We start from the raw sequence: 286,678 nt of genomic DNA on the forward strand, positions 1-286,678 counted from the left end.
GTACTCTGCTGAATATTTACTCCTTTCTGTGCACACAAGAATGTTTCGAAAATGATCTTTTCTACTTACATGTGTAGAAACACGACTGATGGTCTTAGGCTACATTTTCAAAGTGGTCCAAGGTGTTAGCCTAGGATTTACATTGAAGTTAATGGGAGCTGGTGAACTGAGCGTATAAAATCCCACATTGGCAGTAACATGGTTAAGGAGAGCTGGAAAGCCCAATTAGCCCATTTTGTGGCACCTGGAGGGGAGACAGGTAATTAAGGATTAGATCCACCTGGGGCGAATGGGACTGGATAGTTCCTGTAAAGGAAGACTGGAAGACCAATAGGGGAGAACTGAGAGTGGAGAGCTGCAGTAGGTAACTTATACCCTGGGTCTGGCCCTGAAGGAGAGGGCAGCAGGAGCGAAGGAGTTCCAGGTGACTGCCAGAGAGGCTTGGAAGCTACTTAAACATGGACGCTTCCTCTGCAGACTGGTGAGAAGCTACCCAGGAAGCTCAATCTCCAAGAGGAGAGGACCAGAGGGTGTGATCTCAAGGAACAATCTGCAAGAGGGGCATGGTAGGAAGTAGTCCAGTGGAAAAGCAAGGGGTTGGGAAAGATTGATGCCAATGTCTTTATATGTGGTTCCTGGCTTGGAACCTAAAGGAATGGGTGGGTCTGTGTGCCCCTGCTTAAACCCAGCAAGGAAGTTTATTAAGGCCTAAAACAGGGGTAGGCAACCTATGGCACACGTGCCAAAGGCTGCATGCGAGCTGATTTTCAGTGGCATTCCCACTGCCCAGGTCCTGGCCACTGGTCTGGGGGGCTCTGCATTTTAATTTAATTTTAAATGAAATTTCTTAAACATTTTAAAAACCTTATTTACTTTACATACAACAATAGTTTAGTTATATATTAAAGACTTATAGAAAAAGACCTTCTAAAAACGTAAAAATGTTTTACTGGCATGCGAAACCTTAAATTAGAGTGAATAAATGAAGACTCAGCACACCACTTCTGAAAGGTTGCCAACCCCTGGCCTAGAACAAGCGAAGATGTTACTTGAAGATGCCAAGGATTGTATTACCTTCACCTAGGGTGATTGACATCTTGATCTATTGGGCTCCTTAGCACCCTGAGAGAGGAAAAGGCTACCGGTGACTTGGCTGGAGGGCTAAGGTTGCAGCAAATGGGCTAAATGGCAATTGGTCCACCAACGAAGGAGGGGAAACTGAGGCAGAGTTGTTGTCATCTGGTTTTCCCACAAGGGTGCGCTGAAGATTGAAGGCTCCCTCCAACATCGTCACATAGCTATATCCCTGCTCACCTCTTTTCTTATCTGATCAGCCACTGCATGTGTCAAAATCCCATTGAAGATAATGAGAGTTCTATAAATGGAGCAGATGTAGAACTGATCCCTAAAAATATACTGGTAAACTTAGCGTTTTATGAGATTAAATTAATATGCATCATGCTAAGCTTTAGAAAGAGGAATTTTAAAACAAAAAGTGAAAAGCGAGACTAAGATTAGTTACAGAGAGATTTCTGCAGGAGGAGAGAACCATTTAGGGGTATAATCCTGTCTTTATTGAAGTCATTGGCAAAACTCCCATTGATACAAGAGAGCTAATATTCATTATAGGCAATACAGGTAGTATCACTTATAGGCAAGGTTGCCTGACACTTTCTATTATAAGATCCTGTTTCTAGTTACTTAAACCTTCACCAAACTTTACCAGTCCAGGCGTAAACTTTCCATACTGGGTGACTGCCTCAGTCTGATTTTTTTTCTTTCTAAAAACTTCAGCAAAAGTGATTTAGTGGCTTTTCAGAATTAGACGGGGGGAGGGTGGGGGAACATATTGTTTTGCCCCCTGTTACAAATATTCTACAACCCTTTCTTCGAGAAGCTGCATTGCTTTCATCCTTTGGGGCAGGGACTTGAAATTTGGTGGTGTGGGGTCAGCTTGGTTTTAGGGATGTCCCTTTTGCTGCACTGTGAAAAATTGCCCATGTGTTGAGCCAAACTTGCATATTCTCAGTAGTGAAACTCAGTGGAGTTTGGCGGCTAAATTATCTGAAGGTTCTAGCTGCGCTGAACATGCTTCAGGGGCTGAGCTGGGCTTTCTCTGCCATTGCTGCTCCTGGTAGTCAGGAGTCTGTCAAGTGAGAGGCAGTGAGAGAAAAGAGACTCTGTATCTCCTGTGCTCTCAGGCAGTGGGGAGCAGGAGTAATAATCAGCCTGACTCAAATACTCAGGCACTGGGCTTGGGGAGATGGCAAGGAGGGAGTGGGGTGGGGAAAAGAGTGGAGGGACGATTATGTGGAGCTGGAGTATAAGGAGACTGGGCCTGTGGTTTGCAGCTGTGGTGGGAGGGACTGAGATGTGGAGCCAAGAAGGGTAGGTGGTTCCCTCTAAATTTCCCTCTCATTTTCCCTCCGGTGTTCCCTCTAATTTTCTCCACACGTGCAGAATGAATGGTGTTCCGTGCAGCAATATGGAGGGGATGTGTGACACATCACCTTCATATTGATGCACATAACAAAATTCATGGGGCGGCAGTGGGGCCGAGGGGTTTGGAGTGTGGGAGGGAGCTCAGGGCTGGGGCAAGGGTGTGAGGGCTCTGGATGGGGGTGCGGGCACTGAGGTGGGGCTGGGGATGAGGGATTTGAGGTGCAGGCTGCCCCAGGGCTACAGCAGGGAGAGAGGACTCCCCCCGCAGCAACACCTGGGCTGGGGATGGGGTGGGAGAGGCACCTCTCCCTGCCGCAGCAGCTGTGGGACTGGAGCAGTGGGATGCCCTCCCCTGGCTGTGGCAGGTCCGGGGCGGGTTTGGGCTGGGGGAGGAGTGCCTTGGCCACAGCAGGTCTGGGCCGGGACTGGGTTTAGGCCACCTGCCTCCCAGAATTTCCAATAAGGCCCAGCTGCAGCAGGTCTGGAGGTGAGTTGGGGCCAAGGGAGGGGCTCCCTTCCCCCAGCAATGGCAGGTCCTGACCGGGCAGGTTTCCTAAGCGGCTGCATAGGGAACTTAGGTGGGGACTGGGATGTTGAGTTGAGAATAATAATGCCATCATACCTGTCCATTATACCTCACAGCGATGTTGTGAAAGTAAATTCATTAATGTTCGTATATAAATTCATACATTCCAAAGCCAGAAGGGACCATTATGATCCCCTAGTCTGACCTCCTGTATAACACAGACCATAGAACTTCCCCCAAACAATTCCTAGAGCAAATCTTTAAAAAAAGCATCCAATCTTGATTTTAAAATGGTCAGTGATGGAGAATCCCTTGTGACCATTGGTAAATTGTTCCTGTGGTTAGTTACTCTTACTCTTACTGTTAAAAATTTACACCCTATTTCCAGTCTGGCTAGAAGTTGAAACATTCAGCATTCATTGGATCATGTTATACCTTTATCTGCGAGCTCGGAGAGCTCATTATTAAATATTTGTTCCACATGTAGGTACTTTGTCAGGCACTTAGATGCTGTAGTGATGAGCACTATAGAAAAGCCCATGAGGAAATTAATAATTCTGTCTCTAGAGCAGGTTATGAATAATGTGCAGTAAATAAGGCCTAAGGCACTGAACAATGAGGAGAAAACAAAATATTGAATAGTTGCTCATTAATTGAGCACTGTCCAGTCTGTGTACTGAATCAAGTAGTGAACAAACAGTATATGAGCATGTAATTAAAGACTCTGTGATAAAGCATACACACAAGGAGGCTGCACTAGGGTTTCCCCAGCAACCTTAATTCTGGCATTTCCTAGCTTTTGAATGTTAGATTTTGCACACTGAACATTCCTTTAATGGAGGGTTTTTTTGTATGTAATATGATATAAAGCAGGTAACTTGCAATGAAAGAACAATGGGAGTCAATGAAATTGAAATGTCACACATTTTGAAATGAGAAACTATTTTACAGAATGAATAACTTGTAGAACTCATTGCAACAAGACATTGTTGAGGCCAAGAGGTCAGTAGGATTTAGATCCTTTTATATGGATAATAAGAAAATCCTCAATACTTTTTAAAAAAGGAAAAAAGTATATGTATAGGAGCCCTTATGCTTCAGGGCATAAGACAACCAGTAGCTGACGGAGATCAGTAAGAAACTTTCCCTATGTGCAAGGTATTCATTGATTGTACACTACAGGATTTCCTGCAGCTTCCCGTGAAGCGTCAGGTACTGGTCACTGTCAGAGATGGAATACTGAATAAAAGGACCCTGGTCTGATCTGTGTGGCAATTGCTATATGCCTTCAAAGCTTCAGCTGGCCAAAGTATTGTGTTTTCCTTTAAAGGGGGTGTCATTTTATCTCTCATGTGACTTCAAGCTGGTGCTTAAACTGCTCAGTTAACCTACAGCACATCCTTGGTATTGTTGCCTCTGTGACTGACAATTTGCCATCTTTATCCACATGAAAGGGTAAAATAGTAACATCAGCGAAAGCTTCTGCACACAGCCCCAACCTGGAAGCATGGCAGAACGGTTGTGCTCACTCTCTCCTTGGCTTTTCTACTGAGACTGTCACTTAATACCAGTTGTGATGTGGACACCTGTCCTCTAGGAACTGGACAGAGACCACCTAATTTCAGACAGGCCATTCATTATTCAGAGGATGGGAAGGACTTTCAGCCACCACTCACTGCCAAGCAGGGCTGGATTCAGTCCCCAGAGTAAAGCCTGAGTACTTTACTACCAAGGTTTGGAGAAAGTTCTGCAAATTCTACGTATAGAATTTGTCTTTTGAGGCAGCTGCTGCAGAAATCCTTTATTATTGGTGCCTTAGCCACTATCTTGTCTTCCTCCTTAGCGTCCAGGTGCAACAGGCTCAATGGAAACAATTGTCTTCTGCCAGCCTACTCCTCCTTATGAGTTCTCACTCTTCATTCTGCCGGCTCCAGCTATGTACTAAACCAAAGCCCAGAAGGCACTTCCCTGGCAGGCCCCTTTGAGCAGGACATTGCAACCCAGCAGCCCCCTGCTCTCAAGGTAAGAAACTAAAATATGACCCCACCAGGCTTATTGAGTATGCCTGAGTACAGAGTCCCCCGCTCTTCAGGCTCATACTTAGGGGTAAGAGCATCAATGAGTGCCAAACTTCTTCCTTCCCACTTGCACTCCTGCTGAGAGCCTAGTTTCACGTTCTCTCATCCATTGCTGCCTCCCATTCGGTTCCTCTGCTGGGACCCCCACTGGATTATTGTTGCCCTATGCATACTGTCCTTCAGCCAGTTTTCAGTCCAGGAGGCAGAGTTCACCTTATCCAAGAGGCTCTGGTCAAAGCCCATTAGAAATAATGTTTAAGACTGTAGGACAAAGTGAAAGAAACCATATAAGGTAGTTCTCCCACTTCTGATAAGGTTCACAAGCCGCTGCCAGAATATGTATCAGTAAAACAGCAACGGGGGTCATGGCCCATGACAGGGGCTTTCCCAATTCAAATAATTAGTTGATCAAAGAATTAGCTGCTCTTGCCTATTGTCATAAATATAAAGGGAAGGGTAAACCCCTTTGAAATCCCTCCTGGCCAGGGGAAAGCTCCTCTCACCTGTAAAGGGTTAAGAAGCTAAAGGTAACCTCGCTGGCACCTGACCAAAATGACCAATGAGGAGACAAGATACTTTCAAAAGCTGGGAGGAGGGAGAGAAACAAAGGGTCTGTGTGTCTGTCTATATGCTGGTTTCTGCCGGGGATAGACCAGGAATGGAGTCTTAGAACTTTTAGTAAGTAATCTAGCTAGGTATGTGTTAGATTATGATTTCTTTAAATGGCTAAGAAAAGAATTGTGCTGAATAGAATAACTATTTCTGTCTGTGTATCTTTTTTGTAACTTAAGGTTTTGCCTAGAGGGGTTCTCTATGTTTTTGAATCTAATTACCCTGTAAGATATCTACCATCCTGAATTTACAGGGGGGGATTTCTTTATTTCTATTTACTTCTATTTTTATTAAAAGTCATCTTGTAAGAAAACTGAATGCTTTTTCATTGTTCTCAGATCCAAGGGTTTGGGTCTGTGGTCACCTATGCAAATTGGTGAGGCTTTTTATCCAACGTTTCCCAGGAAAGGGGGGGTGCAAGTGTTGGGAGGATTGTTCATTGTTCTTAAGATCCAAGGGTCTGGGTCTGTAGTCACCTAGGCAAATTGGTGAGGCTTTTTACTAAACCTTGTCCAGGAAGTGGGGTGCAAGGTTTTGGGAAGTATTTTGGGGGGAAAGACGCGTCCAAACAGCTCTTCCCCAGTAACCAGTATTAGTTTGGTGGTGGTAGCGGCCAATCCAAGGACAACGGGTGGAATATTTTGTACCTTGGGGAAGTTTTGACCTAAGCTGGTAAAGATAAGCTTAGGAGGTTTTTCATGCAGGTCCCCACATCTGTACCCTAGAGTTCAGAGTGGGGGAGGAACCTTGACACCTATGTAGGAAGCTAATTTATTTTTAAAATTAATTTAGAACCATAGAAATGTAAGGCTGGAATTGATTACAGTCTTCCTTATAGCAGCCTTTAACATATTTGAAGATTGCTATCAAGTCCAAACTCAAGAAAACTTATTTTCTCAAGACTAAACATGCCCAGTTTTTAGCCTTAACTCACAGGTCAGGTTTTCTAAATCTTTTATAATTTATGTTGCTCTCCTTTGGACTCCATCCAATTTGTCCACATCATTCCAAAAGAGCTGGACACACTACTCAAGCTGAGGACTCACCAGCGCTGAGTAGAGTGGGACAGTTACCACCCTCATCTTGCTTACAACACTCTTGTTAATAACCCCAGAATATATTTTTTTAGCAGCGACATCACTTTGTTGACGTGTATATTCAATTGGAGATTCACTATAAACACCCCCACCCCCAATTCCTTTCAGCAGTACTACCAGCTAGCCAGTTATTCCCCATTTGGCAGTTGTGTATTTGAATTTTCCTTCCTATGTGAAGTACTTTGCATGTATCTTTATTGAATTTCGTCTTGGTGAGTTCTGACCAATTCTCCAATTTGTCAAGATCGTTTTGAATTCTAAACCTGCTCTCCAAAGTGCATGCAACCCCTCCTGAAATTAATTTTGTGGTTTACTCATAACCTCTAGCACACTTTTGGCAGCTCTAGGCCTTTATTTATTGGTTTAAAAATAAATTTTTAATGCACTATTTTCAGCAGTACAGAAGAGATGTGCATTTTAATAGGCAGTATCTTTCTTAAATATTGATTGCACAAAACAATGCAGTTGGCTATGCTATGCTAAATGGAGAGATTGCATAACTGGCATTTTATTAGCCTATTAACCATTGTTAGTCATTATGTATTGTGGTAAAAAGAATGGTGTATTAATATATTGATTCCTCTTCCTCCCACCCCCCTGGTCAATTATAAAGTGAATTATTTCTTCCAGAGCCTGTAGAGAGCTTTGAGGGAGATGGAGAAAGTTAGGGGTGTTACATTAAGGAAAGCAACCCAAGACACTGTCATGCTGCAGTATGATTCAAATAAAATACTTCAAGATTTCAATAGCCGTCTAACCATTTTCCAGTTCTCTCTTTGTGATTAAAGCAAGGGTGTCAAGTTGTTAAAGGGAGGGGGAGGGCAAAAGTAGCATGTGGCCTGAGACTTCCGTCTCTTATGTAAGTAATCTTTACCTTGGACTTTAGTCTGTAATTAATGGGAAATGAGGAAGACACATGTATTTTAAACGACTCTTGAAATATAACCTTTCTAAAGGAATCAATAAACGAAATACAGCCAGATGCGGAACATCTCACCGGAGACATAAAACACTAATCGTTCTGGGATGTCTGAGGTTCCCCTACAGTATTTGTATGAAATAATAGAGTTCAAACTTGTTTCCATTGACCCCGGTGCTGCTTATTAATGATTTTTGCAGGGATGTGGAAACAGTCAAATTCAGGTTAGGTGTTTGGAATCCCAATACAGATAAGAGGAAAAAGGTTAATCCAGTCAATGAAATAGGCCAAAACCAGGACTGCCTAAGTTTGTAGCACCTTTTCCTCATTTGTCACTTGGTCAGTAGCAGTTTGTTTTAATTAATAGCTTTCTCTTAAGTAACAAACCTCCCAGCTGAGGGCCTAACTATAGTATTAACTACCCAATCTATGCCATTGGGATTATCTTTAGGGTCACAATACTGTGATTTTGGCTTTTGACCTGTGAGAATATTTTTTCTTTGCCTAAGAAAAGAGAAATGTCTTCATCTATATCTTGGGGGACACACATGGGAAATGTAATCCTTCAGGATGTTCGCACTGAGACAGAATTTATAGCTATATGTACGTTATGATTATGTACATTATGTACATTTATTTCTCCATTGCTAAATGACGGTAGGAAACAAACCTATCACTGCCAGAGAACCAAGACCCTAGATCTGAACAGCGCTAGGTTCTGAGACATTTTGGAACTGAATCCCTTCTGACCTTAATGTCTATGAGTTTATGAATCTGAAGTGAAATTTAGTGGTAGGCTACTAAAATAAACCAACCAAAAAGCCTAGAGCTAACGCACCCAGCCCCCCAAGAAGCTTAAAAGTTCAGATCTGGATCTGAGCTTTATGACTCAGCCACCTCAAGGAAAAGGGTGATGTGACAGGGTGCGTGTGCCTCCAGTCCTTGGCCACCCCAGGAATTGCTCAGACTCCTTTTTGGGTCCAAGCTGTATAATTTAGTCAAGTCCCACCGCCAATACTTACACAGTACAGCACAGCAGTCCTAATTTCTATAACCTTCAGTTCCTGTTCATCAGGGTACTAGGAGGAAAGGAGAAATCTCTTCCTTGGGATCGCCTTCAACCTGGGTGCAGCTAGCCCTGTCCTCCCTACATCAACACTTAATTTTTGCCTTTATTAAACTAGTTAGCTAATGGGCCAATTAATTCCTTACCTCTCCCAACCTAATCCCTGTCTGATTAACTAATTCCTCCCTATCGCCTCAATCAGATGTTGCTGGGGAAACTAATTGAGGCTACAATGATCAGAGTTCTGACTCATCTGTCAGGCCTCAGCACTCTTTCACAAATGGTCTTAGACTAAAGCACAGGACTTGAGGCCAGGAAATCTGGGTTTTGTTCCTAGCTGTGCTACTTGTATGTGGCCTTGGGCAAGTCACTTAACCTTTCTGTGCTTCAATTTCCCCATCTGTAAAATACAAGTACAGATGCTTACCTATATCACGGTTGTTGTGAGGAGTAATTCGTGGCTGCTTTTTTGATCATCTGATGGAAGTTGTTCTAGAAAGACAAAATGCTATCATTCTCATAAACTATGTTGCTCTGAATTCAGTGGAGCAAGAAGAATGAGCAATAATAAAGAGAACTGGATTTGTAATGAAATTGAAATTACTCTAGATTTTCATGACTTTCTGCTTCAGTGCCAGATTCAGACCTGTTGGGGGAAAAAATGGGTTGAATCCTCTTATACTAGACCTGAATTTGGCCCTCAGTGTCTGAGTGTTACATGCATAATAGGTGACTATTGTGTAAAGTATATAGTCACCCTAATTCATTCAAAAGTATATTTCATTTCCAACTGCTGTAGTCTAGTCTCTTTGCGTTAAATTTGCCCCTGTGCAGAGGGCCCATTCACCATGCAAGTTCTATTTAAACGGTAAGATATAGGTAAGTCATGCTAGTCTACTTATAACTTCTGTACAGAAGACATAGATGTAAGCTTTCAAAATGCTTTGCAAATCACACCCATTGTGGGCTCTCCAGCAGGAGAATTCAATGAGCCAGATAAAGGTGGCTAGGTTCTTTGAATGGTTAGGCCTTAAAAATGATACATTCTTAAGTCTTAGGAAAGAATGTGAGTTTAACAGTGCATTAACTTTGGCAACCAACAGAATAGAAAAGGTAACAGCCAAAAGTTGGCAGATCAGTTCTTGGAATGTAAAGAAAAAAAAGCTCAGAATAGACAGGTTAGGCTTTATTGTTTCCACATGTATTTGTAGAAAGGGGATAGACTTCAGGTCTCAGTTTCTTCCATTTTAATGGGGGGTTTTCTCTTCGTGTGTTTTGCTACCTATTCCTGCATCGGTTCTATTGTAGACCACTCGGCTTTATATTAAGATGGCTTTATAAACTGATGCATTTACAAAATCTGCTGACCAGAAAGGAATATGCATTCATATATTTGTATTTGCATGCCTTCTACTGCAAATTATGATGAGATAATGACTGGCAATAGTAAACTCATCCAAAAACCAAAAGGCAAACAAACTTTCAGGAAGTAAGGGAACAGCTGACTCTGAGATGCGGGCAGATTTTCAAATCTCCTCATTGTAAAAACAGGAATGAAACAAAATTTATTTGTATTGTAAAGGGATTAGAAGTGGAAAGGGACAGAAGAAATAAGTATTTTTGTGTTCCATTTGAAAGGGACAAGCAATAGTTCATAAGAAAGGGTCTCTCTGAAAATAAACAAATCATTTCTAATACCGCCATCATAGAATATCAGGGTTGGAAGGACCTCAGGAGGTCATCTAGTCCAACCCCCTGTGCAAAGCAGGACCAATCCCCAACTAAATCATCCCAGCCAGGGCTTTGTCAAGCCTGACCTTAAAAACTTGTAAGGAAGGAGATTCCACCACCTCCCTAGGTAACACATTCCACTGTTTCACCACCCTCCTCGTGAAAAAGTTTTTCCTAATATCCAACCTAACCCTCCCCCCTACTGCAACTTGAGGCCATTACTCCTTGTTCTGTCATCAGCTACCACTAAGAACAGTCTAGAGCCATCCTCTTTGGAACCCCCTTTCAGGTAGTTGAAAGCAGCTATTAAATCCTTCCTCATTCTTCTCTTCCACAGACTAAACAATCCCAGTTCCCTCAGCTTCTCCACATAAGTCATGTGTTCTAGTCCCCTAATCATTTTTGTTGCCCTCCGCTGGACATTTTCCAGTTTTTCCACATCCTTCTTGTAGTGTGGGGCCCAAAACTGGACACAGTACTCCAGATGAAGCCTCACCAATGTCCAATAGAGGGGAATGATCACGTCCCTCGATCTGCTGGCAATGCCCCCTACTTATACATCCCAAAATGCCATTGGCCTTCTTGGCAACAAGGGAACACTGTTGACTCATATCCAGCTTCTCGTCCACTGTAACCCCTAGGTCCTTCTCTGCAGAACTGCAGCCTAGTCATTCGGTCCCTAGTCTGTAGCAGTGCATGGGATTCTTCCGTCCTAAATACAGGACTCTGCACTTGTCCTTGTTGAACCTCATCAGATTTCTTTTGGTCCAATCCTCTAATTTCTCTAGGTCCCTCTGTATCCTATCCCAACCCTCCAGCGTATCTACCTCTCCTCCCAGTTTAGTGTCATCTGCAAATTTGCTGAGGGTGCAATCCACACCATCCTCCAGATCATTTATGAAGATATTGAACAAAACTGGCCCCAGGACTGACCCTTGGGGCACTCCACTTGATACCGGCTGCCAACTAGACATGGAGCCATTGATCACTACCCATTGAGCCTGACAATCTATCCAACTTTCTATCCACCTTATAGTCCATTCATCCAGCCCATACTTCTTTAACTTGCTGGCAAGAATACTGTGGGAGACCATGTCAAAAGCTTTTCTAAAGTCAAGGAACAACACATCCGCTGCTTTCCCCTCATCCGCAGAGCCAGTTATCTCATCATAGAAGGCAATTAGATTAGTCAGGCATGATGTGCCCTTGGTGAATCCATGCTGACTGTTCCTGATCACTTTCCTCTCCTCTAAGTGCTTCAGAATTGATTCCTTGAGGACCTGCTCCATGATTTTTCCAGGGACTGAGGTGAGGCTGACTGGCCTGTAGCTCCCAGGATCCTCCTTCTTCCCTTTTTTAAAGATGGGCACTACATTAGCCTTTTTCCAGTTGTCCGGGACCTCCCCCGATCACCATGAGTTTTCAAAGATAATGGCCAATGGTTCTGCAATCACATCCACCAACTCCCTTAGCATTCTCGGATGCAGCGCATCGGCCCCATGGACTTGTGCTTGTCCAGCTTTTCTAAATAGTCTCGAACCACTTCTTTCTCCACAGAGGGCTGGTCACCTTCTCCCTGTGCTGTGCTGCCCAATGCAGTAGTCTGGGAGCTGACCTTGTTCGTGAAGACAGAGGCAAAAAAAGCATTGATTACATTCGCTTTTTCCACATCCTCTGTCACTAGGTTGCCTCCCTCATTCAGTAAGGGGCCCACACTTTCCTTGACTTTGTTGCTAACATACCTGAAGAAACCCTTCTTGTTACTCTTAACATCTCTTGCTAGTTGCAACTCCAGGTGTGATTTGGCCTTCCTCATTTCACTCCTGCATGCCCGAGCAATATTTTTATCCTCTTCCCTGGTCATTTGTCCAATCTTCCACTTCTTGTAAGCTTCTTTTTTGTGTTTAAGATCGGGAAGGATTTCACTGTTAAGCCAAGCTGGTCGCCTGCCATATTTACTATTCTTTCTACACATCGGGATGATTTGTCCCTGTAACCTCAAAAAGGATTCTTTAAAATGCAGCCAGCTCTCCTGGACTCCTTTTTCCCCCCCTATGTTATTCTCCCAGGCGATCCTGCCCATCAGTTCCCTGAGGTTGTCAAAGCCTGCTTTTCTGAAGTCCAGGGTCCATATTCTGCTGCTCTTCTTTCTTCCTTGTGTCAGGATCCTGAACGTGACCATCTCATGGTCACTGCCTCCCAGGTTCCCATCCACTTTTGCTTCCCCTACTAATTCTTCCCGGTTTGTGAGCAGCAGGTCAAGAAGAGCTCTGCCCCTAGTTGGTTCCTCCAGCACTTGCACCAGGAAATTGTCCCCTACACTTTCCAAAAACTTCCTGGATTGTCTGTGCACTGCTGTATTGCTCTCCCAGCAGAAATCAGGGTGATTGAAGTCTCCCATGAGAACCAGGGCTTGCGATCTAGTAACTTCCGTGAGTTGCCAGAAGAAAGCCTCGTCCACCTCATCCCCCTGGTCCGGTGGTCTATAGCAGACTCCCACCACGACATCACCCTTGTTGCTCACACTTCTAAACTTAATCCAGAGACTCTCAGGTTTTTCTGCAGGTTCCTACTGGAGCTCTGAGCAGTCATACTGCTCTCTTACATACAATGAAACTCCCCCACCTTTTCTGTCCTGCCTGTCCTTCTTGAACAGTTTATATCCATCTATGACAGTACTCTAGTCATTTGAGTTATCCCACCAAGTCTCTGTTATTCCAATCACATCATAATTCCTTGACTGTGCCAGGACTTCCAGTTCTCCCTGCTTGTTTCCCAGGCTTCTAGAATTTGTGTATAGGCACTTGAGAGAACTTGCTGTTTGTCCTGCTTTCTTAGTATGAGGCAGGAGCCCTCCCCTCTCGCGCTCTCCTGCTCGTGCTTCCTCCCGGTATCCCACTTACCTCAGGAATTTGGTCTCCTTCCCCCGGTGAATGTAGTTTAAAGCCCACCTCACTAGGTTAGCCAGCCTGCTTGCGAAGATGCTTTTCCCTCTCTTCGTTAGGTGGAGCCCGTCTCTGCCTAGCACTCCTCCTTCTTGGAACACCATCCCATGGTCAAAGACTCCAAAGCCTTCTCTCTGACACCACCTGTGTAGCCATTCGTTGACTTCCACGATTCGACGGTCTCTACCCAGGCCTTTTCCTCCCACGGGGAGGATGGACGAGAACACCACTTGTATTATATATGCATCAATGCATTATAATGCCGTATTGACGTATAGAAGCACCATGACTCTTTCACTTACTTCCCCATTGTTTCAGTGGGATCAGTTATAATAATTTCTGCTTTGCCGCTAATATGTGAACACTTGTTGGCTCCAAAACTCACTCTGTCTCCTTTTTAACATTAGTGTAGTTTGCAGATTGATATAACCGAGTAGGGCCCCTGTGAGGGCCCAGTGGATATAGGAGAGAAACAACACAAATCTCAACACAGAGTTGGACATGGTGCTCTTCTGCACTCTCTTTTATGATGAACAGAGGGGCTTTTAGGGCCCCAGCTGATCTAGGAATGCAGACAATGCTACCTCTGGGTGGCATCATTCCACCTCCATACACCAATAGTTCATGGGTTTTCTGAGGGATTCAGGTGCTGGAGATTGGGGAGGAGTAGGCCAGAAGCTGAGCAGAGGGGAAGGCCACTTTCCACAGCACTGTTCCAAGCATCCCAGTGGAAATTTAGGGCCAGATTGTAATACCCTTACTCATATTGAATACCACTGTGTGCTACACATGTTCCCATTGATTTCAGGCTCATTAATGAACGTGAGTCAGATTCTGATACCCTTACTCATGCTGAATATTACCTTAATCCATCACTGCTCCCATTGATTTCAATAGATATAGACATGGTCATGCAATCACTTAAAATTAGCAATGGGTTAAGCCGCACAGTTGATCCAAATCTTTGCCCAAAACGCACATCAGACCAAAATGGAAACTTTAGAGTTTCATAGAGGTTTAACTGTTTTTAAAACTGTTTCATTTTCCGTCCTCTCCAGGTTTTGTCCGCAGATGGGCACAACGTGAGGCGAGCCTTGACTGAGCATGGGGTGAAGGCTGTGCACTGAGTTTTGTTAAACAAATAAGGAATCTGTCTGATGCTTCCAACTGAGATTTTAAGAAACCTAATTTTTCTTTTAAAAATATAATTGTAAATATATAATTTTACTTCCTGGTATCATCTGGCACTACAAAGAGAAGCAAGGATAAGCTATTTACAACTGTAGCTGTTGCAGCATTACCAATTCCCTGGATGCAGGGAAGATCAGAAGAATTAGGAGAGCCTGATAGCTCTGAGTGAGATTTCTAGTCCAGGTTCTGATCCTCTGAGGTCCAGAATACTTACAACTCAGTTATTTTTGGTGGTGCTCAGCAGAATAGAGCTCCAGTTTTGCAGATCCAAGAAATTTGGCTAAGATTCAAATAGGCATCAGAACATGTGATTTCTTATCTGAACTAAGCATTTGAAGGTTCATTCTAAAAGCGTTGGTGAGACCACTGGAGTTTGGTTTTTCAAAACTCTCAATCTACTCTCTAGGTCTCTAAGTGTTTGAGTTCACAAATGGGGGCATGGATCAGTGTTTAAGTCAGGCTCCCTATCAGTGCCTGGCCCAGACTGGGGAAGCTAATGATCAAATCAGAGGAACAAATTTGGTGATGAATCCTGGTCACATGCCATCTGGGTCACATTGCGTATACACTAAGAAGTTCACAAACCTTCCTTCCTGTACTTTAAACTAGGGTTGTCAAGCAATAAAAATATTAATCACACTGTTAAACAATAATAGAATACCATTTATTTAAATATTTTGGATGTTTTCTACATTTTCAAATATATTGATTTCAATTACAACACAATACAAAGTGTACAGTGCTCAATTTATTTTTTATTACAAATATTTGTACTGTAAAAACAAAATAAATAGTATTTTTTCAATTCACCTAATACAAGTACTGTAGTGCAATCTCTTTATCATGAAAGTTGAACTTACAAATGTAGAATTATGTACAAAAAAAAGCCTGCATTCAAAAATAAAACTATTTAAAACTTTAGAGCATACAAGTCCAATTAGTCCAACTTCTTGTTCAGCTAATTGCTCAAACAAACAAGTTTGTTTACATTTGCAGAAGATAATGCTGCCTGCTGCTTGTTTACAATGTCCCCTGAAGAACAGGTGTTTTCATGGCACTGTTGTAGCTAGGGTCTCAAGATATTTACATGCCAGATTCACTAAAGATTAATTTGTCCCTTCATGCTTCAACCACCATTCCAGAGGCCATGCATCCATACTGATGACTGGTTCTGTTTGATAACCACCCAAAGCAGTATAGACAGACACATGTTCATTTTCATCATCAAGAGTCAGATGCCACCAGCAGAAGGTTGATTTTCTTTTTTGGTGATTTGGGTTTTGTAGTTTCAGCATTGGAGTGTTGCTCTTTTAAGACTTCTGAAAGCATGCTCCACACCTCATCCCTCTTAGATTTTGGAAGGCACTTCAGATTCTTAAACCTTGGGTCAAGTGCTGTAGCTATCTTTAGAAATTTCACACTGGTATCTTCTTTGCATTTTGTTAAATTTGCAGTGAAAGTGTTCTTAAAACTAACAACATGTGCTGGGTCATCATCCGAGACTGCTATAACATGAAATATATGGCAGAATACAGGTAAAACAGAGCAGGAGACATACAATTCTCCAACAAGGAGTTCAGTCACAAATTTAATTAACACAGTATTTTTTAACAAGCATCATCAGCATGGAAGCATGTCCTCTGGAACGATGGCCGAAGCATGAAGAAGCATATGAATCTTTAGTGCATCTGGCACATAAATATCTTGCGACACCAGCTACAACAGTGCCATGTGAACACCTGTTCTCACTTTCAGGGGACATTGTAATTAAGAAGTGGGCAGCATTGTCTCCCGTAAATGTAAACAAACTTATTTCTCTTAGTGATTGGCTGAACAAGAAGTAGGACTGAGTGGACTTGGTAGGCTCTGAAGTTTTACATTGTTTTGTTTTTGAGTGCAATTATGTAACATAAAACTACATTTGTAAGTTACACTTTCACAATGACGAGATTGCACTACAGTACTTGTATGAGGTGAATTGAAAAATACTATTTCTTTTGTTTTTCTTTTTTACAGTGCAACTATTTGTAATAAAAAATAATATAAAGTGAGGACTGTACACTTTGTATTCTGTGTTGTAATTGAAATAGATATATTTGAAAATGTAGAAAAACCTCCAAAATATTTAATACATTTCACTTCATCTTCTATTGTTTAACAGTGTGATTAATCTCAATTTTTTAATCATCATTAATCGTGTGAGTTAACTGCGATTGATCGACAGCCCTACTTTAAATCCATATTTTTTGTCTAGGGAGAGTAATAAAGAAGCATCTTTGTGGGTAAAGAATGTTTTAAAATGTATCCTGTAACCTCAAGGCCTGTGAAACTCATATGTGAGACAGGTGGAGCTGTATCTTGTCATGTGACCTTGTCATGTGACCTTAGCTTGATTACCTTACTCCACTGCTACCTCTAGCTATCTAAATCATGTATGCAGATGAACATTACACTAGCTATAATCTCAAACACTTGGGAACTATGAAACACCTTCAATTTGGGGTAGAGAGAGAGAGGAAATAATTTCTTTAGCTCTCAGTTCTTATAGCCAGATATCGTAGTCTGTTTTGATTCCACGTGCTAAGGTAAAACCTGACACTATCCTGAAACTGAACTGTGGTGGGTGCACTGGAGGTGTTAGCTACAAACCCATCACCAGCCTTCCACCCTGCAACCCTGCCAGCCAACCGTCTACACTACCGAGCCCCAGCCACCTCTCATCTAGCCCACAGTACCCCAAAACTTATCATTGTTTCTTCTTGTGACCCAAATCTCACAAGCTTTTCTATCAGCAATGATTGCAGAATATAGTGAGTCACAGGATGATTTTCTATGTATTTTGCTGGTCACACAGCAGAAATGATGCAGAACCACTGATCTAGTTGGTAAAGCAAAGGCATAGGGAGGCTGAAGAGGTTTTACAAACCGACATGTTTGTTAATTCTAACATTGTTCTTACTTGTCTTCCTCCAATGTTTATATTAATAAAAAGATTTTTGCCTCAGGCTCCATCTTGGGAATATCAGAAAATGCTCACAAGAACTCCTGGGTTGTTTCATGGTGAAATTGTATTTGTGATCTGTCAATAAATCTGTGCTACTATCGGGGATAGATACAGAGGGATCATTATGCAAGTCATAAAAGTGCCAAAAAAAAAATCAAGGTCCCATTTCCATTAGAGATGCAGAAACAAACTACTTTAGGTGTCTATCAGATGCATTGGCTATTGATGCACAATACCAGGCACCATGAATCATGTCTCTATCTGGAAGAAGAGAGCATGGCAGTGAGATGGGACAGTGTTCTTCTCATGTGTCTGACCATGATTGCCTCCAGATTCACTCATGAATCTTGCATGACCACACAGCCTTCAGAGTTGCCCTCCTTGATCACTCTGTGACCCTGAGTGCCTTTCAATTGTTCCAGCTTGACCCATGCATAATCTCATGATGTCCTCACTTGCTATGCATGATGTCATGTGACCCTAGTGTCCTGATATACTGGCTCATTGACCCTTCTCTGACCCAGATTACCTCTAAATTTTCCTGGACCCTCAGCTTCCCACCTTGTTCTTTATGACCATATGCGAACCCACTGCTAGCAGAGTTGCACTCATTGACCTGTCTCTGACCCTGATTGCCTCCAAATTCATTCTCATTAACCTCTCATGAACCCACAGCCTTCAGACTACCCATACTTGACCACCATATGACCCTGAGTGCCTTTAAATTGTTCCAGCTTGACCCATACATGACCCCCACTACATACCCATTTGCAAAGCATGACCTCATGTGAACCCAGTGTGTTGACTTACCCTCTCATTGACCCTTCTGTGAGTTGGAATGACTCCAGATTTTACTCATTGACCCCTGCATGACCCCACAGTCTCCCCAGCTTGTTATACATGACCCCCCCCCCATGAACCCATTGCCTGCAGAGTTGCTCTCATTGCCCCCATGCTGAGCCTGATTGCCTCAAAATTAATTCTCATTAACCTTACATGACCCCCACAACCTTCAGACTTGCACTCCTTGACCACGCTGTGACCTTAATTGCCTTTAAATTGTTCCAGATTGACCCATGCATACCCCCACTACATATGCACTTGCAATGCATGACCTCATCTGACCCCCAGGGTGTTGATTCACCCTCTCATTGACTGTTCTGTGACCCTCTTGCCTTTAAATTGTTCCAGATTGACCCATGCATAACCCCACTACATACTCACTTGCAATGCATGACCTCATATGAACCCCCCCAGTGTCTTGATATACGCTCTCAGAGACCCTTCTATGACCCTTATTGCCTGCAAGGTTTCCTCATTGACCCCTGCATGACCCCCTCAACCTCCCACCTTGTTCTTTATGAATATGTGAAGCCACTGCCTGCAGAGTTGCACTCATTGACCTGTCTCTGCCCCTGATTGCCTCCAAATTCATTCTCATTAACCTCGCATGACCCCCACAGCCTTCAGACTTGCCCTCCTTAGTCACTCTGTGACCCTGATTGCCCCCAAATTTATCCTCATTGACCTTGAATAACCCCACAGCCTTCAGCCTTGCACTCCTTGACCACTCTGTGACCCTGATTGCCTTTAAATTGTTCCAGATTGACCCATGCATAACCCCACTACATACACACTTGCAATGCATGACCTTATGTGACCCCCAGAGTCTTGATATATGCTCTCAGTGACCCTTCTATGACCCTTATTGCCTGCAAGGTTTCCTCATTGAACCCTGCATGACCCCTCAACCTTCCACTTTGTTCTTTATGACCATATGTGAACCCACTGCCTGCAGAGTTGCACTCATTGACCTGTCTCTGCCCCTGATTGCCTCCAAATTCATTCTCATTAACCTCGCTTGACCCCCACAGCCTTCAGACTTGCCCGCCTTACCATACTCTGTGACCCTGATTGCCCCCAAATTTATCCTCATTGACCTTGAATAACCCCACAGCTTTCAGACTTGCACTCCTTGACCACTCTGTGACTCTGATTGCCTTTAAATTGTTCCAGATTGACCCAGGTATAATCCCACTACATATGCACTTGCAATGCATGACCTCATCTGACCCCCAGGGTGTTGATTCACCCTCTCATTGACCGTTCTGTGACCCTCTTGCCTTTAAATTGTTCCAGATTGACCCATGCATAACCCCACTACATACTCACTTGCAATGCATGACCTCATATGAACCCCCCCAGTGTCTTGATATACGCTCTCAGAGACCCTTCTATGACCCTTATTGCCTGCAAGGTTTCCTCATTGACCCCTGCATGACCCCCTCAACCTCCCACCTTGTTCTTTATGAATATGTGAAGCCACTGCCTGCAGAGTTGCACTCATTGACCTGTCTCTGCCCCTGATTGCCTCCAAATTCATTCTCATTAACCTCGCATGACCCCCACAGCCTTCAGACTTGCCCTCCTTAGTCACTCTGTGACCCTGATTGCCCCCAAATTTATCCTCATTGACCTTGAATAACCCCACAGCCTTCAGCCTTGCACTCCTTGACCATGCTGTGACCTTAATTGCCTTTAAATTGTTCCAGATTGACCCATGCATACCCCCACTACATATGCACTTGCAATGCATGACCTCATCTGACCCCCAGGGTGTTGATTCACCCTCTCATTGACCGTTCTGTGACCCTCTTGCCTTTAAATTGTTCCAGATTGACCCATGCATAACCCCACTACATACTCACTTGCAATGCATGACCTCATATGAACCCCCCCAGTGTCTTGATATACGCTCTCAGAGACCCTTCTATGACCCTTATTGCCTGCAAGGTTTCCTCATTGACCCCTGCATGACCCCCTCAACCTCCCACCTTGTTCTTTATGAATATGTGAAGCCACTGCCTGCAGAGTTGCACTCATTGACCTGTCTCTGACCCTAATTGCCTCCAAATTCATTCTCATTAACCTTGCATGACCCCCACAGCCTTCAGACTTGCCCTCCTTAACCACTCTGTGACCCTGATTTCCCCCAATTTTATCCTCATTGAATAACCCCACTGCTTTCAGGCTTGCCCTCCTTCACCACTCTGTGACACTGATTAACTCCAAGTTTTGCCTGATTGACCCCTCCTCATCAACTCTCTGTCTCCTCAGCTGCAACCCATGACCTAGTGTGACCCCACAGCCTTGATATTCCCCCCCCATCACCCCTCTGTGTCCCTGATTGCCTCCAAATATGTTGTCATTGATGAAAGAATGACCTCCTAGCTCCAGTCTTGCTCTCCATAATCCCTTGTGAACCCACTGCCTGCAGGATTGCTCTCATTGACCCCTTTTGACCCTGAGGGCATCATATCAAGGGGGTGTGGTTTACACTAAGTTATTGTGCTCAAGGGTGTGGGGTCATGCATTTGAGCATGGATTTGGACCAGTCTGGGTCACAGAGGAGTCAACGCGTGGCATAGCAAGGCTGGTGGTCCAAATGAACTCATGGATTGCAAGGGAGGATATAGTCAGGTTAGGCAAGGGTCAGGCATGAAAAACTTGGATGCAGCCTGGGTCACTTAGAGCAAATTTTCAGGCAGTGGATTCACATGGGGTCATGAAGATCAAGGCTGGAGGTAGTGGAGGTGATTGAGGGGGTCAATAAGGAATAATTTGGAGGCAATCAGCCTCGCAAAGGGATCAATGAGAGCAACACCTCAGGTATTGGGTCACAGGGGGTCATAGAGAACAAGGCTGGAGGTAGTGGGGTCATGCAGGAGTCAACATTGTTACTTTTTTTTCTACTTAGGGGAAGTCTGTGCTGCATCATGTTAGGGAAAGATGACTCCTCCAGAAGCTAGAGTGGCACAAATGAGTACCAAATATGTGGTATAACATAACCCCCCCCCCGCCCCCAAGTTACGAGTTTTTACTTGCATAATTCAAGCACTCGGGACTTAGGAAATGTCAGAAATAAGTTAGCTCATCCAACCTTAATTTAGCCCTTTTGTGCATATGCATTATGATAGGATCTTCAGTTATATGCTTACAAACAATTTTTCCTTCCACCGGTCCCCGTGCTCCATTCAGTATACAGGACTGATTTCACTGAGTTGCATCAACAGTGAATTTGGTGCATAGGACCCAGGTTTTTAAACATATTTAGTTGTTGCTGCACTCAGCATTGCAAACTTAACTGATGTAGAAGCTTAAATCTAATTTTCAAAAGGGATTTTGGAGTTTAGGAGCAAAAATCCCATCTATAGTCAGAAGAATTTTGGCTCCTAATTGCCTTGACACCTTTTGAAAATGAGAGTTAGGCTCCTAAATCAGTTAGCATTGCAGTGCTGATTGCAGCAACACCTAAATACCTTTAAAAATCTGGGTCCAAGTGTTTGAGTAGTATTCTACTTGCAATGTATAAACTGTGTATGTATCAGCTGGAAGTGACAGAGGAGGAAAAAAACCTGGGTGTATTGACTGATCGCAGGATGACTATGTGCCGCCATTGTTATACAGCCATGAAAAAGGCTTTGGATTTGATAGCTGCTTTCAACTACCTGAAAGGGGGTTCCAAAGAGGATGGCTCTAGACTGTTCTCAATGGTAGCAGATGACAGAACGAGGAGTAATGGTCTCAAGTTGCAGTGGGCGAGGTTTAGATTGGATATTAGGAAAAACTTTTTCACTAAGAGGGTGGTGAAACACTGGAATGCGTTACCTAGGGAGGTGGTAGAATCTCCTTCCTTAGAGGTTTTTAAGGTCAGGCTTGACAAAGCCCTGGCTGGGATGATTTAACTGGGAATTGGTCCTGCTTTGAGCAGGGGGTTGGACTAGATGACCTTCTGGGGTCCCTTCCAACCCTGATATTCTATGATTCTATGATTCTATGAAGGCTAATGCAGCCTGAGGCTGCATCAGGCAAGGTATTTCCACAAGAGACAGGGAAGTGTTAGTACCATTATACACAACATGGGTGAGACCTTATCTGGAATACTGCGTGCAATTTTGGTCTCCTATGTTTAAGAAACTGGAACAGGTACAGAGAAGGGCTATTAGGATGATCCGAGGAATGGAAAACCTATCTTATGAGAGGAGATTCAAAGAGCTTGGCTTGTTTAGCCTAACCAAAAGAAGGCTCAGGGGAGATATGATTGCTCTCTATAAATACATTAGAGGGATAAAGACCAGGGAGGTAGAGGAATTACTTAAGTTATGCACCAATGTGGACACAAGAACAAGTGGATATAAACTGGCCATCAACAAGTTTAGGCTTGAAATTAGATGAAGGTTTCTAACCATCAGAGGAGTGAAGTTCTGGAACAGCCTTCCAAAGGGAATGGGGCAGGGGAGAAACCTAACTGGCTACAAGACTGATCTTGATAAGTTTATGGAAAGGATGCTACGATGAGACTGCCTAGAAGAGGCACCGACTTTCTAATGTGCCAGGGGTGCTCCTGTCCCAGGCCCTGTCCCCATTCACCCCCTGCCTCTTCCCACGCCTACTGCACCTCTTCCTGCCCCCTCCCTCAAGCATGCCCCACCCTCACTCCGCCACCCCTCCCCCCAGCACTTCCTACAAGCCACAGAACAGCTGATTGTGATGGGCGGGAGGTGGAGTGGGAGGTGCTCCAGGGCTGGAGCATCCAGAGCGTTGGCTCCTATATTGCCTGCAATGGCACGTAGGCAATCTACGACTTCTAGCAGAAAATATCTCCAATGGATGGGGATGGGACACTAGATGGGGAGGGCTCTAAGTTCCTAAAGAGAATTCTTTGCCAGGTGTCTGGCCGGTGGGTCTTGACCACATCACCATATTTTGGGTTGAGAAGGAATTTTCCCCTGGTCCAGCTTGGCAGATACCCCGGACTTCCTCTGCAGCATGAGTCACTTAAAGTTACAGAGAATCCACCATTTACACTAGTTTAAACCTCTAAGTCTCTAAACCATGATTTGAGGACTTCAGTAACTCAGTCAGAGGGTAGGAGGGGTGGATGAACTTCTGTGGCCTGCAATGTGCAGGAGGTCAGACTAGATGATCATGATGATCTCGTCTTACCTTAAAGTCTATGAGATGCACTTGAACTGAACCTTGGATCTGAAACTTCAGGAGAGTTCTAATCTGGACAGGAACCTCATGGCTTGGGTCTACTTCTCAAACTTTTATACTTTCACAAAATCAGCGTAATTCAGGAAACTATAAAGTAATGACTGGTGCTGTGTTTTTTGCCCTGTTGTTTTCACTTTTATAAAGTTCTCTGTTAGGAGGACTCAGAATAATGGAAGATCTACTCTATATAGCATAGCCCCAATCCTACACTCTTTTGAACTACATACTGAGACAAAACTTCCATTAAAGTCAATGGACTCTTCCCTGAATAAAATCTGCAGGATCACCCTATGTGTAAGTTGCAACATTCACACACTATGGCATTAGGATAGGATGGAGTTTCAGCTCTAACTGTGAATTTCCTGACTTCTGCCTGAAACCAGATGCTTAATACTGTTCTATCAGAGTTTTAGGGGTAAATACAGCAATATTTTATTTAATAAATCTGTCCTTTCAAATGAATCTAATGGGAACTGTAAAGTAATAATTCGCAATATTGATATTTCAGTGCCCCAACACAGTATATTAAAACAATAGGAATACCTTGCACATGACACAGTTGAGGTGCAAATCCACATGCTACTGCCCTCTATAAATATGTACGAGATGTGGACATAGGCCATTTTTTCAGGATGACATTTAAGGGCCAAGTGTAATCTTTAATGGGACCACCTTACGGATGTTTGTTTCTCATGGCCCCAAAAATATATATGTAAACATTCTTGTGAGATTCTGTCATCATTTGTACCATTGCATTATGTGTAACTCTAGCCCCCTCATAACACGAATGAACTTCTGAGGCTTTTCAGACTTACACTACATGGAGCCAGCAGAGCTCTCTGAGGTGTCGCTTCAATGAAATGTCAAGGAAAATACTGTCAGTTTCACAACCTTTCAAGGAATGAAAGTGAAATAATGTACTTGGAGATATCTAGTGGGAGACCGTTATGAAAGGAGAATTCCTCCCCTGCTCGGAGGACTGATTTGGCCCCACATAGTAGGAGTAACAGTAAGGTTAAGTGTCTAACTCAAGGTCATATTCCAAGTCCATGACAGTCAAGAATATATGCTAGATGATGCCTCAATTGTAATTCCTCTGGTCTAACCACTAGGTCATGTTACCCCCAGCGCTGACAGTCTTTGTATGAACTAGGGCTGGCCTCATTACCCATTATCCATGGCCAGCTTAGAGTTGGGCACCTCTGGGTTCCAATCTGACTTCCTTTCTTCAACAGAAATAAACTGTACTGATACTGTATAATAAGGCCAGGTCTATATTACAAGTTTTTGCCAGCATAGCTGTGCTGGTCATGGGTGTGATTTGTGACTAACGTAACCATGCCAGGAAGAGACCCGAGTGTAGATGTAATTGTACTGACAAAACTCTCCTTTTGCTGATACAGTTCATTCCACTCAGGGGGGCTGGAATAAGCTATGCTGGCAGAAGTGCCATTTTCCTGGTATAAAATGCGTCCACACTGAGAGTGCTTTGCCAGTATAATATATCCAGTATACCTATACTGGCAAAGCACTCCTCGTATAGACCTTGCCTAAGTCCCCCTCTCTTCATTGTGCCTCCCAACCCTACTGAAAGGTGACATTTGGCGTGAAAACCCCTGCTTAATGGAATTTTCCTGAAGACAAGATTTACATGATTTTGTGGCTGGCAGAAGAGAGAGATTTCCTATAACTTAAAAGAAAAAACACCCAGGTATCAATATAGCTTTCTCACTTTGGCTTTATAGTGTTAATAATCATAGTTTGTATTTACATAGATTCTCATCTGTTGAATTGAAAATAATTGCCAGATTGGACAAAATCTATTATTATCCCCATTGTACAGATGAGATAACTGAGGCAGAAACAGTTGAATGAGTTGGAACTAAAACCATTCCTCCCGACTTCTAGGCCAAGTATCAATATGTGGAAATGCAAGTGAGGACATGATATGGACCAAAGACCATATCTTACTAGGTAAGATTCATCACTGTAACCTTTTGATCTGGGGAAAAATTGTCCATGTTAAATTAGATCCATGTGGTGACTGTGAAGTCAGATTGAGAGAATTATGGAAGCCAAATGCCTGTATTTATCTAAAGATTGAGGATTACCTTCCTGAAGACTGAGACAGTAGGTTCAGTCTCAAATTTCATTCAAACGTTTCCTTTGTTTCAGCAAATCTTGGAATAGAGACATATTGTAGCAAATATGTAATTTTGACATGAAAAACAGATCAATAGCACCTGAAATGAAACCACAAAGTCCGTTCAGTTAGGCTCAGGGATTAAATGTGACTGGCACAATGTTCTCTTGCAATTTGAAATTCTGGGTGAGGGGAGCAGATTATTTTCCCTGAAAACTCATTAACTCTTTCAAGTCTGAATGGTATTGAAGCTTTCTTTTTTATTAAAATGGATTCTTTAAAATCAAACATGGACTGATGCCATTTTATGAGGGTTCTGTTTCTGTCAAGTTTGCACTGGTGGTTATAGGGGTAGGACCTGAAGGAATGAATAATTAGTGTTGTGTCAAGTAGTTTTCGACTCTCAGGCCAACAGAGGAAATATGGCCCACTGGGTTGCATGTTAGCTGGTGACCCTGAAGAGTTGGGTTCCATTCCCATCTCTGTCACCGATCTTTTCTGTGACCTTGGCCAAATCACTACTTCACCATTGTTTCTCCTCCCACAGTTTGTTTGTAATGCTTATTTAGCTTAGAGGCTCTTCGAATCCGTGACTCTCTTACAACGTGTTTGTACACTGCCCAGCACAAATGGGACTGCTAGTTTATATTATGGGAACAACAAACAATATTAATAATCTTCTGTACATTATCTGGGTTACTGTCCAATGAGATGACAATGACTTTAGAATACATTGGACTGAGCCAGATTTAAGAAAAGAAAAAGGTGAGTGAATATTAATCAGCGAATTATGTTTGTTCTTTTGTTTATCTACACACTATCAACCAAATGATCCCAATCTTTATTAGAGAAAAGCCTGATTCAAAGCCCATTGAAGTCCTTCCATTCACATCAGCGGGCTTTGGATTAGACTCTTAGAGAGCATTACATATTAGTAATATTTTTATAAAATATGTAGTAATATTTATTATTATTAAAATTATAATCTAAAGGCTAGGGATTACCTTCCAGAAAGATGAGAATCTCCTACCTCATTCTCAAGTCTCAGATCACATAATACAGTAATAAATATCACTATGTATTTTGGCAGGGGTTGAATGGGAAAATAGAATATATCTATTGTAAACTTGTCAGGGCCTGGACTGTATCTTTGCAGGTGTTTGTCCTGCACCTAGCATAAGGAGGCCCCAACTCTGATCTATGCTACTGTAAAATATAATCTTGATAATTATATATTACCATAGCATGCAGATTTCCTACTCAACCTCTAGCCAATTATGTTCACAACTTCTTAAGAGAAAAATACAGAATAAAATTGAAAATATGATGTGGAAAATTATAAATTCAAATGATCATTTGCATTGACTTATTAGGTAAATCTGAGGCCTTGTTCACTGTGTCATGGATAACAGTCATGCTACTATATATCAGTGGATACAGTTTGACAGCATACTCTTGCAGAGGGATCATATAGAGTAATTTAGTTGCTATCAACAGTAGAAAGTGACAGCTCACTACAGAAACCAGAAGGCAGATGAAATTTCAGGTTTGTTCTAAATGTCCCTTTATTTAAACTGTTGTATTTGAACTGAGAGCAGAGATTTCCAGTGTCATGGATTCACTGAAGGTCTGACTATGAGCTCATTGAAGTCAATGTCAAATCTCAATTTGATATCAGTGGCATAGGACCAAACCCTTAAACATTATAAAGTCTTTCTGCTCCAGTACCTGTTGAAAAAAATTGTTAAAAAAAAATTAAGAAAATTGGATGTTAAGACGTCTAATAAAACTGATTACTTGTTAAGGCAAAATTTTCAAAATGCAATGGGATCCCCTTTGTCTAATAGATTTTAAATTGTACTAGAAGGGATATCCAAAAGGAGGCCATTTCCTGCTTTCTATACAGACATTCGGGGTGGGGGTGGGGATTTTCCTCTTTTACAATCTGATGAACATCATTAGTCTCTTTGGTCAGACTGCTAGGCACCTCCTGGAGCTTAACCTCAGATTAGCATCTGCTTCATTTTAGTGTCTGCCTCATAATGATATCAATAAACAGCCTTCTTACAGTAAAAATTGATAATTAAACCTGTGCTAGCTGACTCAACATCTCCTGCGCCCTGGAGAATAATTATGGATAATGAGGGTTTAATGGATCAAAATATTTTATGTTTTCCTGAATAATGAACATGGTGTCCTTGAAAGGTGATCGAGAGGTTAATCACCAATGGCAAAGGTTTATCCAGAGCTCATGCAGAGTGCAGACAGGAGCAGGAAAAGCTCTCTCACATTGCTCCAAACTCCAGGCCAAATTCAGGGTTGGTGTAAGTGGGTGAAACTGTTGACTTCAATGGAGTTAGACTTGCTTACACCAGATCTGAATTTCACCCCTCCTCTTTGCATTACAAAGATTAATGGCATCTGCAAAAGAGTGGTGCAAATGGGAAACTCAGGTTAGTAAGGTGTTGCACTGCATATACATTTGTAATTAATAGGGTTTGTATACTACACTAAGCAAGGCTGCTCTCAGGCCTGGTTGCACAGTCCCGCTTAGGAGCAGCATAAAATGCAACTTTCCTGATGTCCTTGTAGTTTGTTTCTCTTGTCTAATGCTATCTGGTAATGAACCTCCTAAACTGATGGGCATAGCAACCAGCTCACTGTCTATACTGGCAGCTGGCACGTTACAGCACCGAAACTTGCAGCCCTCGGGGGGTGTTTTTTCACACCCCTGAGCAAGAAAGTTGCAGCGCTGTAAAGTGCCAGTGTAGACAAGCAATGGTGATGCATAAACAATGTTCTGAATAAACCTGCGAGACAAGGCAGACAGCGCTTGGCCTGAGGAGACAGGTTGCTGGGCACTTTCATCTATTTACATGTGTTCACTGTTAAGAACTGTGCATGTTTCGATAAAATATTTTTGGTAGCTTTTCTTTATACTGCTTATGTTGCATTAGTTAAATAACGAAGTGCAGGTTGTAGAAAATATCACAAGTCTATTCTAATCTATTGTATGTAAGCTCTTTATACGGCCCTCATCACTGCAGCATCTGAGCACCTTACTGCAAATCTCCAGGACTCTGAAGTACTGGCCATGCGGAGCGGTGGTGCCCTCAAGCCCTGTCAGTACATCCAGAGTAGTGCAACAGACAAACCAACTGGTAGAACAACAGCAAAAATGACTTAGGTCCCGGTCTTGCAAAGATTTATGCACATGCTTAACTTTATACACTATGAATAGTCCCACTGACTTCAAAGCAAGTATTCACAGTGCATAAAGTTAAGCATCTGACTAGGTCTAAGCAGAGTCAGTATCTCTGAGATGATTTTTAGGAGAAGAAAGAATAGTGAGGAGAGAGAAAGCAAAGACAAGTTTATTTATTGTGACTTTTAAGCAATTAGCCTTCACTCTAATCCTGCTTTTACATATATACAGAACAAGGAGTAAAATCCACCAAATGCATATTATAGATATGCAGCCTTGTGATATAATACCACAGTAATACCTGCCCACCAAAAACATAAAATGAGAGCTCCTCTCTCCATTTCACACCAAACTCAATCCTAATGGATTCCAGTTTGCCAAAAAGTGACTGCTGGGGATGGCTGAAACAGTTGATATAAACAATTAACTTTAGATGAGAAAAGAGGTAAGAAAGGCCAAAGTTCCACTTCCTATGGGAGCTTTTTTCTGTCTTAGAGCATCTGATACATCTGTTGCAAATATGGACATGTCACTGCTTCCAAAGATGGACCAAGGGGTAGGAGTTTCCTTCTAGATCAGATTTAGGCTATGGTTAGGCAAGTGGATTTGCAGCCAAACCAGGGTTAGGGCTTGCGTTCAATTCCTGATTCAATGGCAGTGAAATCTTGTGAACTGTGCATGTGAGATATTGCCTTTAATAGTGTGAATCTCCCCAATCAGATGCTCTTTTGATTTTTCAGCTTGATCTCAGATAACACAAGAAGTATTATCCTTTCTGTTTTGGATCTGGTCAGGAACAAAAACCACTGCGGGACTTTCATTTCTGAAACCCCATCCCTGAAACCTTGAAGGGGTTTGAATATGAGGTTTTGGATTTGGCTTATCTTGAATTGCTTCTGAAAGAGGGTATCTGAATGCACTTTGCTAATTACTCCTGTTTGGTAGCGGTACAGTCAAACTTTATTCAATTTAATTTTAAAAAAATTCTCTCCACCATCTTCCACCATCTCAGGCTCTAAAGCAGATATAGGTAAAATAGGAAAAATCCCGGCTTGGCCTCATATTTTATGAGCCGTCTAAGTTTAAAGCTTTAGACAAATGATTCTATTTTTGGCTAATTTTGATCATAACACACATTATTTTAGCGTTCAGTTAAATACACATTGGTTGAAATCTTGACCCCATTGAAGTCATTGGGAGTTTTACCACTCATTTTAATTGGGTGAAATCCTGGCACCAGTAGTTGAGTAAGTAGTTAGTTATTTTTTGAAATGTTTATTTTAAACTTCTCTTAGAATTTATTACAATTGTCTGTCCAACATGAATTTGTGATTAAGACATTTATAAATGTGTATTATTGATGCAGCTGGTTCCAGTTAGACTTATTGGGCAAAAATTAAATGTGTTCTGTGGAAAAAAAATCCAACATGAAATATCTTTGAAAAGTTCCTTTCTTTATGTGAAATGGCCAAGTGTATTGTTTAAAGCACACAACAAAGCAAAGTGGTCAGAGGTAATTTATTTGAAAAAGCATCTTTATTTTTATGTATTTATTTTGTGTTGAAAGGAACTTTTTTTTTATTTCCAAGGGGAAAGATTTTCTACATTTTGTCAAACAATTTTTTGTAGAATTTGTCACATTGAAATTGGCTAATAGAGTTTTTAAAAGGGGGTTAAACATTAATTTGACAGAGAAAACATCACTTTCACATTGAGTTGGGAAGGGTGACATGATGTATTGCTAATCAGTGTTTTAATTGAAAGGGACACACAGTATGAGCGAAGACGGGAGTCTTTTGACCACTTTCTACCACCAGAGGGCACACTAAAGTTTTATTTAGTTTTTTAAAAAACTATTGGAGTTTTATTTTGCATAAGGAAATGGAACTTTTTTTAGGAGTCAGGAAAACTAGGAAAACTATAGCTTTACAATGACTGTCAGGTCTGGAGGAACAAGTACAGGGTTGGGAATCTGGAGAGTCTTAGTTCTTAATCCTTGCTCTGCCATTGATTCACTTGGTGAAATCCTGGCCTGGTTGAAGTCATTGATGCGAGTGGGGCTAAAACGTCACCCACCGTGCTACTCTGAGCATGTCAGTTCACCATTCTGTCTAAGGTGCTGCAGAGGCTTTATGTGGGCTCTGGGGTCCATCCACATGGAGTTCCTTGTAGGATCAGGATCTCCATAAACTGGGAGAAATACTACTTATCTATCTCACAGTGATGTTGTGAGGATTAATTGGTTAATGTCTGTGCTTTGAACATATAAAGTATTGTAAAAATGCTAATAGTTCTCACCTACCAGTGCTGTTTCCTTTAGCACATTTGTAAAGATCCTCAGATGGTCAGGGCTATTCATTTATTCATTATTAATGATCAAAATCAAAACCTAGGCCTGCTTGTCCATTGTTGCCTTGGAAAATTCCATCAGGTAACTTGACTGGTTAATATGAGAAATTGCTTTTACTAAAGGACAGGTGCCAGCTCATATCCTCCACTAACTAACCCCTCTAGACATTTCTGGAAACATCTAAACTCTTCCCAGAATTCTCCAGCTCACTACTTAAGTTTGTTAAAGGAACAGTAAATTCTCAAAGGGCTATAATTGGCCTGCAATTTATAAGTATAGAGATAACATCCTCAGATGGAAGGTGCTAAGTGCTTTGCAGGCATGACTGCAAAGACTGACCCCACACACCTCACCTGATGTAAGTGTTTTCTTTGTTTTACAAATGGGTAACCTGAGGCACAGAGAGATTGTCATTTTCCTATGGTAACAGTTAATCAGTTGCAGAGCCAGAAAGAGAAACCAGGGGTCAGAGACTGACCACAAACCTCCCAGCATGGATGAATCCCCAGCAGGCATACAGCCGGCTCTCATACCTCCCTCTCTGCAGCCCCGGTTTTAGGGAGCGTGTTGGGGTTTGGGAGAGGGTGGGGCCAGAGCACTGTGCATTTTAGCAATCCCCATCTGGCAGATGGCCCCTTAGGGATCATAGCCAGTGAGCATAGGTTAGAATCTGGCTGCTCTAACCTGCTCTTGAGACAGGCAGAGAATTTTGGAAGGCACTGCTCCCACTGAATCCATCTGAAACTCTTTTCTTCCACAAGACACATAGTGAGTCAGTAATATTCCACATCATCATCCTTGTCTTCCTTTAAACATCAACAAAAACCCCAACAGAATCCCCAAGATGTGCATACACCCAACCTGAGCAATCAGGGGATCTCAATGTCATTAATCTTTGTCCATCCTTCCTCATCCTCTCCACACTGCTTCTCGTCCTTCACTTGCATTGCCCCTCAGACTTAGATGGTAAGTGCTTTCAGAGCAGGGAGTATGTCTTTCGAGGTCTTCTGTGAAGTCCTAGCACATTTTGGGTGCTAAGAAAAGTGTATAGGTAGGGCCCTATGAAATTCACAGTCCCTTTTGGTCAATTTCACGGTCATAGGATTTTTAAAATCGTAAATTTCCTGATTTCAGCTATTTAAATCTGAAATGCCACAGTGTTATAATTGTAGGGGTCCTGACCCATAAAGGAATTGTGCTGGGGGTCAGGGAGGTTGCAAGGTTGGGGTAGAGGGAGTTGTGGCACTGCTACCCTTACTGCACTGCTGCAGATGGTGGTGCTACCTTCAGAGCTGGGCACGGTACGGTGTTGCCACCCTTACTTCTGCGCTGCTCCTGGCTGGGTCAAAGCTGGGTGCCCGGCCAACAGTCCACACTCTCCCGCTATCCAGCTCTGAAGGCAGCGCAGAAGGAAGGATAGCAATACTGCCATTCCCCCTAAAATAACCTTGCAACCCCCCGACAACTCCCTTTTGGGTCAGGACCCCCATTTTGAGAAACTCTGGTCTTCCCCATGAAATCGGTATAGTATAGGGTAAAAGCACAAAAAAGGATAGATTTCACGGGGGGAGACCAGATTTCATGGTCCATGACACATTTTTCATGGCCCTGAATTTAGTGGGGCCCTATGCACAGGTTATTGCTGGCTGGGATAGAACAAGCAGAAACAGACATGTCAAAAGAAAGGGAAATTGTGCTATGTGAGAGTCCCTACATAGGAGCCTGCTGAAGCGGCGTTTATTCCGCAAGCCAATGTGTCTCTTTCTTTCTTTATTCCTTCCTCTGCACGCAGTTTTGAGGAAACTCGATCCTTTGTTAGCTGATGCACAGGGAGAGGCAAGTGACCGTATCAGTGAGCAGTGCTCACAAAGGGGCTCAGGAATTTCCTGAATACTGGTGCTATTGCAAGTCTCAAAGGAAAGTTGTAGAGAATGTAAAGAATTCTCTTGAGATCAAGCCAAAGAAAAATAATTTTCACACCACTGGCTCTTCTCAAGGCTTCCTCTTTTCTTTAAATCCCTGGTTCTGGGATTACTGCTTCATTATTTACACTTGGGGAACCTCTTCAACCTGGGAGGGATTGCTTTGAAGCAGCAACCTGCTCCGTTTAAGATAGTGGAAGATCAGGTGAGTTTTCAATTAGCCAGAGTGGAGCTTTGATACTAGAAACCAATTTTCCCTTGTACTCTTTCTTTCAATGTGTCTAGGCAATAAACGTTCATGGGAGCGACAACCAATTTCTCAGAGCTGAAGGATCTAGGTTCCAAAACTTGGTGGTTATTTTTCTTGTGAAGCTGTAAAATAACATACCATGAAAAACCCTTGCATTTGCCAAGAGTTGCCACATGGTGCTACCTGATGCATCCCAGTTTCCCCCTACTTAAGATAGCAGAGTTATTTCCGATCTCCAAAGCACTCTTGGTAAATGCTGAATGTTTAAATGGCAGCCATTGTAGCTGTCGCCAGGTCCTGCCATTTAGAGAGTTATGTGAATTGGCTCAGGTAAAATAAAAACAACAAATTCTCCCAAAGCTGAAACTGAACCCTTTCTCATGTTTTAAAATAACTTGATAACTTCAAAACAAACACGTCCGTGAACAGCTCTGAGATGCTAAGGGTGTTTGTGGTAGAATTTTGTTCATTAGCTGAAATATTGTCTGGGCTGCTTTCACCCAACAGTCCAGTCTTGGGAATGGAACTTTTTAAAAAGGGCCCTAATCCAACTCCCATTGACTTCAATGGATGATGGATGGGTTGGGGCCAGGATTTCTAGCCCAGCTTTACAGGTTTATTCAAATCAGATAGAGAAGTTTTTTAGGCACTAGTCTGAACTGAACCTCCTCATATTTCACCCATCACTTCATCTAAACCCCTATGAACTACCAAAAAGGGCAAATCAAATGGAACATTTCAGTTAAATGTGACGACCATGTCTAAGTTGTATCAAGAGGGAAAAGGTAAATAAAGAAAGATATAAACTTTCAGGAAACCAAATATTGTATTTGGGGCAAATACATTGAGGCCTCCCACTTTTGAAATAAAAGTGGTAAGAAAATCATTTTCTCCTTCTCTTCTGTGTGTGAAGATTTTTTTTTTAAAGGATGTTCTAAAACATTCTTTGGGGTTTAATGTCAATTAAGTTTTAAAAACCGTTGGTTGTGTTTTCACTGCAGTTGGTTAAAAACTCCTGTTGACTGAAATGGTGCAAAATTGAATCCATAGACATGGGTTTGGATATGTAAATTCTATCGTTTGGATGCATAAATGATAGGATGAAAAAAATTGAAGGTACCCAATTGGAGGCCAGTTTGAAACCCCTTAGTAAATTTGGCCCGTGGTATCTATCCTTTGTGGGGTCAGACCCATGTACAAGTATTAATCCTATCAGAAGGCAGGATGTAAGAGCCATTGTTACCTACTGTACTATGGCTATGTATTAAACAAGCCCAAGAATTATCTATTTGTCAGATCTAAAAGGGTAGGGTGAAATTAAAGGAAAAACTGTATGTGTGTCTTGTAAGTCTCAGTGGCTCTCACAAACGAGAATTTTTAATAGCTCATATTTCCCCTCCCCAATTTTCAAAAGGTGAGCCAATTCAGTTGTTTTATTTAATCTGACTAACAGGCTCTGAAACAAGTTTATGAACTGAATGAAATATGGAACCTGGCGAAAAATAGTATGGGATCATGTAAGTGGCAGACTATTAATGCAATCACACTGTCCAGTAAGGAGAATGCTGACTTTAGGAGCAAATGCCAACTCTGATTCCTACATAATTGGAGATATTGCACTTTGTTCTATTCAAAAAAGCTCTTGTATCATGCTCATCACTCTGGTGTCGGAGCACCTTCCAGTAGCACTGTAAGCAATGTAAGTAATGTTTGTCACACATTTGTTCTCTCTTCCTCTCTCGGGGGGAGGAGGGGAGGGAAGGGGGAAGTGTGCAATAGAATGTTTGGGTTTGGTTTTTTTTTAAATATAGATATATACACGTTGCTATATGTTAGAAAAGACAAGATCAAAGAAACAAACCTTGCAGTTGATGCAGAAGATGCTAAGGTTTGTGAGGGTTTTAAGTTGTTAGGGAAATTCATTCCAAGGTCTTGGTATGGCCCTGAAGAAAGCTCTGTCTCCTCCACAGATGAGCTTTACCCTTAGAAAGTTCTATAGTGCTAGAGGAGCAAAGATGTTGACCATGGCAAAGCTTTTGTCAATCTTTTAGATATCCTGGGATCAGGCCACTGAGCAGCTTGAAGATCAGGATGGAGACCTTGGACTTGACTCAGTATTCTATGAGACACTACTGTAGAGAACAGAAGACTGGACTGGTGCTAACCTGTGTTACCAAGTAGATGTGCTTCAGTGTTATGTACCAGCTGGCGTTTCCTAAGCACTGCAGGTCATGCCTGGGTATATCGCATTGCTGTAGTCCATCTGAGAGGTGACAAAGGCATGAATAATTATAGGTTGGGTGAGGATAGCATATAATTTTCTCATATTACAGCTACATATCTGGTGAAGCAGTACATTCATAAAACAGAGAATGGTCTCCTACAGCAAGTTGAAAGGCTAGTGTGGGAATTAAATGGTATGTACCCAAAGGGGAAAGAAAACAGATCCAGAAATGTTTAGGTTTCAGAGTAGCAGCCGTGTTAGTCTGTATCCGCAAAAAGAAAAGGAGTACTTGTGGCACCTTAGAGACTAAAATTTATTTGAGCATAAGCTTTCGGTGCCACAAGTACTCCTTTTCTCAGAAATGTTTAGGTGGATGGTGTGAGGATGAAGGAGATAGAAGAGTAAACTTCTAGAATGAAGGCTGAGCTGGTCAAAATATGGGATTTTTTGGGAGAAATGATTTTCTTTTAATCTAAAACTTGAAATTTTTCAACCAGCTCTAATAAAGTTATCTTAAAAACAAAATGAACAAAAAACAAAACAAAACCACACTTAGTAGCAACTGCTCCAAGCATTCAGTGCCTCTAAGAGGAAGAAAATCTTGCACATAGGTCAAAGAATTTGAATTGTAACTTTGATGTGGCAAATGTGTAGAGTTTGCTGATAAGGGAGTGGCATACAAAGTTTGTTTTGCAGAATTCTTCTTCAAAGCCAATACTGCATTTCATTTCATTAATTAAATGAGCCAGAAGAAGGGATTTTATATTATGTTAGGGTTTTTTGTCTCTTCTGTTCTGCTGTTAAAGATCAATAAATAAAAAATGAACTGAATATGATCAATCCATATATATCCAGGGGGGTTGTCATTTTGGATAAATGTTATGGCCAATTTTGTAGGATACCAATCGTGATAGTCTTCCACGTTCTTGATTATGGCAAATGCTGTAAGCTGATTAACATGCACATTTGTCTTCAATGAAACATGTGACCAGGATCCCAGTGGGGGCCTGCTGAGGTCACTCAGTTAGGGCAAACTGCAAAGAATGGGTCAGATAATCCCCAAAGATGGTGGATATTTTCAACACTTAGATTTACCAAGATAGCATAAAACAGCTTCTTTATTACCTCACTGATTGCCCAGAAGCTGACAACACAGTTCCCTTGAAGTAACCCAGCCTCAGGCCTCCATTCAGGTACTTAAAACAAATATGATGAAGATTTCTGAAATTATTATTTCAATCCCAAAGGATCGGACACATTACCTGCCAGGCTACTGAATATTCCAGATCTCACCCAAATACACGCATACAGCCAATTCTTATTAACTAAACTAAAATTTATTAAAAAGCAAAAGAAGGTATGGTTAAAAGATCAGTATACATACAGACATGAGTTCAATTCTTTAGGTTCAGATTCATAGCAGAGATGAGCAGCTTTGTAGTTGCAAAGAGTTTTTAGAATTTAGTCCAACGGTTATAGTCCAATGGCCAATATCATATTTGGGAGTACCAGCATAACTGGGATCTCAATCTGGCAACTCAAACTTCCCAAGATGAAACTTAAGTGGATCTGAAATAAAAAGGATCAGGACCCAAGGATCTTTTATACATCTTTGACAAGTTGGAGTCCCTTGGGGAACAATAGGCCCTCATTTCCTAAGCATTGTCATTAATTATTAACATAAGTCAATTGCCTGCTTTTTCACCATTCACAGATGATTTGCTATACATTTCAAAGAGAGATGAATACAGCGATATCCTATGTTTATAGTTTATTTAAATGTGAAGAAGTTCTTTTGATCTCTGAATTAACAGAATACAGTATAGATAGGGACTGTAGATTACATTGTTGACCACTCCCCATATATATGTAAATACACATAACCACAAACTATCTCCCCATGTGTCTTTAAGGGTTGAACTTGAGTCATTCATTGTGCAGGATGCTTAACCCTTTCTGGCCATGCATAACATATATTTGATATTAAATTCCAGTAGCTGTCCAGGGTCCATTTCATAAACAGGGAGAATAGTGACTCCCACTTGATTTCCCCCCACACAAATAAAATCAAATCCATTTACTCGTGTACATGTAATGTATGTCCATGTAGATAGCCCATTAGAGTGACCTGCTCACCAAGCAGTCAAGAGCCAGTGAACAAACCTTTCCATCCTTGCTGGAGAAGGCTCATAAATCCACTGTCATTTGTTCATAGGGTATGATCCTTCCTGAGTCAATGAGTCTGTGGGCATTGATTTAGGCCCTATGTTCTGGATATTGCAAAAATATCTTCCATGAATACTAGAGTATTTAAATGAAGTTTTGGCAGTTAGGCTCACCCTCCTTTTGTGTTCACTTTCCACAAGCATTCGAAAGAACATTTACTGACACAAATGGTTGCAAAATTGAACTTCAAAATCACATTCATAAGTATTCAACAAAACCAAACTGTACATTTGTAACACACACTTCTTCATGCTGGTATTTGATCACCAGTCAAGGAATAGAAACAATCCCATGTGTGACCAATCATAGCTAAAACAAGTTTAAATTTAGAGTATCAAATTCTTATTCAGGACCTGAGTCTACAAACACTTATGCACATGCTCTTTGAAGTCACTGGGACTATGCCTGTGAGTAAATCTAAGCACTTATGTAATGTTAGCAGGATGAGGGCCTGACAGCAAAACCTGTTACTATCACTCTATAGAATAATTCTTTTTTAAAATGGTAGAATAATGAATACATTTGAGGAAACTTATCTGGAAGCAGAAAAAAAGCTAATTTTTTTGGACATGCTATTTATTGGGAATTATTTGTTCAGCTTTAGATATGGATGAAATATGAGACTTAAATTGGTTGCAAACTGTACAGAGTTATAACTGACTTTCAGAATTCATGGTTAAAAGCTGGGGACTGAAAGGGAGCTACTTCCACACAGCTGAATTGAGATAATTTAGAATGGGATCCCTTTTACATAATCTTGTTCAGAACAAATGCCCCGAGGGAATACAACTGTAGAATTTGCAGAGCACATAGAAAGGAAAAGATAAAACAATAAAGTTAACTGCACAGCTTCAAACTTCAAGAAATGGTTTTGGGGTTCAGGTCAAGTTTGGGTGAAAGGTTGGGTCAGTTACTCTTTTACCTGGACTGTTTTGCTCATTTCTGATTGAAAGGAATTCTAACAAAGAGCTCAGGAAAAGACACGGCATTGAAGATTTTTTATTGTGATTTTTTTTCTGTCAAGGTTGGTCAGCTTTAAAAGCACACTTTGAAGCAGGTTTTAATGGTCTGCTTGTTTTCCAGAAGGGTTCTGAGAGCAGGCAGATAAGCAGAGAAATTGACCGGAACACCAGAAAAAAGTACATTTCATCTTCCTAAATCCATGTAGGGTTGTAAGTCATTTGTGCTGCTGAAGACCAGCTAAGGACCATCTATTTTAGGTACTTACAAACTGCCATGGTACCTGAGTGCCTTCCAATCTTTCTTGTATTTATCCTCACAGCATTCCCTTCCTCACAGGTGGTGTTATTCCCATTCTACAGATGGGGAAATGAGTCACCAAAACATTAAGTGACTTGCCAAACGTCACACAAGAAGTCTGTAGCTGGGCAGAGAATTGAACTTAGGTCTAGCAAGTCCCACCCGACTCAGTAGACCGTTCTTCCTTTCTATCTCTGCTCTACTTAAGCTCCTTTTTGGAGGTATGTAGGGGGCCATAAGTGAATCTGCAGGGGGGCCCACCAAACTTCCCTGTGCACAGCAGAAAGGTTCTCTGTGCAAGTGCTGCATACACCAGCAAGGAGATAGGCTAACAGATCTGCTTTTACTTGGATATAGTGTCACCAACACACCATCCATACAAATAATGTGGAGGTGCAGTAACTCTTAACTTCAGCCTAAAGGCTGTAACAGAGCTTTTATGGGGCTGTGTCCACTAATAAAAAACTTTACATCTATAGATCTCAGAACTCTGCAAAAAGTTGTGTATTGTGATCTCCATTTTACAGGTGGGAAACTGCTCTGGCTCCTATAGGACATGTAAAATTCACCTCCCTAACCCCACTGTAGTTCTGCATAGAGCCTCATTACTCAGGCTTTATGCCAATTAAACAAATTTATCCACAGGGAACAAATGATCAAGAGACTGATCCTGTACCTACTTAAAACAATGGGAATTTTATTTTTGACTTCAGGTGGAGCTGGACTGACACCTGAATAATTAGTACATACAGAGCCATCATGAACAATTGCTTCAGTGGGACTAATCCTGTAAGTAGCTGCTCACCAGTTTGTGTAAGGGGTTCACAGTCTTGTCTATAAAAAAGGGGTTCACAATTTCCCCCAAAGTTTTATGGGCCTTTCCCATACTGAATAGTACTGTCCCCCTCAGCCAGTCCCATTCATTACATTGGGGCTACTCACATACTAAGGTATGACTCAACATGAATAAGGTGCCTGAACCAAGCCCTAGGTAATTGTCATGGCAAATGCCAAAAAGATTTGGGCTACTTGCAGATCAAGGACCACCTGGATTAATCTTTGGTAAAATGCTTAAGATAGTCTGGCTGTATCATCAGTTTAGATCTGTCACTAGCAATCTTACTGCACCACAGAAGCTTTTGGCCCCATGTGATCGCCAGCCATGTAGCAGCATTCCATGGTAAATCTACTTGGGAATGCATTGGTCTTCCATTGTAATATGTCCATACTACCTCAGTGCTGTTGGAAGCAGTTGCTGGGTTTTCCAAATGTGCATCAATGTTGTTGCCTCAAATAATTCACATATTCAAATAAGTTTTGATAAGCACCTGAACTTTAGTGGCTCATCCAGATTGTACCTCCAAATCTTTTCAAGTTCACCCATCACTGCTTCTCTATGGGGATTTATTGAAATGAAATATTATGGCTGACCACTCCTAAGTTGCTCTGATGTAAGGCTGTTTATACTGTAGCTAGACACTTATGGTTGTGCTGTGAAGTTCTTCCTTCTCTTGTGCATTTGTTGTGTTCTTAGGGTGATTGAGCCTTGTGTTTTGTGTTCATTAGCAGTCTGATCCTATATCCACTGAAGTCACTGGCAACACTCCCATTGACTTCAGGGGTGCAGGATTGAATCCTGTGGAAATTATAAAGGGAAGGCTAAGTATACACTTGCTTCTTTGACATATAGTTTCTAACTGCAGTAGAGGAATACAGGACAGGATACAGATTAGGAAATTTACAGGGTTTTAAAACACAGGTAAGAAACTGGAAAGCTTTCTTTCTTCCCAGGCCTATATATAAAAGTGTGGGGCTGTGAAAAGCTGTCGGGAGGTAAAATACACATATCCACTCCAACTACTACCCACCCAGGGTGGTCCTCCAGACATTGTGAAATACAGGATGAAATGGTCAGCATTTTAGAATTTTAGATATTTCAAAGCCAAAACTGTAAACTATACAACTGGTAATTTGCTAGCCAAAATTACAGGATTCCCATTACATCTCTGGATTATTCCACATCAGGAAAACAGAGAAATGTTTAAAGAACAAACTAAAAAAACCCCTCAAAATGTAAACTCTGAACAGGCAAAGACTTTAAATGTCCTGAAATTCTCTGGGCTGCTTCTGTGTCCCCAACTTGTTGAATAAATGTTTCATAATGAATGGTCTGAACAGCTCTCCTGTCCACTCCATTCCCACAGAGCCTTATTCCCTTCCCTTCTGGATATGACTCATTTCTCCCACCCCTTCACAAGTCTCTAATCCCTTAATTCACTATCCTTGCCTATTCTACCTCTCTCATCCTCAGTGATTAGTCTTTATGCCCTCTTTCTGACACCTTGATGCTCTCCTTCCCCATTTTGTCTTTCACTCTTCCCCCTTGATCCTCACACACTACAGGAGGTCTTCCCTCCCCCACTTTCTCAGGTGCTCTTCCCTCAATCCTCCCAAGCCGGGGGGTGGGGGGAGCTTGCCTCTCTCTAATTACTTCCCTAGGCCCTGAGTATCTTCTCCTGTTGAACTTGCCCCTCCTTGGAGGCTTTTATCTTCCTCACCAACCTTCCATCACTCAGAGGCTTCTTCTCCCAAATCCTGTACTCCTTGGGCACACTTCCCTTTTTATCTCTCTGCTTCTACTCTGCCTGCCTCCCTCCCTCCTCAGTCCATCTTGGTTTTGCTTATGAACGTTCTAGCATCTACCTGTGCAGTGGTAGAGTCTATCGCCTCTGGGTGTGGGCGATAATCTACAAAATATCTGCACAGATCTGTGAGAGTGCCAAGGGACATGGCGCACCAGTGCAGGTTGCTTTTAGAAAATCCGGCCCAAAAGATCCAGGCTGGCTTTACATTGTGTGGTGTCAGTCCCAATCTTTGATGGGAGAGGGATCGGATAGAGGCTTGCCTCCCATACTGATCCCTCTGTTTGGGGAAGAGACTGAGCTGATCTAGGAGTTGCAAGCCCACAAGTAGTTGCATGCATTACTTATGCTTCAGGCTGGCCTAACAGAGGGAGCTTTTACACAGAGCAGAAAAGGGATTTAGGCTTCTCTCTCATTGTGAAGAAAATTCATGACCACTAGATACAAGCCCAGAGCTCTCGTGTGTGAAGATAGCCAGTCTGACTAGAATTCACTTACAGCATTTAGTACAAAAGTACAGTGATCGGTTACTGTTCATACAACATGTAAAATGGCAGGAATTATTTGGCATTGGTTATCCTGGTCTGGGCTAATGATGCTTCTAGATGACTAATACAGTATTGTAGCTGATAAGATTAACTCTTCTCTCCTTGGCATTTTGCTCTCCCAGGCGTAGAAGGTTTCAATGAGATTTGTAGAATGTGCTCAACTTGAACTATAACATTCAGTGTTTATTTTCTCTGAGCTAAAAGTTCACAACGAGCCAGCTCCACAGATTGTATAAATTGGAGAAGCTCCAGGGAAGTCAGGGTAGCTGTGCTGAATTACATCAGCTCAAGATTCAGCCCTAGGGATATCGAATAAACTTCTTTATTCCATTTGTGAGATGACCTGCTTGATTTTAAGAATGGATAGTGGCAGTCAAAAAATTATAACTGCATAAAACCTGACATTATATAAATGTTAGAAACTGGAAATGGGTTCAGATAGAATATTCAATTCTCCTCTCCTACACACCCACTTGGAAATTCAGCCATAATGCAAATGGAATTCAAGCCAAAGTTCTTTGAGGTTCCGAAACATCCTGTTGAGTTTGTCTTTTTCATTTTTGTACATTTCTGGTTCTGAGGCTAGTTGAAACTAGTATGAGAAATACTGAAATGCCATGAGGATTATTCCAACTGTATTTCCATCCCATCAGTCTAATCCAGTCTCTAGTTTCTGTAGAATTCCTATATCATGGTTTTTTAAGTGCTTCACAGAAATAAAGAGGCCAGAACAAGACAGCTTGACATTACTTTCATCTGAAAGCCTGTTCTGTGGGAGTTCTACATCACACTTGTAGGCTGATGAGGTTTGGAGAGCTTAGAACATATCTGGCCTGCACATCTGAAATGCTGGGTGTTTATCAAAATAAATCTGAATTCCAAATGTAGACCCGTTAGGGCACTCCTGTTCAGATAAAAATCCCAAACTCACTTTGATGGTATTCACAACCTGGTTATTCATTTTCCCTGATTCATGTGAGTTTGTTGATTTGCCAAAACATTGAGAAAAAGCATAAGTCTTATGAAAACTCAAGCCTGGTCCCAGCTTACCGCGGGGAAGAGAAAGTAGTGTGTGTTTGTGCACAGAGGTTATAACTTTGTGAGGTGCTCAGACACTATGTTGATGGTGTAATGTCAGAACCAGGATGGAGTCTGTTCATTCAGCCCTTTTGAAATCTGAGTTCCCTCTGCTCCCTTTCCCTTTGTAAAAGTTTCGGTTATCCACGCAGGAAGCAGAATCAATCTTCATATGAGCTAGGTGACCAATCGGAAACAATGCCGAATGAGCAGTCATAACAAAAAAAATAGTTCATTTATACCACAGTCTGAAATGGCCACTGTACTCTTGTGGGGATTCTGCATCTTTCCTAAACTTGAGAATATTCAACCAATAATCAGCTGTGTCTAATAGAAAAGTTCCCCACACTTTCATCTTTAGGTGAAGCAAAGCTTAGCATGCATTGATTTTATTTTAAACAGTGTTTTATTCAGTGGGTTTCAGTAATGTGGTCCTCCCCTGAACAGTGTACTATAGTCTCAGTTGGGAAAAAAATTTCAGTTATAACAATCTAGATTTCCCAAATTAGTGAATTAAACCAATGTTTCCTGCTCATATTCAGCCATAAAACACACAGTATACTATATATTAACAAAAATACCCAGTCCTATATGGAGGCCAGAATGCATTACGACTTGCTGCTGAAAATCCATATCAAAAACTGGCCCAAGTGAACAGTTTAGAAATACTCGTTTCCCAAAAAGTTGCTGGTATTCTTCCATGATGAGCTATTGATCTCTTACATGCATCCATTTATAACTTATAAGCAGACAATAAAGTCTATGATACTGAAATCTTACCATGCTAACACTGTTCAATGTAACATCTGCTTTAACTTTTGTGTCTTGGTCACTTTCCAAAATTTAACCATAATTCTCCTCCCTCCCTACCCCCCTACCCCAACCTCTTCCTCCAGAAAAAAACATGCTGGAATTTTAGAAAGTCTCAGTTCATATGTAAACAGAATTCATCTCTTCCAAAGTGGTCTTATTTCACCTTCCAAAAATGTGTCACAAGTCATATGTGCTGTCAACGCAGGAAACTTTTAGATTCATTCATAGGTTATGTGAAATTTTGTGGTAACTGTATAGCATTCTGTATGGTCTAGGTGGTTTGATAGAAAAGATAAGCATTGTAAACTGCATCCTTCCTATGAATATTTCAAAATCAAGATCATGACCACAAATCATCATCATGCTCCAGACAGTCATATGGGACCTGATCTGATGACCACAGACATCGATGAGTCTCTTTGGATGGATGAGGACCATGGTAAAGGAAAGAGCAGGTGGATTGCTTAATTAATATTGCGCTGAAGGCTAGAACAGCTTTTGGGAGACCCATGAGATCTTAACAGTTGGTCTATTTGTGCTATTTCTTTTTAAGCATTGGCAAGATTAGAAAATTGGAAGAGTTATGGAGCTCGTATTTCTCTGAAGTCCTCTGCACATCAGCTACTGGGACAGTGAAAATTGTACATTAGTAATATTTACTAAACAGTAGAGTATTGGTGAATCTTTCAGGTATGGTATGAAACCTAAACTTCTCATCTTTCCTCCAAAACCCATTCACGCTTATCATAAGTGAAAATGCCAATAACTACAAGACCCTTCAGTCTTGTGATTATCTAGTATCTTGCATTTCTTTTTCTCCTCACATCCAGAATCCTCCCCAGGTCTGTAGCCGCTCCTTCCACACATTCTTCTCTAATCCCCATACTAACAACATTAATCTGTGTTCTCATTCACCAGGTTACTGCAGTCTCCATGGCTCTGACTTTTCTGTCTACCCCTGTCACTTCTCCCATCCATTCAGTACTCAGCAGCCAAAATCATATTCCTTGCCATTTGTCTTGATCACATTAACACACTCACCCTCAAATTCCTCCACTGGCTTAATCTCATTCCACCTCAGGTTCAGGCTGCTCATACCGGCCTTCAAGGCTTGGCAGAGCACTGGCCTTGCTGGCATCTCTGCCGTGGTATCTTACTGCCCTTCCATTTGTGCACTACTTTGAGGCAACTCATTCCACCTCATTGAATTTTGCATCTTCGACCCTGGCAACATTCAAGATTATTATTATTATTAATGCAACAGCTCACTGGGAAACTCCAGCGAGGGCTTGATCCTGCAAGATAATTAGAGTCCTCAGAAAGCTCAGCATATGCTATCACCTTCCAGATCATGAAATCAATGGGAATTAGGTGATTAACCTGCTTAGGCATTTTTGAAAAATCCCATTAGGTGCCTATCTACATATTTAGACACCTTAACAACATCTTGCCCTAAGGCAATTTTGAAAATTTTGCCCTATATTCTTGATGACTATTGGTGTTTAATTTATGAGAGCCAGGACACAGAGGGAGTTGATCCATAAAGCTCTCCTGCTTCCCAAGCAGAAATACCCTGAGAAGCTATGAGTAACTGTAGTTAAATGCAGTAGGAAGGCTAATTTAGTCAGTCCTGGCTTTGCTGGGACAATAGGTATAGGCAGCTGCATCTGTGAAAGTGTTCAAATAGGGCTATTAGAAAATGTGTGCATATATATCTTTTTCCACAAGTAAAAAATACTCTCCTTCATTCTGTGCAATTTTACAGTATCAGTTTTTTGCTTCCCAGGAAATGTTCATGAAATGGCTGATAATGCATACAAATATCAGCAGTAGAAAAATCACATTCATAGCATAGCCTCTTCCTTATATAGAAAGGCACCTACTCTCCCCTGAAACATTTTACATGTTTTTACAAAACAAAAAGTAAAATTGTCATGTTTCATGTTAAAATAAATATTTCAAATTAAAATTTTAATCTCAAAATTCAGATTCAGTTACTTGAAATTTTTTTCTTAGTGAAATTTTGCAGGTTTTTCTGCAAAACAAGCAACACCCTTGTGACAAGGTTCCCTCACTGCTTGTGTCGCCTCCTCCTGGCCATACTGGGGATAAGCTCCGTCAGCTGCTTCCTCCTTCTTCCCTGTCTGCAGTCTCTTTCTCCCTCTCAGAGAGGCAGCTTCTGGTTTGTAGCTTGGCCCTCCGGCCAGGTAACAAAGTTCAAAGAAATCACAGTCCCTCTACACCATCTGATCTCTCCAGTGCCCTATGCCACTACCCAGGGACTGATAAAGGAACCTAGGCCCATCCCCTACACTGGGTTCCAGCCCAGGGATCCTATGACATACAGCAAAGACCTGTACTGTCTTAACTATTGCTGCTGTCTCCCTGGGCTTCTTCCTACATCATGGACTCCCACCCTGTCTAGGTACACCCATCTCTCAACTCCCTCCTCTCAGGAAACAACTTCAGCCTACCTTTCCTGAAGCCCTCCTTGCAGCTCCTAGGCTTTCTACAGGCCTCTCCTGTTCCTGCCCTGCTGTACGTGCCTCTAATTAGTGGCATCCTTGTAGCCTCTCTCCCCACATTGTTAATTTGCAAATTAGGCTCACTTGGCCTAACTTATTTTCAAGGGCCAGTGTGGCAAATACACCCCCATCACAACCAATGTTCCCTCTAATTTTTGACAAGCTGTGTGTGCAAAAAATTTCTTCTGTGCAAATTTTTGTGCACGTGGTGTTTTGCCATGTGCATGGGGTTCAGGATCTGTGTGCGCGTGCACATGTGCACAGCTTAGAGGGAACAATGATCACAACCCTACAATTTTCAAGGCCCTTACTGAACATTTCACACAGCTCTAGTTGTAAGGATATAATGACAATTTGGCAAGAAATCTCCCTGAAAATTTTTTTGTATTAACTCCACCCGCTACTAGTAGCCACAATCAAAGATGAAGGGTTCCCATTTGCATCAACATCCTAAATCACCCGTGACTTGGTATACCCATAGTGGACCCAATGATTGTCTCCTCTCTGCCTTCTCTGCACAGCTGGGCAGTGCAATGCAGCTGTAAATGCAGTGCATCTGGCTTCCTGATAAGAGAATCCTCCAGTGGCATAGAGCTGTCTGAACATCGCCAAGGCCCCGAGTCAGTAAGGTACTGAAGCACGTGCCTCATTTTAAGCAAGAATTGTCTCACTGCAGTCAATGGGATTTACTTGTGCGCTTGGAGCCGTCCCATTGATTTCAATAGGGTTTGGATCAGGCTCAGGGTGAGGCATGTGCTAAAGTACATTACTGTGCCAGGTCCCAAGACCATTTGGGCTTCTCCTGCAACACTCAGCTGGAGTAGAGGATGTGGCCCACTGAAATTTGACTCGGGTAAATACACTATAGGGCCAAAAATCTTAGTAAAGAAAAAGCATTCAGAGAGTAGCACTGATATTAACATTTATAAAACAAGCTGCTCAGCTCTAGCAATAAAACCCAATTTCCTCCATTACCCAAAATGGACCTTTTTTATTGACAGTCTCAGTTTACAAGACTGGTTGGCAGGGGCAACTAGCAAAGCATGGTGATCTGAATTAGCTTCTGTGTTCCCAGCAGGTCTGATCTGGCAGTCCTTACTGACACAAGTAGCCCCACTGGATTCAGGTGAATTATTCAAGTGACTGATAACTGCTGTATGGGGTTTGCATTTTTATGCATTTTAATGTTTTTGACTAAATTAGGTGCAGCTCAGTCTTATAATGAAGATACGATCCATTGTATTAGTAGAATGAACTTGGGGCCCTTTTTTTCCTCCCAAAGACAGTGATTTATTCTACAAAGCCCTATTGAAATGAATGAGATGTTTTCACATTACAATAATTTCATATTGCATATAAGCCTATTTGGCACAAGACTTCTCCAGGACATGGTACAAGCTTCCCTGGAAGAGCTGCTAGGCAGCCATGGCTGGCTACAGGTACCACATCCAGCCTTCTCTCTCATTCACTCAGGTATTTGACAAATACATAGATGGGATAGATCATCCAGCAATAGTTCCTGATGGGTCTATGGTACTGGACAGCACCATTTGGAGAAGCACTGCTTAACACGGAAGGAGATGGATATAACATGTAAACAGGAGTGGTCAGTGGCCTGCCAGAATATGCGAGAGAGCACATGGTGATAGGGATTGGGGGGGGGAGGGGGGGGAGGAGGGCAGAGAGGAGAGAAAGAAGAGAGGAGAGAGACCTGGGACTGGTAAGGAGCTAACAGTTGGAAGAGGGATTAACAGACAAAACAAGATGGGGGGCGGGGGGTGGGAGACTATGCAGAAAAAAAGCTGGAGAGTGAAGCTGGATCAACAGTAAGTGTGGTCAGGGGAGCCATTGCTCTGGGACATGCTCCTTTCCCTTCCCCCATCCTATGGAAATCCCTGTGCAGGTTGGGAAAGGGAGAGGATGGGTGTCTCTTTATAGCAGCATCCCCCCACAACCCAAAGGGATTCCTCTACGTGGGCTAATGTTACTTTACATGGTGAGCCCCCTCTATACAAGGAAATCCCTGTGAAAGTGAATATGGACCAGCTCATACTGGGGAATGCACTGTAGCAGAGCTCCTGAGTGAGCAATTTCCATGGGGTGGTCCACAGATGCTTTGAGATCTGATGGAGAAAGCCCATGGACACCTGTAGTTTCAAGGAGCTGAACTACCTGTCTGCTGGGCTGTGCAGAGCATGGGTCAAAATTTTTCGAATTATTCTTTGTCAAAAATGGACTATTTTTCAAAATTTTTTGGTTAACATTTTAAATTTTTTTTTACTAAAACTATTTTTGGTAAGTTAAAATGGATTTGAGAGTAGCAAAAGTGTCACCAAAAACATGAAAAATGGGGCTATTTTGAACCCTGCCCAATGAAAACAACTTTGAAATCTGAAGTCAGCATATTTTGTGAAAATGTTATTCATTTTCCATCCAGCATAGGAGGTGGTGTTGGTGGATTGTCTGGTTCAGATGGAACGCCAGGAATTCTCTCTCAGTTACAAAGAATTTCCTCCTTCCACATATTCCTTCACAGAAAAGGACAAGATGGCCTTCTGGAAGAGATGTACTATAATATATATTACATCTCCCCTGTAAGCAACAGTCCACTTACAGTGGTGAGCTGTAACACACTGGGTATCTTATCAAAGAATGGATTAAATTAATTAAATAAGATATTGCATTTAGACAGCAGGTGAAATGCATTAGAAAAAGGAACCATTCACATCTCAGCTGATATATAAATAGCCACTGAGGAAGCTGCCCTGAGTAGTTCAGGAAATACAACAAGCCACTGAGTTTCATTCATTATATACTATATTGAATAGTTTCTATGTGTTTAGGTAAATGTGAGCCAACTTTGCTAAGTCTTACTATAAAGTGTCCTTGGGGTTTGATAGGATATTCAAGGAAAACATAGATAAATAGACTAGTTGAACACAGACCTGTATTTCACCTGGTGTTGATATAGGTCATTCCTTTTTCAAAGAGGTAGAGAGATTTTCAAAAGATACTATCACAGGGTGCACCACTGGTCTGGCACATCCTGCTGGTCACTCTGGGTATTAGCTCCTGAGGTAGATATTCCCCATCTGCAGTTTGCACACCATGGCTGTGATTCTGGTCTACAACACCTCTTTCTCCAAGACCTGCAGCATTTCCATCATGACTTAGCCCTCTGGCTAGGTCACTGAGTGTTTCCCCTTCCAGGGTACAGTCCATCAGTGGCCCTAGGCAGTCCTTTCATTCACTGCCTCATTTCTATGCCACACCCTCAGCGGCTGGCAAGGGAAACCAGGCTCCCCTCTTCTCTAGGTTCCAGTCCAGGGATCCGCAGCTCTGAGCATCCTCTCTCTGCCCTTCCAGGACTACTTCCTACCACTCTGGTTCCCATTATCTCTCTGAGTATATCAGCTCCAAGAAACTGCTTCCCAGGGTGAGGCTGCTGCCAGTCTTCCTGCAGCCTTTCCCACCAGCCAGATCTGGCCTCAGCTTCTGGGCTTTATAGGCTTCACCTCTTCCTGTCCAGCTGAGCCTCCTTTAATCAACTGCCTCCAGCCTAAAGTTCCCCTGTTTGCAGCATAATTAACTGATTGGGCCCACCTGGCCCAACCCAGCTCTTGCGGGGTTCGTGTGGGGAGCTCACCCCATCACAGACACATACAGTTCTTATAACACTGTTAGTGGGAAAAACTCCACCACCCTCAAAATCTGACACAGAAAGCAGATTGCAAGCTCTTTAGGACAAGGGGCTGCCCACTTATTATGTGTACAATGACAAGCACAAATGAGCCACAGCCTTGTGGAGTACCATGGTACTGCAGTACACATGTATAATAATGATTAGGGCTCCATGTTTGTCACAGAGGTCATGGAAGTCACGGATTCCATGACTTACTGCAACCTCCATTACTTCTGCAGTGGCCAGTGTAGCTGACCCCAGGGCTGCCCAAGGAGCCAGCTGCTCAGGCGGCCCTGGGACAACCATGTCGGCTGTTGCTGGAGCGGCTCTGCAGCCAGTCACTTGGGTGGCCCTGGGGCCAGCCGCACCAGCCACTGCTCTGGCAATCCCGGGCAGCTGACCCTGGGGACCACCCGAGGAGTGGCCAATGTGGCTGGCCACAGGGACCGCCCGAGCAGCAGCCAATGCAGCTGGCCCTGGGGACTGCCTGAGCAGTGGTGCCAGGGGCAGCCGGAGCCGCTGCTGGCCCCCCGGGGCACACCCCACCGTGGTGGCCAGAGCAGCCATTGGCCTCCTGGGGCTTCCCCCTGGCAACTGGTGCAATGGGCCCCCCGCCCCCATGGCAGCCTCCCCTCCTAAGATTCAATCAGGGGTATTTATGGGATAAGTTATGGACAGGCCGTGATTTTTTGTTTCTTGCCTCTGACCTGTCCATGACTTCTACTAAAAATACCGGTGATTAAATTGTAGCCTTAATAATGATATGCTAAACTGGCACGCATTTAGTATATGAAGGTCATCAAGAATCCTGTAGAAAACATGTCTAGGGACCCCGTGATGGTATTAAATGATGAAACTTTATTTTTTCCTCAGTAATACAAGCAGACACCCAGAGCCCAATGCCTCAAGATACATAAAAAGGTATATCAACAGCTGACGTTCCCCTGCTACCCACACACACAGCCAGACAGCCATATGGCGATACAGTGGCGCTGAAAAGAAAAGGATCTGCAGATATTTTACAGGTGCCACCATGATGGATGTTTAACATGAGTCCAAGAGTGGAACAGGCTGCTGTGACTAAGAAAATCACACAGAGAAGTGTCCGTTAGAAAGAAAAAGAGACTGATTTAGAGTCTCCTTTGCTTCATTCAGCTACCACAGCATTGTTGCCAAGTACCATCTATTCTGTATGTAACACCCCTTTTAAAAAAATGTAAAGTATGGCAAATACGTTAATTTCCAATTTAATGTAACAGAATTGTCAAAACTTACTGGCATTATTTAGGCTTCTATTAAACATGTGTCCTAAAATATAACCCCTTACATTAATACAAGGCTATAATTTAGGCCCCGTCCTGAGAAAGGGGCAGTGTTTATTCTGCGCCACCCCCAGGAAGCATTGTGCCTCAGAAGGCAAAACTCCTCCCCTCCCTACTCTGTGGTAGTACTTTGAACCCCTACGTGCTGACTCAGCAGCACTGGGCAATGAGTTGGTGGGTAGCACCAAAGCTCCTCCCATTCCTCACCCTTCTCAATTCACTGGCTCTGGAGTGGAAGTAAATGGATTTGGAGTGGCTGCTTACTGCTGCATAGATATCTTGCACAGGAGGGGTAAGGGGAGTTCTTACTCCCATCTACAAGTATGCAGTCCCTCACAATTTAGTCCTTAGTTTTACTCACTGTTGTCTAATGATCTGTATGTGATCCTGTGAGCAGAAGGATGTTCTGGACAGTATGTAGAAAACCACACTTGCAGAATCTTTTGGCTATAACAATTTACTCCATTAGCTAGCTCTTTATAGTCACATTAGTAACTGGACAACATGCTAGAATAAGATTGAGAAGATAAATTCCTTCCCGGTCTTTCAAAATTTCTATTTTTAACCATACTTTGCAGGTCTAATAACTGGCTATATAAAAGCACTTTGGGCTGAAACCGTGTATGACAGGGGTGGGCAAACTTTTTGGCCTGAGGGCCACAACGGCATTGAGAAACTGTATGGAGGGCCGGATAGGGAAGGCTGTGCCTCCCCAAACAGCCTGGCCCCTGCCCACTATCTGCCCCCTCCCACTTCCCGCCCCCCTCAGAATCCCTGACCCACCCACTCCGTCTGCTCCTTGTCCCCTGACCGCCCCCTCTTGGGAACCCCACCCCAACCTCCTCCCGGGACTCCACCCCCATCCAACCCCCCCTGCTCTCTGTCCCCTGACTGCCCCGACCCCTGTCCACACCTCCGCCCCCAAGACAGGCCCCGCAGGACTCCCAAGCCTATCCAACCTCCCCTGTTCCCCGTCCCCTGACCTCCCCCAGAACCTCCACCCCATCCAATCTCCCCTGCTCCCTGTCCCCTGACTGCCCCAACCCTATCCACACCCCCACTCCTAACTGCCCCCTGGGACCCCATCCCCATCCAACCCCCCCTGCTCCCTGTCCCCTGACTGCCCCCAGGACCCCCTGCCCCTTATCCAACCCCCCCGCTCCCCGCCTCCTTACCATGCTGCTCAGAGCAGCAGGAGCTCGCAGCCCTGCCGGAGCCAGCCATGCCGCCCGCACTGCACGGCAGGAGCAGCGGGCGGGGGTGGGGAGGACAGCAGGGGAGGGAGCTCAGGGGCTGGACAGGACAGTCCCGCGGGCCAGATGTGTCCCACGGGCCGTAGTTTGCCCAACTCTGATGTATGGTATACAAGCTATTAGCAAGAATGCAGCTTTGCTTCACACACTTTATATTTTTTGCCAGAGTCTAGCAAAAAAAAATTTTTTTTCCTTAAAGAAATCACATTTAAAGGCATTTACAGTGGTTACTATTCCCAAGTAGAAAGATCTCAGGGGAAAACTTGTGCTTCTCTCCTGGGTTTTTCACTTCTGTCAGTGAAAATGAATGAGGCACTTGCAAGGACTCCCAGAGCATCATACATTTTAAAGCAAGCTCCTATTTGTTTTGCACTGGACAGCTCAGATGATGCTAAGTCCAAAATTTTCAAATGTGGCCTATAGTTTTGATGCCTTATATAAAACTACTTCATTGGGAGTGCTCATGTGCTTAAAATTAAAATGTGTGCTCAGGTGCATTGGTTTGCTATGTCAGGGTCTTAGCAACTTATCCATCTGTTTGCAATGAGAATTGAGGGGGATGCAAGAAAGGAAGAAGAGGCGGAGAGAAAGGGGCAGGAATAGCAAGTATGATGGCCCATTAGACTGTGAGTTTAGGGCAGACAAGGCAATGTGATCATAGAGGAGCTATTATAGGGGAAAATGTACTTCAGTTGGAACTGTGCATGTTCACCTTTGAAAATCAGGCCCTATGTATCTACAATCAGACAAGCCACAAATAAAAAAACCTTGAATTTGGAGCCACTTTTGAAAAATCTGGGCCTTACTATGCACCTCATGGGGTTTCACACAGAGATGGGCTGAGTAAGTAGTGCTGAGCTGCAGATTTGGAGGAGGTGTAAGCGAGAGTCTGAGTTTCTGGCTGAATCAGGGCTAGGGTTTGGTCTTGCATTAGCTCAAAAATCTCACAAGCTATTTTGGGTGGATTTCAGTGACATAAGATATGAAATCAGAAACAAGGCTCGTTCGGTTTTGGATCTGACCCAGAGAGCAGGTTCAATTCTGACTACTAAAAACCGAACACCCCCACACCACCCATGTTAAAAGAGTTTTCATCCAAGATTGTGGTTTGGGCTTATATCTAGTTATTTTAATATTCCATTTGAAACAATCAAGATATTTACACTTAAAATAGTACTTGTTGGGCATCTGAATTGTTTTACTTTCATGTTTTTAAAGTTGTGAATAATCCTATTATATATCTTAATTTTACTAATTACTATTAAATAATTAATACCATTAACCATACTTAATAGTAACACATGTTTGTGGTAGGATATATATATATATCTTGGCATTAATGTGGGCCAGAGACAGCGGGGAAAGTAAGCCGGGACAGTCCGGTATGGCGTATTGGCAAGAGCTGGTACACCACCCACCGTACTGGCTTCTCCAGGCTGGCGATTTAAAGGGTCTGGGGCTCCTGGCAGTGGCCGGAGCCCAGGGCCCTTTAAATCGCTGCCAGAGCCCCACTGCCGGAGCCCCGGGGTAGGGGCGGCAGCCGGGTGTCCCCTGCGCTCCGTCGGTGATTTAAAGGGCCCGGGGCTTTAAAGGCCCCACCCTTTCTGGTTGAGGCCTCGCCCCCCTGCTCAGGACTCTGGCTTACCCGTAAATCCTTTAAATTACTTTCACCCCTGGCCAGAGAGGCCAGTTAACCTCTCTGGCTGTACATGGAGGGTGCGCCAGGCCTACCCAAAGAGGAGTCCTATCTGGAGAGGAGCAGGATGGGTGTGTTGAAGGCAGGAGGCCTGGAGCAGAAGGGGGCTTTAGAAAGAAGCACTGTGGTCTCTCCCCTGAATTTGAGAGACCAGGAGTGTCAAGAAGGAAGCCGGGGCAGGGAGAGTTGGCCCTGGGATCTGCTGCTGAGTAGCAAAGTTTGGCAAGATACCAGGAGAAAGCTAGAGCAGCCTGTGGGGGTGCAGCAGGCTCCCAGTGGTGAGCCCTGATAATACAGCAGGAGGTGGACTTCTAGGGAGAAAGCCCTGGGAGGCTATCAGTGGGGGAACACAAGGATCAAAGGTCAAGCCCATGGAGGGCTGAAGTGGGTTTAAGTTTATCCTTTTGACTTGGGATTTATTAGGGGATTCTGGGGGAGCCCTGTGCGTCCTGGCCCTGAAAGAAGGGTGAATGTGGAGAGGCTGTCAGCAAGGCCTGTTGACAGTCTTGATAGGAAGAAGTCCAGGATGGTGGCAACAAGGAATCTGGCAGAGTGACTCTTAATTGCCTGTCTGGCAACCCTGGGCTGGAGGTAGGGTTGCCATCTGTCCAGGTTTTCCCAGGAGTGCCCCTTTGTTCCGCTAGCTGTCTCAGGAAATCTGTGAGGGACTTAGATGTCCAATTTTATGGTCTTAAAATAATGCCAGATGTACCTCAGAGGTGGCAACCGTAGTTGGTGCCCAAGGTGGGTCTGAGATCGCCTGTCAACCACTGCAAAGGTGGTGTAAAGCCCTGATATAAAGGGCTATGTATGGACTGTTGGAAGTCCTGAGAAAAAGGTACATGAACCCCTGGGCTGAAAATCGAGGCAATGGAATGGACACTTTGTATTTTTGCTGAACTTTGTTCCCCCAGAAGGGATGGGACCTAGCTGGGCCAGGGGTTTGAAGGAGCGGGGGTTGAGTCATGAGAAAAGGAAGAAAATTGCAGGGCCAGAGTGGCCATTGGTATGGGGTGCTAGATGAGGAGAGACTGGTATGCTCTATGGGGGCACACCTGCGGGGAGTACACCCTTCTAAAATGTTAGTTACTGAAGAAAATGTATTTGATGCACACATTTCAGACTTTACTCTTTAGAGTGATAGGCCCTAACTACATATTAATCACATGGAATGAAATGTTTATGTCTGTCAAAATGTTTATGTCTGTCAAAATATTTGGAGAGTCGGTTTTGATCTATTGCACAGAAAAACTGGCTGGATTTATCTTAGCATTTTTCAGACATGATTTTGGTAAATTATGACATTTTGGTGGTGGTGTAATCTAAAGGATACTTTTCTAGTCAATGTTATGCAGGATTATCACATTAACTTTATTCTACAAAATCTTATTGAAATAAGGTAGAGGGGAAATGGGGGTTGTATTTGTACAGTAAGTGTAATATTGTTTCATATTGCATAAAGAGAGTTTGGACTGGAGTCTGATCTCATTTACATTGACATAATCCTGGAATAACTCCATTAAATTCAGTGAAGCTACTCTGGATTTGTTCACATTACTAATAGCCAGAGTGTCCGCAGTATGTAGCATGTAGAAATAGTTGGCTTTTCTACCCAATGGAGTAGTTGCTACTGAATAAAGTCACTTATTTAATGCACCATGGGTTTCAATAGAACTTTGCCTAATTATCAGTCTACTTAGGCGTTCTGCATAATACTGACATAATATGACATAGTTTCTGTTCAAGAAGGCTAAGAAGGTTGCTGCTGCGCCTGAGGGGACAAAAACCACATTCCACTTGGGAAAATGTCCTGTGCTAGTACTATTAATTAAGACTAATCATTAAACAAACAGACAAAAGCTAAGCTATAAGGGATACATTTTCCATTTGTGATGAGGGAATTAATTCCGTCAGCAAGAATAGGCGCTGTATTTTGTATTGAATAGTCTGCATACTGCTTTGAAAATGGACCCCATAAATCTGATGAGTTTACAAAAGCAAGGGAATGCAGAGTGGCTCTATGGTTTGACCAAGGGATGATCTTGCTCCAGCTTTAACTCTTGCTAGCCATTTCCAAACAAATGGTCAAATGAATGCTTTGCCGAGGTGTGTGAGCTTCTGGGTATAGATTATGAAATATCCTTTTTGTCAAAAGATTAAACTCCAAGTGGTTTGCCTGAGCATTTTATACAGCACTGTACATCTAACTGCCTAGTGAGCCTTTTGTTCTTTCTAGTTTTGCTTCCTGTAGAGCCTCAGGATTTCTGCTTCCAGATGGCCCACTGATGTAGTCTGTTCTCAGAAAAAGCGCCCAATGGCCCACTTTTTGGCTCTGCATCTGGCTTAGGTTTAGGTTTGACTTCAAGATTCAGGTTCAAGGCTGAATGAAGTCAAGAGTTCAGGGTTATTGACACTGAGATCTCAGAGGTGGTGGTGGCCTCTGATGGTGAAAAACATAACAGGTTAGCCATTCTCCAGGTGGGTTTTCTCCATTTTTGGCAGAAAATCTGTATGTGACCAAGAAAATAAGACCCAACTGGTTTTGGCTCTAAAGCTGTTGGGAAGAATAAACACAGAGGTATTCAAGTATGAACCTACCCTGCCTTCCCAAATTCCAAGGGGCTTAGATAAGGGTTCTCATTTTGGCCCATCTCTACTGTTGATCCATTTCCTAAGGGCCTCTTACATACCACACAGGCTGCAGTACTTGGCCACAGCATAGTGTGTTAAGAGCAGAATATAATCATCCCTTTTCCCCCTCTTTTAAGGACACTATGTGAGATTTTGTTAGCACATAAATATTGTCTTGAGGCAGTAGTTTCTTGTATATAATCAACATAAAATTAAACACATTGCTGGCTTGAATTTTCATACACAGAAGTCCAAGTCTTTAGAAGTCCAAGTGACAAAAGCATTACTAAGGACACCTGGTTTCTATTCCTGGCTCTGTCACTGACCTGCTGGGTGACCTTGGGCACATCGCTTCACTGCTCTATGTCTCAGTTTCCACATCTGTGAAATGGGGACAACAATGCTTACCTTCCATTGTAAGGTACTTTGAGAACGGTGGCTGAGAAGCACTATAAGAGCTAAGTATGCTTATTTTCCAGCAAAATAATAGGCTTGTACATTAAAAGTTTAGCATAATTAGTTAAATTAAGTATGACTTTGATTTAACTGCAAATTTTTAAAAACATGTATGTTTTTGTTGATGTAGGGTTATGGAAGAATGTGTTCATGTTTTGGTAGTGGCGTGTGTCAATGGTAATGTAGATTGTGATTCACACTACAGAGGCCTGGAACAAGCAATGTTGTGTTTAATGTTTTGTTAAAAAGAGAAGCATTGTTCCAAACTGGACCACTGTGGGAGGCTGTTTATTGAAACTCTCATATGGTAGGCCAGCAGTTCTCTTCTGATGATGGGTGGGGTAGGAAGAATAAACTAGGGGGTGTGTAGGGACTAATGAAGTTGTGGGAAGACCACTGGAACTGTCAGCGTGGCTGAGTAAATTGTTCGATGGTTAAAGAAATCCTTGTAAAGGGGTTTAAAGGGCACATGGAGGTTGGGAAGAACTCCATACAGAAAGGAGAGACCTGCTCAGAAAACTTCAGCAGAAGTTACTGTGATTCTTTCAGTCCTATGAAAGCAATGGGGTGTACAGTTTCTCAAAGGACTGATTCTGTGTCTATGCATTCCACCCCTCCATTCAGAGTGCAACAGGGCCAGTCTTAGACCAAATGCCACCCCAGGCGAGGAGCGTCTTTGATGCCCCCCTCCCTCCATTTGTTCAACTTTTGAATATAGACTACCGGAAACATTTTACTTCAAACATTCTATTTTCCCTTTTGTTGCTAACAACAAAAACAGCACCCCGATCCTGGCTCCCCAAGTGGTCGCCTGGGTCACTTGCCCCTAAATCCACCCTTTAGTATAATATAAACATGATGGATGGAGCTTTTCTAAAGTTAAAATCAAAAGATTATGATCCTTTTGAAATCCATTACCAGTAAGACTAAAGACGCGCGTGTATGTGTATAAAAATCATAGTAGGGGCGGGGCATGAAGTGAGATACAATAGGAACACCATAGTTTGATGGCCAAAGAATTGCCTATGTCACCCTATAACCGCACATAATAGAGTTATTACCCCAAGAGATAATATAAGAAAATAAAACACAGAAAAATAATTTATTTTGAGCCAAAAGTTAAAATTTTATTTTGAATAGCAATATCCCTCCCAAAAAATAAAATTCCTTTTATGTAGTGAAATATCCATTTGAAAATGGCAAAATAAAGCTATTTCTCTTATTATTCTCTCCTAGTTATTGTACACATTTAATCTGATCTGAATAGCAATCTATCTTGAGGTTTAATACTCCAAGAAGCCAAAGGTGTAGTGGCTTTTGAGAAAGCAGAAAAGTCAATCAGAGGTGTGGCGTGGGTGGGTTTGTTTTTTGGCAGATGGGCCTATTTGAAGCTGCCCAGGATTAGCAAGAAGTGGGACTTCTTAGGAATATCATTTATGTAAGGGGAATACTGCTGTATGTCCAATAGCAAAGAGATTCAAACACATCGACTTGGCAAAATGCAGCATTCCACTGAGATATTGAAATTTTAGGAAAGGCCCATTACCTCCCAAGCTGCAGAACTCACTCTGCAAAGCTGATCTAACTTGGGTTGGCATAGCTGGTTATCTTGAAACCTGCTAGGTGGTTTTGGCTCCCTTCGGTGCTGATCCTGCAACTAATTCCAAGTGGGTAAAGATCTCTCTGCCCATGTACAGCCACAGTGACTTTGGTGGAGCTCTGCATGGGCATGTATCCAGTTGCAGGCTCTGGGCCTTTTGTCTTTAATTAAATGAACATAAGATGTATAGAAATAAAATAATAGAAAAATATGGAAGATTTCTCCTTATAATTTCTGCAGTTCATTTAGGGAGGGTAATGTGACTAAGGATTAATGACTTTTGTGTCTTCATGGCCTGGTGCTGAGCAACTTCAACACCCATTGTACTTAGCAGGATTTAGGTCTTTTATCACCTTGTAGGACTGGACTCTAAAGGCCTGAACCAAAGCCCACTGAAGTCAATGGATGTCTTTCCATCCACTTCAGTGGGCTTCAAATCAGGCCCTGAACGAGAGAGACATCACACCAGTGTTGGAGTTCATCATCATCCATTCAAATTGCTTCCTCTATCAAAGCCAGTTTATTACTATACATAAAGTATACTTATATTTATTTGTATATAAATATATTATACTGTTTTAAGTGGTTCTGAAATACAGGACAGAAAGCAAACAATTAATTTGTTTTGATACATCACATTGCACTAACATACTGGCACCTGCCCAGAAAGGCTGCTGTTTTCATAGTCACAATCATTTGTGTTTTACAGTCTGTTACGTAAAACTGATTAGCTGAATACAGGAGGAGTTTAGCTCACTTAAGTGTTTGTCAACTAACATATTCTCCCAAGACTTTATTTTATGAGAGAGAACAAACATACTGAAATCAAGTCTTTAGGGTCACAAGCTAAAACAAATCATAGAACAATTCTGAAGTTATCAAACACTTGAGTGGGACCAAGGAACCACTGTGCAATTAACTACTCAACAAAATGTGTAGGGACAGACCATTTCACCAAAGCATTTTCCACCAGCCACAGTAGTATAAGCTACATAGGATAGATACAACCCATTTACATTAGACTCATTTTTAGAAAGATTGCTAATCCACATTTTAACCTCTCACATCTAATATCCTAATTTTAACACCAACCTGCACCCTGATTTGTAAATGGCTTTTATCAGTAACTATCATCTCTTGGAAAACAGGACAGGACTGCCTTGTCATATCTACCGTAACATACATTCTAATCCATGATTCCAACTACTCAGGTTGCTTGTTGACTGTATTCCATTTGCATCGCTGTGTCCTTATTTTGTAAGGTAAATGCAGTTGCTAGTTTACTGTGACATTCTCCCGGTGGGCTCCATAGGAGTAGTTCTCCTTTGCATCCAGTCGCTTTTATGCGCTATCTGGGAGATCGGACACAAATCACTTGTGACTCTGATGTACAAATGTTTGTAAGCATGGGTTATTTTCCCACAGGCACAACTTAAAGAGTTTTCAGACTTACCCTGCTTTTTGACATTTTTATTAACTAGTTGAAAATATTTTCTTTAAATAGTCACTATACAATATCACTGCTTAGCAAGAACAAAATTCTGCTCTTAGCTGCATGAGTGTAAATCTAGAGTAACTCCATTGACTCCAGTGAAATTATACTGGATTTATACTTGTGTAAATTAGAACGGAATTTGGCTCCAGTGGGCTGAATTCATAATTGGTGTAACTTCCTTGACTTCAGAAGGCCAAATAAATCCCATGAACTGCTGCCAACTGTCATTATTTTATCCTAGGTTTACAATACTTAGTGTTTTTCTTACAGTCTGAGCTCCTGGAGTCATGTGACTACAAGAGAATCTTAGCTTTCATTGAAAAAAGATAAGTCTCTAGTCCTCATGTTTGTAGAGTAGAGATTGAGACTGTGACCCCCCCCAAGGCTCCAAATGATGAAGGCAAAGAAAAAGAAACCATCACTTATTATTTTTAAATTATGATTTTTAGCGTCTGACTCGTGAATTTTGAACAGTTTGAATTGGATGTGTGGTTTTTAAAAAATAAAAACAAAGATTTTTGTATTTGGACTTAATCTAATTTAAAGGAATTGAGACTATCACATCTGAATCCAGTGAAACTTCATCTGTCAAAATTCTACTGTACAGTACTGCAATATAAATAGGACATAAGTAAATGAGTCCATGGTATGGCATCAGATAAAGCAAATGACAGTTCAGTCTTCACTACTGTTCCTAGGCTAGCTTTAATCTAGCTAGCATGGGTATGCCTACCCATGCTATACTCGCAACTTCATTTTCTGAGTAGATGTACTCATAGTGGAGTAAGGTACTACCCCCTGAGTTAAATTCTGGTTTTGTTTAAGTCAATGGCAAAGCTCCCAGGATTTGAATCTCGCCCTGTATGTTTAAATACAGTATCATTTGTTTTTCACCTTGACAAATTAAACAAAATGTGTAAAATGCTGTATATTTTTTGAAAATACTGCACAGAAATAATTGTTTTAAAAAAGTCTACTGTATTATTTCCCCTCTGTTAAACCACTGAGATTAGCCCACAATACTTTACCTACCTGTGGTCTAGCTTCTTATTTGTAATGTTTACTGAGGCTTTAAATAAACATAAAATAAATTAAAATGAATGCAATTTTTCCCCGTTACTCAGATAAAAGAAGTGGCATTATAGGGTGAAAATGTTAGCCTCATTCAAGTCAATGGCAAACTCCCATTGATTTCAGTGGAGTCAGGATTTCACCCCTAATTTCAAAAGACATGTGGATCACTTTCACCTCCTTTTTATTTCAGCCTGCATAGAAATGATTAGAGACCACAGAAACACAGAACTGAACATCTGAACAGCACAATCCTTGGCTTCTGTTGCTTCTGATGCTTCTGTTCTGACTGAATTCAAGTTTAATTTTGCCTTTTTCATCCTTAATTATTTTGCTTCTCTTCAGTTACTGCTACCTTTCAGCCCGGGGAAAAATGAAGCAGGAGAAAACAGCTTATTGTGCATTATAATTATCTGCTTCCAAATCTGTGAAATACCATCGTTTACACCTTTAATTGGTTTTGTCTAATAGCTCCTATACAGTAGTTCTATAATTTAAGTTCATGTCATCTTCATTACTGAATATCACATTTTGCTGTTGGTTGTGTACGGTAAAATAAGGCCAGAACATCAATAACCTACATAACACACATGTAAACTTGTTTTTCTGCTTGTTATAGTTATGGGTAGGCCCCCAAGGACTTTCTGATTCTTTTAAAAGCATTCACATAATACGGAATGTAACTTTATTTTTTTTCTTCTTCACATAATGAGACACTGAAAGCCCTTGTCATCTCTAATAGGATATTACGCAGCTCTGGTTTTATGAATGTCAGCACAATTAAAGCCAAAATAATAATAAAATAATAATAATAATACTTTGTACTGTACAATCTCAAATTAAAGCAAGAGAGATAATGACAACTTTTGCATTAGCCAGAAAATGTGACTCTTCCAAGAGACTTTTTTCTTGTTGACAAGTCACATAACGTGTATATGGGTGTAGCTGTGTATATTCTATGCAGAACAGCAACCCCTATTCTGTTCATCTAGTTCTTCTAATTGTTTAGTTAAACTACCGAACTGATACAATTTAGAATACTACATTAACACATTTAACATCAAGTTTACATACTTGCTTTTTTAAATACTAGGAACTTGTACACATTTTATTTGGCTTTGTAAGGACTGAAATATTACAGATAATGCAATCTACTTTTCTTTGAAAGAATATGGCTCTTATCAACTAACTCTCTCTGGGGTTCAGAGTGAAATACCTTTTCTTCTATCTGTAGCTGATTTGAGAACAGGATGTCTTCTTAAGTGGTCAGCAGGATGCTACAGTACAGATTGTTCTTAATTAAGGATAATTCTCTCCGGACATTAGACTTAAGCTGTTGCAGCAAAATTATTTCATTTAGACTAATTTTTCTATACAAGTCTCAAGAAAAACTATTCCAAGTATGTTTTGTTGTAATATCTCCACATGACCAGAGGAGGGCACTTTAAACATCTTTGCACTGCTCATGAAGCAAATGCAGAAACACAGTGTAACCCAATGTCACATACAGTCCTGCCGAATGCTATTAAGGTTGCAGATATCTTTTTCTGAAGTTCACAAAAATATAAAATATGTACTGTACCACAGGGCTCTATTTTGTAGATAGAGAGAGTGCCTATCTCTAGCTATCTAGATTTTCTTTTGATTCCTCCCCATTTTCATTTTCTTCAACTTATATTATACTGCTGATTAATCTGAGACTCACAGATAATTGTTAAAAATATTTTGGGGTTCTCTCCCTTACCCTCCCTACCCACTGCTCTGTTGCTAGCCCGAGGTAATTTAACAGAGATTGATTTAACCCTCTGTCTTATTCTACTGCAGAAATTCCTTGACTTTGATTGGAAAATGCACTTGGAAAAAGCACTCTCTGAGATATGATATGTATTGCAACAGCACATCTCATCACATTAAAATCTTGTAAAATTACTGCTCCTCTCTGCCTGCTCAAAGCATTGATGTTGCATAGCAGATCTGCATACACAGCATAGTACAGAGTGGGGAAATCAATCTTTTAGCTACTAAATTCACTACTGCAATGGAATTCAATGACTTTCCATAACAAACATTCAAGATAGCTATTCATTTTTCACTTTGGGGCTAAACACGTCAACCCTTTAGGATGAAGTTTTAATTTTGTAACTGCACTGGTATCATAGATACAAACAGTTTGCTCTCTGCTTTGTTTTGTTCAAATTTAATGCAGAAAAAAGATTAGAAAGGATATAGAAATAATTTGTTTTTAATAAAAGTCTTTCTTCCATCTTTGGGGAAGAACAACGCTTATTTTTTCTCTCACAAAATGTTATTTTCTTTCCTTTTTCAGAGCTGACAGGTACAAGAAGGAAGATGTCTTTCCTCAGCAGTCCTTTGAGATGGAGTAGAATTCAATGAGTCCTCACCATGATAGGATCATAAACTTACTGGTTTAAACCAACCTAGCTGTCCCTAAGCTGCCAAGTTTTAGCTGCACCATTCATGTTTCCTTGTGCCATTTTCTTTTGTTTGTTTTTATTTTGTTTTTCTTGATGACCCTGAGCTATGGCTTCTGTCTTGTTTATACCACTAGTCAGCCTTCCTTGCTTTTCTGGTTTTGCCGATGTATGCCTCAAAGAAGAAATGGCAGAATAACACGAAGTAGCTGAGGTACATGAGAGAAGACCAGATGATGTTCTGAACGTGGGAGTGGCACTGCCCCTGTTGCATCCAGGAGAAGACCAGGTAATTAACTACACAACCAATCAACATCTGAGTGATCTGTGATAAGGTGATGAACATGGCAAACTTGCGTGAGACTCTGAAGCCAGCAGCCCGCAAGGCATAGTAAGAGTACATAACGGCATGGACCCCATAGTTCATGGTCATAAACCAGCCACCACCAGCCACCATGTCCTTGTAAGAGTACCAAGAATAAAGCAGCACCGTAATGTGGTGGTACCAGTGCAGGAAGATGAGCTTCTGTTTCCTAAGAATAATGAATATTGTATCTCCTGTAAGAGAGAAGACGGGGGGAGGGGGGGAAAATATCAGAAACAAATCAAACTACTTTATAATTCTTATGTTCTGCCAGGTTTAAAATGGTGGGAAGTTATTTAGATTGTAGTGTTTTGATGAAAACCTCGGATCTAAACACCCCATAACTTTACTGGAGTTTAGAAACTACTTCTGTATGTATGTCCAGAGTCAGATTTTACAAGTGTCCCTTTGTCCTTATGATAGGAAACAAAAACTCCAGGTCCAAACACTGTCTGTACTGGGGGGGGGGGGGGTCTTTGTTTGAAAAGAACATAGGATCCAATCTTTGTTGCATGGGTAACTGCTATTTTAAAATGCTACTGCTTAATTCAGAGACATTCTCTGCTCAAGAGGCAATCTGTGAAAGTCTCTCATAAGCATTGTATTTTTGACTTGTGTTTTTACGTTTTGAGCACAAGCAATGTCCATTGGTCTGATGCAACTTCAGGAAGCACTGGTATTTAACAGACACCGGGAAACCACGTTGAACAAACCAAAAGCTAATGATAGTAAGGGAAGACTGACGATGTGTTGTCCCTGAGGTTATAAGGCAGAAAATTCAAGTCAACATTTTCAAACCTAGGTGCCTAAAATTAGACTCCTAATCCTATATTTAGGCACATGAAAGAAAGTATCTGATTTTCCAACCCCTGCTCACATGAAAGTCAATGAGAGTGGTAGCTGCTCAGGTGCCTAAATAGGGATTTAGATGCCCAAATTTAGACATCCCTACCCCCCAGGTTTGAAAATTCCAATCACAGAGCGCAAAGATTTTATATCACTGGATCCTGGCATATAGGACAAAGTGAAGAAAACTCCTTATGGACCCATCCTCTCCTGTGTCTGTTTGCTGGTGGAGTTACAGTAGGGTGAGAGATGAATCAGGCTCTGTGGAGTTACACAATGCAGTGACAATCACGAGTGACTGAGGGAAGAGTTTGTGCCATTGCGTTTTCACCAATATATATCTAGTCACCTGTGGCACTCAGCGTTAATATAAATAGGAACAGGAGGGACTATACTAAAAATGTTTTTGTAGCAAAGTTCTGTGTCTATGTAACTATTAAGAAATCTGTTTAATGTACATGTCTTCAGAGTTTATATAAAGAATATTGTGACTTGAGCAAACTATTGTCAAATCGTTCACTGCTGATCTACACAAAGGTCATTAACAAACAAAGAAAGTGAGTCTCTCTGCAAGAGAGGTTTAGGTTTTTCTGCTTTAGGTTTTTCCCTCCATGCAAGCAGGATTTTTTGAACATAACTGCCAGAATTGTTAAAGGGACTGTAGTGATTGGGGCGGGGAGAGGTGGAGAGAATATAACATAAAACAATGAGTACAGTCACGTTTTTCAAAATGATTAGTGACTTTGAGTCCTCAGTTTTTTGGCTGCCCAACTTGGGACATAGGCAATGGGGCTGATTTTCAGGAGTAGGTGCTCAGCAATTTAGTTTAATAAGGTCCATTTAAGATGCCTCAAAAACCTGAGCCAAATCACTAATTACTTTTGAGAATCTTGATTGCACCTTCCACTGACACTTCACTCAGAGCTCGCACCCAACCAGGCCTGAGGTTTTGAAAAGTTTCTGGGACTTTTTTCTCCTATTGGTTGTCATTTCCCCACATTTCTGCACTTCCTGGTTGTGGCTTGACTAAAAGTACTAAATAATGGAAATCATAAAAAGAAAAGTCCTGTGCTGTTTCTAGCCAAACTGAAGCAGGAAGTACCAGACATCTCAAGGGAGAGCCTGCTCTCATGAGAGTTTGAACTCATTTTTTAAGACTCAGGTCAATAAACTCTGTTCTCAGTAGCTCCATTAATGGCAATGGAGTCATTCTGGATTGACTGACTAGTGTGACAGCATCGGGCTCAACAGGCTCAAACAGTCTGAAAAAGTATCTGAATGCTTGAGACTTATACAAATCAACCTGAAACAGCTGCATTCCCTTATTACTATGCAAAATGCTACTGTATATGTAACCTGTACCACTGGAGAGGGAGTGCAAGTGTGAACACTTCCTGGTTTTAGAGAGAAAACGAGGTAATTTTGAAATACCTCATATCCCTTTCCTCCAAATGCTCATGCTATTGCTGCAGAAAGATATTTTAGTCTTCTTCCCCTTACTGTTTCTTTCCTCTCTTCCTGCTGTTTGCCACTACTGCACTGATCTTCATTATTTTATTTATATGCATATGCTCTTATTATACACAGTGATTTATGGGGGGGAAGTGTCAAGCATGAAGCACAAAGTGTGTTTATAGGTGCATATATCCTTGAAGAATCCAAAAGACGAACGTTAGTAAGGGGTGGAACTGAACCTATGCCTTACATACTAAGGCTACAGTTCCACTCACTTCTGTTTGCTTCATTCGGTGCAGGAATGCTGAGTCACATTTGTTAGCACCTACATTTGTAGCAGATAGTTCCTGATTTTAACAAAACCAAATCTAAGTGGGTTTTCATGTAATTCAAACAGTAAGAAACCAAAGAGTCTGAAACAGCATGAAGGGGGCTGTGTGTCTTGTCTCATGAGCTGTATAAAATTGCTCATCTGAAATCCACTGAATTGAGTTTGCTGCTGAAATGCAAACCTATTCCTGCTGTATATCTGTATTTAGTGAATTCTGCTGCTCTGTGAGGTTTCAGTAACCTGCAGTCTCAGAAGTGAACTGGAGGGCTGCTGAACCGTTGTCCCCTACTTTGTATTAAGGCCATTCTCTCTCATACTAAGAAGTCCTATTAGCAGCAAACATATAGGCTGGGTACTAAACATACTCTAGCAAGTATATTCTTTATAGCCTTAGAAAAATTGCTGGAGAGAAAACCATTTACAAAATCTGCATCCAATAGGAGGGTGGGTGGAAGAACTACAATACTATGGGAAAGGTTTTTATTTTCTGTCTGCAAGAAGCAAACTGCCAACTAAGCTTCTGGTGTGTTTGGGGGTGGGGTGGGGGGAACACACAATGTTCATGTGTGTACACACACAAAATAAGGACAAATAAAACAGAACTGAGGTAGAATGGGACCTGAAGGCTCCTGCTTCCATAGCTTGATGTTATTGTGTGTGGCTTCCAGATTTATATACAGTAAGGCAGATGCTGAGTGACCCTGAAAAGCACTCTATTAATGTTTATCTGTAATCACTGACCGCTTCAGACACGGGGCACCCTGTACACTCTAACAGTGAGTTTTTTGCACGTGGTTATTTATGGGACAGGCCTAGATAAGGTATGAAGGAATCTAGTGTATTGCTCTAAACTGGGTTCAGGACCTGTCTCCATGTAATCAGTCAAAGTACAGTGATAAGCCGAAGGCTGCAACTTTCCCTTGACACTGGATACAGTCAGTATGATGTCTATTCTTGGCTATTGAACCTGTGACCTACAGAGCTTAACCGTGAACCTCAACAGTTTGAGTTTAAGGATCCTGGCTGAAAGCTGTAACAGATTCATCTCTGCTGCAGACAACACATAGAGGGGGGACACTGAACAATGGGTTACATCAGGTTTTCTTGACCTGCTGACTAATATGTATGTTCCTGAGCTACCAGCTGCACAAAGCTGAATAGCCCCAGGAACCTAGACCTAAAACCACTTCTATTTCAAGATGGAACCTCTTTGGTTCCTTCCCCACCCCCCAATTTCTACTGATCCTAGGTGGCTTTTAGGGTAGTTTCCCATGGCCATATGGAACAGTCAACTGCTTCCTCTCCTTATACTCCAGTCTGGATAACTTTGTTCTGGCTGAACATTCTAGGAATTTCTATTAAACTTTATTTTTATTCTGAACAAACTGCATCAGGAGTACGGGCTTGATTCTGCCTTCACTTACGCTGATGTAAGTGAAGAGTAACTCCACTGAGGTTAATGCCATTTTACTGGTGAAAAGCTCATAGCAGAGGATGTATCAGATCTTATGTATATCTCTATGTTGGTTGTTGTTCAATTTCAGTCAAGAAGTCATGGTCACTAGCTCAGTGGCCGACATCCAGCCCTGCTTGGTAGCAGACTAGCCAAAAGCAACTGATTTTTAGTTATGTTCAATGAGTTGATGGTCGCTAGGTGCCCACACCACCAAAACCACAAACACTAACTAGCACCTATCAGCCATCTCAGCAGAGACCAAGGACCGAAGATAGACCTACAATTTCAGTCCTGCATGTCATCTTTCTAGATCAGGCTTGGGGTATATTAGCAGGGTAGTATGGGGGAAGCTTGAATTGCCAGTGCCTGTCCTATATCTGAGAGTGCACTTCATGGTCCAGCGCTGCTGAACTAACAAACTAAACAAGTACTAAATTTAGAAATAGGGGGCAAGGCCCAACTATTTTGCAGGAGGCCTGTGTATATGATCATTAAAGTAAAGGAATGAAGTTTCCAATGCCCTGGCTAGTACAACCATTAGATAAATGCTTATTTATCCCTAGATAAGGTGAGAGGAGAAACAAGGAACCCTATGAAGAGATAAATGAAAAACAATACAACGTGGGCTTATTTGCCACTGTCAGTCGCCTCCTATGGGAGAGGAAATTGCCCCAGCATGAATATTTTGCTTAATCAACAGGTGACGGACTGCCCCCAATCTAGCAGATAACACTAGGTAACTCTCACTTCCACGATGAACCGCTAATAGGGGTTAGGTTGTCCCTAACCCTAGCATAGGTGTACAGAAATAGTGGGGAAAACAAGGGCACAAAAGGTCTCTCTGCCTCCTTTAATACCCTCCAAAAAAGTCAAGGAGAAATAAGATCCCCTGTGCCTGGGGGAGCACAGAGACTGCTCCATCCATTGCCCCTAGTAGTACACTGTGCCCCAGAGAGGGGGCTGTGAGGTACAGGGCCATGAGCCTACTTGCCCTCCACATTGGCCCACGGAGTTAGCTTGGAGCACAGGGAATGAGCAGGTTGTATCATCTCAGGAGTACTGGGAAGCTATGGGAGGGGCACAATGCACGGGCTTCATGTGGTTCTTTAATGTCCCCAACTCAGAGCTGTGCTAAATGCCATGGGTTAGCCCAGGAGCGTGAGTTAACTACGTAAAAACCCAAGCTTGCATAAACTGAATCAAAACTGCTGAAAATTAAGGTGAATTGACCTGAGGGGTTTGGGAATCATCTTGTTCAACTTTTCATGGCTCTAATCTTAGCGCAACTGAGCTTAAAGCCTAGTGACTGAGGAATATGGGGGTTTGGGGTTTGGCTTTTTTATTTACAAGCCTGAAAAGTGCACTGAAAAGTTTCAGCAGCACTGAATGGTCTGCCTGTTTTCTGCATAAACTCTTTTGCCCAAAATGTGCACATTAAACAAAAACGAGAGCAGGTACTCACCTAGTTCGGGTGCTTTGCTTAGCACAAATGCGTACGCCCAGAATTTGCTGACAGGTCCATTGTAAAAACTCTGGTCACACACTGACTGCTTCAGGCCTTTGGTCATCAGAATGTACAGCATATAAGCACCAGTTCGAACAGCACCAAATATACTTCAGAATAGAAAGAGAAAATAAAGAACATTCAGTATACACTTAATATCTAAACTTAATCACTTCAAATCATTATAGTAAAAAGCTAGTGATGGTCTTAATTATTAGCACTTTGGGGCCAAATATTGATTCAGGTGTATAGCTCGAGTAACTTCACTGCTTTCAAGAAGTGATTCTGAATTTCCAGAGTGAGTGCAGAATGTGGGTGATCTGCTTGTTTTATTGGACTGAAATAATACCACTGGTGACCGTCTGGTACAGTCATGTCAGCTCCCTTCTTTCAGTCCTAGGGAAGTGTTACTTCAGGTGTCAAGAGTGGATGGGTATGTCTCCTTTAACTCTTGAGTGTGCAACCTGCAGAATTTCGATCTTGCTGGCTGGGAAACTTCACAGCCCACAAGCAGTGAGTTTAATAGCAGCTTGCATTTTTTATTGTTATTAACTCCCTCCTCTGGGTTTCTCAGTATGTTCCGTCATCTGTTTTCTGTGCCCCAGTCCTGCAATCCTGTACCCAGCTAGAACTCCACTGACTTCAGTGGGGAACCTGCTTCAAGAGAGGAGCTTAAGCATGTAAACTCTTTTGGTAGAAGCCCTGGCTGGCTTCATTTTGTGTCTCAGAAACCACCTGGCACATTGTTTGCTCTTAACTCATTACTAATAGAGGAACTGACAAGATAACACTAGACGAATTCATTTCATGAGACACACAAATCACCCTCATTTCCTTAAACCTGTTTGGACAGCCAGATATGTTGTGTTCTTTCAGTGAGATATATTAGGATGTACATTGTGGTGTTAATTAGCGTCATTGATGGAAGAGCTCATTTTAGATTACAACTGGCACACAGGTGGCACTATTGAAACGGCTTCGCTTCAGCAACACCAGCTGTACCATCATCTAGTAGCAACCCCTAGCTGTTGGCTCCGTAACCAGAAGGATGGAAGCCATTCTGGATGCATTACACTCCGACTTAAAAACCGAATGTGGAGAGAGACACATTCTTCTTTCTCACCCTGCTTGCTAAGTTATAAGAGCACTCATGCATACTGGTTAACTGAGTGGCTTCACTAGCATTTCTGAAGTCATACTTTGAGGAACTTTAAGTAACACAAACAGCCTGAAAAAAGTTCAGGCCTTTCACCCTCTGAATGCTCAGGCATGCAGAATTCACCACAGTGGATCCCTGTACCCCACCGCTACCCCACATCACCTCAGCCAATGCTGCCTTGCATCGCTGTGCCCCGTCAGTGCCCTGCATCACCTCAGCCAATGCTGCCTTGCATCGCTGTGCCCCGTCAGTGCCCTGCATCATCTCAGCCAATGCTGCCTTGCATCGCTGTGCCCCGTCAGTGCCCTGCATCACCTCAGCCAATGCTGCCTTGCATCGCTGTGCCCCGTCAGTGCCCTGCATCACTTCAGCCAATGCTGCCTTGCATCGCTGTGCCCCGTCAGTGCCCTGCATCACTTCAGCCAATGCTGCCTTGCATCGCTGTGCCCCGTCAGTGCCCTGCATCACTTCAGCCAATGCTGCCTTGCATCGCTGTGCCCCGTCAGTGCCCTGCATCACCTCAGCCAATGCTGCCTTGCATCGCTGTGCCCCGTCAGTGCCCTGCATCACCTCAGCCAATGCTGCCTTGCATCGCTGTGCCCCGTCAGTGCCCTGCATCACCTCAGCCAATGCTGCCTTGCATCGCTGTGCCCTGTCAGTGCCCTGCATCACCTCAGCCAATGCTGCCTTGCATCGCTGTGCCCTGTCAGTGCCTTGCATCCCCTCCCCACATCCCTGAGGTCCATCATTGTCCCACAGCACCATGCCCCATCGCTGCTCAGTTTAACTGCATCACCTCCCTCATCACTGTGACTCATCCCTTCCCAGCATCACATCCCCGCTCCCTACCTCACATCACGTTGCCTGACATCGCCACGTTGCCTCCTCCATACCTGTGCCCCATTACCAGTGCCCTGAACCACTGTTCCCAATCACTGGTTTGCGATTATGCCCCCATCACTGCTCCACATCACCTACTCCATCAGTTCTCTGCATCTCTATGCCCCTTCACTGCTTGGGGGCACTGCCCCCATTACTGTGACCCAGCAGAGCCTCCCATCACCTCCTCCATCACAGTCTCAGATCATTGTGCCCCCATCACCGCTGTGTCACTGCCCCCATCTCCTCCTCCATTGTCCCTCATCCTGTGACCCATCACTTCCCTGCATTCACCGCTTGGCCCATGTCTCCCAGTCACCTCATGGTCCCCTGTCATGGACACCCACGTGACAGTAAGAGGGGTGATGTGATGGATTTGACTGTGGAAATGTATGCATATAGGCAGTACATATTAATCACACATGCAAAAAAAGAGAAAATAAGGTGCACGTTTTTAACAGTGTGGGTAATCAGCCATTGGGACAGCTCACCTAGAGTTGTGGTGGATTCTCCATCACTTGCAGGCTTTAAATCAAGACTGGATCTTGCCAGAGATATGCCTGAGCTCAAACAGAAGTTATGGGCTTGAGGCAGAAAATACTAGTTGAGTTTCTATGACCTGTGTTACACAGAAGGTCAGGCTACACAATTATAATGGTCCCTTCTGGCCTTAAAATCTGTAAATCTATTAATCTAGGTCTTGATATCATTTTTATAAAGTCTCTTGACTTCTAGACCTATAACATTAACAGGTATGTGTAAACTGATCATTTCAGGCCAGCAAAACACCATCCCCACCCTCACCGCCATATACAGCATTGCACAAGAACATTGTACCAGACATTACAGTGGTTTTTAACTTCCTGTGGAGCATCAAGTACTGGGCTCTTCATCTGTGCTGCACATGGAGGGAAATGTTGCTTCCTGACTCCTGCACTGATCACCTTATATCATGAAGCATGAGGTTTGGATATTCTATTAGTATATATAACTACAAGTGTTATTAACATACAAGTTATCCTGTTCTTCTAAAAGTCAAGCTTCAAAAGGCAAGTGATATGATGGTGATATCATCATTTGTATTGCAATAGCTATTAGGACCCCACTGTGCTCGGTGCTGTATAAACACAGAACAAAAACAAAACATTTCTATCCTTAGCGTCTACCTGGACCTTATGGCCTCTCTTTTGTGTAGGGTTGCTTTCTTGAAGAACCTTTTTCCCAACATGCTTTTCTCATATCTTTCTGGGGCCACCCTTTAACTGTAGCAGAGACGGACAACTGCAACCTTAAAGCAGCTATATTGAAACTGGGTGCTCCTTGCTGTATCTCCTCTTCTTCCAGCTAGTAAGTATTCTAACTCCTGTTTTGCTTTCCTTTTCTGTCCTGAGGAGACAGCACAGTCTCAGTTATTTGAACTGATGATTTCCTGCAGCAGTGAATTCTACAGGCTGACTGGGATAGCTAGGTTCTTGTTTCATTTAGGAGTTGGGTGGGAAAGCAGAGATTAGTGGGATCAGATGGAACATGTCCTGGATGTGCAGTACCAAGCAGTCTAATGTCTGCACTGAGGCATTTGCTGACATGAAAATAAAACGGGGAAGAAAAAATCAGAGAGAAATATCCTCTATTATAAAGTAAAATAATTGCAAGCAACATTATGTCCATTGCTCTTTTAAAAGAATCATGTTTTAATAACATTTGCAAATCAAACAGGTTTCTGAATCATGAATTTAAGCTCAGATCAGAATATTGTCTGTCTAAAATAACAGACCAAATTATGATTGAGCTAACACTGGTGTAAATCTGGAAACTGAAGGAGTTACTCTAGATTTACATCCAAGTAACAGAGCAAAATCTGCTAGGGCATACTGATCAATTCTTAGTTTGGCATGAATGAGATCACATAGATCTTTATATATTTCTTTTTTATTAATATTGTTCTGTCATATTTCCCTTTGGTACTACATGTGTGCGTATTCTCAATTACACTGGAAGGCTAGATGGGTAACAGCAATCCCATGGCAGGACACTTAGTTTTACCTCCATGTTTCTAACTGTGAGTGACTTGTGGTTAGTATTCTACCCAGAGTTTTCCTTACTCAACCATAGTGATCTTTTATATTAGGCAGATGAGAGCAACATTACCTTTAGCATAATACATACATTTAACTGATATATTGGGCTGTGCTTTGTGCCTACACTCTATCCAGTTGACAAGCTGAAGTTACCAGACAGTGTAATGTTTAGTGAATGCCCCAAAGTGCATGTCAAACTCAGAGAAACAAAGTGGCTTTTTGTGCCCCCATCATTTAATCATGTTGTTCCTTCTGTGAGGTGTGATCAGCCAACTGATTTATGTTTCACATAGAAATGATGTGCAGGAGGGTGATGGGATTGCTTGCTCAGTAAATCACTTCCACTTCATTTTGCCCAGGCCCTGCTCTGTACTGTCACTATTGTGAGGCATTAAAATGAACTGCCTACCAAAGCAGTCTGGCTAGTGGGAATCAACTGCGATTCTAGAATTAAGGTAACTACTGAACAGTTACAGCCATTCCAAATAAAGAGATTTATCAAAGACACACTGCACTGGTAAATACTGCTTTCTCATCTGTTCAAATATAAAATGGCCTGCATTTCTTTCCCTTCAGGCTGTGCCTTCTCGAGTAGACTAACAAGAGTCCAATTGATATGTTTTGATCATGTTATGGACAGGTAAATATCTGCTAATATAAAATTAATACTCTTCACTTACTTTCTCCTTTTAACATGAGACTCTCAAAACATTTTACAACATGGATTAAGACCATGAGAGGGCAGGATCATCACCCCATTTTGGAGATGGGGGAAATTGAGGCACGGGGCAGGTAAGTGACGGGACTAAGGTCAAAAAGCAAGGTAGAGATAGGAGCTACGAATGGTCTCTAGGAACCCTGACTCTTAGGTTGCTGATTTAACCACTAGACAACATTCTTTCCACACAACTGTAATAATGGGAATTGAACCTGCTTCTGTGGGGGCTGAATTAACTCTTGGTGTCCATGCTACATAGATATGAAAGCATCTGACAAACACGACTACATATACTAAAACACTGCCACTGCAGTGCTGAGCAGAGAATGTGGTCTTATTTCAACTCTTTAAAATATCCAAAAATATCCAATTTTCTTGTTTAGCTAGCTGCAGCATCAGTACTGTGTATTATTCTACCTGGAATATTTGACACATATTTTATTTTCTGCTCACAGATCTAGAGACAAAGCCCATTTTCTGGCTCTGAATGACATGCACATCTCAGAACAGAAAACAACATCAGCCCACAAGTCAAATAGTTCCACCTATCAGCAGCACAAACAGAGCACTATGGCTGTTCTTTAAAAACAGAAACAAAACAAAAACATAGCTTTGTGGCTGCAGGCCTAGTTGAAGATGGGACCACACTGGAATTTATAAGAATTCTGCGTATGGTTCTGCTAAATTTAAAATGAATTAGTTATGTGTTACACATGTACACTGTGTCCAGATCTTTGTGTTTTGCATGTACATAGTGTCTCTTATTCCAAAGGATCCCACCATACTTTACTAACTAGGTACATATGGCACTAATGAAGTGCAGCCAATTGGATCACAGCATACTACACAAACATAAAGGCGGGGAAATTCTGGCCAAGGACTTCAGGCAAAACTCTCCTTATACACATGGGATACTTAAACCCAAAACAGAGAGGAGCTTGGCTTGTAAGAGCTCATCACAAACTCATCTTCTCCCCTCCACCAACCCACACTAAGCCTGGATTGGAACAAAAGGGTGAGCTTTGAACCACTAATTCCAGGAAAAGCCAAGCTATTACAAACTTGCAGTTCGGGTGTCACTCCCTTCCCTGGGAACATCCATGGGAAGAATTGGGGGGAAGAGAGGGCTGTCATGTGGCTATGGTAAAGATTCAGAGAAAGTCACTTTCTTCTAACACTCAGGAGGGAGCTTCATTAGAATGAGGATAACAGTATTATCCCTAAAGCTACTCGGTCTCATTGTGTTTCACTGTAGATCTTCTGCTTAGAAATGGCTCCAACCTGGCTTCCTGACACAAGTTTAAAAAACTCCAGCAAACACACCCTTGCAGTTTCCTTTTTTTTATAAAGTGTCTTTTTACAAGAATTTATATGTCACAATAAAGTATAGATCTGGACATAACATACCACTGGCTTTATCACCCTCCTGGAAGTCCGGATATCTCTTAACAGGTATAGGGAGGATGTTGAGGTGGGGAAAGAGTTTTAGGGACTTGTAGGGCCCATTAAGAATCCAGTGGCAGAATTCAGAGCTGTCTAGTTGCAACCATTGTGGGACTGGCCTAGCCCTGAGAATTGGGGATCCTTAATTCTGCCTTGACGTATTTATAAAAAGTGTGTATTCCTTGAACTGCCCATGTATCAGCAGGGAGTTTCTGTTAACGTGCACATCTGTAGAGTTAGCCAGATTTTCTACCGAGCATGCTTCATAATTAAAATCCAAATCAAAGAACTTTCATACTTAAGATAGCACATGTTCCTAATTGAGATCCATTCAGCAGCCTTCAGCCTCCTTTGCTGTATCCCAATAAAGAAAAGAATTGAGGCCACAATTTTTTATAATGAGAAGATTTACAGGTGAAATATGCTGAGTCAGATAGAAATGTCTCTAGGTCAGTTCCTAAAAATTTGACATTTTTTTCAGCACATAATAAAAGTTCATTAGCCTTAATGTTTAATTCAATAGAAGATATTTTATTGAATGTATTAGGTTTCCATTCTTCTGCCAAAGAACTGGTTTCTTAATGGTTTGGGGTGGCCTCGCTGTGCCAGCATGTCTGCATGCTGATGTAATTGCTGCAACCTCTTACAAATGTGCAACAGGTTATATTTCCTTTTAGTAATATGGAAATTGAGCTGTTGCCTGCATGTCTGAAACAACGGCATCCCCCACATTGACAGGATGAAGTGGCCTGGTGTACTACAAACACGCTGAGACGGATGAGAGATGAGGTAAAAATACCTAACAGAAAATCTCTATGCTTAGCAGAGTAAGAGAAGAATGCATAGCAACTGGTTATATAAGGGCGTCTATAGAAAAAATAATTATTTTATCAAGGTTCATAGTCAATAGATGTTCTGTATGTGTAATGCCATCTATTCCTGTAAACAGAAGTCACAAAACAATCAACATAGCCTGTCTCAAATCCTTATATTGGAAGTTGTCTTCTTTGAACTCTAGATCAGTGAAGAAGCAGATTTTAGAATCTGGAGACTACAAATCTGTGATATCACATGCACAGTGCATCAAGTTCATAACTAACATAAATGAAAGTTTGGCCCACATAAGTCAATTTGGCCCATACCTCCCCATGTTGTAAGAAACACTGCCAGTATCTTTTTGACATACATAAAACACATTTCGGACAGAAGAACGTTGAAATATAAACTTTTTTTTAAAAAGTCCTTTAAGAATGTTTATAAAGGCTTTTCTATGCTCCTACTGACGTTTATAAGGGCAACAGAGAAGCTTCTTTCAAAATGTTTCATATTTGCTGGAACCTTTTGAAGCTGGATCCCAAAATACCTGTGACCAGCTTTGTTTGAAAGTCTACCATTGAGAAGCACAGGGAACAAATTCAGCCATAGCATAAGTGGAAATAACTTCCATTTATTTCTGCAGGACTTGTACTTGCTTAAACCAGAGATAAATATGGTCCTTGGTCTTCACAGCCTTTAGAATAGTGGTCTTTTTCCTGTTTATTACAGAACAAGTTTTTCCACACATCTGAAAGAAGGCTGGCAGGAAGCTGTTGTTGAGAAACAGATATTCCTTTGGCATGCATAAGTACTGTAGGATAGTCTGCAACAAACAGCATTCAAAATTCCATTGAAAATTCCATTCAATTGCAGGGACAGGACCTGCTAGATTTTCTATGAATATGAACTACCTAATATATGGAAACAAAGGATGAATGAGCAGTATAACCCCTGATTATATTTTCCCTGAAGAGTAAACTGGTGCATATCTACATTGTTTCTCACAAACACATGAGCTTTTCCCCCTTGTTACTACCAATGAATGGGGAAACGAATGAAAGTTGCAAAGGAGCAGAACAATTAGCCAGAGTCAGTAATAATTTTGCTACACTTGATAGCACACAGAATACTACTGGGTACTTGCAAACTGGACAGATTTACTGAAGCTGTTATTTCCCTTTTTAAATTTAATCATGTCTTTACCATTTGTTTGCTTAAATGAAAAAATACACACTCTTCCATAGGTGCACAGCTTTGCAGTGGGGAAGAGACAGGTCTTATTAGTCTTGTTGAGCATAACTTCTTATGCACACTTTGGATGCCATCTAAGTAATAATGGATTTTTCGGAAGGAATGGATTCTCCTATTGACCACAAGTAATAATTTATCTTTTGACAGCTTCAACATATTTTCCTTAGCTGGCCAGTGGGAACACTGATGTGACCTTGGGCATGATTCTGATCTCGCTTTACAATGATTTTACCCAAGTGTAGCTTCATGTCTTCAGTGGAGTTATTCCTGCTTTAAACAAATGTAAGGAGTGTGGTATTGCTGTTTGTAAATCTGGGACTGTATAAGCATGATCTTTTATCAAGCCATGGCTTTAAACTGAGGTTTTGTGTCCGTTACCATGAGATATGCAGTGTTGTTGTAACCACGTCAGTCCCAATAACAGAAGTTGGTCCATAACAGATATTACCTCACCCACCTTGTCTCACTACTCACCACGAGAGGCTAAGTTACTGATTTCTTGGTAACCAGTTAAAATCTGGAGCAGGTTAATAATGACTGAAAGCTGTTACTATCTTATGGTTGTTTAGTGACCTACGTGGAATTAACCAACCTCATTTCAATGATTAATGGAGTGGTGTCTGCATTGCAAAAACAGACATGACAATTTGGCATGTCGTCTATCTCCACATGGAAAAGAGGATAGAAATGGGTTTGTAGTCTGACAATAGGCTCGTACCCTGCCAGTGCCACATAAGGACAGCACTCTTCAGCATTATGTTGGCTGCCAGGTGCAGGAGTCAAAACACTGACCCAAAGAGTACAGGAGAACCTTATTTAACCTGATTCTAGTTATCCAAAAATTCAGAGTCAAACTGATTCTTATTCTGAATTGTGTCTTAGATACATAGAAAAGTCTTCATCTTATCCAAAACCCTGATTATACATATTATTTTCACTTCCCCCATCTCATTTTGATAAACAAGGTTTGACTGTAACTGATAAAAATGTAGTGTTCAAATAAGATATCTCTCTGAATTTTCGGAATGCTGTGCTGATCAAATTGTATCTGGTTTCTTTTAAACAAGATCTAAGAATGAGAGTGTGCACAAAGCAATCACTCTATATTTGACCTCTCGGTCTTCATCCTCAAAGGAAACCTGCATACCACCTTCAAAAGATGAGCCTGGGAGCTTAAATTCATAATTTTGCTAGACACTAAAAATAATGGACTATACACACTGTAATGAGAGTGATGCTCACCTTACCAGATCACTCTCGTTACACTGTGTATGGTAACACCCATTGTTTCATGTTCTCTGTGTATATAAATCTCCCCACTGTATTTTCCACTGAATGCATCCAATGAAGTGAGCTGTAGCTCACGAAAGCTTATGCTCAAATACATTTGTTAGTCTCTAAGGTGCCACAAGTCCTCCTTTTCTTTTTGCAGGTAAGGTAAGCTATTACCAACAGGAGAGCGGGACGGGGGGGGGGGGGAAGGGGGACCTTTTGTAGTGATAATCAAGGTGGGCCATTTCCAGCAGTTGCCAAGAACATCTGAGGAACAGCGGGGGAGTGGGGGAATAAACATGGGGAAATAGTTTTACTTTGTGTAATGACCCATCCACTCCTAGTCTTTATTCAAGCCTAAGTTAATTGTATCCAGTTTGCAAATTAATTCCAATTCAGCAGTCTCTCGTTGGAGTCTGTTTTTGAAGTTTTTTTTGTTGAAGAATTGCCACTTTTAGGTCTGTAATCGAGTGACCAAAGAGATTGAAGTGTTCTCCGACTGGTTTTTGAATGTTATAATTCTTGACGTCTGATTTGTGTCCATTTATTCTTTTACGTAGAGACTATAGTTTTTCACCTATAGTTTTTCCAGTAACAGCTCCCTTGGTGCCTATGTTTCTGCCTCCACGCATGTGCACTGCAGCCTCTCTCTAGGCATCTGGATGCCTAAATCCCAGTGCAATGCATGATCTGAAAAAATACATAAGTTCCTCTGCCTAACTTGCCTGCAGGGCCTGATCCAGAAAGTGAGCTCAGAGGCCACTTAGCAGATTGGGCCCCGCATATGAGCTAAAGGGGAGGCAAGAAGAATTTCCCTCAACTTTGAGCCCAGTGGTTAGGGTACTCAATGGGGATGAGGGAGTCCCACAGTTCAAATTCTCCCTCCACATTAAGGAGAGAAGGGATTTGAAACCTCAGTGGTGAGTGCCCTAACCACTGTACTATGGGATAGTTTATTGAGCCCCGCATTGTCTCTACTTGAAGCTGTTCCACTTTAGATAAATAATTAAAGACTCACTGGCACTAGGGGACTGGGTCTCCCACAGCCTTGGTGAGTGCTTTAATCACCAAGCTATAGAGTCATTCACAGGCTTGCTTTCTCTCTCGGGCCAACTGATGCTTTAATTATTTATACACAGTGGAGCAGCTTCAACAGGAGAGACTGAGGGAGGCAGGAGCCCCTCTCATATCAGAATATCCCATAGCCTAGTGGTTAGGGTACTGTGCATCTAAACTTTTTAAATATGTGCCTGTTAAGCTCTAAGGCCTAGGAACATTTATGTTCATCTAACACTGTTTAAGTTTAAACAAGAATAGGAACTTATTTTTGTGCAGCCCGCCAGTGTGAAAGTTCACAGAATATGACGCAAAAGCTGAGTTTTCATCACTAGTGTTGACATAGAATTTTTTTTTTTTTTGCTTTCACTGTGGACAAGTTCAAGGTTTAGGTCTGATCCTACTCAAAATCTCAAAGCTCTATTCAGTAGAATCTGATGACTTGGTCCCCTTTTTAAACAAAACCCACTGAAATCATGCATTTGAGAGCAAAACAAACAACTGACCCATGAGGTCTCAAAAGACTCCTTGGTAAGTTTTTCAGTTAATGTGATTTGGCTTTCGATTTGGAACAAAAAGCGAATCCAGGGAAGTTCAGAGTGATTTAGAATTTTATGCAAATATTTTACACGGCTCTATTAAACATGCATTGGCAAGTGCAGATATATAAATAGGTAAGTGCATGTGTCTGTTGGTGGCTGTTACTTTCCCACCTGAGGGTTTGTTTGCTGTGTGTGTCTGTGTAAAAAGTGAGATGTTGCTCTTGAGTTATTGGACACAAAGTGAGAATAGAGTAAATTAGCACTGTGAGTAAAGATTTGTCTAATGTTTTCCAGAATAAGTTATGCAAAATATTAATTTGGATCACTCTCACTTCTCTTCAGTTCTCCTTTCCCTACTCTTATAGCCTAGGCACCTCCCTCCACCTCCCAAATGGAAATATAAGGTGGCTCAAGTTTACAGAATTTAAATGACAGAGCTGTATTTCTAGTATACAATCCAAGTTCCATGCCACATAAAAGTAAGGATGGAATAATGAAGTGGTCATAAGTATTTAAAAAACCCTAAACAACCCAACTGAAAGCCTAGTTATTATAACATATTTCATTTTTGTTTACTATAGACAAAAGTTTTCAAACCTAGAGAGCTATATAAATTTTTTCAAATTTTCAGTGTGGCATATTAACAGCCCTGAACTTCCATCAGCATGAATGGGAATAAAGTATATTCAGCCCTTTGCAGGCTCGGACTCCAAATCTCCTATCTGTGCCTGCATACAGAGTGCTTTAACCTACTACAGGACAGGCCCAGCAAAGAAAATAACAGAACGCCATTAGCCGTCACCTTCAGCCCCCCACTAAAACCTCTCCAATGCATTATCAAGGATCTACAACCTATCCTGAAGGACAACCCATCACTCTCACAAATCTTGGGAGACAGGCCAGTCCTTACCTACAGACAGGCCCACAACCTGAAGCAAATACTCACCAGCAGCCACACACCACACAACAGAACCACTAACCCTGGAACCTAGCCTTGCAACAAAGCCCGTTGCCAACTGTGCCCACATATCTATTCAGGGGAGACTATCATAGGGCCTAATCACGTCAGCCACACTATCAGAGGCTCGTTCACCTGCACATCCACCAATGAGATATATGCCATCATGTGCCAGCAATGCCCCTCTGCCATGTACATTGGCCAAACTGGACAATCTCTACATAAAAGACTAAATGGACACAAATCAGATGTCAAGAATTATAACATTCGTAAACCAGTCGGAGAACACTTCATTCTCTCTGGACACTCGATTTCTGATCTCAAAGTGACTATCCTTCAACAAAAAAACTTTGAAAACAGACTCCAACGAGAGACTGCTGAATTGGAATTCATTTGCAAATTGGATACAATTAACTTAGGCTTGAATAGAGACTGGGAGTGGTTGAGTCATTATACTAAGTGAAACTATTTCCCCTTGTTTATTCCTCTTTCTCCCCCCCTCCCCCTCCCCCGGGCCACTGTTCCTCAGAGGTTCCTGTTAACTCCTGGAAATGTGCTGGAAATGGCCCAGCTTCAAAATTATCACTTCAAAAGGTTTTCTCTCCCCACATCCCACTCTCCTGCTGGTAATAGCTCATCTTAAGTGATCACTCTCCTTCCTTACAATAAGAAAAGGAGTACTTGTGGCACCTTAGAGACTAACCAATTTATTTGAGCATGAGCTTTCGTGAGCTACAGCTCACTTCATCGGATGCAAGTGAGCTGTAGCTCACGAAAGTTCATGCTCAAATAAATTGGTTAGTCTCTAAGGTGCCACAAGTACTCCTTTTCTTTTTGCGAATACAGACTAACACGGCTGTTACTCTGAAACTTCCTTACAATGTATATTTTTTCATGGTCTGTGTGTATGTATAAAATCTCCTCACTGTACTTTCCACTTTATGCATCCGATGAAGTGAGCTTTAGCTCACGAAAGCTTACGCTCAAATAAATTGGTTAGTCTCTAAGGTGCCACAAGTACTCCTTTTCTTTGAACCTAGGAAGTTTTCAGTCCCACTCTTTTCCATTCTTCTGCAGATAGAACAGAACCACATCTACAACCTACAAACAAATCTATCAATTATGAGATATCAGAACTTACTCTGACCTTCCCAAAACCATGTAGTGATATGTACATTTTGAATATGCATACATTAATTTACTGGCCTGGATAACCATCAGTAAAATGGGGATAATGATGCTTCCTTTCTTTTCCTTTTTGTCTGTCTCTATTTAAATGGTAGTCTCTTTTAGGCCGGGACTGTGTCTTACTGTGTGTGAATATACAGTGCCTAGCACAATTGGGTCCGGTCTCTCAGTTGGAGCCTCTAGGTCCTAGAGTAATACAAATGAAAAGTAATGATCATGAATTTAAATTTTATACTTTAAATGTAAAACATTCATAAGCAGGGAACTGCCAGGAAAGTTTAAGAAAAATCTTTTTAGTGATGAGAACAGATGTCAACACAGGGAGACCCAGGCCGAGATTGGGGCTGTAAAGCCCATAGGCATGGTCTTTCCCATGTGGGCAATGTGCCTGAAGCAGGTACCGAGGCTCCAGGGGCTCTAGTGGAATGCAAGCTGGAGTAGTCCCTGCTTTGCCTTTCCAAAAGGTGCAGTATGAGAACAGCTCTGCTGGGTGCTGTAGAGAGGACTTAGGGCCAGATTTTTAAAACTATTTAGACACACAGGGATGCAGATAGGGGTCTACTGGTATTTTCAAAAGCACCTTGCTGCCTAGCTCCCAGTTAAATCAATAGGCACCTAAGGTGCTTTTGAAAAATCCCACAATCTAAAGAGCTGGATTGATCCTGGTCCCTGTGCCAGGAGAGGTTGGGGGGCACCCCTTCTCTCCACAACTAGTGTGGTCTGGCTTAACCCTAGGCAAGAATTAAGGCTTGGGGGGTAATAATAATAATACAAAGGCAAATTGGGGCAAAGTGAAGAAAGGACAAGGGGAAGGAATAAGAGACTAGAAGAAAGGGAGGAAGAGAGACAGCTGGAAGGATAAAGAGGAAAAATGAGAAGGAAGAAGTGCTGCTAAGTGGAGGGTGAATGCTTGGGGAGATGGGATGACAGGGTACAGGTGGGAGAGGAAGAAACATAATAAATTTCTCTCCTATAGGAGCCTCGTGTCCCAAGGTCTCAAAGTACTTCACAAATATGAATGATTTAATCTTCAATCCACACTGGGATGGCGGGGAGAGGGAAGTTACAAAGTGGGAAACTGATGCACTGGGAACCAAGTTTGCTGCTGATTTACGCTGATACAACCTCGCTGAAGATGCAGCCGCTAGTAGCACAGGTACATCTGGCCCAAAGAGATCTCTGTAGCTTGCTTTACATGACATCGGAAGTCTGTGGCAGAGCAGGCCCAGAACCCAAATTTCTTAACTGTCAGTCCTCTGCTTTAACTAAATGCCATCCCAATTATTTTGATCAGTACTGACAGCTCACAGAGTCACATGATTCTAACAAAGAGCCTCTTGCTACACCATTTACATGCCCAACTTCAGTCGACGGAATTTTCAATTACAAACCACCACACCCCCAGAACCTGTCTCCCTGTCCCTTCATTAACAGAATCTGAAAACATCATGCCTAACCTATTCCTTCAAGTGCCAGGAGATCTCATTAAGCACTCCCAAACAATAGCATCTCCCATTGGCCCTAAATGCTGAGAATCAATGAACGCTGTCCGCTGGAGACTTTAAAATCACATTCATACAGCAGTAAAATGAAATCCAACCACTACTCATCACTAAAGTGATAAAACCCAACATCTCTGCCAGTTGCTGCGGCTACCACGTGAGTTGATTTTTTACACGTAAATAGGACTTCCATCCCAGCTACTTTATCTTCCAGTTTGTTCTCATAGAATCTTAGTTCCCTGTCGAGCAATGCAATTTGATGCCCCAAATATATACCCTCCTTATGACAGGGATTAGCTACTTTATTCCAGTATTCAGACAATCTCATGGAGCACAGCACATCAACAATCAGTAAACTGAAGCTCTCTGAATTGCTGAAAATAACTTTACCAATTTAAAAAGCTATCACCTAAGAAATAAGTGACACGATTAAATCCTTGCTTATATTCTTTTCACCAGATGTGAAAATTGGTGGAAACAGAAGGGGAGTGCCACTCCAGAGAGAAAATAAGAGACCATTAACTGGTTATTGAAGGCCTGGCTGCTTCTGGATAGGCAATGAAACAGCAGCAACCATCATGCTGGAGACTAGCTTTGCTCAATCATCTCTCTTGAGACCTGAAAGACAACATCATCTGCTTATTGGGACATCAGCTTAACCCTATTCCAATGAAGAATAACTAACTGTTTGTTCTCCAGGATGGAAGAAACATTTATTAACCTTTTCCACTGTCAACTTTCCATCTGAGAGTCCCCACGAAACTTCCAAATAGTCCCGTAGAAACTAATCAACAGTTTCATACTATTGATTCTTTCTGTATAAGAAAGGAAATAATATTATCTTGCACGTGTGCTGTCAACTGAAACTGTTTACTGGATTTCTGATATGGGTGATAGGCATCTTGATGAAGCAATATTTATTTAGCAAATCCATCGTTTTACAAATAAAAACTCACTAATCTACCCACGAAAATAACGGAACCTCTGTGTATGCCCCACTGACTCCACAGCACTCTTAAAATAATTTCTTGTCAAGTGAACAACCTTATCAAGAAACATTTCTTAGTTCCACAATATTCATGTTAACAAGTTTGGACTATGGCTAAATTAGTAAAAAAAATATTAAATTTTCAGCTTAAACCTAGTGTTTGGCAAGAAATCTTATAAGAATTAAGGAATTCACTTAAGGATTTCTAAAGTAGCCCTAAAGGAATTCATAAGCATAACATAACTCTTAATTAATCCTTAATGAATGCTTTGGGGCATTTTCGTACATTCCCTGCATTATTACTGAAACTATTCTGGGCTCCCAAAATTATCTTAAGAAAATTTCAGAATAACTGTAATATTCTGGAGATTTGAATACTAATCCAAAAAAGGGGTATACCTATTTCTGCATGATAATTTTAAGATTCTTACAGGATCAAATGTATCAAGTTGTTATAGCAACTGGAATACTTAGCACTGAACTGTAGGTATTCAGGAGTTTAAAATTACCCTAGCCAAATAATGCAACAAAAGTAATAAAGTAAAAGATTTACCAGTGAATTACATCAACCCAAGAGGACTAGTGATCACTAAAACTGTAAAGCAGTCAGCAAACAAATGTAGCAAAATCTAAATTACAAGGAAAGATTAGTATTTGACAGATTAAAGGAGGCTTAAAGAAGCTAAAAGCTATAATATAGCTATAATGAACTGCTCAGCTCCATAAAATGAATGGCAATTACAGGGCCAGAGCCACAGATTCTTACTTAATTTTCAGTCTTTACTTTGGCAGAACTCCTATTGACTTAAGTAGAAGTGCACCTCTCGGAATTTGGTCTGCAGTTAGATTGCAAATGTATATATTGTTTACTAACAGCAAGTTAGAGAAGACCCTGAATGGAACGTTGCAGATAAAGGAAGCTGAACTGCTCCTCTAAACAAACTTGTAGTTTACAGATCTCTAGCTTCATCTCCTGCCATTGCTCCTCTCCTCTTCATTTCACTAGAACTCATGGTTTCAGATTACTAAATTAATAGGCTCATTCACAAATCAACTGTTTGATTTGATGAGGCATAACAGTTTAAAGATTTGTCAGCATTTGTTCCAGTGAAATGCCACAAGGATAATCTTTTGGGGCCTGTTCAGCAGAAAGTACCCAAAGACTTCTCTTTCCCAGGTCCATCTGCACCCGTCAAAGGTTTATTTTACAGAATAATACGGGCTACATATCCAGGTTGACCAAGATGTCAAGGTGCCTCCCCCAGACACATACAACTGGGGTTGCTGATTTCCTATAAATAAGTCCCATTCACACAAGTGCAGTTCTCTTCCTGATTCATCAGCCAGGGTATTTTAATTCCTCAAACAATCAAAATATTTTATCCACTAAAAAACTAGAGAAAGGACCTGCTCCTGCCATTGGACCATATTCTGATAGACTTGCTCTTGTTGAGTAGTGCCTTGCAGGTACTCCCATAGACTTCAATAGGGGTATTTGACAAGTAAGGTATGATTCAAAGAGAGAATGTTACCCCTTGAAATCAATAGCAACCCTTCACTGGCTTTGATGAGAGCAGAACAGGACCAAAATTCTCCTTGAAACAGCAGGTCTCCAGAAGATGTACTGGATTCACAATGCAAAAGTGAAAACTAAAAACCAAAAAAACTTTGGCCAAAACCATTTTTAATTGTTGGGTCTCTCTCTCTCTCTCTCTCTCTCTCACACACACACACACACACACTTTTCCAAGGAAATCAGGAACTTTCCAATAAAATTTTAGTTTAGCTGGAAACCCAGTTTTCCACTGTATCATGTTAAAATGGAAATTTTTCAGCCACTCCTATCCAGAACATCTGCAGTAAATTGGCAACAATCCCCAACCCTTTGCGGCAAAGCCATGATTTAGCCCTTTATGGGGCTGATTCTCCTCTCAGTTACACCAGTTTAAATCTGGAATAACTATTAGAATCAATTGTTACAGACGGGTAAAACCAGTTTGCATGAGAAGCGAAATGGACCAATGACATAAAAGTACAACTGTATGATTTATTTCTAATTTAAAGACATATAGTAACAATTTCATCTGATCGCCAAAGAAACAATAACATGCCTGTGCTGGGTAATAAAACTATACAGGATCACAAAGGCTAGGAAGTGATGAGAAATTAATAGCAGGAAATTCCATCACATGACATTAATGCTGGGTCTGTATAGCTGTAAGAATAGAAATATTTGGATGGGATGGTATTAACCAGAATTAATGAGAGATTGTATTTGTGATATTAGAAATATATCTTTACTTCATTATGTTATCCTGACTGATGTTAAAAGTATATATGCTATAATAATATAAGAAATCATCTCTATTTTCTGTTGCTAGCCTTGTCCAATTTGTTTCTCAGTTTGTCAATTCAGCCTACAAAGCACTACTTGTATTTCCTTATTAGGATTACAATCTAGTTGTCATTACTTAAGTTATTTAGGTTTTTTAGACTCTAAAGTAGTGGTAACTTAATTGTGTTTTTTTAAGGCGGTGTTAGGAATAAATTAATGGGGACATAACATTTTTGTCTGATAAATGATTGCTATAAATAAGAGGGCTTTTATTTAAAACTATTTTATTATGTTTTATATCTATATATCTATATATATCTTTATATATCTATTTGCTATAGCAGTAAGTTTAGAGGAATTTAAATATTTATAGTTACCCAAAAAGTTTGAAATAGTTTGAAGGAATCAACAACCAAGCTTCCGGGGGCCCTCCTTCCATCCAGCTGCTGGAGAACTTAATGTCAGATACTTGCCCAAAGAAAAACTTCCTCGGACTGCTCCAAAGTACAATTCCTAACTAAACTTTTTTTATAAATTTTCTCTGAACAAAAACATAATCTGTAATAGCCTCTAAGAGGCAAACAATTTCCTCAGCAATGGCCAGTAATAATTAATTATTCTCCTTATTAGCAAAGCATTTCTAATCATAACAACACTAAAACTTACGTGTCAAAGGCACCCAGAACCATGGTCAGCTGTCCAAACATTCCTTCTATTAAACATTAACTCCCTGTTCCAACCTTCCATTCTAAGTAGCAAAACCGCAAGCATGTAGCTATAGGGCCTTGCCTCTCTGAGCCTGGCAGTGGCTAAACACACAAATGGCTAACTGAAGTACTATCACGTTTGGGGTACACACAGGAATGTCAAATTCGGGGGTTACAAAGTCATTTTTCTTAAATCCCTATACTTTCCTTTTCAGTGTCTCACCAGCTTCTTTTTCCTTCTGTTGCATCTCTTTTCTGCCATATGCCATGGCACCTCCCTATCCCCACTCCCCAAAGGTGTACAAAAAACTTCACTGTCCAAATGCTGCTTCTAATATAACTTTATTATTTTTAATCTGTCCAGGATTTTATTTGGGAAAATTAGGCTTCAATTCAATCAGGTACTTAAGCTTGTGAATAGCCCTATTGAAATCAATGAGGCTATTCACATGCTTAAAGTTAGAAACATAGTAAGTTTCTTGCTGATTTAGGACCTTAAACAACAGTTACTTTGAGAATATATGAGTGCATTACAAATTTAGGGAATATTTCAGCATGAGTTCTCCTACTCTTTAATTTATACTGTAGACTAGAGCTGAACAAGTAATTCATAATAAATGACAAATATTTGACAAATTTTGTCTCTTCAGTTTTCAAATAGATAACGAAATTGTTAATTTGTTCATCGTTCAAGTTTATTTGCCAATCTCTTCAGTGTATATTGCTTGGTTTTCAGACAACTTGCTAACAGTTTATTAAGAATACTTGTGACTTTTGCTGTGTTGCTTAATTAGATAAGTCACATGTTTGTTTTTCTCTTGGCTGATCGGATTGCTCAGCTGATTGGATTGCTCCACCACAAAACTCCTGATTGTACATTCAGTTCGTGAAATCTGCCAGTTTGAGATTCAGTTTTCACAAATCTTCACAGTAATAGAGTTTGATGGTTTGAATATTTACAAATACAGGTGAATTGACATTAGCTTTTTTCAGACTAATACTTTCTTTTTTTCCTCCCTGTTCAGCTTTAGAATATAAATATATATAGTTTTAATGTACAGATTTGTTGAGGATGTAACCCCACAGGGATGATTTTGTTCACAGTTAGAATAAGAAATAAGTGACTTCAAGTGTGAAGATCCATTTAACAATCTATTACACATTTCCAAAAAAGGCACAGTACTCACAATAAGCAATATATTACAACAACCTCCAGAGAGGAAAAATAACAGTGATTTTCTACTGAGATTGATATGTATTGCAATCCAAGTATAAGATGGATAACTAGTGGGATACTTGCCTCTTAAGGCTAACCCATTAGTATTGCCGCATATGCGATTTGCCAGTGGCTTCCACAGAAAGTGAAGCTGCCACTTCTGAAGAGCTCGCACTCAAGAACTAAATCTGAAAGATGCACCCATGGGAATTACTTCATTGCCATCAGTTAATTAGGCCTTGTCTTCACTACAAAACTTCGTGTCATTAGAACACAACTGTGAAACGTTCAGTTAGCTAAGATGAACACAGGGTAGACAAGGACAAACCTGTTCTCCATTGCATCAGCTCGTCATGGTTAAAACTTGGTTCATCCATATCTTCATTGACTGCAAAGTTGTAGTCGGCACTGTGTTAGTTAACTTACTGTCATAGAATCATAGGACTGGAAGGGACCTCGAGAGGTCATCAGTCTAGTCCCCTGCACTCAAGGCAGGACTAAGTATTATCTAGACCTTCCCAGATAGGTTTGTCTAACCTGCTCTTAAAAATCTCCCAAGATGGAGATTCCACAATCTCCCTAGGCAATTTATTTCAGTGCTTAACCACCCTGACAGGAAGTTTTTCCTAATGTTCAACCAACACCACCTTTTCTGCAATTTAAGCCCCTTGCTTCTTGTCCTATCCTCAGAGGTTAAGGAGAACTATTTTTCTCCCTCTTCCTTATAACAACCTTTTATGAATTTGAAAACTGTCATCATGTCCCCCCTCAGTCTTCTCTTCTCCAGCCTAAACAAACCCAATTTTTAAAATCTTCCCTCATCGGTCATATTTTTCTAGATTTTTAGTCATGTTTGTTGCTCTTCTCTGGACTTTCTCCAATTTGTGCACATCTTTCTTGAAATTTGGCTCCCAAAACTGGACACAATATTCCAGTTGAGGCCTAATCAGAGTGGAATAGAGTGAAATGAATTACTTTTCGTGTTTTCCTTACAACACTCCTGCTAATACATCCCAGAATAATGTTTGCTTTTTTTGCAACATTATTACACCGTTGACTCATATTTAGCTTGTGATTCACTATGACCCTCGGGTAATCTTTCTGCTGTGCTCCTTCCTAGGCAGTCATTTCTCTTTTTGCATGTGTACAACTGACTGTTCTTTCCTAAGTTGAGAACTTTGCATTTGCCCTTATTGACTTTCATCCTATTTACTTCAGACATTTCTCCAATTTGTCCAGATCAGTTTGAATTTTAATCCTATTCCCCAAAGCACTTACAACCCCTCCCAGCTTGGTATTGTCTGCAAACTTTGTAAATGTACTATCTATGCCTTTATCTAAATCACTGATTAAGATATTGAACAGAACCAGATCTAGAACTGATCCCTGCAGGACACCACTTGATATGCCCTTCCAGCTTGACTGTGAACCACTGATAACTACTTTCTGGGAACAGTTTTCCAGCCTGTTATGCACCCATCTTATACTAGCTCCATATAGGTTTTATATGGGAAGGTCATGTGAGACAGTATCTAAAGCCTTACATAAGTCAAGATATAGCACATGTACCACTTCCCCTCTATCTACAAGTCTTGTTAGCCTGTCAAAGAAAGCTATTAGATTGGTTTGACATGATTTGTTCTTGACAAATCCATGCTGACTGTTACTTATCTTCTCGGTGTTTGTAATTGATTGCTTAATTATTTGCTCCAGGTACTGAAGTTACGCTGACTGGTCTGTATTCCCCGTGTTGTCCTTATTTCCCTTTTTATAGGTGGCAAATATAGTACCATTTTCCAGTCCCCTGGAATCTCTCCTGTCTTCCATGACTTTTTGAAGATAATAGCTAGTGGCTCAGATATGTCCTCAATAGCTCCTTGAATATTCTAGGATGTATCTCATCAGGCCCTGGCGACTTGAAGACATCTATCTTGTCTAAGAAATTTTTAGATCATTCTTTCCCTATTTTAGCCTCTGATCCTACCTCATTTTCACTGGCATTCCTATGTTAGATGTCCAATCACTACTAACCTCTTTGATGAAAACTGAAACAAAAAAGTAATTTACAACTTCTGCGATTTCCACATGTTCTGTTATTGTTTTCCTCCCCCTCATTGAGTAACAGGCCTACCCTGTCCTTGGTCTTCCACTTCCATCTATTTGTAGAATGTTTTCTTGTTACCCTTTATGTCTCTAGCCAGTTTAATCTCATTTTGAACCGTGGCCTGTCTAACTTGTACCTACATACTTGTGGTATTTGTTTATATTCATCCTTTGTAATTTGACCTACTTTGCACTTTTTGTAAGGCTCTTTTTTGAGTTTCTGATAATTGAAGATCTCCTGGTTAAGCCAAGGTGGTCTCGTCGTACTTCCTATCTTTCTTACATAGTGCTCTTGTGCCCTTAACAATGTTTCTTTGAAAAACTGCCCACTCTCTTGAACTGTTTTTCCCCTTAGACTGGCTTCCCATGGAATCTTACCAAGCAACTCCTTGAGTTTGCTAAAGTCTGCCTTCCTGAAATCCATTATCTTTATTGTGTGTTTTCCCTCCTACCATTCCTTAGAAGCATGAACTCTACCATTTCATGATCACTTTCATCTAAGATGCCTTTCCCTTTCAAATTCTTAACCAGTTCCTCCTAATTTGTCAAAATCAAATCTAGAACAGCCTCTTCCCTAGCAGCTTTCTCCACCTTCTGAAATAAAAAAAAAATTGTCTCCTATACAGCCCAAGAACTTGTTGGATAATCTGGGTCCTGCTGTGTTATTTTCCCAACAGATGTCTGGGTCATTGAAGTCCCCCATCACCACCAAGTCCTGTGCTTTGGATGATTTTCTTAGTTAAAAAAAAAAAGCCTCATCCACCTCTTCTTCGTGGTTAGGTGGTCTGCAGTAGACCCCCTATCATGACATCATTCTGGTTTTTTACCGCTTTTATCCTTAACTCAGAGACTTGCAACCAGTCTCCTATTTCCATCTCAACCTCAGGGCAAGTATATATATATTTATCCTTCTATACCAATATTCCCGTCAAGCGTATCATCCCACCAAGCCTCTGTGATGCCAACTATGTCATAGTTGTGTTTATTAAATAGCATGTAAGAACATGATAAAAAGGGGTAGTGAGGACAAGCCCTTGGTGGCATTAGAGGCGATGATGTCACTCATGCCCCTGCACCTAGCGTTTTAAGGAGGGAGGTCAAAGGAAAATGAGTCTGTGCTGCTGCTTGGTGTGAAGAGTAGGTGGTCAAATATACACCTAATCTATCTAAGCTTCAGTTGCACAATTCCGGATAATAGTGCAACATCTACAATAAATATTCTGTAAGACCTATGAAAAATGAATTGCAATAATCCAGCTGAGATGTAATGAAATCATGAATTAATGACTCAGGGTCCTTCTGTGAAAACACTGTTCACAGCTCAGCTGTGTCCTAGAAATGCTGGTGTGATGGATTCGGTGCCGGTGTGATGGGTTCGGTCACAGAGGCCCCCTTGGGACTGTTACCTGATGTGCTGAAACTACCTCTGAGCCCATTTTTCCCTGTCAGCTTGGGACGCCAGAACCCTGCCTTGTTGAGCCAGACATGCTAGCCTGCTGCAACACAGATCCAGGGTCTGAACCATATCCCCAAAACTGCAGACTTTAACTGAAAACCACTCAGCAGGTACTCCTGTCTCCAACACCCAGCTCCAAATGGGATCCAAAGCCCAACTAAATCTGTTTTCCTCTGTATAAACCTTATACAGGGTAAACTCATAAATTGTCTGCCCTCTATAACACTGATAGAGAGACATGCACAGCTGTTTGCTCCCCCAGGTATTAATCACTTACTCTGGGTTCAGTAATAAACAAAAGTGATTTTTTATTAAGTATAAAAAGTAGAATGTAAGTGGGTCCAAGTAATACCAGACAGAACAAAGTAAGTTACCAAGCAAAATAAAACAAAACACGCAAGTCTAAGCCTAATCCATTAAGAAACTGAATACAGGTAAATCTCACCCTTAAGAGATGTTCCAATAAGCTTCTTTCACAGACTAGGCCACTTCCTAGTCTGGGCCCAATCCTTTCCCCTGGTACAGGACTTGTTAGTTCCAGCAGGCGTCTTAGGTGAAAAGCAGGGGATTCCACATGACTGGGACCCCTTTGTTCTGTTCCTCCCCCTTTTATACCTTTGGCACAAGGCAGGAATCCTTTGTTTCTCTCTGGGTCTGCCCCCCTCCTTGGGAAAGCACCAGGTTAAAGATGGATTCCAGTATCATGTGCCATGTTCACATAACCTGTGAGACTTCATTACCCACTTGCTGGCACACACTACACAGGAAGGCTTACAAGTAAACAGAGCCATCTACAACCAATTGTCTTAGTTAATGGGAGCCATCAAGATTCCAAACCATTAATGGCCCACACTTTGCATAACTACAATAGGGCCTCAGAATTATATTTCATATTCCTAATTTCAGATACAAGAATGATACATTCATACAAATAGGGTGAACACACTCCATAGATTATACGCTTTGTAATGATACTTTACAAGAGACCTTTTGTATAAAACATATTCTAGTGACATCATATTTACACTTATAAAAATATTTCCATAAACATATGGAGTGCAATGTGGGCATGACATTTTTGTTGTACTATAGCTAAGAAACAAGTTTCAAAGATGACCCCAACTTTACCTTTGTAACAGGATATAAAGTAACTTATCTAGAGGAACTGGCAACTCAAATTAGCTGTGTTCTCTCAGAATTTAACTTCAGGAAATGTTCAAACATCCAGTACTGAATATCATTTAGACACCTAATCAAATCAGAACTTTCTGCCGCAGGTCATTGGAGATGGAAAAATAAATCTCTACGCCAGCATCATAACCACAATGATAGTGGTTAATTGTTACTCATCCTGTACCTGAAATTATGCAGTCGAATGAGAGGAAAAAAGAACAGCAAAGGTTCAAAAACTGAACCATATGGAACTTCATCATAGAACTGAGATGGGTACAGTACATCCAGCTCATGTAATTAAAATATGGGAGCTGAACGAAATAAGACTAAAATAATTTTAGACAGCACCAAAGAATTACTCTTAAGTCTCTCATACTTGAAATGGATCAATAGGCTTGTGAGAGGAAACAAATGCCTACATTCTTAGCAAAACACATGAAAAAACCACATTTTTGTTGTTTCAAAATGGAAAAAATGTTTTGGGGTTGTAACTGTTGCTATTATAAAACTATTTTTACTGCAAAAATGATATTATAGCAGAGAAATGTTTGAAAACTGGCAACATTTCCAAAGAAAAAAACAAGTCAAATTTCACCCTCCAAAAATGCTGCTGACATTGACAGGTTTCCTGGCCTAGTGGAAGGGGGGAAGCATTAGATGTGAAATATCTTGATTTTAGAAAGGCTTGACAGGATGTGACATTCTCATAAGCAAACCAGGGAAATGTGTTCTAAATGAAATTACTATAGGGCAGGTGCACAACTGGTTGACAGACCGTATGCAGAAGTGGTTATCAATGGTCTGCTGTTAAACTGGGAGGATGCATTTAATGGGGTGCCACAGGATCAGTCCTGCATCCGGTACCATTCACTATTTCATTAATGACTTGGATAAGGGAGTGAAAAGCATGCTCATAAAATGTACAGATGGCACCAAGCTGGGAGGGGTTGCTAGCACTTTGGAAGACAGGATTAGGATTCAAAATGACCAGGACAAATTGGAGAATTGGTCTGAAATCAACAAGATGAAATTCAATCAAAGCAAGTGCAATGTACTATACTTAGAAAGAAAGAAAATCAAATCCACAACTAGAAAATGGGGAATAATTAGGCGGTAGAGGTGCCAAAAAGGATTAGGGGGTTATAGTGGATCACAAATTCAATGAGTCAGCAATGTGATTCAGTTGTGCATATCATTCTGGTGTGTGTTAAAAGGAATGTTGTATGTCACACATGGAAGGTAATTATTCCACTCTACTCAGCACCAGTGAGGCCCCAGTTGGAGTATTCTGTGTCCTATTCTGGGCACCGCGCTTTAGGAAAGATGTGAACCAACTGGAGAGTCCAAAAGAGAGCAACAAAAATGATAAGAGGTTTTTCTAAATCTATGAGGAAAGGTTAAAAATATTGGCATGTTTAGTTTTGCAAAAAGGGGAATCCAATAACAGTCTTCAAATATGTTAAGGACTCTTATAAAGAGGCGCTGAATTGTTCTCCCTGTCCACTGAAGGCAGGACAAAAAGTAATGAGCTTAATCTGTAGCAATAAAGATTTAGGTTATATATTAGGAAAAACTTTCTAACTATAGGGGTAGTTAAGTCCTAGAATAGGCTTCCAAGGGAAGTTGTGGAATCTCCATCCTTGAAGGCTTTTAAGAACAGGTTGGACAAACACTTGGCAGAGATTGCCTAGGTTTACTTAGTCCTCACCACAGGGGCTAGAATTGATGACCTCTCGAGGTCCCTTTCAGCCCAACATTTCTATTCTAAAATTCACCCTTGACCAAATTAATGAACTCTCATTAAGCTCTCAATAATTTGTGTTTTATTGTTGTTGTTTTTTAGAAGCACAGCTACTTTCCTATTGTAGATACCACCATACTTCAATGATCTTAGTAAGAAAAGGCACAGTGATAAAGTCTGAAGACTGGCCAACTCATTGCCTGGCAGATAGAATTTCCTATTTTAGTCTAGAACACAGTTTCTCCAATCTCCGTGAAGTGTTAAGATTTCTGATGATGGAGACTGAGTGAGCGAGAAACCCACTTTTTTCTTTAAAAAATGACTTGCATAGGCCTTGAAATTATCCAGAGAAGTACTCTATCAGATTTTTCTTAGACATCATAGCAAATTCATAGCAGATAAGAACATGGATTATTAAAGGCTCTGACTGGTATAATAAAAGTAATACAATTTCAACAGAAAGCAAGAAAAACTAAGGAGAAATACTGCATATAAAAAAGAGTATTTCCCTATACTGATGGGAGTCTGTATGCATAAGAGAAGGATCTAACTCTCCCCAATGTTCCTGAAGTTTTGCAGCAGACTTTTCCCTCTCATGCCATGCATTATTGCCTACAGCAGAACAATTACTTCCCATGTCTTACATGTAACGCTCCTGTTAATACACCTCAAAATGATATTAGCCTTTTCACAATTGCATCACATTGTTTGTTGGCTCATATTTGTTTTGTGATCTGCATTCCTTTGGGGAACTAGCAAAAGCATTAAACCCACTGGCAAAGATTACAGCAGTAGCAACACTGGATTAAGTGTAGCACACTTCGAAGAGAGCAGGGGTGACTGAAGGCCTGCAGGATGGAACTGGAAATTGTGCGTCAAGGAAGAGACACTGAAAACTAGTTTAATCAGAACTCTCCATCACAAGTTTTATTTATTATGCATTCTTTCTCTCCTGAGGCAAGTGGCTCTTTCTTTTTCTGTGAGACAGTATGTCAACATGGAAGCTAGAAAAGGATAAATGTTAATAATAATAAATGTTGCATTTTTGGAGAGCGGGGGAAGTTAGTCCTGGACTAGGATAAAAAAGTGAAAAATGAACATTTTAATGGGAACAGATTTTAAAAAAAAATTCTTTTTTGGGAGAATCAAAATGGAATTGTTTTGCTTCCTAGCTGCCTGCCTGGACAATTCCTGTCCCGTGAAACAAACAGCATCCAGCACAAAGTGAAACCGACAAGAGCCTTTAAGACCAGCTGTGGGAGAGTGGAGCAAGGGCATTGCAGGTCAGGCCACTAGAGAAGCAAAGAGCCTGGGAGGGAGAAAGTCAGGGTGCCCAGCCTTGGCAGCCTTCCTGGAAGACTTTTGTCAATTTCACTGTCTGCCTGCAGATGGACAGTGACACTGGAATTGGAGAGCCATCAGTTTGCTCTTTCCCCCCATGGAAACTGAATTTTTTCCAGCTAAAATTGATATTTTTGTAGAAAAATTTCAATTTTGCAAAACCAGCATTTTCTGTCAGAAAATCATTCCAATGGAAAAATCTCAACCTGTTCTGCTCAAAATCAACCTTATAATTATATTTTCTTTTCATAAGATGTTGACCTCCTTTCTCCCTCTCCCCCTTTCATCCTATACAGTATAATTGCATCGCGTAATTAAGATGCTCTAGAGCCTACAGCCAGTCCTAGAGAAAGGCATATATCTTAAACTTACTCTAATAGTACCAGTATCCTAGAAATACAGTCTACTGAAGCAAAATTAATATAGTCTTGATATAGTCTTATGGGAATGCTAGAAGGGACATCTAGTCATATGTTTTAGGTACCCTTAATGTTACCTTTTTTTTTTAAAAAAAAGTCCTTCCTAAGGGTTACCATACATTTTAATATAACTCCACCAGTAACCCAGGCAACTTAAAAACTCAGGATCTCTCTCCCTACCCAACAATTGCCCACCTTTACAGTTTCCTCCCACTTTTCAGCATGCGGGAAAAATGATGAGTTTTGCAATGTATCCTGAAGGTCATTGGAACTGGGCTATTTAGATGGTGGAGTGCAAGAAAGAGGCAGCAAATTCCAAAGCAAAATTTTCCCTCCCAGAGAATGCCCTGACAACTGCTTCTTCTTGCTTACACTGATGCACTGCCAGCTCAACTGCTTCGGCTGATCTCAACTGAGGCAGCATGGCCATGGAGAGAAGTAGGCAGCTAGGTCCTGCCCACCGACAGCTTTAGAAGTCAAACTGACACCTTAAAGCTTCACCCAGAAATCTGCAGGCAGCTGATGCAAATCACAGAGCATGGGGTTAATAGCTTGTCGCAAGATACTCCATTGACCAAGTGGACTAGCATATTTTGTACTAGTTTCAGTTTCTGGATGTTTTAGCCTCATGTTGAGATCATTTACTAAATGTAAAGTACATTTCTCGTGTTCATTCTCCTGAGTGGAGTATATTATTTACGTTCGGAAAACTCTCAATAAAAAAAAGCTTTAAAAACTGTATCAGGTCATCATTACTATATATTTACTTCAACACATGTCAGCGTGGGGCTAATCTACACTGAATGCAATTTTTAAAAAAAATCATCTTAGTGACCTTTTTCAAAAACAGTTATGAAATCGCACTATACTTTCTCAAATTGGGAATTAAGCTAACACAATGTTACAGAAGACAGCTAACCACTAACGGCTATATTTTATTGGAAACAGAATGGTAATTATGTGCGTTTTGCATCCAAATGGCTCCTAAAATCACTTTACAAACATCTACCATCTAGGAACTAGTTCACCCATGACTGATATTCAGCCACTTCTGGGCTAAAGTACAGCAAATGCTAACAGGTGCCCAGCAACCCTATGGGTCCAGGTAGGATAGGAGGTAGGGAATGCAGTGCTAATTGAAGCTATCAGGAAACTAAACTTAGCCAGACTGTAAGAACTTAAAAGTAGAATTTAGTCAGGACACTCAGGCATGTCTTCACTAGGCAAAAGATGATTATTTTAAGAACAGTATTTCCCAAACAGTGGGTCCTAACCCACCACTGAATCACAGAACAGTTCTAGATTGTTTGGCATGTCTAGGGCTGGGTTAACCAGTTGATCACTGGGCCCTGGCCTAGGCAAACACATGCTTCTCCCAGTCTAACACAAGAAGAGGCTACAACTGTTGGTGGGGTGTGGGGGTAGAGCCTGTCCTGCACTCACCCTGGAGCAGTGGCATCTGTCCCATGGGGCTGGACTTGGCTCTCCACTCTGGGTGTTGTGACCTGGTGCATGCAGTCACAGTGCCATTCAGGTTTGGTCTGGCCACCCCTATGACCTTGTGCACCAGGTCCCAATACCACTTGCTCAAATTTGACCTGGCTGTCCCTCAATGATGAAGGGATGGCTTGGCCAAACCTGAGTGAAGAGTGGGCCAGACCTGGACTGGGGAGCTGGCCCAGCCACATGGGACAGGAGCTGCCACTGTCGGGTGAGTGTGGGGTGGTATTGCTCTCCATTCTCCCACCCCCTGGAGCCTCCCGTCCTCACCCAGCTGGGATTAGGGTTGCAGTGCTGGAGCAGAGGGTGCATATATGTAACTATGCAATGGTGAGTCACAAACAAAAGACAAAACGCAGTGGTGGGTCACCTTAGTAAAGGGTTTGGGAAACACTGTTTAAGACCATCTTAGCTAGCATGTTCAAAACAACAGGTTATAAAGCTCTAGAGCAGACAAGGCACAGGCAAGCACAGGCTAGCTAGTTGAGTCCATCTAAAGTACACCTTGCCCTCTCTAAACTAGGTGTTAGACTGTTAGTCAAAACTTGCCAACATTTAAAAAAAACAAACCCACACCATGGGGTTATTGTAGTGAAGACAAACCCTCAAACTAACAGTCTGTGACATAATTTGCAAACCAGCCACACTGTTCTACTGACATCTCTGCTCACTTTGCAAACCTGAATCGTGGGTTTGTGAACTGCTATAATGAATAATCCATGGAGTTCGAAATATATGCAGCTATCAGTGGCCTTTGATATTGGTTTACAAATTGTTTTCATGCTACATAGTGAATTATAACACGTTCCATATAAACACTGAAATCTGTGATCCTCGGAATTCCCTAGTTTCTCTGTACATTAGCTGACTGTGGTTGGTGAATTAAGTTGGTACTATGTGTATCATGGTATTTGATGGTACTCTTATCCTCCCTTGCATTCACAAATTCTGGAAGGGATATTAGGGGAAAGCTGTCATTAAGATCAGTCAGACTCACGGCTGGGTCATATAGGTGACAAATGGCCTGCCTTTGCTCTCAGTGAGAGTTTCGCTACTGACTTGAATGGGGCAAGATCAAGCTCTGAGGAGATAGGTCACAGTAGAGTAAGATTATTTCCCACCTCCTCTTATCCTCCCTTGCATTCACAAATTATTTATTTTACTTTCTTGGAATAACCCAAGGGCCAGATTCTGATCTCAGTACACCAGTGTAACTTCACTAATGTCAACAAATTTATTTCAGATTTACGCCAGGGTAACAAATCAAAATCATGGCCTAAGGATTCTACTAACACAACCATATAAATGTAATACTAACTATAAACAGGAACAAGGACAGGAACAGGAACGTAATTGGCTTATTTCATTTTGTAATTTAGATCACTAGGAAAGTTTGGCTGTCACAATAATACAAAGTAATTTTCTGATTTAATTACTTCCCTCCTTACTCTTGAAGAGATTGGCTATTAGTTTCCTCCTCTTAAGATGCATGTGATGTGACAGGCAAAACAGAACTATTTTGGGGTGGGGGGAGGTTGGAGGACTCAAAGACATTAAATGATACAACTAAAGAAATACTTCTTCAGGTGCAGCTTTTTGTCATCTTGATGCTCTTGTTATGGCTGTATCTCTTTTAACCAGTAAACAAACTAATGCAAAAAATTCCTTGCTGTTTAAAAAAGGCCTACCTGAAGACTGCAAGGCTCAGGGACCAGAGCACTAGTGGCTTCCTCAGTTCAAATTTTGCTCGTTTGTTCATTAGGTGCCGACCACCAAATATAAAGGCAGCATATAGAGCTGAAAACAGAAAAGATTTCTTCCTGTAAAAAAAGCGAAGAAAAAAATCCCCATAAAATATTTATTATTCATCAATTGTACACAGTGTTTTCTCATCTTTAGATGATTGACAAGAACTTGTCGCTTTCCTTGCTAAAAATAAAACAATTCCCATTTGAACACACTTCTGCTACTAATTTGAATAGTCAAATGTACATGAGCATAAATCCAGATCCTGAAGTTCCTACTCGGGGCAAAATTCCAATTGACTCAATTGGAACTTTCCTGAGTAAATACTGCAAGCTTTGGCTTGTATTGCAGATATTTTCTCCCCCTACTCAGGAACATTTTCCTTTAGTGAAGGAAAACATATGGCACATGGCCAATTTGGTCCTCTGCCCATGCATGTAGTTCTAAAAATCAATATTCATTTCATATCTGAACCAACTGATCAGGTTTAATGGTTCATTCAACATGTTCAAATTGATATAGCGCTGCCTGCATGTTTCATGCTTAACATGCAGTTGTCTCTCATTGATTCCTCAAATAAGAATGTCAGGTTTCAGAGTAACAGCCATGTTAGTCTGTATTCGCAAAAAGAAAAGGAGTACTTGTGGCACCTTAGAGACTAACCAATTTATTTGAGCATGAGCTTTCGTGAGCTATGTTCAAATAAGAATGTTGACTATCTTAACAAAACAAAATTTGAAAAGGCTCCTAAAAGATGGGAACATCTGGCTAGAGGGCAATAGTTCTATTAATCAGTGGTCATACTGTTTTGATTTTTATAGTTCATGAGAAGCAATTTGGGTGCAGTGCAGGGGTATTCTCTGTGGAGAAGTCTTATGAGTGTGCTGAAATGGTCATATACTACTTTGCTAATGAACTGAACTGCAAAGCAAGCATCACTTGAAAATGCCTGTAATGATACATCAGGATATATATTTCCATCAGCCAGCATTTGAACCTCATTCTTATAATTCACTAAGGCTCAACTGCAGCAGGTCCAAAAAGGATTAAATTTGGGACCCCTTTCTACGCACACAAGAGATTCTGATAGACACTTGTAACAAGTGTCTATCTGCCAAATTAATAATAAGGCACAACATTACTAATGTCCTAACTGTATAGATATATATTTAGGAGCAGATTTTTGGACGAAGTGTGTAATTGCAAACAAAGGGAAAATGAGTAATCATAAATATCAATGGACTAGATAAACCCAGCTGCAGCAGATTGCTCTTTGCTGTAGTAGTACAAAGTCAGCCAGTTTCATCTAAGCCTTAATGACTGATAAACAAAACATAAATATCACATAGCAATGAAAGCCAAATAGCGATATGAGCCCAAAGACATCGCATTAAGACTTGGACAACATAGGACTTTCATGTGTCCTAAAAAAGTATGTTTCTCTTGACACAGTTAATGCAACATGTAACAAATCATCAACTGGAATGAAAAAGCAATTAATAGTATTGCATGCAGAGTTATGCTGATGTATCGACAGCTCTGCTGTACCTCAAGTCACCCTCCCCAGCTGAAAATATCCATGTCTGGCCTGGCACTGGAGTTACCTATGTTAACTTCAGTGTCCCTGGGGATAAGAACACTTGTGAATCAACTCAGGATCTCAAAGATTCCATGACAAGCATGGGACTGTCCTCCCTTGAAGAACACACTGAGACTGAGAATCACTGGGTTGGCCATTACAACAGCATGTTTATCATCAGCACTATGCTTTTTTTTCCAATCAGACCGGGATGGTACCGCTGTGTGCTTCCCTGAGATGAGGCATGGATGGCCTACTGAGATGAGGCACTGATGAAGATGAGTTGGTTGAATTTCACTCCAGGCTCGATGGAGGTGACACTGATGGGCATGGAAAGCTTCTAAATAAATTGGATGAGGTGGTGTGTGCTCCCTCTGTACAGGGTATACTCGCCCTTTGTCCACACCTCAGAGGTTGTTTGGACCCTAACTTGCTCTGGACTAGAATCACACTGTTTTACATCCATACTTGTCTAGGGAGTTGCTACCTTTTTTCTTAGCTATGGTCTTGCTCATATAGTTATCCATACCTTCATCATCTCTATGCCAGACTAGAGTGATGCACTCTACCTGGGGCCACCCAACAGGGAATCTTCAGCTGGTGCAAAACTCAGCAACCTGCTTAATTAGCAATGAAAGCTGCATTGAGCACATTATACCCGTTCTCTGTATATCCTACTGGCTTTGTAATTGCTTCCGAGTGGGATTTTCAAACCTCCTCCCCGCTCTGGGGGAGGAATCAGACACCTCAGCTGGGCATCCAAATCTCCTAGACAGTTTTGAAAATCTGAGTCTCTACGCATATAGTTTTAGGGTTAGTGCTAATCTATAAAACCATGCATGCTGAGCATCCTGGCTGCTTTAATCTGTCTCTCTCCCTGATGTATATATCCTCCTAAGAGCTGAGATCAGCCAAGGTGTTTTTGATAACAGTGTTTGAATTCTGCGTGGCCTGGAGGCAAGTCAATTTCTCTGGAGTGTTCATCACTCTGGAACTGATCCCTATTCTGCTTTACCACTGTTCAAGTTTGTTGAACTTAAGAGCAAGGTGTTAGAGCCTCTTTGTTTGCTCAGACTTTTCCCTGAGATCAACTCAATAAAGCAAGTGTTTGATTTAAAGGATGATTCTGGAAAGGTCTGGGAAGAATTGCTTTGACTTTGTGTATTTTATAATGCATTATGGAATAAAGATCTGAGGGATTGTCTTTTGATTCTTTCAGCTGTTGGCAGTATGTTGTTAAAGGTCTTATAAATGATGATATATTAATGTAAATGCAGCCAGAGGCTTAGACAATGGGCTATTAAAATAAATAAAAATATATTGGAAGTGCTGAAGAATGTGATATCTAACTATGTGCATAGAGGACCCTCTCTGTTTGTTCTTCTCTAGCTGCTAATTCTGTATCTAATGCTGAATCTCCACAGGGAAGGTGTGATGGGGTGTCTGCCCCACACTGGCAGTAGAGGGGTTAAAGCAGCCCTGGGGAGGCTGCGGATGCAGCCAATCAGGAAAGGGCTTCTAGAGACAGCCAATCGGGGCCAGGCTGGGCCATATAAGAAGGGCTGCTGAACAAAGAAGCTTCAGTCACTCCCTGGAGTTTGAGGAAGGAGGTTTGGATGCCCTGAAGGAGGGAGAAGAGACAGCACTATGGCTAGAGCAGCACTGGGTGGGTCAGAGGCACATGAGTGAGCTCCCGGCTGCCAGACGGGGGCCCTGATACAAGGGCAGAGAAGGTGTTACGGCTGCGAGGAAATGGCTCAGGGAAACAGATGGCCGGGGTTTGAGGTGACGCAGTGCGTGACTGCAGGGCCCCCCCTGCTTTGGTCCCAGTTGCCACTGATGCAGGTGGCTAGACCCTGGACTGCAGCCTGCCACTGAGGCAAGTGGCTGGACAGAGGACTGCTGGCCCCATACAGAAGGGGGGGGGGGAAGGGAGAGAACTGAGCGGGACACAGCCAGAGGGCTGTGTTCAGAAGAGGACGCTGCAGTCCTGAGAGTAATAAGCGATGACAAAAAGCAATGGCAGCGAGATGCCACTAGATGAAGGCGCACTGGTTAACCAGAGCTAATTCCCAGGACAGCTAGCAAGCAAGAGCCAGCAAGAGGTGCTGCAGTGGTGAATTGTATCTCGTCGCAGAAGAAAATTAAATGAATCCCTATGGAATATGTAATATGTCAAAGCGATCATGGGTCAATTTTTTATTTAGGTATCTAAAGATATATATAGCTGCCTAGGCACTTTTAAAAATCCCACTAGGTGCCTCTCTGCATATTTAGGTATGTAAATTAATACCTTTGGAAATCTGGGACTATGTTCCTTCCTTAATAAAGACGACATAATTCAGTTTCAATGCTTGTTCTTAATGTTAACAGTCAGGAAAGAAATATAAATATCCCCTTTCATAGGCAAGATAACATTTATTTACCCAAATGGCATTTCACTTAGGCTCTTATTAATGAAAACATTGCTTTGTGTTAAGTCCAACCAAGTAGGTCAGTACTGTAATTATATTACACTAATTGGAATTGCTACATTTTAGGTCACTTCACCAGCTTTTTAATGAGTTCCATTTTTCTTATTTAAATGGTACAGTATCTGTATAAGACTTCCCCCTGGTGCTGACAAATACTAGGGAAGTCGACTGTATTGGACATGTGTACTGCACAGAACAGTTTTAAATTAAAAGGGGCCCAATAGTACAGCCTTGAGGTCAGGAAAGGTACTGTATATAAAGCAGTCTGATATTGAAAGTATCCCTTCTCTCTTTTGGAGATAAAAAAATAACCATTCACTTTTTCTATTTTTCCCTTATGGAATAACTGTATTCGGGAGACTGTACTGGAGGACTGGAGGAGTACAGGTGATTGGTTATTGGGCTGCAGAGCCTTCCACACTAAGATTATTGGCCAATATCATTAATGACCAGAAGTTATTTTGTAATGTTTGTAGAATGGTCTGTTTGAAATGTTGGTAGTCTCAGTCCAGTTCTTAATGAACAGATATAAAGCAATGGTAATCAAATACTGCTCAGTTTTTACTGCAATAGTTCTGGCCAGCATGACACTAGTAACACAGAAGTAATTCTATAGACAGAGTTCTAGGACACTGTAATACGATTGTAATATAAGGATAAAATCCCTGATGACAATCTAAACACAACAGAACAATAAAGCAACATTAAGACTTGAAGCTCAAAACCCAAAAAAGTAAGTCAGTAGCAAAGTTTCACATCTAATAATCTCAGCATTAGCACATTCATATGTCTTCCTTCAATTCTGTTCTCTAGGGATAACACAGTAGACATAAAAAAGACAAGGCTGCCAAGTCCCCCACATTTTGCAGGAGTTCCTGCTTCTCACAGTTGTCTTCCACCTTCCTACATTTCCAGTCTTCAGGGATTAAACACTATCGGTACCGAGTGCTCTGCACTCTTTGTTAAGCCTCTGAAAATTGCCTGCTGTCTCACAGTCAGAGTGGAAGAATCTTCCTAAAGTCTGTATGGAGCACTATGTTCAGTATGGGGGTTGCTAGAGGGAGGAAGATAATGTGTGGACTTGCAGGCTGAAAATGTGGGGGAGGTCTTCTGGAAATCAAGAGCAGAGGAAGGGAAACCTTAGCATGGCAGAAAGGAAATTGGAAAGGAAAGGGTTGTAAGAGAAGATGGACAGAAATGGGTGACAAGTGGAAGACAAATGGAGGAGGGAAGGAGACTATGATGACTATAGAAAAAGAAAAAAGGATGTTGGCAGAAAAGAGAAGGAAGTGAAGGTTAGAAAACAGAAGGGAAGGAGAAATGAAGTATAATAACAGAGGGAGGAAAGTACAGTGAGAACAGGAGATAGAAAACCGCAAAAGGAAAGGATTAAAAATTGAGAAAGAGGCAGAGACTGAAGGAAACAAAGAAAGATGGAGAAAATCCACCCCACCAGAAACAGTGCTTCTTGTCAGTCACAGACAGGAAGTGTTCCCTCCAGGAAAGCCAATTCAGGCATCAAGAAGTAGCAGGGAGAGACTGAGTCACCTGGCCTAAGGTAGGAAAACAAAAGAAAGTAAACAAGACAAAGGTACCGAGTGATAAATCTTCCTCCTCTTCCCCCTGCCCCTCCCCCCCCACAAAATGTAATTTGTAAAATACTGAAGTGTTTTTTTAGGCCAAATATTCTTGCTGGTGAAATGAAAAATAAGCGTTTTTCCTCTGTCAGAATGAGCCTTCCACAGAAAAAGGCTATGGCTATTTTAAACTACTATACAGCACATCTATGTGCTCATTTTGCAAGCAGCCTGTTCTTGGTAACTCAGGTAATGTTACTTTCTGCAAGATGCCAATTTACAGTTGCAAATTCTGTTCATATAAAAAGGTGTGAAAACATTCCTAATCACCTTAACATTTGCACTTCTGAAATACCAACAGAGCAAAACCTTGTTCTAGCTTCACAGATATGAGAAAAATCACTGAGAACATGTTCACTGTACAGATTTGTCAGCTTTATATAATAAATAGTAACTATAATGCTGGAATGTAAATATGCAATTCTGCAACTATTTCTTCCACACCCTACAGTACTTAAGAATTTTAAAGGAGGGAAATATGTCAGAAGACGAATCTTATATGCGTGTCAATGTAATGTGGTTTATGCCTACAGCAAAATGTCCCATGACATTTATATTTAGAGCAGTGACAATGAAAGTCACTCATGTGGGAAAGTGCACTCATTAATGAGATTCTTCCAAGTAACACGCTACCAGGGAAATACAATGCAAACAGCAGTCAGCTTCACAATGTTCCCACATTTGCTAGATTTCTAATAGAAATTGGTTTTCAAAATGTTTGTGTGACAGGGTACGATCTGGACTGATGAACCTAGGGTGCTGTTTACAGTTCTTTGAGCTACCATTCCTGGTCTGCTCACAAACAGCCTTCAGCATGTAAATTAATCCCAGTTATATTGTCTGAGTGCTATAGCCAGACAGTTTTGAATTACACTGCAGAGCAACACCAGCAAAATTCCCAGTCTTTCCCCCAGAAACATGCAGCTTGAACTGCCCAGGTCTCTCCTGGACAATAAAATTTGGATAAAGTTTGTCATTTTATTAAAAGAAAGTGATATGTACAAACCCTGTTATCCCAAATGGTGTTTCCCAAACACACTGGTTTAGATAAAACAATAAAACAAATGTGTTAACTACACAGATAGGTTTTAAGGGATTACAAGTAATGAGGCATAAAAGTAAGGATTAATTACAAGAAAAAAGTAAAATGCAACTAATGCCTAACTTAACAAGATAGTGATTTCAAAGCAAAGTCTCTCTCACCACATGTTTCAGCAGTCTTACCAGCTGAATTCCTTTCAGTCAGGATCCCTCCCACAGGGCAATGCTACTTCCTTTGTTCTTCACATGTTGTCAATGCCATGGGTACAGAGGAAGGGAGAGATCACTTGGGGCATCTGTTCTCCCTTCTTATAGTTCATTCTCTTCTTTGAGAATCCTTTCCAGCTGAGGTTCAGGAGACAAAGGAGACTCACCCACATCCTTTCCTGCCAAAAATGGCCACTTAACAAGGTGATGGTCCATTTGATTTTGTTGACAGCTGGCTGAGGTGTTGGCTAGCCTTTTGTCTCTGGAGAACTGGTTTGTGACATGTTTTAGTAATATCATATAGTAGATTCTGATAACTTTACATACAGTGTTACACACATACTTTACCAGGGCCATAATGATCAGCAAATTATGATTTTTCAAATGAAACCTCACAGGCATACTTTGTACAAGATTTATCTTAGTTCTACAAAAAGGGTGAACATAGGGGTACAGACTGTCACAGGTAGGTAGCTATTTAAAACACATAAGACAAGTCTGTCTTTCAATATCAAGATATCAGCAATATTTTGATAAACATTTAATTGGACAGGATGTTCAATAGTAAGAGCTTGATTACCCTCTCAAATCAATGTAATTCCACTGAAGTGTATGAAGTTACTCCTGGTTTACACCAGTGTGAGAATGAAATCAGACCCTTGGTATAAGACACAATATGTACCTTGACGGTGATACCCAGTTCTAAACACTGGAGTTGTATTATTTTTTCTATTACTTGCACAGGATCCACAGCATTTTAGACTTTGTAAACATCACTCTGTCTGTGTCTCGACTAGTGTGCAGTTTAAATAGACACCATACACATGCAGAGTAAATGTGCAGTGGAATGTGGCTCACCTCTTATAGCTCCCTGATTATTATATATGATAAACTTTTCATTATTTAAAAGAGGATATTAATGATCAAGTTTGCAGAACATACATTTTGTAGAAAGATTAGCAATAATTAAGTCTGCATTACTGAAAGAATATAGCAAATGTGGTTAGGGATTAAAAATAGTCATTCTTGCTTTCTCTTTTTAGTGTGCAGATGCTAATGGAAATTAAGAGAAGGAACAGAACTTTACCACCACATATGAAATTCAAGTGAAAGGATCTAATTCTGAATTCACAAAGATCAGGACACCACAATAAAAATCATGACCATCACTCCTGCCCCAGATTTTTAAATGGAATAAGTTACTTCCCTACAGTCTCAGAAGTTAGTGCAGATAACCAACTGAATTAGGAAACAATTCACTAAGTACATTCCAAGATACTCTATTGTAACAGGTTTCAGAGGGGTAGCCGTGTTAGTCTGTATCAGCAAAAACAACAAAGAGTCCTTGTGGCACCTTAGAGACTAACGAATTTATTTCCCCACTTCATCAGATGACTCCTCGTTCTATTTTAAAAGCTAGTTTGCCATGGGTTAGTTATTACTAAACGCAAATCAGTTGCATCTTTGGATTTGTCCCAATTTTCCTATTTGTTCTTAAATGACTTTTTAAAACCTGATCTCATATATCAAAGCCTCAGACCTCTGTGAGGTTGAAGTTAGGTGTACACTTCACACTGCTGGTGGCAGCATGTAGTATATATATAGTACACACAGCAGTGAAAAGCAAGCTGTGCCCACACTGCGCTATGTAGATACATGTGTCAGTGAAAGACTCTGGTAGCAGGGAAAGTCTTCAGCCGCTCCTCACTGCTGGAGCCTTTCATTACATGGAGGAAAGGCTCTGGCAGAGGGAGGCAGTGGGGAAACCTTCTGTGGCAGGGAAGGGCTCCAGTAGTAAGTAGTGGGACACTACCCTGCTAAAAACAACAGTGTAAACAGAGGCATGGCTTGGGCAAGATGAGAGCCGTGTAGAATAAGTACTCGCGTACATACCAACAGCCATCAGGCATGTTTCTACTTGACTCACCAACTCCACACTGCTATTTATACCCATGTGAGGGCACTTACGTGCAAATGTAAACTGGACATTGCCAAAAGAAGCGTGCAGCGTAGATGTCCCTTGGACTACCAAAGTTTGATAGAAACACTATTTATACAAGTTGCAGAGCACTGGATAATGGGTCCGTGTCTTCTTCCAGTTATGGGTTTGATTCTGATCTCATAGTCTTTGGTATAAATCCTTATGAAACCATGTTTTTGTACAGTTACTTGGGATTTTCACCCGTGTAACTAAGAACAGAATCTGGGCCCATCTGTTCATTTCTGGTAACCCACAAAACAATGAACATCCCTGCAATATGAGAGTTCAGAATGCAAAGAAATTTAGTCACACATAGTTCCCATTTAAGTTAACAGGAATTTGTGACGCTAAATCTTTGTACATTACACTGAGAATTTACCCTGCATCTTACACCAAGACTCCCTGTTATAAAAGAGGCAGTGGTGATAAACATTATTTCTCCTTGGACATATTATTGCATTCTCAGGACATTGCTGGCATTGTCTCCCCATCATCATAGGGCTGGCACAAAGTAGAATGCCAGCAAGGAAGATAATGTAGGTCTGTCAAGGTTCATCCCCCACTCTGAACTCTAGGGTACAGATGTGGGGACCTGCATGAAAACCTCCTAAGCTTACTTTTACCAGCTTAGGTTAAAACTTCCCCAAGGTACAAATTAATTTTATCCTTTGTCCTTGGAATATCCACTGCCACCACCAAACTCTAACTGGGTTTACTGGGAAACGTAGTTTGGACATGTCTTTCCCCCCAAAATCCTCCCAACCCTTGCACCCCACTTCCTGGGAAAGGTTTGGTAAAAATCCTCACCAATTTGCCTAGGCGACCACAGACCCAAACCCTTGGATCTGAGAACAATGAAAAAGCATTCAGTTTTCTTACAAGAAGACTTTTAATAGAAATAGAAGCAAATAGAAGTAAAGAAATCACCCCTGTAAAATCAGGATGGTAGATACCTTACAGGGTAATTAGATTCAAAACATAGAGAATCCCTCTAGGCAAAACCTTAAGTTACAAAAAAGACACACAGACAGAAATAGTCATTCTATTCAGCACAATTCTTTTCTCAGCCATTTAAAGAAATCATAATCTAATGCATACCTAGCTAGATTACTTACTAAAAGTTCTAAGACTCCATTCCTGGTCTATCCCCGGCAAAAGCAGCATATAGACAGACACAGACGCTTTGTTTCTCTCCCTCCTCCCAGCTTTTGAAAGTATCTTGTCTCCTCATTGGTCATTTTGGTCAGGTGCCAGCGAGGTTACCTTTAGCTTCTTAACCCTTTACAGGTGAGAGGATTTTTCCTCTGGCCAGGAGGGATTTTAAAGGGGTTTACCCTTCCCTTTATATTTATGACAAGGTCAGTCACTGTAGCTCTGATTCACAGATACAACACTTTCACTTTTAGTATTATCAGCTTTCATTTAAACTTCGGCCCTTTACTAGCTCCAAGTTTGTGTTATAAACAGATACAACTGCAGCTGAACTTGGGGACTACTCACCCACATCTCATCCACTTACAAGGACACTATTTGTACCCGAGTTTTACCAGAGGTTATTCAATTAACATATCTACAGGTAGAAATATATTTTATAGATACAATACAAAAAAATTAAATCTCCATTCCATGGTCAATACTCCTGTGTTTCCATAAAGCAGATCAATAGCAAAGTGATCAAATTCTTTTCTAGCTATACTCATTTAATCTGTTTTTCATTTTAAAGATAAAAACCTTACATTTATATAAGATCCAAAAGGCTCCTGTAACAAAGTCAGCCACCTCTTGAGCACCTCCTCATGGCCTGAAGTGACACTGCTGATTCTTGCCTCAGTTTCCCCTTCACTCAGTCTCCTCAATGACTACACTAAGGCTTGTGACACAACACCCCACCCCTTTCAGGGGTCTAGTTTACTAGCATAAAACAAATGCAAAATAAAGGCTCTTCCACACCAGTCTCAGGCTGGCACAGCCCTGCCTCCCTGAGGTCTGGTCTATCTGCTTTTAATTTTCCAAGCTGGGCACAGCTTTTCAGCCCTTCGCAGGCTTTGATCAGCCATTCCCCTCAGCCCACCCTAGACTCCTTAAAACACTCCCTGCTCTCTTCTGAGCATCCATGCTCAGGCCATCCTATCTGGAGTCCTTCCCTGTTTTTTATCTCTGCAGAAACTTCCAGGCATTTCTGCCTGGAGTTTTTCCACAAACTCTGTGTCCAAGTGACCGTTCAGGCCCAAACCTTTCCCACTGGTCATGAGTTTCCTGCAACAGCCTCCTGCTCTCCACAGCCTCTGCCACAGCTTCTTCTCCCTATTTTCTGTCTTCCTCTGTCTCTTTATAAAGATCACCTACCTTGTATCGAGCCGCATTGAGAGGCTGTGTTAATGAGACACAGGTGGGCTGGACTAATTCCCTCTTAAAGGGCCCAGTGCACCCCGTGACAGCTCCTTTAAACTCTTTGGTCAGATTCACAAGGAGAACTTAGGCTTTGCAATCCTCTGCACCCTGCTATCCAGACACTGGACTATCCAGTGGAATTAGGCACCTAGGCTCTTGACACAATGCATAGGGAGAGTTGGGCACCTAAGAATGGGCTTCACAAAAGCTAGCACAATGAACACAGAACTGCCTATGCTAGCCAATAAGACAGAATCGTAGAAATGTAGGGCTGGAAGGGACCTCAAGAGGTCATTGAGTCCTTCCCCCCCATGCTGAGGCAGGACCAACTAAACGTAAGCACTGCAGCATGTGTTTGTGTAACCTGTTCTTAAAAACCTCCAATGGTGGGGATTCCAAAACGTCCCTAGGTAACCTGTTTCAGTGCTGAACTATCCTTAGAGTTAGAAAGTTTTTCCTAATACCTAAACAAAATCTCCCTTGCAGTAGATTAGGCCCATTACTTCTTATCCTACCTTCAATGGATGCAGAGAATAATTGATCACAGTTCTCATTATAACAGCCTTTAATATATTTGAAGACTATTATTGTAAGGATCTGCAGGACTAGAAGCTGTGGCTGCAGCCTGGGGCAGCTAACATTCCCACATCACCACCAGGAGGCTACAGGGGCACTGTGGAGATGAGGTGCCACAGGAAGTATCACCCAAAGGGAGCAGAGCAATAGCACCCTGTGGCCTTCTGATTGGTCCATCGTCACTATTTAACCCTGGAGGATGTCCCAGGAAGTTGTCTGGGTAACCATGTAGACTTCTGGCCTGCTGTGATGCCACACCATACCTTGCTTGCTAATCTCCAGTCTCTGACCCCAGCCTGATTCTCACCATTACTCTTGCCTCCTGATTCTAGCCTGGTAGCCATCTCTGGTCTCTGAATCTGAGACCGACTCTTGCCTATTTGACCATGGCTCTAGTGATTACTCTGATCCCTGATTGCTGACTGCTGCCTTGTGATAGTCCTTGACTTGGTGACTTCTAGACGAGACTGCCAATGGCCTGGTCCCTTACGCTTCTGAGACCCCCCTTCAGTCTTCTTTTCCTAGGACTAAACATGCCCAGTATTTTTAACCTTTCCTCATAGGTTGAGTTTTTTCTAAACCCTTTATCATTTTGGTTGCTCTCCTCTGGACTCTCTCCAGTTTGTCCACATCTTTCGTAAAGTGTGGTGCCTACAACTGAACACACTACTCCAACTGAGACCTCTCCACTGCTGAATAGAGTGTGCCAATTACCTCCCGTGTCTTACAAACAACACTTGTCTTTGGTATAAAGATTAATACACCCCAGAACAATATCAGCCTTTTTCACAACTGCATCACATTGTTGGCTCATATTCCATTTGGGATCCTCTATAATCCCCCACTCTTTTTCAGCAGTACTACCACCTACCCAATTATTCCCCACTGAGTAGTTGTGCATTTGATTTTGGAGCCATGTTGGCCTCTTATTCTTCTTCACAGCTTTCCTTTGCATTGGGATAATTTGCTATTGTGCCTTTAGTTTTGTCTACAAGAAACTGCCAGCTCTCCTGTGCTCCTTTTCCCCTCAGATTTTCTTCCCCTGGGACCTTACCTACCAATTCTCGGAGTTTAACATCTGCTTTTTTGAAGTCCATTGTCCTTATTGTCTTGCTCTCACTCCTTCCTTTCCTTAAAATCATGAAACCTAATCATTTCATGATCACTTTCACTCAAATTGCCTTCAACCTTCAGATTCACAACCAATTCCTCCCAGTCAGTCAGAATCAAATCTAAAATACTGTCTCCTTGGTTACTTCCTCCACTTTCTGAAACAAGAAGTTCTCCCTAATGCACTCCAAGAACTTATTGCACATTTTGTGTTTTATACTACCAGGTCTTGTGTTTTGGGTTTTTTCTGTTATTTGTTCTAGAAATGCCTCCTCCACCTCTTCCTCCTGAGTTGGTGGTCTATAGTAGACCCCTACTGTGATTATGGTCATGGCACTGCCCTGGGAGGTGGGTGATGAAATTCAAGTTCCATCCTCATGAGGCAGAGTGGGGATCTGAACATGGATCTCCCATGTCCTGGATGAGTGCTCTAACTAGTTGGGGGCACCATCTCCTCCTCCTCAGTCATCTTTTGTATGGGTTTAGGTATGCTCTGAGCACATCTACCGAGTCAGGCCCTGAAGGCAAGTTAGGAGGGGGAACGCCTGGTTTGTGAATTCCACTGGGGCTTATGCATGAGATGTGTGCCAAACTGCTGGACTGCCAGGATTTAGGTGGTTGATATTTAGGTGTTTCAGGGACTCTCGGGATGGAATGTTTAATTAAAATGGCACAATTTGGTACACTACAAACAACATAACAATAAAGTTTGAATAAAGTTGTCTTTGCCACAGTACCAGTGCTAGACCCAATGCACTGTGATGGAAATGTCAGTCCTCTACCACTGCAATAGCTACACAGTAACTCTTTAAATGACAGTATCTATTGAAACGGCAAGGGAATGAAGGTGGGAAAAATGTAATTACCCCAAATGGAACTTAGGATATTTAATTTTGATAAAAGTCAGCAGCAAGCTGATCGTATAACTGTCCTAAGAGATGGACTCTCCAACAGACAATGACCATTTGCACTATTTAGGGGCATTTCCTCAGAAATTATATTGCCAGAGCTACCACCGGATTGTGAAAAATGTCGTGCAGAGGCCTCTTGTTTTTCAAGAGGGTTAACATGACTTACTCCAAAGAAATATAAAGGGACACCCAAGACTTTCTCGAAAAATCACACACCAACCTTACCAACAGGGGCATCCAAAGATAGGTTCAAGTTTATTCATGCAACATTGATGGAAGGTATTTGGGAAATGTTTGCATATTAACTCATTCAGATAGAGAATGTTATCCTTGGAAAACCAAAATTAAAGCATGTGTGAAAAATATAAATTAGAAGATAAATTTACAAAAAAAAAAAATTGGATAGGGGAACTGGCCAGGAAAGCAAGGCATCTGCACTGCCTGGATCTTATTAAAAGACAATGTCGATATGGGTGTGTGATGTTATCGAATTAAAATATAACCATATAGATCATTGTTGTAACCACTGTTATATATTTGCAGCAAATACTGTACAAAGGTTGAGTGAGATGACTCTGTAAAGGTTATGTTTTGCTGGTTATGATTATGCTATCTGTATGCATGTATCATTTTTGTATGTGAAGTTATAAGTATTGGCTCTATACTTGGATTTCAAATGTTTGCTCCTGGGGTAACACCCACAAGGTAGCTAGCCAGCACATCTTGAAGGAACTGTTCAAATTAAGTGGTTCATCAAGAAACACTTGGTTGACAAAGGACCATGGAAGATGTCCCGCTTACACTGAGTGGACTGTCATGTCAATTTGCTGTCAGGAGTGTAGGTAATGGCTTCCTGCAATGACTGAGGGAAATTGGGCATGAACATGTGACTTGCCCATGTAACTCCAAACTCCATCTTGGTGCTGTAATTTCCCACAGTAAGAACAATGGGAGGCCCTCCACATGGCAAAAGCTATAAAAGGCTCTGAAAACACCTCCATTTTGTCTTCAATCCTGCTTCTTACCTCTAGAGGAACTTTGCTACAAACTGAAGCAAAAGACTAAATAAACTGAACAAAAGACTAAATAACCCATCTGAGCTGTGGATGTATTCCAGAGACTTGACTTAAGCCAGCAGTTTATTCAATCACTGCTACAAGCCTAAACCAAGAACGTTGCCATCGCTGTATGTAATTAATTCCTTTAACCAATTTTAACTCTCACCTTTCTTTCTTTTTATAAATAAACCTTTAGATTTTAGATACTAAAGGACTGGCATCAGCATGATTTTTGGGTCAGATCTAAGTTCTATATTGACCCGGGTATGTGGCTGGGCCTTTGGGATCAGAAAAATCTATTTGATGAGACTGATTGTAAAGAACCACTCTCTGAATCCAGTGTTTTTGGTGATAATATAGAAACTGGAATGCCTGAGAAAACTGCCTTTATGTTTTTTCTTGTTAGCCCGTGTGGTAAAACAGGAGTTTACTTTCGTGGCTGGTTTGGTATATCTTATAAAAAATAATCACCAGTTTTGGGTTGTGTTTTCCCTATTTCTCAGATTTCAGAGTAGCAGCCATGTTAGTCTGTATTTGCAAAAAGAAAAGGAGTACTTGTGGCACCTTAGAGGCTAACAAATTTATTTGAGCATAAGCTTTCGTGAGCTAGAGCTCACTTCATCAGATGCACGCAGTGGAAAATGCAGTAGGAAGACAAAATGGAGGTGTTTTCAGAGCCTTTTATAGCTTTTGCCATGTGGAGGGCCTCCCATTGTTCTTACTGTGGGAAATTACAGCACTAAGATGGAGTTTGGAGTTACATGGGCAAGTCACATGTTCATGCCCAATTTCCCTCAGTCACTGCAAGAAGCCATTACCTACACTCCAGACAGCAAGTTGACATGACAGTCCACTCAGTGTAAGCGGGGCATCTTCCATGGTCCATTGTCAACCAAGTGTTTCTCGATGAACCAACTTAATTTGAACAAAAAGAAAAGGAGGACTTGTGGCACCTTAGAGACTAACCAATTTATTAGAGCATAAGCTTTCGTGAGCTACAGCTCACTTCAAAGCTTATGCTCTAATAAATTGGTTAGTCTCTAAGGTGCCACAAGTCCTCCTTTTCTTTTTGCGAATACAGACTAACACGGCTGTTACTCTGAAACCTGTCATTAATTTGAACAGTTCCTTCAAGATGTGCCCGCTAGCTACCTTGTGGGTGTTACCCCAGGAGCAAGCATTGGAAATCCCTATTTCTCAGCAGTTCATCCTGAATTTGGCATCCTCAGTTGTGACCCACTAAGGCATGGTTACAGGGTGTCATCATAATGATAGCACTGCAGTACAAAGCAACTTGCTATCTATCGTAGTAACCTCACATACACACTGAAGCAGAGAGGTGAGACAACAGAAACTGCAGGTGAGAACCCTTGGAGTGGGTGACCAATTACCCTAGAATACTTGCTGACACCTCTCAGGAAAGAAAGAACAGAGCTGCCAAAGAACAGATCCTCTATTCTGACAGGTCCTGGAAGCATGCCCGCAGCACCTTGTGGTCATCAGTATCAAAGGCTGCTTGACAGATCTAAGAAAATCTGACAGGTCTCCTAACCTTCTTTCATTGCCAGGAGGAAATCAGTGACCAAGAATCCTAATGAAATCACTGTAGAGTACCCAGACCTAAAACTTGGCTGACAGGAAATCAGAGGTATCCAGATGACACTGCAGAAATCTTGCCACAACCTTTTCAACCTCCCCTGCCAACAAGAAAGGTTTGAGAAAAAGGGCTCAACCTTGAGCCCTGCTACAAAACCTTTGCACTGCTTATGCTGCCAGCTGGGGATTCTGCTGGTGCAGGGGACAGAGCAGGAGTGAGTCAGGGATGTGGCTAGACCATGTTGTGCTCCAGCAATGTTTAAATGGCAGAACGCCACCTGGGACACAATTTACAGTAGCTCTGAAAAAGCTCTAAACACCACCTCCTGGATTAGGGAGAGGCAACCCTCTCCTTTGCAGCTCCACTGCCTCTGATGTGACCAGTAGAGACTGAATGCAGCAGAGAACTTGGCTCAGAATCTTAACTGGTTAGGTCATTAAGATGGTGTATTCTTGAACAAGCATTTAACCATGGTTTATTTAAGGGGGGTTGGCACTTTGTATTCCCAGAGGAGGGTTAAATCCCCAGCAATGAATAACAAACTCAAAATTTCCTTGCTGTTGACTTTAACTAATCTATGATAGCCATGTAATAGACTACAGCCTCCAGCTTCACCATTAAATCCAGAACCACTGAAACCAGTAAAACTCCAGCAGTGAAGACAACACATTTGACACATCCTCTTTTGACAATGCTCACATGGAAGTAGCCAGACTCATCTGGATGCACTTCATCTTATTTGTGGAGAAGCTGGAAAGCACCCGAGAGTGAGAAGTACCTGAAGTGGAAGTAGTCTCTATTCACTGGGCAGCTAACCAAGTAGAACAGCCCAGCTGGTCAGGAATTCAAGGATATAATGACAGGTATGGGGGGAAAAAACCTCATTTAGCTTCCATTACAGCCACCTCATTGGAATGTAAAATCTCAGTTCTGCAGTCTATCAGCCTTGGAATGAATTTCCTGCCCCTGGTGCTCAATTTCCTTCACACTGATCCTGCCAGTACTTAATTCACCCCAATAGTCCTTATTCACTCTCATGCAGCCCCTACACATCTGAGCAGGAATTTGCAGAACCAGGCCCCCAAACCTTAATTTTAGCTCCACTGCTGTTCTAAGATGCCCTTACCAGAAAATAGATTTTGGGGCAGAAATCAAGGAAGGTTAGGATGGAATATTAATCAAATAAATAATAAAACATTCAGTATGCTCAAGGATCATTTAGAAATAGCAAAATAAAGAATATAGCTTATTAAAGTACTAGATAAAAAACCACAATGGTAGTGTATCCTAAAAGGATTGTATAACCCACATTTTACCAGCCTGGTGCACAAAACCATTAGTAAATGTTAGAATATGGAAAATACAAAAGGGGAATTAAGAAACAAGGTAACAGATTGTGACGGTGCAAGTGATTACAACTATAATGGAACAGACTATAGTGGAACAGTCTGCTACTATGGTGGAAGCAGTAACTGATAACAGCATTAAAATGCTCTTGAGGCACAACAAATAGCTACTTTTGAAGAAATAGCAATGTTCAGTTTGATTCCACTTGCCCAGAGCAGTCTCAGTTCCATACAGAAGATCACCACAATGGGCCAAAAACTAATTTATTTATTTGTAAATGAACATCTCATAATATTGGACTTAATGAAGTCACTAATAGCTAGGATATAATACAGCAGTGTGAAGTTCAAAACCAACTTTGTGAATGGCTGAGTGCTGTTGTGATTTTTAAGCAGAACTCCCACTGCCATCAAGGGCAATTCATGTTCCTATAATAAATCTACAGAAGTATCTCAAGCTACAGATCACTATACAGCTAATGGTATATGATGTAGGTATACTTTATTTTGTCACATTATATAATTCCAGGAAAATTCAGAGTAACTGCACTTATAAAATATGAATATCTGCCTTTTGGAAAAATATTAATTGTTCTGGGGGCGTTCCCCTTTTTAATTATAGACAATATCTCTCAAACTGGTAGAAACTTTCCTAAGGGAAGCAATTTTTAAAATGTGACCTCTGTAAAGGCGAAGTGATCAGGATGATGGATGGCATTCATCATGTTAGTCCTATGGATATATTTTATAAAAGTACCTGATTTCCATTTCTTAAAGTCACTTTAGTCTTGTCACCCAGACTTTTAATTTAGGCATTGCTCTAGTGAGCATTGCATGGCCTATATGATTTAGATTGCAGAGCCCCATTTTCAAAAGTGACTTGGCAACTTAGGAAACTACATCCCGTTGACTTTCAAGAAATGAGTAAGAGCAGAATAAAGGATTGTTGGACTCCTGGTGTCACATGATCAAAACAGTTGGTTTTATACATTTGAAACAATCCTCTTTACAAACATTCTTTTTTACTCTGACTGTCCATCAGTAGCTTTTTATGTAACTTTAAATTTGGTTTTCTCACGATTCACCTCATAAATATAAGATTTAGTTAATTAAGACGTTATGGGTAATTGTGCACCAGGCAGCCTTTTTAAAAATAAATGTAAAAAGTGGGGAAAATCAGTAGAAGCCTCCGATTCCACATTTTTCTGACCTCTTATTCATGTGTAAAGTCATCCTCTTGTACATTTGTTGCAGTCAGTGCTCTGTTTACTATCCAAACCATGTCTGAATTTGTGGTTTGGATCATTTGAAAATTTCCAAACAGCAGTTCTGTAACATTTTGATTATGTTATTTTAGGAAATGAGAAATTCAACTAATTAAGACTGTGAATTAGGTATCCAAATCCCTTACACTGCTTTGAAAATCGAAGCCAAAAATTTCAGAGATAATCCAGCATGAAATCTATAGAGACATCCAATCGGTGTGGTTTATTATACTTGTTAAGGTGGCAGCCAGCAAAATGATACAGGGCTGCTGTTTCCATAAGCAACAAAGGTGTTGAAAAGCTTAACAGTTATGGGCAGTTGTAGAACAAAGGGGGGGGGGGGGAGAGAGTTTCTCAAGTCTTTATTTTTCTTGGCAAACATTGGTGCTTTGTAAATCATTTAGGAGCTGTAGATGTGATTATATTGACTGGCATCTTTTTAAAACCTGTGGTATTGTGGCTGTTGCATAAATATCTCTATGAGGCAGGTTTATTTGCTCATATTTGATCTATAAATAGATGAAGAAAATATGACTAATAAAAAGGCAGGCTTGTCTTAAATCAATGGGAAATTGCCACACTACATACAGTAAACATTAGACACTTGTGCAATAGAACGTGTTTTTTCCTAATAGAATGGGGGACATGGAAAAGTAGGCTCTTTTCAATGGAAATAATGCATCTTATGGGACATAACCACTTATGGATAAAAGGCCTTTTGGATAAAAGCGGTTCAAGTCAAGAGTATCTGCTGCACTCAAACCTACATGCAGGAAACTGTCTTCCGATGCATCTGATGAAGTGAGCTGTAGCTCACAAAAGCTTATGCTCAAATAAATTGGCTAGTCTCTAAGGTGCCACGAGTACTCCTTTTCTTTTTGTCTTCTACCAGTTTCTTCAAACAATTACAGCTTTTATAAGAGCATCAGTGAATCTGTGCCACTGCTTTTATGTCATGACCAGATGTTATTGCCGCAGATGAATTCAGTAATGCCTCTTGAGTTTATGGAAGACATTCTCTTTCATCCTTTCACTGTTGTTGCTCTCTTAACTGTTTTTGTAAGGGGTACAAATGAACATGTTGGTTCTGTAGCAGACAGTGGAGGGCCGGAGGGGGGTGGGGGGAAGAAGGGGAAGAGAGGGAAGAAAAAGGCCCCTGCTAAGATGCCATTTTCCAGAACATGCCCCATATGTTACAAAGCTTTCCAAATTTATACATAAATTGCTTTTTGCTGTGTGCCCAGTACAGCCTGTATATCACTCGCTGAACTGTGAGAGCACTGACAACCGTGTTCCACTCGGCACTGAATGGGCTGTCACACTGGTATGCCTTTGGCACACAATGCAAGTCTTTTCAGTGCCATGCCTTCTTACTATCACTAATAACTTCCTTCTGCAAACACATACCAGTCTACTTACTACAGTTTTCTCTTTCTCTGTCTAGTTTAGGAGTGACCTGACTTTGCAACACCCACAGCTAAAGTGGTATTTTGCCAGGATTCTCAGGGCCATACTTAATGGGTATGTATAATATCATATGCGGACACTTGAAAAATCAACCAACCAACCAACCAAAAACTACACAACCATACTAGTTGCTTGTATCTCTCTTCCTTGTTAGATAAATGGAAATTGCTTGTTGATTGAGTTCAACAGCAATAAAGACATAAAGACAAAGACATTCACAGAGACAAATGAATAGCAGACTTAGACTATTGCCTTCTGGAATCAGTAGTCTCCATGGGTCATACTTTCATATCTATTGTAAATTATACAAGATGGTAGCTGTGTACCACATTTTAAGATCCCAAAGGTTAAATTTTAGGCATCCATCCAGTCTAAGGTATTTCTAATGCATCATAATTATATCATGTAGATGTCATGTCACCATAAATCGATTAAAATGTGCAAGTTACCTATGTGTATACTAGTGCTACTTTACCCTCATGGGAAGTTAAACTATATGACTTGGTGCTAGAGTTTATCTTGCACATTTTAATTACACAGTGACAACTTTTGAAAGCTAAAAAACCTGATTTTTACACTCTTTTCCATTTTGGAGCGGTTGATGCAGTTTCACAGAGGTTATTTTGCTTGTATGGGCCAACGTGACTGTACAGCGTGCCATACAGAAGAGCTCAGAGAATAATTGTAATCAATACTTTATCCAACAACTTTTCTGCTGGCAGAATATCCTGGAGCAGATTCCAGTTTCCTCACGGGTCTTCCTTTTCAATTATTATTTTCGTAACTGGAGCTTGGCACAAGCAGTTTTTTGTGATTATTCCCTATTTTCTTTTTGAAATTCATGGATTTTAAGGCCAGAAGGGACCATCAGCTCATCTAGTGTGAATGTCTGTACAACACAGCTCATTGAATTTCACCCATTTACTCCTGTATTGAGCCCAATAACTTGCATTTGGCTAAAGCATATCTTCCAGAAAAGTGTCCAGCTTGATTTAGAGACATCAAGATATTGGGACTCTACCATTTCTCTTGATGGTTTGTTCCAGTGGTTAAAATTATGTATCTTATTTCTTATCTGTATTTGTCTGTGTTGATTAGCTGTGACTGATTAGAAAAAAATCACATGGCATATTATTTGTTTACCAACTGAATGAAGACAAAAACATTTTTGATGTGAATATTTGTATTCACCAAAAATTGCACACACACAAATGTAACTTTGAAAATCACCACTTTGTTAGCACTTCAGAGAGTTTATTCCATCTACTGCAAATGTCTTTAACTGTTTCCATGTTTTTTCATCTCCTCAGTAAGCTAGAAAATTGTTTTTTGATGAAAATGAATCAGTGAGATTTTATGTTGTGTATAAAGGTACAGGGTAGAGAAAGGAAGAGGAAGATATTTAACAATATATGTATGGCGCTTATCTTCTAGAATAAATTCACAAAGGTACTGTGCAATTCTGTAGTCTTCCTCAGTCTTCAGAGGTGGTAGTTGTGTTAGTCTGTATCAGCAAACAAACTGAGGAGTACTTGTGGTACCTTAGAGACTAACAAATTTATTTGGACATAAGCTTTCGTGGGTGAAAACCCCCATCATCGGATGCATGTAGTGGAAAATACAGTAGGAAGATATATATATACACAGAGAACATGAAAAAATGGGTGTTGCCATACCAACTGTAATGAGACCAATTAATTAAGGTGGGCTATTATCAGCAGGATTTTAAAAAAACCTGATATCACTACAAAACGTTTTTTTCTCCTGCTGATAATAGCCCACCTTAATTAATTGGTCTCGTTACAGTTGGTATGGCAACACACATTTTTTCATGTTCTCTGTGTATATATATCTTCCTACTGTATTTTCCACTGCATGCATCCGATGAAGTGGGTTTTAGCCCACGAAAGCTTATGCCCAAATAAATCTGTTAGTCTCTAAGGTGCCACAAGTACTCCTCGGTTTTTTTTCCTCAGTCTTGTCTTTCACTATACCTACTGTCTGATCCTGGGCCTCTCCTGAGCAGACACAGCCAAGAGAACTAGACTTCGTTCTTGACCTGCAGTATCCCAGCAATCCAGGCCAAGGCCTCTCATGAGCAGAGGCTGCCAAGTGTATTAGGTTGTGCCGAGATTAAAAAACAAACAACCCTGAACACATTCACTTCTGTGTTGAATTTGAATATATTTATTTTTAGACCTTGGTTTATGTTTTAGTCTGTCTAGCTACCAAAGATATCAACAGAAAGTTCAACAAAGCCCTTCTTTTAGGTATCTATCAATCTTATGTGAAGCTGATGGTTCATTTAAAAAGAATTAAAACTATACCCACAGAACGCTGTCCTTTATATTTATGTTTGAATGCGGAGATGGACTTTTCTCTCCAGTATTTTAGAAATACTAGATTCATATTCAGAGCCTCCTCCCAAAAAATAGTAATGGGGTTATAGTACAGATGTGGAAGTTCGGCAAAACAGATTCTTGTCTCAGAGCTAACACACTTTTTGTGATCTCACACCAGCCAGTTAACCTATGTCGTAGTTTACACCTTTATAACAGGGAGATAACACCTGCCTAACTCACAGGACTGTTATGACACTTGAATGTTTGTAAAGTGCTTTGGGTGGATGAAAGGTAAAACAGATATGCTGGATCCATGGCCCTACTCATATTGAATAGTACCAAACTGCTCAAGTGGTCCTATTAAAGAATATGAATTCACTCACAATGTTTAAGAATACTAGAATCTGGCCTTGTGAATTATGATGAAGCCATTGCGACACAGCTGTTAAGTTTGTGTTTTGTTTTGCTCTTAAAGTAGGAGTACAACCTCCATGTTTTATAAGAAAAACCCAGCGTACCTGTCCCAAATTTGCAACATATAAACTGAGTAAAGTTTGATTTTTCTGAGATGTTTCAACAAAACCAGTAAATTCATTTGAGTTCCAATCAAACTTAAAAACTACAGACAATAGAAAGTAACAATGTGTACACAGTGATTTTGGTGGGCTCTCTGGGATTATGTAATTACTATTTTAATTAACAAAGGAAAAAATGGCATTATTGGTCATAAGTGAATTTTATGTGCTGCAGTTAGCCAAGAGAGAAAATGTTCTCTGTCAACAACGTCTACTCTCCAACACAGTTTGCGGAAGCATTTTTACCTGGTTTAGGAGAGGATATTAAACTGCCTTTTGGCATATACCCCAATAATGCTCCCTGTATCCAAAGTTTCCTTTTAAAATATGAGGTGTAGGGAATGGATTTGGCTAGTCAAATGGCATTAGTGTTGTGTCAAAGAAAATACTGCAACGGCTGCATGCGAGCCACTTCAGTTTCTCAGAGTGAAAAAGGATTTGCTGCCTCTGCTTAACGCAAAACACTTTTTGACTACTGAGAAGGCTTGGGGTATTCTTATACTCATTTCAAATAAAATATGCAATAATGAAATATTTGTGAGGCATAATCTGAACCATTGTTTGGAAAGTTCACTGGCACAAAGCCACCACAAAAACACAACCAAAATGTTACTGACGACTGCAATGGCATGTCACCAAAGGCTCAAAGGCCACATGTAATTGGCACGTATACATAACAAACACAGGCACTCTAAATAAAAAGGGCGGTCATGGTGCCCTGTTGTAACCCTAATATTATTTGCTTTTACATCTCTTCAAGATTAGATGTCTACAGCACAAAAACCACCATCCCTCCACATTAGCCACCTCACTTTGCTCTCCCACTGGTAAGGAGGGAAGACAGGTAAATTCTTTTTGTTTTTCTTTTTAAAAATGTGATTGGGAATGCTTGTGGAAGAGAGGGCTTGATGGCCCCCCCAGTCCTGACCCGAATACCAGCGCAAGTGATTCCATTACTTTTGAGCTGTTCCAGTACAAAAACAGAAGACTGTCAGCCCTTCAGGGCAGAGACATCTACCTACATATTTGTGCAACAGCTAGCACAACCAAACCCTGATACCGAATGGGACTTCTGGGCACGAGTGCAATACAACACAAAATAACTGTCTTCTCTCTGTAGAGTGTCTTTCGTACAAACTGTATCCAAAGGCAATTTACAGAGTTAGTAATACATGAGAGAAGGCGAGAAATTCAAAGCTATAGACAAAGCAAGAAAGGTATGTTCACACGTTAAAGGGTAGAATGTGGCTAGCCTTACATGAGTATGCCAGGAAGTAGAGGGTGCCAGTTCGTAAGTCTTCTCCCCCTCCCAGCAACAGCCATGCACAAGGATTAGTCCCAGTTCACCAGGTTCCTTGAGTACAAGGACCTTAAAACTAACAGCTACAAAGGGTATGGGAGGAATGAGAATGGGGTGATGGCCACACATACCCCTGCACTGACTAGTTGAGCTGGGCAATCATTGGAGGAAGTTCAAGCTGCTCTCTTTCAATAGGTGGAGCAGGCAGCTCTTCTGGCCCAACCACTCCCCAGCTATACCCACAGTGCCAGCTTAGCAGCTGGACGTGGGGACATGAGGAAGCTACTTTCATCTCCCTGATTCGCTTTCTGGTTTTATGCTGGACACATCCTAGCAGAATTTATAGTAGTCCAGGGGCACTTTAGGCTTGTATATTTCACTAGCACAATTCTTCATTAGCTAACAAAATCAGCATACAATTTTTGAGGATTTGACAATATGTCAGTTGAGTAAGGGCTGACCACTGAAACCACTCTTCAAGATGCTGAACTGTGCAAGGTAAAGCATGCTGTACAAGCAGATTGGGCAGACCCAGTCCTTAAGAGAACTTTATATACATTCTTCACTGTGAGCTCAGAATGAATTTTGTAGATGTGCGACTGGACATATCTTATGTAAAAGAGCCCAGGTGATCACCCCAGCAGCGTTGTGACAAATAGTCCTAGGTATGGCTCATGAAGTATATTTGGGAGTTATGAACATGAAGGAACTTCTGCCTAGTTATGCCTGGTGGCCACACTACACTCAGACTACACTACTGACTTCAGCATCACACTACACTTCAGCATCACATGAACATATGCTAAGACTGTACAATGCATAGAACTACTGCTCTTCTGGCCCTGTTGAAACCAGTAGTCATAGACAGACCATGGCAAATAATTGCAGAGGATGTTACTGGCCCCTCAACTGCACTGCATGGCTACACACTATTGCCTGTTATAGATTATTATTCACATTACCCCTTTGCATTCCTAATTTCACAAGACACCTCCCTCAGAGGAGCTCATTTCTTGCCTAACCATGTTAATTGCGATGTTTGGTCTACTAGAGAGCCTTGTTACAGGTAATGGGACACCTTTTGTATCAAGAGAGTTTGAAGGCTTTCTGATGAATATTGGTACAGTACATTATCAATCTACTGTGTACCATGTCAAAGGAAAGAGGATAGTGAAGAAATTGCATGGGAGAAGCAGCAGTGTGTAGCTCGCGTACTGGAGGAATGCCCAGATACACCCTTCCCTATTGCACTGAGTCATGGTTTACATGATATTCGGAGTACGCCTCATGAAAGTACTGGAGAAGCCCCTGTCTATTGGCTGTTTAGCTAACCTATAAGGACTAAGTTGCCTATGCGGACAGAAAAGGTTCATGACATCCCTTTGCCATCCTTGAAGCTGACTGATGTGACTAGGAAATACAGGACTTTCAATAAGTGTAGTCATGTAAGTCTCCATGTGTTTTGTCCTGGACAAGCAGTGTACATCAGGTGAGAGTCTGGAAGCGTTTTTGATACGCGTGGTGTGATCTTGCAGGCTGCAGGAAACAGAACTTGGTGAGTGCATTTGCCACTTGGAGAATGTGTTGTTAATCAGCGAGATATACTGCCTACTGAAAGAGGGAGAGATAGAGAAGAGGATGCTCTTTCTGCATATGATGATGTAATGTGGCCAATGGGGGAAGTTGTGCCAGAGGAACAACATCCACCCCCAGAGCTGAACCAGAGGTATAACTTATGGCCCCAGGATCACCTGGTGCCTCTGGCAAGATACCACGGAACTTTTGGGGAAAAGAGAAGGAAATTGTGATGGCTGGCGTGCATGTGTGCGCACATGAACTTCCTGCTCCTTGTTCCTGTTTGTTTACTGGTTCCTGCTCCCTGAACTGTGTTCCAGTTCCTGTCTGTGTGTGTGTGTGTGTACATAGCATTGGGTGTACGTAGTTACCCAGAACCTACTGCTACATACCTGCCATTTGGACCATTATGTTTTGTTCGAACTGTTGCAGACATAACTGGTTCATAGTTATTACATATTTTGATTGGCCACCTACCTGCATGTCTTGCTTCAATTTCCTTGTGTTTTGGGATTGCTATTCTGCGGTGCATCAGAGTGTAACTCCTGTCCCAGGGGGAAAAAACCCGTAAATCAAATACTTACTTCTCTATTAAATTTTCCTACTTGGTGTGTGTAATAATGTTTGCTTCTATTTCTGATTACATTTTATCGCATCTTTCTTTAGAACTTTTACAGATACTAGATATGGCATTCTATGAAATTACTTTTTCTCTTTCATGGCAGTATCTGGCAGATGAATTAGCAGCCAGGGTTTTATATATATATATATATATTTTTTTTTTAAAACAGGGGCACCAATTACCACCTACCTGTGGTATAGTGTATTTTAATTCCTTATTGGTTGGAAAAGGCATATATATATATATATATATATATATATATATATATACACACACACACATAAAGTTTAGCTTGATTGTGATCCTGATCAAACTCCTCATACAGGGTAGTATGTTTCTGTCATCACTTGAAAACACCTGGTGGTAGGTCCTGAAAAGCCTTTGCCAACCAATAATGAATTAAAATTCACTACTCCCATTAGGTGGGAATTAATGCCATTTTACAGATGGGGAAAGTGTGGCACAAAGAAGAAAGTGTTTTGCTCAAAGTCACACAGTCTGTGGCAGAGCAAAGTCAAGCTCTCCCAGCTTCTAGTGGTATGCCATGGTTTCCATATATTTTGATATATATTATAGGTAGTATGGTGTGAGAGCTCACACCCACTAGCAGTTGTGCGTGAATTTGCTCCAACACATTTTACCCCGTGGTGGTAAAAAGAGATAATACATTGTTTCAAAAGTACTTAAGTGATGTATGCACCTCAGACCCCTTTCAAAAGAGACTTAAGCCAGGTATACATTTGCCAGTATAATAATGTTGCTTACGGGTGTGATACTGTTTGCAAAATATTTATACTGACAGAAGCCCTGATGGAGGTTCAGTTATACCAGCATAAAGGTACTTTTTCTGGTTTAGCTTATTTTATTTGGGGAACCGGTATAAGCTACACCAGCAAAAGTGGGGTTTTTTTAGCATTGTAAGTTGCAGCTGCACTAGGGGTATGTCTATGCTTTGAGCTGTGGGTGTCATTCCCAACACAATGGGGATCCAATGGATATAGTGAGTTTAGATTTTCAGAAAGCCTTTGACAAGGTCCCTCACCAAAGACTCTTAAGCAAAGTAAGCAGTCATGGGATAAGAGGGAAGGTTCTCTCATGGATTGGTAACTGGTTAAAAGATAGGAAACAAAGTGTAGGAATAAATGGTCAGTTTTCAGAAGGGAGAGAGGTAAATAGTGGTATCCCCCAGAGGTCTGTACTGGGCCCAGTCCTATTTAACATTCATAAATGATCTGGAAAAAGGGGTGAACAGTGAGGTGGCAAAATTTGCACATGATAAAAAACTATTCAAGATAGTTAAGTCCCAAGCAGACTGCGAAGAGCTACAAAAGGATCTCTCAGAACTGGGTGACTGGGCAACAAAATGGCAGATGAAATTCAATGTTGATAAATGCGAAGTAATGCACATTGGAAAACATAATCCCAACTATACATACAAAATGATGGGGTCTAAATTAGCTGTTACCACTCAAGGAAGAGATTTTGGAGTCATTGTGGATACTTCTCTGAAAACATCCACTCAATGTGTAGTGACAGTCAAAAAAGTGAACAGAATGTTGGGAATCATTAAGAAAGGGATAGATAATAAGACAGAAATTATCATATTGCCTCTATATAAATCCACGGTATGCCCACATCTTGAATACTGCATGCAGATGTGGTCATCCCATCTCAAAAAAGATATATTGGCATTGGAAAAGGCTCTGAAAAGGGGAACAAAAATTATTAGGGGTATGGAACGGCTGCCATATGAGGAGAGATTAATAAAACTGGCACTTTTCAGCTTGGAAAAGAGATGACTAATGGGGGATATGCTAGAGGTCTATAAAATCATGTCTGGTGTGGAGAAAGTAAATAAGGAAGTGTTATTTACTCCTCCTCATAACACAAGAACTAGGGGCCATCAAATGAAATTAATAGGCAGGACGTTTAAAAGAAACAAGAGAAACGTTTTTTCACACAATGCACAGTCAACCTGTGGAACTCCATGCCAGAGGATGTTGTGAAGGCCAAGACTACAGTTCAAAAAAGAACTAGATAAATTCATGGAGGATAGGTCCATCAATGGCTATTAGCCAGGATGGGCAGTGATGGTGTCCCTAGCCTCTGTTTGCCAGAAGCTGGGAATGGTCAACAGGGAATGGATCACTTGATGATTACCTGTTCTGCTAATTACCTCTGGGGCACCTGGCATTGACCACTGTTGGAAGACAGGACACTGGGCTAGATGGACCTTTGGTCTGACCCAGTATGGCCGTTCTTATGAGACATACCTGAGGTAATGCTGATTGAACTAGAGCAGTAAAAATAGAGTGAAGGCTGGCAGCGTGAGCAGCAAGAGGGGCTAGCTGCCCTGCATACATTCCTAGTTATACCAATAGAGCTAGACCAGCAAATCTTTTCTAGTGAAGAGCTGGCATTAGTCTCCTAAATAACTTAGATGCTTTTGGAAATTTTACCCATCATCTAAAACTGTTACACGATAGGGGTAAACCAAAAATTCTGAACAGGTGAACCATGTATGGCCCTTTGATTCTGAAATACACATTCTCATTATGGTGCCAAGCTGGCAGTGACAGAGGATATCACTGAAAGATTGTACTACCCTCATGGGAAAGGTGCTCCTTGGAAATCACACTCATGCAACTCCTATTACCTGCAGGCCAACTGGAAGGAGTATGCTGGTTACATCTCTGTTCAGGAGAAGGCTCATCTTCCTCCCAGGTCAGCTTCAGAGAACCTGTGAGGGACCAAACTTACTGGGGAACTTTCTCTGTTACATAAGAACATGTTTTCATGCCCCCAATGAAAAAGAAAGTCCTGTCTACAATGGGCTTTTTTGCTCAGAGTAAATTCACCGCACCAGTGCAACTTACTAATGCTAGCTCCCACTTGTACTGATGCCACGTGTCTACATTAGGGATCCGCAGTGGTATGCCTACTCAGAGGTTCTCAAACTGTGTGTCAGGACCCCAAAGTGGGTCACGACCCCATTTTAATGGGGCCGCCAAGGCTGGTGTGGGCCCTGGGTCACAGCAAGTCTGAAGCCCAGGCCTGAACCCCACCGCCCAGGGCAGAAGCCCATGGGCTTCAGCTTTGCCCTTCCTCCCCAGCCCCACCCAGGGTGTCAGTGCTCAGGTGGGCTTGGACTTCGGTCCCCACTCCTGCAGTTGTGCAGTAATTTTTGTGGTCAGAAGGGGGTCACAATGCAATGAAGTTTGAGAACCGCTGGCTTACATCAATGTAGTTCCTCTGGTGCAAGTTTACCTAGTCTAGACAAGCCTTTAGAAGGCAACTAATGTATATAAATAAGAGCAGAACTTATTAAAAGCAAAGCATACAGCTTCATCTTTGTCTTACAGTAACTAATAACTCATTGTTATGTATAATGCCAAATCACACTCTCACATACTCCTCCCATTAACTTTTCTATGAGTCATTTAATTTCTCAGTTTCCCTTCTGTAAAATTGGGACAATGATTCTTCCTTTCCCTGATCTTTGTCTGGTCTATTTACACTGTAAGCTCGTGGGGCATGACTATCCCTGTATTATGTGTCTGTACAGAACGTATCCCAGTGGAACCCAGATCTTGGTTGGAGCTGGTAGGTGCTATTATAATAATAAACAAAATAAGGCATGTGTATCTGAGGGCAGAATTTGATTCTCTTTCTTCAGCTGGTTTCTCAGACCAGTGTTTTATGACCCACCTGAAATCATGTTAACATTGATGGATTAGCTCTCTTTTAAAATATGGTTATCTTTACATATATGATATACAATCCTTTGCATAACTTAGAGAGACAGAGCTATTGTAAATGCAGCTGGATTCAGTGCCTGATGGTGCTTGCAAACTGAATTCTGTGTTTGTCTCATGAGTTGTCTGGCAAAGAACCAGCTGTCTATCAAAAGTACTTCCATGGCCTCTGGCACGAGTGTATCTAGGCACCTCACTCTCTTTAGCATCTGTATCCTCAGAACACCTCCCTGCGGTAGGGAAATGATATTATCCCCATTTTACAGATGGGCAACTGGGCACAGAGTGGCTAAATGACTTGCGAAAGGTCACACAGGCAGTCCGTGATGGAGTAGGGAACTGAACTCTGGTCTCCTGACCTACTGCCCTAACCACTGGATCAGTTCCTTCATGTTCACTGAGAGGTATGAGTTAGCACATGTAAACTTACAAGGGAACATCACACTCCATTATTAGCCTGGGCCCCCTATGCATGCCATGCTCTCAAAGCCCTTGAATGCTTCTATATCCCATTGCCATTTTCAGGGGAGCCTTCTTCATCTGCTGTCCCCTGGGACAGCCTGGGTTTCCAGAGGGAATGAGACCCAGATCTAGACAGGGGCCACTGGTGTCACAGCACCTAACTTTTGGGTGCCTAGAAAATGACTGGAACAATGCTGTGATCCACAAAGCCTGAGCTAGATGCCTACGCTCTCTATACAATGAATGGGGAGAAAGAGAGGCAACTAAGAATGTGATCCACAAAAGCCAGCATGCTAGGTGTCAAGTATCAGCATGCTAGGTGTCAACATCAGAGCCATGTTAGTCTGGATCCGTAAAAGTGGCAAAGAGTCCTGTGGCACCTTAAAGACTAACAGACATATTGGAGCATAGGCTTTTGTGGGTGAATACCCACTTCGTCGGACACATGTAGTGGAAATATTGTATTTGGAAATGTATTTCCTCTACATGCATCCGATGAAGTGGGTATTCATGCTAGGTTAGGAGTCATCTAAGCTAGCCAATGGGAGATGCCATCAAGAAGGGTGTCCTAAGCCCCACCTCTGTCTTGGAGATAGGCAACTAAGTCTGGGCTGCAGGGAGCACCTATCTGTGCTTGTGATCCACAGCAGGGACACCTCTCCTGGAGGCACACCATTTAGGTTGTGAGTTGTTTCCTGTGAGAATGAGTGAGGCAGGTCCTCCCTCCACACAAAATGGTGTCAGTGGTGGTGGTAGCAGGAGGAGCCCACCTTATAACTTTTAGCACAGGGGTTAGAGCACTCATCTGGGATGTAGGACACCCAGCTAGAATTCCCTCCTCAGAGAGAGTGGGGAGAAAGGATTTGAACAAGGGACTTCCACCACTCTCAGGGAGTGCTCCAACCACTATGGGATATTCTGATATGGGTTTCCTCAATGCCTCCTGTTGAACTCTTCCACTGTGAATAAATAATTAAAGAATCATTAGATGAGAGAGAGAGAGAGAGAATATGACTCTGTAGTCCAGTGTTAGGGCATCCACCTGGGAGGTGGGAAGCCTACGGTTCAGTTGCTCTGCTGCAATGACTAATTAATTAATTATACACAGTGGAATATCCTCAACAGGCGAGACTAAGAGAGCCACATCAGAATATCCCATAGTTCAGTGGTTAGAGTACTCTCCTGAGAGGGGTGGGAGTTCCCTGTTCAATCCCTTTTCCCCATCCACCAGAGTGGGGAAGACCCTGAACATCCCTGATGAATGCTCACACCATCAGGCTAACAATTACGGGGTGGAAGATTGAAAAAACTTGGTTTGTTTAGTCTGGAGAAGAGGAGACTGAGAGGGGACATGATAACAATTTTCAAGTACATAAAATGTTGTTACAAGGAGGAGAGAGAAGAATTGTTGTTCTTAACCTCTGAGGATAGAACAAGAACCAATGGGCTTAAACTGCAGCAAGGGCAGTTTAGGTTGGACATTAGGAAAAACTTCCTAACTGTCAGAGTGGTTAAGCACTGGAATAAATTGCCTAGGGAGGTTGTGGAATCTCCATCACTGGGGATTTTGAAGAACAGGTTGGACAAACACCTGTAAGGAATGGTATAGATAATACTAAGTCCTGCCTTGAGTGCAGGGGACTGGACTAGATGGCCTCTCAAGGTCCCTTCCAGTTCTATGATTCTATGATTGCTTGAGAACCACTGAGTGCTCCCTATCTATTGATCTTGTAAGATGTTACTTGTCCTTGCAGCTCCCTGCAGAGCTACTAAAGCAAGAGAAGAGTTTCCTGCCCCACCCATAGCAGAGTCTCAGGCCACTTCCTGCTAGCTCCTACCATTGGGCAGTGTTCCACCATCTAGGGGCCCCCTAAAAACTGAACATGGGAGATTGGCCAGCTCACACTCCCCAGAGAACCAGAGGATGGGCCACTGTAGAGACCGTAGAAAGGGGAAAGAGGCCACTGTGCTCCTCTGAATACGGTCATTGTCAGTAAGGAGTACCAAAGCTTGTGGGGAATGGGAAGGTTGTTTATGAAGAGAGGGAGGCTTGGGCAGATGTTTTGAGAATGGGGTGCAAATTTTTGTACCAAAACATCAAATCTTGAATGTAGGCTTAATGTGACTGGGTTCAAGTTGTGATGCAAACATTTTACCGAGTGCCGCTTTGCAAACCTTCTGAACCTCCGAAGTAGTCAGTAAGATTGAAAATGCTGCACAGGACCCTCTTTCCCTAAATAGCCACACTTTGATTATTCATGCCAATAACTGATTGCATTAAGGAATCAGCAGCACCCAGCACTGCGTGTTTAGAACCTGTCTGCATTTTTAAAAAATTTTCTTTCTTAATCATCTGCAATGTAGTCCTCTCATTTGCTATGAAAACAACATTTTCCTAGCGCAGACTGAATTCATTCGGGAGGACAAACGTCAGTTGCCTCTACTACTATGAGACGCACTTCAGCGTAGCTAGTTTCATGACTATTAATGAAATAACATTCAAGCTTTTGCCACTAAAATGTTAATGAGAGGGACTGGATAGTGGCTTGGTAATGGGATATAGATCCTTTTACCTCTAGTTCAATTGTTCAAATCTCGCCTATGTCCATAGTTACCACAGGTCATTATTACCTGGAGGCTATTTGATAATCTATGCGAAAGGAGTAGGGGGTGGGGGTCTCAGTTCAGTTCCTAGTGGAAAGAAGCATCACAAAACCCAGCATCACAATTCCTCACTCTCAGCAGAGAGGTGGAGGGTGGTAGGGCTACGGCGAATGGCTGTTCTTTCGCTTCTAGAAGTCGTCTTTTCATGCCACTGCTTGTACTATACCTGGCCTGTGGACAGAGAACTTCAGTATTCAGAGTTGTTTATTCACCAGTAAATACAATGAAGAAGAATCGAGCGGAAGAAGTTTTAGTTTAAAAGGAAAGATTGTTTTAACGTAATGCAGACTTAATAATGCTGCGGGTTACTATTGCTTAGCAAGCCTCAAAAGAGAATGAGACAAGCATAAACAACAATAGCTCAGCTAAAACCTACTGAAGTTATCACCCAGCCCTCTCATGTTTCAGAGCATAAACTAATCACCAGCTGTGTTCAGGAAGAAATTTCCCTCCATGCTATAAATTTGCACAATTCTTTGGATAAATTATCAGCGGTGGAGGTTTATGTTATTCGTAAGCATCTGGTAGAGGCTATCGCTAAGGACACTACAGTAGACTAAACTGCTACAAATGCAGTTCAGGTCTCCAAACAACGTAATAAGTAATGACTAGTTTCTGTAATTACTAGTTTCTATAATGCCCTCAGCCAAAGATCCCAAAGCATTTCACAAATTACAGTAATATAGGTGACCAATTCCACCATTGCTGAAGAAGAGACACATCTGGGATGTAAGATGTAAAATTTCACAATCCTGCACACAATTCAGAACAGAACTGAAGATGACTTGATCTTCCATGTGGGTACTTAGATGGTCCCCTACAACATAGTACCTGAGCTCCTCCCAAAATCAATGAGTTTATCCTCACAACATCCCTGTGAGCACAGCAAGAAATACTCTCTCCATTTTACAGATGGGTAACTGAGGCATAGAGCAATTAAGTTCTTTGCTCAAGGCCACACAAGAATTGAAACTCATTAAAACTACATGGGGACTTTTAGGTAGGCATAATGTAATTACTGAACTAAAAAGGCAACCAGTTCACCAAGGTGAACATCCCTTCTCCTATAACCACACATGGGTCTAGACTTAGGTTTTATGTTTAATTGAAAAGATGGCACCTCCACACTGCAGTTCCCCTTACTACCATGCTGGACCACCGCTTCAGCGTTAGACCATTGCTTCAGAGGAAAGACTGTTACCAACTGTATCCACTTCCTACTGCACCTATAATTTTCAATAGAAACATGAACATATCATCCTGTATATCGTAATCTGAATTAAGCTTTCTTGTGTATTTTACCTTTCTCTTTGCTTGTTTTTTGGCCACAGGACTAGATTATTGGACTAGATTCTCTCCTGGGGGTGGGGCAGATGGGGAGGGAGCAGGCTCATTGATTCTCGTGGCTAGCATCAGCCTGATGCATTTTAAGCTATTGACAAGTAGCTATGAATTGTGTCTGTGGATCTCCACCACACCCTTCACACATCAGTGTATTATGTTTGATCATTCTTTTAAACGTGTTTTTTGAGATACAGTGCCCTAAATGCCTGGGTGTGCAGGGGTAGGAGAAATACAATAACGAAAGGCTTGTACTTTGTGGTCAGCAAAATTTCATGGGAAACCATTGCAATATATGAAATAATCGGTTTCACTCCGGCTAGTCTAGAGCCAGTCTTGTGGCCCTTTCAGAAGGCAACATTTTAACGTAGCCAAACCCAGTGATTGCAGAAAATTCTTTTAAAAGATATATAAAATTATGTAAAATGGGCCACATTGAAAGTGGCCTATATTGATGATGTAACTCTACTGTAAACATATACAGCTGGTATTTAATTAGCAATAAAGGATGCATCACGCAGTCAGAGTTGCAAGGAACAGGGATTTATTAAACATAATGGCCTAAATTTTCAAAAGTGACTAGTGATATTGAGTGCCTCCATTTTCAGGTGTCAACCTGAGACACCTTTAAGGGACCTGGTTTTCAGAGGGTAGTTGCTCAGCACTTTTTGAAAATCAGACTCCTCTAAGATATTTCATATCGGGCACCCATATTTTAGGGCCTCTGGTCAGCATGATAGCAACCAGAAATGCTCCCTTTACAGAAAGGTATAGCAGAGAGCAGCATGCCAAGAGCTCAAGTGGAAGCTCCGTGAAAGTTGATAAAACAAAGTATCAGTTCAATTACTGCAGGGAAGTTGCAAGCCAGTCCCTTCAGGAAGTGGGCAGTAAGTGGGTGGGTAAATACAGAGTAGACGTCTATTGGGGGATGAAACACACTGATGGCTGACAGATGTTCTCTGAGAAAGCTAATACATAAACTCAGAAGATTTTAAGGACAAGAGGTAATTTTGTATGTCTGGGATCTTAGCTGGTAAAGGGAAAATGTCTTGTTGGTTACACCAGAACATAACTTTGCTTTGTTTTTACACCACTTTGCTTTGTAACATTTTCTGATAGCCTTTTCTTCTGCTGCTCAGAATGAGCATCAGATGAACAAACCCTCTAATTCCAATGTCCATCCAAATACCATGCCCTCAAGTGAAGTGTGGCTGGGCTGAGATTGCAAATTCATCCTTCGTCCTGGGTTAGCAGCTGACATATCAGGAGACTACAGAGAGGAAATTGGGCAGATAGTTGCATAAGCACTGAGTACCAGAATCGTCACTCTCCCACCCCTCAGTGCTACAAGGATGACTTGTGTCTTGTCCTGCCTGATTTGCCTCAATACCCAGTGTAAGAGTGGAATTGGAAGGAACACATATTTCAGGGCTCCTGACCATTGTATGCGGAACATGTTGCCCAGAGAGCCTGGACGGCAATCCCCTCTGGAGCAAAACTCTCTTCACTTATTATTCACATGGGTGGTGAAGAGGTATGTGGATAGGAGACCCCACATCCAAAACACCACCTGGAAAGTTAGGTCATGTAACTCCCACTCGTGTTCTGTAGAGAAATGCCTGCTGAAAGTATCTACCAAAGTACTGCGGATCCCTGGCAGCTCGTGGCTCTCCTCTTAGGGAATTGTGAAGGAGGTTCAAACAATAGTGGAGGGCTTTCTGTTCAAGTGTGATGCTCTATTCAGTGCTAAAACAGATGAGTCCCTTCACTCATTGAAGGTCTCCCGAGCCACATTGCGATCGCTGGTATTACACACCTGCACTCAAAAGAAATCCCAGATAACCAGTCCCACGTGCCTTTTATCACCAGCAGCAGTACAAACCAAGCATCAGAGGACACACAGAAAGGATGCTCTTGGACAACCTTCTTCTACCTCCCAACCACGACCACCCTTGAGACTGACATTTTGATGGGACCTTCGAGAACTGTACGCCAACTGCCCCTCCTGGATTTTCACAACCCTTTGGGCCTTTCTACTCCTTTTTGGGGGATGGTTTTCTCACGAACTATCTGTCTGGGCAGAAATCACAATGGATTTATGGGTATAAGAGATCATTTCTTTGGGGTATACCAGCCAGTTCTCTTCCCAGCCCCCTTTGCCCTTCCCCATGCTCTTTTAGGGACCCTTCCCATGAGAAAATCCTATTGCTGTAGGCAGAATTGCTCCTTCAGCTGGAAGCAAAAGAACTTTTATTTCCTACAACAAGGGGAAAGTGGTTCTACTCAAGGCATTTCCCCCGTTCCCCAGAAGAAAGGTGGATGGAGACCCATTTTGAACCACAGGGAACTGAACAAGTTCATCTATTGCTTACATTCAGGATGGTGACTCTGTTGTCCATTTCTCTCAATCTCAAAGTTGCCTACTTTCACATAGACATTCATCCAGCCTACAGTAAATTCCTGAAATTTGTAGCCAGTCAACAGCACTACCGATACAGAGTTCTCCCCTTTGGATTCTCGACAGCACCAGGAGTGTTTACCAAGGTATTGTCGGCGGTAGCAGCTCACTTTCCTTGGCTGGGGGACACGGTTTACCCTTACTTAGATGACTGACTTCTGAAGAGATGATCTTCCCAGGAAATATGAGAAGCAACTTTTATGCTTGTACATCTGTTTGAGAGGCTGCGCATAGAAATGAACCTGGGAAAGTCCATCCTCTGTCAATGGAATTCATCAGGACAAGGCTGGATGCTGTTACAGCCAAGGCTTACTTACTGGGGAACCACCTCCTCTCTGTCACCAGGCTCATTCACTGACTACATTTGAGCCCCAAAACATCCATGCAATCCTGCCTAGCACTATTAGATTATATGGCTGTGAGTACTTACGTGATTCTGTTCACAAGTCTTCACCTCAAATGTCTGCAAGCCTGGTTGTGGGCTATCTATACTCCAGCCAAACACAGTCTTGAGCTATTCATCATGGTTCTACAAAGTCCCTTAACCTTGATAGCAGGATAAAAGAAAAGAATGTGTGTGGGGTATCATTCAACACCCCTCTTTCAACAAAAACTATGACCACAGGCAGCACACATGGAGGGACAGGTTGCCCAGAGGATATGGTCCCGTCACGAGACTATGCTTCATGTCAGTGTGTTGAAGCTGAGAGCACTCAGACTAGCCTGCAAACAATTCCTCCCCTGCATTTGCAGCAAGTCAGTCCAGGTACTATCAGACAACATGACGGAGGTCTATTATCTATATCAACAAACAGGAGCGTGCTTTTCCTAGCTCTGAATGGAGACTATCTCCTTCTGGAACTGGTGCATATCCATGCAGATTACCCTAACTGCCATGGGTCTCGCCACCATGTCCACTGCATCTAGGGCAGTCTGAAGTACCAGTCTTGCCACCAGCTTCCCTTCATCAATCAGGGCCTCGAACAGGTCTTAACGTCCTGAAGCATCTTATTGCCAAAGCTGGCCAGCTTGTCCTAGATGTTAAAATTGCATATGACCATCAGAGCTTGGCAGTTTAAGACTCAGAACTGCAAAGAAGCCGAGGAATACATCTTCTTGACAAAGAGGTGAAGCCTCTTGCATCTTTCTCAAGTGGCATAGACCAGGTTTGTCTTAGGCAACTACACTCAGTGGCCACAGATACCATCAGCAAGCTGGGATGTGAGAGAGAAAATAAGTACTCTGACCCTTTTGCAGTAACCAAGTACCTCTTCTTAGCTCGCTTGGACACCAGTGGGATTGTGATGGATGTCTACTAGAGGGCACTGGGAGGTTCAAGCATGGCCTCATTAATAGGGAATGCCACCTTGCTCAGGCCCGAGCTGTGCAAAATGTCCAGCAGTTTGTATGGTGCTCCCTGGACCTCTTCCAGGGAAATGTGAAGTGACTTTGCCACTTTCTTAAGTAGTCCTGGAAAGCTTTAGGGTTACCAGGGCATGGTGGAGAAGCTGGAATCACCATGTCATCCAGGGGAAAAGGGAACAAAGTCATGGGCATAGATTCCTCTTATTCTTGTTGCTCTTCTTGTTGCTGCGGGGGTTGAGGCTCCTGAGAAGGCTGAGAGAACGCCTCTTCTATCCTGGGAACTCGTGGTCTGCTTTGGTTCCTTGTTCCATGACGTGGGTGTAATGGGTGATGAAGACCAGCAGGTCTTTTAGGACCCAATACAGCCCCTATGAGAACTCATAAATCTTTGGTACAGGGCCCCATGTGGCAGGGTACTAGTGAATATAGGGCAAATATTCTTTTGTATGGGAGTGGTAAGAAACCTTGGAACCTCCCAATATTAGCGTAGCCAGGGTAGCATAGGCAGCAGTGAGCAGTGGCACAGGCTAGCCGTGCTGAGCACAAACCTGCCTGAATCCTGTGGACATGTACTCGGCACGGCTAGCCTGTGCAGCAGCTTCCATTGCCTGGGATACCCCAGCTACACTATCGTTTTTAGCATGCTAGCTCGATGAGTGCTAGCATATATTTATGCAAGCTGGGAATCATAGCCCTAGCTCTGTAGTGTAGACATACTCGAATAGACAATACACTTTTCTAAAACTATTTACAGCAGAAGAAGGAGCCAGCATGAACACTGAAGCTCCATCCTAGACCGTGAGCCGTAAGAAGGAAATAAGTTGGTGGTGGTCCTGCAGAGCTTTTTATCCCTTGGTGCACAGCACAAGGAGAGCCACAGAACACAAGCAGACCACACGGACACTGCTGAAGAAAATTATCTTGCAGACCATATACATGTGCAACCCTGAAGTGTGCTACGCATAGGGACAAACAGTTTCCCTGTATCGTTCAGCATGCCCATTGTCCTTCCAAGAGATAATAACGCCCACCCCAGGAACAAACTGGATCCACTCCCCTCTTCACTAGAATGATTCTTTACAGCTGCACAATGGGGTAACTTATATTCTTTCCATAAGCGCGACTGAATACCGTCTGGAATATTCTCACTGTGGAGAAGCTCCCCCTATTAAAAACCAGCCAGTAAACCTTGCAGGACCTGGGCTGGATATGATTCCTGCACTAACTCTAGCTCACTTCCCAGAGGTTATTGGAGTTATGAGGTAAAAGTTAGAGTGGGCTGGAAAATTGGGTTTTTATTCCATGGAGAATTTTAACAAAAATTGTTTTCCATTTTTTTTTCAATTTTCCCTGGAAAAATTCCACTTTTCAGCAAAATATTGAAAATCAAAATATTTTTATTCCAAATGTCACTGAGGTGCCTCCTGATAACTGTAGTTTGGGTGCCTTATGCTCCCATTCTCTTCTAGGGTGGGCTGTCTGCCTGGACTACATCACCTATGATTGCACCTCTTCCTCAACTCTTAAAGAGAGGAGTGGGTGCATCATAGGAGTCCCTGCCCTTAGTGCATCATTGGGAGACGTAGTCTGGCCTGAGAAGCTGGACCATTAGGGAGAACAAGAGCATGGGGCCCTGAACTACAACTCCCATTTAAAATTAAAATATTTCCATTTTTGGCTGAAGACTAAAAACTTTTCAGTTTTCACATGGAATAGCAAGAATTTCTGCAGAAAGCTGATGCTTTTCACAAAAAAATAGTTTAACCAAAACCCCAATTTTCTGCCAAAAAGCAGTTTAGAAAGAAAATTTTCCAGCAGCCCTAGCAAATGTAAATATGTTAATAAAATATCGGAAACCACCAAATTCTATTTACTTGCCCTTTTAAAACTCCCAAACATCCAGATGAATTTTTCTTTTTCCATGTTAATTTTGTGTTCCAAGTTTCACACCTTGGAATGAATTTTTAAATCTTGATTACAGACCTTTGAAAGCACAGGTTTTCAATAGAAATGTTTACCCATTCTAAGGGATAGCAGGGGGAGCCACGCCGCATTACCTAGATGCTTTGTCATTTTCAGTGCAACCAAATTTAAGCAATTTGTGCATTATGTAATTGTATAATATTTACACCTGCTAGTCTTACATGGCAATTTCCTACAAACATTGATGACTCACATGCAATACTGATTGAAGGACATCCTTTACAGGTAGTCTTAATTAGAGTACACTGGGATCTATCTTAATGCATAACTGCAATACACAAAAAACTATTTGTTTAATAGCTCACCATGAACTTTACAGTTTGCTGCACTGGAAATTTAACCTTTTATCTAGTGTTCATGACTTTATCCAGTTGAAAAGATGTTCTCTCCATTGGTTTCTTATTGTTGTTCAACTGATAATATATCTTAACATTTGGGGGGTTTTCTAAGTGGGATCCTCTGCACTTTCCAGTGACAGGCCTGAAATAACTCTCGAAAAGAAATAAAGAGCCTCCTCTTATTTCAGAGGTTCTCTAATACAAGGTAAGCAGCTTTACAAGGCTTAGCTCGTCTCTGCTGACCTAACTGCATACTTTACTCCTACGACAGGCTAACATAAGCAGCCCACTTCCCAAGACAACTCAGTCAATAAAACACTATTTTTTTAAGACCATGCACAATTTTTGAATCACACAGATCAAGTTGCCATGGATGAGATTGTTAGAAACATTTCATGTTTAGAGAGATCATCTTCATCTTCATAAGCAAATCAGCATATTGATTGTTCTCAGGGACTGACATAGCTTCCCAATCCAAATGTGGGGTCACTGCCCTCCCTGCAATGATGGGGTCAAAGAATGCCAAGGCCTCTGGGGTCACCGCCCTTCCCATGGGGATGCAGGACTCTGCCCTGCATGCAGCTAGGGGGCCACTCCCAGTCCAGCCTCTCCCTAAACTGTGGCCCTGCTGCCAGAGGGATAGGTATCCTTGACCCCTGACTCCACTCCCACCTCAAGCCCAGCACAAAGCCAGCAAGGGTGGGATTCGGGACCAACTAGGCAGCCAAGTTGCTCCCAGCACTACAATGGCAGGCACCAAACCTGAGTGGTGCTGCAATCCTACGTGCCAGGTTGCAATGTCACTCACTCAGATTTGGCCTGGCCGCCTCTTCATCATGTTGGAGGGGCGGCCAGGCCAAACCTGAGATGAGGGGCCCTGTTTGCAAGTGCACACTGGTTGATCCAGGCCAGCTTTCTCGGGGTGCAGTTACACACCTACAGAGGCCCTTGGTTGTTCTGTTCTTTTTTTAATTTTACAGTTGTTTTGATTTGTCTGCCTTTGATCCATATTATCGTGAGCAGACCTTGTGTCTGAATCCCTGAAAGCTAATGAGTTTGACATATTGCCAATCAGCACTACTGTATTTATATAGGATCAGGCTGCTAGTGAGTCACACCATCCCTGCTGAGAGCATGAGGTCACTTGCTGCTAGACCAGAACAGCAGAAGAGCTCCCTGACCGAGATGAGCTGGAGTGTGGAAAGAGATTTAGGTAATAGGAAGATTTGAGACACCTAAATACCTTTGAAAATCTGGCCTCACAAAAGGCAGATAGGTGCCCCATGGGATTTTCCAAAATGCCTAAGTAGGTGAGGCACCTAACTACCCTTGACTTCAATGTGAGTTAGGCGCCTAAAATGCTTGAGTGCTTTTGTAAATCCCACTGGTCACCGACCTGCATTTTTAGGCACTTTCAATTCCTATGAAAATCTGACCTGTAGCATTTATTGTCCCTAAAGTTTCCTACATTCTGTATAAGAGACCATCATTCACCAGTAAGTTCAAGTTTCAATGTATTTACTGGCTGGACAAACTATGTACTATATTGCAAAGAAGAAGAAATGAAGAGATATGTCGCTCTATATTATATACTTATTTCTGGAAATAATATGTTTTTAGGGATCAGAGTGGAAAAGAAAAAGTGGTATTACTCTCTCAAGCTCTGCCAATGTGCACTCAGTGCACTTGCAAACAGGGCCCCCCATCTCAGCTCTGGCCTGGCCACCCCTCCAAGATGATGGAGTAGTGATGCTACTCACAGTCGACTGTCCAAATCTTCATATATGACTATCTCCCAGCTTTCTTTGTTCAGCAGTAAATGGCTCACACAGATGATGTTTAAATTGACATGAAATTGACATCATGGCATTGAAGCACCAATCTTTAATTTTCTAATCTCTAATCTCTCCTAATGTACCTCTTATTATAATAATCAGGCCATCATGTGTGGCTGGCAATTGTCCTGAATTCAACAGTAGATAAGAGTTTATAATAGGGAGTCTGATAAGCTTTACTTTATGACCTGAGATACACAGTCCCTATTACTGTAACTGCAACAGGAAACTGTGCTCATGCTCTCCACATTTCCACTTTCATTGACAGCACTCTCCAGAAAATCTTTCAGTGATTTTCAGCTGGCTGTTAATAAGCAAGACTTTGTAGTGGCATTGCACTCTCGCAGAAAACAGCAGCACGGGGAGTCCCAGTGATGGAGTCCAAGAAAGGAAGTCAAAGAGTAGCTTTAGTTTCCAAAACTTTCCCCCCAAATAGTCAGGTCAGGAAATCACTTATTCCCATCCATCTCTTCCCCTGAAACTCAGTGAGAGAAATACAGGAAAGAGAGCTGGAAAGAAGGGTTTCATTAGAGCCAAAGTACAGTGTCCTGAGGAGTCTTTGCCCCAGAGCTTCGACTTGGACAAGCTCTTTTTGCTGCAGCTGCCGCTGCTGGGGAGAGTCAGATTAGAAGTGAAGTGTTAGCCCTGAGGAACACTGTGTCATGTAGGCATGATTCAGTGAGGCAAAGTGACTGTTCCAGAGGCGCACAGCTCAAATTGGACCTTCCCCTAGAGCTCCCATCCCTGTTCCCTGCCATGCATCTCTTCTTCTTTCCTGACCTCATTCCTCAGCCCTCTGCCATCGAGAAAGGCTGCTTGATCCTTCTCCTCCACACTACCTGGATCCCAGTGTGAGAGCACCGAAACTTCCACCCCCCAAAAATCAATCAGGCAGACACCCAGCATGGAAAATTTAAGCCTGACTTGTTTAAGTTTGGCAAAGTTATAAGCAACTGAAAACAGAGTCTTATAATGGAATAGCTCAGTGGTTTGAGCATTGGCCTGCTAAACCCAGGGTTGTGAGTTCAATCCTTGAGGGGGCCATTTTGGGATCTGGGGCAAAATTGGGGATTGGTCCTGCTTTGAGCAGGGGGTTGGACTAGATGACCTCCTGAGGTCCCTTCCAACTTTGATAATCTATGAACTAACAAGAACTCTGGTACTTGGTACACATGGGGCAAAGCATACATTTATAATGGTAGGTTTCAGAGTAACAGCCATGTTAGTCTGTATCCGTAAAAAGAAAAGGAGTACTTGTGGTACCTTAGAGACTAACAAATTTATTAGAGCATGAGCTTTCGTGAGCTACAGCTCACTTCATCAGATGCATTCAGTGGAAAATATAGTGGGGAGATTTTATATACACAGCGAACATGAAACAATGGGTGTTACCATACAGACTGTAACAAGAGTGATCAGGAAAGGTGAGCTATTACCAGCAGGAGAGCAGGGGGGTGAGGGGGAGGAAAACCTTTTGTAGTGATAATCAAGATGGGCCATTTCCAGCACTTTTCAAGAACAGCAGGAGGGGAAATAAACAAGGGGAAATAGTTTTACTTTTTGTAATGACACATCCACTCCCAGTCTTTATTCAAGCCTAAGTTAATTGTATCCAGTTTGCAAATTAATTCCAATTCAGCAGTCTCTCGTTGGAGTCTGTTTTTGAAGTTTTTTTGTTGAAGAACTGCCACTTTTAGGTCTGTAATCGAGTGACCAGAGAGACTGAAGTGTTCTCTGACTGGTTTTTGAATGTTATAATTCTTGACGTCTGATTTGTGTCCATTGATTCTTTTACGTACAGACTGTGCAGTTTGGCCAATGTACAGAGGGGCATTGCTGGCATATGATGGCATATATCACATTGATAGATGTGCAGGTGAACGAGCCTCTGATGGTGTGGCTGATGTGATTAGGCCCTATGATGGTGTCCCCTGAATAGATATGTGGACACAGTTGGCAATGGGCTTTGTTGCAAGGATAGGTTCCTGGGTTAGTGTTTTTGTTGTGTGGTGTGTGGCTGCTTCAGGTTGAGGGGCTGTCTGTAAGCAAGGACTGGCCTGTCTCCCAAGATCTGTGAGAGTGATGGGTCATCCCTCAGGATAGGTTGTAGATCCTTGATGGTGCGTTGGAAAGGTTTTAGTTGGGGTGCTAATAAGCGATGGTCACATAAACACCACCCTATACCGGAAACTTACTGACCGCTGTACTTACCTACATGCCTCCAGCTTTCATCCAGACCACACCACACGATCCATTGTCTACAGCCAAGCTCTATGATACAACCGCATTTGCTCCAACCCCTCAGACAGAGACAAACACGTACAAGATCTCTATCAAGCATTCTTACAACTACAGCACCCACCTGCTGAAGTGAAGAAACAGACTGACAGAGCCAGAAGAGTACCCAGAAGTTACCTACTACAGGACAGGCCCAACCAAGAAAATAACAGAATGCCACTAACCATCACCTTCAGCCCCCAACCAAATCGTCTCCAACGCATCATCAAGCACATTTTGTATTTGCCATGTGATCATGTACTTCAAGAGCTTGTTGCAATGCATAGGGGCAGAATTATACTTGCTATAGGAACTATAGCTCTGAATTTAATTGGCAATATTTTGTGTTTACACCCCATAATACCTCACTGAAGGCAATGACTTTGCACAAGATGAATGTTGGTGCTGATTTTGGCTCATAGCTTTTTGTATCATTTTAAAATCTGAAAGGTAACAGTTTATCAATAGTTTTGGGCATACATCTAGATAATATTTAGAGTCATAAGCTTCCCACAAAGTAACTCTCATTAGCCAGAAAGGGAATGATCTGCAAATGCTGAAAGGAGAAAAAAATCAAGTTCAATTCAATACAGCATTTGCTTTTTGGTTTTTCTTTTCTTGCTATTAATGAACACCGCATCCTCTGGCTCTAATTCCCAAGTGTCTTCCATACACTTTCATTGTTTTCCCCATATGCACAAGTCCTATAGAAATTTAAAGGGATGAATCCAGTAGGGTTCTACGGAAATTATTCTAAAATGTTACAGAATTTAAAAGGGAATGAGATCATTTCAACAGTTCTATAGCTGGAATCTTATCCCCTAGTAAATTTTATAGGACACTTCCATAAGGTTCTGCATTTGTGTATATGTATCTGAAAGGAAATTTTGTGATCTCCTAATGGACATAACAGGCCAAATTTAACCCTGATATAATTCCATCTATTTCTCCCAGGATGAATTTGGCCTATTATATCTCAAGGAAAGTCAGATCGTATTTAAGTCTCTATGTGTAGTTTCAGTAATTAAGGAGGAGATATCAAATAGTACATATGGGTCAAATGGAAGGTAAGGAGACACAAGATCGTGATGCTCAGTTGCTACTGTACTTTGACTATGGTCATTAACCATAGACACAATCTCTGGAATTTTAAAAAGATTAATAGATGTCCTGATATTCTGATTACAATTTCCCAGCTCCTAATAAAGTTTGAGTTAAAACCATAGACAACAGCAGGGACTTCTCTATCTTCCGGGATGCTCTCATTTCTGGCAGATTTGGAGCTCAGTCATTCCCTAGGCTACGTTGCTATGGCTGGCTTCAGGGAGCAGGAGTAAGTGAACATATAGAATCAGCCTCCCCGAGCAAACAGAGTGAGCGCGTACCGCAGCATTCAAGTGAGCACTTAGCAAAAGTATACAGGTTAACACACGAGCCCATGCAACACAGACCCCAGCCCTTTGGGTAAAGGAGTTAGGGAGATGTTCAACTCCACTAGTGGTTACTGCACCTGCTGCAGGCAGCAGCAAGCCCTAGTCAGGACACAGATCAGAGGATGACTTAATCTGTGACTACTGCCTTGTCATCCATCCCCTCCTTCCTGTGGATTCCTGTCTTGGTTGGCAGGAGGCATTTGCAGGATAAACTGGGCAATGTCTCTATTCCTCTGCCTCAAACAATTTAGGGCAGAATTTAGCGCTTACCAAAAACCAAGTTGAACTGAAATGCATTTTAATTATGCAAGACAGACTTAATTTACCAGGCCCAATAAGAGGATATCAAGTGGGGTTAAATACCAGAGTGATGAGGGCAGTATAGAAACTAAAGAGAAGAGGTGAAAAAAACATACAATGGATTTCAGTAGGAGAGATTTCTGACAACGACAGGAAATGAATTAGAAACAAAGTATCATCTTTTACTTTTAATTGAGTCCTTTCCTTTTCATATTAACAGGCATGTTCTCTTGATAGAAGGTGTTCTCTAATGCCCATCACTATAGTATCTAAGCACTGCACCGATAAATTAGCTCTGCACCAAGAAGTCCAGATTGGATATGAAGGAGTAATTCTACTGTCCTCCCTTCCCACATGCCAAAGGAAAAGTTTCCTAACCACCGTCTTCATTCTCATTTTGGTGGAATTTTTTTTAATTAAAAAGCAGTTTGTGCTATGCAGACGGTGAGCTTTTGGTTAGTCTAATCCAGTGGTTCTCAACCTTTCCAGACTACTGTACCCCTTTCAGGAGACTGAGGTGAAACTTGGGGTATGCCAGACAAATCACTTATAAACTACTTACTTACAAAATCAGACATAAAAATACAAAAGTGTCACAGCACACTATTGCTGAAAAATTGCTGACTTTCTCATTTTTACCATATAATTAGAAAATAAATCAACTGGAATATAAATATTGTATTTACATTTCAGTGTGATACTTGAACCTGGTTTTCACTTGTGAGTCTTGCCTGAAGCTGGAGCCCTGGGTGGCAGGGCTACAGCATGTAACTTAGCTTTGCGGGTCCCTCTGTGGCGTGGTACCCCAGCAATTGCCCTGCTTGCCACCCCCTAATGCCGGCCCTGCACTTGCAACCCTCCCTAACCCTACCCTGTGACCCCCCCGCTGGGGGCTGTAACCCCCAAGTTGAGAAACACTGATCTAGATGAGTTGATGTACCCCCTGAAAGACCTTTGTGTGCCCCCATGGGTACGTGTATCCCAGGTTGAGATCCACTGGCTTAATCTCCTCTGGAAGCTCACTCCACAGCTAAACCTCCTTGCCCAAGGGGATACACGCTTCAGCTCTCAAGCCTTTTAATACGGAATCTCTTAGCTGCATTGTCCCAGGAGAGCACAGTTGCCTTCATGAACCATAATTAGGAAGTGGTCATTCACAAAGCAGGCTCCTTATCTGCTGACGACTTTAAAGAGTAGGACAGAAGGCTCTGCATTGGCAATAGAAGTTCTTTGGTTAGCTAGTGCATGGTAAGGAGCTCTGGGTGATATGCGCACAGCACCCTATCCTGCTAAGAGGTGGGGCTGCCATATTCTACAGAAGTTGCAGCCTCTATTGTGTTCACCTTCAGCTCCAGGTGCAATGAATTACAGAAATCTAGTCTGGAGCTTGGCTGTACCTACTTTTATTTCTACCTGATTTTAACTTACCCTCACCAAAATAAGACACTGGCTCTGGGATAGGAGTGATGTGTTTAGAGCTGCTATACTTTACATGTCTGTGTGGCTAGCCTAGGTCTTAAATGCTGTGGCTTGGAAAGAGAAGGAAAGCAATATTAAATAAGAGGTGTAAGACTGTTACTAGCCCTGAACCTCAGTTAAAATAATGATTTTGTAATTCAAATAGTTTATATTTTGAGTTAGCTATTTAGTGGGCATGCATGCATGTGCTCACGCCTGTAAAGATAACTGCAGACTTTCTTTGGAGAGCTTCTTCTGCAGGGTGAGCATCTAAAAAGTGTAATTGGTTTGTGCTTTCACTTCAAGAAGTCTATACTTTATGTTTCAGTTCTTTCTAATTTCTCTAGAGAACCTGGTATCCTGATTTATAAATCTACCTATAGCAAAGCATTAAAGTGATATGCTGGAAATCCTGCCAGTACCTTTGACTGTCATTTTCAGCACAAGCCCACATCATTACAATAGCGTACCTTTAGGGCAGATTTTAAATCTCCTAAATTAACCTCTTATGAAGCCTAATGCAGTTAACTGAGTGATGCTGAAAACATGGTGACCTATTGTTTTGTTGTAGTGGCTACAGAATAAAGTTATGTAAAACAAAACTGTGGTAGAAACGTTGAAACTTTTCTTAGGTTTTTTTTTTAAAAAACAACCAAATTGATGTGAAACATTTTTGCATTAAACAGTGAGTTGAACTTAAATTTTAAAGAGTACAATATAATGGGATTTAGGTTCCAGTTTACATTCACATGATAGGAGATGGGCTACACCCAAAAACAAAGATCCTTAAACCCCCAAGACATAATATTTGAGATCTGGATCTGAATTTTGTATCTAGTGTATACAAGTCTGATTTTGATCATCACTCTGAAATGAATCAGCAGCAAGTCCATTAAACTCAGTGGAGTTATACCTGTTTAAGTGAGATCAGAATCAAGCCCTACATCTCTAATAAAATAATTTTCTCTAAAACATAGTATATACAGAAAATATAATGATGTGATACTTTTTATCCGCACTTGTTCTTGATTGTGGATGCAAAATGGGAAGCTGGGATCAGGCCTCTATAAAATGTTGTCCCTTTAAGTTCGAGTAAGACTATGAAATTACAAACTTATTCTAACAATCACTAATGCATAACAGGTAGCATTTTCTGTTCAAGAACTAAAAAGCTGATGTTTGCTATATCAGAATTGCTGGCATCTGTAGGGCCTATTAAATGATACAGTCATTGGTCACTAGTCTTTAACCTTTGGAGACCAGAGTTCCAACGTGGTTTAGATTAGAAATTTTGTGGCCACTTTTGTCTTTAGTCTTTTGTGGACATTTGTTTATTTAATAAAATCACCATATAAAGCTCTGTCCACAGTGTATTAGTCTAGGCTCTTTACAGACAAGGTCTCTCCTTATAATCTAAACAGATCACATGCAGACAAAGGAGAAGTGAATGGGAGCAATTAAAGGTAATGAGATTGAGTAGTGAAATTAACTGAGCATTTGTAGTTCCACAACTTCTGCATGGATTGATTTTTCTTACATACTTTTTCAGTAAATTAAGCTAGATATAAACTCGCTGTGAGGTAGGGATTTATAAACAACCTTGTAGAATTCAGTGTTATGTTTTGTTTTGTTTTTAAAGATTATCTTTTCTATAATTATACAATGGTGTATATATTTACAGAAGGAAAGATTACACAAAGCTTATACAAAGAAACTTCACACAGCAGGGGCAAACAACGGCGGGAACACCTGGAACTTCAGTTTGGTCCAGAGTGTGTGTCATTATTTAGGGAGAATGGTGACTTAAGGAGGGAATTAATGGCCAAAATTTGGCACATAATTGTGGATACAGAATATGACATTTCAACATCTAACTGATTTCACTCACAGTTATTATTTTAATATACTAATGTCAATCTGCACCTGACATTTCTAAATATTAGACAGAGAGAGCTGATCTAAACAAGGTGAACAGTCATATTATACCAATTGCCCTGAAGATGTCAGAGATCAATAGGCAAAATATCCTCAACACGAGGTTTGGGAAAATTAAGTTGGCAATCTGTATATGGCTCTGAAAAATAGAGATACTAGCCTCTTTTTAAGTGGCATTTTGCAATTTCAAATTGTTGTTCTAGGAAATCAGTGGAAGTTTTGCCTAATAAAAGGTGCTCAGGGCCTGATTCTGTAGGACACAGTTGCAGAAATAGGCCCCATGACCAGACCTCTGAATTATTTCTCATTTGCAATTGCAGCTAAGATCTGAACGCAGGATTTCAAGAGTTGAAAGGCGAGTGTCTACTCCATCTGCCTCATCTGTTCTCCATACTTTTTTTCTCCCCAAAGTAACAAAACCTACTGGACCACATCATAAACTGCTTTCAAAATTCAGTTTTGAAAAAGACTTTTTAAAATTATACGAACAAAAGTTACCCAAACTTGACAAACGCAAATGTATATAAATATATTTATAATACATAAATTTAACAAGATTTGTTTTTAATTTGTAGAAAGAAAAGTAACACTTAACGAGAACCTTACATGCCAAATGTCATTGACAAACAGGTACAGCTGAGATAGTAAACTCAAAAAGTAGGGTTTTATAGTTATTTACAAGAGGCTCACTGCCACCTCAACTATAGTTCTGCATAAGCTCAGACAGCAATGTACATTTTTGCTCTGAAATACTAAATAAGAAGTGTGAGATCCCAGAACAGAGAGAGAGATTGCAGAGTGCCTTGCAAGGGTCTAATTACTGAGGCCTGGGTCCACAAAAGGGACCTAAGCCATTGCAGTGTGTGTAAACAGTCACTGGAACATTAAGAGAGAGGGAAAAGGCTAGGGCACCCACCTGGGAGTTGGGAGACATAGGGTCCAGTCCCCCTGCTCCAATGACTGTTCATCCAAAGTGGAACAGGAGAGATTGATGGAAACCCAAATCAGAATATCACATACCTCAGTGTTTGGAGCACTCTCTGGAGAGGTGGGGGACATCTGTTTAAATCCTCTTCCCCTATCAGGCAGAGGCAGGTAACTAAACCATGGCTCCCATATCTTGGGGGAGTGCTTTAACTACTGGGCTAAAAGTTACAAGGGAGTCCCCACCTCCTCCACGACTTTAGATCGTGCTCTGGCAGGCAAGGTGCTCCTCTGCCTGTCTTCCTCAGTCTGTGGATCACACTGGGGCTTAGGCATGAGACAGGCATCTCGATGCCTATAATAAGGCAGCAGCACACATCTCCAGAGACAGAAACTTAGGCACTCAGGGGACTTTTACAGCAAACATTTAGGTATCGAGTATAGGTGTCTACAGGGTTTGGCAGCAGCTGGGGTGTGGGGGGGGGGGGGTCACAGTAGTGCCTAAAACTGGGACAAAGGCTTCCAAGTCCCTTTGGGGATGTGGGCCTGAGTTTCCAATTTAAAACCAGACTTAGAAGAAAACCAAAGTGTTTTGAGGCCAGAAATATCAACCAATTCTAGGCTTATTTTTAATCACAGCAAATCAGAATGGAAATTACCAGCCACTAGAGCACAGATTAAAATCTAATGCAGTGCAGAAACTCTGGAACTTAAAACTGAGTTACTAGAGAAGCATTTATGCCAGCTGAAAAGATGTCAAAACAAAATGCCAAAGGAATGGCTGGTATTTATTATTGAGTATATTGTTCTACAGCCATATAACCAGCAAGATGCTATTTGGGGTTCTGAATAGGACAGGAAAACTTCCAGTGCTAGATTACACACCTTAAATTTCAGTGCAAGGGGGTTTTATTGTCCATTAGACAGCTCAGACTCGTAGACTTTCAGGTCGGAGAATTTCACCATTTACACTAGTTTAAACCTGCAAATGACCTGTGCCCCATGCTGCAGAGGAAGGTTTCTTTGAACTCCTTGGCTGGTGCAGTTTTACATGCATCATCCAAAATAAACAGAACCAGTTTGTCTCTCTTCACCAGCCACTGAACACCACTGTACACTGTATTTTCTCATCCCATGCCTCCTGTCACACACAGGCACATTCCTTAAACTGAGACAATCGTGCCATGTATGACTTCAGTATATCACAGGTCCAGCTCTATTAGAAACTCCTTGAAAAGTCCCCCTTACGTCTGAATACAGCATTGGATCGCCACTGGCTAAATGATAGTAACAAGTATGTCAGTACAGGAAAGTCATCATGTATCCAGGAAATGTGACTCTAATTTTCCTGTCAATTTCACCCAAGAGAGAAGCTTAAATACTAGCATACACTAAAGACAGAGGACCATGGAGAGCAATAAACAGGGCTAGATCAAAGCATAGAAAATATAAACCCATGCCTAGGGCCCCAGCTTCTGGAGTCTTGTGATGAGTCAGAATCTCAACCTTCTTTTAAAACAAAAAATAAGAGTTTCAAGCTCTTATGCATGCAAACAATCTTGAAAACATGGACTCTAATATAACCAATGCAGGGATGTTCTCCTGCAGCTGTATATAGTCTGAAATAACAGATCTGAAAGGTGAATGAGACAATCCTCACCTTAGCTCTGAAAGCAAAGCTGCCATCCCGGGAGGGGTGGGACCATGGCACAGAAGCATGGCCACAATGTAATGGCAGGGTCATGGGAAGGGGACATGTATGGACTGTGCTTAGGGTCTAGGACTGCCATAATTCAGCCCTGGAATTAGCTCTCTAAATTGTGGGGAAATATTCCCCTCACCGGACAATCAGTCACTTCTCCCTACTTTTTAAGCAGGTATTTGAAACCTGGGCTGCAAGGCCCCTTTTCCCGTTGGACCTGCATGGGGTGTGGGGGTAGCTGTGTGTTGGAGCAACCATTCTGCTTGCAGAAATTCAGCATGCAACTGCAGAAGGAGACATAAAAAAAATTACCAGACGCAGGAGTTGCAGTCTGTGAGAAAAAAAGAGTTAATTTGCTTGAGAGGTCCACGGTTCAGTCCTCACTGTGGCAGAGTGCAATGTAAAAGAAAAAACCTATTTGCCTGCAATAGGCACCACAAGCTACGAACTATGTTACTAGAAGAGACCCAATAGCGTATGTGATACCTACCACCTACTGGCAAAAATAAGGTCTTTTTGTTTTTAAACTCTTGCACTAATACGTCTTTTCAAACTCTTCTGCTACTTTGACGATACAGAAATATCAGTTCAAATCAGAGATAATGCTCTTGACCAGTAGGTGTAATGCAAATTCAAAAGGCTAGAAAAGAAAGGAGGCCAAATTTAATGCGGGATAGGAAACTCTGTTAATCCTTTACACACAGTTGCAATGGCTGACTGGGCCATGCTTTGCATTGGGGTCTCACTGGGAATAAACCAGAAAATATATCTATTTGAAATTGTTGGAAGCAAATATTTGGCCCAGTTTGTATTTGGACCAGATGATAAAATGTAAATATAAAGCTGAATAAAGGGCTTGATCTTGCAAGCTCTTCACATATGGAGCTCCCAGTGAAGCTAATGGGATTTCTGCATCGGAAAGACTTTCAGAGGACTTGGTTCAAAAAGTGGAAGGACATTTTTGCCCTGAAAAGTGACTTTCTGCTCAATTAAAATATCACAAAGGTTGGGCACCTAACTCCCTCCAGCTCCTTTGGAAATCCCAACCTAAATCCCTAACATTTTAAAATCTGGAACGTCTGTTTGCAAATGCTTAGCATTGCTCTGGCTAATAATGCGAAATCTGCACCATTAAAAAACCCTCAGTAAGGAGTGAGATAGACAACATGGTTCAGTGAAGTGCTTTTGATAAACAAAGCATGCCTAAAAACCAAAAGCTAAAACCCCTCAGACAAATTGCTTTATGGCAAAGCCATCAAGCCCAAAACACTCAGAATTACCACAGAGACCAATATGCAGACATAGCAATGGCATCAGAAAGGAAAACTGAAGATTTCAAAAATACTGCAAGTGCTGAATTCTGTACAGTGAGGCTGTGAAGTGTTGCACATATATTCCCAATGTGCAAACTGAAGAGCAAGACAAAGAGCCCAAGTTACCAGGATCATGCATTAATGAGAGGGCTACTGCATTGCCAAGTGTCAGGATCCTGATGAGGGCAGTCAGAACCAAGGGCTGAAGCAGCGTCAAACCAGATGCCAAGAGTAACAGAGAAGTGCGTAGTCAAGTTCCAGGCCGGGGTCAATACCAGTATTCAGAATCCAAGTCAGGTTTCAGGGTCCGGGTCAGGAGGTGAGGTCCAAATCAAGCTGAGGCCAAACCCAGGAGTTCAAGAGCAGGAATGGTTGTGGCAGGTACAGGAGATCTGTGCTGTTGCTCAGATACTTCCTGCAGTGCCACTTGGGTTTATACTGGGAGAGAGCCAAACAGGAGCTATGAGGCTGCTCTCTGTCAGACCTATTGAGCCGGAACTTCCCATGGTTTGTGTCCGCAGAGGTCGTGAGTAGTGGAGCACAAGCTGGTTACAGGTAGAAGTGTTTGCTGCCTGGATCAAGAGCTGCTGGGCCTTACCTCAACTCACTCTTGCTTGGTACCTACTCCTCTGCATATGTTAATAAACCAAGATGGTTGGAATATTACCAGACAATATAGCTAACTGATTTTGCCTAGAATTTTGTCACTTTTCACATGAAAACTGAATCCGACAAGTGCACCCAAAATAGACCCAAAGAGACAGCTTTAAAGCAATAGTCACTGAAATTAAATTTTGCACAGGACTGTGATTAACCCCCAAATGTGGGATTGATGGTGCTATTCTCCTGCTTTAGGGACCCTAACAGGAATGTAATGGAAGGCAATCACTTTCTTAGTCATGGTCTTATATCTGTAGTCCTTCACGCTGCTTCCTTACAGGACTGCTACGCCCAAACCACTGCTTCTTTCTGGTGGCTGAAGCCTTGAGAGTCCAGCCCCTCAAGACCATCTTCCATGGGGCCCTTGCTCCCACCCCCAGGAATATCTTTCCATTAGCTCCAAATGTCTTCATTTGTCTTTTCTCCCACCATCCAAGATTTAGATAGCATTCTTCACTTACCATCAGTTCTGCTCCATCTATTTTTTTCGTAGCTGATGGGAAGTAGGACCAATGTGGTGAGCATAACCATATCCCATAGAAGGTGATTTCCTTCCCCTGCCCCACCAACATGAAGCATTTATAAAGTTTTATTTTGTGGGCTGCCAACCTCAAAAGCCCAATCACAAGGGAACTCTTATTTCAAATTCCTCTATGGACTCACTTCTTCCATGGTGCCCACAAAAAGTAAGTCAATTATTAAGAACATAAGAACGGCCATACTGGGTTAGACCAATAGGCCATCTAGCCCAGTATCCTGTCTTCCGACAGTGGCCAATGCCAGGTGCTTCAGAAGGAATGAACAGAACAGGTAACCATCAAGTGATCCATCATAATAAATAATAATAATATTAAATATATTATTCTAGCTATTCTCTCCTCTGCGTTTCTCAGTGCATGTCCTCTATACTGTATCTGCGATGTGTAGCTTGAAAACTTTTTAGAGGCAGAGCCTTTTTATAATTTGTATCTTTTACAAAGCGAAGCAAACAAATGGTGTTTCACATTAAATAACAGAAACAGCACTGGGGGATTCACAAGGACCTCTAGACAATAGGAAAGAATCCAGTAAGGGGCACTGCATCCTCCATTGGGGATTCCTCGGTTTTGGATCTTTTACAAACCCCAACGTGCGAAACCTACTAAAACTGGGTTTCATGTTTTTTTTTTTACTGGGTACAGAGCTTGCAGGTGGATAATAATATTGTATCCCAACATTGACACTTCTCACCACAATCTGAGACAAATGTGACTACTGTGTACTGCAGTGTCTATGCACAACCCTAATAGCTGAGATAAAGATGAACACAAACGGGGGGGAGGGCAGTGGGAAGCACTCCAACAGTGAGTCAGCACATTCTCACACATTAGGCTGATCCGTGCTTTTGAACTCCCTGTGAGATTATTAATATCCCAGACAAAGTCAATATGTGCAATCAGAACCCCATCCAGCTCTGCTTACTTAAACAATACATCACCTTGTGTTAGGGCCCTCTTCTTTTGCAATATAAGCTATTTATTTCAATAGTATTTTGTGGAAGGCATCACTGCAGTTTTCTTCCTTTACTCCAGTTAAGGTTGAGAAGGGAAAAAAGGGTCTATATAATATTTAGAAAGACACAGATTTGTATGTAGTCTACACATACCATTTTTTATATTTACTAAAACAGAGGATTATGGTGATGCTAATGCTGCATTAAACAGTCATGACAAAGAATACATTTTCAGAAGTAGCCTATTCACTTTGCCTAAATGCACTCTTAAGTCTGTTTTACAGATCTATGCCTGTGCTCTGACGTATTCTCTTTAATGCAGGCACATCTCAGTCAAAGAAAGGGTACGTGGCTCCTGAGAACTGAATGGAAAGAAGGTGCCAAATATGTAGGCCATAGCACAGGTTTGCAAATAGTTTTCAATCAATGGATCCAATTGCATACATCCGAAATAATGCAATTGAAATTAGTGGACGTACACTAGCATAAAAAGAGTGAAATAGGAGAATCAGCCTCTAAGCAAACGCAATCTGTGCTTTTGCTGAAATCGCTGGACCTTAAGGAAACTATGATACTGTGCAATCTTGCTGATCGGAATTCTAGAGTTTGCTAATTGCCTTTGTTTGATGTTACAATGAGAATTTCCAAAATCTAGGATTCCCATCAGTTGATACGCTGTGACTTCATCAGAGCCCCGCACTCTTATTGTTTGCCTCTGCCACTGCTATTTATAAACCAGGGATACTTTCAGGACATATATATCCAACTATATTTTCACACACAAAAACCCAGTTTATATCCTACATGCAAACAACCTTTAAAACGGTGATGTCAACTTGGATTTTTCCTTTACATTCTGTCGGCCTTGTCTACATGAGAAAATTATATCCACATTTTAAGTGCTATAGCTACAATGGAATGACTCCCTATGTGGATATTCTTATTCTAGAATAAGAGTGCCTATACAGGGAACTATTCTAGTCAATTTCTCCTTATTCTCCATTGCTATAAGTTAGCTCACAAGCTATGTGGCCTTCTGGTGATGCTCCAAGTGCAGGAGCTGGGGAAAGAAGGCCATTTTCCATCTCTTCCACTTTGCTCAAGTTTCTTAGGAAACACCCGTGTACAAGTTTTTTACTCAGACTTTAAGGAGCAGTCAAGAATTCGACTCCGAGTCTAGTGCTAAAGCCAACTGGTATATTTATGCACTAAGATTCCAACTCTCATTCAACTCACTGTGAGTCTTTCCATAGACCTGAATGGGTGTTGATTCCAGTGCTGAGTTTATTAGTGCATGACCACAAATGCACTGAGGTCACAAATAAAGATCATCGTGTCTGATGGATTAAAAGCTGATAACTTCCTTTCTCCTGCCACTATTACAATTCTTAAAACTGGTGTTTTACCCATTCATTGAACAAAACGGGTGGAATTGGATATTTTGGTGCCTGTGGCCCAAGACACTATCTAAGCAAGCCACATCCCTGGTTTCACTTGTGGAATGGGCAACAGTGTTTGCCTAATTCAGAAATTTGAAAGTTTGGCTGCTGACAGGGGCAGAGCCTTTTCTCTTCGTGCACACAGCCAGGTATTATCCTTTCATACTGAACACGAGTGCATTTCAAGGTCCACCTGAAGAAAGTACCAGCATGCAAACCACGTCCATGCCAACTTATATGTTGACACGAGCAGACAACATAGCTAACGAGGGGCAGATTCTCTCTTCGTTCTGTAGCTAATGGGACTACTCAGAATAAGGGACTACTTAGCATGAATAATGGGGAGACTCTGCCCCTAAGTCAATGGCTCCAGCTCCAAGCAGCAGTAAATACACCAAATAGTGCACTATGGTAGCCTCTCCTGAGATCACCCCATTGTGCAAGCCCAGGAATCCACCACTATTGCCTCATGTGCCAGATAACAAGAGAAGGGCAAGATCTAGTTCACTGTCTACATAAAATAAAGAGCAGACAGCATGATTAGTTCAGCCATCAGAAAGCAGTGCTGGTACATATGCGGGGTATTTTCCAAAGTGTCTAAGGGACCACAGAGCACAAGTCCCACTGACTTTCAGTGGGACTTAGGGATGGAGGAGCAGAAATCCCACTGAAAGTCATTTGGGGTTGTGCTCTCAAATCCCTTGAATACCTTTGAATATCTCCCTCAGAATACACACAGGATAGTAGCTTTTGAGCCTAGTAATAATGCTCAGTATTTATACGGAGCTTCATAGTTTCAAAATACTTTACTGCCTTTTGATAATTAACCTTCATCATCAAATACTGTGAGCTACTTTTCTTACCCTCTCCCTCCCCCTGTACCTGGCCCAACCAGGAGCCTAAGGCATACTCTAAATTGTGCTGGCTCCTGTGCCCAACTGAATGAATGCATATGCTGCAAAGGCTAAACTGGCTTATTCTGTTATAGTCTCTATATATTAATAATAACTTCATCACCAAGCCTAGGCTAAATGCAATGTATGGACAGCACCTGAAAGGTGCTTATTCTTGTTTTAGATTTTGCTGAATTGAGAAGGACAAGAACAAACACTAAAAAAGGTTTATTTTCAAGCTGCTAAGAGAGAAAGAGCATGAACATGTATTTCAAATTTAATGTTATACACCTCGTTTGATTTAATTTTTGCCACGGTCACTTAGAATATGCAATAAAAATACCTGTAGCTGGCTGGTGTCAGCTGACGGGGCTCATGGGGCTTGGGCCATGGGGCTATAAAATGGCAGTATAGACGTTCAGTCTGGAGCCTGGTCTCCAAAACCTCACAAGGGGGAAGGATCCCAGAGCCCGGGCTCCAGCCCAAACCCAAACATCTACACTGCAATTTTATAGCCCCAGAGCCCAAGTCAGCTGCCATGGGTGTTTTAGTGCAATGTAGAATACCTTTTAGAGTCTAAGCCTAAATTCCTTACACTCCTATAACAGCTCTTAACATCAACTGAAGTTTTGGGTATGGAATGAAAGTGTGAAGTTGCACTTTGCAAGTAGAGAGATACCACAATAGTAATTAAAGTTTGGGAATAAAATGGCTAAAATATCTTTAAAATGTTTCTCTTCCAACAACAAAAAAGTTATGGACCCAGATCCACCAGATGCGTCAGACCCCAATCCTGCAAACTCTCACATGTGCTCACTGACAGCGAGGGGTCTGATTACTTGTGTGTAAAGTTGAGCATGTGAGTGTTTGCAGGATTATGATCTGAATTACAGAACTCCACTGACTTCAGTGGAGTTGCCCCAACTAATATTAGCAGTCAATAAAGATATAAAGGGCAAAATTCAATGTACTATTATTTTTGCATACTACATTTTCCATTAAGCTTGTTTGTATTTTGCTAACACGATTTTGTTTAACATTCACTGCAAGCTTTTATTTATTTCCTTTCTCCTGGGAAACAATTGTTGCTTCCATTATTTGACTCACCTCAAGTTTATCTACAAATATTTTATTATTTGTACCAAGTTATGACTTCAATGTATATATTGGTTCTGTAAAGTCTTTCAAAAGAGAAAACAACAACATGATAATCCAATCAATACATAAAAGGAAACCTGTTACTGAAAGTGATCAACTTTTTTGACCAACTCAAAAATACATAATGGCAGGGCTGGTTTTAAGATGCAAGCCACATGTGACTCCATGGTAAATCCGCACAGTTATGGGATGCCATTAGAGACGCTAGTCAACAGAATGGCTGGTGTTTAAGGCACTGAGCTAGCTTTAATTCCTGACTCTGCCCCAGACTTCTTGTGTAATGTTGGGCAAGTCATTCAATATCTCAATATACCATCTTCAAAATAGGAACCATAATCCTTCCTTTGTCTATTCACATTCTAAATTCTTTGGGTGCAGGGACTGTCTCTTACTATGTGTATCTATAGGGACAGATCCTCAATTGATCTAAATTGGCATAGCTCTGCCGATTTCCAGGATGCTCTGATGATTAACACTAGTTGAGGATCTGTTACAGAGCGCCTCGCTCAATGTGGGGCTCATCTAAATTGGGGCCTCTGGGTGCTACCATAATGCAAACTGTAAATAATAATACTTTTGGTGTTTCTTTGTACTGGAGATCATCTGAACATGACAAAATGCAAATATTCCTGTGCTTGTTTTACCCCCTTCCCAAGCCTCGTAACTGAAATGTTTTCACAAACTCAGGCTCCATCTGCTTTGATTGTTGGAAGGTGCAATGTTAGGTCCTCATGGGGCGGTTTTGATTGTCAAATTTCAGAAAATAAGCAGCTGAGTGATCCTACAATGCATCTGAATGAGATAGCGTATTACCTCCTTACAGCAACTAGTATCTAGCTAGCTAGTAACTAGCATATCCAACAACAACCAGGGCAGCAGGATTCTAATAATGCAGCATGCCTGCGTGGATGGGTTTCTTCAGCAGCTGCACCTCAGATTGAAACTGACTAGTCACTTTTACTTTACAACAGAGGTGGGTAAACTATGGCCCATGGGCCACATCCGGCCTGCGGGACTGTCCTGCCCAGCCCCTGAGCTCCTGGCCCTGGAGGCTAGCCCCTGGCCCCTCCCACACTGTTCCCCCTCCCCCACAGCCATGCCGCTGCAAGGGCAGCGCTCTGGGCACCGGGGCTGCGTGCTCATGCAGGGCAGCGTGTCTGGCTCTGGCACGGCTCCCAGACATGCTGCTCTGAGTGGCATGGTAAGGGGGCCGGGGCATTGGATAAGGGGCAGGGGGTCCTGGGGGGCAGTCAGGGAGCAGGGGGTAGTTGGATAGGGGGTGGGGTCCCGGGAGGGGGCGGTCAGGGGATGGGGAACAGGGGGCAGTTGGATAGGGCAGAGGTTCTGGGGGCGGCAGTCGGGGGGGTACGATAGGGGGTGGAGTCCCAGGGGCCAGTTAGGGGCAGGGGTCCTGGGAGGGGGCGGTCAGGGGATAAGGAGTGGGGTGGGGGTTTGGATGCGTGGAGTGTTCTGAGGGGGGGTGGGAAGTGGGAGGTGGCGGATAGGGGACAGAGGACAGGCTGTTTGGGGAGGCACAGCCTTCCCTACCTGGCCCTCCATACAGTTTCGCAACCCTGATGTGGCCCTTGGGCCAAAAAGTTTGCCCACCCCTGTTCTACAATAAGTGCTGCTGGCAAGCTCTTCTGCACAGGAACTTTCTACTATCTCAGGTCACCAGAACTGCTGGCCCGTCTGTTCTTCAATGAAAAAAGATACAGAGAAGATCAAAGATAGAGATAAAGGGAAGAGGAGGAAGGTGGAAATATGTAGAGAAAGGTACATTAGAACAAGGTCCAGAGACAATGGAAGACAACAAAAACTAGGGAGATACACAGAGTAAGATGACAAACCATAGTCCAAAACTTGTCTTTAACTAATGCTAGTGTCCCACGTAAAGGCTGCATCATTGATCATGCACTGCAGGCTAGATATGGCTCACAGATCTCTCACACATAGTACGTCAATTTGTCTAATGCAGCACAGTCTTTATTCTGCAGTTCACGTGTTTTAGTCCAGGTCTCTAGTGATTGAAATGTAATGGCATCTTGCAGCTGTTTGGAATCCTATGGACAAATAAGTTGGTTTGAGTCAGCTCCTAGCAGACAGGAGTCTACAAAATCATCACAAAATCAAATTAGTACTAACTAGATGAAGTCTGCAAAGTGCTTGAAGGGCAAAAAGCAATAAAATGAGTAAGAACTTGCACTCTTGCTGGCAGTCAGCAAATGCCAGGGATTGAACGGGCAAGGGAATGGTAAGCCTCCCAGGACAGGAGCAAGGCACACTGGTGATAGAGTGTGTAGGTAAGCCTGCATTGCCACAGTCCATCCTGCACTAGTTGGGTGGCTGAACAGAAGACTTCAGTCTCCCAGGCTGTTGAAACGACACCTGGTGTAGGCACAGTGGGCCAGAATTTTTAGAAGAGCTCAGCATCCACAATCTAGCTTTTCAAACTGAATTGAAATCCCATTTGGACACTAAAATAAGTGGCTGCATTTTCAGAGTGTAGTACCTTGGGCACTGAGGTCTTTTGACAAATCTGGCCATAAGTGTTGCAATGGGAGCTACTAAGTCCTGAGCGATTTTGAAATCTGGCCCTTATTCAATTATGTGTATGGGAGCTGAGCTCTTTTGCAAATCTGGCCTCATCTGTGGGTGCTGAATACTTGAAAATCTGGCCTGAGCTCTATAGAGAGTCTCAAAGTTTACTAGAGTCAGAGGGGGAAAATATTTTAGATAGTGTGTCTCTTGACAGTACAGTTCTTTGTGAATTCAGTGTTTCAACTGTTTTATTTTGCAGACTTTCCAAAGTTTTAATTTTTCTTTTGGCGCTGAAGTTGCTTGGAACTTTGTTGTATTGCTGTACACCAGGGGTGCCCAACCTGTTGCTCCAGAGCCACATGCAGCTCTTCAGAAGTTAATATGAGGCTCCTTGTATAGGCACCGACTCCAGGGCTGGAGCTACAAGTGCCAACTTTGCAATGTGCTGGGGGGTGCTCACTGCTCAACCCCTGGCCCTGCTCCCACTCCACCCCTTCCCACACCCTCCTCTGAGCCTGCCGTGCCCTCACTTCTCTCCCTTCTCCCCAGAGCCTCTTGCACACCACAAAACAGCTGAAGGTGAAGGTGCTGATCGGCGGGGCTGCTGGTGGGTGGGAGGCACTGGGAGCTGGGGCGGGGGGCTGCTGATGTATTACTGTGCTCTCTGGCAATGTACATTGGTCAATTCTGGCTCACGATAGACACTCCTGCTGTACACCATCAACTGCTACTGCAGTCCAGTGGAATTTGAAATGACTCCCATATTCTATAAGTAAGTGTGTAAAGCTTTTTGAATCTTTTGGAATAAAAAAGTATGTTTTGTGTGTAATATATTATTATTGTTAAAAATGGATTGACATATTTTGGACATCTGGCAACAGAAGCAAGTTATCACTGGTAGACAGACTTCAGTTTCTTGTAGCCTTTTCTCCATGCAAACAAAGCATGCAAACTCTTTGGCTGACCTTTTTGTATGTTTGTTTCACCCTTCTCCCCATCCCCGCCACATACTTAGAGCCAGCTCTGCATACTGGCACAAAAGCTACTCGCTTTCCATTACACCATTGGGCATAGTGCAAAAAGTTCATCCAATTATCACAGTAATGGTGATGACATAGTACAATTGATCTCACTCTTGCATTACTGACACCGACTGCCAATATTTATCTTGACCATTTGGGGGAAAAAGTCACACTGTGTTTCACTCATCTGTTGAGTTTTGTCTAAGCCTTGGGACACTTGGAAAAGGGACTGTCTTTCTTAAACATGTCTGTACAGCACCTAACATAATAGGACCTGGCCCGGTTGGGACCTATCGACGCTACTGAAATATACATTATAATTATTTGGAGTTTTCCACATCATCCGTCAGACCACATATAATTTTTTTAAAAACAGATTTTAATTCTAAGTTACTTATTAACTTCTGAAACACCAAAAGAATGATGCAACAAAAATTAGCTGTTGTCTGCCTACACTGGTCACATTTGTGATGAGCAAACAGAATAAAGTCAAAGCCGGTAATATATACATTTGGAACTTTAGAAGGACCAATTTCACAAAGCTGAAAACAATTATGAATCAAATCAGCTGAGAGAGAATTTAAACAGAAAAATGTTAATTATAATTTGGAACTGTTTAAGAACATTTTACCAGATACCACAATCGAGAAAGAGGCCACACTGGTTAAAAAAATAAAATAAAAAAAATCAACCTGGCTTACAGGGTATGACACTGTATGGAATTTGAGGGACACTTCAGGATATTATGAATACCAATACTGTAAAATTGCAATGGGTTATGCCAGATATGCCATGTAAGATATCTGCAAAAATGTTATAATTTGCCAGATATGATAATCTTATGTGTCTGTATCACCTTTGTATTGTAAGTTTCATATGTATGGTACGTCTGTAGTTCTAAACTTGTGCTGTGCATCTGGGTAACACCCCCAGACAGATTGGCATTAGCACTGCCTAGCCTGCTTGACAGCCCATCAAGGGCCATCAACTATACAACTGACTTATTGAGAGAAGGCAAGGGATACACCTCATGACTCAGCAAGGCATGCAGGGGCATGCCTATGGACAGAACTCTAAGGCTTCCAGGCCATGTGTTGGGCGGCTTGTGTTTAGAACAAAAGGAAATCAAGCTGCATGGCAAAAGACTATAAAAGGCAGCTGCATCTTCTCCATTTTGTCTTCATTCCTGCTTCTTACCTCTGGAGTAACTTTTCAACAAACTGAAGCTTGAACAAAGGACTGAATGACCCATCCAAGCTGTGGATGTGTTCCAGAGGGACTTTCAAACCAACAAACTCACCAATACTGCTAGGAACCTGATATAGGAACTTTGAAATCTTCGTATGCATGTGACTGTTTTACCATTTAACATCTCTCTTCTTGTTCTTTCTTTTTTCTTTATAATAAATCTCTAGTGAAGACCCACTAAATCGACCGCAGATTGCTCTCCCGTCGTCTCCTGTACTCCACCAGATCGAGACGAGTAGGGGGAGTCGACCAGAGAGCATCTCCCATCAACATCATGTAGTCTGGACCCCATGGTAAGTAGGTCTAAACTATTCGATTTGAGTTACACTATTCATGTAACTCAAATTGCGTAGCTTAGATCGAATTTCCCCTGTAGTGTAGACAAGGCCTAAGGAAGAAAAAGAATCCTAACAATGGTAGAGGTTTATTACTAAATGAAAATGGTACAATTATCAATAATAATGCACAAAAGGAAGAAGTGTTCAATAAATATTTCTGTTCTGTATTTGGGAAAAATAGATGTAGTCATATCATATGAAGAAGAAATATTTTCCATTTCAATAAGGAACTCAGGAGGATGTTAAACTGCAGCTGTATTTTTAAACAGCAGAGCTGGATAATCAGCATCCAAGAGTTTCAGAAGAGCTGCCTCAGGAGCTCACTGGACCATTCATGTTTATTTTCAATAATTTTTGGAACACTGGGAAATTTCCAGAAGACTGGAAGAAAGCTAATTTTGTGCCAATATTTTAAAAGGTTAAATGGGATGACCTGGGTAATTACAGGTCTGCCAGCCTCATATTGGAATTGATTAGTAAAGAATTAAAAGAGGATAATATAATTAATGCCAGTTAATTTGGGTTAGGTCTATTTTCCATTATCTAATTAATTTAATTTTTTTTAAATGAGATTACAAAGTTTGGTTGGTAAAAGTAATAATGTTGATGTAATATACTTAGATTTCCATAAGACATTTGACTTGGTACTGCATGTTAGTTTCATTAAGAAATCAGAAGGATATAAAAATCAGCATAACATACATTAAATCAATTAAAAACTAGCCAACAGGTCTTGTAATGTATTTGTAACTGGGAAGTCAACATTGAGCTCAATCTATTCATCTTAACACAGAAGTTTGAGGGATGACTTGTTCACTGAATATAAGTACCTATGTAGGGAACAAATATTTGATAATGGGCTCTTCAGCCTATCAGACAAAGATCTAACAACATTCAATGGCTGGAAGTTGATGGTAAACAAATTCAGACTGGAAAATAAGGTGCAAATTTTTAACAGTGAGGGTAATTAACCATTAGACAAATTTACTGAGGTTGTGGTAGATTTTTCATCCCTGGCAATTTTAAAATCAAGACTGGATATTTTTCTGAAAGATATGCCCCAGTTCAAACAGGAATGAACTCAGGGAAGACCTATGGCCTGTGTTATACAGAAGGTCAGACTCGATAACCACATTGGTCCCTTCTGACATTATAATCTCTGAGAGTTTTAACAGGAAATCAAGAATTTTTTTTTTGGGGGGGGGGGGGGGGGGAAGAACAGGAAAAGCACATAAAAACAACCTGTTCCACACAGTAGTGTAAAACCTTGCTCACATCAATTTTGATTATTTTTACTGGTAAGGTTCGCTTTTCACCGGTTTTATGACTTCAATTTTCACTTTGGAAACAAAAAGTGAAAACACAAAGACCAGGTGAGTTTTGTTAGATTCATATAATTCTGAACTTCTCTTCCACATAGCACCCAGAGCCTCGCCCCCACTCTAGTCTCCTGGTCAGGCAAAGGAGACCCAATGGGCTGTTACCACACAACTCTCAGGGTATTCAAGGAGGGGCCATCCAGTCTATTCCCCATCTCATCTCTCCAGGTACTGTCTGCAAAGCAAACCTCCCCTCACCTTGTGTTTGGTATCATCAAGGAAATGCTTCTTTTCCCACGGCTGCCGAGTACACTGGCCTCTAACAGCACGACTCATAAGACAATGTACAGAATACTCACCCTGCTCTTGTAAGAGAATGGGGATTTCCTTTAGGTCCACTGCACTCTGGGGCACCAATTAACCCTAGAGGTAAAGGGTCAGTACTGGAGTAGCCAATGCAAGAAAATGTGTGGCAAGTAGTGGAGGCAGTTAGTATGCCACTGGAAGAAGAGCTTCACAATCAACCATTCCCCGAAGATCATTGGAAGCTGAGAACTGCAGTTCTACATATTCTGCACTCAGGGCCATCCCTACAGTGATGTTGGCCTGAGACAAATCAGCCTGTATGGGCTCCCCTTAACATTTTTTACACAGGTGAAATCTGGTTACAGTGAACTTCAAGGACAGCTCCAGGCTGCAGGTTAAATATTGATAGCACCCAACTGTATAATTATAATGTAGTTCATATAATTTTTAAAAACCTCACCAGGACTGAGCTGTGCATGGACCCTCTAGCGGGGGGCCAGTGTCCGAGCTCCTCTGCACCCCCGTGGGGGGCTCCTGGGCCAGGGCCCGGCAGGTCAGACCAGCCCCCTGCCCTGCACAGAAGTAACTAGCCACGAGGGGCTTCTCACAGGCTCCCGGAGCCAGGGCCTTCCCACGACCCTGCTGCCAGTGGGCTGGGCTGGGGACCCCGGGACAACAGCACTGACCCCTGCAAGATGGGGCTGGGAAGTCCCAGCCCGTGGGATGCCCCCACCATGCTGTGCTCGCCCCACAGCCCCACTCATCCCCTGCCCCTTCAGTGCCGTCTCCTGACTCTGATCCTGCTGCCACCACAGCCCCATCTCCAGGGCAACCAGCCATGAGGCCCACACAGGGACAATCGTCGCCATCTCCAGCACTGTGGGGCAAACCTGAGAACCACCGCCAGGATCCCCCCACGGATGGCCATCGGTCCCCCGGGATCCTCCAGTCCCAATTGGCCCCCAGGATCCCCGAACCCCCCGAGCAATACACACGCACACGCTGATGGATGCGTGCAAAGTATTGCATCTGACACTGTGATGTCAAAGTGCTGGGCCTCCCAAACCACGGGGCCCGGAGTGGTTGCCCGATTCACCCTACCCAAGGGACGACTGTCTGCACTTGACCCAATTCCCAGTGATGCCAATACAAATTCTGCATTCAGAAAGAAGAGAGAATAAGCAACAGAGATCAGCACTGCAAATCAGAGAGGACAATGATTCCCTTCAAATTAAAGTTAAAAGGAAACTTAATTTTAAGAGCCAGGGATTGTCAACAGTTGTTAATGAAACCACTACCCTTCCATGTCCCATGGGACAATGCAATAATCTCATTTTTCTTTCATCCACATCTGAGTATATCCTAAGGGTCATACACCGCAATATAAGACATTCAAAACACAGAATCAGGTTCATCCCTGGTATAATTCCAGTGTCTTCAACAGACCATTTCACTGAGGTCAATTTGGCCCATTGTCTCTTCCTCTTGAAGTATCAATTAGCCCCTTACAATCTCAGGGTCATATTTTTTCCAGTGTAGTTACATTTAATTAATGTTTGCTTGAGATTTACAGAGAAGGTATTTATACATACAAATGCTCTTTCACTGGGCATAAGTTTCATATCCTAGAATACATGAGGCAGTCAGTTATTATAATCAAGATATTAAATTTGAAAAGCTCATTAGAACAGAGGATTTTTTAAAAAAAATTGTTCACTCAGTTTGCAGATTTCAGATGCTGCAGCTATATAGCAACAGATCTTGAACATCCTTTCCCCACAGTTTACACTCTAGTTCTCTCCACCAAGGGATAGGGGCTCCTATGCACAACTGAGATCTGGCCACCATTTCTTCGTTATGTGACACTTACTCTCTGCAGACTCTACATCATGTCACTATTCGTCTAGCTAAAGAGTAGACAGTACTCCCTTTGAAGTCCCTTTGTCCTGCTTTTTAATCAATAAATGGGGCTGACGGTAACTGACGGTAATCAAAGTAACTGAGTCCACACAGGGGCTCAACGGCTTGCTTCTGCTAGCCTGGGGAGATTAGAAACAAACTCAAATATAGGTTAATCTGACATCAGCGCACATGTGAGAACTAGCACCGCACCCTGTTATTATTAGTAGTAAAATAGCAGCTGACGGCCTCACGCAGGGTCAGGGATCCATTGTGCTAGGTGCTGTACAAACAGAATAAAGACCGTCCCTGTCCCAAAGAACTTAAATTGAAGACTATAAAACTAGAAAAGGAGTACTTGTGGCACCTTAGAGACTAACAAATGTATTTGAGCATAAGCTTTCGTGAGCTACAGCTCATTTCATCGGAATGCATCCGATGAAGTGAGCTGTAGCTCACGAAGGCTTATGCTCAAATAAATATGTTAGTCTCTAAGGTACCACAAGTACTCCTTTTCTTTTTGAGAATACAGACTAACATGGCTGCTACTCTGAAACCTATAAAACTAGACTCAACAAGTGAGTTTGTCAAACAGGAGACAGAAGAGGTGAAAGGGTGAGGGTAGCAGTGATAAGATAACGTGGTTACATAAGGCTAGCTAGTGCCTACAATGAAGAGGTCAGATTCAGCTGAAAGTTTGTTTTAAATCTTGACCGATGCTAATTTCCATTTTAAAATAATAAGCCATAGGTGGAGATTAAAATGTATATTTCCATTTTTGAAAAATGTAAAACTTCTCCCCAGACCTAATCTTTTTTATAATTATGGATTATAGACTCTTGCCATGCGTACTGCCTACAGACTCTGTACTATAACAAACAAGCTATCATAGCTCCCTGAATGCTAATGAGGTTTATCACTGAGAGCAATAAGAACAGAAACCACATCTCTGCTCCCGAGATGGCCTCCTGAATATTTTTAATTTCCTATGTAGGCAGGTACTCTACACACCCAAATTACCACACAACCATAATTCCCTGAATTCCTAGCTCAAAGTCAACCATCCTCCACCTTATCCAAAGTATAACAACCATGAAAACAGAAACAGTACAGCCAGATGCAAAAATATCAATTATCCTTTTTTCTCCAATCTTATTACTATAAATCAGCAGATTTAGTAAATTGGCTTAAAGAAGGGTTATGATAAAAGCCTTCATTAATGGCCAGATTGTGACCTGGGATCTTGTGGCAGCGCAAAGGAGGAAAGATGCACAAACCATACCCTTACACCCTGGTGCCAGCTACCTGCACTGCAGGAAGCAGTACAGAGAGAACACCTTCCAAAGTGCTGATGCCTTCCCACCTTGTACACACAGTGGGGAGTGGGTGGAGCCTTGGCTCTGTCTTGTCATACTACAGCAAACACAGTTATGCAGGTGAACCGTGGAACCCCATTGGAGTGAGGAGAGACCTGGCTAAGAGTACTTTCCCTGCAGTTAAGGGGAAAACACGAGGCAAGATGGTGACTGGGAGGTCCAATTTGCCTTCCAGTCTGTTCCTGTGGCAGCACAACAATGCCCTGCCACTTGTTCAGGGCTCATGGAAAAGCCCTAAGTAATTGAGCCCAAAGTGGACATGGCAACTTTAGTGAACATGACTTCCGGATACACAAGACACTGTCATAACTCCCCCTCCCCCACATACACACAAAACAAAAGAGTGTTGATTCCTCTTAGCACTGGAGAGTCAAGACATCTGTGGAACAGTGGGATGGATTCCAATCTGCCTCATGCATCACCCACAAAATGGTCAGCAAAGTTCTGATTATGGGATCTTTAGTCCTGGAAACATGTTTCCAGATCCCAGGTTGTACACCAGAACCAGCAGTTGCAAAAGTTGGCCTGGCAGAACCCCTTGCAGAAAGATCATCTACATGGGAGTCACAGCAGCACAAACTCTAGGAGGGTGCAACTGATTGGCTCAGCTAACAAAAGGGGAAGAACAGATGGCCTGGGAGAGGACAGAACAAGACTCCTGGGCCTATGTTTATATAGTGCCTAGTACAGTGGGGCTCAGCATGACTGGGTTTTTAGGCACTACAATACCAATAATGAATCAATCAGTTCCATCATGTGGTGATGATTTTTCCCTGTGCTTGCGGGAGTCAGGTGTGCTGGAGAGGGGACTCAGGCATAGGGAAACCAGGTGATAGTAATTCCCTCTGATCTCCCTCAAGGTATTGCCAGGCTGACAGGGAGTTCAGTTTTGGTCACTTCTCAGCAGTGGAGGATGCCCAAGTGCATGGTGTCAGCTAGACAAATCTAACATGGAAGCCAGAGTTTCACAATACCAGTTCTTCAGAGCTTATTTTCAGAGCAGAACCATGTTAGTGTTCAGATAATTTCGTCCAAATATTGTCACAGTCCAACCTGTGATTCACTCTAGCAATACCTAAATATACTGGTTCACATGCAAAACTTCTGTCCATTGTTTTCTCAGGTAACCATGACTTATTTCCAAAATTATGGAAAGTTATTGTTATTTATCATTTACACAGAATCAGCTGCATACCTGATGCTTCACAGTTCTACTAAACATTTCATTTTCTCCTTCCCCTCTGCCCCCAAATAATAAAACCAACGAGGAGGCTTATTCAGAAAGAAGTGAACAAATCTTAACTAAAGAAAAAGCAAGTCAGGTGAAGAGATGTTCCCACATGTTGTTTGGTCAATATGCTCCTATTCTATTTGGCTTTGTATGCTACATCCATCACTGAGGTATTGGATTGTCTATCCTTAGCATGTGTGACACTTGTTCTGACATATGATTTCTATCAACACTAACCTTTGACTGATCTGTGCAGTAAGGCTGGAAACCTCATGTCATTACTGCGTCTGTTACGCCATTACTGTTTTTTAGGCTGGGGACAGCCTAGTCTAATAGGCAGGATGGGGAACTGGCCTAATGGTTGGAGCCTGGGTGACCAAGTCTAGTAGCCAGAGCCCAAATCAGGAACCAAGTTACCAAGTCCAGGGAGGAAGCTGGAGTTGTGGACCAGGAACCAAGGGTAAGAGCTGGGGTCCAAAGCCAAATATACAGGCCAGGGGGCAAACCAGAGCTGAGAGCCAGGAAGCAGGAGCCAAGGGTCAGAAGCAGAGTATGATCTGGAGTAGCAGCCAGGAGCAGGAGCCAAGAATCAGGGGCAAGGAGGAGGAGACCAGGAGCTGGAACAAGGAGACCAGGACTAGGAAGTGGAACCAGAAACACAGCTGCAGGTGTGAAATGCTATTGAGCAGCCAGGGTCCAGGGTTGCTGCAGGGTTTAAGAATGTGTCTGCTGTAGTCTTCAGCCAATCAGGCCAGGTTCATTAGCTGAAGGCAATAAGCTGTGTGTTGGTTCTGCTGCAGGTCCCTGACATTGTCTACTGAAGAAATGTATAACCACATTTTCAATCAGTAAACTCACTACATGACACCTGGAACACTGATTTCATCATCAACACTTAAAATTGATCTCAGAGTAATATATTAGCCACACCAAAAATCATAACTAGGGCTCCGTGTTTGTTACAGAGTTTGCAGAAGTCATGGATTCCATGACTTTCTGCGACCTCCGTGACTTCTGTGGCAGCCAGTGTGGCTGATCACAGGGCCGCCCAAGCAGCTGGCTCCGGGGCCAGCAACACCGACTTCTGCTGGAGCAGCTCTGCAGCCAGCAACTGGGGCCACCTAGCAGCCAGCCGCACCAGCTTGTGGCCCCAGGCAGCTGGCCCCAGGGACTACCTGAGTAGCAGTCTGTGTGGCAGGCCCCAGGGACCACCTGAGCAGTGGTCCCGGGGGGTGGCCAGACCAGCTGCTCTCGGCAGCCCCCAGCAGTGGTCGCCAGGAGCAGCCACTGTCAATAGCCCCCGGCAGAAGTTCCCAGGTGGCCAGAGCAGCCACTCCTCAGTGGCCCTGGCAGCTGGTGCAGCTGGCCCCAGTCCACCCCCTCTGCAGTGGCCCCCTGGGGCACCCACGCCAGTAGTGAACCCCCCCCCTCCCAGTAGTGACCCCTCCCAAGATTTAGTCATGGGTATTTATAGTATAAGTCATGGACAGGTCATGGGCCGTGAATTTTTGTTTATTGCCCGTAACCTGTCCGTGACTAAATCATAGTCTTAATGATAAATGTTGAATATATATTTACAATCCAGGAATTTGAGTTTATTTAAAAAATCTTAAACTAAATTCTTGGCCTCACTATAATTGCTTTAGGGGGCTCCAGGAGCATAACATAGCTGTAAAGCTAGCAGATCCACCCTAAAGATTACACTTGGGCAAAGAGAATCCCAAACAGTTAACATAGCAGCTCTCCAGCATTGCCCCTCTCTGTCCCTAGTGCAGGGGGCATTTCTTGGGAATGGTGGAGTCAATGAGGAATCCTTGTACTTTCGCCTTCCCTGGCAGTTGGAATGACCTCCGGGAACCATGGAGAGTGGGACACACAAGTTAGAACAACCTTCAGTTTGCTCTAAGTTATATCCTGCAGGGATCTATCCTGGGTTCAGTTCTATTCAATAACTTCATAAGTGATCTGGATAGTGGCATAGAGAGTACACTTATAAAGTTTGCAGTCAATAACAGGCTGGGAGAGGTTGCAAAAGCTTTGGAGGACAGAATTAAAATTCAAAATGATCTTGACAAACTGGAGAAATGGTCTGAAACAAATAGGATGAAATTCACTAAGGAGATATGCAAAGTACCACACTTAGGAAGGAATAATCAGTTGCACAGATACAAAACAGAAAATGGCTGCCTAGGAAGGAGTACTGTGGGAAAGGAGTTGGGGCATTATAGTGGATCACAAGTTAAATATGAATCAACAATGTAATACTGTTGCAAAAAAAGCAAACGTCATTCTGGGGTGTATTAGTAGGAGTATTGTAAGAAAGACACAAGAAGTTCTTCTGCTCTACTCAGCACTGATAAGGCCTCAATTGGAGTATTGTGTCCAGTTCTGGACACCAGACTTTGGGAAAGATGTGGACAAACTGGAGAAAGTCCAGAGGAGTGCAACAAAAATAATTATAGGTCTTGAAAGCCTGACCTCTGAGGAAAGATTGAAAAAATTTGATTTGTTTAGTCTGGAGAAGAGAAGACTGAGGGGCGACAAGATAACAGTCTTCAAGTATGTAAAAGGTTGTTATAAAGAAGAGGGTGATAAATTGCTCTCCTTGCCACTGAAGACAGGACAAGCAGTAATGGGGTTAAACTGCAACAAGGAACATTTAGATTAGGAAAAAACTTCCTAACTGTAAGTGTAGTTAAGCACTGAAACAAATTACTCAGGATGGTTGTGAAATCTCCATCACTAGAGGTTTTTAAGAAGAGGTTAGAGAAATGCTTGTCACGGAAGGTCTAGATAATACTTAGTGCTGTCTCAGTGCAGGGAACTGGACTATATGATTTAATGAGGTCCCTTCCAGGCCTATATGTCTATGATTCTAATTTATGCCAGAGGATAGGCAGTGCCCAGGATTGTGGGAACACAAAGGTGGCTTAAACCCATCTCTGCCCTCTATACATGCCTCCAACCTTCGACCTGGGTTGAGCATAGCTCAAGCAGACCAGAAAAACTGGCTCCATATGTGGACAACACACATTTCTTTAGTTATGGTGCTTATGCAAATTATTAAAAGCAAATGAATTTTAAAAATCCAACTGAGTTATCAACGTTTATGCTCTTTATTTTTACACTTCCCCCAGCTTTGAATCTGAAAAATCAACTGTTAGATTCAAGTTTGTTTGTTATCACGCTCAGCGCTGCAATGTTAGTTTCAGACAATAAAGGGTTAAAAACAATTGCAGCCATTGGAATTTGTTTTTAAATTGCAGAAACATTTCTATTGGTCTCAGGTTTATACATTTGAGTTGCCTGTGCCTATTAAATAAATGACTGGCTTACTTCACACAGTGTTTCATTTTGTACAAAAGCTTTCTTATTAAACAGCCCTTTTCTATAATATACTCCAAAGAACATTTGTAGCAAAATAACTTACAGATTTAGGACCACTGCTGCTCTTACTTATACCTGGAACTCCATCTGGTCTGCAGTGTTACATGAGAGCAGATATTGGCCTGTATATTTTCTATATTTGTTTGTTTGTTTTAAAGAGAGTAAAACATTTCAGAAATAAGCAAACCTGAAAAAAAATCTAAAAAAGTAAACCGTTTGAGAAGAAGCACCTACTGGTAGTATACATCATTATACAAGGTTCCACAGAACAGAAAGGGGAAAAGTTTGTGTGTGATTTTAGGCAAACCCTCTCTCATGACGTAACCTCACATACGTAGTCTCTGAGCAGTCAGCACAGACCTCAGGCTCTCCTATTGGTGAACACAGTGTCAGCAGACATCAGAAGATAATTATTATTGGCTAGACAATTACAACAAGCACTGTCATTTAGTGCTTCTGGCATAAACCTGGCTGTCTGCAGGAATACAAGGAAAAAAAGAGTGAGGATTTACTGCTTAATCAGTTAATTTCTATCATTTTTTCCAATCACTGACCAATTTTGCTACCTCACTGACTGCAGCTGTAAACTAGAAACTCAGCTCTAGAATCCATTTCACAGTACATCTGACTGCAATGTAAATTTTCTTTAAATAAATAATTTCTATGTATGTTCTACCTGACATAAAATAAATACAATAAATAAGTAAAAATGTATTAACTCCTCATACAGCTGTTTAGCTAGGGAAGCAAGAGTCTGCAGACTTTCCTAATTTCCTATATTCCTCCCCCCTCCCCCTTTTTGCAAGGATTTAGGGGGAGCTGCATAATTTAAGAAATCATCTCAACAGGTACTGGGCCCAATCTTACTCCCGCTGAAGTCAATGTTCCTAAAGGATGGGCAGAGCAAGAGTGAGAGACATGGTATAGTTTGGTATTTTTTAAAAAGCCATCAGCTATATGTAAAAAACATACTTGCATCATTAAGTGAAGTAAGATTTTATGATAACAAGTGGGCCTACTGGCCCAAAAAAGCATTGTGTGATTCTGTCTGCTGAGTCAGTAATCTCACCTCCAATGGGTGGTGCATTGCCAGGTCTTCGTTTGGCAGCCAGAAGAATCGTTCTCAATTAATTTTTAAGTGGGAAAGAACCAGAGATTCTGTGGGGATAGCTGGAAGGATGTATTTACATTATACATACACACATATTAACAGAAAGACAAGATATGTTAGCTTATACAGATCACAAAAAACATCATTCGTTTTAGAGTAGCAGCCGTGTTAGTCCGTATCCGCAAAAAGAAAAGGAGTACTTGTGGCACCTTAGAGACTAACAAATTTATTTGAGCATGAGCTTTCGTGAGTTTAGTCTCTAAGGTGCCACAAGTACTCCTCTTCTTCATCATTTGTTTTGCCTGCATTTAAAAACACTATGCTATTTACTACATTGCCAGTTTAGACCCAGACTTCAATGGGACTGCATCCGCACAGCACTCCACCCATGGGCCTCATTGCAGGATCAGAGTCTTCATGAAGTAAAATAAGAACATCTGGAGTTAAAACATGGAAGGCCTGATTTACCACAGTTACTCCCACTATATGTCAGTGGAACTCCATTAATTTCAGCTTCCAAGAGGGAAATTTTCAAAGGCCCAAGCGCCTAATTCTCATTCACTGTCAAAAGTCCCCATGTAGGCAGCTTGCTGGAGGCAGAGTTGGAGAGTGAGAGCATGCCAATAGTGCTTGTTGCTATGAGGATTCTGGACTGCATCACAGTCCATGGGTAGCCCAGGATGGGCTATTGCAGACGGACATTTCGGTCACTGGAGTGGCCCAGAATCCAGAAGGCATGAAAGGGTGTAAAGCCACTTTTGCCATACTCTCCTGGAGGCTTCAGCTTCTGTGCTGAGTCTTTGTATGAATAAAATTGTATAAACTATTGAGATTCCAAACATGCTATACAAAATGCAGACACAGTAAATTCCTTAGGTCCGTTTCACCCTATCCATTCAGAATAATCATTTAAAACATTGCAGATTTATTTTCTGTAGCTATCAAGATACATTTCTAACATGGAACTGAAATAATAAATGCCACACCTATTTGATTTTCTTTCTACCTCCATGTTATGGTGATGATGATGTATTCTAACTTAAAAGACTATTGCAACTTGTAGTATAAAGCCTCCCACCAGAGGAATGTCTTGATTTTTTTAAAGCAACGATTTTGCTTATTCCACTGATATTTGCATTTGCCAGAAAACCAAAAACGTTTATCCCTGAAACATGCCCTTTAATATGCCTGTTTTAGGGCCCATATGTTAATTACACTGGTCCAGACAACTTCATATCAAGCCTATAACAAAGTCAAGAAGCCATTTACTATCCTTCATCTGTGTATAGAAACCCCATTATGTTACTCAGGTGGGAGATAAAGAGGCCTTTCCTCATGCTCTGTACCTACTGGATTTTACTACATAAGTTCTCTTAAAAATTAAAACACTGGAAACATGATTGTTTTGTTAGGGAGGTGAATTTCCTAAATAAGTTTATCATCTACTTGAACTACAAAGAATTTTTACTAGCATTTCCAAGGGAACACTCACAAAGCAGAAAGCATCTCAATGGACATGACTCCATTTCATTTTCAGTAATGTTCTCAAACCTGAGCAAATCTCTCCTCCTACAGTTTAATATGAACTGGAGGTCTTAATTCATCAGTACCCTTAAAACAGATGAAGTTAGATTGAGAAGTTCACACACGGATGACCGAATCTCTTCAACTACAAAGTAAGAGCATGAAAATGTTTGTTCCCCCCTTGAATCTAGAGAGTGGGAGCTTAGTATTATTGGAATTGCAACAGGCAAACCTTTGCAGTAAATTGAGGCACTTAAGGGGATTTTAATAATACTATCTAGCACTTATACAACACATCTTCAAAGCAATCTACAAACATTAACTAATTAATCTTCAAAGCACCCTATCAGGTAGTTATCCAAGCAATATTATCCCCATGTTACACCTGGGGAAACTGAGGCACACAGCAGTTCTGCAATTTCCTCAGTGTGATGGTCACATAGTGAAGTGCAGCAGAACCAAGAAGATCACAGACACCTGACTTTCAGTCAAGTATTAATTCATCAGGCCACACGGCTTCCCTTGTGGGCTTATGGAAGTATTTATGGAGGAAACAATCTCCTCCACCCCAGGGTAATCAATTATTTTTTGTCAAGGTATAATCAAGGTGCAGACTCCAGAGAAAATAATACAAAAATAATTACAATAATGATAAGTAAATAAAAAAAAATTGCAGTTTGTTCAAAAGCGTCTGGAGGTCCGGATTTGGCCTGCGATCCGCTTATTGACTATCCCTGCCTCCACCCCTTTACTGAAATGTTACATCATGAGGAGAATTTTCTCCATTAGTAGAGAGAGTTAGAACAAAAGGAACAAGACCCAGAGCTACTAAGCCTAATAAGATTTTTAAGATCTAAGAAAATAAAAACAAACGAAGGCAAAACAAATAATCAGGCTGAACAGAGTGCCTCAATAGGTACCCTTCAGGAGCTAATTTCCCTAATCATCTCTCCAGCAGGTGAACAGAGAAGTCAAAGCATTTAATGGTTACTTTAATACATTGCTGTTCTAGAAACCACATGTGCCACTGAGCTATCCCAGAAGCATCTCTGGTACCCCAGTAAGGGCCTTGGATCATTCAGCCTAGCAAACCCAGGATGTGCAGCCTTAGCTTGTAGCTGGCTCATATCCCTCCTCTATCACCCACCGGGAAATAGAGAAGTTACTCACTATGCAAAGTGTTGGGGTTGCAGGATGAGAAGAGAGATGGCAGGGAATGTGAAGGGATGGGACACAGGATATGAAGGGAAGGATGCAGCACAGAGGCAAAGAAATGAGAGGTTTGGGGGCAGAGTGCAGCAAAACAAGCAAGCATAAGGGGCAAAGGGAGGGGAAAAGAGGGGGGGAAGTATAGCACAAAGCGGGAGGTGAATGCAGAGAGTGAAGGAATGAAGGGCACAGTGTGCACTGGAAGGCAGATGCAGAGGGTAAGGGATGAGAGGTATAGGAAGCTGGGAGAGAGGAAGGGGTGCAGGACAGGGGAAGGTGGCACAGGGGAAGTGCAGCACCAGATAAAGCTGGTTAGGCACTTGCTTTTCACACACAATCAAACCACAGCAGCAGAGGAGGTGGTGGGAGGCTCTGAGCCTTGCACTGGGTGTTCTGCTTTTCACCTGGCCACTTTAGTGTTCATTTTATAATGAAGTCTCATGATATTTGGTGTGTTTGTTAAAGCCCCAGCTCCTGGAAGCATGTGATGAGGTGAGACTCTTGGCTTTCATTTCCTACACAAAGAAAGTTTCTAGCTCTCTTGGTTGCCCAGAAAAACTTATAAATGTGAGCCAAGTGCAGCCTAAAGGTGGGAGAAACCAGAAGGCACATAGAAAGAACCCAACATGTATTATTAATTAGTTTTAAGTCTCCAGATTAAGGCTATGATTTAATCACGGAAGTTGCAGAAGTCACGGAATCCGTGACTTCCAGTGACCTCTTAGACTTCAGCCTTCAGCGGTCAGGAGCTGCTGGGTCCCCCGCCCAGGTGGCGGGGAGCTGCGGGGTACCCCCGCCACCTCTGGCAGCCCCCAGAGCTCCAAGCCACTGCAGACTGTGGGTGTACCCCACAGCTGCCCATCGCCACAGGCAGCAGGGAAGCCCCAAGCTCCTGGCCACCGCAGGCCCCTGGACCTGTGGGTGGCTGGGGTACCCTGCAGCCCCCAGCTGCTGCAAGTGGCAGGGGCCCCACAGCTCCCAACCCTGGGTGGCAGTGGACCCCGGAGTTCCTAGCCGCCACACAGCTGCCCCACTGTAGGCAGTGTGGGGACCACAGACCCCCATTTTGTCACAGATATTTTTAATAAAAAGACAGGTCACAGCTTCCCAGAATTTTCCTTTGTTGCCCCGACCTGTCCTGACTTTTACGAAAAATATCCATGATAAAATCTTAGCCTTACTCGTGACTTTAAGGCACCCATCGTTTTGGGGGTCCTGACTCAAGATTTTTTAAGCTGGGGGCTAGCAATTCTGCCATGTCGGGGGCTGCAATGGTTTCTCTTCTCCCGGCCTCGCGCACGGCGCTGCTGCTATCGAGGTACCCCAGCCTCCAGCTGCTTCCACAGCGGGGAACAGAGGCAGCCCCAGCTCAGCTGTGGACACCCCCAGCCCCGTGCACCAGAGCAGGGCCGCCTCGCCACCCCCCCCGGAACCAGCCTAGGCCCCGGCGTGAGGCGCCCGGGGAGAAGGAGGCTTACACGCGGCAGCTAACGGGGCGATGATCTGCCACAGCCGCGGCCGGTCCAGCCCCGGGAGGGAGCGGGAGGAGGAGTGGAAGATTTGAAAGGGAGGCGCACGTGTGCGTCCGGGCGCCCGGGGGATGGCGGCGCTGCAGCCCGGGCGGCGCGGCGGCAGGCCAGTCAGCGAGACCCGCCGGCCAGCCGGCCCACCGCCGCCCGGGCGGAGGGAGGAAAGCCCCGCTCCCCGACATCGCAGCAGCAGAGCGCGCGCCCTGACTGCAGCCACCCGGTAGCGTCTCCGGCTCACTCCCCCCCTCTCTCGGTCTCATCAACGAGAGACAAGGGGCGCTGTGAAAGAGAGACAGTCTCGCCGGCGAGCTCTCGCTCTGCGAATGCCGCCAGCCGGTGTCTGGGTAGACCTCACCGCACGCTCTTCCTAGATCCCATCCTCCACCTAGAGGACCCCATCGTTTGTTTGGTCTCAGACATCCTCCCGGCGAATACACATGCACGTTACAAACCCTGCCGGGCGACTCCATGCTCTGGCTGGCTGTACCCTCCCGTGCCTGGATGGTCAGGCACCCATCGCAGACATGATGTGCCCGGCATGGGAACTTTTCCAGCACGCGTTCCCCGCCTGCCCCTACGCAGTTTAACTTTCCTCTTTTTCTTGTAAATCCAGGTCACTTGAAGATCTCCCCAGACACAGACATGCATGAAAAGTTAATAGGAGCATGGCTGCAGTTTAAGTTTTATTTGAAGCAGGGGACTCGACAGTTCCTTGTGTTTTGTTTTTCACTTGTTCTTCTGCGTTAGAGTTGGAAGGAGGTAACTGGAGCAGTGGGAAGGGGAGGCTGGGGGGAGAGACCCCGAAAGAGGAAATGGGGCACACGTACAGAAAGGAGTTGCAAGGAGAAAAGAAGGGCATTAGGGAGATGGCAAAGGCAGGGGTACAAGAGCGAAACAGGAACAAAAGTAAAATGGAAGGAGGTAGCGGGGAATCGTTTTATCTCATTATAAAAAAAGATTTTTTATTAGTGGGATTGCCATCGGTGTTATATAACTTTTTAAAATTAGAAAAACAGGGCAGTCTCTCAATCTTAGTATCCTTGAGCTTTTGTTGTGTGGTTTGTTATGTCACTGGAATAATTCACACACACACCAATGTGCATATGCACACACTGATGCATATATTGGTATGTATGTTTATATATACATACATACACACACACCACTGCACCTCATCGGAGCCAGTAATACACAGAGACTGGCTCGGCGATTACCCTGTAGTCAATTATGTCTAATCCATCCATAGATATAAAACACACATGCTCAGAGAGAGACAGCTACAGTAGCTACTGGTAAATACTACATTAACCATCACCTACCAATTCTCTTGCATCCACTGGATGGCTTCATTCTCGTTGAATTGCTTTTCAAATTCGTATTCTTGCAAAGTCAACACTGACATGTTCATTGGACCAATCTTCTGGGGGGGATGCCTTCCTATGTCTAAATATAAATATAGTATCTAAGAGCTTTTCCCCTGCGTCTTCCCTTCAATCGCCCCTTTCTCTCTCCCCCTCTCTTTCTGTCTCTCTCAGCTATACCCTTGATTTCGCATTGCTTTTCTCCTCTTCCTATCCTTCTCCACCCGTGTCTGGAGGTCTCCTCCTCTCAGCTTCTGCATCCACCCTGAGAGGAAATGGAAGCGTTGCGGTCTTAGTGCCCGTCTGTGCAGGGGTTTAGCTTCTGCTTGCTCACAGTGACATGCATATACCTCCTGCAAGTGCAAACGTAGCCCCCGGGCTAGAAAATCCTCCACCGTTTAGAACGAGACAGTCTGGCTCATGCAAAAACTGGGAACTAATATAATCTAGACTAGATTGCAGCATTAAGGAAATCATCCCCTGAGCATTAGCTTCTTTGGCATCTAATCACGTTCACTTCCTTTATGGCTTTGAATGAGACACGCTGCCCAAGCTCCCAGCACTGGAAGCTGCTAATGATCTTACCCACGATGTTCACGTTACAGTAGTAAAAACATATAAATCCCAGGGAACATTAAGTACTGCTGATGTCAGAACAAAGCTTACAGCACATTTTCTCAGAGATTGGATTTGGAAGAGAATTAGATCAACTGTCCCAATCAAATTCTCTCTCCCTCCCTTCCCCACTACTACTAATTTGAATAATTCCCTTCAATTAACTTTGGAGATAATATTAATCGTTCCTCAGTCAGATTCTGCTCCGGCAACCACTGTTCAGCCTCCTGCACATCCTAACATACATGACTGGCCAGAAAACTCAGCCTGGTTAGTACTGGTCCCTAGATACTGCAGTGATGGACACACTATAAATGCATAGGGTGGACAGCACTAAAATAGATATTTACAGTTCTGTATGTTACACATCACACATTACCCTTCTCTCTTTCATTTCCCTCACACCTTACAACTCAGCTATACCCACAGTTGTACCCACAAAGCAATTTAAATAGATGCTGTCAGGTTAAAAATCATATGCGAGGACAAACTTCCTGAATTATTTTACAAACCCCACCTTCTATTTTCTTTATTAACAAACAATTCCTTTTATGCTGTTCCCCCCACCCCTTTCAGTCAGCACTGATACTAGTCACTTTCACAATTAGTCATTTTCACCTCCAGGGTCATGCTCCAACACAAGGATGCACCAGTTCAGTGGTTTTCAACCTTCTTTCATTTGCGGCCCCCCTAAAAAAATTTGAATGGAGGTGCGGACCCCTATGGAAATCTTAGACATAATCTGCAGACCCCAGGGGACCACAGACCAGGGAACTACTTAGAAGTTAAAAGTAAACATTCCCCAGCAGTGTTTGCAATCTCTCTCTCCCCATCCACCCCCAACAATCCTTTTTTAATAATTTTAAATCATAGGAATATTTTTATTGCTTTTAGGATTCTGATAAAGCATTCAATTCTGAGACCTAAATATCTGATTTTCAGAATTTGACCTGATCATCCTTAGCAGATGAATTTATATAGTTCTTTGGTTGATGGGATGGGTGCAAAGGGTAATGAAATGGTGGGCTTCAGGACCCAGGAGACAGCTCTCCCTCTGCAGTTGATGAAGCAGACAGGTTCTCTAGCTGAATGTCATAATGGACTACACCACTGAGATCTAAAAAGGGGGATACGAGTCTCCTATAGAGGGCCTATAAGGATGTTTAGTAAATTAAACAAAAACACTGAAATATAAGAGTCAGCTGAAGCGATCTTTAAATAAACAAGCAGGGACTGAGATTTAGGTCAAGAGCTAGTGTCTACATGAAATGTTTAATTTATTGTGAAATATTTCAGAAAGGTCTAAATAAGTTAGGGGGGATCCACCCCCTATTTTTTCTAGTTGAATTGTTAGACTCTAAGGTGCCACAAGTACTCCTGTTCTTTTTACCTCTCTAAATTGTTCTGTAATTGAGGTATGAATGAAGTGATGTCAGACTAAGGAGAGTGTATGCACCTGTGTGTGCTCCGGCAGGGGGGATGAATAAGGAGGGAAAACCAGCAGGATGCTCATATGTTAATACAGATGCGTGTGGAAGGTAAAATCACTGCAGACCAGGTGATCACTAGTGGGCATGTGGTTGTAGCTGAAGTTTTCTATATTCACCTCTCCCCTACAGAGAGGCACTGAGAGACAGGCACCCGAAGCTTTATGATGCTAGGACATGTGTGTTGTTTATGTGACTGTTTAGCATACAATCCACATTGTGGGTCAGGGAATCTAGGTCGCTAGCTGTTTAACCATCATTTTCTCATGATTACTGATTATAGCACTTGCATGTCCATAGCTTTGTTTTCACGTCTTTCCAGTCTCACCTGTCACATCCTGATGTGATTGCCACTAACTTCTTATTAGTTAGAACACCACCGTATATGTACTTAGTGTTTTACAATATGACGAAGGGCTTGCAGTCTCACGACAGAAGGTTTAAAGCAGTAGGTTTTGGTACAGAGAAATATAGTAATAAATGAGCCAATCCCAAAGACCTGAATGCTCTTAACTTGCATTGAGTTCAATGTGATTAAAATGTGTTCGTTCATACTTTGTAGTTTTCAATATTGTCAACCCCAACCTTTCAAAAATCAGGAGTCAGACCCCCCCACACACTCCAAATAATGAGATATTGACCACTAATCAGTTTGGGGTTCTTTTTATTTGCTGTCTGGTTTTTGAGTCCTTGGGGGAATATTTTCAAGCTTTTCTCTTTTTCTCCCATGAGGAATAGACATTTACCTTTTTAAAATGAAAACAGAGAGTCTCACATCATCCTCTGGCTTCAGGTGCTTGGACTTTAAGCAAAACACCAAATATCACAAGACATGTTAAAACTGAAAGGGTTGGCAACACTGAATTATTATTAATCACTGTAGCACCTAGAGATCCCAACTAAGATCAAGCCCACGTTGTGCTGGGGCAGTATTCTCCCCAAAGAGAGTACAATCTACATAGACAAGACAGGCAAAGGATGGTAGAAAGGAAATAATATTATTCCCTTTTGACAGATGGGGAACTGAAGCACAGAGTTTAAGGATGGGATTTTCAAAGGTGCCCACTGTGGCCCAGCTCTGCTTCCACTGAAGTCAATGGTAAAACTCCCAATGGGAGCAGAGTTAGGCCAAAGTTAAATGCTTTTGAAAATCCCACCCCATGTGACTTGCCCAAGGTTACACAGGAGATACTTGCCAAAGATAGTAATTGAACCCAGATATCCTGAACCTCAGCCCTGTGCCTTGGCCACACAACCATCCTTTGGGTGCTAAGCACCTCTCAAGATTGGACATAAGAACGGCCCTACTGGGTCAGACCAAAGGTCCATCTAGCCCAGTATCCTGTCTTCTGACAGTGGCCAGTGCCAGGTGCCTCAGAGGGAATGAACAGAAGAGGTAATCATCAAGTGATCCATCCCGTCGCTCATTCCCAGCTTCTGGCAAACAGAGGCTAGGGACACAATTCCTGCTCATCCTGGCTAATAGCCATTGATGGACCTATCCCCCATTAATTTATCTAATTCTTTTTTTAACCCTGTTATAGTCTTGGCCTTCACAACATTCTCTGGCAAGGAGTTCCACAGGTTGACTGTGTGTTGTGTGAAGAAATACGTCCTTTTATTTGTTTTAAACCTGCTGCCTATTAATTTCATTTGGTGACCCCTAGTTCTTGTGTTATGAGTAGTAGTAAATAACACTTCCTTATCTACTTTCTCTACACCCACTCTTAGAATTATTTATCATTTGGATAGTGCTATAGCTGTACCTGATACTTTACAACAGGTAAGATCTGCCAAGCAAAAAACTAAATAGAATACACTAGCCTTGACTGAGAATGTAAAAGTGTGAACAGGTACAGTGGACAAATTGGCATAGGGACTTTATTGCTGTCAGGCTACATGGAACAGATGAGTTTTCAGAAGTGATTTAATGAGAATGAGTATGCTTGCTTTCAGCACATTCATTAGGAGGCTTTTCCAAGAGTAAAGGACAGCATGAAAGGAGACAAAAAGAGCAGATGTCATAAACATACAGCTAAGGGTAGCATAAAATCCCTCCTTTACCTATAGAGGGTTAAGAAGCTCAGATAACCTGATTGGCATCTGTCCAAAAGGACCAATAAGGGGAGAAGATACTTTCAAATCTGTGGGGGGAGGTTTTTGTTTTGTGTTTCTTTGTGTTCTCTCTGGGATAGTGAGAAACTACATCTCCTAAAGCCATACCTGAACTAAACATCTAAGATTACAAATTGTAAGTAATAGGAAGGAAATGCGTTTGATTATCTTTTGTTTTAGCTTGTGAATTTTTCCTAGGCTAAGAGGGAGGTTTATTCCTGTTTTTTTTTTTTTGTAACTTTGAAGTTTTGCCTAGAGGGGAATCCTCTGTGTTTTGAATCTGATTACCCTGTAAAATTTCCTTCCATCCTGATCTTACAGAGGTGCTTCTTTTACTTTTTCTTTATCATAAAGTTCTGCTTTTAAGAACTTGATCAGTTTTTAGTGTCCCAAAAACCCAAGGGGCTGGTCTGTGTTCCCCTTGTTTACTCTCAAGCCTCCCCAGGAAAGGGGGTGAACGGGCTTGGGGGGATATTTTGGGGACACAGGAACTCCAAGTGGTCCTTTTTCTAAATCTTTGTCTAACTCACTTGGTGGTGGCAGCAATACCATTCCAAGGACAAGGAAGAATTTGTGCCTTGGGGAAGTTTTTAACCTAAGCTGGTAGAGATAAGCTTAGGGGGTCTTTCATGCGGGTCCCCACATCTGTACCCTAGAGTTCAGAGTGGGGAGGGAACCCTGACATGGTGGCAGTGTTGGGATACATTTGGTTACACCCAGAAAACTGCTCAGAGTTATACAACATATACCAACATTGTTATAACCTGGACTTTAAAGAGGATAAGTTTCTGCCATTCTTCCCTTGCTTTTTTGACTTGGAGCTGGAGTCTGGCAGTTTCTTGTTGATCTGGTGAGTCTCCTGTTGCATTTGGTGAGCTTTCTCCTCAGCAGCCAGCAGCTCCAGACGCCCTTTACAAGCCCTTTCCTTTCTTTCATCAGCCTCCTTCTCCAGCTGGGCCAAGACTTGCTTCTCTCTCATTTGAATTTCTGAATTTTGTTCATGTTCCAACTGCAGGCCATTTCTCAGGGCTTGCAGTTTCATTGCTTCTGTAGTATCAGGTAACGGCTGGGCTCCTGTCTTCTGATCACTGGCCATTAACAGATCCCTCAGTTCTTGGTTTGTAGCATTGTTTCTAAAGCTTATTCCCTTTTCTGAACACAAATCTTTCAGGGCTTTTTTGTCAAGGGCCTCATATGCTCTTTGCTCACCCATTGCAACTGCTCTTTAACCAACCGAACTCTCAATACCAAAATTCAAATTTGGATAGCATGGGTTCTGATCCAAAGTGTAATTGACCTGGTTCTGTGGATCCTAGCATGACTACGCCACTGTAACGATGCTGGTTCTGGTGGGACCCAACTGAGAGTGCCAATTCAAGACAAATTGCTTAAAGCAGGGCAGTTACAGCCCAAGGCTGGGGTTTTTCCAGCTCTAAGGTGAACCAAACCAGCCAAATAGATAGGGCTTTGGTTTTACACCACTGGCTAACCACAAGTCACACAAGCAATTCCCTTAAACACTCAGTTTCCCAGTACCACCATCAGTGCTACTCATTATGGGGACGAATGGTTATGAAAACCAATGCCCCAGTAAAAGAAAAAAAAAGGTCCTCTCAAATGGGGAGGGAACCCTGACAGCAGATAAAACTGAAGACCAGACTAGCTGGCACGTGCACAAGGGAGTAAAAAGGGCACACCCTGTGCAGGGTCACACCACAACTGCAGTACCTATGCTGTCCTGAATGATGATGGGAGTGTGTCTTGCTAGCATCTCTTGGGGCATATGTTACCACAAAGTGGACATAAGCCATGCTACTCTTTGTCACTCCATTCCACACCAACCAAAAGTGCTACCTAGACATGCAAGGGAATGCCTTCTTGAGGAACAATGTCTTCTGGTGCTCCCACTAGGTGGTCCATACTACTCCTGGGCTGGGCTGTGCCTAAAAGGCTACATGTAGCCTTATTTGGCTCAACACAATATTGTGTGTATTTTCAATAGGACATTTTTATACTGAAATGTGTTCAAATCAATATCTGATAAAATCTGAAGGAGATCTCTGTAACAAATACTGGTGCATCATTACATGGTTTTAGTAGAGAATAGTCCTATTTAATGAAGAAATCTAGCATCTTATAGCAATATCCCAGTTTTGATAGGGTGATCCCGTGTCCTGCAAATATCCTTCTAGCAGCAACATGAATTTTTGCAAATTGCTACCATAAAGCTACAGTTATTATGGGGAGACAGCATTCTCTCCATAGGTAAGGTTGTACTTTGTTTTCTATACTCAGCCTTATTTTAATTTATAGATTTTAAAGTCTGAACGGACCATTATCTTCATCTACACCTTACCCAATAATTTCTGAATCAACGCTATAAATCCTTTTTGAGATAAAACCACTGCAATGCCACTAATTTTGCCCAGACAAAACCAATCCATCTACAATTTCTCATGTGATATTCCTGGGGGAATTCTGCGCCACTGCACAATGCAGAATTTTGCAGAAATTAATTTCCCGCACAGAAATGGGCTGTAGTACTGCTGGCTGCCACTAGGGGCTGATGGACTCCAGCTCCAGCTCGCACATGGAAGACACTGCCGGGGGAGGAAGCTGGAGTGTTCCTGGAAGCTGTAGTTCCCCATCTGCCCTGAAGAAAGGTGGTGCTGTGCAGGAAACGCCAGGCAAGCCCAGGACCCAGCATCAGGCCATTTCTCCCTCTGGATCCCTGGGCTCTGAGTGGTAAGCTGGGTTGGGGGGATGGGGGGCTGCAGCTGGGCTCTGTGGGTAAGGGGGTGTGAGTGTCTCGGCTGGGGGGAGTCTGCAGGTGGGCTATGGGGGGGAAGGAGTGTGGGTGTCTGGACTGGAGGACCCTGTGGCTGGGTTCTGGGGAGTAGGAGGTTCAGATATATTGACTGGGGGGATGCCCTGCAGCTGGGCTCTGCGGGGAAGGGTTGTGGGTGTCTGACCCCTCAGCTGGGCTCTGTGGGGGGAGGGGGCAGAGAAACAGGAACTAGGGATTTCTTTAACTCTCTACTCCTAGGGAAATTTTTTCTGTGTCTATATTGTTACAGACATACTTGCTGATAGGTATTTTGAAATAAATTACCGCAATAATTGAAACTGGTGTGACTATGTAGTGTTATTTTGACAAATAACATTTGCAGAATTTTAAAATATTGTGCACAGAATATTTAATTTTTTGGAGCAGAATTCCCCCAGGAGTAATGTGAGGTCACTGACAGATAAGACTTGTGTGTGTAATAACATTGGGGTGGGGGGAAGGGAGGTTTCACACAAGTTGTTAGCCGCGACAATTTGAAGTATCAGAAGTCTTCACTTTTGGAAATATTTTCTAACTTTGATTATGAGGGAAAAAAAGACAGTTTGGATTAAGATTTGGTTTAATGTGCTGCCCTCTGGAATGAGAAGGGCTTTTCATGAAAATTTGCCAAAAATTTTGGCAAGTCTGTGAAATTTGCAGATCAGATTGGGGGGACTTTAAAAAGTCTGAAGTTGCAGATGAGCTGGAAAGTTATATGGGGTTTAGGATGTCTGCATCCTTAGACTGGAGAATGTTTAAAGTCTGTATCACAGCTGGCAAGATACATGGGATAAAGTGGAAGAATGCAGTAAGAAAAACTTTGGCAGGGATTTCTGTAATGGTAACAGCCACCACAGGGATTTCTACCCAGGAAATAACTCTTGCAGGGACCCCTGTGAGGATTATAATCACTGCAGGCTGCAACCCTCTAGGAATCCCAGCAGTATTTAGAACCTGTGCAAGAGTTCTTGTGGTGGATATAATAGCCACAACATATCAAACCGAGTTGTAATCTGTGCAGGAAACACTGGGATAGTGCAAGCTAATAAACTTCATCGGGATTCTCACACGTTTTATAAAACTAGCAGGAAGTTCTGCAGGTTTTATAAATCTCACAGGACTCCTGCAAAGGTTAAAAGATCTGCAAGGAATCCTTCTGCAGTTACTGTCAGATCCCCACACGGACTACTTGAAGATTTTTAATTCCACATGAAGTCCTGGGAGTTTATAAAATTCATACAAAATTCTGGACATTTACAAAGTCTGCATGGACTCTTGCAAAAAAAAAAAAAAATAACAGAGAAATTCTCATATAAAAACTTTGTTGAACTGGAGTTAAAGTTGTGAATACATATTACATCCAAAAAAATTATGCTAAAAGAATGGCTACTAAGGCTACTAAGTCAAGCACTCAAAGTTAGGAAATGCCAGAATTAAGGTTACCTGTGCAACCTTAATTCTGGCCCCTTATCTGTATGCATTATGATATAGTCTGTAACTACATACTCACATACTATTTTTTCCATAGGACTCCTGCCTTATTCAGTATTATTACTGAATTATTATTATTCAGTAAATATTATTCAATATTTCTTTTTATCGTCCTTATTCAGCGTGTCACCGCTGGCCTTATTTAATTAACACCATCCAAACCTTGCACTGAACACAAGATTATAAATATCCTCTTGGGTGGTTTCTGGTGCTCCAACCATATGAGTGCCTCACAGACATTAATGATTTTATCTTCACAACACCCCTGTGAGATGAGGGGGTATTGTTATCCCCATTTTACAGATGGGGAACTAAGGCATGGAGAAGTTAAGGCCAAAGGGCTAGATTTTCAGAAGCACTTAAAGATGCAGATACACACCTAATGGGATTTTCAAAAGTGTCGAGGCAGTTTAGCCATTTAACAGACATTACGAATCAAAGACCTTACCCTCCTCCATCTTATCTTCCCACTGTAGCCAAAACACCACAACGTGTGCCCATTTTACCTTCTACATACTCAAGATCCTGTGTGCTCTGCGGCAAACTGGACCCAAATTCTTCAGCAAAGTCCCTGGATTCTGTAACTCTGATATGGTTGTCTGGAAATTCTTTGGAAGCTTTATTTAAGTTAAACACTGGAGGTTTACAATGAGTTAGACATGAAACTGAATGATACAACTAGCATAGTAACCTCTGTGTTATTAAATTCAATGCATTTTATACTGTCCTCACACTTTCCATTTTCAATAGGCCACAGGTTTTTATACTGGCAAAGCTCAATCACATGGCAGAAGAAGTAACAGAGGAAGATGAAAATTTCAGCAACTGGATAGGGAAGAGGTGGGACTTTTAGCATCTGGGAATGTGTGGGAAGTGGTTTGGGACTATGGGATAAACACATTAGCTGGATATTTCTGCAGAAATGATCATCAGTGAAATAGTGAACACTATTGACATATAAATAGTCGTCTTTGGGGTTCAGTTTAAATCTGTCAGAGTTATCGTTGCAGGGTGGCTATAGGTTCTGACAGACATCCCTGCACACACACTGCCTATTTTCAAGGCTTTCTTCATAACCATGAGGGATAGAAACATTTTTCTAAATGAAAGCTTAAGTTCTATGACAAGAGGTGGGTCCCATGGCAAATTCGGTGGTCATGAAATACACAGGGTCCTGTACACATAACGTACATTCCACAAATACCACCATAGAACTAGGGGTGCTGGGAGTGCTACTGTCCCCACCCCCTGGCCTGAAGTAGTAATAACAATCCAAATACATGATTTCTGCCTTCAGCATCCTCATGATAAAAATTGTTCCAGCACCACTGAATACCACCCTTCCTTTCTAAACCACTCCACTATAAACTGCAAGTACCAATCTATCGTCTCCACAGAGATTAGAAATAGCCCTAAACATATCTTATTTACTCCCTCAGTAGGGCTCCAGGACTCCACTACCCACTTGCAACTAGCTGTCTCCTTTGAACCTTCTCATTCTGCAAATACAGCCACAGATCCCAGAATATTTCATACTCTTAGGCAATCTGATAAAATCATCAGCTTTACAGAAATAAATTTAATCTCAGTACACCCCCGTGAGACCAACAAATATTATTATTCTCATTTTTCAGATAAGAAACAGAGATTAAGGCCACAATGTTCAAAGTTGGGTGCCTAACTATGAATTTATAACTTTAGTCACTTAAATTTGAACATTGGGGTTACACATGAAGTCTGTGGCAGAGACAGGAAGAGAAACCACGTTTCCTAACACCCACTCCTGTATTTCAGCCACAAGACTGTATACTTCTTTTCTCCCATATAATCTATGGTTTTACCTATTCTGCAGAGAAAACACAGAGTTGATACACGCATACACTATTTTTTCATAATTAATAGTTTAAAAAATAGTTGCAATACTAAAGACTGCACAATACTCATGTTAAAAGATTGTTTCGTGTTCTCCTGTGGAAAGGGGAGGGTCAGGTTGTTTGGACAATTTTAACTGTATGGTGCCAGTGTAATGTTTATATTTATATTTGGTGGTGAGTGGGTAGGGATAGAAGAATACAAACAAGAATTACAGCTATTTGTACTACTTTGACTCTGTATACTTTCAAAACAAAATTTTTAAGTATGAAGTGAACTTTATATTTCTGGTCTCTGTGTCTGTGTGTGTTTAAAGGGACAGGACCAGATTTTCAAAAGTGCTCAGATCCCATCTAGTCACCTAAATGAAGTGGCCAGATTTTCAGAAGTCTGAGAATAGAAGCTGCTGAGTGCTGAGTATTGAAAATCTGGCTGACAATGTTCTTTGAAGATTTTTTTTCCCCTTAAGTCATTGATATTTATTTAAAATCTTAAGTCAGTTGTTTGTTTGGGAACTGAACTGAGAAAAAAGTTGTCAATCTCTTTTGTACTCTTCTCCTAGCTCCTCTCTTAGCTCTGCTGATTTTTTTCTTTACTTCCACAGTCGGCACAACTAATATTGCTGCATTCCAATGAACAAAATGGCTTGCTCCCTCGTCTAAATATTGCTATGTAATAATGCTGGTGCCAAATGCCTGCTACATTCTACGCCCCAACGATGGCTGCTTTTCAGTATATTCATACCTTGATCCTGCTACTGGATCTTCTAGCAAGGATCCCTGTGCTCATGTACAGCCCTGAGGGGATCTGCACAAATGCAGGGGTCCAGACTAGCAGATCTTATTGCAGAATCAGTTCCATAGGCACTGATCCAGCTGCCTGCTGTGCTCACTTGATGTCAATGGTAGGATTGGGCCCATTGCTTGTAAAGCATTTTGGAATCTTCTAGCAGGAGAGTGGTGATATCAGAATGTTATTTTTCATTATTTTTATTAAATTCAATATAGAAGCACTACACAAACCCCACACCAAGTCATTTACAATGATGGACAGACACAGTAGGCTAAATTCTAGCCTCAGTTACACTGCACAATCCCTTTGGTTTTGATGGGATTATACAGGTATAACTGAATGGTCACTCATTTTAAAAATAGGAAAAGGGGTTCTTCTTAATAACATAAAATGTAGCTTTAAAATATTAAATATATTAAATTTTTTAAGTTGGAAAAGTTTCTTCAACAATGACTCAGCTACCCCTGGAAAAATGAAAAGGAAAAGCTGACTGTTGAGCTTTTGTTGTTGTTGTTCTTTTGTTTGATCACTTCGGCTACTAGCTGTAGGTAGTGATGAATGGGAGACAAAATGCTGAACCTACATGTACAGTCACCTGCTTCAAATTCTGAAGCTCTAAGTAGCAAAATCATTTCCTCCCCACCATCTGGAAGCTGTGAAGAAAATGAGGGAAAACATATGCAGGTACTGCACTGTGCAATTTAAATAGTGCTGTGCACTTCAGCATACAAGGAAGAAAGTTTAATAGTAGGACAATTAAACTTTTAAAGACTATCTAGATTTTTGAAGGGTCACATCTAACCAGTGTGTCTAGAGTACCTTCCACAAGAAGCAAACACAAAATATTTATTCTCTCCCTTGTTAGTATTGGGATTTTTTTTTTTAAATAAAGGAGGATGCTGATGTGTGGTTGAGAGGTATGTTGTGAGAAAGCCACATCCAGGAGATGGGGTTTGTCTCTAGTTCTGAGTGCAAAGGCATATTGTTACTAATTCAAAAGGATCAGGAAGCTCTACTTACTTATGCCCTGATTCTGCCACCCTTACTCAAACTGAGGGCTAGTCTACACTAGAAGCGCTACATCGGCACAGCTGCACTGATGCAGCTACACCACTATAGCACATCTGGTGAAGATGCTATATGCAGATGGGAGAGAGCTCTCCTGTTGGCATAATAAAACCACCGCAGTGAGAAGCGGTAGCTATGTTGGTGGGAGAAGCTCTGACACCAACATAGCACTGTCCACACAGGCGCATATGGTCGGTATAATTTATGTCACTCAGAGGGGTGGCTTATTCACACCCCGAGTGACGTAAATTATATCAAAGTAAGTGGTGGTAAACCTGACTTGAATAGTATCTTACTTCTCAAATAGTCGTATTGATGTCACCAGAACTACGTATAAAGTACTACTCCACATGAGCCAGGGTGGCAGAATCTGGCTCTATGATTCCTTTAAATTTGCCCCTATCAGCAATTCTCTAGGTGCAGACATCAGAAATAGGCTTTCCCCTCCCAAACTGAGCTATAATAATTCATCTTTGTCCTTATTCCCTTCCCAGTCCTGCTGTAAGACTCACCTGTTGTCTCCTTCTTCCTATACCAGGAAAGCTGGGGGAGAAAGATGAGTCTTACAGCACATCAGGATGGTCACCAAATCCATGCTTTAGTCTTAAAGGGCCAAACACTGCCACAGCCCACCTTGAGAATTCGGCTGGGGGAGACTATCTGTACATTCTGTCTGGAACTCCAGCAAAGGAATAGCCTGACTAGCAAAGGATGCCCTGACTCCCTGTAACATGCTGCTGGAGATACCCAAAGTTGTGAACCACAGTGTTACCACTCTGCCTCAGCTAGAGTGAGTTTTGCTCGTGGTTAGACTGTCAGACAGCTACCTGCTCCACCAGTCTGTCTTCCTCACCAGCAAACTCAAGACTTTCCTGGCCCAAACCTTGCCTAGCAGGTAACAAGCAGTGAACTCCAGCCCCCGAGCTCCTCAGAAATGTTTCTCTGCTATGCACAGCCCCTCCCACTATGCATTCATAGACTATATTATGTTTGCTGCTCTGTAAAGAGTCAGTACATCACAGTTTATTAATTTAACTGGGGTAAATACACCCTTCCCTTCAAACACAGCACTGCATTGGTTTATAGGGGACGTAAAATAAGTTTATTAGAAGAAGAGCAGGGTTTAAGAGTCACAGGCACTATTTGACCTGCCCCTCTCTCCTGTTTAGAGATAGAGCTGATTAGGCTCCATAGGGAGTCTTTGGGTTTGTTAAGTGACCACTACAGCTGAAATCACTGATAATCAGGTCTAAGTGCTTAGACCTGCTGTGGGACAGTGTTTCTGTGGAAGAGACAGCTCAGCCTGCACTCGCTTTGAGGTTCCCCCACTGAGAGCTGAAATCACTGAGAGCTGGTTGGAAACTTGATGGACCAACTCGCAGAGGTCACAGTGGCAGGTGGCAGCAGAAAGTGACAGTGCGGGGCCATTGGAGATGGAGCAGTAGAGTGAACAGTGGCACGACAAACAACAGTGGCCAGAGCATTGGACTATGTTTTAGGGACTTTGCTCCAGAATGCTAGATTTGTTACTGGGAAACGTATGTAAATATACGTTTCCTAGTAGGCCAAGATTTTTAAAATGCATTATTTGCTAAGGTCATTATCTCACAACATCACTATCTCAAGAGGTCATAATCTTGAGGAGTTTCTGTACTAAATTTTTTTATTATTATAATTATTTTTTATGTAAGAATGGCAATATTGGGTCAGACCAATGGTCCATCTAGCCCAGTGTCCTGTCTTCCGACACTGACTATTCCAGGTGCTTCAGCGGGAATGAACAGAACAGGGAATCATCAAGTGATCCATCCCCTGTCGTCCACTCCCAGCTTCTGGCAAACAGAGGTTAGGGACACTCAGAGCATGGCGTTGCATCCTGGCTAATAGCCATTGATGGACCTAACCTCCATGAACTTACCGAGTTCTTTTTTGAACCCTGTTATAGTTTTGGCCTTCACAACATCCCTGGCAAAAAGTTCCATGGGTGACTGTGCGTTGTGTGAAGAAATACTTCCTTTTGTTTGTTTTAAACTTGCTGCCTATTCATTTCAGCGGCTGACCCCTGCTTCTTGTGTTAAGTGAAGGGGTAAGTAACACTTCCTTATTCATTTTCTCCACACCAGCCAAGCTTTTATAAGCCTCTATCATATCCCCTCTTAGTTGTCTCTTTTTCAAGATGAAAAGTCCCAGTCTTTTTAATCTCTCCTCATATGGAATCTGTTCCATACCCCAAATCATTTTTGTTGCCCTTCTCTGTATCTTTTCCAATTCTAATATATCTTTTTTGAGATGGGGTGACCAGAACTGCACACAGTATTCAAGATGTGGGCATATCATGGATTTATATAGTAAAAATGGAGGAGCTTGGTTTGCCAGACTGGTCAGCTAAGCCAATACTGGCAACCTATATGAAAAGGCTGCAAAACACGATGCCTCTGGACTGCCTCAACATGCAGAAAGCCTTATAAGCCAGTCACTGTCAAAGCCAATTTTAGAAGGATTTAATGAGGCTGTTAAGAATGCTATCTACTCTTGGATCAATCAGAGAGCTATCCATTGAAAAAGTACTGGAAGAAGCAAAGACTTCAGTCTAGAAGTTGACTAATGAAGGCATTTATATTGACTCCTTAAGTGAACAGGACAAGAAGTGTTTGTTAAGTCAGCTGAAAAAGTAGACAGACTTGATTCTTACAAATCTACAATAATGATTTCTGGATTCTACTCAACCTCTACGTATCTTTTACAGATGCCTGTCTTATGACACACCTACAATTGAGTGGAGGGAGGCATTACCAGCAATGGGGCTGCCATGTGACCAGGACAGAATAGAAAATTTTGAACACAGAGTGGAATATCATATGACAAACAAATGAAGATTTAACTTCAACTCCTTCTTTATCATCACTCGTGGTTCAACCCGATCTTTGTGCTGTTTCCTGAGATGAAAGAAGTAGGAATTAATATCTTGCTGCTCCCAGTCACAAGAGCTACAGCTGAGCGTTCTTTTTCCTCACTGAATAGAATTTTGTGTTCTGAAAGAAGTCACCTTTTGCCTGATCAGGAGCATATCATGAAGGACTGGAAGTAACGGACACACAAGAAGACACCAAAGAGTGCAAAAGTACAACAAGAACCCAAGAAGGATGTAGATGTCGTGCTCCATAGTAGGCTTGAATAGCCAACTTTAATTTTTGTGATTATTTTAAAACATGAGTTAAATCTAATAAAATGGTTGTGAAACATTTTTCAGCTTTTACTATGGTGCCATACAGCCCACCTTTGCCCTTACAGTCTCAACCCTCGTCGGCCCTCACCCCCCCTCACCCCGAATATTCCAACACCCGACCTAATTTCAATTCCTGGGGGAAAACACTGAGTATAGAGATAAAGGTGGAGATGGGTACAAGCAAATAAAAGTGAAAACACATCTAAAAGTCTAAAACTTAATCTAGCAAGATAGTCTTTGTTCAAGATGGTTTCTTTTACCCTCAGTCTCCTTTCCAGCTTTTTACTAGCCAGCCTGGCCAAGACCCATTGATCAGATTGCTTGGTTTCTTTGTTTCCCATGTGAAGGATAAAGATGGAATCTCTCTGTATTCCTTGTATTTCCAAAGGGATAGCCTTTGTTTTACAAGTCAGGAAGGCATTCTGGGGATTCAGTCTCCTGTATCTCTCTGGCGTGCAGGTGCCATGCTAATTCTCTGTCTCTCAAATTCAAGATAATCCCCACTGGTTTAGCTCAACAGCTTTGTTTACTGCTAATATGTAAACTGAGGTAAACCCACATTCCTTTGTCTCGGACAGAACTGTTTATTATTTTTACCTAAGTTAGGTTGTCTGGTCTTAAACGTGTTCTAGGTAACATCATACAGAGGGAATTCATTCCTTCACGTAAGGTAACGCATGCATTTTACAATGATATTAATAACCAGCATATTATTAATTTTCATATGATACCTCACAGGGCATATTTTGTACAAATATCATTGCAGTAGTGTGTAGGGTGTGAATATGCCGATGCCTACACTCACACCTCCACCTTCCTTGGCCAATCCTGACCACTTCTTGGTTTGTTCAAGCCAGCTCCAAGACCGCCCCCCCCCCACCCCCCGCAGCAGAATAGGGATTATGGCTGGTTTATGTTGCTTCTCCCTGTAATCTGGCCAGAATTTCTGCCCCCAGGAGCCTGTAGCCTAGCTTCCACAGTTCAGTGGGCCTAATCCTACATCACTGCAATCAATAGGAGATTTTGCCAGTGACTTCAGTTGGTTCAGGCCCAATGGGAATGGGCCAATCTCTAGAATTACATATACACACTATTTATGGTTAATCCATAGGACTGAGAATCTGGAGATTTGGATTCTATGCACGGGTTTGCTGCAGAGTTTTCAGGTGCCTTTGTGCTTAACTGCCTCAGTTTTGCTCTGTGAACTGGAGATCGTGATACTTATTTTCTTTACCATGGGTGGGGGGAAGGGGGAGTGTTGGGTCGCCCTCAATGTTATGTAAGTATGATAGGTTTCAGAGTAGCAGCCGTGTTAGTCTGTATTCACAAAAAGAAAAGGAGTACTTGTGGCACCTTAGAGACTAACAAATAAATGCTCAAATAAATTTGTTAGTCTCTAAGGTGCCACAAGTACTCCTTTTCTTTATAAGTATGATAGAATTATAATTATGTAGTAGTAGAAATAAAGATAGACAAAAGCGTATATAGGTATTGTAAAAAGGTATGAACATCAGTTCCATGCTGTTGAATTTCACTCTGTAACAAATGCAAGGTCAAAGTGCTAATTATTTCAGGCTGGTACAGGACAAAGAGTCTGTGCTGGAAAGTGATAAGAATTCTTCAAAACAACACCCTGATGGTCTTTCCCCATGGGGGCTCCTTGTCATGCCTATGTAAATCTTGGTAACCAAGGAGGGAAAAATAGATAGTGGGATAAAACTTGTCCAATGAATCAAGAGTCATAGATTGTGTTGTTAAGTAAAAGAATGAAAGATGAGTGAATGGAATTGAGAGCCTGAAACAGGGAAATAATTAGTTAGTAAATGGCACCAACCTAATCCTAAAAATTTCCACCTTGATATCGATGGGCCGAAGAATATGCAAAGTAGAGATAACCAGATGACCGCCAGGGGGCAAACCGGCATCCACCCAAAACACATCAAGGAAGAACAAGAAGATAACACCTAGCCATCATGGAGCCGTCATGGATGTACCACCTGCTGATTGATGGTCATCTCAATTGTAAATTCAGCATGATGAAGCAACTTCCATAGACTTGTATTGAACCAGAGACCTATAAAAATTGGGTCCAGGGACTGTGTTCTTTGAGTCTGGTTCTACGACCACCCTCCAGGAGCATCAGATGCGCATCTGACAACGACTTGGCTCCACTCTCCTGTCCAGGCCACCTGGCCAGTGACTTGGCACGGGCAACATCTAGACTGGTAACTATAACAACCTTTATGTAGAACCTGTGTGTGAATGGATCTATATAGAAATTGCATATAGGAATATTTTGTTGTATTTACAATAAACGAGGCAATTTGCCTTGTCCCTCTTACAAGATCCTGTTGGTATCATTTTTATTAGTGTAACGGAGGTGGGGGGGGGAGAGAAGGTTGTCAGGTTAAATTCATTACTATATGTAAAATCTTGGAGATTCTCAGAGGGACAGTGCTATGTTAAGTGCAAAGTATTATTATTACGCTGTATAGACACTATATACATTCTCAACAAAATTAATATGTGCTGTATTTAAATTTAGTGCTAAAAGAGAATAAAACTTGTAAATTATATCATTATCTATCTTAGTCATTTATAGAGCACCAATCATGGGAGTATGTAGGTGCTGTAGTAATGTAGCTAGATGTCAGTTTGTATTTTGTCACATATGAGGACTATACTTACCAATGTGATCTGCTGAGGCAAATGCATAAAGGTCAAGTGTGCCTTTGAACTGAGACTTTAAGGAAGAGCCATGCATTGGGCAATGCAGAGTTGCATATATACAAGCTGGAACGTAGAGAGTGGAAGGGAATGGCCTCACCTCTACTCTTTTGGAGTGCTATGCACCCTGATCCAAAGACAGGGAGCAGTCCCTAGGCAATCCTGAGTGCTGAGACAACAGTTGTTAGTGGTTCTTATGTGGAACCCCATGCTCCTTGCCTCACAGGTGTACTAAACACAGCCTGACCTCTATAAAAAAATAAATCTTGCAATTTAAAGCTGGCTATTTTTCTGTTTTTCACAGCACAAGGTGAGACCAGACAGCCCCAATAGCAGACTCTCCTAGCAGACCCTCTCTTGTCCTGGGACAATAGGCCTTTGATACTCTGGTGGAATCAAGCCCATTACATTTTGAGATACTTTGGGGTGATCACTTAAGAGGTTGCCTTATAAAAGGCTGTGGAAGTTCTTGCACAGATTTCATTGTATAGCTGAACTTCTTGTTGAAAATACTATTCATGTAGGACCCGTTTGTCAAAAGTGCTCAGACCCACTGGCTCTTATTGTGAGTCTTATGGGTGCATTTTCAAAAGAGCTCAGTACACAGAGTGCTTTTGAAAAATCTGACCCCATATTTTCAAATAAAGCAAAACCATAAAAGAAATATGAAAAAATATATAGTATTATAAGTGTAGTGATACAAAGTGAGTTTTATGAATCCAGCCAGTGGATATTGAAAACATTACAACATGCTCATTAAAGTTCTTCATTTTGTAACAGTACATAATGTCCATCCTTTCAAAAAAAAGAAGAGTAGTAGTAGCGGCACCTTAGAGACTAACCAATTTATTTGAGCATAAGCTTTCGTGAGCTACAGCTCACTTCATCGGATGCTTTCAGTGGAAAATACAGTGAGGAGATTTATATACACACAGAACATGAAAAATCACCCGTGTATATAAATCTCTCACTGTATTTTCCACTGAAAGCATCCGATGAAGTGAGCCGTAGCTCACGAAAGCTTATGCTCAAATAAATTGGTTAGTCTCTAAGGTGCCACTGGTACTCCTTTTCTTTTTGTGGATACAGACTAACATGGCTGCTACTCTGAAACCTGTCATCCTTTCAAAGAAACACAAACCAATACAGAGTTAAAAGAATAAGGCACACACAACGTGGTCACGTATATTTATGGTGTATATGATTTAATTAGTTTCCCTTACCTTAGGTGTATAAAATAAAGTGTGTTAACGGAAGGATACCTGAAAATGGAGAATTGGTATGGGTTAGAAGAGAGGTGCCGATGATTAAATGTGCTGTATGTGGCTAGAATTGCTCCTAAGATTTATGTAAGGACAGAGTTGCTGGGACACATTCTTAGCTGGTCGGAACCATCAAGGTAGAGGTATGCCACTTTACATCAAATGAGAATCTAGCCTGTCTATTATAGACTTTGTGAAAATTCTTTTTGCAAACAATAACCCAGGAAAGTACTACATTTCCCCCTTGCGTCTAGTGCATACATATTGAATCGTAAGGACTTGATTACATTGTGGTATGCATTTATGCCTTCCCTTTTGATGTTGAAAAGAGGTATTCTCCAATATAATAAATAAAATCAATAATGAAATTTATTCATAGCCAATTCCCCTCTCTGTGCTACGCACTTTGAAGGCAGATTCTGTTTTTATGTATGTCGGGTTATATGTATTTACCCCCCAAAAAACTGAGTGCTTCTAAAGGCAGACTATTGTTCAGGTGACATACTGTCACATTTGGATTTTTAAAAATAAATTATTATGGCCTATGTGGAGTGAATTGAATGGTCTCAGTCGAGTTCCTAGTGGATCAGTATTGATATCACAAATACATCCATACAAATAGTACAGCCTGGCACCCTCAAATGAGAGGCCAAAGACTGGATGGCCATGAAGACTGGTCTATCCTCTCACCTCTAGCAGTCCTTCTGGGGCACTTCCGTGGGCAGAGCATTGGAGCTTGTGCTACAATTCTCCATGCTGCACCTGCTCTGTAGATAAACACCGAGGACCTCAGGACTAGCAGCTTTTACAGACACTGGGGAAGAGGTTTAATAGAATGAATCTGAAAAAAACAGCACCATGTTCATTCTTAAAATGAGTCATCTGACACGAAGATTTAATGATTAGACTTCCAAGTTATTTTATTCTGCAAGCTTTCAATGTTTCAATTTTTTGACCCAGTTCCTGGGTCAGTTAACACCACATCTTTCCCAAGCCCTAAACTCACATACAGACACCAGCCATTGATTTCAACACAGTGCAGAAAATAAATATGACTTGCCAAATTACAAATTTGTACAGAACACAAACATTGCTGCAACAATTTAAGAAGAAGAAAAAAAAAACCCCTTAGTAGAGCAGAAGTGAATCACATCTTTCCGTCAGCCTGCATGTGCATGCCCCCAGAAACTCTGAACTGGGCCTGACATTTTTCACTTCCAGAACATAATAGAAATGTTGTAAGCACATTGAGCTACATATATCCTTGATGTAACTATGACTTCGGTCTGGGTTTTCACGAGGGCTAGATTTGGCGTGCACGGACTGATCCTTCTGTGTTAATCAGTCTTCCTCAAAGAGAATTCCCATCGACTTCAGTGTCATGGAAAAAAGTCAAATTTGCTATTGGATTGTACTTGAAACTTGTCCGTGAGAGTTTTGCCTGAGTGAGAGCTGAGAAATTGCCTGTAAAGCACCATGCACAACTGGGTGTTATATAAAGAACCAGAATAAAGTTGTGAATTTGCACAAGGATTATAGATTCTGTATTGTAGCCCCTACTTTAGTACTGTAGAGACAAGCAAGAAGATTAGGGGTAAAATCCTGGCTCCATTGCAGTCAGTGGCTTCAACAGGGCAAGGATTTCACCCATGCTTTCTACCTCAAGGAATTTAAATCTAAAAATAGACAGTCAATGATTGAGGGTCCAGAGGGAAATAGGGGAGATAAAGGGAATGGGAAAATTGCAAACAGCTGCAATCATTCAGTTTGTTAGCGTCCCTATATATCTATTTTTTTCTTTTCTTTTGTTTTTTTTTTAGATTAAGATAATTTATATTTAAAGATGTGTGGTTATACATATATCTTGTAAAACAGAGAAAGATTATATAATATAAAATAAAACAGCGTATCTTTATATATCTTAATATGATATAATTAAGCTATCAGAGAGCAAATAGTGCCAGAGCTGAGATCAGAGATGCATTTACTTATGCATATCTTGACATGCTGCAGACATGCCTTTTGTGCCAGAGAGCAGAAATGGAGAATGGGCTTCCTACCTGGTTTCAAATGGCACCAGTTTGCAATCCCATCCTGCAAGATTAAAAGCCCTCCCTTTCTAATAGCACAGAGCACCTCTATGCAAAATTGCATAGGAACTTCAATGCCTCACTCCAAAAGTGATAGTAAGGTTGGGCCATAGTAAGTTCAGAATATGGGAATTCAGGTTTCTGACTTTTACAGTGTATCTTCTGCATACTCTGACTTACAAGCTATAATTAACCACCTCCTTGCTGGTCCCTTGCTTCAGCATTTATGCTGCTGAACTGACTGAAAAATAGCAAACATAATCCAAAGGTCTAGGGTCTGCAGCCAACCTCTAGCCGATGGCTCCTTTAGGCACTGAGATAATCCAGTGGTGGGTGCAGTATAAGAACCCAAATGACAAAAGAGACTTCAAGATTAAAGGAAAACTATATTAGATTCATAGTTTTCATGGCCAGAAGGGACCAATAGTTCAACTATTCTAGATCAACCTCCTGTATATTACAGGCCATTACATTTCACCCAGTTATAGGTAGTTGGCATACTTCACTAGAGAGATGATTCATGCTCACAGGCTTTATCTCCCAGCTGTTTCCTTAAGCAGAAGCATTTCACTGAGGTTAAAGGTATAAAAGAGGTCAAATTAGTCCTAATTTTTACTTGTTTAATTTGATAATTTAAACAGCTAACAATTTTATAACATGGCTATTTTTATAGAAGTCATGTCTTTAAACAGCTGACTGATACTTTAAAAATGCATTTTTTTAACTTCTGAAATTGTTTTGGATCGAAAATCACTTCAGTTCATTTTAAAAAGCAGTAAACAATAATCAATAAGAAGTTAGCCGATTGATGATAGCTAGGTTGAGAGGCAAATGGGGAAAGCTGGCTGTTACCCTGACTACTATTGGAGCTGGATTGTACCTTTAGCCCTGATTTTACACTGGTATTGACTTCAGTGGAGTTACTCCTGATTTACTTTGGTAGGAGATCAGAATCAGTCTCTGTGTCATGCAACAGGTCCTGGCAAGGCCAGATCTCATAGGAACAATAGACCTGCTTCTCCTGATTTACTTTGGTAGGAGATCAGAATCAGTCTCTGCGTCATGCAACAGGTCCTGGCAAGGCCAGATCTCATAGGAACAATAGACCTGCTTCTCCTGATTTACTTTGGTAGGAGATCAGAATCAGTCTCTGCGTCATGCAACAGGTCCTGGCAAGGCCAGATCTCATAGGAACAATAGACCTGCTTTTCCTCACACTTACACTGGTTTTACATCCATTGGCTTCAGTGGAGTTACTCCTGTATTGTACCCATACGAAGGAGAGAATAATGAGGCTGCATATCTCCAGCATACTTTTATATCAATAGCATTGTTTATTTTGCTTTGTGCTTTATTAGCTTGTATTTATATTACACACACACACAAATCTGTGTTAAAGAAACATTAAAGTTGCAATGTCAAACCCTCAGAAGTAAGGACATGTTAGAATTAAGGTTGCCTGTGCCAGTGGGAATGGGGCATGTTCAGTGTAGGTGGCATCTTCAGAGAATTTAGCTGCCAAACCAACAAGTCTCGACTGGGCATGTAAGAACAGAGGTTTTTTTCAATGGTTTATAACTTGGCCAAATTTGGGATTTCCCCCCTGTGAAATACAACCCTCTACCCACAACAAAATCTCAAGCTTCTGCTCCAAAGCACGGGGGCACTAAAGCTTTTGAATGAAACTGTTGTAAGAATATTTTTAAAATGAGCAAAATAATGTATGTTTCCCTAATTTTGTTCTGAGTAACAGCTGAACCATTTTAACTGAAACTTTACCAAAAAAAATTCAGCCTGCCGCAGAAGTTCATGGAAAATTTCTGCATGAATAGTTATAGCTTTGTCAAATGTTAAGCAACTGAAAACTGTGTGTTATAAAGGAAGTGTCAGGCAACCTTAAACATAAGTGGCACGACCAGCTCTACTGGTCACCTTATAAAAATTAGTACTTTTTAGTGAGAATTTGTGCTGGGGTAGCTATCAGTGGAGTGATTCAGCCTCCCTGTACAAGAATGTGGCTAATTGAAATTGTGTGCAGATACAGCTATAATTTATTGTAATATGAGCACTGAAGCATAATGCTAATGATTCCAGGCATCTTATTTTGACAAGCACAAAAAAGTATCCATCAGCACGGCTCAGTGTAAGAGAACATTCTTAGCTATGCCTGAAAGAACACAGATTTTAAAAACAGCAATTTGTTGTTTTAGGTGCAATTTTAATGCATCTGTTAGCTGACAAGGTTCAGATAGTATTATAAACCTATCGTACAGCATGCTTAAATGATCAGGTTTACAAGTCACTTGTTGCAGTGGGAAACATGGATTTTTTTAACCTGAATGTACAAACATGAATAAACCACAGTTACAATGAACACTTAGGACCAAATTAAATACTGGGATAAGCAGGCAAATTTCTAACTGAAGTCAATAAAAGTTGGGTCGTTAGAGCTGATCAAAATTTTATGAATTTCAATTTTTTTTTTTTTAGAACTTTCATGGTAATTTTGATTTTTTGATGGAAAAAACCATGAAAAATGTTGATTAAATTTTCAGTTTTCCCCTAGGTTTTTGGTCAGCTGATTTTCACCTATAGTGCAGAGGTAGGTGTGAAGTGAGATTTATTTTGCACATTCAGATTTCTTGTGTGTATGGTTTTTAAATTGAATTTTCAAAATGAGTTTATTGCTCCTGAATATGAATTTAGTAGTGCGATCCCTGCATAAACTGAAGTCCTTGCTTTGGTCCCCAATTGAGCAGGGCATCCTTATTCAAAGAAACACTTAAGCATGTGCTTAAGTCCCATTGACATCAAAAGGTAAATACTATCTTAAACCACTGGTCAATTAGGACTTCAATCCACAGGATAGGTATAGCATAAAGAGCAGTAATACATAATTCACTACACCACCCTATCAATGTGCCTCAACCCTGACCTCTAGGGGTGAGAGGAAACTTCAGTTTCATGCACAATTCCATCTTTGGTTTATCATCTGAAGCTGTCAATTAATGTCAATCATTGTGATGGTCTTGATCTGGACACTTATCTGCTAGGAGAGGGACTGCCATCTCATGTCACATATGCCACTGAACTACTGTCATAATAGTGATTTTTGGTCACTGTTGACTTGGATTATATTTGAACTAATAACCTAGAAGTGAAAGGTTTTGAATCCATTATCCATCTTCTGAAACAGCCAGTGTATCATCGTCCTTGAGGTTTACCAAACTACCAGTGTGTGGGGTTAGCAGTAAACTCCCTCAGCCATCAGTTTTATGCTACTTTGTTGGAAGGCATTAACTGTTATAAACACTTCTCAGTAATATTTTGCAGTGCGTGTTATGGATTTACTTTGTTACGCATGTTAGACAATCAACATGTATTTATAAAATAAATATTTCAGGTGTTTATGATATAGTGAAGCTATTCTGAGAAGTTTCAAAGCCATTTTCAGTTTCTCTAACTTTTATGCATTCCTAGGTAATACCGTTTATTATAGGAACCCCACTCGTACTGCAAAAAGACAAATAGCCAGATCTTCATATCTTCAGCAGTAAATTTCTTTTCATAAGACTATTATTTACATTACAATACACCTTGAGGCCCCAGCTGAGATCGGAGTCCCATTGTCTTAGGTACTTTATACACACACACTAGAGACAGACCATGACACACACTAGAGACAGACCATGTTGCAAAATACTGTAACTCTTCTGCCAGGTGTTAGCAGCAGCAAAATGGGCTGGGTTCAGTTTTCTGGGAGTTCTTTCTGAAAACTTAATTAATTCTGACTTGAGCCCCACTATCCCACGCAGAAACCTAAAAAACTATGTATACCACCCTAGGTACACTGCTGCTCTCTGCAGCTACAGCCCAATCCACCTCACTGCCATCACCTGTCTCAGCTCAGCCTGCCATAGCAAAGCCACCTCAGCTCTGTCTGTTGCCTTTGTGCTGACATTTCAGAGAGGAATCCATGGTACACAGGACCCTTAACAGAGTCCTCACCATCAGAAAAGTACTCCCCACTGAAGGTAAAGACCTCTCTGCCCTACCCTCTCCAGGCTCGTACCCAGCTGTGCTTGACTGCAGTCTCAGTAGGGTTCCCAATTTTGGACGGACATATTCCTGGAGATTTCATCACATGACAATCTTTAAATCCTGGAGACTCCACGACAGTCCTGGAGGGTTGGCAACCCTAAATCTCAGTCAGGGTTAGCCCTCGCCCCAGGCACATTTGGTGCAGTTCTCCTGCCTTTCATTTCCCAAAAGGGTCAAGAGCATTGTATTGGCCTCCCCTCCCTCAACTCCCTACCCAAACAAAACAAAAATGTAACTGTATTTTAACCAAAGTTTGGGCTAGGGCTTCAGGACACAGGGCAAAACCAGTCAGCTCCTTAGGCACTGTACATTCACACAGAAAGACATTACATGTTGCAAAGTACTTACAATGTAAATAAACAACAGATCAGAAGTACTATCCCCATTTGCTGGTGGAGAACTGAAGCACAGAGAAACTAAGGCCGAGATCCAGGTGCCACTGACATTTTAAAAACTGCCACTCCGCTGCTGCCTAACCCCATAGGTGCCTAAGTTTCTGCTGGCTGACATTCACAAAGCCACCTAAGTGCTGATACCTCCCTGCAGCTAACCAGCTGCCCAAAGCCCTAGTTGAAGCTTCAGTGGCCCCGAAGTTCAATCCCACAGGTGTATTCAAAGCACACCTGAACTTTGATATGGGTTGGGAAGTGGGTGTGTGAGGGCACTTGTCTGGGAGGTGGGAGACCCAAGTTCTAATCCCTGCTTCAATGAATATTTATGCATTGGAACAACTCTGAACAAGAGAGCTTGAGAGGCCCACCCCAGAATATTCAGTGGTCTGGTGATAGGGCAGTCATCTGGGATGTGAGTTCAACTCCCTGCTCAAAAAACCAGGCAGATCAGGGATATGAACCTAGGTCTTCCATCTCCCAGGTAAGGGTCATCCATCAGTGGGCGTTAGGCACTCAAATACATTTGGGAACCTAGACCCCACCCCTTTCCTATGCATTTCAGTCTTACTAGCTTAGATAGCTCTCTGAGTATCCTTTTCTTAGGCACTGAACTCTGCTCATGCATTGTATGGGGAGTCTGGGCAACTAGCTTAGGACTAAGAAGTCCACTAGGCAGGGTACCTAGGGGTTAGATGTTGCAACACTGAACAGGCTAATTACTTTTGTGAATCTGGCCCTAACAGACTGGGATAGGCAACCCACAGCAGAGTGAGTCACTGATCCACTCCTGCATATATTCAAGTCCAGTGCTCTAACCACAAGACCAACCTTTCTCCTCATTAAGTATGTATATTTATTTTGAATATAAAAATACACTACACAAGCAGGCTTGCGAGGTGTGACTGTCTTTTCTTTATTTCCCCCTGTCGCAATGAAGACACCTGATGACTAGGAACTGGCTGCGAGCACCAAGCTTATTTGACACGAGCAGGGCTTTTTACAAGAGATTCTCTTTCCCTACACGCACACACGCACGCACTGTTGCTAATACTACTGCATGCGTATTGGGAAACACTCCCATGAGCAGATACATTCTGCTTTTTCAGCTCCATTCAGGTGTGTCAAATTGGTTGAAGAAATCCCAGTTACTTTCTTAGGCTACTAACTGGCATTAATAAAGGATGAAAACACAGAAGTTTGATAAGACGGACACAGGAAAGAGCTTGAGCTAATGATAACCCTTCCACATGCGTCAGCCATGCTTGAGGGACAGACAAAATTTGTCACAGAATGTCTGATTATTTAGTCACTTAGAAAAAGAAACAATTAGTGCACAGGCTAATTACTCAGAACATGTATGAATTTTAAACCAGTATTCATGTTCCAAGCTGATACACACAAGTTAAGACTTACTGGATAGGCTGTGTGGTCTAGAATAGGTCACAGACTAGCAACGAGAAGCTCTAAGTTCTTGTTCCTGACTCATGGTGTGAAGTGCACTCTGTGCAAGTCAGGTCCTGATGCTGTGAACCCTTTCACAAGTAGTCTCATTGACTTCAGTGGGACTATCTGTGTAAGGATTTGCAAAAGCAGGCTACCAACTTTTCTGTGCCTCAACTTTCCAATCTGTAAAATGGGGATAATGAGGCTTATCTAACTTTTGAGAGCTGTAGATGTAAAGTACTGTGTAAGCAGCAGTTATTGAATTTAGTGGTTAATCATTGTGTTTAGCAATTAAAAAAAAAAAACTACAGCATTTCCTTTTGTACCTCTGAGGACTCCAGATCTGCACTGGGGTAAAAATGACCAGCGGTGGTATAAAATTGTCCTTCATATTATTTAGATTTGATTCTTTGATGAATGGCCCAAATTGAAGACTGTCTACTGCTAGAAGAATTATATTATTCCTTTGGGAAGGGTTATCTTATTTGCTGACAAGTTAAGGTTCAACATTTTTGGTGACTATCACATCTATCTGAATATGCAATCAGGAAATTATAACTGGGTTCTTGGCTGAGAGCAGAATTTTGCTTCATAATGAATTCATTTTGTCCCAGGCCATTTGGTCACAAAAGGGGTAGGGAAGGAGGGCAAAATTTAGATGGTAAAATTCATTTCACTGTTACCATTGCTCTGGATTTTGCACAACAATGACTTCTGTTTTTATACTTACACTTACAACATATCAGCCTGATATACTGCACCTGGGAATCACTGGTAGTGACCTAGCAAGATCCTTTATGTTTTGCTAAAGGAAAAAATAGTGGTTAACCCCTTAACATGATGATGTACTTATGAATCTGCAACAACAGTTCAGTGAATTAGAGACAGGAGCCTGGATCCCTCAACCAAGTGGAGGCTAAAGAAAGTAATGTTTCTCTTTTCCTTTAAATATCCATCTCACTTGATTTAATTGGCTAGTTGGAAATAGATTTTGAAATTTTGCAGCTGATCGCTGACATTTCAGAACTACACAATATCCAGTTTTCTTCTTTGTGGCAAAATGTATAATTCTCCAAGGCACAGGCAGATTTGAAATACTGCTACAAAATATTTTTTGTGACTTGCACAAGAATAGGAAAAATATTGCTCAAAAATAAATGATAAAGACAAGTCAGTTGGGGGCTCTGTGAATTTTTGTTTTGGCACAGAAGTAAAGGTGAAATTAAAATATTTTGAAAGCATCATTTCAATAGTGTTTTCTACATGCAGATGTGAAGGCCCCAGTAGCACCATCCAGTAGAGAAGCATTGACATGGGACTTCAGAAACCACAATTCTCTTCTGGACTCTGCCATTGATCTTTTGCATGAATTTGGGTAAGCGCTTCTATTTTCCTTTCTACCCTTTGTCTTTTGCAGTGTTGTAGCCATACTGGTCAAAGGATCGAGAGAGACAAGGTGGGGGAGATAACATCTTTTATTGGACCAACTTCTGTTGGTGAAAGCGACAAGCTTTTGAGCTACACAGAAACCTGGTCATGAGCTCAAAAGGCCAAATTCAACCACGGAGGAAGTAGGTGCATCTTCAATGGGATTGGTGCCTGCTTCCTTCAGGGAAGAAGTTGGACTGTGTTGGCAGCTACCGAAAGGAGACAACCACCGAATTGCCAGAGGTAGTGATAGTCACAACTTAAACCTACTGACCTATATGCCTCCAGCTTTCACCCAGACCACACCACACGATCCATCGTCTACAGCCAAGCTCTATGATACAACTGCATTTGCTCCAACCCCTCAGACAGAGACAAACACCTACAAAATCTCTATCAAGCGTTCTTACAAATTCCCACCTGCTGAAGTGACGGAACAGATTGACAGAGTCAGATGAGTATCCAGAAGTTACCAACTACAGGACAGGCCCAACCAAGAAAATAACAGAATGCCACTAGCCATCACCTTCAGCCCCCAAATAAAACCTCTGCAACGCATCATCAAGGATCTACAACCTATCCTGAAGGATGACCCATCACTCTCATAGATCTTGGGAGACAGGCCAGTCCTTGCCTACAGACAGCCCCGCAACCTGAAGCAAATACTCACCAGCAACCACACACCACACAACAGAACCATTAACCCAGGAACCTATCCTTGCAACAAAGCCCGTTGCAAACTGTGTCCACATATCTATTCGGGGACACCATCATAGGGCTTAATCACATCAGCCACACTATCAGAGGCTTGTTCACCTGCACATCTACCAATGAGATATATGCCATCATGTGCCAGCAATGCCCCTCTGCCATGTACGTTGGTCAAACTGGACAGTCTCTACACAAAAGAATCAGTGGACACAAATCAGACGTCAAGAATTATAACATTCAAAAACCAGTCGGAGAACACTTCAATCTCTCTGGTCACTCGATTACAGACCTAAAAGTTGCAATTCAACAACAACAACAACAAAAACCCTCAAAAACAGACTCCAACGAGAGACTGCTGAATTGGAATTAATTTGCAAACTGGATACAATTAACTTAGGCTTGAATAGAGACTGGGAGTATATGGGTCATCACACAAAAGTAAAACTATTTCCCCATGTTTATTCCCCCCTCCAACCCCCACTGTTCCTCAGATGTTCTTGTAAAGTGCTGGAAATGGCCCACCTTGATTATCACTACAAAAGGTTTCTCCCCCCGCTGGTAATAGCTCACCTTAAGTGATCACTCTCCTTACAGTGTGTATGGTAACACCCATTGTTTCATGTTCTCTATGTATATAAATCTCCCCACTGTATTTTCAACTGAATGCATCTGATGAAGTAAGCTGTAGCTCACGAAAGCTTATGCTCAAATAAATATTAGTCTAAGGTGCCACAAGTACTCCTTTTCTTTTTACAACTTCCGCTAAAGCCAATGGGAGATGTGAATGCATAGTACCTCTGAAAAATTAGGTCATTCACTTTTGATATTTTCTAATCCAAGTATTTAATCAGCACCTTTACCAACTGTCAGTTAGATATGGTTGGAAAAACTCCAACTAAACACTTTTTCATTGGAATATGGTGATGTGTCAGAATCGAAACGTTCTGCAGAGACATGTCAATTTTCACAAAATGCTGACAGAACCCAGGCAGGGTTCCTGCCAGCTTACTTGCCTGGCTCCTTGGCTCCCCGCCCGATGGGCTGATAGGGAGCTAAGGGCATGTAAACTCTGAAAGCCCCAGCTTCCAGGCTCACAGTTTCTCAGCAGCATGGGCTCCCTGGGTTTTCTGAGCCCAGAGGTGTGGGCAGCCCACCATGAGGACTACCTCAGAATCAGGGACCCTAGGGCTTCCAGGGTCTGCAGCTTGCCAGGTGCATCGACCAGGAGCCAGAGCTCCATTCCTTTTCATGGAGAATTTTCAAATCTGTGGATTTTCTCCATACAGCTTTAGTCTTAAAGTTTATGATTCATGAATCAGGGTCATGAATTACACTGACACATGGATGATATGCCACTTTGTATAAAATTCTTTAATATTCATTGGGCCAGAGAGAGTATTAGAATGACTCTACAGCTTAGTGGTTCAGACGCTCACCTGGGAGACTCATATTTCAGTCCCTATGCTAATGAATACATATTTTATATAAAGTGGAACAGCTTCAACAGGAGAGATTGAGAAACACCCACACAGAAAGCCCAAAGGGCACACTCCTCAGAGGTAAGAGATCTGGGTTCAAAGTCTGAATCAGGCAAAGTGGGGGTTTAAAGCTGGGTCTCCCACATATTGGGTGAGGTCCCTAACCACTAAGCTATTGGGTATAAGGCTACCACTCCTCCCCTACCCACTCTCAGTTTTTGCAAGAAATGACTGACAAGAGTCAGGGGCCTAACTCCAAGAGAGGGTTCACAGCTGTGAATCTCAAAGCAGAAGAAAGTGCCTCCTTCTAGCCCAGAGTTAGATGCCTAACTCTCTTTGAGGGGCAGAGCTTAGGCCACACTCCTCTCCTCAGCATTTCCATTGGTTAACTTAGGTAGCTCCCCACCCAGTTTTGTAGATCCCATTCTTAAGCACATAACTCTTCCCATGCATTGTATAGGGAATCTGGGTGCCGAACTCAGGTTGTAGATTCCACTAGGCAGCAGGGGATATTACATGCTGCAACCGTGAGTCTAAGTTCCCTGTATGACCTAGACTTGAATACCTGATGTTGCTTCTGGGCAACTGCTAAATGGGAATTCTGGTTATATACATGCTTTCCTTGGGGATCCACAAGCTATGAACATAATCCGAGTGCACTGTAACATTAAATGAATTTAAAGGTAACACACGTTTTAATATTTTGAGACACTTGCATCTTTTGAATTACCAGTCAAAAGTCAGGTGTTTTGCTTGGTATTCATCCTGTAATTCTAATCTGGTAGCTTGTCTACTCTGTTAAGCAGCTGCAAAAAATTCAGCAGCAGTGCAGTAGCCTGTGCAGGTATGAGGACTACTATAATTCCAAAATCTGCATGTAATAGAAATCAGAACCATTTGTAGCAGATTTGAAAACCAATCACATCAGTCTCAGTTTCATTGGACTTACCACTAGGGCGGATGTCGCATTTGACTGTTACCGTCCTGTGACAAGTGTGTGGGCTGGCTGGTATATAGAGTACAAAATCAGCCTTAACAACAAGTGACTGCTTGGGGCCCTGTGCTTCTCTGAGCAGATTTGCTATTTACAGGGCAGCTCGATTTCCCCCTTCAACAGAAAGGATGCAGTTCATGACCCAGTCCCCACCTCAGCACCTTTGGGGGCCATATATCATGAGGTTATCACTGCACTCCCATGACTTACTAGGAAATGCCATGGACTGGTATTATGGTGTACCAGACGCAGTAGTATGTGATATGTAGGTGATTTAGCAAAATTCCAAAAGAAGGAAGCAGCTGAGTTTTCAGCTGTGCTGGTAGTTGGTATATTAATTCAAAAACAGGACACAATGGCTGCTTGGAGCATCTTATATGCCTGTCAAAAATATGGACTTCTGGTGCAAATTACAAACAACCTCATATCTTTTGCTCTCCTATTCTCCTCTCCCTGAAATAAAACAGTTCAGCTAATAATTGTTGAAGTCTGATAATTGTTGCAGTCATGAAATGTTTTGAAAATGTCCGATTTTTTTAATAAGGTGATTGCCCTGCCTTCTCAGGCATTTTCTGACTTTGACACTAGACAGGTATTAGGAGGCAGTGTGGACTGGAGGGCGGAGAATGGAGATGAGAGTGAGGCAGTTCTACTTTCTCATTCCAACTCTGTTTTGAAGGACTTCTCATTGCTTTACTTTTCCTATCTTCAAAATGGGGATACTACTACTTATCTACTTACCTCACGTAGTCAGTGGGAAGATTAGTTAATATCTAAACAGTGCTTTGAACACAAAAAGTGTCATCTATAAGTACTAAGTGTTACTAATGTTACAGAGAGCCAAACAGAGAATTTTTCTTTAACACACATTTTGTTCCTCAGCTCCTGCAGCTTTTCTGTTTTCATTCTTGATCACAACTCACACCAGTTTTAAACTAAACTAATTCTATTTTTAGATTTTAGAGAGAACAAGACAGGAATTTATAGCTAAATCTAACCCCCCCCCCACCCCCAAACTGCAGCCTTTTAGGGCTGATCGGAGCTACATACACAATTGTTAACTAGGAGCTGAAAAAATGCTTTCATACATAATGTTATCACAGACGTTAGAGATGGGAAAGGCCTATTAGTCATCTAATCCATCTCCCTGGCACTGAAGGATTATTCTCTATTCCATATTTATTAGTGCTTTGTCCAGTTCGGTATAAATGTTCAAAGACATGCGCTTCCACAGTTTCCCTCAGGAACCCATTCCACAGTCTAATAGTTCTCAAATTTCGAACAGTTTTTGTGTTCTTCATTCTAAATTTTCCTCAATTTCACCTTATAACTACAATAGACAAGCCTGAACCAACACCTCTGACCTGAACATCTCTAAAATTTGGGGGTGAAAGTGAGGGGGTGTTCTGGTGCATATTTGGAATCTAATCAAAGATGCGAATTTCCCAACCAAATTCCGAGATTCAAATATTCTCAATTTTAGGAGTGTTCAAAATCAATATCCAAATGTTTTGATTCAGACCCACGTCTACTATTTATACCCACTTGTATCACCATAAAAATTCCCCCACCTTCTTGATATTTAATCAAACATTTACAGACCTGTCCTCGCGGTCCTTCCTCCCCCTTCAGTCCCCCACCCCACCCCAGTTCATCACTTAGTCAATCTAAACCTATAATTTAGGATCAAATAAATCTTCCCCTGCATAACCAGGCTTGACACAGGTTAAATTTTTTTTTTTTTTTTTTTTTTTTAAACAGGGGCATAAGGTCCCTCCCCTTCAGTCCTATCCCCAGGAAAGCAGAGTATTAGCAGAGCAACTTCAGAATCTATTACTAGAGCCCTGAAACTATAGAAGACTGTCTTGCAGGCAAGGGAGAGAATCTCAATTGTGCCTTCATAAATGAAGCCCAGAACAGATTTTTCCCCCTGCCATATCACATTGCAAACGCCTTTCATTTGCCTCATTTCATTCACAATCTTCCCTATGTCTTTTCATATCTCTCTTGGGTTATTTTCTCCCCAGATGTATTAGTTTACATTTTCCCATCTTGAATCACGTGTTGTTACTTTATGCCCATGTTCCATCCTTGCTAGACTCTTGTATCTTTTCCCCAGGCCTTGCTGGTGATCACAGTGCTGTATCATCTACAATTTAATTAACATTCCATTTACTCTCTCATTAAAAAAAAGATATCAAATGAAACCAGCCTAACCCCACTAGATACCTCCCATTGGTAGACACAGTCATATTTCCCTTTACCCTTTGTTCATGGTACTTTGGCCCATTTTCAAACCATGTGACAGTGTCTCCATTCCCCTTTGAACTAACTTCGAGTGGAAGAATTTGTCAAATACCATCTGAAAATTCAAATATACTATGTACTGCTTTCCATTCCTTCATCCATCCACTCATTTTGTAATTCTTTAAAAAAGCTACCACATTTTCTTAGCAGTTTCTCCTTTAGGAGCTCATGCTTCTGATCACTAATGGTGCTATTATCCTCAAAGAGCCTCATTCTGCTATCACTTGCAGCATTTTTACTCCAGTGTAATTCCATTGACTTTGAATGTCGTCATTTACATTAGTGGAAGTGAGAGGACACCCAGGCCCTAGATGTCAAGTGATGTTTTTCCTTCAATATTTGTTATCTTCTTCCCACATTAAGGATAGATGTAAGATTTAGGAGACCGTAATTGCCCGGATCAAATTTCTTTCCATTTCTGAAGAGCAGTATTTTATCTGCTTGTCTCCAATCTTCCTGTAACTCCCCACTTTCCATGATTTGTCAAAAGGAATGGTCAGCAGCACAGTAAAGTTGTCTGTTAATTCTCTCAGGGCCCAATCCCACAGTGATGGACATTTGTAAAAAGCCCATGACTGAAGAGTCCAAATATACATCCACTGAATATCCAAGCATGCATATAATTCAAAGTGAGCGATCTGTAGATGTTCAAATTTTATATGTATTCTCTCAGCTGCTATCAGTATCCATCGCCATTATTAGTAGGTCTTCCTTGCTATCTGATTTTCTCTCTCACACACACACACAATCCTAAAGAGAAATTCAGTATCTCAGCTATTTTCTAGTCTTCATTAATTTTACTCATGTCTCATTTGTTTTCCTCCGATCCATTTTTCCTTCATATATTTGTAGAAGTCCTTATTTCTTTTAAGCCTCTTTGAGTAGCATTAACTTATTCTGCTTTTTTTTGCTACTTGTTTCCTTTTCTCTCCACATCTTAACTAATTCTGTGTATTTCTTTCTGTTTGCCACTCTCAACACTTTCAACTTCCAATCCAGGGTTTATTTTGCTTTTTAACCTTAGACATTGGAGCTTTTTATGAGTTTAGTGATATTTAGTGCATTGCACACATAGAAAAATGTATGATTTCTATACATGTTTAAGTAGCACAAAACAATTTCTATTATTGCTCTAAGCAGTATAAAGGATGGATTTTCAGCGATTTCCAAACCCAATACGTGCATTGCCAATGCTTGAATGATTACACTATTTCAACTTGGTCATCTTTTTCAATGTCAGCAGTAGTTTTCATCACCAGTATAACACAAAGGGAGAGAATGAACAAAAGTGGAGAACAAAGGAGAGGATAACGCTGAAAATAAAGTGGGAAGAGGAAGGTGCATAGAAGTATAATTTCAAAATTTCCCACATGATCTACGGGGCAGATCAGCCAGTAGGGACTATTCATTACTTAGAAACCAACGTTAATAAAGGTTTAATACACTTCTCAAAAATTTTATCAGACTACTGCCTTTTCTGCAGAGTTAGCATCCTCCAGAATGACTGAACACAGAGAATGCAGGACTACCTCTATAGTAAGCAAATTCAGGTGCTCAGCACTTCTGAAAGACAGGCTCATGGCACCCCAAGCTCGACAGCCAAAACGCAAGGCATCCAGATTTACTGGCCACTTTTGAAAACGTTGGTCTAGGAGTCTGCTTCAAAGCCCAATGAAGTCAAAGGGCTCGGACTTGGGTCTCCCACTGGGCTATAGAGTCATCTCACACTCTCTCTGGACCAATAAATATTTAAGAATTTAATACAAAGGGAACAGACTCAACAGGAGAGTTTGAGAGACCTAACTCCAGGCCATGTCTGGCTGTGAATCACAAGTAAAGGGAGGCATCTCCCTCCCACCAAGAGTTAGCACCTCAGTCCCTGCGGGAGGTGGGGCTTAGGGCACAAACTTTGCCTTGGCATGTCTTACTGGCTAGCTTAGGCAGCTCCCCACTCAGCAAGCTGGTGTTTTTGAATCCCATTGTTAGGTGTCCAACTGTCCCCAGGCATTGTAACGAGAGCTTAACTCAGAGTTGAGCATTCCACTGGGTGGCAGAGTGCCTAATGGTAGGTACTACAACACGGAGCCTAACTCTCCTTTGAGGATCTAGCCCTAAGTGGTTTTTGTTTGAATGGTCATGTTCCAATTAGGAAGCATGTGGGGAAGCACGGGAAGAAACATGTTCCTTACATGCAAGCAGGGCGCTACGGTCTGGTATGCTGTACCAGCGAGATATTTATAGCTGGTACGGCGTACCGGAAAGAAGAGCAGCAGAACTTGGGGCCACTGGGTGGCCCCAAGCTGGCAGCTCCTCTGGCGCAGCTGTACCACCCCCAATCCTTCCACGCAGGGTCTCCTCTGTCTGTACAGCAGCCCCGCCAGAGGACAGGGCTGGGGGTGGGAGGGCAGTACACCCATACCGGAAGAGCTGCAGGTGTGGGGCCGCCTGGTGGCCCCATGTTCCACTCCTTTCCCCGCTGTGGTTCCCGGAAGAGCACTGTGGTTCAGGGCACTCCCAGGAACCACAGTGGGGAAAGGAATGGGACCCCTAACCCCGCCCTTCCATGGAGCTGCGTGTCCTCAGCCCCACCAGAGGAAAGGGCTGGGGAAGGGGCTACAGCCATCTGAGGAGCTGATAGCATTCTGCTTCTTTCCCCACAGCAGTTCCCGGGAGAGCCCTGAACTGCAGGGCTCTTCCGGGAACTGCAGCGGGGAAAGGAGTGGAACGTGGGGCCACTGGGCAGCCCCATGCCCACAGCGCCTCCAATGTGGGTGCTGTACCACTCCCAAACCCTGCACCCCCAGTCCTGTCCTCCAGCGGGGCTGGCTGCTGTACAGACAGAGGAGATCCTGCATGGAAGGGCTGGGGCGGTACAGCCGTGCCAGAGGAGCTGTGGGCATGGGACTGCCTGGTGGCCCTGAGTTCTGCTCCTTTCCCTGCTGTGGTTCCGAAGGCGCAGCAGGAGGAGGACAGAGCTCCCCCTCCCCAGGTAAGGGGGGGTGGGGAGGAGTCACGTGCCCCCCGTACTGGTAAGAAATGTATTCCACTTGGCACCACTGTTTCCTTCAGGTCAATGCATCTAGGAAGCAAGAAAGAAATTAAAAAAAACATTGAAGATTGCTGTACTCTGGATCTGGCTCTTTCAGGCCACTTCAGCAGAGCTAGGCTAAAGATGAATGTGGAATGGGGGTTGACAGCCATGGTGTTGCTATGAAAAGGGTGGGTAGAAATAAAATTATACATGGTATGTGTTATTGATAGTACGGTCATCCTAGAACTGTAAGGAGCTCTATTGTTTCTTTTCTCCTGATGAAGATAAAAGGTCAGAAGGAAATGTACAAAGAGTGTCAAAAATGTGCATGAAAGGGAGCAATTGAGCATGTATTTCGAATAGGGCTCTTTTCATGGAATTTAAAGATTTTGTAAAAGCAATCTTACATAATGGAGATTTTATATAGGGTTTTTTCACAATATATACAATGAACTCACGGGAAAAAGAGATCCCAGCCATTTATGGTTAAATTACTCTCAGTTGTGCAAATAACCTTTGTCAACTGTGAAACTGGATAATTTTAACTAACATTTGTGAAAGAACGATTTTAGCAATTACAATGACAGCTGAAAACAGGCTTCTGTAGGTCTGTGCATAAGTGAATCGCATGAACTGTTCTTTCTTTATTAGATATCTGGGAGCTCAGCTCATTTCTAGATTGTGTGCATTTTTTGGTTTGGTGCCAAAACTAAATTCCAAGTGAAGCTGAATAGATTCAAACTTGCAAGGAAACCCACAAAGTTTGACCTGTGAAACCAGAGGAGATAGTTTTCATACCACCCTATTCCTGACATAATTCCTATGAACTTAATTGTCACCTATGGGGGAAGGGTTACCTATAGGTAACCACTAGTGATAGGGTACAGATTAGTTGGCTTGGAAACTAGATCCAGGTGTTGAGAAAGTTATTGCTCAGGACTCCAGGTTTTAGCCAAACTACAGCAGTGGTCTGGGTGTGGCTTCTATACCAAAGTGGTGGGAATCTTGCAAAAACAGCTACTCTCATGAGACTTCCAGCATATCTGCTTCCCCCAGCTCACCAGTGTTGTTCCCTGGGAGCAGGGTGCACAAGTTTCCTATCCATATCCACATCTGTAGGAGAATGCTGGCTACTCACCTCCACAGCTTCCATAAGTCCAATAGAGATCTGTCAAAGCATGGTAGCCAGTCTGTTTTTCAGCCTTCCCCACACAATTAGGACAGTGCTCCTGCTCCGCACTGCTACTGGAACTACAAATCCCAGAAACCCTCATTCTATCCTTGGGGAGAGAGCTTTATTCCACTTCTGAATCTGGGAAATGGAATAAAACACTGGGTGAGATCCAAAAATCAGGATCTGGCATTCCAGAGCCAAACAATTCCCAAAGTCAAAGACGTTCAGATAAATAGCTCTAGTTTAGACACATCTCAATGGTAGGGTACTTCCTCTCTGAGCCAGAGCTGTCTCAGCCACTGTGAATCACGCTCATTAATTGTGGACCAAGAAATTTACTATATTCTTACTTTTTAATTATAAAAAGATTGAAAATCAGCCATTTAAATTCAGGAAACAATATTTGTACTGTCTGGGTAGATACAAAGAAAAGGAATTGTACTGTGTATGCAGCACCCTATAAACTAGATACAGATGGATGTGTATATGCATAGACTCCAAAATACTGGGCCAGATCCTTGGCTGGGATAAAAGTACAATAGCTCCACTGAAGTTAAAAGAGCCATGTCAATTTACAGCAGCTAAGAATCTGACTCATAGTTGTTAGATTGTTCTGAAAGATTTTTGTTGCTGGAAAGTAAAATCCACAGAGCCTTTGAACTGACTCTTCCTTTCCATACTTCCCTGTATACACACCTTTGCAACTTCCATTAGCGGCAGTGGAAGCTGAGCATGATTCATGGAGCATGATTCCCATTATCACCCATTTTGTGGATAGAGGACAACATTCTCCAGAGCTGTCAAGACAGCATCTTTCAGGAGCCCTTTATGTACTTAGAAACGTATATGCATGCTATACTATGTGGCCACCTTAAAAATCTGTTACATTTTTTAAATAGCAGAATCTCCCTACTTGTTAACACAAAAAAAGCCTTATTCCAAATTATTAAAAATGTAAACAACAAAACAAAAACTACATACTTTGCTCTCCACACCTAATACAATGAACATCTCACACAGATTTCTTTCAAACATGTATTTGGAAATGAGGCTGTTTCACAGCTAGATCACATGGTTGAATTTAATGAAGCCACAATCAAGGCCAGCACTGAATTAACTATTCTTAGAGGGTAATGCCACAAATTCCTCCAGATAGTACCAATGGTAATTAAATTCTGGTACCTCCAAAATAAATGATGTTTGGCACTTACAATTGTTAGTAGTTACAGATTAGCCTTTGGGGGCTGGACCAAATATTTTCTCATCTGAATTCAGGCCCATTGTACTACAGAAGAAAGATGAGCAAAGATAATTAGAAAGTAGTGGGGGAGAAATGCACTGCTTTAAACTAATGGCAACTTTCTCTCTCCTGCAAATCACTCATAGTAAAGTGATGGCCAAATGCTTGGTGCTGAATCAGCTGTGGCAGGCATACTGTACTGCACATATATGGCACAGCTCTATTTGATTTTATATTTACCATAGTACATAGTTTGATGTGAAAAGGGTCCCAAACATGTAGGGTGAACCTTCACTGTTTTTCCACATAGAGAAAGAATATAGTCCATATATGAATCTATTAGCACCAAGTGTAGGGTGTTTCACTGCCTTGGGCTAACTGGAAATTATACCCCTGCTCTAGGATCACAGTTACGCAACTCAATGAAGAACCACAAAATATTTTGCTGCCTTCATTGATCTCCTGTTCTGCTTGCATGACTGAGCTGGCCCTGCTTACTGTAGTTTGGTACAAGTGGGAAAGGCAGACTTTGCCCACATATATACGGCACTGTCAAATACTGAATGAAATAGTAATACCACACTAATGATAGTATCTCTCATTTCCATTATAGATCTTGGCATCAAGGTTAGTCTGACTCAGCATGCGGTTTCCATTTAGAAGATATAGTTATACCTTTTTCTCATATCGAGTACTATAAGTAGAATTTTGTTGAATCAGTGAGATGGAGCCGTTATAATTTCCAAGACAGCTTCCCACTGTAAAAGAAGTGTGCGACTAAGCAACTTTCAATTTTTACTATGAGAGCCTTCAAATGTGGCAGAAATACCAAAAGTCCATGGGAGTGCTGATATAAACTGGGAGGAATCCCATTGAAGTCAATGGAGATACCCTGATGTACAACCAGTTTATGCCAGTGGAGAGTAAGGCTCCATATGCCTTCTGCACTGTAGCTATATGGATGAAAAGGTGTTTTTATAAGAGTTTATGTTTTTAAAAAGTAAAAGCACTTTTCTAGTTGTGAAGTGAGTGGGATTTTTAAAAAATCAAGCGAATTCGGTGCTCATCAGCAGTTCTTGACTGAAAGACTTGGAAGGTTGTTGTATCCTTGTTGGTTCCAGGTCCCAGATTTCCTGAAAGAATTTTTTCCTGAACCCCCTCTTCCGGCCTTCAAACAACCTTCAACCTCTCCAAGCTCATTGTCAGAAGCAAGCTCCCCACAGATCAGGACACACCAACTCAAAGTGGCACCAGATCCTGCCAGAACAGATGCAAATACTACCATGATCAACACCTTCCACAACACATTTCAAGATCCATGGGTCCTATGCATGCCTACTACATGTGGTGTACCTCATCCAGTGCTCTAAATGCCCCAACAGCAACTACATGAGTGAAACCAGACAATCACTAGGCTCTCGTATGAGCTCACACAGGAAAATGATAAAAGACAAAAGCACCACAATACTTACATATGAACACTTTTCACAAAGCGATCACTCTTTTTCAAAGGAAACCTGCACAACACTTTCAAAAAAACAAGCCCAGGAGCTTAAATTCATAGTTTTGTTAGACTTTAAAAATCATGGAATGAATAGAGCCACGGGCACAGGTTGACAGTGCGTTGTGTGAAGTACTTCCTCATGTTTGTTTTAAATCTGCTGTCTATTACTTTCACTGTTCTTGTGTTATGTGAAGGGTAAGTAACACTTCCCTATTCACTTTCTCCATACCATTCATGAATGTATAACTCTCTACTATATCCACCCTTAGTCATCTCTTTCTAAGAGGAACAGTCCCAGTCCTTTTAACCTCTCTCATATTGAAACTGTTCCAGACCCCAAATAATTTTTGTTGCCCTTCTCTATACCTTTTCCAATTCTAATATATTTTTTTGAGATGGGGCAACCAGAACTGTATGCATTAGTCAATGTGTGGGTGTACCATGGATTTATATAGTTGCATTATGATATTTTCTGTCTTATATCTATTCCTTTTCTAATGATTCCTAACATTCTATTAGCTTTGACTGCCACTGCACATTGTGGTTAGTTCTCTGAAAACATCTGCTCACTGACCCCAAGATCTCTTTCTTGAGTGGTAACAGCTAATTTAGACCCCATCATTTTATATGTTTAGTTAGGATGATGCTTTCCAATGCGCATTACTTCGTGCTTATCAACACTAAATTTCAGTTGCCCAGTCAACCTGTTTTGTGAAACCCCTTTGTAAATCTTTACAGTCAGCTTTTGACTTAACTATCTTGAGTTATTTGTATCATCTCCTAACTTTACCACTTCACTGTACATCCCCTTTTCCAGATCATTTATGAATGTGTTTGAGAGTCTGTACTCTTATGTTCACCCTTATTATGATACATTTTGTACAAAGTATGTCTTGTGAGGTATCATTTGAAAACTCAATCTGCTGAATATTAGTGTGTTGGTAAAATATGCATTGTAACATTGTATGTAATGTTATAAGATTCTGCTCTATGGGATTACTAAGGCCATGTCTACACTGCGCATGAAAGTTGATCTAAGCTATGCACTTTGAGTTACATTAATAGCGTAAAAAGAAAAGGAGTACTTGTGGCACCTTAGAGACTAACCAATTTATTTGAGCATGAGCTTTCGTGAGCTACAGCTCACTTCATCAGATGCATGCCGTGGAAACTGCAGCAGACTTTATATATACACAGAGAATATGAAAAAATACCTCCTCCCACCCCATTGTCCAGCTGGTAATAGCTTATCTAAAGTGATCATCAGGTGGGCCATTTCCAGCACAAATCCAGGTTTTCTCACCCTCCGCCCCCCCACACAAATTCACTCTCCTGCTGGTGATAGCCCATCCAAAGTGACAACTCTTCACACAATGTGCATGATAATAAAGTTGGGCCATTTCCTGCACAAATCCAGGTTCTCTCACCCCCCCTCCCAAAAACCACACACACAAACTCACTATCCTGCTGGTAATAGCTCATCCAAAGTGACCATTCTCCCTACAATGTGCATAATTAAGGTGGGCCATTTCCAGCACAAATCCAGGTTTTCTCACATCCCCCCCACCCCCATACACACACAAACTCACTCACTCTGAAACCTGTCATTAATAGCGTAACTCAAGTCAACATAGCTTAGATCTACTTACTGCGGGGTCCACACTACACGATGTCAACTGGAGATGCTCTTCCATTGACTCCTTATTCTTCTCGATCCGGTGGAATACAGGAGAGCTAACAGCGGTCGATTTAGCGGATGTCCACTAGACCTGCTAAATCAACCACCAATTCATCGATCACCACAGTGTCAATCCTCGGGTAAGTGTAGACAAGCCCTTAGTTTAGAAAAGCAGGCACAGATCAGTTCTTCAGAAGCAAACAACAAATGGATGCCTCAGTCAGGTATCAACATAACCAAGCGGGCTATAACCTGAGTAAGCGGCCAATCTTTGGCAGGAAGAAGGGTGTAAGTGACTAATTTACATATTGGCAAAGACACAGCTCGGGTTCCCATCCCACAGATCTCCTGTCACCTGAATCCCAATGGGAGATGTCCCTCAAGGAGGGGAGAAAGGTACAAGAAGAGAGATCAAATCCCACAAATCACCTCTCTTCCATTCCTCTCTGCTCATGGCAGCAACAGTGCCTGAAGAAACACTGAACTGGGGTGGGGGGAAAGAGGGTCCTGGCTGGGAGGCTTCCAGACCATAAAAACTCCAGAGAGCATGTGGTGAGAAAAACCTATGCTTTGAATTCATTTAGATTGCTAAATTAGGTATTAGTTTGCATTTTATTTTCTTTAAAAAAAAGAAAAAGGAGTACTTGTGGCACCTTAGAGGCTAACAAATTTATTTGAGCTGTAGCTCACGAAAGCTTATGCTCAAATAAATTGGTTAGTCTCTAAGGTGCCACAAGTCCTCCTTTTCTTTTTGCGAATACAGACTAACACGGCTGCTACTCTGAAACCTTTATTTTCTTTGTAATCAATTCCGATTATGTCTCACTACTAGTAATCATTTAAAAATCTCTCTTTCTTTAGTTAATAAACTTGTTTTATTGTTTTATCTAAACAGTGTGTGTTTGGAGTGAAGAGTTTGAGAACCTCCACTTCAGATAACAGAGTTTGTGTATATCATTTGATGAAATAATGGATGGACAGACTTTCTTTGAGCTTGTATTGTCCATCGAGATCTGGGCAGTTCAAAATGCACATTTCTGGGGGAAGGTCTGGGACTGGGTATTTGCTGGTGTTGCCCTGTAATGTAATTCGTGAGTGACAGGCCAGAACATTCATGTAATTCAGTGAGTGTCAGTTACATGCTAGAGGCTGCAAGTGAGATGGACCAGGAGTGGTTGCACTCACAGCAAAGCAGTATAAAAAGCACTCCAGGTTGGAAATTTGAGGGGACCCAACTGTCCAGATTGTACTCTGCCTGGGTAATGTTACAGTGTTGAACAGCACAGGTCTCAGTCCAGTAAAGACCCTTGGGACACCCTGCTATTTATCTCTCTCCATTGTGCAAACTGACCATTTATTCCTACCTTTTGTTTCCCATTTTTTAACCAGTTATTGAACCATGAGAGGACCATCCCTCTTATCCCATGGCTGCTTACTTTGCTTAAAAGCCCTTGGTGTGGGACCTTATCAAAGGCTTTCTGAAAGTCCAGGTATACTAAATCTACTGGATTGCCCTTATTCAAATGCTTGTTGACCCCCTCAGAGAATTCTAGTAGATTGCTGAGGCATGATTTCCCTTTACAAAAGCCACATTGACTCTTCCCCAACATATTGTGTCCATCTATGTGTCTGATAGTTCTGTTTTTTACTACAGTTTCAACCAATTTGCCTGGTACTGAAGGTAGGTTGGCTTGTCTTTAATTGCCAGAATCACCTCTGGAGACTTTTTTAAAAATCGGCATTACATTACCTATCCTCCAGTCATTTGATACACAGGCTTATTTCAGGTTTCAGAGTAACAGCCATGTTAGTCTGTATTCGCAAAAAGAAAAGGAGTACTTGTGGCACCTTAGAGACTAACCAATTTATTTGAGCATGAGCTTTTGTGAGCTGATGAAAGTGATGCTGATGATCCGATGAAGTGAGCTGTAGCTCACGAAAGCTCATGCTCAAATAAATTGGTTAGTCTCTAAGGTGCCACAAGTACTCCTTTTCTTTTTAGGCTTATTTCAGTGACAGGTTACATACCACAGTTAGTAGTTCTGCAATTTCATCTTTGAGTTCCTTCAGAACTCTTGGGTGAATACTGTTTGGCTCCGGTGACTTTTTACTGTTTAATTTATCAATTTGTTTCAAAATTTCTTCTCTTGACACCTCAATCTGGGAAAGTTCCTCAGGTTTGTCACATAAAAAAATGAAAGGTGCACGTGTGGTAATCTCCCTCACATCTTCTGTAGTGAAGACTAATGCATAGAATTGATTTAGCTTCTCTGCAATGGCAATGTCTTTTCTGAGTGTTTCTTTAGTAGCTTGACCATCTAGTGACCCCACTGATTGTTTGACAGGCTTCCTGATTCTGATGTACTTAAAAAAAAATTTGCAGTTAGATTTTGTGTCTTTTGCTAGTTGCTCTTCAAATTCTTTTCTGGTCTGCCTAATTATATTTTTACACTTGACTTGCCAGAGTTTATGCTCCTTTCTATTTTCCTCAGTAGGATTTGACTTCCAGTTTTTAAAGGATGCCTTTTTGCCTTTAACTGCCTCTTTTACTCTGTTTAGTCATGGTGGCATTTGTTGGCCCTCTTACCCCAAATAAATTTTAAAAAGGTATGAATTTATTTTGAGTCTATTATAATACCAGGGCACAAAATATATAAGAATGACAGACTAGGTCGCACTGGTGGGGGAGTGGCACTATTTGTGAAAGAATGATAGTCAAATATAGTAATAATTTTAAATGAATCAAACTGTACTATAGAATCTCTATGGGTAGAAATTCCATGCATGAATAATAAGAATATAGTAGTAGGGATATACTACTGACCACCCGACAGTTTGATTCATTTAAAATTATTACTATATTTGACTATCATTCTTTCACAAATAGTGCCACTCCGCCACCAGTGCGACCTAGTCTGTCATTCTTATATATTTTGTGCCCTGGTATTATAATGTTTTAAATAAATAGTTTCCATGCTTGCAGGCCTTTTACTCTTGTGACTGTTCCTTTTAATTTCTGTTTAACTTTTTCATTTTTGATTAGTTCCCCATTTTGAAGTTAAATGCTACTGTGGTGGCTTTCTTTGATATTTGCACCCCACAAGGATATCTGATTTAGTTATATTATTGTTGTTCTTAGTGAGCGGTTCAGCTATATTCACCTTGTGGACCAGATCCTGTGCTCCACTGAGGACTAAATCTAGAATTGACTGTTCCCTTATGGGTTCTAGGATGAGATGGTCGAAGAAGCAGTTATTAATGGCGTCTAGAAATAATATCTCTGTATCCAGGCCAGTGGTGACATATGCTCAGTCAATATGGGGATAGTTGAAATCTGCCATCAGTGCAGGATTTTCTTTTAGCCTCTCTAACCTCCCTGAGCATTTCAGTCACCATCACCATCCTGGTCGGGTGGTCAGTAGTATATCCCTACTACTATATTCTTATTATTCATGCATGGAATTTCTACCCATAGAGATTCTATAGTACAGTTTGATTCATTTAAAATTATTACTATATTTGACTATCATTCTTTCACAAATAGTGCCACTCCCCCACCAGTGCGACCTAGTCTGTCATTCTTATATATTTTGTGCCCTGGTATTACCGTATCCCATTGATGATCATCTTTCCATTAAGTTTCTGTGATACCTATCACATAAATATCCTCATTTAATACCAAGTACTCAGGTTCACCCATTTTAGTGGTTAGGCTTCTAGTATTTGTGTACAAGCACTTATAACATTTGTAAATATTTGGTTGTCTGTCTTCATGGACAATGACATTGAATAATCAGTCATTGCATATTAGCCATTTCAAGCAACTGAAATATTCAGAGCAAAGCAGAATGTGCTGGACAAATGAGCTGGTTTTAAATCCTGTCCTAGCACTGCGAGAGTAAAATGGCCTATAGCAGTCTGATAGTGGTAAGACGGAGTCTACTATATAGCTAGAAGGGTTTTTGGGGGGTAAACCACATAGTATCACTCAAAGGAGGAAGAACTACACCAAAGTCTGTAATTAAAATAGTAACAGTGGAAGTAGCAGTTCAGAATACAAGCCTACTGCCTTCTTTACTGTAAACACAGTTATATAATCCTATTATACAGAAGTATTTTTCACAGCCTGCTTCTGTATCTGCCAGCCAAGTATACAGATACCTTGCCCAGGATAAATAATCTGCAGGTGTTCTTCCTGATAGATTTGATTGCCTGGGGTTACTCATGTACCCGAGACTCAATGTTCAGGAAGCTTTTAATAAATGGAGTCCAAGGAAAGGAAAGAAAAAATTATGCCGGCAGTATTAAAGCAATAGAAGAGCTCCCCCAGGTATTATTGTGCAAGAGTTATGCATCAGTCGAAAACAAGAGTAAAATAAACTAGAAGTCTCCAGACTAAGGGGTGCTGGTTACAGATGTAACTAGGGAGAGAGATTAAGGCTACCTGGGAACTAGATACACCATTATGTGTCTCCCATCTGCTTGCTGCCCTTCTCCTCCACCAAGCCAACCCGGTGGCTACCCTCCTCAGTTCCCCCAGCCCCATACTCTAATTCTGTATTTGGGCCACTTAAAGGCATGAATTCCAACATTTGCACAATGAACAACAGGGACAATTATGACACATAAGTCTCTTTCCCCAACAAAGAGTCAGAATTACTCCTGCTGTCTGGTGGTCAGGGCAGTAGGGATGAGTGACTTAGAAGGATTTTGAAGGGTCTCGTTGCCATTAGCCAAGCAGCAGGACTCTTTCCAGCAGTGAATACTGGCCCCAGGATTTCAAGGAACCACGGATATGTCTGTCCCTGCATAAATCATAGCAACTGCTGGATAACTATTGATACATGTCCCCTGCTTGGATAGCTGTTGCATCTACCTCAGGTAAAACCAGACAAAGAAGGATCCACTCAAGCCCAGAAATAGAATTGAGAGTCAGTTGGCCTGCTCTGAACCTTTGAATGCAGAAAATAATAGTAAATCAAGAGATACGTAGATCCTCAAATAATCTGAGATAAAGGCTCCAGAGCTGAGATTCTAGAAGTGTTCCCAACTAAGCGGGCAATTGTAATCAGACTATTATGGAGATCACAGAGGGCTTATTTTCTGATAGCCTTAAAAAATGTCACAATTAACTTTAGGTGCTGTGACTTGTGTGTCTATTGTGAGACGTCAAGCTTAAGTTATGGACACTTCCCCCAGTTTGCAGTAAATGGATTTTGAGTGCCTGCACAAGGTCTGTAGTATTTGAAGGAGGAAGGGGTAACGAACCAAGCTGCAATGGATTTCTCTAACAAAAAGCATTGAGTGCAGTACATGCATAAGGCAACGTTGTTAACATGAAGTTCCCCTCATTGAGGCTAAAGACGACTGAGAACAGGAAAGGAAGCGTTTCCCCAAAGGCTAGCTCCATGAAAATTGTGCTTGATACACAAGTATTCAAGTTTTATCCAAAACTAGATGCTACTACCAAATCAAATGAGAGTTTCTAAAGCAAAATGTATGAACAAATCAGTAATCACCAACCTGCACCTTGTATTGAAGATTTCCCGTAACAGAACTGGTGCCATCCTCATCAACAGATCATGAAGCAGATGATCATCTTCAGTATTATGGCTGAGCCTGATACAGATCAAGCTACATCCTTGTCTAGGTGGAATAGAAGAAATGTGGATCATGGAGGCAGTAAAAATAGAAAACAGAAACAGGAGGGATAACATTCTTCAAAATAGCACTACACTACTGAGAGTACTGATCCAAGACACTAGTATATACAATGGTGATACTGGAGCCTTTAAGGGCATTGTTATAGTGGCTATATTATTACTTGGGATATCTTAAATATCTAATAATAGGCATTTCAAAGAATTTTATGGCGTAGCAAAAAAAAAAAAAAAAGGAAGCAATTTATCCACTCTTCATCTTGTGGCATAATATATTGGAGATCAAACTTTTCCCAAAAAAGGGATTTTCAGCTTTCCAAAAAAATGGTTCCTATTTTTGAGCTATGTTTGGCCTATATTTCTGCCTGGTAGAACTTCACTGAAATTAGGACTAATAATATATGCACAAATTGTGGCATTATCTTTACAAGAGCCCTTATTAAGTCCAGCTGTTGTAACTAATTAGACCAGTATTCTAATCCTGGACCTAATGCTCCCAAACACTTATGCAGTGAGTAGAATTAAGTATGTGTGTAAATGTTTGTAGGATCAAGTCCTATCCAGTGTGTTACGGTGTCATTACAGGGCACTGAATAAAAGAGGAGCACAAAATTAAAACAAGGATAAAAAAAGAGGTTAGGCTTACAGCAATCAGAGGAGCAATGTAAACACTTCAAAACTATTGCTTGGAGTACTGGACACCAATTAATATTTTATGAGAATAGAACATATATTTACTTACAATTCTCTTGGCAGTTTTCAAGGAAGACTCCTCATCCCTTTGTCAAAGCTGCAACATTAGAGAAGGATCACTGCACTGTGCCATGTGTACTTGGCTTGCCCTCAATTGATTATATATATTTACAAAAAGAAAAGGAGTACTTGTGGCACCTTAGAGACTAACCGATTTATTTGAGCATAAGCTTTCGTGAGCTACAGCTCACTTCATCAGATGCATATCGTTGTAGGAAAAGATTTGCAAAAACCTCTGAAATAAAACAGAAGAAAGGTTAGTGGTGAATGTGTCTCTCATATTTTCCATGTCCTGGTGTTGCCAAATGCATACTCATGGCACAGAATCAATCAATAAAATAAGAAAATTAAATACAAAGATACATTAGAACTCATTGCCAAAAGCCATATAACTTTGTAGTGGAAATCCAAATTAACAACCATAAAAACCTAACTGCAGTCTCACCACCACCCACACACCAAAGCCCCCTGCCTCCCACAACACACACACACACACACACACACAGAGAATAGTGTAAATCATGTAGACAAGCCCTAAGCTTTGAACTCATGTGGGCATTTCTATATTATTATATGGAAGAAAGGTAGGACTTCTACACATAATCATCTTTGGGATCAGCACCAACGCATAGAAGCGCATTATACATACAGCACAAATATACAGTATGCACATGTTATTTACAAAATAGTAAGAAAAAAGGCAAATTGAAATGCCAACCAATTGTTTTCTATTTTTATTTGCACATTTAATTTGGTTTCTCTTGTATTAGGATCTACTGAATACATCTATTTTTAGGTTAATTAGACTTAAGATTAGATTAATTGAGTGAGCCATGTTGTCCATATATATCTAAGGGGAGACAACAAAAAAAAATCTTTTGGAAATAAGGATAGATTAAAAAACCCAGACACAGCTCATATAGCTTTACCCAGGAATCTTAATAGGTTCTTGCTGCTCTATGAGTAGGTAATATTCCTCTGGCTTAGAAAATTCATTTCTCCACCCAAAATCTGTTATTTATATTTCTGTGCTTATGTACAGAAATATTTAACATGACAGAAAATAAAAGGTCCAGCAGGCATCCAGGTAATCTGTCATATTTCTTACTACTGTTAAATAGAGAAATTCAAACACTGGTGATTACCCTATGAGTTTAAAAAGAGCATGTTGGATCAAATACTGATTTTAGCACTTTAGTAATCTGGAACAACTGCACTGATTCCATAGAGTCTTACCATATCTTTGAGAGTCCCTTTTACGTTCTATAGTGACTCCTCAGTCATTTATATTCTGTGAATTATTGAAATGTGTTCCATATAAAACTTGCACTTGGCCCTTTGCACAGAGTTATAATTGTGGATGTACATTCAAGAATGCTATAAATAGCCATTGCCCTCTAATTGAATACAGCCTTGATATAGTGAGCTAAGAGATGAGACAAACTATACCGGGGTCTTTAAGCTTCTGATTTAAAAACTAAATGAATGCAATTTCCTTTAAGAAGAGAAGTGGTCAGACAAAAAATTCTCATTAAACAATGCTTACAAACTGAAACAGAAAAGAGCACTGTTGCACAGACCAAACAAACAGAGCTTTACAATAATGGCAGGAATCCAGCAAACATGGGAGTGTGTTACTGGGCCAATTAGATCAGCCAATACTGTAAAAATATGAAGGTCAAGCCAATTATAGTGGCTGGCAGACCTAGGAGAATTAATTAGATCCTAAAAATGATTTTCTGAAGAAGAAATAAAAAGGGAGAGAGAGAGAGAGAGGAGAACATTAAACCCAACAGACAAACTCAAATAAAGTGTTAAGGGGTAGGGAAAAAAAACAAACAAATTAACACAGGCACACAAATTAAAGACAACACAGGAAGCATTTTTAGCAGTAGCCCTTGTCATGCACATTCAACTTACGACAGAGAGATTCACAACTTACTGCTGTGATTGGTCAGTCTCATGCTTCCTGAGGATGTCAAGCACATGAAGTAAATCTTACACTAGACGAAAACCTGGTTGTGTCAAAACTGAGTGCGCTTGCTGGATGAGCATTACAGTAGAGTGCCTTACGCCAAGCAGAGTTCAGACCTTTAAAAGAGAAAAGTGCAAGACTCCATGAAGTCCATTATAAGAAGGACTTTGCTATTTGTAATTGATATTGCATGGAAATAGGGTGACCAGATGTCCCAATTTTATAGGGACAGTCCTGATATTCAGGGCTTTGTGTTACAAAGGCACCTATTATCCGCCCCCCCCCCCAATCCCAATTTTTCACACTTGCTAACTGGTCACTCTACATGGAAAGCACTCAAGATACTGCAGTGACAGGTGGCAGAATAAAGTCCTAAAATAGATAGGCTCTTATTTGCAATGAAGTAGACTTTTAGTTCTGAGTTATTTTCAAAGTTCAGTATTAGGTCGATGAATTCTTTTTCAATAGAACAGTAATGGGTTTTAATGTCACAGGTAATAATTAAAACTCTCTCATCTACTTTTGAAGGAGGAAAAAAATGCTGGGTAACATTTTCAAATTAGCTTAAGTGACTTAGGATCCTATGTCCCATTTTCATGATCTATTCAGAGGAAAACATGATCTATTCAGAGGAAAACATATTTATTATTTATTATTTTATTTATTTATTATTTACTGTAACTATCGACAAACTAGGTGTTCTGCGCAGTCATACGCTTGTAAGTTAGTCAAGCCCAAAATGGAACTCATAATGTTAATCAAAGAACTGAGTGATGCTATGATTTTAAAGGTAGAGTAATTTTAGATTCCTGATGTATCAAAAAATGGTTTTAAGGATTCCTAAATTAAAAGTATTTATTTGTTCGGTAGCATTATCTCTTCGCTTTTCCATTAATGAAACCTCTTGAAAATAATAAAAACAACCACCAACAACAACCATCATGTGAAAGGGCAGTAGCCAGCTAGAAGAGCAGAAGAGTTCACTAGCAGAATATGCATCTCAGATACTGTCCCTAGCCTAGCTAATGCATGAGGTCCTTTCACAGGAAAGCAATGGTGAACACAGATGCCAGAGGACAGCACTCCCTTTAGACAATACATTTGCAGACATTATAATGTATTTGCTGAGAGTAAGATAGACCCACTTCCCTTTAACCTGACCTCCCATCTTAAGAGTTGCCAGGCCTCCATCCTCAACTGCTAAGGTGCAGACCTGGTGGTGTCAGTTTTTGAGTTCTTTAGTGTGTTAGGTGAAGGGGGAAAAAAATGCTAATTTCTTGTAGCAAAATGGCCAATTTTAATGGACTCTCTCAATTAGCAAGAGGAAAAAACTTTCTGCTTGTACATTTCCAATTCTTCAGGCCACACTCTCCCACATACTGGTTCTCCTTTTCTTCAAGTACCAGTCCTAAAACCAAAGACATGAACTCTCTAAATGTAATCCTCATTTTATCACTGGACACTACAGTGAGCCCTGGCATAAATCCAGCCCTGATTGGTGATTAGCAGATTATTGCTCTATCTTCCTGACTTTCCCAAAAGAGAAGCTATATACACTGTAGAAACTTTCCACACATAGAATTTCAAAAATATGAGAATATTCCCTGCAGTGATTCTTAAGGTTAGATGTGAACATGTGAAATTTTAATTCTAACCATACCACTTTGATCTAAACACATTTCTTACAATACATATCACTGTTTTACAAAGAGACTTGTCATTACACATACAAATGATTTATGTTCAAAGTGTTCTCAAATTTCAAGGAATTTAAGAATTGATTATAATTCTAAAGTGTCCAAAAGAATTTTGTACCCAGTTTCATCTTTATTCAGTTCCATATAATTATTGTTTTCTGAATGTGTGTAAACAGATTTTTGCTCCAATAGGCTTCCCTCTGCCATAAAAGAGGTTTAATCAAACTGTCAAGCTTCTCTTCTTTTTTTCTTTGATAAAATATTTATTCTCTGTGTGTACAAAACACATTCAGCTGAATTTAGAGCTATGGGACAACAACAACAAAGGGAAAACATTTTAGCTTTTGAGAACCTATACCACAGCTGCTTTTTGTGTGACATATAAATACGTATATTACACTGGCATATCCTTCCATAAAATTGAATCATGTTGTATTTTATGAAGGGCACTAAATCTAAACTAATTCTTTGCTTCTCCAAGAATCTAACATGTAGTCTTCCAAAACAACAACTGCATCACAAACTGTAGGCTCTCCAAATTGAAACATATCTGTGGTTCTTATTTCACTCTTGAAAGATGAGCTACAGAGATCCTAAACTTGTATTATTTGTACCTGCTGGGAAATCCACATAGCTATTCATCTGGGAAAATTGATGTAGCTGTCAATAATGCTGTTCCACTGTAGATTTATTCTAAAGAATGTACTGCCTATACAAATTTAGACAAAGATAATTTTTCATGTCAGTGTCCTTTTCAGTGTTGGGCAGATAAAAATGAGTCCACAATTATACTAAAATGTAGTCCTACTGTACTTTCAGGGACAGTACAGCACAGACTGTAATGCAGAAGTTAGAGCTACAAAAAAGAAAAAAATCATTCCCCACCATTCCCAAGCCATCACTGCTGAGCCTATAGTCCCATGTGTGATTGAAGCTACTTTTGGAGCCAAGATCTTGTGCATATTATACTCAATGTATAACCAAAATTCATGTCGCAAATTGATTTGGAATTTGGGCAGATAAAGCTTCGAGTCTATTTTCACGATTGTAAGACATGAGAGACAGTGGGACAAACGGTTTTCAATTACCCCTTTGTATATCCAGAGTAATTCCATTTAAACCATTGAAGTTACTCTGGATTTGCATCAAAAAAAAATTCATTTACCACATACTACTGCAACTTATCAGAGGGATATCACCTCCATGTGTGGGGTGAAAGCCTGGCTCCATTGAGGTTAATGATAGTTTTACTACTGACTTCAAAAGGGCCTCAGATTTCAACTTTGGGGTGTATGTACATACATGTATACAGACGTCAGTGAAAACTACTGCGTGCGCAGCGCTCTTGGAAATCAGGCTGCAGTGTTGGGTGCCTAAATATGGCTTTAGGAGTCTAATTTTAGACTCCTATTTTTTGAAAATCTTGCCATAATGCCTAATCAGCATTTTGCAGTTGTCGCTGAGGACAGTATTTCTCTCTTATACTTAGGAGCAGCTTCTGGGATTGCTGAAGCTCATGAAAAGCATGGACTTTCCAAGGCCTAGCTGCCATGAAAGTGCATTTGGGCTGAAGAGAGCTCTGAATAAATTAGCAGATTCATCAGCACTCACTATCAAAAATAGTAAATGAAGGAACTGTCAGTAGTGACCGGACATCTTTGCCATCTGTTGGCTGCTTGGTAACATAAGTGACATGAGATGGTTTAGTCCAGTTCCAAATGGATAGATGCCCACATCACAAAACCTACCACAGTTGGCACCAACTGGCACCATTGTTGGCTGGCAGTCTCTGCACAGAGTCAGAGAACTGACTCAAGCAAGGAGAAGAACTATTCCCTTTCCCCTAGAAGTAGTCCCTTCAGGCCAGGTTGTAACGGAAAGCGACAGTGAGTGAGCTTGCAATGCTGTTGCTTGTATTATACTTATGTGAATGAACAAAAGACTCCAGTCTTCAGGACTCACAATCTGGCACCTTTCACTAGTACAAACACAGGCAAAGAGAAAGAAGTGGAACTAATCATATCACCTTCTCATACAATTAACATTCTGTAAATGGCAGATCTGTACATGGTGACATTTATAGGAGTTGCCAGAACTACAAATCTTGTATTATCCAAAACTTTTTCCAAGAGAAATCAGTAATGGCAAATGAACCACTGAAGGGTTTTGTCCAAACTTGTACATTCCCCCTCCCCCCCACACACCATCTGACTGGAGTGCAAACAACTGGATTTTTGTCTCACTATCCATAACAAAAAGACAAAAAACAATTTGCTTCAAGTCAAACGAAACATTTTGTTTGACTCATTCAGTTTGAGTTTTTTAAATGTTTATTTTAATACTATTTAATAAAACCACATTTTGATTAGAAAAATCAACATGTGTTTCAAAAATGTCAAAATGAAGCATTTTGATTTTTTTTTTTAAAGAATTCCCCCCCACACACACACACCTGAAACAGTTCAGCAAATTCATCATGAATTTTCAAAATGGTTTCAGTTGCCCTGAATTTGCACTTTTCAGTGAAAAAAAGCTTTGGCTAAAAAATATTTACCCAGCTCTACTGGCATGTCCCTTATATACATAGGACTTTACCACCATAAGAGCAGGAGTAATAGCTTAATAAGGTCTCTACCAGCTCCACTTACAAACAGTAGTGTCTCACTCTGGGAGTAGCTCCACTGGAATCAGTTATGCTAACTGTAAAGTTAAGCACAACTCAAGAGACATAAGAGAGGCAAAATCTGGCCTTAAATGTTGAAATGGCTTAGCTGCCAAACTCTATTTTTCTTTTATTTCATATTTTGAAGTGCTGTTTCAAAAAAAAAAACAACAACAACAACAAAACCCCAATATCTTTTCAGCAAATGCAAACAAAAACTTACACATCTGATATTAATAAATGTTATCGGGGCAGATACTTGGTAGAAATTGTCATAGTGCCACTGAAGTCAACTAAATATGAATTAGAAACTTTTCAAGAAGTCCCATTGCAATTTGAAGTCAATGGAGCTATGCCACTTTGCACCAGCTGAGGATCACTGCCCCCGGTGAATCTAAGAGTGGTAAGGAAATATAAATGGACCCTTGATTTTGGAACTTGCTGCCCCTTCTTGGTCTGCCAGAGCCCAAAATATGTTAACATTCTAAGCATGACACAGAACCCATCTTTTTTTTTTTTTCCTCTTTGTTCAAAGCTGCTCAAGATGGTATGGGTCGAAATGGATACATTTATGGGCAATCCTTTCTCTATGTTTAAATTGTAATTTTTAATATGTGGGATAGATGTCCAGAGCACTGGATGGGAATCTATAGATATATTTTTAAAACTGGAGGGAAAAATAAATGAAATGTTAATATATATGAAATCAACACCCATCACACAAGTGCTGTACACTGAGATCAGGCTTCTTGGAATTCTCATTTAGTTACAAATTTATTTTTGTTACAGTTACCAGGTCTAGTCAACTTGCAGTATTAAAAAGGGCTCCATTACATCACCTACTAATTTTGTTTGTTTCAATTGTCCCTCCACATATAAGATAAATAAGCTTCGCATTGTTCTGAAATGTGAGGTGCAACAATGGGAAATTCCAGCTCCTCTGCTGAGTAACTCAGCCATGGGAGCTCAGAAGGTTGTAGATGAGAGTCCATCTCATGCATCCTTCCATTCTATCTGCTAGCTCTGTTCTGCATAGGTGCTGGAATGACGGGTGCTACCGCACCCCCTGGCTTGAATTGGTTTCCATCATATACAGGGTTTACAATTTAATTCAATGGTTCTCAGCACCCCCACTATACAAATCATTCCAGCGGCCCTGCTGTTCTGCTGAGCTGGCAGGATACTGAAATTGGCAAGGATCCTACACTCTGGTCACTTTAGAGAGCAACATGCTCTTCTTAGTTTCTATGTTAACGAGAAAAGGAGTTGGCAGGGGTGTCAACTACACACACGCAAGGGCCTGTGATCACAATAAACCCAGTGTATTGGGTTTGCCCTTTGCCCAGTTCAGAGGTTGAGATTTAGTAATAATAATACTCAGTATTCGACTGTGTGCTGAACTTCATATCCTGAAAGTTCTGTGCAGACATTAACTAATGCTAACATCACAGCAGCAGTATCAAACTGGCCAATACTTTTGGAGTTACTTTTCATTAGGTGGGTAAAATTTCCACCCTCTAGCACTAGCCCTTTTGTTTCAGGCTCAGCCAGTGGTGCAAATAGGATTCATTTCTTACCGGCACACGGCACCAGCTAACGGAGGGGGGCTGGCACGTGACCTCCCCATGTGACCACCCCCCTGTGTGACTCCTCACATGATCCCACCCCACCTGCAGCCTGGGGCCCCCCACGATCCATCCCACATTACTGCGGGGGGGGGGGGAGGGAGAGGAGAAGGGGGCTCCCAGTGGGTGGACACGGCACAGCTGCTGTGTGGCCTGCTAAGAGAAGAGGAGAGTTTGCTCTCTGGAACAACAGCCAGTTCACAGTCATACACGCTTGGGAATTGCCAGCAGGAGTTTCAAACCAGCTCCCTCTGACAGCAGAGACTTTTTTTTTTCCCCAGACACACTGGCAACCAAGCCCCATGCCGGCAGCTCCTCTGGTGCAGCTGCACTGCCCCTAGCCCCGCCCCCAGCCCTTCCATGCAGCTGCGTCGCCCGAGTCCTGGCCGGGCTCTGTGCAGCCTCCCCACCAGAGGACAGGGCTGGGGTGTGCCGGAGGAGCTGCCGGTGTGGGGCTGCTCGGCTCCACATTCTGCTCCTCCTAAGTCTTTCTGGTAGGCCGTACTGGCTATAAATAGCTTACTGGTACGGTGTACCATACCGCCCTACTTGCACCACTGGGCTCAGCTTCCCCTAACCAGGCTGGTTCCCCCCCTTCTTCCTAGGGGCCCCTACACTGGGGTTCCCCGGCTCTGGCGCAACCTCACCATAAAGTATTCTTCGTCTTTTGTTCTTCTCAATGGCTCCCTGAAACGGCTCTCCTCTGCTGCTCCTGTTTCTCCCTAGGTCTCTCCTTTCTTCCTGAGGCAGTTCTCATCTTACCTCACCTGCCCCTTATCCTGATTGATTCCTCCAGTCTCCTTCCTGCCCTCTCTTAAGTCTAACTGGGGGGAGGGGCACCCTGTGACAATTTCCTTTGTTTAAAAATCTCTCCGTCTTTGGCTTCTGAATGAAAGTGCTATACTAAAAAATTTTAAAGCACTGAATTTTGGGAGGGAAAGAGTTCTAGCAAAGTTTAACTATTGCTCACAAAATAAAACTTCACAGCAAACTGGGTTTAAGGTTAATTGTGGCTATAAAATTGCCAGGAACAGGGAACAACTAGCCTAAGTTCATTCACCTTCTGGAGGGCTGGGGAAAGAGTGGTTAGAACAATTGGGTCTTCTAAGATAGGAGTATCAGCAAATCAAAAAAGTCCTTATGACAGACATGTATGGGCCTGTTTGCCTTTTCAAGTAAGACATCCCAGGGCATTTCATCATTAACCCATACGTTTGCAAGCATAGCATATTAAAAAATAATGCAGGTATGGACAGTCTACTCTACCATACATACCAGCAGGCTGAACAGAATTCGAATGCAAAAAAGGAAACCACCAAAGAAATGTAGAAATGTCTTTATAATGAATCTCTTTCTGGCCGTCACATTTTCTATTCTCTCTCTTCCTTTAAGTTTCTTCACTGTTTCCCTTTCCTTCTATCTGTTTGTCTTTTCCCCTTGGGTTGTTAGTTTTCCCTGTGATTGCCTCTGTCATTTCTTCAATCATCTAAATCTCTCTGTCTTCTCTACATTTTCCCCTTCTGTCCCTTTCCATTCTCCCCTTTGAGTCTGCATTCTCCCCTCTGCCTCTCTTAAATTTACTCTCCATCTCCCAGCTACGGAGTTCCCAAAAGGGAGAGGGAGCTGATGTTTTGTTGCCCCAGAGATCGTCTATCTTTTCCTCTTCTATCCTCCTCCCCACATGGAGCTGACAGCAATGGGTCTCCTTATTCTCCTCTCCCCTTGGAAGGGAGGCAGAGCTGGTGAGATGAATTGGGGACATACTATTACTCCCATCAGGTACTGCTGCTTCTCCTACCACTGGTAGGAAGGCTGGAAACTCCCCAGCCACCAAATCCTCCTGCTGCTCCCACCATGGACTCCCCTGGCTCATGAATCCTCACTTAATTACAGCAGTGAGGAGCAAATTCTTCTGTTCATAGGGGCCAAAAAAAGAGGGATTTGAACTTCTGCTTCCTACACAGATCTGAAGAGTTGGTGCTGTAAGGAATCATGCACATAACCTCACAGTCACTGCTTTCCACTTTCACTTTCTCCGTGGGTGCTGAGAACACCTGCAACTACTAAGATCAGGGTTCTAGGTGGTTAATTCTCAAAGGAGAAGAAATCCTTTTATATATACCTTCTGCCTCCTACGCTGCAGAATAAGGTATATCACAAAACTAGATACATAGAGAAGCCAAACAGCCATCAAGTAGCTTTACTTATTTAATCCATTGCTAGTAAGGAGCAATATCACAAGTGACTTCTGGCCAACCTCCTTCTCTCATTCCATTCCAACCTCCTTCTCTCTCGCCTTTTGCTACTTGAAAATATAAGAAGGCCAACAACACAACACAAATCAAATCAATTGTATGTCTGCAGATAATATTGGACTACATGTTATGAAACACACCACCACATGCATACCGAAGAGAAGAAGTTAGAGCAAGCAACATTCTGTAATGTAAATTTGTTTTGATTAACGCAATAGTCACATGATAGGAAAGAGCCTTTAGGGTAGCCACAGTGTTTGCTTATGGACTTACTCTTGAGTCAAGCCATTAAAGGGGAAAATCTATGGCAATTATCACTGGATGACAGGCTGTTATCTAGTGCTACATTTACAGAGGTTTTATTTTGGTATGGCAGGTAATAGAATCCTTTTATCTCATCTTTAATTACCATCAGGTGTAACTGAACATTTGTTTAACATATACAGAGAAAAACTTACCCAGAATGGCCCAGTGGTCACTATCAGAAAGCCAGCATTTTCCAACAGTTACTGCACAGTGGTTTATAGGAAATATTGTATATCTCACAGAGCACTGTGTGGTACCCCTTAGTGAGTGTTGGATTTTTAATAGTGACCCTTATAAGCACACCCTTTATCACCAGATAGCCAGACTAGAGAACACTGGGGAACAGTAACACTCCAAAATGTTTCATCTACCCCTTTTCGCTCCTCATCTTGGCCTCCCATCCCTCTCCCATTTTCTGCCTCCCATTCCTCTTCCTTCCTGTACCAGATTTCTTCATCTGTCCACCAGGTTACACCAGTCCCCCTCCTTCTGGATGAACTCCCATTCAGTTTTACCCTGCTAGTCAGACCCTATCTCACTGCTGCCCTTTTCTCTGCAGTCCCTCCTGAGACTCCTTCAGCCTCTCTCTAACACTTTAGGCTCCCGTATCCTGGGGACACTTGTAAGCTGGCAGCGTGTCTGTTGGGTTCTTGGACTGCTGTTGCATGAATACCCAGGATACTCTATGTTTTCCCAAGTCAAAGCCACAAAATGAACTTTGGAATGTATCAGAGTGGTAGCCATGTTAGTCTGTATCAGTAAAAATAACTAGGACTCCTTGTTATTTTTGGAATGTATGTTACTGGGGATCCAGATTGTGACTAAAAGCAGCAGCAGGTTTATGCCCAGCATGCTGCTGGACCTGTTACTCCCTTCAAAGATCTTCAGAGTTAGAGTAGTTGGGGATAGATGGTGTGTTTAGAAGAGCATGAGGAGAGTTTGTAGAACATAATGTCTGGGGGAACCCATTAGGAAATCCCACGAGAGAGACAAATTATCAGGGACTGGGGAACCCTCTGAAGGCCATCTACAGGGAGGGGTGTGAAGGAGCCATTTGGGGCCAAGGAGGAGTTCCCATTGGAGAGCAGAGAAATAGAAATAAAAGGTTATAAGTGAGAGAAAATTTCAGGGAATGGGTTTCAAATCACATTGATTTGTATTTTAGCCAAGCTATTTTGCCCATTCCCAGCATATGCATACAAGCACATATCACACATTGTATGCTATCATGTGGCTACATTCTGATGTAGCTAAAATTAATTATATATACTGTGGCAAGACGGCCGATGTTCATATGGTGGGTACTGCGCTTTTCTTGGGGAGGGGCTAAGATGCCACCCCTTGCCCCTGCTCTTGGGTGCCAAGGGCCCCGCTACTATCCCAGAAAGGTAGTAGAGGAGGGAAGCGGGGGAGGGGTCTAGGTTTGCTCCTCACTCTGAGTCCCAGCCCCTCTCAATCCCTGCAGGTTTCTTACCCTCATCCCCCTTAGGTAGGGTTACCCTCAGTCCTTAGATGCTGGGGGACAGGGTCTCTTTTACTTTAGTTCTCAGGTCTTCCAAATCTCTCAACACACCTCCAAGCTCCAGTCCTCTCTCCTTCCTCCTCTTCCCCTAACTGCGTGAAGCAGGGACTTTTAGTAGGTTCCTGACAGGGTTTAATTGATCACAAGTGCTCCAATTAACCTATAGCAACTCTCCCTAGTCTACAGGGAACCACGCCTTAATTAGCCTAGGGCTTATATATTTCCCCTCAACCACTGTTCCCTGGCCCTTCTGTATCACATAACCCACCGGCTAAATATATATTGCCTTTCCCAGCCTAATGTTATAGTAAGGTGAAAACAAGTTGATTATGCATGGTCAGAGATAGCCAGATGTAATGGGAACACTGGCAGTGTGGTATAGTACATTGGGCACAAACTAACCCTCAGAAAACCTGGGTTCTGTTCCTGGCTTTACCACTGATGTGCTATGTGGCCTCAAGCAAATCATTGCACCCTCTGGGTTTCTACTTCCTCTCCAACCCTTTGTCTATTTACACTGTAAACTCCCTGGGGCAGGGACTGTCTCTTACTATGTCTGTAGAGCACCTAGCATAAAGGGCCTTGATCTCACTTGGGCCCTCTAAATATACTGTAATAAAATTATTAAATAATCATAATAAACATTTGTAAATATAAAAACACAATGCACCAAATTTGCCTGACCTTTGTTTCAGTTTAGCACACCAAGATTCAGCTAGACCTAGAACGCACAAATGGAATCGGCAGCATACTGATTGAAAAATGGCTTTTACGTTGGCTCTGAAGCTCAGGATAATAAAAATGACAGAAGACAGAAACCTAGATTGTTAAAAATAGGCTACGCATGGATAGTTTGAAGTCCGGAGGTACTCACCAGCAACATAACAAAGCCTAAAAAACCTAAAGATTACTATTGCTCTCTGAATCTGTGCTTCATGTAGTTTATTTTTAAAATGTTTGTACTTCGTGACCATAACTGATTCCAAAGGTCACAGGTATGCTCAGAAACATAGCCATCAAAGTGCTCTTGAATTGTCCAGTGAATTCCTGGTGGAGTGTTTGATATTTGCTGCTGTTGCTCATTCAATATACCTAGTTTTATTTTACTGAAAATGTGGCTGTTCTTGAGGATTCTTTCCGTGATAGATGCCAGGAATTATCTCAGAGAAGAGAATGGTCTTGTGATTCAAACAGTGGTCTGGGTCTCAGAAAATCAGCATTCTGTTCCTAGCTCCACTCCAGGTGACCTTGGGCAAATCACTTGATCTCCCTCTGACCTTTTCCTCGTCTCTGAACCAGGCAATAATATTTTCCTACTTCACTGAGGAGCGGTGAAAAAATATTAATTCATATTTATGAGGCACTGCAGTGATTGTGATGAGCACCATAGAAAAGCAGACATACACAGAAATCATGCTGTGTTCTGGTTTTCAAGTACAGATGTTTTCTTTTTCTTAAAGCAAGGACTTTTTTTTGGGAGTAGTATTTTTCCATCTGTGACACTTCTTGCTTTTACCTCTGGACAATATGTACATTGTAATTGCAGCGATTATCTTTATGAACTAAATGCTATATAAAACCTTCAATGCCCTCTATGGCAAACTGAAAAACAGAACCAAATGTTTTCTTTTAAGATTTATTTTTTCAAACCTTTTAAAAGGTACCAGACTTGGAGACCACAAGAATGAAGGGTGTCACTTTCTTACACAAAATCAGAGAAAGGACAGGAAGCCACAATGAAAGAGAAGTCCCAACTCCACATTCCTTCAGTCCCAGGAAGGATATAGCTAAGATACTGGACTTAGACTTAGGAAATCTGGGTTTAATTCCATGCCTTGCTACATATTTCTTGTGTGATACTGGGCAAATTGCTGAGAACCATATTTTTCTGAGAGCTCAGGGCCCATTTAGACATGTTAATATGGGCCAGATTTTTCAAAAGTCCACCCAGCAGCTCCCATTGAGACAATCTCTCTGTGCCTCATTTCCCCGCCTGTAATACGGAGATACTTCCTGTCTCCCACCGTTTGTGAGTCCTCTCTATTTAGACTGTAGGTTCTTTGGGACAGGAACTCTCTCTTACCATTGCCTACAATGCATAAGACAAGGAAACTCCTTTCACAGCTGGGGCCTCTAGATACTGCCATGGTAATGATAGTGTAACTCTTCTGCCAGGTGGTTAAAATCAGCAAAAACTACTGGGTGAAATATATTTAGGGCCCACCTTGCCAAATAACTAAACTGGCTCCAGTCCCCACCCTCTTTGGGTGCCCTTAACAGGCAGGACTCCCCCACATTTGCAAGCACTCAGAGACTGTACTCAAACAAGGAAATCTTTGGTAAGGGAACATGGTCATAAACTTGGGAAAACCCAGCAACAGAATATATGCAAATAAAGAGTAACATACTCCCACCTTCCAGTAACTTTGGCAGTAGTCCCTCTAACTCCCTTCCCACCCAACGATGAGAATGTCCCATAGGTAAAATCCCCTGGACCAAATCACGTCAGCCATCCACAAAACTCCACTAATGGTTGAACTCAGTCCAAGTGTCTGTCTCCAGTCCCAAGTGAACTGCTTCCCTGGTCCCTTCTGGAGGCACCCCTACCTAACCTAGCTTACCGATTCAGCTTTATTAAAGTGGTGGGCAGGCAAGGCCTCACTAGAGTCTACTCAAGCTCTGCTGCTATGGCTCTCACAGTGAAGTCCTCAATCTGCATCGTCTCTGGCTGGCCAGCCCTCTGCGCTATTTCTCTCAGTGAAATCCTCAATTTGTGCTGTCTCTTGCAGCAGAGACCCCACAGGAGCACTTAGGACCTCTGAGCAGAATGCTGGCTGCTTGGAAATGATCTCTTTGCTAGACTTAAGAGATCTTTCCCCTCCTAGGGAGTCCACTACTCTCTAAAATCCAAGTTAATATATAGTTATGTTGACTCCCCAAGATTCACGAAAGGAATTGTGGGTTCATAGCCTGTGCAAATGAATCTCTCTTTGGCCATTCTTTTTGCTTTTCACCAATAGAGCAAAGAATTCTTTCCCCTATGGAGCTTCTGCCAGTAGTGCTTACAATCATGACCAACATCATCTCTGCTAAAGTTTGCTAACAAGATTAATATGATGTAAGATACAACAATGTTATTGTTAGACACACCAGCAAGATTAAAATGATAGAAAGACAGGGATAACAATGGGTGCTGGAGTTTGACGGAATCACTTGTATTGTGGAATAAATATTATGGGAATTGCTGCCGATTTAATCTTTGTGGAGGTAAGCTCTTGATACGATTAACAATGTTTCAGGGTTTGCACTAGTTAATTCTCCAAATGGTACTGCGAAATATAATCTAAATATTTATATTGTGCTCATCACCATAGTGTCTTAAAATTATCACCACCACAGAGGTAGTTACTACTGTTGCTATAATATTTACTGAGTACATTCCACTTTGAAAATACCAGAATCTTTTTACTATCAACTTTACAACATCAGAATGACAGGCATAAGTTAAGTTTCTTCTATTGATGATTGAACAATTCTTTTCCTAAATATATGAGAGTTGGATAACGTCTGAGAATATAGAAATTAGTCAAGCAATGTTATTTCAGAATTCTAGTCAGTAAATGAAAGACTCTAAAATACGTTGAGAGTGTATTATATACAGCACTGGTTGGTTCTCAACCAGGAGTCCGGGGCCTCCTGGGGGCCTGCGAGCAGGTTTCAGGGGGTCCACCAAGCAGGGCTGGCTTTAGACTTGTTGGGGTCAAAGGTAGAAATCCAAAGCCCCACCATCTGGGACTGAAGCCCAGTAACCCAAGCCCTGCCACCCGGGGTTGCAGCCAAATCATGAGCAACTTAGCTTTGCAGGGTCCCCGGTGGCATGGGACCCTGGGCAACTGCCCTGCTGGTTACCCCCCAATGCTGGCCCTGGCTCTTATATGCAGAAAAACGGGAGTGGTAGGCCCTGGAGTTTTTATAGCATGTTGGGGGGCCTCAAAGAAAAAAGGTTGAGAACCCCCTTTTTACGGCATCTTAAAAACAATTTGATAAAAGGTCATCTAAAGAAAAAGATGCTAGATCTTTGGCATATGTTTGACCAGTGTAAGGAACAGCAGGAAGGTATGTCAGACTGTGCAGACAAACAGAAGATTATCTAGACAAGCTTCTATTCAATGGAATTCAGTAACCACTGTGCTTATCCTTTCCTGCTAAGTTGATTGAGAAACCACTACTAGAGAAGCATTTTTAAGCCATATACTGCCACTTGCAGGTCACAGTAAATCTGCATTTGTTACACTAGGATACATGAAAACAAATATGTTTGTGCAGATGCTGGGCATGGCTTCAATGAGAGACAGATACATAACATATTGGAAACATCAGATCTGCAGACTATTACCCTAGCGGGAAAAGGTGTTAAATATGACCCCAATCTGAATACAACTTGCTTTACTGTCAGTGAGCAAATATTTACTGGATGAGATTGTTACTCACAAAAGAATCTTATTTAGGGAAACAATTTTAATGTCCAGGATTTTACTGAAGATGCCATTAGAACACCCCTCCTTGACAATACAGTACTATGAGCATGCTCATTATAATAGGCCCTTCCTTTAAAATTTGAATTATTCATTGCAAGTTCACCATAAGCATGTGAAGAACTAGGAAATTTAATTGATTATATAGCTTAGGCTCAGCTGCAACTGTGCCAAACTCAGACTTGGTGCAACTGAGCTGCGGGGAGGCATAACTGGATTTAAATCATCTTCTTATATCCTTGACCCTCAAACTGGCTTGGGGCCTAACTGGATCCTGGTGCAAATCAGAGCAGCCACAGGGCTGCTCTAAATTGTACTGGCTGGAATAGTTCATTAGTAGGCTGTTCTGCTGGCCCAGGATCATCTCTATCCATTCCCTACCTTTTTTGAGGGTGAGTAAAAACACAGGTCTACCTATGCCAGCTTTTCATTACTGGTGGATTCACCAAAATCATGGCAGCTGTTAGGGCAGCTTTAGGTTTCCTTTGTGCCAGTGTATCTTTGGCTGAGGACCAGGCTCCTTGCCCACAAGGAAAGGAGACATTCCAATTCATTATAATAATCCGAATAGAATATTATGGATGGATAGCAATTGAGGACCATAAGACAGACAGTGAGAAAGAGGAGAGCAAATAGAAAATAAAAGATGAAGGCAGAAACATGCTGCTTCAACAACATTTGTGATTTAGAATATTTGACCTACCTGATTAATCCTATATTTTTACATAGGGAAACAGAGGCCTGGAGAGGTTGTGATCTGCCCTAAAAGCCTTGAATGAGAGTTGGTGTGGCCTAGTGGATTAGACATGAGAGCGCATCAGAAGACCTGCTTTCTAACCATGAACTGACTATTTGTTGTATTGCATGGGCAGGTCATTTGTGGCTTGATTCTTGAATATGCAGAGTTCGCTTGGGAGGTGCTGAGCTCTTTCAATCTAGCTGACTGCAATGGATGTTGAGAGTACTTTTAATGCTCTGCACCTTTTACCAAGACTTATTTTTCCCATCTGGGAAAAATAGGTATAATACTGCCTACCCTCTGTACCTCACAAAGGCATAATTATTTTTGAAAAGTACTTTGAGACCTTCGACAGACATGAATAAAGTAGATTTCCAAGCTAAAAGACAAAAGGAAAAAATTCTTCTCTCTCACATCAGCAAATATCCTCAGTACCTGCACAGCAAAAGAGGAACTACTCTGGGTTTGCACCCAGAATGCAGAATTTGGCCCAGTAACTTCATTGGATGGAACTAAACCCGGATAATTTGGAAGATGAACAATTATGGTCTACTTCTAAACATTATGGGAGCTATAGCTGCTGCTTAGGTCCTAAGTTTAGTCATCCAGCTTCAAACATATTGGGTTTAATGTTTGTACTTTTTGAAAATGTAAAGCATTGATATAAAAATTATTAGCTGCTCTCTGGTGTCTGGAGGGCAACATTTCAACTCCCTCCTTGTATCCCAGCTCCTCTTCAGGACTACACCATGCAAAGTAGCAGGACTTAATAAAGGGGCCATGACTTAGTGGGAGGGACTAGGTCAGTGCAGGGGCAGCATTTAGTTTGGTATGTGACTGACTGCACGGCAGCATGCCCAACATAAACAACTGTGAAGCTTCCAAGCCTTCCCCAAGGTGGGCTGCTGCAGTGCAATGCCACTCAGTCAGCATACCTGGAGCCAGTTAGTGCAGCTTCAGACGTGGGCAGAGCTGACCAGGGAAAGGTAGAGTCAGGGTGATGTGCTGATTCAGTGTGTCCCACTTGGCATCCTCCCCAGGCAGTGCTCCTTTAAAGCCTTTGGCAGAATTCCCAGGGAGGCAATCTCCACCTGAGACATTTTGCAAATGCACCCGACCTGGGAGGCAGGGGCAAACCAAACCTGGAGCACCTTTCTTAAAATCTTACCTCTCAGAACATGGCTGCATCAGTGAACTTGCATATGTTAAGAGAATTTAAAGAAACTGATCTCTTTCATTGAGAGGGAACATAGTTTGAGAACAGGTCATAAGAGGGTAAGAGGTGGCCATCGTCCGAGAGCAGGGAAGCACATATGGTGATACCTTGAATTAATGATCCATTAATGAATGCTGAACTGCAGTGGAAGTGCCATATTACTGGATGATTTTATCACAATAAACTCATGTTAATTTTTTGAGGAGCACAGACTATTCTTAAAACTCACCCTCTTTCTCTTTTTGAGTACCATAGTCACTCTAGCCAGCTCCAGCTCGCCTTGAGATCCCAGAACGCACCTGACTGGCTGAGTACCTGAAAGCTGTAGCTGAGTTGTAGACAAAGCATATTTAAAACATAAGACATGAGTTTATAACTTTGTTGTAACCTCATAACTTTCTCCTGTGTGGGTGGGTGAGCAATTTCAGTTTTATAGAGCCTAGAATCATCAACACTGGCCAGTCAAACCAAACGGCCCTTAATTTTTTTTCACCCAGCCCGGCCATAGCCTCCCTTATTTTTGTGTATTTGCAGCTAAACTTAATACAAAGCCATTGGGGCTGTCAAGCGATTAAAAAAAAATTAACTGCAGTTAATTGTGCAGTTAAAAAAATTAATTGTGATTAATTGTGCTGTTAAACAATAGAATACGATTTATTTAAATATTTTGGATGTTTTGAATATTTTCTAGAATGTCAAACTTTAGAGCCTACAAGTCCAATAGTCCTACTTCTTGTCCAGCCAATCGCTCACACAAACAGGTTTGTTTACTTTTGAAGAAGACAATGCTGCCTGCTTCTTGCTTACAATGTCACCTGAAAGCGAGAACAGGCATTTGCATGGCACTGTTGTAGCCGGTACCACAAGATATTTACGTGCCAAATGCGCTAAAGATTATGTCCCTTGATTCTTCAACCACCATTCCAGAGGACATGCATCCATGCGGATGACAGGTTCTGCTCGATAACCATCCAAAGCAGTGTGGTCCAACGCATGTTCATGTGGCATCTGATTCAGATGCCACCTGCAGAAGGTTGATTTTCTTTTTTTGGTGGTTAGCATTCCGTAGTTTCTGCATCAGAGTGTTGCTCTCTTAAGACTTCTGAAAGCATGCTCCACACCTCGTCCCTCTCAGATTTTGGAAGGCACTTCAGAATCTTAAACCTTGGGTCGAGTGCTGTAGCTATCTTTAGAAATTTCACATTGGTATCTGCTTTGCATTTTGTCAAATTTGCAGTGAAAGTGTTCTTAAAACTAACAACATGTGCTGGGTCATCATCCAAGACTACAAAAGCATGAAATATATGACAGAATGAGAGTAAAACAGAGCAGGAGACATACAATTCTCCCCCCAAGGAGTTCAGTCACAAATTTAATTAACACATTTTTTTTTTAAAACAAGTGTCATCAGCATGGAAGCATGTCCTCTGGAACGATGGCTGAAGCATGAAGATGCATATGAATCTTTAGCGTATCTGGCATGTAAATATCTTGCGACACCAGCTACAACAATGTCATGTGAATGCCTGCTCTCACTTTCAAATGACATTGTAAATAAGAAGCGGGCAGCATTACCTCCCATAAATGTAAACAAACTTTTTTCTCTTAGCGATTGGCTGAACAAGAAGTAGGACTGAGTGGACTAGTAGGCTCTAAAGTTTTACAATTTTTTTTTCGGAGTGCCATGATGTAACAAAAAAAAAATCTACATTTGTAAACTGCACTTTCATGATAAAGAGATTACACGACAGTACTTGTATGAGGTGAATTGAAAAATATTATTTCTTATCATTTTTACAGTGTAAATATTTGTAATAAAAATATGAAGTGAGTACTGTACACTTTGTATTCTGTGATGTAACTGAAATGGATATATTTGAAAATGTAGAAAAACATCCAAAAATATTTAATAAATTACAATTGGCGTTCTATTGTTTAATGATGCGATTAATATTGCGATTAATTTTTTTGAGTTAATCGCATGAGTTAACTGCGATTAATTGACAGCCCTAAAAGCCATTAATCCTAATAAATAAATAAATAGTATTCATGTTCCATTCCCATGTGAAAGGGAACTGATAAGCATATTGAATGGCAAGAACAAACCTCAGAGCCCTGGTTTTAAGTTGCAAGGCAAAAGGCCTCATAGTGTTGAATGAAAGGAGAGAAGGTTAGTACTCCCCTTAAGAAGGATGGAAGAGGTCCTTGTGACCTTTACAACACACATATGGTTAAGGCATTGCCACTTACTTTGCGGTATCTAACCACGGGTTGTGGTGGTTTGTTTTTTTTTGTTTTTTTTAAAAGAGAGAGAAAACACATCTCTATGATTTTCTAGTAAATAATTTTGCATAGTTAAGATGCTAGGAAGCATAAATAAAGGCAGTCACTGAATTAACCAGGGATAAAAAATCTGTTATGGAATTACACAGTAATGGTAACTAACTGCATTTGCTCCTTGATGTAGAACTTAATTGCTCTATTTTTATTAGTAGAAACTATATGCATTTCACCCATGGTTGGCATAATTAAGTTAATGATCAGTGAGTGTAATGAATTTATGGTTAAGCCCAATTTTCTGAACCTTTCATTCTTGCACTTTCTGTAATTAGGGGTCTTAACTACCTTAAATGAGTTGTAAAAATGTTTACTTTTCTTTAAAAGCCTTCCTGGCAAAGAAAAAAAGAAAATACAGTAGAAACTTGCTCATTTGTACTACTGACCAAGAGCTCCACAGAGAATTACTCATCTTGGTGAGTTATCAAATGAACAATTTTTAAAAAGTAAGGATAACACATCACCAAATGTACTTTGTTCATTTATGTTGAAAATCATAATTTAGTTTTAATTATCTATTAAACTACTTCACAGAGAATATATATTAGTTAAAATAGTGACGTCTTAGTTATCTGAAACCTTCTCTTTGTGTTCTGCTGTCAACTCTTATGCAGAAGTGTATACTCAATACACAACTACCTTTAGTTTAGTAGTTCACCTTGTCTCTCTAATATCCTGGGACCAAGAAGGCTACAACATAATTGCATAGTTCAAATGGCGTCGTTCTAAACTTATCAGATTCAGAATATTTAGTAAAAAAAAATTAAAAACTGAGCAGAATACTGCATATTTTAATTCAAAAAGCTTATGTAGTTGCAAACACTATTCCACAGCTCTGTTTCTATGACCAATGAACTGCAGAGGTCTGAGTGATTCGGCATACATTCTCAAATTTGTGTAACTAGCGACAATTTAATAGTGATTTACAATTCTTTTTGAGTGAGGGAATAACTTAACCATACAAGTGTGTGCAGAATGCAACAAACAGCAAAGCTAAGAGGAGCACAAACTATTCTTAAAACTCACCCTCTCTCTCTTTTTGGGTACCACAGTCACTCTAGCCAGCTCCAGCTCGCCTTGAGACCCCAGAATGCACCTGACTGGCTGGCTCTGACACCAAAGGGACCCGAAAGCCGTAGTTGAGTTGTAGACAAAGCATATTTAAAGCATGAACCATTAAATTATAACTTTGTTGTAACCTCATAACTTTCTCCTCTGTGGGTGGGTGAGCAATTTCAGTTTCATAGAGCCTAGAATCACCAACACTGGCCAGTCAAACCAAACCAGTCCTTAACTTTCTCTGTCACCCAGCCTAGCCATAGCCTTCCTTATTTTTGTGTATTTGTAGCTAAACTTAATACAAAGCCATTAATCCTCAATTCTACAGCTAAAGTCAATAAGAGAAGATCTTACTCAGGAAAACCAAGATTTGACCTTAAGAATAAAACAGGGACAGTATAGCGTTTTAAAAAAAATGGACCATGGCAATTCTGTTCAGGTCCTCCAGTTGGTACTATACATCAACAGCAACCAGTTCAAACAGAGCTAGTTCCTAAATTCAGAAGCTATCACCCTATAGCTTGAAAAAATGTTCTACACGCAGCTAAACTCTGGCTCAGTTGTATTTCATCTGTACTCAGGTCATAACATTAGTTTCCCGTTCTAACAAAGATTCCATTGTTAACATTCAAGGCATTTCATGGTCCACCACACAAGGCTCATCATATTTTATTTTCCTGTCATACAATTCGTTCTGCTGCTTTTGGTTCACAAGCTGCTGGTAAAATTCATTGTGAAATGATGGATGCTGGGAAATTGTGGCAGAGTAGCCACCTGTGAGCCAGGGGAACTGAAAAAGCAGCTAGACGCCCTTGTATAAGGGTTCTTGCTGGGCCTAAGAGGGGTAAAGTAACAAAGGGGTTTAGTTCACGCTATGGGCTTGTTGGACTCTGCCTGCCATTATACAAACCTCACTTTGGGAGCTCATTTGAAAGCCACTCCTCAGAGGATACTGCCTAGCCAGGATTTTTTTCCAGCAGAGGTTTTACTCCAAGAATTGAAGGTTTATTCTTGGGACTGGTTAGAAAGAGATGGAAGCCTTTGAGCTAGGGGATATGGGCAATTAAATTATACTACTTAAATTTCCCAGAGAGTTTCCTGTGTGTTTGGCGAGCCTACCTTTAATTTGAGAATCTGGATTAAAATGTGCTTCACTTAAAGGAATTTAAGTGGATCATTTGGAGAGTTTTTTTTAGAAGCTCTCTGCTGTTGCATTATTTGTGACACACTAGAATACTCTCCTGTATTGGGCTTGCTTAGTTCACCTCCAAATCACAGACACGTCTAATCACATATCCCCTATGTGAGGGTTTCTTTTGAAGATTACACTGGATGAATTCACTATAGTATTCAAAATTCAGATTTCTTTTAAACTTGTGTATAAAGCCCAGTTATTCTAGCATAATGTACATTACTTCTTCAAAGGGCTCTGGAATGTTTATATGAATGGCACTATGTACATATGTTTTTCATTGTCCAACTGAAAAGAAAAATTATTAGAAATATTTAGATGAATTTACTTCACATTCTGTAGTTGGAAGACGCATAAGCACATGGCATCAGAAACTGTTTGCATAGCATGCACTAAATTTTCTGCTTATGCTACCAGCATGCACGAAAACATTAAGGAAAACCTAGCTGCCCATAGCAAAGATGGGGCTGGTCTCCATTCTTGTGTACTTAAGTATATCAAACGTCAAGTGAAAAATAATACACTCTGTGCTCTTTCAGACTGATGTGAAATGAAATGAACCTAAGAAGCTCTTTAACACTTTATATGTAATGTTCTTAGTTTGCCCTGTTACGCAGTACAGTTAAAATCTAAGGGAAAGAATCATCTAAGCTGGACCTGTGTCTCCCTGTGACATCGGATTCTGTTGCTCACTAATGGAGATTCTCTCTAAGAGAGAGGGAAGCTGGTGTATTGCCAAGAAATGTTACCCACCTTCAAGATTTCTGCCTCCCAAGGGCTGTATTTCCTATTCTGGCCCTCGATGGTCCCCTGGCACAGCAGAAATTATGGCCTCTTTCTACCACTTCAGCCTCTTCTCCTACCAATCTCTGGAACCTAGGGCTCCACTAGTGGAGACCTGGTCTGACTCTGGTCCGACTCTGGTCCACTATCAAGAACAGAATACAGTTTATACAGCACTATGAAATAATGGTATTTTATCACACTTTATTAAAAAAGGTGCAAAATGAAGTGCAAGAGAGGCCTTTAAACTGATGTTTCACTTTGAACTAAAGATGAGCCCAAATCAAAACACCAAATGCCCGAGAAGTTCTTGAACTCGGGGTGTTGAAAATTCAGAGATGGATTTTGAGGTTTTGGTCAACAGAAATCTGATTTAAATGGACCTCAGGCCTCCAAAGCAAGAAGATCTCAAAACAAAGTCAGTACAGAACACATCAAAGGCAGAGGAGACCTACACTGTAAAGACTACTACATTTCAAAAGCAACATTTTAAAAAAAATCAGTGCAATAGGCTACTAGTACCAATGCGCACATCTCAGCAAATGAGAAATGTCTTAACACACAAGAGGAGTCTCTTTGCTGCATTTTGTATAATCTGTAAATGATTTCACTGAAATCCTTTAAAAAAGACAATTATTGTAGTCTAGTGTTTACGTGATAAAGTCATGGATTAACTTCTTCATATCAGCCCAAGAAAGAAAGGAACATATTCCGGCAATGTTCTGGAGATAATAGAAAGAACATCTGAAAACAAAGTTTAGTATGTTCCTGTATGGAGAACTCCCAAACGAAGATGAAACCCAGACTATTAGTGGCTGAAATGAAGTAATGCTGCAGCTATTAAGAGGAAGAGTCATGGAAAGAAAAGAACTCCGTAAGTGTTTGCAGAGTCAAAAATGCAATTTCAGGCTTATTTGAATTTAACTTTTAAAAAATAATTCTTCTTCATCCAGTTATTTTCTCAGATTCTTTGAATTACTTTGTAGAGAATTGGGGCTGCACCCTAAGGGATGGGAGAAAAATAACTAGGAATAGCCAGCATGACAATGGTAAAGTAAAGTGAAATGAGGGGGCTCACTGATACCATGGTGATTGGTATGATGTAAGAACCTACATAGACAGACAGAGGAAGCACATCGACGTTTACAGTAGCTTTATACCAAAAAGGGAGCCAGCAAGAATGTCCTATTGAGCCCCCACTGTTAGTAGGGCATTTAGTTTGAGATAACTGTGACAAAACCTGTCACCTACTCATGTAAAACTCGTTTTGGTAGATTGAAAGCAATGGGAGCTTTGTCAGAGCAAGGACTTCAGGACTGGGACCTCTGTGATTGAACAGGATACTCAGGAGGTCTTCAGAAGGTCAAGGGGGTTCTGTCCTGTGACTCGACTGTCGTCGCTCTCATGATTTTATTTCAAGTCTCATGACGTCTGATATTTTACTTAACGCCTCAACTCCTTGAGACAAGAATCTCACCTTTCATTTTAAAAAAGGTACGTTTCTAACCGGCATGGTTGTAGAGAAAAGCTTGAAAACGTGACCCACGTGTACGTTAACTACTCAGAAGTCAAAAGCAAATAAAAAGAACCCAGTGTTTATTGTTTTGAAAACTTGCATGATTTTTAAGTCAATCATAATTTGGGGGGGCCTGACTCAATCTTGCAGCATTTGGGGTTGGCAGTACTGCTTCTTCTTATTACAAGCCACAAAACTAGGACAGGATGTGCCTTCTTAATTCTGCAGTCTGTTAATGAAAGAGGACCCAGTTATTTTAGTGCCAGCTCTTGCAAGGTGCCGAGTCCCTTTATCTCTCATAGATTTCATTGGGAAGCTGAGGATACGCATACCTCCCGGAAAGCTCAAGCGTTTGATCCTTTAAAGAACGGGGTGATGTTTCATTTGTTTTAATCTTAAGGCTTAGGCCACTGCCATGTTTGTTACTTTGCCAACCAAATGACTCCGTAACTATGGTACGTGGATGGCTCAGCAGCCGAGGGTTTACTTTAATAATTCATATAAATTCTGGCGTTTCTCAACAATTTCCTAGACAACATCTTACACTCGACGGAAATTCCTGGGGGAAAACAAGCGTGTCCCTTTACTAATGGGATGCGGGAAGGCCAACTCTGACATTTTCTTAACCAGACGTACAATTTTTATCATTAGCAAACTGAAGCAGCATACGTTTTCTTGTTACAGATGCAAATGTAACATTTGTATGGATCAGTAAATACTTTTCCACTCCAGCGTAAACAGACTTGACAGTTTAAATATGTCAAAAATTGCAGTGATAATTATGCAAATACCATACAATACCAAAGGAAGCTGATTTCTTAAGTATTCCCACATGAATATTTATGTTGTAATTATAATAGCAAGGTACAGAAGATTAGAGATGTGCTGACCATAAAATATCCACGATGACCTTATTCTGCCTGAGTAGCGAGGAAAAAAACAGACCCTTCTATGGTCATTGTGACTGCTGGTACAGTAGGCAAGAAACTCCGCTATTTTAAAGATTATCTGCCTCCTCGGCCAATGCCGCACAGCCACTGCCTCACAGGGTACTAATATTTGCCTGTGCCAGGATATACCACATAGAGCACCAGTTTATGCCAGTGGTAGTATATGCTAGGTTGAATGCCTTTTCAGAGTACACGTGCAATTTGCAATTTCTTGGGGACATTTATAATAGTACTAGCCAGCTCTGCAAGTGCATGTACTGTGTTAGTGATCACATTCAGACAGATTCTGATCCATCTTACACGGATGTAAATCAAGAGTCTCTCCATTGACTTCAAGGGATTTACTTTCATATGTAACGGTGAGTCTTCAATGAAAGGTTATGGGTATACTGCAGCCTGAGCATGGGAGGGATGCAACAGATTTATTAGTGCATGTACCAATTTGAGATTATTAGCTCTTCTGAACTATTGAGGACTTGATACTCCGTTGTCTTTAGATTTACTGTGATTGTAGCTGCAGTCACATTATTAATGACTAATTTGTCATAACTATTGGGAAAGCTCCGCGCCTCATGTAGACTGACATCAGATTAGCAACTGGTGAACCAGTCTGACAGACATAAAAACCGAACAGAAACATTGCTCAACCCCTCAACCAAACTGAATATTAGACTAAGTGAAGTGCTGCCAAAATTTTAACAAATTTAAAAATTTGCCAACTCAACTGCTGGCATTTTCATGTTTTTAGGTAACTTCTTCCCCTTCTCCTATTACCCACCTATGTTTCGAGGCAATGTCCCAAGTACATGTAATTTACAGGGTCTACATGGTACATAATCTAGAAGCATGTGTGGTTGTAGACAGCAGTTGCCATAGCCACAGCAACAGTGTGGGCACTCAAAGAGCTGAACAATTACATAAGCACTGTCATCTTCAGTATTTTGGGGTGTGTTACAAGACAATTTTTGGAACCTTTCCCACAATTATAACAAATTTCTGGCCATGGTTATCCTTCACTATATACAGAGTTAGCCTAAAGGTTTAGGGAAAGGTCAGGGAGATGATTTTTAGAGACACTGCAAGGTTGACTAATATCAAGAGCTGGTCAGAAATTTTTCATCAAAACATTTTTTGTCGGAAAATGCTGATTCATTGTAATCAAAACTGGTCTGGGAAATGGTTGGTTTTGATTAATTTCTGATTTCAAAAATGCTGAGACAGAGGTTCAAAATTGTTGAAACATCCCATTTTGAAATTTTTAAAAGAGAAAGTTCCAGATTTTGGGTCAAACAACTTTTCATTTAGAAATTTAAGTTAATTTATAGTAAAATATGTAAAAATGTAACAAAAAAAGAGTCAAAATCAAAATTATTGCAACAAAAAGTTTAGATTGACGTGATCTGAAGGGGGGGGGGATTTTTTGCTTGCAAAACTTTTAAAGAGATTGACTTTTTGTCCAAATTAGGGACAAGAAAATTTTTTGGGCTCTTGAAAATTCATGTGGGATGGGAAAATTGGTTCCCACCCAATTCTACTTTTATCACATAAAGAGTGTGGCAAAGAACCTGTATAGGTGGGACCAAATTTAGGTTCCCCCAATGCCTCCTGCTGCAGATTTGGAGTCCAGAGGAATATGACTTTCAATCTTAGCAATAGATTTATATCGGCTTGCATTTTTAAGGCAATTACCACAAGGGCAAAGACTAATGACTCTCTTTTTAAAATGAAAGCTGAGATTATCCCCATCACAGGGTTGCTGGCCCCTTTAAGGGAGTTTAGGCCCAGACTACCTGTGATGAACTAATTTAAAGGGAATGAGCCTGTCTAGGCAGTTAATTGGATAACAACCACATGCACTTGATAAAAGGCCATCAGGACTCCTAAGTGAGAGGGACTTCAGAGACCACAGGCCTCAAAGAGGAGACTTTGCAACCTCTGTGAGCCAAGGGGAGAGCCTACAGCCCAGAATTGAGAACCACAGGCCTGTGAATCAGGGGAAGAGACTAGTTCAAGATTATTTGGGGATTTAATGAAGTAGAACCCTCACAGAGGAGTTTTGTCTTCCATTCTTTTGAGCTGTGTGGAGTTCTTAAGGGGCTCTGAGAGAAGGGAAACTGAGGATAGGTGTGCCTGAAGCACTAGGTCATCAGGAAGTACTACAGGCCAGGCATTCCTTTACAGGGCCTTGTGATGGGGCAGGACTCACCCCTGCAGCGCCTCCTGCTGGTTGTCCAGGAATTAGCTCTTTTTACCAGCTCCGGAGCACCCTCTGCTGGTGTATCACTGTCATTGCCCCTCCCACCCCATGTCCCTCCAGACCTCAGTGCCTTTTACCTGGGGTAGTACCCCTCCAGGCAATACCCCACAGTCTCTGGCCTCCCCTTCCCAGGGGAACCCCCCCAACCCTCTATCCCCACCTTGCCTCAGTATAGGGCTACTGCCAGTCACCATCTAGCCCCCGTTAACTGGGGCAGACTGCAGTATAATTTCCACTCATCACAGACAAGAGGGGTTTAGGACCTGCTGCCTTTGCCTATCACTGTGCTGCCCCCGTACCTTTTTGGCCCTTTTTAGCAAGGCCTGCAGCCTGGGGTTTTTCTTGGCTAGAGCTCCCCTGCTCCCTCTGCCCTTCCCCAGCACTGCTCCACCTCAGATACCCTTCTCTGCTCCCAGACAGCCAGGTCCTTCTCTCTCATAAAGCTAAACAAAGTATGTATCAGCTTCTGGCCCGCTGCCCTCTTATAAGGGTCAGCTGGGCCCTGATTAAGCTGACCACAGCTGTGGCTCTTTTCCTAATCAGCCTAGCTTTCCCTCTCTGCAGCCCTCTCTAGGGCTGCTTTATCCCCTTCAGGCAGGAGCGAAGTGACCCTGCTACAGGCCCAAAGCCCAGACTTGGAAACAAGGGGCTCATGTGAACCTCCTCCTGCTAAAATACCTTCACTATTTTTCATTGTGGACCTCTTTGAACAAAGACTCCTTTATCTCACATAAGACCAACATGGTTGTGGTGCCATCCCTCTCCCCATGATTGCCCAGTTGCTCGTCTCTCAGTGACAGTGGGCCTAGTCCCTCAGCACTTCAGAGGGCTCACTTGTCTCCTTCAGAGGGCTCAAGTACCCACCACACCACTGATGACCCCATTGTGAGGCCCACAGGACTCTTCACTGGGTCCTAATCCACTCTGTGGGGACACAGTCCACAAAGCACATGACACTGGAGATGACTGACAACAAAAGCCCAGAAGCAGAGAGGCTGCTAGAGATAGCAACCTCTGTGCTGAGATCTTTAAAAGTGAGGAGGAGGCTCAGCCTGAAAGATATGAATTTGGGAAGGTGTCATAGCCTTCTGCAAGATACCACTGGAAATGCAGACAACAGTGCCTGTTAAAGGGCCCCAAGAACTTATTCTCAGACCCTGTAGCACAGCTCAGGCCAGTTCTGAGAGGCCAAAGAGAGAGCAGGAAGAGGAAGTGGGTTAAATAAAGGGAGAGGATTGCAGAGAAAATGTTCTTAGGCAAGGTTCTATTCAACTGTGAATTATCCTTCACCATGGAAAATTGGTTAAAGGTCCTCTTATTAGAGGGGAGAAGAGATATATCAAGAAGATAGTATAATCTTTACAGCAGTGATCCTGTTAATTATTATCTCCATGCCAGTTGACTTCGTCACTCCTATAAATTGCTGCTGACATCTCAAATCTCTCTATCTTATCCTGCCCTATAATTCTCTATATAGTGTCACTGTTGCAGCTAAGGAAGTAATGAGCCCAATTCTTTTTTGAATTGTCTAGAACACTAAAAATCTATTAAAAATGGCGACCAATTTTCAAATGCTTATACAAGAAAATAACTTGCACTGTCAGCAATTCTGTTGATCTTTAGTACAAATGCAGCAATTGAAAATGGTCAGACACTAACTACCAAAACCATCTATTAGATAGGACACACAATTTGAACAGAATAATTAAATTCTTTTTTCTGAAGCATTAATATGAAAGCTATCACTGCACAACAGAAGTGTGAGAAATATTGCACACATTACAATTTTCCAATGTAAATTGCACTATAAAATACTACTTAGTTTTGTGAGTGGAAGCAATTCGTTTAAAATAGCAATAAGTAATATTTAATATGCAAGATGTAAGTAACGTCTTTCTATATGATTGCCATTTGTATTGCAATAGCAACCAAAGAACCTAACCAAGATCAGGGACCCATTGTATTAGGTGCTGTATAAACACGTAACAAAAGACAGACCCCATCTGGAAGGGTTTATTATTGGAATTAAGAGACAAGTGGGTTTAAAAAACAATGGGATGCAATGTAGGAGGGAGGGCAATGTTTAACAAGGACATGTAGTTACAGACACTTGTGCAGGGGGACTCCCTTCTCTTGTAGAATGTTCCAAGGCTCCTTGCCTTGGGGCGGAGACTCCTCTTATTGCCTTTCAGGGAGGCAGGGATTCACCAGAAATCACTGCAAGACTATTATCAGTAACAATCAGTTTATCAGAAGCAATCACTTACATTAGTGAAAAAACAGCCCATGTGCCCCCAACATCAGTCACTGATCACAGTATCTTCTTCCTTTTGGGTTCTTGCAGATTCTTCCACGCCATTTGATGTAAGCCTTTTACTGGCCATGCAAAAAGGCCCAGGCCTGTCCCCCAGCCCTGAGCTCAAAAAAACCTCTCAGGCTGCAAGGATAGAGCAGGCTATGTAGTCCCTTCTTAAATTAAGTCCTCCCCCTCCAAACAGAAGACACGTGGCAGCAGGGGTGGGATTTCCTGCCAGCTAGTGTTCTGGGGACAGAGCAGAAAGCTGGCCCTTTCACCCTGTTGAGAGTAGATTTGGTGATCCGCACTAACTATGTGCACAATTAAATGATTTTTTAAATGATAAAATATAAGCAAGTAAAACAGAGCTTAAAAATCACTGCCTTTGGAGTACCATATCTTTGAGGCCAACTAAAGACCATGAGTTACATAGGTACAGGGCAATTATGTTCAAAGTCTGGACCAGAAAAAATATTATTGTGCTAGCATTCATGTTAATTTGGATGCATTTGGACCATCCCCTTTAAAATCCTCTTTCCTCAGCATAGTTCTGATCATTCGGATAGTTGGGTTTTGGTGGCTCATTTATAACCTTTTACATTAAGTGCATCATGAAGAGAGGGAGCTGGCAAGTAAATTAGCTCAACAGCAAAGAGGCAAAGAGAAGTTAAATGATTTATCCAAGATCACACAGGAAATCTCTGTCAGAGTTGAGAACAGAATTCGGACCTCCTAAATTTCAGCCCATTGCTTTAGCCACAAGATTGGACAGTACTTTGCAACCACATAGTTTTCCCAAAGGCACTTACTGTGGGTTGTCATTAAATTCAATTGTAAATGATATCTGTAAAGGATCACGTGCAAATGGCTTTGTAGTCTTAGCCTTGAGGTCATTAAGACAGAACTTTGCCAACAGTTAGTATGTGAGTTAGCACAGCTATTTCCCTATACTTAGAATAGCGAATTAACTGTGGTATCTCAGACATACTACGGTGCAGTATCTGTGGCAAATATAGAGTATTTAAAATGGTCCCCACTGAATCTGGAGACTTATATTTTTAAATAAACATTTAGATAGAAATCAGGGTGGCTACCATTACAAACAGGCTTTCAAACACAAAGGGCCAGATCCTCAGGTGTATCTGAGCAGCTCTCACTAAACCAAAGGAGGGGAGATTACACAGGGGATTTCCTGCGATTTCCACCAACCCCCATCCTGGAAGTAGCAGGAGACCACTTTTGTCCTTGGCACAAGTGAGACTAGCCACAGGGCACACAGTTATTTCTGGGCACATCCTCTGATTTCCCCCTGCATTAGCCAGGCTGGAAGTAGGTGGCAAAGAGCTGCTTATGCTGGCTTTACTTCACCCAGTAATTCCCCTCTGCATACAGAACCTCAGACTGACTGTTTCAGCCTACCTGCCATTCCTTTTGTGCCGCTGGAGTGACATCAAGAAGATGGGGCAGGGAGCAGGATCTATCCCATTGCATTTACTACAAAGGTAAAACTATCCAGCCATTTACATCTGAGCATTTGCAGATGTCAGCGCTGGAGTCAAACTTTTGCTTTTTAACCATAATCAAACTGGTGCAATGTAGGTGTCCATTTGATCAAATCATGGCTCTGTTGGGTTTTTTATGGCCATTATGATTTATATAGATTGGCAGTGCAAAAATAGCTTATGCTGCTTTGAAGGATGGCAGTTAATCCTGGAAAAGAGATTTAACACCTCATAATTAAAAAGCTGAGAGCTGGGGGAAATTCCATTTAAAAATAAAAATGAACAGTGTATGTGTAAAGAGTTGGTGTCCTCTATTTCCCAACAGAAAAGCAATAAAAACCACCATGACAATTGGCACTGACTGGCAATCTGGTAGGCAGTTTCAGCACAGACGCCAAGTATTAAGGATTAAATCCACTCAGTGTAGAATATCAATACATGGCCCATGGCACAACAGAAGCCCAGGGAATTGATGGTACCAGAGATCTTAGATGGGCTTTTGCAATGGGGCGGCTTTCACACTTTGGGCCAGATTGGGCCAACAAGCCACAGATTTGAGTGGAGCCAGGATGATCCATCCAGTGGGTATTGTAGGCAATGCCTTCTGAGACTTCTCAAGAGTGCAGCTACTGAGCTCCCCTTTGTGGCTATTCTGTTCCACGGATGGTCTTCCCACCCTTCCTCGTTTCTTCTGGAAAGATTAGCAAATGTGAAGAAATGAGTTCTGAATAACCTTTGTGCTCAGAAAGATGTAAGGACTTCAATTTTGGCTGGCCCCTATCAAGGGAATACAAAAGGGGTAAGGCCCATTTTTGCACTTTCCACTCTTGTGCACTGAAGCTAGCCACAATCTCACCTTAAGTGAGCAGGGAAACTGAACTACTTTTTCTTGCCCCTAGGCATGCTGCCTAGGTCATGGATGAGACATACTAATGTAAAAGCAAGGAGGAGCTTTCAGTATCATTGCTTAGACTGTACCTCGTAGAGAGAAACAGAGCACTTTGTTCTCCAGGGCTGCAAAGCAGGCACTTTGTTATGAGCCTTGCATTTACACAGGGCCAAATCCTTGCTCAGGCAAAAGCTCCCATTTGTTTTTTCTGTGACCAACTAACATCCTGAACCAAAGTCTCCTGAAGCCAATGGAAAATCTCCCAGTGACTTCAATAGGCTTTGGATCAGGCCCAAAGTAAGGGCATCAGAATTTAGCCTCCGATACTTTTTCCTTTAGTTACAGAAGTATACAGATATTGAAATTTAAATGACTAATAAGTTGTTTGACAACTTACTTGGAACATTCCAGGAAGTGATGATTCCAGTTTAAAAAAAAAAGGTCTGCCAAGAAAAGAAGAAGCATCAGAAGAGGGAAGTGTAAACAGCTTTAATGGAAAAGTTTGTGTAAACGTTGGCCACACAGACTCAAGGCGTAACCGAAACACAAAGGAAGTGGAAAGCCTGAAATAGAGAGAAAGGAAGATTTAACCAAAAATTTGGAATGCTGAAATGGGAAGCGGGAGATTCTGAAGAATTAAGTATGTCTAAAGTTGCTGGAAATGTTACATTTTATTTAGGGGGTAAGAGAAACAAATAATCTGAGAAACTAAGACCTTTTGTAGGAGCTATACTGCAGTGGCAAACACATTCATTCTTTTCATTATAATTGAATGAAACTGGCTATTAACTTGTATTCACACTTACGATGGTGACTAATTACAGCTCTACTTTACACAGAATAAATACCAGATAATTTAATTGATCAAAGGCCAGATTCTATTTAGCTGCTGTGTTAGTGAACAAGGGAGGAGGTGGCTGAGGCTTAGGGTGTAAAAAAGACACCCTCCTCACAGCCCTTGTGTAGCAGCCAAATACTACCACAGTCCCTGTACTCCCCAGAGCACTGTGACTGCTCCCTCCTACAACTCATAGCAAAGAGAGCAGGCAGTAGGGGAGTCCATGGCTCATTTTATGCCTGGCCAGCAGAGCTGGCCAGATACAGAAGGGAGCATGCTGCATGTCTTCAAATGTGGCAGAGTGGGTGCACTCCCCCTGTATGCCCAGGAGCTCTGGGAGAGATCATGTGCCTAGTAGGGGTAGGGGAGGGCAGCTTTATGCTGCCCCCAGTACTTGTCAGGGACAATCTGGCCTCAGGAGATTTTCTTCCCCTGCTTCACACATATAGGACCACTGAGGGGAGTAAAGGTTGCAGGTGCACAGTGGACTGCTTGCCCTCACCCTATTGCAACTTGCATGTTGGATTTAATGAAAGTGACCCCTGCCCAGGCAGAAGGATGCAGTTCTACGATGTAGAGTCCACAAGTGTGTTCATCAGAAACTCAGCTGGGTAGCATATGTGTATTTCCTCCCCAGTCCCTTGCAAATCTAGGTCTTCAAGTACCTAGGAAGACTGGGGAGCATACAGGGAGCTCAACCTTCCCCATGAAACATTTTTTTAAATTACCGGGTGGTCAGTAAAAAGCACTATTGTGGTTGTGAAGATGTGGAAAGGGTATATTGGAGGCACACTGCCTCAATAGAAGCACTCTGTGTCATTGTGCCTGAGGGAGGCCAATGCCTCCAGGAATGCAGCTGCTGCTAGATCCTTTGATAGCAGGCAGTTGTGTTCCCAGACAATCCATCTCAGCTCCTCCGTCAGCAGCCCTTCTTTTTCAGTCCTTGTACTCATGGTATCCCACTCCTTTCCACTTTATTTTCCAGAGATGCCAGTAGACACTTTGTACATATCCCTTGGGTCTTCAAACAGCATAAAAGTGGCACAGAGCAATGAGGCAGGAACTCCTAAATTCTTATCCCAGATCTGATACAGTGTAGCCTTGGGCATTTCACAGTGTCAGTTTCTCCATCTTTAAAATGTGGATAACGTCCATATTTAACAGTGGTGTTGTGGGGATTAATTATGTTATGTATTACAATGCTTTGAGAGTACACCGTGCTATAAATCCTGACTATTATTACATAGATATAAGATCAGTTTCTATCTTATACATCACACAGGCCCTGTTCCTTCAGTAGCCTTTCTAGATCCAAGGTGCTTTTTCTTACAGTTCTTCTCTTATTTAACACCTGTCAGGTAAGGATTTGTGTAGGGTACTATTAACATTCCCTCTATGAACTTCCAAAGGAATTTACCTCTTAACTTACTTCGTGCTTGCTGCTAACTAAGCAAACTTTTTGATTGTTGATCATTTTGTTTTTAACCATCACTTCCATTCACCCACTCAGCACCTTCCGGATTATCGTCTATTCTTTTTTCCTCATTTAAGAACTGAAGTGTCAAAAACTGATTGACACTATTAAAATCGGAGACTATGCACTTCCAACACCCCCTTTCAAAGCTCTCTCTAATTTTGCAGCAAATTAAAAAATGCCATTTCTGCAACTCATTTTGAACATTTACTTTTAAGAGAAGAATTTTGATCAACTGATTTGGAGTCATTGGTGCTACTGTCAGGAAACATAGGGCTCCCTTAACCTTGGAAGAAACTCAGCTGCTTTTCCTGACATCAGTATTAACCTATTTCTTATTCCAAACTGAAACATGCCAAATATTTATTCTGTTGCCATCCGAAAATCCTAGTAGCTTTCTCTAGGGGGTCAAATTTTGAATCCAAGATAGCTTCCAACATTGAAGGAATATTTTCAATAATTCCCTCCAATCAGAAGCAGTACTCCAAGGCTACGCTCAAGAAGTTTCTTAAAAGTTGGCAAAAGCAAGTTCATGCTTGGGTATGGATCCAAACTTTTACTAAGAACATAAGAACAGCCATACTGGGTCAGACCAATGGTCCATCTAGCTCACTATCCTGTCTTCCAGTAGTGGCCAATACCAGGTGCTTCACAGGGAATGAATAGAGCAGGGCAATTATTGAGTGATTCATCCCATTATCCACTCCCAGCTTCTGGCAGTCAGAGGGTAGGGACACCCAGAGCATGGGGTTGCATCCCTGACGATGTTGGCAAATACCCATTGATAGACGTATCCTCCATTAACTTATCTAATTCTTTTTTGAAGCTTTTGGCCTTCACAGCATCCAGCTCAGTGGTTTGAGCATTGGCCTGCTAAACCCAGGGCTGTGAGTTCAATCCTTTAGGGGGCCATTTAGGGATCTGGGTCAAAAATTGGGGATTGGTCCTGCTTTGAGCAGGGGGTTGGACTAGATGACCTCATGAGGTCCCTTCCAACTCTGATATTCTGTGTGTGATTCTGGCAATGAGTTCCACAGGTTAACTGTGTGTTGTTTGAAGAAACACTTCCTTTTGTTTGTTTTAAATCTGCTGCTTATTAACTTCATTCTTCTTATTAATTTCATTGGGTGATCCCTGGTTCTTGTGTTATGTGAAGGTGTAAATAACACTTCCTTATTCACTTTCTCCATTCATAGACCTCTATCATATCCTCCCTCCATCAATCCCCCATTTTCCAAAGGTTGGTGGTATTGAAATCTGAAGTTTTAGTTTGGGTGTTTCTGGGTTTTTAGTCTGGGTCCATCTCTTATATTCGCCCAATACACCAGCGATGTACCATTCCCACAATTTGTGCCATGGTAATAAAATCTATTTCATCCTCCTTATCATAAATTTATATACTTATTCTAGTTGCAACATGTATGCAAGTCCCAAGAACATTGCTGATATTTTTCTGTAATCTTTTGGTCAACAATTAAAATAACAGCCGATGAAAGAGTAAAGTCCACTAACATGTAACGCTCCAGATAGTGAAGAAAGGAATTCCTATAATTTGTTTTAAAATGTGACTTGTGAATCATGTGTAAACTATTAACTTGTTAAGGATACAAGAGACTCTTTAATTTTAGTATTGTACCAAAAATAAAACTTATTGAAAGTTAATACCCAATATCAAACTAAGTATAAACTTGTTGCCACATACATTTAATATGCTTTTATCTCTACAAATATACAGGAAGATGGTGGCTAGCCATTATGCAAGTGCACAGAGTAGGAGGAGGACATATGGATTCCTGACCCCTCACCTTTCCTTTTGTGCACCTGAAAAGGGCCACCCACATTACAACTTGGGGAGCTCAAGGGAACAAAGGGACTGCACACCAGACAATTTATCTGGGTGTGAACTGGGTAGGGAGTAGACAGAACTATAGCTCTGCCCCCTGCCTACCAAACTTTAGTCAGCAGAGCCAGCTGGCTGCTTGTTGTGTACACTATACCCCATAAAGGGGTGTTGTGTCAAGTCACTAGGAAATAATTTCAGTTTGCACACCTGTTCCTCTTATGTAGATAAGGGGAACTCTAATGGAAATTTCTGTCACCACGGAGTATGACAACTGGAGCATATTCTCATGAGAACAGAGAATGTAACACTTGAACACAGGCATATATAAAATGGATGGGGTGAAATCCTGTCCTCACTGAAGTCAATGGGGTTTTGCCACCCAAGGGTGGTCTACTTTTGCAGGAGCGGTCAAGATAATGGAAGTTTGCTAGAGATTAATGATATTCTAGGTGGAGTTGATGTCCTAAGGGGCAATGAACCAAACTCTGCTCTCATCTAAACTGATGTAAGTTTGGAGTAACTTAATTGTTTCAGGTGGTCATTAATCTTTACAGTATATTCCTGCCACGCCTTCTGTTGCCATTTAAAATAAATCTGTTTTTTAGAAATAAAAGGCCCACTTGGAGGGTTTTCTATGATTTTGCTTTGGCTGTCAGGGCAGACTGTGCAGGTGTTGTCACTGATGGCAGTCGGTCTACTGACCATCTCTTGGTATAAAACTAGACATTTGACTGAATTAGATAGGAAGTATTATTACTATCTCTCCACCTGATTGTGCCTTACACTCCTCATCCACCTGTTATTCCTCCCCCTTTCTCAAGAAGAAATGGGGCCCTTTCTCAGCTTCCTTCCCCTCCCACAGACTATAGCGGAGCCTTAGTTCATGCCATTGCCCTACTGTTTTACTCCCTATTCCCACCTGCCTAGCTGCTCACTGCTGCCCACTTCAGATCTTTGCCAGTCTCCTCTCCAATTCTATATACATGAGCTCTCTGTGCTGTCCTAACAAAAATTGCATGTTGCAAGGGGATAATCAATGAGGGTTTCCATTAGCAGGGATATGAAAAGGATAGAATTCATTCCAAGAAAGAGTTTTGACCTATCTTCCTACTGCCCTTATCCCTGGACCCAATCCCTCATTGAATGTAGTGGGAGCAACTCAAACCACCGCACATTCATCAGAAGGGTTTTTTTTTCCTTTTGACTGATCCATCTCTGTCAGATTGTAATTAATCATAAATGTTCATAAATGTATGAACAATAGCCTTTTTTGCTAAAAATACATCAAATTTCCAAAAATACATCAAATTTCTGTTGCCATTATAAAATAAACATATTTTTAGACATACAAGGCATTAGCAGGCTGAATTAGAAAAATAAATCAAATTATTCATATTTCTGTGTCTACTGTCACTGTTTTCAAGGCCAGTACACATGTTAATTTGAGTCCCTTTCTCCAGAGCCTTCTGTGTTTTCCTAGCTGCTGGCTAAATAATAGCTACTGCAGGTAAACAGACATTGAATGAAAACCATGGATAATGATTGGCAGCCCAGGGAGGTGAAAGGCAAGTGTTATTTATAATTTGGGTGTATACACAAAAAAGACATAGTTTTCCCCTTATGGAATGGAAGAAAACAAATCTTTCTGAAGACTGTATTTTTATCCATACTGTGTCACAACCATGACTGATTCTAACATTCCACAGGAATGAAACTGAACGGTCAGAACAATCACTTCCTATTTTTGTAATTTCATTTCTAGGCATCAGAGTCCTCACACCTGTACCACAGGGTGTCAGGAGCAGTCATTTTTAGCAGCATTATTATTAGCAGGGAGATAGCCTGACCGACACAACTTGCAACTGCTCAATATGTATGTATCTGTGTTCAATTGTTTTGCTTAGCTGTTTGTTTTAAGTGAACGGTAGGTTTGAAGATAAGAGACTGATCAGGTTGATTTAATGGGTTCAAATTAAGGAAAAGGAAAAATAACGTTGACAGCAGGGAAAAAAAACCTGACAGTGGGTTCTATTAGATTGCTGATCAGTCAACCAAGTCAAGTCAAGTGAGGAAAAAGCCCATCACTGAGACACTGAAAATTAGATTAGGAAATATACTATCAATCTCACGCTGTGTCCATGGGGTGAAATGGCTTATTTGACCTTACCATAATAAAAGTATCTTCCAACCCTAATTTCAAGGATTTTGTGATACCACCAAGGCTGAACATTTATACAGTAAAATACCATAAAGAGGATTTGTAGAAGGATTCCACTTCCCTCTCTCCAAAGCTGGGAATTTCTTTAGGCGGATATTTGCTCTTTACTTCTGCATCACAGAAAGTGATGGAAGATCTTTGAGGTGACTGCAATCATATTTAGAATGATAGGAAAAGCACTGAATACAGTAGACATGATGAGCTAACAGAATAAAGCTACTTTCCAGGTGGTAGATGAGTCTATCTGGTAACAGGGATGCAGAATGTCCCACTCAGCTCCTCACAAGCAGCAGAAATATAAGGCTGAAACTGCTTTAATGGCACCACTAAAAAGTTACACTGATCTTTCTTATGGCTGGTGATCTGCTGTGCGCTCGGACTCCTGGATTCTGCTATTTTCAGTACGCTGCTGAATTTCATTTCCTTGTGGAATGACAGTGCTAGATATATCAGCCCCTCCTACTGATAAAATTGATTAATGGAACATAGAGGGGAATCTACTTCCGTATTGCAGTGGCTCATGTGTGTGACCTATGTTAACATTCTTTCCCCTCTGCAGCACTTAATCCGTGTACTCCAGGAGACAGTTTGCAGCCTGATCCAGAGAGAAAGCTTCTCTAGTCTGACTGTGGTGATGCAGAATAACAGCGTAGAACACAGACATACAGCTGAAGATGGCAGTGGCAGTAATCCAAACATCAGCCAAGCAGAGAAAGAACTGATCGGCTGGTTAAAATGTTGCTACAGTTCTGCCTGAAATTTGGATCACATCTAGATCCAGTCTGAGGTAGAACATTGCATTATTGGTGGGCTACCAAGGACACAAGACACTGCTACCTAATAAATATAAGATTCTCCAGATAAACTTGCAGGAAGGTTATACACCCAAATCCACATTTAGGCACTTTGAAATTCAGGCCATTTATTTACATGCCTAAATATATATCTAAGTTCATCTCCAGGCACCCAAATTTGAAATGTTTGAAGTAACATTTGTCACAGGACCAGGGGGAGAAGCTTGCACAAACACCTCTTTCTGTACTATGCCTGATTGCAAAGATTGTGCCTAATTGTGCAAAGACCCAACACCTACCCCTCTCTCCCAACCCCTATCCTTCCTGCCCATTACAAATTGTAGCCACACTAAAAGGGTGGAGGTGAGTGGTTGCTTGTGTGGGGGTTTATGATGTCGGGGTATGGCTTCATGAGCCACATTAAAGAGTGGGTATGCGGGGTTTCCCCAAAAACCTGTGGGGACAGAAGTACTGTACAAAACCATGTTGTTTCTAAGAAAGAGAGTCCTTTCTTCCCCTTACCAGGTAATCCCACCTCCTGAGCACCCTAGCGTCCCAGACCTTTCCAGTGTGTTCAACAGTGATGTTCAAGAACTGAGCCCTGTGGTCCACTAAGCCTCGGAGAATGAGTGAATAGTAACATTTTCGGTTCACATATTCACCGCCCCCTTTTGGTGGGCAAAATATTGGGATGCGTGCTGCGTCAGTGACCCTCATACAGTTCAGAAACCTCACCCTCAGAAATCCTGCTATAATTTCAGGGACTTTGGTTATGACAACCACCAAATTACAATATCCATGGCCTGGCAAACCTGTACCACCACTGCTCTGACAGTTGACTTCCCAAACCCTAACTAATTAGCAACTGACCAGTACTGTGAGATGTTGCCAGTCACCCATTTCTGTACTGGTATAGGTTTCTAAAAAGGAGTGATCCGGCTCTGGAGGTTGGTGGAAGCTGCTCTCACATCTCCATGAAGGGCTGCTTCCTCATTTGGAAGTTCTGCAGCCACTAGTTGTCATGTTAGGTTTCCAAGACAATGTGGTCCCAACACATCAGCCTGGTTCTTTGGGACCAGAAGTGGCAAGGGCATACTGTTGCAATCCCAGCATTCAACACATGTATTCCATGGGACCCTGGGATGGTGTATAGACCCCACACAGATGAGGAAGGTGCTTGAGAGGCCCTGGGTCAAGCACATATGATAGGCAGGAGACCTTTAAAAGGGAGGAAACTGCAGTCATCTGGATGAGATGGAGCAGGATTGCCAAGCAGGAGATTGCTATTTTGACTTCTGGAGTCACAGGTGAAATCCCATCCAGGAGATCTTCACCCCATCCCTAGGGGGAGTGCAGCAAACTCCCAGGGAGAGACCTAAGGTGGCTGCAAGGAGTAGGGGCCCCTTGTGAGCAGTAAGGAACAAGGGCCTGTGGTGGAGCCACCTAGTGCAAGTACCTGGGTGTGGTCAGATTCCACCACCATCTGGGAGACAAGCCTCAGGAGACTCCTTTACAGATCCCCGTGGCCTTCTGGGTCAGCCACCTTCAGTGTCTCAAACTTTTCTGGACCCATTCTGTCCAGTACCCAGTACTGGATCACATGAACATTTGTCCTGCAAGCAGGAGCAGAACCACATCATCATGGACTACGCCACATCTTCAACGCAGTTTGACAAAAGAGAGAGGTGACCAGGAGCTGCCATTGCTAAGTGTGTGAAGGTGGTGTACAGTACCAACAACACGCAGCAAGACGATTCCCAGAGTGTCTCCTGTGACACAAAGGACTCTGGGATACTATCTCTGAAATGGTAGCACTACCATGGCATACCAAAAAGGGGCAGTATGGATGTGGGTATATGCCTGTGCACACCGTATACCCATGCCCAGCACATGTGAACACTTAGGATATGTCTACACTGCAATTAAAAACCTGCAGGTGGCCTGTGTCAGCTGACTCAGGCTCAAAGGGCTTGGGCTGTGGGGCTGTTTAATTGCAGTATAGACATCTGGGCTCTTAGGACCCTGTGAGGTGGGAAGGTCCCAGAGCTTGGGCTGCCGCTCAAGCCAGAACGTCTACACAGCAATTATTGAGTGACCATGCTGATATGATCGTATCCCTTGTCCTACTACTTCCCTTCCCCCCTCTTTGTTTGTTATTATCTTTGCTTATTTTGTCATGTCTGAAATTAGATTATAAGCTCTTTGGGGCAGGGACCACGTCTTTCTTGTGTACAGTGGTTATGATACTCTGAAGCTAAAAAGACAGTAAAATAATGACAATAATAATTAATAACAGCTTCTGTACAAGAAAGGGTTGAGAATCAAAACCCTGGATCTGAACATCCCCAAACTTTGCAAGAAATCTGGGTCTGAACTTTGCAGCTTAGGACCATCTCTGCTTTTTCAGTTGCCAAAACAGTTAGGGCCAAAACTTGGTCTTCTTGAAGTCAATGCAAATTTTACCTGACTTCAAAAAAGGGACCAGAATTTGGCTGTTAGTCTCATAAAAGAAGAAACTGAATTGTTCTGGTGCAGTGATCCACATGAGTTCTTGAAGGACATCAACTAGCCTTTCTTTTGAACTTTGTGTTTGCTTGTTTCAGAACAGCATGCTAGCTAACCATATCCATTAACTACTGGTGTTCAAGCCCCTATGGAGAGAACAAAGGCAGTGATCCGGCAAAATTAAGATAGTTATTGATGCATAAAATCCTCTCTCTCATTTGAGAACCAATATCCATGGAGAAGCTATTGGGCAAAATAAGCAGACATACTTTCCACAAAGAATTCAGACTTCAAACTAGATCTAGATCAAGACACTATTTGACTTATTTTTGAAGTCTAAGGATCTTCAGTAACATTTGATGTTGGACATTATGGATGCAACTTTCCTCCAAAGCCAATTACCTCTAGCCTTCTCAAAAGATAAAAGGTTACTCTGATTGTCCTTAAGATTTGCACCTTTTAACTTTTGCTTTGTGTTTATTTTTCCATAGTCTTTTCTTTAGCAAATACTGTATTTTATTTCAGTTTGTTAATTTATATTCAGGAAAATGGCAACCTGAAGTGCTGCATATAAGCTAAAAATATGAAGTGGTGTGTGCGTTTCACGCAGCATCTTCTATTCCAGTAGGCACTTCTAAGGCTCCAGTCATCCAGGAGAAATCTATGTGCAGTATCTCCACTGACTCTTCTCCCGCTTCTGTTGCCAGTTTAAGATTTTGGTCTCAACGTTCAAAGCAATTAATGTCTCAGATCCAAGCTACATTGGAGATTACATTTTAACCTACAAATCACTAAGACAGTTGCACTTCTCTGGAACAATGGAGACCAGAAAGACTGAACGAAGCATGAGAGTCCAGGGATAAAATATTATCAGTCAACGAAGAACATAAGAATGGCCATACTGGCTCAGATCAAAGATCCATCAAGCCCTGTCCTCTGACAGTGGCCAATGGCAGGTGCCCAAAGGGAATGAACACACAGGTTATCATCAAGTGATCCATGCCCTGTCACCCAATCCCAGCTTCTGGCAAACAGAGGCTAGGGACACCATTCCTGCCCATTCTGGCTAATAGCCATTGATGGACCTATCATCCATGAATCTATCTAGCTCCCTTTTGAACCCCATTATAGTACTGGCCTTCACAAAACCCTCTGGCAAGGAATTCCAGAGGTTCACAGTGCATTGCATGAAAAAATATTTTCTTGTGTTTGTTTTAAACCTGCTACCTATTAATTTCATTTGGTGGCCCCTTGTTCTTGTATTATGAGAAGGAGTAAATAACACTTCCTTATTTACTTTCTCTATACCACTCATGATTTTACAGACCTCTATCATATCCCCACTTAGTCAAGTCTTTTCCAAGCTGGAAAGTCCCAGTCTCCTCATACAGAACCATTCTATACACCTAATAATTTTTGTTGCCCTTTTCTGAACATTTTCCAATTCCAATATATCTTTTTTGAGATGGGACGATCACATCTGCACGCAGTATTCAAGACGTGAGTGTACCATGGAGGCAATATGATATTTTCTGTCCTATTATCTATCCCTTTCTTGATGATTCCCAACACTCTGTTTGCTTTTTTTACTGCCGCTGCACATTGAGTGGATGATTTCAGAAAACTATCCACAATGACTCCAAGATCTCTTTCTTGAGTGGTAACAGCTAATTTAGACCTCATCATTGTATATGTATAGTTAGGATTGTGTTTTCCAATGTGCATTACTTTGCATTTATCAACATTAAATTTCATCTGCCATTTTGTTGCCGAGTCACCCAGTTTTGTGAGACCCTTTTGTAGCTCTTCGCAGTCTGCCTGGGACTTAACTATCTTGAGTAGTTTTGTATCATCTGCAAATTTTGCCACCTCACTGTGTACCCCTTTTTCCAGATTGTTTATGAATATGTTAAGTAGGACTGGGTCCAGTACAGATCCCTGAGGGACACCACTATTTACCCCTCTCCATTCTGAAAACTGACCATTTATTCCTACCCTTTGTTTCCTATCTTTTAACCAGTTTCCAATCTATGAGAGAACCTTCCCTCTTATCCCATGACCTATTTTGCTAAAGAGCCTTTGGTGAGGGACCTCGTCAAAGGCTTTTTGAAAATCTAAATACGCTATATCCACTGGATCTCCTTTGTCCACATGCTTGTTGACCCGCTCAAAGAATTCTAGTAGATTGGTGAGGCATGATTTCCCTTTATTAAAACCATGTTGACTATTTCTCAACAAATTATGTTCATCTATGCGTCTGACAATTTTGTTCTTTACAATAGTTTCATCCAATGTGCCTGGTACTGAAGTGAGGCTTACTAGCCTGTAGTTGCCAGGGTCACCTCTGGAGCCCTTTTTAAAAATTGGAAGTCTATCTACGGAAAGAACTTCCAGAGGAGAGAAGATGAATTCAGAGTCTGACTACCTTTTAAAAATGCTTGAAAGCCTTCCACTGATAAAGTTGTTCAACCATAACCATAACCAGAATGACAATCATATCAACACCCCATAAAAGTCCCCCCTCCAACAGAGTTTTCAATAACACAAAAAATAGAGAAGAGCCAGAGATTCCACAAAATCCACCAGGAACTTCACTATTGCCAATTCCTTTTGGGAGGAAGGCTTTCAGAGACTACAGTGATGTGCAGCAGTTCAAAACACCCTAAGATACACAAATACGATATATTAGCAACCAAAGATGTTGGTGAAGGGCGGGTATTCTTGGAATTGCTTTGCTACAACCTCCTCAATAACCTCATCTAAGTAATGTAGACTGGAGTATTTTGCAGGGTCATTCATGCTGAGTGATGGCATTCTGAGCACCTTCCAGACTACTGAGAGTTTGAAAATGGCCAGCAGTTTGCCATCTTTGGAGGTGTTGCTGATCTTACACAACACTGGCTTCATGTTTTCCTCAATTTTCCACTAAAGTCATGTGACCACACAAATTGCCCTCAATGTAATAGGACATTCTGAAAGTACAAATGGGCCAGGTATTATCAAGAATGATGCTGGGGTAGCATCACCTCTCTGTCTATGCTACTAGCAAGATCACCACAAATTTAGAGTGTGTGTTTATTCTGGCCTAATAGGATGAGAGCTCCTGAGTTGATTAACATGGTTAGCTATTTTGGTCTCCAGGAATTGTAAATAATGGTGCTTTTACAGTATTTGGATAAACATGGTCTATTCCTTATATGGAATATTCCTACTCCATAAAACCACTTCCACTCATACTAAATATTCATTAGGATTTGATGGAATTATAGGTTGCTATTCACATGACGGATCATTTTTGTGTGTGTGTGCATTTTACCCTGAAGGACCAGATGCCCAAGTAACACAGAACTAAAAATACTAGCATATGCAGCTTCCAGCAGCTCCCTCCTTCCTCCACTATGACACCACATTCTGACCATTTTTCTTAACTGGTACTCAAAGGCAGAAGCCAGAACAATATAATTCTTTAAATACATACAGAGCCGCATGGTTCTGAAATTGACTACCTTTGTGCCTTGGGCAAATCACTTAACCTCTCTGGCTCCAGCTTCCCAGTCTTTGAAATGGCATAATACCAAGCTCATGGTACTGAGGGTTACTAAAGGTTTGGAAGCGTGCTGACGATAAAAGTAATATTACAATGTAGCCAGGCAGTATATACAAGCATGTGACTGCATAAACACATCACTCCCAAATTCTATCTTTTAGCTTCTTTTTAGAGTGCTTCTTGCCTTTCAGTAGCAGAGAAGGGAAACTGTGACATCCTTCTGCCCCAGAACTCCAGCAACACATGACATTTTTACACTTTGACCTGCCACTGCTCTGACTGATTAAACCCTGGCAGCTCCGAAGAAGACGAGGGATTAACAAGTGTACACAGGACAAAACTGTATTATGAGATTAGAGGAGCTTAAATTTGCTAAAGCACATGGAACAAACAACACACAAAGTTGTTAGCGGTCCACTTCCCTATTCTCATTACAGTAGAACCTCAGAGTTACGAACACCTTGGGAAGGGAGGTTGTAACTCTGAAAAGTTGTAACTCTGAACAAAATGTTATAGTTGTTCTTTCAAAAGTTTACAACTGAGCACTGACTTAATATAGCTTTGAAACTTTACTATGCAGAAGAAAATTGCTGCTTTTAACCATCTTAATTTAAACGAAACAAGCACAGAAACAGTTTCCTTTTCTTGTCAATTTTTTTAAACTTTCTTTATATTTTTAGTAGTTTACTTTTAACACAATACTGTATTTTCTTTTTTTTTTTGGTCTCTGCTGCAGTCTGATTGCATACTTCCAGTTCCAAATGAGGTGTCATTGACCAGTCAGTCCAGAACTCTGGGGTTTGTAATTATAAAGTTCTACTGTACATAAAGAGGGTTGCTGTGGAATTCCATCTATTTCAATAATGACAACATAGAGTCTTTGCTGTTCTGTTGAAGGATTGTGGAGCCTAAACTGTTGAGGGAATTGGGGATGAAGAATAGCAAAAAGTAGACAGGCTCATTTACCAACTCATTTAAAAAATACCCACCACATTCCTGAGGCTCAGAAAAATGTAATATCATTAAACGACCCAGAGGCATGCTAGAAAGCTACTGTGTGTTTAATATTAGTTTGGAGCTGGTAAAATTCACAGTCGAACATTAGATTAGTCTGTCCTGATTGGACCAATTCTGTTATCAAGTGGAAGGCTTGTTTTTGTTGCTCATTCAAATCTCCTACATCCTCTTTCCCTTAATGAAAGGCTGCTTTGGTTTTCAGCTAAGGTTTGTAGTAACATGGGGAGATCAGTAAGCCTTCACTCATTTTCCCAGACCTTAGAAGGTTGATGCTAACCAGGTTGCCACCTGTGTTGCTAAGCTGATTTCTGGTTTTCGCTTCCCATAGCAAAAATTCCTGAGTCTTTATGCTGGAACTCCAAGTCTTGTTCCCAAAAGGACCCTCACCTCTCTTCACAGGACTAGCAGCAATTCTTCTCCCCATTTATTTTCAAACTACCCAAGATAGCTGTCTTCACCTGGTAGTAAGCCCAGGCCATCTGTCTGACCGTGCCACTACAAGCAGTTTGCTCTTCATCTGGTAAGACCAGTGCCAGCCAAGTAGCCCACTGGTATAATGATTACAAGTTTGAACAGTTCCAGGAGGACCTTTGGGCCATCCTTTGGTTTCATCTTGGTTTAAAAGGGGCCTAGGAGTAAATATTTCACTGGTAATTTTCAGCCTCTACTGGTGAATTAGGTTCAGCCCTATGGCTTGGGTTATCTTTTCCAGTTGTTGTTGGGGGCAATTACCAGGTCAATCACCTTTGTGCTCCTGTTATGCTGCTGTCTGCATCTCCTGCTGTTTGGCTGTGCCTGCGACATCTGGAGCATAATGCTGTGTGTCTGGTTTTGCTGCTCCTTGCACCACACTTCTCTTGAGCTGCTGCCTGCTGTTGCACCAAGAGTTGCAAAATCTCCTCCATGGTTCCCTTTTTCTACAGGAAGTTCTAGTAGAAAACAAACACTAGTCCTCTTCTGGTATGGCAGGTGGCCATCTAAACCAGCAGTCATTTCCCTCAAGACAACACACGTCAGCCTTTCTGGTTAAGGATGGCCAGTGTGGGTTTCTTTCTTTTTATCTTCTGTTGTGTGTACCAACCTCTTCCAGCCGAGATGGTCACAGCTAGATCAGCATGTCCCTCAAGGACAGCTTCCTTCACCACAAGCATCACTTTGTCTTTTTCAAAAACAGCTGCAACTCAAGCTGCTTCACTTCCTGCCTCTCGTTGTGTCTGTATTAGCCCCTTTTTTGCTTTCATCGTGCTGGGGTCTATATATTCCCATTATACCATTAGATAGAGTTTGGCCTATGTGAAAGAAGTTGGTTGACCTCAGTCCATTTCCTCCTGAAAAGGCATCCACATTACAAAACCCAATAACTGTGGCTGGTACGCTCGCTGGTAGTCTCAGTGGAGTGGACAAGGATGGAAGAAGCATAAAACTTGTTCTCTCCTATCAGCCCTTAGGGGCAGTCTACCCTAAATACAGCTAAGCACACGGAAGGATTAGACTTGGAAGGATTAGATTTTTATCAGTAAATGTCGGTAAACATAGGATTCGCCGTACACACACAAACCAACAAAAAATATTCCCATCAATAACAACAGAAATGTATAGATAGGCAAAGCAAGAAAAATACTGCTTGAGAACGAACAGAGTTTGATTTAAGGATGTTTTGTATATCTTGACATGTGATAATGACAATTTGTGTTTTGATGGTTATAAAGCTTTAATGTTTTTAATCTCAATGTTTACTGTCATTAAATAATCACTGTCTAATCCCCACTATAGTCTGACCCCCCATAATTTTTTCACGATTACGAAATCTTAAAATCAATAAAAAATAAAATTCTTAAAAATTAAACATTCATATTATCTGTTGAAATTATAAAAAAATAAAAATCGAATTCTACCAAGCCCAGTCATACTTATGGAGCAGTGTGGGGAAACTTTCAAATACACAGCTCATCCTGTCTCCATATTGTAGATAAATGGATTCAAGTCTTCCTGTAGTGTGAATTCTACAACTTTTTCCTCCCCCAACCTCTAAAGTCATTGTTAAATGCCTTAAAATGACTACAGTTCAGTTTATATAATACCACTGATTTTCTGTATAATAGTTGTGGCATTGTTTCTGCCTCTGAAATTTTTTTTTGCTTTGTTTCTTATTTTCTCAGCTTTAAAATTCTGACCTATAAAAGAAAACAAAGGCCAATGCAGGAGATAACAGACTTGGAAATGAGCTGAAATATGTTGACAGGGAAGTCTCTGTGATTTAATATCTAGCTGCTCAAAAAAGTATAATGGACTTATCTTTCTTCTTCTTTTTGAGCAGGGTTATCTATGGGGCTTTTTATAGTGCCAAAAATCACATATACATGCAATAATTTTTCTGTAACTCTGCTTGATTTCTGGTGCACCTAATAACATTGGAATATAAGAATCAACATACTAGAAGAGATCAATGGCCCGTCTAGTTCATTATTCTGTTTTCAACAGTGACTAGGTGCTTCAGGGAAAGATGCAAAATCCCCTCCATCAGCCATCTTACTCTGAGTGCCACAGGTGAATTATATAGAATCACAGAATCGTAGAATCATAGAATAACAGAGTTGGAAGGGACCTCTGGAGGCCATCTAATTCAACCCCCTACCCAGAACAGGACCAATTCCAACTAAATCATCCCAGCCAGGGCTTTGTCAAGCCTGACCTTAAAAACTTCTAAGGAAGGGGATTCCACCACCTCCCTAGGTAACGCATTCCAGTGTTTCACCACCCTCCTTGTGAAGAAGTTTTTCCTAATATCCAACCTAAACCTCCCCCACTGCAACGTGAGACCATTACTCCTTGTCCTGTCATCTGCTATCACTGAGAATAGTCTAGATCCATCCTCTTTGGGTCCACCTTTCAGGTAGTTAAAAGCAGCTATCAAACCCCCCCTAATTCTTCTCTTCCGTAGACTAAACAATCCCAGTTCCCTCAGCCTCTCCTCATAACTCATGTGTTCCAGTCCCCTAATCATTTTTGTTGCCCTTCGATGGACTCTCTCCAATTTCTCCACATCCTTCTTGTAGTGTGGGGCCCAAAACTGGACACAGTACTCCAGATGAGGCCTCACCAATGTCGAATAGAGGGGAACGATCACGTCCCTCGATCTGCTGGCAATGCCCCTACTTATACACCCCAAAATGCCATTGGCCTTCTTGGCTACAAGGGCACACTGTTGACTCATATCCAGCTTCTCGTCCACTGTCACCCCTAGGTCCTTCTCTGCAGAACTGCTGCCTAGCCATTCGGTCCCTAGTCTGTAGCGGTGCATTGGATTCTTCCATCCTAAGTGCAGGACTCTGCACTTGTCCTTGTCGAACCTCATCAGATTTCTTTTGGCCCAATCTTCCAATTTGTCTAGGTCCCTCTGTATCCTATCCCTACCCTCCAGCGTATCTACCACTCCTCCCAGTTCAGTGTCAATATGTTGCATGAAAGTGTTTCCTTTACTTTGTTTCAAATGTATTGTCTTTTTAATTGGTATGTCTCCTTGTTCTTGTATCATGGGAAAGGAAAACTGAATTTACTAAGCCATCCAATATTTTTAATATCATAATTATATACTCTTGCTCTTCTTTCCAAATTAAAAGCACTTTCATGGAGTCACTCCAGATACACACTAATGTAGGAGAGCAGAATTTGGCTCAGTGTTTTTAATCTTAATATGGATTGCTTCTACTCTTCTGCACCCATGTCTCCAATTATTCTTCTGTCTTTCTTCACTTCTGTGTTATCTTTTTTTTTTTTTAATAAGATGAGGAGCTTACAGCTGAATACAGCATTCAAGGATAAAAACATACCATCAAGTGATTGTAATGGTCTTCATATTAATCTTTATTCTCTGCTCAATAAAGCCTAGTATTTTACTTGGCTTTGCCCTGCTGCCGCACATTGAGCAGATGTCTTTATTGGGCTGCCTCGCAATTTCTTTTTATGTACTTATTCATCCATTCACACCCCAAGCTCCCCCACTTTTCCCAATGTGAAAGCCGCATGAATAGACGAGCCTTACTCCATGCCCTGAAGATCAGTGGGCTCAGGTTATGACTGATCAATATGGGGAGTGACTTCTAGACCTCCCTTACATGGAGAATGCCTTGCCTATGATACCCAGATAGTTAGATCTAGGGATTGTCAGCATAAATGCATATTACATGTCACAGAGGTGCACAAGGATGGAGGAGGTCTCTCAAGTAGTCAAGGGTGCAAACTATATTGATCAACATCAATGCCTTCAATTGCAATGGTAGTAAATAGGAAGTCAATGTAACCTCTGGAGAGCAAACACTGTATATCCCCTCTGGCTAACTCCCTCACCAAATAAGTGTGAAGCCATTTTCTGCACTAGCTGAAGGGTCTGAGAGGTCCTCATGTGTACCATCTTACATTGCACATTGCAATTATCCAGTTTGCACGCCACATGGGCAGGGATAACTATAGAAAGATCCACCTGGAGAGAAAGTTTACTATATTCTAGTTCAGCACAGATCAAAAAGGGAACTTAATTCCCAAGGACTCCAGGAGCAGCTGCAGACCCAGAAGCACTCCCAGCAGCATAGGATGGTCCTAGAGCTCTGGCTCCAGCCTAAGACCGAATGTCTACACTGCAATTAAACAGCCCCTTAGCCCGAGCCTGAGTCAGCAGGCACGGGCCACTTGTGGGTGTCTAACTGCAATGTAGACATACCCTCAGTATACATCTTTGTATGCCTTTCAGAAAGTAATTCCTTTTTATGTGAGGTAAGCTGGTGGAGGGAAAGCATTGGATGAAGGGTTGATAGGGATGAGGAAGAGGGTTATGTCATTGGGGTGAGGAGGGAAAGGTGTGTTGCGCAGGTGTACATCTAGCTGAGGAAGTTTGTTTGGTTATTTTGTTGCCCCCTTTTAAAGAATTGATCTCAGTGGTAGTTTGAGGGTTCAGTTCCTTTCTAGCTCAATGTAGGAGAGAGATCAGGTGGGCTGTGCAGAGGATAGTGTTTTGCTTTAACTCCATGAGGGTGAAGGGCATTTAGGAGTTTTAGTTTTTCCTGTTGTCCCCTTCTAAGACCCTGGAGCCTATGGCAGGGAGTTTGAGACTTATCCAACCCAGTGGAAATGATAATCCATAGTTGAGTTATACTCTTGGGACGTTAAGGAGGGGATTAGAGGAGGGTGCTGCCTCCATGTAGGGAGAGAGGTCTTTCTAAGACACTGACCCATCACCCTTTAGGATATGGTGAGTTGGAGTGCAGGAGAAGTATCTCACATGACTCCTAGAGGCCTATACCAGTTGAATTGGGCACTTTTACTCAAGGCTTCACAACTCAGGAGCCTGCTTCTCCTACTGGCCCATCAGAGTCCAAATTTATTGACCTTTAGTCATTCTGCAAAGCTCATCATTTCTCCAAGACTTCTGCCTTGGAAAGTGGGCTGAACAAGTTGTATTGGGTGCTGGGAAAATCCCAGCTTGGCTGGGTTTCAGAAAAAAAATTGCATATGTTTTATTTACATTTTGTAGATGCACCAGAGCTCCTTTTGGGCACATTTTAAAAAACTGAAGTAATTGAAGTTGCATACCAGAGGTTAGTGTCTAATGTGTGGAGTCATTAACTATAAAAAGAAAAGGAGTACTTGTGGCACCTTAGAGACTAACCAATTTATTTGAGCATAAGCTTTCATGAACTACAGCTCACTTCATCGGATGCATTCAGTGGAAAATACAGTGAGGAGATTTATATACACCAAAGCTCACGAAAGCTTATGCTCAGATAAATTGGTTAGTCTCTAAGGTGCCACAAGTACTCCTTTTCTTTTTGCGAATACAGACTAACACGGCTGTTACTCTGAAACCTGTCATTAACTATAAAGGCAGTTGATTTACTGTAGGGACCATTTTTGAAGAGACAGGAAATAAAATGTAACTATATATAAATGTAACCTCTTAAAGATGGAAAAGAATGACAATATTTGCTGGGGTCAG

The 286,678-nt window shown here is 41.7% G+C and overlaps 1 protein-coding gene and 1 non-coding gene across 4 annotated transcripts; one reads left to right on the forward strand and one right to left on the reverse strand.

Annotated features, from left to right (window-relative positions):
• Nucleotides 1-59,010: 59,010 nt before the first annotated feature.
• On the reverse strand, nt 59,011-183,921 carry ELOVL6 (ELOVL fatty acid elongase 6). 3 transcript variants are annotated; one of them, XM_073340896.1, is made up of 4 exons: nt 183,633-183,921; nt 101,977-102,085; nt 70,406-70,557; nt 59,011-65,049 (listed from the first exon to the last, which is right to left on the reverse strand). In XM_073340896.1, exons 1-4 carry the CDS (start codon nt 183,661-183,663, stop codon nt 64,625-64,627), a joined length of 717 nt encoding a protein of 238 aa, XP_073196997.1. In that variant the 5' UTR covers nt 183,664-183,921; the 3' UTR covers nt 59,011-64,624. The 3 variants fall into 3 exon arrangements, with proteins under 3 accessions (XP_073196997.1, XP_073196996.1, XP_073197000.1); XM_073340895.1 differs by having other exon boundaries at nt 101,977-102,108; XM_073340899.1 differs by lacking the exons at nt 101,977-102,085; nt 183,633-183,921 and adding an exon at nt 89,010-89,111.
• Nucleotides 183,922-253,820: 69,899 nt separating this feature from the next.
• LOC140911022 (U6atac minor spliceosomal RNA) lies at nt 253,821-253,948 on the forward strand. Its single transcript, XR_012158815.1, has one exon. It is a non-coding gene; the product is annotated as a U6atac minor spliceosomal RNA (small nuclear RNA).
• Nucleotides 253,949-286,678: the final 32,730 nt, after the last annotated feature.

This window comes from Lepidochelys kempii, chromosome 4, assembly GCF_965140285.1.
Source record: "Lepidochelys kempii isolate rLepKem1 chromosome 4, rLepKem1.hap1, whole genome shotgun sequence".
In the NCBI taxonomy this organism is placed as follows: domain Eukaryota; kingdom Metazoa; phylum Chordata; order Testudines; family Cheloniidae; genus Lepidochelys; species Lepidochelys kempii.

Coding starts and splice junctions, on each gene's coding strand:
- ELOVL6 (XM_073340895.1), bottom strand. CDS start 183,721: ATGAACATGTCAGTGTTGACTTTGCAAGAATACGAATTTGAAAAGCAA. Junction 102,109..183,632: donor CAGTGGATGCAAGAGAATTG/GTAGGTGATGGT, acceptor CTTTTTTTACAG/GAAGAAATCTTTTCTGTTTT. Junction 65,050..70,405: donor AAGCAAAGCACCCGAACTAG/GTGAGTACCTGC, acceptor TCTCTCTTACAG/GAGATACAATATTCATTATT.